The sequence below is a fragment of the Mirounga angustirostris genome, unplaced genomic scaffold (assembly GCF_029215605.1).
Source record: "Mirounga angustirostris isolate CCGP_5_RB_7025 unplaced genomic scaffold, mMirAng1.0.hap1 SCAF_13, whole genome shotgun sequence".
NCBI lineage: Eukaryota > Metazoa > Chordata > Mammalia > Carnivora > Phocidae > Mirounga > Mirounga angustirostris.
In genome coordinates, this window is record NW_026991721.1 from 221,187 (window position 1) to 473,835 (window position 252,649).

Consider the following 252,649-nt stretch of genomic DNA (forward strand, 5'->3'; position numbering starts at 1 on the left):
CCCCCACCCCTCCCCTCTCCTCCCTCTCTTCCTTCTCCTGCCCTCCCTCCCTCCCTTCCATCTCCTCTCCCCTCCTCTCCCCTTCCCTCCCCTCCCCTCCCTCTCCTGCCCTCCCTTCCCTCCATCTCCTCTCCCCTCCTCTCCCCTCCCCAGGCCTCAGATGGGCGGAGCCACAGAGACAGTGAGAAAGACTTAAACACAAACACTCAAACGACTGTTTTGGCAGTTGAAGCAAAGCCTCAGGCTGAGAGCCAGTAGCCAAGTCCCACTGCAGACTTGCAGCTGGAAGCCCACAGAACAAGGTTTCCAGTGTCTGGGCAGGTTCTCAGGGCAGGAACCCATCCCAGCAGCCCACAGAACTGGGAAATCACGTGGGCTGTTAATCAGAAACAGCAACAAAACAAAGCAATAGAATCCCTTGTTTTTAGTGACTAAGCTCTGTTTACTCTCCCCACCCCCAAAGTTGGGGTTGTTTTCATTCCTAGTACTTGAACCGTTTTGGATTTGAATCTAGGAATTTTAGTTCAATCTCTTTGAGGCTTAGCGTACTGAGGAAAAGTTTTAATTCCCAAATAACAATTTCTCTTGGATACTGGATATTGGAAATGGGTTTATATTCAATAAACTTTTTTTAAAAGATCTTATTTATTTGAGAGAGAGAGAGAGCACAAGCAGGGGGAGCGGCAGAGGGAGAAGCAGACTCCCCACCGAGCAGGGATCAGGACCTGAGCTGAAAGTAGCTGCTTAACCACCTGAGCCACCCAGGTGCCTCAAAAGGGTTTATATTCAAATTGGGGCATTTTGAATGCTGTTGTTACAGAATCAGAGCTTCTTTATGCTCTCCTTTGATCTAAAAGTAACTTATTTCAATGCTCTGGAAAATGAGAGAAAAAACTCTCTAAACGCCTGACACTCAAGGGAAGCCACTTCAGATTTCTAAGTCAGCATGACTGTACATAAACTTTGTTCAAACCAAAAGCCCGATTTAGGGCCCACCACACAAACATGCTTTGGGAATGAGTGGCCTACAGGAAAATCATCTTGACCTTAAGATATCTGTTAATGCTCCTGCGCCCTGCATTCCTCAACATTATAACCCGTGTTTCCTGCCTAGATGCTAATCTATAATCTTTCTGAGTTTTTACAAGATGTAAGAAAGCATATAACCCTGTAAAAACTGTTCATTCTTCCTTTCCTGTGAAGTCATGTTTCCCAGGCAGCTGTCCTAACTTGGGCTGGAATAACACTCTTTCTTTCTTGTAGAGATTCTTTTTTTTTTTTTTTAAGATTTTATTTATTTATTTCAGACAGAGAACGAGCGTGCACACCTGCGCATGAGCACAAGCGGGGGGAGGGGCAGAGACAGAGGGAGAAGCAGGCTCCCCACTGAGCAGGGACCCCTAATGGGGCTTGACCCCGGGATCATGACCCAAGCCGAAGGCAGATGCTTAACCAACTGAGCCACCCAGGCATCCCCTCTTTGTAGAGATTCTAAAGGGTTTGTTCCCTTTACATCAACAATAAGATGGTAAAGGATAACTTGGGGTAGAAAACAGGGTGGAAAGGGAACTGGGGCCCAGAATACAAGGTAATGCTAATCTAAGGAAGAGACTGTTCTTGCCCATGTCAGGGTGCTACGAAGCAAAGTCTCCCGCCACCAGCAGCCCTAGGAGGGTACCCATGGCTGGTTTGTGAGGAAAGTCTGGCCCCATCTCGAGCAGGGGCCAGGGAGTTGGCCTAAAGTCTAGCTGGTCTCACAAAGGCTAGCAAGGGGGTGTGGGGAGTGGCTTTTGGGATGATTGCAGCAAACCCTGGAGGAAGGGCTCCGAGTTTATCTCTTCGGAGAATTTGGAAATTTGGACAATTCTTCCATGAAGAACTAGAGGGGATGAGATTTCACCCACCTTTCAAGCTGGCAAATGAGCTGCCAGTTCCAGAAGACACAGACGCCTGGGTCCGAGACAAAAGTCGGTTCACTTCCCACGGCAAGAGCAGCCGCCAGATGTCACCGTCCATGGCGGGTGCGGAGAGAGCCAGACAACGCCTGCACAAACTGAGAGCTCCCAGAGAGGACGCCTGGATGCCGAGAACCTGGCCTTTCCATACTGGGTGCGACCTCTGCCCCAGAAGAGATACTAGCGTCGTTATACGGGACAATAGACAAACCTACCCTCTGCTCCGGAGAGTGACATCGTTTCCATCCTCCAAGACTGTTCAGGAAGAAAATGTCCTCAAAAGGATGGTCTGGAACCGGGGGGTGAGCCAGGAACAGTTTCTCCCCTCCAGCTGGTGCCTAGTTCAGAGACTCAGGGTCTCCCACTCAAGCCTCTCGATAGGAGGTCTAGGGGCTTCTGTCCCGTCAGGCAACTCACAAGTGTAAGGTGCAGAGCAAGTTTGAGGGAGCTGCCCTCCAACTGCGGACACTCAAGGGACAGTCTCTCTCCCCAAGGCTCAGATCTCAGGGGGGTATGGGGCCCCACCTACGGCCGCTATTCTAAGCTGGGCTCTCTGTACCAGCAGCGGTCATAGGCCTCCGCAGAGATGCGTCCCTGTACCTGCCTCCCCGCACGCACAAACCCAGACCCCTTGTGTCCCACGGCTTTCAGTTTCTCTCACACAAAACTCTTCGGACAGCAGGGCTCATCTGACCCCTGAGCCAGCGCCCCTCACACTTTGGCCACATCCTAGGCCTCCTGGGCTAACCATGCCCAGACCCATCCCGCGTGCCCCCACAGGAGTGCACCCGGCACTTCAGGGAAACGGAGAAGTGGCAGTGATGTGGGAAACAAAGGCAGAAGAAAAATTATTAAATTTCCTTACTACCTAGAGCCCATTGACAAGTCCTTGAAACAGGCAGAGTGACCTTCCTCTAGAACTCAGCTGCCTGGATGTTAATACTTTGCTAAGGGCAAAAGGCAATCCTACCCAGACCCCCAACCCCCCACCCCAGGACCCTGTAAGTCTACCTTAACATATAAAAATTCCTCTGGAAACTTCCTTTAGGGCGCCTGGGTGGCTCAGTTGGTTAGATGTCTGCCTTCGGCTCAGGTCGTGATCCCGGGGTCCTGGGATGGAGTCCTGCATAGGGCTCCCTGCTCAGTGGGGAGTCTGCTTCTCCCTCTGCCCACACACACTCTCTCTCTGTCAAATAAATAAATAAAATCTTAAAAAAGAAAAAAAACTTCCTTTATCTTTACTCCCCAAGATACATGTTAGCAATCGTGCCCCAAGTAGATGACCCCCCGATATACATCTGCAGGGTCTCATGACTGAGTTTCTACTAAACAGTAATAAATGACCTTTCCTAACAATAGCTAGCCTCCTCAGGATCCTGGAAACCTTGTTTCCAAAATACCTGGGAGACTTTTCCTATCCCTAACCCCCTCCCAACTTGAAAGTATATAATGCGTCACTCCTCATGACCCCAGGGCAGCTCTTCTGCCCACTGGTCCTGTCCCAGGGCTTTAATAAAACCACCTTTTTGCACCAAAGACACCTCAAGAACCCTTTCTTGGCGGCGGGCTTCTAACCCTATCTTTCTTAAATCAGAGAGGATCGATGTGGCAACCTCACCACCACCCCAGTCCCCAGGGCCATCCTGGCAGGCTCCGGAGCCCACCCTAGCCCCTGAACACCCCTGCCCAGTGCCCTGCCCCCACCCCCCAGGAGTCCCCAGTCGGAGCCCCTTTTGGTTCTCTGCCCCTTCCTGCGGCCTGGAGGGGTCTGGGATGACAGCCCACTTGGGTCTCCCTAGGAGCCCTCTGGACAACCTCACCCCAGCCAGGACCCCGGGGGTACAGGGTCTATGGCGAGCACTGCGTGCCCCGCCCACCCCCGGTGCGCCAAGAAAGGAGCTGCCCCTTCCCAACACACCACCGGAGCCCCTCACTCTGATGGTTCAGGCCCCCTCGACTGCCCTGAGGGTGCAGACCCTCACCCTCCGCTGGGCACCCACCCCTACCCAATCTCACCCCTCTGGAAAGAGGAGCTGGGGGACCCTGACTCCTCCAGCTACGCATGAACCTGCGACGCCACCTGGTGGCCGCCTGGGCAAAATGCAACCGCAGGAAGGGGGGCGAGAGGGGCAAGGAGCGAGCTGAGAGAGAGAGGAGGATCCTCCCCAGAGGACCTGTTCCGGGATTGCTGCCTCGGTCCCTCAATCCCAAAGGCAGCCAAGGATCCCGGGGATCCCGGCACTGACCTAACCCTAATTCTGATCCTGATTGGTTCCCATCGCATTTCTTTTTTTTTTTTTAAGATTTTATTTATTTATCTGAGAGAGAGAAAGAGGGCGCACAAGCAGGGGGAGAGGGAGAAACAGACTCCCCGCTGAGCAGGGAGCCCCACGCGGGGCTCAACCCCAGGACCCTGAGACCATGACCTGAGCCAAAGGCAGACGCTTAACGGATTGAGCCACCCAGGTGTCCCCCCCCCCCCCCCCCGCCACCATCGCATTTCTGACGTGCTTTATGGGGCGGCTCTGGACCTAAACATGAGGGTTCCCATTTTAACCTGCGGCAGTGGGCTGTCGAGTTGGCCCAGAGCAGATGGAGACAGGTGTGCGGTATGGCGGGAGGAACATGTGACTGAGCATGAATTTTTTTTTTAAAGATTTTATTTATTGGGGGGGGAGCACAAGCACGGGGAGCGGCAGAGGGAGAGTGAGAAGCAGGCCCCCACTGAGCAGGGAGCCTGATGTGGGGGCTCGACCCCAGGACCCTGAGACCATGACCTGAGCCGAAGGCAGACAACGGACTGAGCCACTCAGGCGCCCCTGGGCATGAATTTTTTTTAAAAAAAGTCCCAAGAGAGGGGCGCCTGGGTGGCTCAGTCGTTAAGCGTCTGCCTTCGGCTCAGGTCATGGTCCCAGGGTCTTGGGATCGAGCCCCGCATCAGGCTCCCTGCTCCGCGGGAAGCCTGCCTCTCCCTCTCCCACTCCCCCTGCTTGTGTTTCCTCTCTCATTGTCTCTCTCTGTCAAATAAATAAATAAAAATCTTTAAAAAAAAAAAAAAAGTCCCAAGAGAAATTTTAAAAATAACTTGAACTAAATTAAAATGAAAACACAACTTACCAAAATTTGCGGGGTGCAGCAAAAGCAGTGCTTAGAGGGAAATCTATAGAATTAAATGTATACTCAAAAAGAAGAAAGACCTAAAATCAATAATCTCAATCTCAATCTTAGGAAACTAGAGAAAGAAGAGGCAATATAAGCCTAAAAACAGAAGAAAAGAAATAATAAAAACTAGAGCAAAAATCAGTGAAATTGAAAACAGCACTCATTAGGGGGAAAAAAATCAACAAGACCAAAAGCTGGTTTTTGGGAGACAAAGTCAATAAAATTGATAAACTGCTAGCCAGGATAACAAAACTAAAAAGAGGAAACAGAGATTACTACAATGAGAAATGGAAAAGGGGCCATCACTACAGATCCCATGGACATTAAAGGGATAATAAAGGAATACTATGAACAACTCTGTGCTCACAAATTTGATAACTTAGATGAAATGGACCAATTCCTTGAAGACACAGACTATCAAAACTCACATAAAGAGAAATAGGTCAACTAAATAGGCCTATATTTATTAATGAAATTGAATCAATGATTAATAATATGCCAAATAAGAAAGCATCAGGCACAGGTGGCTTAACGGTGAATTGTACCAAATATTTAAGGGGGAAAAATGATACCAGTTCTCTGCAATCTTTTCTGGAAAATAGAAACAAAAAATGCTTCTTAACTCATTCTGAGGCAGCATTACCCCAATAAAACCACAACCAGATAGACATAAAAAGAAAATTGCAGATCAATATCTCTCATGAGCATAAAAGCAAAAATCCTTAACAAAATATTAGCAAGTCCAATCCAACAATGAATTATACACCACAAAATAAGTATATTCTAGTAACCAAGTGGGATTTATTCTAGGTGTGCAAGAATTTTAAAATCAGTTAGTGTAGTCTATCACATATATATGCTAAGGTAGAAAAATAATATGATTTTATTTTCTTTATTTATTTATTAAAGATTTCATTTATTTGACAGAGAGAGACACAGTGAGAAAAGGAACACAAACAGGGGGAGTGGGAGAGGGAGAAGCGGGCTTCCCGCTGAGCAGGGAGCCCAATGCAGGGCTCCATCCCAGGACCCTGGGACCATGACCTGAGCCAAAGGCAGACGCTTAATGACTGAGCCACCCAGGTGTCCATATGATCTTTCTTAAAAGATTTTATTTATTTATTTATTTGACAGAGAGAGAGAGAGCACAAGCAGGGGGAGCAGCAGAGGGAGAGGGAGAAGCAGGCTCCTGGCTCAGCAGGGAGCCTGACATGGGGCTTGATTCCAGGACCTTGGGATCATGACCTGAGCCAAAGGCAGACACTCAACGACTGAGCCACCCAGGCACCGCAAAATAATATGATCTTATCCACTGATGTTGAAAAAGCATTTGACAAAATCCAATACTCATTTATGATTAAGCTCTCAGCTAACTAGGAAGAGATCTCTTCAACTTGATTAAGGATCATCTACCAAAAAATGTATAGTTAACGCATTTCTTAATTGTAAGGAACCAGATATTTTCCCCTTAAGATCAGGAACAAGGCAGGGCACCTGGGTGGTTGCATCGGTTGCACATCCAACTCTTGATTTGGGGTCAGGTGGTGATCTTCGGGTCGTGAGATTCAGCCCTATGTCTGGCTCCACGCTCAGCAAGGAGTCTGCTTCTCCCCCTTTCCCTCTCCCTCTGGTGCTCCTCCTGCTTGAATACTCGCTCCCTCTCTCTCTCTAAAATAAAATAAATATTTTTTAAAAAGCTCAGGAACAAGGCAAGGGTGTCCCCTCTCACCACTACCACTGAACATTGTACTGGGAATCTAGGATGTGAAATAAATAAAATATGTACAGATTGGGAAGAAAAAATAAAACTATCTTTGTTCACAGATGACATAACTGTTTATGTAGAAAACCCAAAGAATTAACAACAACAACAAAATTCCTGAATTAATAAGCGGTTATTATGAAGTTGCAGGAAACAAGGTTAATATTAAAAAGTTAATTTCTTCCCTGTACACCAGCAATGAACCATGGAAATTTGACATTTAAAACACAATACCAGGTGCCTGGTCTGGGAGACTTAGTCAGTTAAGCATCTGCCTTCAGCTCAGGTCATGATCTCCGAGTCTTGGGATTGAGTCCCGCATTGGGCTCTCCCTCAGCGGAGAGTCTGCTTCTCCTTCTCCCTCTGCCGCTCCCCCTGCTTGTACTCTCTCTCTGTCAAATAGATAAATAAATCTAAAAAATAATAATAATTAAAAATATAAAACACAATACCATTTACATTAGCATCATAAAAATGAAATATTTAGGGATAAATCTAACAAAATATGTTCAGTACCTACATGAGGAAAACTACAAAATATTGATGAAAGAAATTGAAGTTCTAAATAAATGTAGGGGCTCCTGGGTGGCTCAGTCAGTTAAGCAGCTGCCTTCAGCTTGGGTCATGATCCCAGGGCTCTGGGATCAAGCCCCACATAGGGCTCCCGGCTCAGCACGGAGTCTGCTTCTCCCTTTCCCTCTGCTCCTCCCCACTGCTTGTGCACTTTCTCACTCTCTCTCTAATAAATAAATAAATAACCAAATAAATAAATAGAGAGCTATGCCATGCTCATTGAAAGGAACTCAATATTTTTAAGATGTCAATTCTTCACATCTTGATCTCTAGATTCAGGGTAATTCCAATTTAAACCCTAGCAAGTTATTTTGTAGATGTTGACAAACTGATGCTAAAGCTTATATGAAAAGGCAAAGAGGGGTGCCTGGGTGGTTCAGCTGGTTGAGCATCCGACTCTTGGTTTTGGCTCAGGTCATGATCTTGGGGTCATGGGATTGAGCCCCGTGTCAGTCTCCACACTCTGCTGGGAGTCTGCTCAAGATTCTCTCTCTCTCCCTTTCCCTCTGTCCCTCCACCCACTCGGGCACTCTCTCTCTCTAGAATAAATATACAAATCTTAAAGAAGATTAAAAAAAAGAAGAGAAAAGCAAAGGCAAACACCTGGAATTGACACCACCATACTCAAAAGAATAATGAGATTGGAGAACTGATACTATATGATTTCCTAGAAAGCTACAGTAATCAAGGCGGCCTGATACTGACAAAAGACTAGAAAAATAGATCAGTGGAACATAACAGAGAGCCCAGAAATAGATCCATACAATATAGATCTTTGACAAAGGTGCAAAGTCAACACAATGAAGAAGATAGTCTTTCACAAATGGTGGTGGAACAACTGAACACCCATAAGCAAAAAATGAGTCTATACCAGACTAGAATTAACTAAAAAATTGGTCATAGACCTAAATATAAATTGCAAAGTTTAAGACTTCTAGTAGATAACATAGGAGAAAATCTAAATGAACCAAGATTTGGCAATGACTTTTCAGATAAGCAAATCCATGAATGAAAAAATTGTTAGGTTGGACTTCATGAAAACTTTAAAATTCTGTTCTGCTAAATATACTGGTAAGACAGTGAAAAAGACAAGTCACAGATTAAAAGAAAATATTTCTAAAACATATATCTAATATAGGGCTGTATCTAAAATATACAAGGAACTCTCTCAACAACCAACAATACAAAAACAATTTTAAAATGGGCAAAAGATCTGGACACCTCACCAAAGAAGATGTACAGGTGGCAAATAAGAATTTGAAAAGAGGGGCGCCTGGGTGTCTCAGTCTTGGTTAAGTATCTGCCTTCGGCTCAGGTTATGATCCCAGGGTCCTGGGATCAAGCCCCGCATCGGGCTCCCTGCTCAGCGGGGAGCCTGCTTCTCCCTCTCCCTCTGCTGTTACCCCTGCTTGTGCTCTCTGGCTCTATCTCTCTGTCAAATAAATAAAATCTTTTTTAAGAACAATTTGAGGGGCACCTGGGTGGCTCAGTCGGTTTAGCGGCTGACTTCGGCTCAGGTCAGGATCCCAGGGTCCTGGGATCGAGCCCTGAGGAGAGCTCCCTGCTCATCGGGAGCCTACTTCTCCCTCTCCCTCTGCTGCTCCCCCTGCTTGTGCTCTCTCTCTGTTAAATAAATAAAATCTTTAAAAAAAAAAAAAAAGAATTTGAAAAGATGCTCAACATCATATATCATTAGGGAGTTATAAATAAATAATATTTAATAAGAAATAAGATAAATAAAGTAATAAGATATCAATACAATGACTAAAATCCAAAAACCTGACAATACCAAATGCTGGCGAGGATGTGGAGCAATAGGAGCTCTCATTCATTGCTGGAGGGAATGCAAATGAATGTAGCCATGTTAGAAGACATTTGGCAGTTTCTTCCAAAGCTAAACATAGTCTTACTATATGATCCAGTAATTGCACTCTCAGGTATTTATCCAATTGAATTGAAAACTTATGTCCACAGAAAAACCTGCACACAAATATTTGTAGCAGCTTTATTCATGATTGCCAAACCTGGGAGCAACCAAGATGTCTTTCAAAGGTGACTGGATAAACTGTGGTAAATTCACACAATGGAATATTATTCAGTGACTAACAAGAAAATTGTTGGGACACCCGGGTGGTACAGTCGGTTAAGTGTCTCACTCTTAGTTTCGGCTCAGGTCGTGATTTCAGGGTTGTAAGCTCAAATCGGGAGTCAGGCCCTGCACTCAGCATGGAGTCTGCTTGAGATTCTCTCTCTCCCTCTGCCCCTTTCCCCGCTCATGCTCTCTTTCTCTAAAAGGAATAAATAAATCTTTAAAAATTTTTAAAAATAAAAATAGTTATCAATCCACAAAAAGACATGGATGAACCATAAATGCATATTGCCAAGTGAAAGAATCCAGTTGGAGGGGCGCCTGGGTGGCTCAGTTGGTTAAGCGACTGCCTTCAGCTCAGGTCATGATCCTGGAGTCCCGGGATCGAGTCCCGCGTCGGGCTCCCTGCTCGGCAGGGAGTCTGCTTCTCCCTCTGACCCTCCCCCTTCTCATGCTCTCTCATTCTCTCTCTCAAATAAATAAATAAAAAATCTTAAAAAAAAAAAAAAAAAGAATCCAGTTGGAAAAGGCTACATAGTGTATGATTCCAACTATTTGACATTCTGGAAAAGGGAAAAGTAAGGAGACAGTAAACAGATCAGTGTTTCCAGGGGCACAGAGGGAGGTGGATGGGATGAATGGGTGGAGCATGGGGTGTAGATGGTGTTGACACTGCTCTGTATGGTACTGTAATGGTAGATTGGTCAGTATCCATAGAACTCAACAACACAGGGAGCAAACCTAATGTAGGCAAATCAGAGAAAAGGAAATCAGTCAGGACGTTGGGGATCCCAGGAGCAGTGCAAACAGCGCAAGACCCTCACTGCATTACACGTGTGTGACGCCACCTCAGGGACGGGGCTGGAGTCCGCCAGGCTCAAGGCAGAGCACGTGCACACGCGCCCTGGGCTCTCGTGGACGCAGGGGCTTCCCGCGGGGGCCCAGCCTCACAGGTAGGAGGCTGCTGCGCACCCACACTGGAATGGAGGGACCAACTCGGTGGCCGGCGGAGGCTGAGAGCCTGGGGTGTCACTGTGGAGTGGGGGGTGACAGGGAATCAGGAGAATGGTCCGTGGGATGACGGATGGGAGCTGGAGGCACAAGCTTAATGTCGACACAGATTATTTACAGAAATATTTCCAGGCTTGTATACATACAGTTGGTATACACATATATTTCTTTGGCTTGTTTGCTGAGCAGGCACAAAGAAACAACTCTCCAGTAGCCATGAACACACCTATTTCCCAGATCTTGATTCCTAAATCCATTTTCTAATAAAAGGAAGGTGCCAGAGTCCTTGGGAAAATGACTGATTTTAGGACTGATACAGGAAATATACAGAATGACCCTGGAGCATTTTGTGGTGCCAGAAATTAAGGAGGTCTTCAACACACATACACACACAGACACACGTGAGTAGATCAAAGGAGCACAGACAACTGAAAGTGCTCCCAGTGGCCAAAGTTGAAACAATTTGAGCAACAAAATTAAAGTGGCATCACATTATAAACCAAAGTATAAAATAAACATCCACAAGTCCGGGCGCCTGGGTGGCTCAGTTGGTTAAGCGACTGCCTTCGGCTCAGGTCATGATCCTGGAGTCCAGGATCGAGTCCCGCATTGGGCTCCCTGCTCGGCAGGGAGTCTGCTTCTCCCTCTGACCCTCCCCTCACTCATGCTCTCTCTTTCTCATTCTCTCTCTCAAATAAATAAATAAAATCTTTAAAAAAAAAAATCCACAAGTCCGTTCTGATGTAAATAAATGACTGAATAAATTAATAAGTGGGAGAGAAGAGACAAATCTCCCATGCAAAAGAATTCTGAATGAAGTGTGTAGATCCTCCACCATAAAGGGGATAGGCACCGCCTACCAGCCCTTTAGTGCGGCATCTCCTTCCAAAGAGCACAGGACGAAGGGGGGCCCTCCTTCCAAGGAGCACAGGACGAAGGGGCGCCCTCCTTCCAAGGAGCACAGGACGAAGGGGCGCCCTCCTTCCAAGGAGCACAGGACGAAGGGGGGACCTCCTTCCAAGGAGCACAGGACGAAGGGGCGCCCTCCTTCCAAGGAGCACAGGACGAAGGGGGGACCTCCTTCCAAGGAGCACAGGACGAAGGGGGGACAGCGAGCAACAGCACCGTAGAGACACCTGACAAGCACACCACAGCCAGGCAATCCAGGTCAGCGTCACGGTGGCACGTCAGGTCAATCGTGTGTACCTGACATGAAGTGAAGACAATGGCACTTCGCCTCTGTGCTTATCCTCCCAAACGCCAGAACCCCAGCCTAATCATGAGAAAAACAGCAAATTCCAATACTGCGTCATCCTACTCATCCAACCCAATATACCTGACTGGTCCTCCTCCAAGCTGTCAAGGTCATCAAAAACAGAAAGTCTGAGAAGCTGTCACAGCCCAGAGGGGCCTCGGGAGACATGACGACTGAATGTCATGTGGGGTCCTGGGTGAGGTCCTGGAGTAGGAAAAGGACATGAGGGGGAAACTCAGGAAATCTGAATAAAGTGTGGACTTCAGTTAACAATGATGGATCAATACTGGCTCATTAATTGTGACAAATGTACCATACTAAGGCACAATGTTAATAATAGGGAAACTGGGATTGGCAGCCCTATTGGAACTCTGTGCTCCATGCTCAGTATTTCTATAAATCTAAAACTGTTTTTTTTTTAAGATTTTATTTATTTATTCAACAGAGAGAGACACAGCGAGAGAGGGAACACAAGCAGGGGGAGTGGGAGAGGGAGAAGCAGGCTCCCTGCCAAGCAGGGAGCCCGATGCGGGGCTTGATCCCAGGACCCTGGATCATGACCCGAGCCGAAGGCAGACACTTAACGACTGAGCCACCCAGGTGCCCCTTAACCAGGATATTTTGACCCTCAGAAATCATGGTACCCCTGGGACTAAAATCATGAGGAGCCTGCCAGAGTCCCACTTGATTTGTTAAGCAGAATAGCTCTAGGCAGGGTGAATACAAGTGAATGGAATACCATGGACTGGGGTGGGGGTGGGGCTTAAACAACAGAAATTTGCTTGCGGTTCTGGACACTGGAAGCCTCAGACCAGGAGGCCCGTTGGTGGGGCTCCGGTGTGAGCTCTCCACTGGGCTGCAAGTGCCCACCATGTCTGCACACGTGACCTCTCCTTGGTGTGTGTGCATGACAAACAGCAAGCTCCCTGGTGTCTCTTCTAAGCACACTAATCCCATGAGACCAGGGCCCCACCCTCAGGACCTCATCTAATCCTGACTACCTCTCCCAAACCCCACCTCCAAATGCATCACACTGGGGATTAGGGCTTCAACACAGGAATTTGGGGGGATGCCAACACTCAGTCCACGACAAAAAGTTTTACTTGAATCACTGTGATAGAAAGTCATGGACCCCTAACCAATTTCCAGGTTTAAGCCAGTCCATACCCAAAGGCCCCTTGGATGAGGGCAAGGCCAGTGCCCTTGAGGCCCCTAAAGGGCCACTTACCACATGGCTGTAATAGGAAATAAGAAATCCCAGGCTTTTCAGGGACATTGGCTCTGAACTGACACTGATTCCTGGAGACCCAAAATACCACTGTGACCACCAGTCAGGGTAGGGGCTTATGGAGGGTAGGTGATCAATGGTGTTTTGGTCATGCCCATCTTACTCTGGGCCCAGAGGGTCCCTGAACCTACCAGTGGTTAGTACCTTGTTGCAGAATGCATGATTGGCAGTTAGCAGAATCCCATCTTGGTTTCCTGGTCCCTGGAATGGGGGCTGTTACGGTGGGAAAGGCCAGGTGGAACCCCAGAACCGCTCCTACCTGGGAAAATAGTAAAGCAAGAGCAGTAAGGCATCTCTGGAGGGAGTGCAGAGACCAGCACCACCAACAAGGACCTGAAAGGTGCAGGGGTGGTAATCCCCATCACACCCCTGTTTGCCCTTCCGATCCAGCTGATGCTGAAGGTGGGGGTCTCGGACAATGACAACAGACTGAGCATGACCAGGTGGTGACTCCAACTGCAGCTGCTGTTGCTGACTTGGTTTTATTACCGAAGCAAGTCCATGGGGACTGGGTCACTGTTCCTCTCCACTGGACCTCACACCATTACATTGGTGACATCATGTTGACTGAATTGATGAGCAGAAAGTGGCAATTATCCTCGGTAGGCCCAGTGAAAAATAAATTCCACAGAAAGTCCAAGGCTTTCCACATCTGAAATGTCTAGGGGCCCAGTAGACACCCCTTCCTAAGTGCCAAGCAAGTGGCTGTGTCCAGTCCCTTCTACAAAGAAACAGACAGTGACTGGCATGTCTTGCCCTTTGGGAGACAGTTGTACCTCATCTGGGTCACTACTCCAATCCCTTACCTGAGTAACCCAGAGCAAAAGGAGGAGCTGCAGGAGGCCCAGGCTGCCACGTAAGCTCTCGGCCATCTGGGCCACATGACTCAGTGGGTCCGATAGTCTTGGGTGTCTGGAGCCTTTGGCCAGCCCCACAGTGAGTCGCAGCGCAGACCATTAGCAGTGCTCTGCTGTATTCCGAAGATAACTGACCTGACTCGCTAGCAGGCATACCGACATGTGGTTTAGAGAAAATAAAAGAAACATAAGCACACCACTGTTAATATGTTTAAAACACAATTTGGTATGTTTTAATAAGTGTGCAGATTACGTAAATGTGGAAGGTGGATTGGAGGGGGGAAGGGCCGGGACGGGAGGTGGTGGGTGAGGAGGTTTAAAGACCCTAACGGTGGGATGTGGCCTGCTTGATTCTGGGCCCCGCGGTTAAAATGAAAGGACAGAGGATAGTGTGGCAGGTCACAGCAAGACTGCAACTTCCTGCACAATGTGTCCAGGATGTGGTGGGGGTCCCTGTCCCCTCCTCTCAAACCTGGGTGGCCTGTGACTGCATGTGGCAGAACTGATGTGTGGTAACCCAACAGGCGCTTTGCCCCCTTTGCTGGAGCCCCGAGCCCACCTCCTGGAAGCGGCCCCATCCAGGTGTTCTGCTTAACCATGCTGGCTGGGCACCAACACGAGGGTGCAGCCAAGTCTGGCCCGGCCATCAGGGTCGCCCCCAGCCATTCACTCTTCGCACCTGAGGCCTGTCCTGTCGTAAAGCAGAGAAAAGCTGTCCTGTTGGGCTCTGTCTAAATTCCTGACCCACAGAATCCACGAACCCCAGGAGCTGGTTCACACCGCTCCTGTTGGGGTGGTGTGTTGCACAGTAACACAGAACTGGAATAGGTGGAGGAAGAGAGAAAGGGAGAAGGGTCAGGCTGGCCGCTGGGCAGGGGGGGGGGGCCTGCAGTGGCCCAGGCAAGAATGGGAACCAAGCGGGGCAAATTTCATCACCCACCCATACTCCCCTCCTGCCACCAGCTCAGCGAGAGCTGCACCCCAGACCCCAGCGCTCCAGTCCAGAGTGGAAAAGCCGTGTGGTGCACCCCTCCTGCCCCTTCCGGTGTGTCCTGCCCATCTGCTTGTGCAACTGCTCTCCATCTTCACTCTGCCTTCAGTTGCCCCTCTGCTGCCCATCCACCTGGCAGCCAGGAAAGACCCTGGCTGCCAGGATGAAGTCGCCCGCTTTTGAGATCCTCCTCAGTCTCACCTCCATGGCAAGACCCCCCCACACACATACACTCCTGCCCCCCTCACCCATCATCATCACCTACCACTTGTGTCTCTCCCCCAAATTTCCTTCTCCTTTCCTCCACTTTGAGCCCCATTCCTCCTGGTTGCACTATTTTCTACAGGCTTGCTCCAACTCCAAGGCCAGGCTGTACCCCAACCTCCAGCTTTCCCTCCACGTTCCCTAAGCCCCTGGTGTCCCCTATTTCCTGGAGTCCTCTGCTCCCTGTGTCCCCACTGTCCCCCAACCCATAGCCTGTGCCTTCCATTGTCTCCATCCCTACACACCCTGATCGCCACCCCAGTGTCCCATGTCCACAGCCCCAAGTCCTCTGCATCTCCCCTGTCTTTATGCCCGTTCCCCCACCCACCCGCCAACCCCTCTGCCCCGCCCCCTCCCCCGTCCTCTGCACCTCCCCATCCCCGTGTCCCTGCATCCCGTGTCCTTCGCACCACACTGTCCCTTGGGCACCCCCTGACCCCTGTCCCCGCGTCCTTCGCACCCCCATACGCTCATTCCCCTGTCCCCACACCTCCCCACCCTCCGTGAACCCCTTGACCCCGGTTCCTAGTCCTCCGAACCTTCAGGTCCCCGCGCCCGCGAGCTGCGCGGGCCGGCGCGCCCAGGTGGATGCGCGCGCGTTGCGTGGAGACGAGCGGCGGGCACACCCTAACTCGTCGGCCCCGCCTCCCGCGCCGCGGATTGGCTCCCTGCGGGCTGGCCGGGCCCCGGTTGGCTCGCGCTGCCGGGCCCGTTTCACGGTGGGTAGCACCGCAGCGTGGATGCTGCTCGGTCCCGCCGCGGCCCCGAGGAGCGTGGAGCCGGAGCGGCCGGGCGGGGCCGGGCGGGGGCACCGCCGGGAGCCGCTCCGCCGCCCACCCCGGGCCCGCGGCCGAGGGCAGCCTGGGGTCGCGGCCGCACCCTGTGGCCGCGGGGGGCGGACAAAGGGCCATGCGGGGCCGGGAGATGCGGCGCGGGGCGCTCGGGAACCGGGGGCCGCAGCGGTGCCGCTGAGCACGGCCCGAGGCGGGGCGGGGCCGGCCGCGATGCCGTGGTTCCCGGTGAAGAAGATCCGCAAACAGATCAAGCTGCTGCTCTTGCTGGTGCTGCTTACCTGCGCCGCATGGCTCACGTACGTGCACCTGAGCCTGGTGCGCCAGGGCCGCGCGCTGCGCCAGCGGCTGGGCTACGGGCGAGGTACTGGAGGGGGCGCGCGCCCTGGGGGCGGGGGGCGGTGAGGGCCACTAGCAGCGCGGGGTCCGGGCCTTCTTACCGCTCCCGGGGCTCGGCGTGGGCCAGACGCGCCCGGAGACCCTGGCCACCTTACCCGGCTCGGCGATATTGGGGCAGGGGGCGCGGTTCCGCCCGGCCCGGAGCCCAATGACGTCAGCAGTGACGTGCGCGACCCTCCTGGGGAGCGTCCCCAAACCTGGGCGGACTCCGGGATCTGACCTGGAGCCAGTAGTGACGGGGTTTACGGTAGGCTCTTGAGACATCGCCCCCAGGCCCTGCATGCTGGGATTTTCAAGAAGGCCTTGCACCTCCACCACTTGCCTCCTTGGCAGAGCCTCAGTTTACCCATCTGCTGGGGACAGGGGAGAGACTGATCCAGCCTCCCGACGGGGGGTGGGGGAAGGGTTTGGAGGGAGCTGACTGGTGCTGTTGGAACGCTTCCTGGAGGGAGTGCCCTAGGTAAACCTGTAACAAGAGACTGAGATGCTTTTGTGTTGGGGGGTGATGGGGACCCCTGAACTGCCTGGAGTGAACTTTCCCAGGTCCCTCCAGCTCACACTCCAGTGAGGACAGTGAACCCACAAAGTAAATCAGGTCCTGCTGAGTGTTGTGAGAAAGAGCTAGGGAGGGGTTGTGCCCCTTTAGCTAAGGGGATCTGGACGCCCTCTTGAAGGTGGTGGCTGCTGAAACACATCTGGAGGAAGAGCACTCCTGGCAGGAGGAACAAAACTATGAGGACCTGGTGGGAAGAGGAGAAGCAGAAAGCCTGGAACCTGGGGAAGGGGTATGGGGATGGGAGAGAGGGCAACACTTCAGGGCAGAAGTAACCCCCCACCCCCCCACCCCCGCACATCCTAGCTAAGGCAGGAGCAGAAGCCCCTGCCCAGGGCTGGGAAGATCCCAGCCAGACTGCCCCTGACCCTTCTTAAGGAAGCAGGGTGCTGGAAGTCTTTAGGACGGGAGGTGTAGAGAGAGAATCTTGCTTCCTAAAGACTTGGAACAATGACTTTGGCTCACAACACCCAGGGCCACTCCACCGAAGGGTCCAAACCTCCCTGTTCAGTCCCAATCCTGTCTCTCAGTTGCCAAAGCCCTCTGCCTCCCCTCTGTGTGCCTGGACACCTGGCTCCACAGATCTCCCAGGCCAGGGGTCTGGAGCTTGTCCCAACCCCCCAGAGTCTACACACCTCACAGCCACCACACTCTTGAGAGGCCCCCAGCGCTGCTCAGTCCCTAAAAGAAGCCCTCCTCCCCAGCTATCAGCAAGCAAGGCAGGACCCAGTGCGTGACCCAGTGACACAGGACAAAACCGAACCCCCTTCCCCAGTCACCTCTGTGGCTTTCCAAGCAACCACAGTCCTCCCCAGCTCAACTTCCTGAGTAGCTGGGGAGTCTAGCTCAGCAACTGGGAGGGGGTGGAGGTGTGGGAACTCCATTTCTGAGTCCCTCTCTGCTCTCAGCTACACCAGCAGAGAAGCTGGGTGACTGGCCAGACTGCCCTCACTACTCGTGGGTGAGCAGGAGCTCTTCAGGGTCCTGGAAGGTCAAACTCTCCTGTGGCACCTTCCAGAACAGCTCCAGCCCGCAGGTCTTGGCTCTGGGCTGCAGCCCCACCTTCTGTCCAGCCACCTGGGCTCCACCCAGGGTAAGGCTTGTGAACAGCTGAGCAGCTAGACATGCCTCTGAGGCCTTTTAGAGTGTTGGATCAGTGCTATTTTCACTTACAGCTGGGGAGACAGCATTGGAGCGGGGCAGGGGGGCTACTTTCCTGGTACCCTGCAGGAAAGCTGTGTGGCAAGAGGCCTCTGCGGACCTCACTGTGCTGGGGCTCAGCCCCTGCAAGACAGTGGTGGAAGCCCGGGCTGCAACCCACCACAGGAGGCTCCTAGTACCCACGGACTTAGCTTGGTGGGCAGGGAGTATCAGGGCCAGGCTGTGGGGATTTGGCCAGGAACCTCTTAGGGGTTCATCTGCCAGCTGGACAGAGGGCAGTGAGGGAGGAACCCAGAAGGAGCAGGTGGGCAGGTGCCAGCAGGAGTCCCATAGGCAGGAGACCAAGGACAGCTCCCCTATCCTGGAGAAGGGGCTCAGGCCAATTATGCCCACACAGGAATCTAGCTCCTGGAGTCTGGACTGAAGGATGGGCATGGATGTCAAAACCCAGGCTTGCCCTGAAGCAGAGGCGGGGCTCCTGGATTGGGGATCCCTAGGTGGGAGCACCAGGAGGGGCAGAGGTGGGATACAATAAAGCCTCCCTTCCAGAGCCTCAGGTCCCGGGGTGTGGCACTCCCCACCCTGCCCCAGGGGACAGGGTGGGATGTTCAGGCCCACAGCTTGGGGAAGAAGTCTGGGAATCTGAGGGAGTTAGGGGCATGGCAATGCCCCAGGCTAGGGGATGTGTCCATGGGGGGTGGGGGTGCTGCGAAGCTCTAGAGATGTCCACAGACAGACCTAGGAAGGGTTCCTCAGGGGTACAGTCTCTCTCCAGAGCCATGTTTGCCGCAGGTCCTCCCGCAGCCAGACCAGCGTGTCTATCCCTCTTCCATCCAGGCTGGTGCCAGGGTTCCTTTGGTCCTGAGCCCCCGCCCCAAGGGCAGGAGGTGGCACTTGGCCATGAGCTGGGGCTGGCTTAGCCTTAAGACAAAAGCACCAGCTTTCCCAATAACAAGTTCCAGCACTAACCCTTAGCACAGTTTTGATAAGGGAAGGAGACACAAAACACTCAGTGTAAGGGAAAAGTGCTGAGGGCACTTCCTGGGGGCCTTCCTGACAGCGGAGCCACTGACCAGGATGGCCAGATAAATGTGTACATGTCGGACAGAACTCTGCTCCCTGGCACCGATCAGGGAGCTCGGAAAGCCAGGCAGAGGCCTTGAGAGGGGGCTGCCCACCCCCTAGGGGTGGGATGTGGGAGAAGGGCCCAGCAGAGAGCAACTGCACAGCTGTAGGTGGGGTGTCAGGTACGAGGGAGCAGACTGAAAGGAGAGGGTTCCGCGGGAGACCCCATAACCCCACTGACCCCCAGCAGCAGGGCCCCAGTCATGTCCCACATGCCACCCACAGACGGTGAGAAGCTGAGCGGTGTGACAGAGGGCAGGGGTGTCCGGACTGCACTGTCCACACAGAGGGCAGAGGACTCCAGCGAGAGCCATGAGGAAGAGCAGGTGGGAGCAGGGCTGTGGGAAAGGACACGTGCATGCGGCACACACACTTGCGTGCCAGTGGCCTCGGGAACCCGTGGGCTGTGTGGATGGAGGACTCGGGTGCAGCCTGTTGGTGCGCACGCCCCAGCACCGCCTGGCCTGGAGTTCCGTGTCTGGGGGGATTAGGTGGTGCACGTGTGGGGTGGCCCGTTGTCTGCCTGGGCAGGTGTGATGAGGGGCGTGTGGATGTGTGTGGTTGGGATACGATGGATTTGGGATTTTGTGGCTGGCTGTGTGCAGGGGAGTCCTTGTGAAGTTTGTGTCCCGCTGTGTGTGGTGGTGTGAACCCTCCCTGCCCTCCCATTTCTCAGCTTTGACCCCGGTGCCTTTTCGCTCCTGTAGCCTGACGGCCGGGACCCAAACATGCGTTTTCCTGTGGGGGCTGGAAAGCCACCCCCTCTGAACCTCACTCATCATGTGCCCCCGTGGTGGGAAGAGGTGAGCTCTGCTTGGCTTGCGGCTGTGATGGGCTTCAGGGGAGTGCTGGAGGTGGGGCTTTGCGGAAGGTAAGGCCCCCCTCCTGCCCCCCCAGTACAAGGGGCAGGTGAACCTGCACGTGTTCGAGGACTGGTGCGGAGGCGCCGTGGGCCATCTGAGGAGGAACCTGCACTTCCCACTATTCCCTCATGTGAGTGCTGGGGGGGGAGGGCAGGCCCTACAGGGTGGGGAGGGGTACGCAGTGGGTTTTGACATCACTGCCCCCCCAGACTCGCACCACCGTGAAGAAATTGGCTGTGTCCCCCAAGTGGAAGAACTATGGACTACGGATTTTCGGCTTCATCCACCCAGCAAGAGATGGTGCGAGGGTAGGGATGTGCCAGGGAGGGGAGATCAAAAGGGGCCCCACACCCCCCTGAGTCCCTGTCCTGTGGCCTAGGAGACGTCCAGTTCTCTGTGGCTTCAGATGACAACTCTGAGTTCTGGCTGAGCCCAAACGAGAGCCCGGCGAGTGCCCAGCTGGTGGCCTTTGTGGGCAAGGTACCCTCAACCCCACAGCCTTCCTGCCCCAGCCCCTCCACCCACACCCCCATCTGTCTTCACTGGGCCTCCTGCCGCCTCCGCCACCTGTCTCCTCCAGCTTCTAAGGGACGGGGACTGGATGAGGCTGGTGCCCCCAAGGAGAGGCTGAACCCCCTCCACCCCTTCTGTGTCGCTTCCCAGACTGGCTCAGAGTGGACAGCTCCTGGAGAATTCACCAAGTTCAGCTCCCAGGTGTCCAAGCCCAAGCGGTGAGTGGCTGGGAGTGTGTGTGCATGTGTGTGCACATTTGCATACACATGAAACCACTGCACTTGGCCGTCCTGGCCAAACCACCCTGGGCACCCCATCTTCTCTGCACTCTCTGGAGCTCCAGGGGGCATGGCAGGGGCATGTCCCCCTGATTCCTTATGTCCCCAGGCTCATGGCCTCCCGGAGGTACTACTTTGAGCTACTGCACAAGCAGGACGACCGAGGCTCAGACCACGTGGAAGTGGGCGTGAGTGTGGCCGGCCATCCGTGGGCTTCTAGAGAATCCACCTCCCCTCCCCTGCCCTCTCTGCTCCCAAAACTCCCTTCAGGGCAATGGTGTGGACCCTGCCCCCCACCCCGGGAGTTCCCGTCTAGTTGGCAAAGCAGACCCTCAGGGACAGGGCCCAAGGTCAACTCTGCCTGCTCAGAGAGGCTTCATGGAGGAAGTGTCACTTGAGTAGAGTCTTGAGAGATGAGACATTCATAGGGAGATCCAAAGAGGAGAGAATCTGGGATGGGGGTGCATCAGACGAATTCCAAATCTCAACAACAGCAGAGGAATAGGAACACCGAGCGTTATTCCAGAACTCCAAGGGGTCCAGTGGCCAGATGGGGCCTACAGTGCCAACCCTGGACAGCTCTGGCTTTGTCCTGAGAATGAAGCAGTTGGGTTTGCATCTCAGGAAAAACCCTTTGGCTACTGTTGCAGAGAGCCCAGGAGGAGGGAGCTTTTATGTGTGGTCCCTGAACCAGGGAGGTGGGAAAGGAAGAAGTGGCAGGTGCAGGGGGAAGCGGGTTTGCACAAGACAGAGGGCCTGAGCCTGGCTGTGTGTGTGGTGATGACTAGATTGGGATGGGGGTGCTCAGCCCCAGTTCTGTGGGATGTCGCATGTGCCTGGTGTATGTGACAGGCATCAACCCAGCTCAGCTGGCAGGGAGTCCAGGCTGGAGACTCAGGTTTAGGGTGGTCTTGTGGAAGACAAGGGGGTGCCGAGAGGACCCAGAATGAGGTAGGAAGGGAAGAGGGCCTAGAACAGCTCCTGGAAACCCCAGCTTGAGAGGAGGGAGGGAGGGACAGAGCCTGCAGAGGAGACTGAGAACGAGTAGCCACAGGAGTGGGGACACAGGGAGGGGGAGAGCTAGGGACATGAGGTGCACCAGCCCTTGGAAGGTCAGCTGTGACCTCCAGGAGAGCATTGGCTGTAGAATGGGGAAGCAGGCCACAGGAAAGCCATAACCTGCAGGCAAGAGAATGCTTAGGATGTCAGGAAGGGCCTGGAGGGAGCATAGGAGGGTCCTTACCTGCCACCAAGAACCCCTCTCCCATCCACCCTCAAGTTTCCTGCACCCTTGAAGGGGATGCCCCCACTAGTTCCCCATGCCCACATCAGAGAAGACCCATTCCTTTCAAGCTCTGTTCCCATTCTCACCCCCACCCTTTGGTCCTGACCGCTCTCTCCCTCCCCCAGTGGCGAGCCTTCTTGCCGGGCCTGAAGTTTGAGGTCATAGGCTCTGCTCACATCTCCCTGTACACAGGTGCGGAGCCCAGTACCTCTCTGGGGAGTGGTCTCTGGGATGGGCACTGGATATGGGTGGGGAGGGGTGAGGAGTGGTCTCTGGGTATTCCTGGGGACCCCACACATCCCTCTGCCCCCAGATGAATCATCCCTGAAGATGGACCATGTGGCCCACGTCCCCCAGTCTCCAGCTAGCCATGTGGGGGGGCACCTGCCGCAGGAGGAGCCCAGAGCTGACATGCTGCGCCCAGACCCCCGAGACACCTTCTTCCTCAGTGAGAGGGGACCCTGCAGGGGGGTGGGGCGGGGACACCCAGCCTGCCATTCTGTGACCACTCCTCCCACAGCTCCTCGGGTGGAGCCTTCAAATCTGGAGAATGTGCTGGAGCCCTGTGCCTACGCCCCCACCTATGTTGTCAAGGACTTTCCCATTGCGAGATACCAGGGACTGCAGTTTGTAAGTGCCCCTCACCAAGACCTTCCTGAGACCCGGACCTCCCTCCCAGGTCCCCTGAGCCCTCTGCCCCGCCCGCAGGTGTACCTGTCCTTCGTCTACCCCAATGATCATACGCGCCTCACTCACATGGAGACCGAAAATAAGTGCTTCTACCGGGAGTCACCACTATACTTGGAAAGGTGGGGGGGGGGGCACCAGCAAGGAATGAGGGTGGGGCCTCTTGGGGGGGCAGCAAGATATCCTCTCTGATGCCCCACCCCATCCCAGGTTTGGGTTCTATAAGTACATGAAGATGGACAGAGAGGAGGGAGAGGAAGATGAAGAGGAAGAGGTGCAGCGCCGAGCCTTCCTCTTTCTCAACCCGGATGGTGAGTGCCCCCCAGTCCCCCCAGCATGTGCCCACCTGGGCGTGGCAGGCTTAACCATGCTTCCCACAGACTTCCTGGACGATGAGGACGAGGGGGAGCTGCTAGACAGTCTGGAGCCTACGGAGGCGTCCCCCCGGCAGAGCGGCCGCCAATTCCCTTCCCCGGTGGCCCCCAACACACCACCGGGAACCATGCCTACCCCGCCAGCGCCTCCCAGCACCCGGGACCTGCCAACCCCCAGGCGCTCCCGGGCGCTGAGCTGGGCTGCCCGGGCTGCACGCCCCCTGCCCCTCTTCTTGGGCCGCGCCCTGCGCCCCCGAGCCGCAGCTGAGCAGCCACCCCCAAAGGTGTATGTGACACGGGTGCGGCCCGGACTACGGGCACCCCCGCGCGACCTGGCACCTCTCAGCCCACGCGGCCCGCCCTGGCCGCCCTTCCCTGGAGTCTTCCTCCGTCCCAGACCTCTTCCCCGGGTGCAGCTGCGGGCACCCCCACGCCCGCCCCGGTCTCGAGGCCGCAGGACCGGTGGCTCCCAGGCCACAGAGCTGAGGCCCTCTGCCCGGGCGCAGGCCACCCAGGGGAGCCAGGAAGGCCAGCCGCACATGCTGGGACTCACGGCACCCACCGCGGACTTGAACTTGTCAGAAACACAGCCTGTGACCTCCTTCCTGAGCTTGTCCCAGGTGTCCAGGCCACAGCTGCCTGGGCAGGACGAGGACGAGGAGGAGGAGGAAGCAGATGAGGATGGGGCCCAGGGCGAGGAGGACAGCGAGGAGGCGGCGGGGCCCCCCCGCGGCCGCTGGCGCGAGGACGCCATTGACTGGCAGCGCACATTCAGTGTGGGCGCAATGGACTTCGAGCTGTTGCGCTCCGACTGGAACGACCTGCGCTGCAACGTGTCCGGGAACCTGCAGCTGCCTGAGGCTGAGGCGGTGGACGTGGTGGCTCAGTACATGGAGCGGCTCAACGCCCGCCACGCCGGGTAGGGGGGAAAAGTGCACATGGAAGGGCAGGCCCTAGCGGGTATGGGGGGAGGAGCGCACATGGAAGGGGAGGCCCTAGCGGGTATGGGGGGAGGAGCGCACATGGAAGGGGAGGCCCTAGCGGGTATGGGGGGAGGAGCGCACATGGAAGGGGAGGCCCTAGCGGGTATGGGGGGAGGAGCGCACATGGAAGGGCAGGCCCTAGCGGGTATGGGGGGAGGAGCGCACATGGAAGGGGAGGCCCTAGCCTCTGTGGGACCTTCAGACCTTCCCCAGGGCCCAGGGTACTGACCTGGGAGTGTAAACACACCCCCTAGGGAAGAGTCTTCTCTGCCTGTCTCTTCTGTGCCTTCTGGGGCTTCTTATTGTCCAGGTTTCCTGTCCAATGTTAGAAGCCTCACCCCCCCCCCACACACACACACGGAGGGCTGGCTCCCTCCAGACCCCACCCTGTCACCTTGGGCCTGAACCCAAGAATAAATCTGAGCCAGCCAGGACTCTCCACCAAATAGAGACACATCCAAAAGTCAACCTGAGAGTCCCTGGACCCCTCCTCTTCTGGCACAATGCTACTGGGTCTTCCAAGAGGGTCTTCCTCTGACTCTAGAGGAGAGCACAGGGCTCCTGCCCCATGGCTGTCTCTGGTCTCCTGCAAGCCCCAGAAATCTAGGCCTGTCTCCATCCCCATGTAGGTAGTGGTGTGGTGAGTGGGAGGCCTCAACTTGGCCCCGCTGGTGGCACTGGTGGGTTCTGAGTTGTGTGAGCCTTGAAGGAGGAGCAGGATCTGCACAGACAGCAATGGTAGGCAAAGGCACTGGGACAAGAGGCCAGGGGCGTGGTGTGTAGAGAATAGAGAAGGGGTAATTGTGGGCCTTGAACAACCTGCTCAGCACTCATTTTTCTTACTTTCGATACAAGGTTTTGAGCAGGACAGGGGTTTGACCTGTTTGGGTTGAAGACAGACCTGTTGCTGCCTTGAAGAGGAATAGACAGGATGGGAAGCTCATAGGGGCCATGACTGACAGGCTAGGTCCAGGGCAGTGATGGGATGGCATGGGAGGGGCAGGGATTTGATTCTAGGTGGCTGAGTGTGAGCCTGCCCTTGGCTCTAAGCTTCCTGAGAGCAGGATATGAATGGCCCCAAGGACTGAGAGTGTAGGTAGACCCAGAGCATTTGGGGCAGAGCATAGTGGGGATGGCAGGGGTTGGTAGGAGTGTGTACCCCTTGGAGGTCACACAAGTAGGCTCCCATGGTGAGGGGTGCTGCCTGCAAAGGGAAGACATGCAGCAGAAGGAAGAAGCAATCTTAGCATGGGCAGGATCCTGTTTTCCCAGGATAAGAAGGCTCTGCTTGAAGGCAGAGTGGAGGACGAAAGATACTCAGCAGAGCCAGAACGGGGGAAGGGACAGAAGAGGCTCAGGGTAGGCCCAGTGGCATCTCCCTTCAGAGCCTTAGAAAGAGCAGGGGAGGATTGGGGCAAGCCTGCCAGATTGGATACCCCAGAACAAAAACCCTATAGGAAGAGGAAGTCAGCTTACTCAGCATGAGGGGACACTGAAGGCAAGTTAGAATCTGCTTATGGTCCTAGAATGCCACTTTAAGCCATCCAAACCCCATTCTGTGGACAGTGGGTGGCCCTGAAGTTTTCTGAGCATGTCCTAAAGATCACTGTGGATGTGAGTGGTGGCAGGAAGACCACAGAGGAGGAAAGGACTGGCCTGGGCTTGGGGACGCCTCCAAGTGTGCAATACCCTAGGGAGGGGGAGGCACACAATGTGGGCCTGTCTTCTCCAAATGCCCCAGCAGGGCATGAGGGGTGAGGGGACTGTGGCAGCCTGGGAGGGCAGAGGATTCACAGCAGCTACCCCAGCTGGTCAGCTGAGTGGCCACCTGGTTTGTGGGGGTGGGGGCGGAGAAGAGGGAGGAACGAAAGGTCGAAGCCCAAGGGTGCTGACCCTGCCGCGCTTCCCAGGCGCTACGCGCTTCTGCGCATTGTGAACGTGGAGAAGCGCCGAGATTCCGCGCGCGGAAGCCGCTTCCTCCTGGAGCTGGAGCTGCAGGAGCGTGGAGGCGGCCGCCTGCGCCTGTCAGAGTACGTCTTCCTGAGACTGCCAGGAGCCCACGCAGGAGACGGCGACAGGGACGGAGAGAGTCCTGAGCCTGCTCCCGCGACCTCCACGCGCCCAGACGGCCACCCGGAGCTGTGCAGGCCACTGCGTCTGGCCTGGCGCCAGGATGTGATGGTGCACTTCATCGTGCCAGGTGCGCAGGAGTGCCATGGGCCCTGGCACCTGGGATGGGGGGGGGTGCGTTCCAGGAGACCTCTCAGCGAGGTGAGGGAGCACCACTGGCTGTGGACGGGGTTAGGTCACCTTGGGATGGACTCAGTGGCACCATCCTCCACCAGTGAAGAACCAGGCGCGCTGGGTGGCCCAGTTCCTGGCGGACATGGCCGCGCTGCACGCCCGCACAGGGGACTCACGCTTCAGCGTCATCCTGGTGGACTTTGAGAGCGAGGATATGGATGTGGAACGGGCCTTGCGCACGGCTCGGCTGCCCCGGTAACAGTGCCCTCCACCCCCACTGGGGAGGACCGAGCGCATCTTGCCTCCTCGGGGAGGTGGGTTTTCCTACCCCTGCCCCCAGGGACCCGTGCCTGTGACTTCCCACCCCCTGCTCTCCCTCACCCCCCCAGGTACCAGTACCTGAGGCGAACTGGAAACTTTGAGCGCTCGGCGGGCCTGCAAGCTGGAGTGGAGGCAGTGGAGGTGCGTGGGAGGCATGGGCGGTAGGGAGAGGGAGATGGGGGGAGCCAAGGGAGGAGCTAAGCATGGGGAGGAATGGGTGGGGCTCAGACTTCCCCGTGACTTTGACCTCCAGGATGCCAGCAGCATCGTTTTCCTCTGCGATCTGCACATTCATTTCCCCCCCAACATCCTGGACGGCATCCGCAAACACTGTGTGGAGGGCAAGCTGGCCTTTGCGCCTGTGGTCATGCGCCTGGGCTGCGGGAGCTCGCCAGGGGACCCTCATGGTAATGCCCTGGATGCCCCCACCCCAGTAACGCTAGGAGTCCCACCAATGCCAGGGTAAAATCTAGGCCCCTGGGGGCCTCTCCCAACTCCTGAGGTAGGCCTGGGGACCCATCAATGCCCCTCATATTGCCCAGAACCCCAGGTCCTCCCCCAGAACCTCCAGGGTCATGCCTGACCCTTAGGGACCTCCTCCAGCACCCAGTCACGTGCAGGTCTCCAGATTATGACCCCCCACAGAAGAGTGACCCCTGAGAGCCCCTCTGATGATAGGACCCTGTACCAGACCCACTCCTGAGGTTGGGGAGGAAGGCTTGCCGGACCTGGTGTCTGAAGGGCACCTCCCTGCCCAGGTTACTGGGAGGTGAATGGCTTTGGCCTCTTCGGGATCTACAAGTCAGACTTTGACCGCGTCGGAGGCATGAACACTGAGGAATTCCGTGACCAGTGGGGGGGCGAGGACTGGGAGCTCCTGGACAGGTGAGCACCTCCCCACCCTTCAGGGAGACTAAGGACACTTCCACAGCTTCCTCTGAATGGGGAGGGGAAGCCCGAGGGGTCCTCATGTACTGCAAGGACTCTGTCCTTCTGCTTCATCTCCCAGGATCTATGGGCCTAGGAAGAAACCCTTTGACCCTAATCCCCACCCTAATCCCCAGAAACCCTTCTTACCTCCGGGGTCCTGCAGACTCAGGGACAGCCTTTGAATAGACTCTGTCCCCAGATCCTATAGGTCCAGTGGTGGCCCTGAGTCCCCATCTCCCACCAGAGCCCTATAGTAGTGGAATCCCTGACACACCTCCCCCCGCCCAGCCCCTGGGCCAGGGTCCTGCCCACTCCCATCCTGCCCACCCACATATTCCAGAAGACTCAGGGTAGCCACAATTATCCCCCTACCACCAGGTCCTGACCCCACCCCCACCCCCAGCCCTGCAGGCCTAGGGGCAGCTCTGCCACCCCTCCCCAGGGTCCTGACACCCCCTTTCTACCCAGGGTCCTGCAGGCAGGGCTGGAGGTAGAGCGGCTCCGACTGAGGAATTTCTACCATCACTACCACTCCAAGCGGGGGATGTGGGGCACGCGCAGCCGGAAAGGCTCCCGCACAGAGGGGCCCTGACGACAAGGCAAACCCTCCCAGCCCCTGGCTACAGTCCTGTGGTGGTAGCTGGAGGCCGGGCCCTGAGCCTGGTCCCTGGGGACCCGGCAGGGCTCCTCCCAGGGGCGCAGCCACCACCTGTGCCTGGCCCCCAGGGGCCACCTCCCCCTTCGTGCCCCTCCCCAGAGAGGCAGCCTCCACCGCTGCTTGGGGCCCGCGCTTGGTCTCCACACTCTGTGCGATGATTTCTGTGAAATTTTGCCGTAGCGATGACATTGTTTTCAGGATTTCCGAGAGTTCTGTCTGTTCCGTTTTTTATTCAGAATGAAATGAAATATTTTTTTTAGTTCTGACTTGTCCTCTGCCTGGTTCTCTCGGGAGGGCAGAGATGGTTCTCAGTGACTGCCAGAGAGCCCTGGGCACTGTCTCTCTCCTTTGGCCCTTCCTGACTCAAAGCTGCTGCAGCCACACTGACCCCCGCCCTTGTCCACACTCAGGACCACTCACCGCTTCCCCTTGAGCCTCAGAGCTGGGACCTCCAGGGGAAAGTGCTCCCGCCCTCTTCTTTGCCACTCTGTGCCTGTGGGGTCACGTGGCCAACCATAACAGACACGGGGCAGGGCCTTCGCACCTTTGAGAAAAGAACAGTCAGCCATTTCACTGCCCTCCCTTCTGAAAACAGAACTTGGATGTTAGTCCTACCCCAACTTCCCAGGAGGTGAAGGTGAACTCAGCACCCCAGGTGGGCAGTGTCCTGTAACCACATTGGGGGCAGGACTCCGCTGAGTTGCCAGAAGCAGAAAACCCAACTCAAGCTGGTTTATGCCATAATGGGAAGGAGGGATGCTTATCTGACTTCTGTTCATGTACGTGGAAGTTCAGGGTCGGGGGCATGCTGGGAGAGTACTGACCAGAGGCTGGGTGATGCTGTCGAAGCCCAGATCCTCCCTGGGGGTGTCAGCTGTCTGAAGATGGGTCCCAATCCTGGGAGGGAGGCTGGTGCTCTGCCTTATGGGATCTCTGTGGCCGCCATAACAGATTTCCAGAGACATAGTAGAATGTATCATCTTACAGTTCTGGGGGTCACAAGTCCTAAAACCAAGGGACCGGGCCCCTGGAGGCTTTAGGATTGAATCTGCTTCATCCTCTCCCCATTTCTAGAGGTTGCTTGGATTCCTTGGCTCAGGGCTCTTCCATCTTCAAAGCCAGCAGCTTACCATTTTCATATCCCTCTCTCCCTGTGTCTGTCATCTCTGCTTCCATTATCACATCTCTCCCTGACCCTCCTTGCCTCCCTCTTGTAAGGACACCTATGATTACACTGCCCCCCTCCATGAACCAGGATAATCTCCCCATCTCAATCAATATTTTTTTTTAGATTTTATTTATTTAAGAGAGAGAGCGCATGAGAGAGAGCACAAGCAATGGAGAGGAAGAAGCTGGCTGCCTATCGAGCAGGGAGCCCGATGCGGGGCTCAATCCCAGGACCCTGGGATCATGACCTGAGCTGAAGGCAGACACTTAACTGACTGAGCCACCCAGGCACCCCTCAATCAATATTCTTTATGTAATCACAACTACAAAGTCCTTTTTGCCATGTAAGGTGACAGTAACAGGTTTCAGGGCTTAGGGCCTGGATGTCTTTGGGGCCATGATTCTCTGTACTTCCTTACTTACATTCAGTGGTAGGCAGTACATCCACCCAGCAGCCCAAACAATCCTCGTGAGATTGGCCCAAGTTGTATCCTTAGGTCATGCCTCACCATGAACACAGGGCAGCAGAAAGGATCCCAAAGAAAGAAGGACCAGATGGACTCCACCATCTGGCCCTGAGAAGATTCTAGAAATGACCCTGCTGGAAGGGTCATTCAGCCCTGCCACTGCTGACCAGAGTAGCCAGCAGATGTTTGTAGACACTAAGTCACCTGTAACACGTGGGCTTCACAAGTCCCACTGGTCCACAGAGCACAGTGCCTACAGGGCAGAGGACACAGCTCACCTGCCACATACCTGCTCAGAAGCTACCAGATGCCCATAGCTCATACTGCCCTCTCCTCCCCAAGTATGTAGTTCACATGGGATTTTCTCTACTCACAGATGTTTCATAACAAAAAAAGAACTAGTGCTGGATTTAGGAATACAGTCTCCAAAAGAGAGGGGGAGAGAAAAGAAATGCAAACAATAGGGCGCCTGGGTGGCTCAGTCATTAAGCGTCTGCCTTCGGCTCAGGTCATGATCCCGGGGTCCTGGGATCGAGTCCCACATCGGGCTCCCTGCTCGGCGGGAAGCCTGCTTCTCCTTCTCCCACTCCCCCTGCTTGTGTTCCTGATCTCGCTATCTCTCTCTCTCTGTCAAATAAATAAATAAAATCTTAAAAAAAAAAATGCAAACAATAGGCAGGTGAAGCATACACATCAGAAAAATAATTACCTCAGGAAGCAGAAGAAAATTTCAAGCGAAATCCCATGTAATCTGGACTATACATATACCATAATTCATTAATCCATTTTAACAACTTTTTTGAGCACCCACTACATGTTAGGCACTGAGGGAAAAGTGGTGAACAAAAGAGACAAGAATCTACCCTCATAGAACTTAGGTTCTGGTGAAAGGTGAGGAGGAGCAGATAATAGACACAATAAAGAAAAAGTCTAGTATGTTAGCTGATGGCAACTGTTGTAGAAAAAGAATTAAGCGGGGCTCCTGGGTGGCTCAGTCGTTAAGCATCTGCCTTCAGCTCAGGTCGTGATCCCAGGGTCCTGGGATCGAGCTCCGCATCAGGCTCCCTGCTCGGCGGGAAGCCTGCTTCTCCCTCTCGCGCTCCCCCTGCTTGTGTTCCCTCTCTCGCTGTGTCTCTCTCTGTCAAATAAATAAAATCTTTAAAAAGAAAGAAAAAGAATTAAGCCAGGAAGGAGAATAGTAAGTTTGAGTGAGCCTGCATTTGTAAACGACGGTCAGAAAAAGCAGGGCGCCTGGGTGGCTCAGATGGTTAAGCGTCTGCCTTCGGCTCAGGGCATGATCTCAGAGTCCTGGGATCGAGTCCCGCATCGGGCTCCCTGCTCCTTGGGAACCTGCTTCTCCCTCTGCCTCTCTCTCTCTCTCTCATGAATAAATAAAATCTTAAAAAAAAAAAAAAAAAAGAAAGAAAGAAAAAGAAAAAGCAAGTCTGAGAAGGTGACATCCCAGAAAAGACCTGAAGGCTATAACGCTTACCAAGGGTGCCACTGGGTAAAAGAGGTCAGAGGTGACACTTGAGGAATTTTTTTTCTAATTAGCGATAAACGCCTTTCACCACTCCTTTTCAACATCATACTAGAAGCACAGTTGACCCTTGAACAATGCAGGGGTTGGGGGCAACAACCCCTGCACAGTTGAAAACCCACATATAATTTTTGACTCCCCCAAAACTGAACTACTAATAGCCTACTGGTGACGGGAAGCCTGACCAACAACACAAACAGTTGACACATATTTCATGTTATATGTATCATAATCTGTGTTCTTAAAGTAAGCTAGAAAAAAGAAAATGTTATTAAGAAAATCATAAGGAAGAGAAAATGGGGGGAGAGGTGCACATGGAAGGGGAGGCCCTAGCGGGTATACGGTACTGTACTGTATCCAAAAAAAGTTCACAAATAAGTGGACCTGCACAGTTCAAACACATGCTGTTCAAGGGTCAATTGTACTAGCTAATGCAATAAGACAAGAAAAGGAAATAAAAGGTATACATATGGGAAATTAAAGGGTTGCATGCATAAATGACTTTGTTTGCAGATGATCACCTATGTAAAAAACCCAAAAGAATCAGCAAAACAACAACAAACCTTCCTGGAACTAATAAGCAACTGTAGCAAGGTTGCAGAATATAAAGTTAATACACAAAAATCGCTTGTTTTCCTATATATCAGTAATGAAACAATTAAAATTTGAAATTTAAAACATAATACCCTTTACATTAACACCGAAAAAATTAAATACTTAGGTATAAATCTAACAAAATACACACAAGATCTATATGAGGAAAAGTGCAAAACTCTAATGAACAAACTCAAAGAAAAATTAAATAAATGGAGAAATGTCCTGTGTTCGTGAATAGGAAGACTCAGCATTACCATGATGCCTGTTCTTCCCAATTTGATGATAGAGTCAATGCAATCCCAATCAAAACTGCAGCAAGTTATTTTGTGGTTATCAACAAATTGATTCTAATGTTTATATGAAGAGGCAAAAGACCCAGAAAAGCCAACACAATATTGAAGGAGAAGAACAAACTTGGAGGATACTACCCAGCTTCAAAGCTGACTGAAGAGATACAGTGATCAAGACTATGATACAGATGAAAAGTTGACAAATAGATCAATGGACTCAGAAACAGACCCACAGGGGTGCCTGGGTGGCTCAGTTGGTTAAGCGTCTGCCTTCAGTTCGGGTCATGATCCCGGGATCCTGGGATCAAGCCCCACATCGGGCTTTCTGCTTGGTGGGGAGCCTGCTTCTCCCTCTCCCTCTGCCTTTCTCCCTGCTTGTGCTCTCTTTCTCTCTCTCTCTGACAAATAAATAAAATCTTTTTTTTAAAAAAAGAAACAGACCCACCTAAGTATGATCAAATGATCTTTGACAAAGGAGCAAAGGCAAAATGATGGAGCAAAAGTCATCTCTTCGATAAATGGCTGGAACAACTAGACGTCCATGTGCAAAAAAGTGAATCTAGAAACAGACCCTACACCTTCACAAAGGTTAACTCAAAATGGATCCCAGACCTAAATGTAAACCCTTAGAAGATAACAGAAAATCTGGATGACCTTGGGTATGATGATGACCTTTTAGACATAACACCAAAAGCACGATCCATGAAAGTAATAATTAATAAGGACTTCACAATATTAAAACTTCTGTGAAAGACCATATTAAGAGAATGAGAAGACAAGGCACAGACAGGGAGAAAATACTTTCAAAAGACACATCTAATAGAAGACTGTTACCCAAAATACAGAAAGAACTCTTAAGACTCAAAAATAATAAAACAAACAACAGAACAAAACTTTTTTTTTTTAAAGATTTCATTTATGGGACACCTGGGTGGCTCAGTCGGTTAAGCGATAAATAAAATATTTTTTTAAAAATATTTTATTTACTTATTTGAGAGAGAGAGCACAAGTGGGATGAAGGGCAGAGGGAGAAGCAGACTGTCTGCTGAGCAGGGAGCCTGATAAGGGATTCAGTGCAGGACGCTGGAATCTTGACCTGAGCCAAAGGCAGACACTTAACCTACTGAGCCACCCAAGCGCCCCAGAACAAAACATTTTTAAACAAACAGTAAAAAATGGCCCAGAGACCTTAACAGGCACCTCACCAGAAAAGATACACAGGTGACAAATAAGCACATGAAAAGCTATTCCCCATCCCATGTCATCAGGGAAATACAAATTAACACAATAATGAGATCCCTCTACACACCTACTAGAACGGCCAAAATCTGGAACACTGACATCAAATGCTGACGAGGATGAGGAGCATCAGGAACAGTCTCTCAGTGCTGGTGGGAATGCAGAATGGTGCAGCCACTTTGGAAAACACTTGCCAGTTTCTTACAAAACGAAACAACTTCTTACCATACAACCTAGCAATCACACTCCTAGATAGTTACCCAAATGAGTTGAAAACCTCTGTTCACACAAAACCTGCATACAGGTGTTTAGAGCAGCTTTATTCATAATTGCCCAAAACTGGAAGCAACCAGCATGCCCTTCAGTAGGTGAATGGATAAACTGTGGTTATATCCAGACAACCAAATATCATTCAGCACTCAAAACACACACACACAAAACACAAAAAAACTATCAAGCCATGAAAAGACGTGGAGGAATCTTCAATGTTTATTCCTAAGTGAAAGAAGCCCATCTGAAAAGGTTGCGTACTGTATGCTTCCAATTCCGTCACATTCTTGGAAAGGCAAAACTACAAGAGCAGTAAAAAGACCAGTGGTTACCAGGGGCTGTGGGGCAGGGGGAGGGGTGACTAGGCAGAAGTTTTGAGGGCAGTGAAGCTACTCTGTGTCATACTATAATGCTGCATACATGTCATGACGTGTTTGCCCAAGCCTCCGGAATGCATGCCACCGAGACTGAACCCTGATGCGGACTGTGGACTTAGGGTGATACCGGTGTGTCCATGTAGGCTCATCAATTGAAAGGAATGTGCTACTCCGGTGGAAGATGCTGGCAAGCAGGGAGTCTATGCCCGGGCGGGGGGGGGGGCGGGGGGGGGGAGGCGGGTGCAGGCAAGGAAATCTCTGTACCTTCCTCTTAATTTTGCTGTGAACCTAAAACTGCTCTAAAAATTAAGTCTTCTTTAAAAATCAATGACAAGACTGTTGGTGGGAATGCAAGCTGGTGCAGCTACTCTGGAAAACAGTATGGAGGTTCCTCAAAAAGTTGAAAATAGAGATACCCTATGACCCAGCAATTGCACTACTGGGTATTTACCCCAAAGATACAAATCTAGTGATCCGAAGGGGCACGTGCACCCCAATGTTTATAGCAGCAATGTCCACAATAGCCAAACTGTGGAAAGAGCCCAGATGTCCATCAACAGATGAATGGATAAAGAAGATGTGGTGTGTGTATATATGTATATATATATATATACATATATACACACAATGGAATATTATGCAGCCATCAGAAAGTGAAATCTCGGGATGCCTGGGTGGCTCAGATGGTTAAGCGTCTGCCTTCGGCTCAGGTCATGATCTAAGGGTCCTGGATCGAGCCCCACATCGGGCTCCCTGCTTGGCAGGGAGCCTGCTTCTCCCTCTCCCTCTGCCTGCCGCTCCCCCTGCTTGTGCACCCTCTCCATCTTTCTCTCAAATGAATAAATAAAATCTTTTTTTTAAAAAATGAAGGGGTGCCTGGGTGGCTCAGTTGTTAAGTGTCTGCCTTCGGCTCAGGTCATGATCCCAGGGTCCTGGGATCGAGACCCACATTGGGCTCCCTGCTCTGCGGGAAGCCTCCCACTCCCACTCTCCCTGCTTGTGTTCCCTCTCTCTCCATCTCTCTCTCTGTCTGTCAAATAAATAAACAAAATCTTTTAAAAAAATAAATAAATAAAAAATTTTAAAATTAAAAAAAATGAAATCTTGCCATTTGCAATTACGTGGACGGAACTAGAGGGTATTATGCTAAGCGAAATAAGTCAATCGGAGAAAGACAATTGTCATATGATCTCACTGATATAAGGAATTTGAGAAACAAGACAGAGGATTATAGGGGAAGAGAGGGGAAAATGAAACAAGACAAAACCAGAGAGGGAGACAAATCATAAGAGACTCTTAATCTCAGGAAACGAACTGAGAGTTGCTGGAGCGGAGGGGGGTGGGAGTGATGGGGTGCCAGGGTGATGGACATTGGGGAGGGTATGTGCTACGGTGAGCACTGTGAATTGTGTAAGACTGATGAATCACAGACCTGTACCCCTGAAACAAATAATACATTATATGTTAAATTTAAAAAATCAATGATAAGAACAAAGAAAATTAAAATCTGACAATACTTGGGAAGGGGGGGAAGTAAGAGAAAAAGAAAACCTTTACAGAAATAAAAGCCACCTTGGGAATTTCAAAACATACGAATAGCCATCATTGAAAACCCAGTCAAGAACACAGAAGACAAATTTGAGAAAAGTGCACCAAATGAAATGGAAAAGAACAGAGCTAAAAGTGATTCCTGAGAAGACAAGAGATAAGGACACAGGCAAGCCAGAAGACAAGAGGAGAAAAATATGTGATATAGCAGGAGAAAACTTTTTTGGAATAAATACGGGCCAGAATCTAAAGTCTGAAACACTGATGCCAGGAACTTAGCCAATGCACGTGCACACGAAGTCAGTGGGCGCCAGAGGTTAAGACCCCTGGGAGCGTCGGGCAGCGTGAGTTAAGGGCTCCCGCCGCTCAGGTCAGCGCACAGGACAGCTGCGTGCGTCTGGGTCACACCTGCCTTCTCCAGAACAGCGACTGTGCGCAGAAGAGTTCAGGACACGTCTGCCCAAACCGACAAGGGATGGATGAAGCGACGGCGGGGCGGGGAGCCCGTGGGTGGGTGTGGGGGGGGTGTGGATGAAAAGTGCCGCCCTGCTCCCTAGGCTGCCTGGGGCGCATATCCCTCAACTACCTTCCACACCAAAGGCTCAAGGCAAGAGGTGGGGGCACAGGGGATGCCAGGTCCCAAGCGTCCCACCCAGGATCCTCGGGGATTAGGCACAGGGGCCACGCTACCCACAGGGCCAGGGTGGGGGGGCGGTGGCGCCCACCGCGCTAGTCCGGGTAGGCTCGGTGGAGGATGCGGGCCCTGGGCCGGATTTGGCGGGAGTCCAGACCGCGGGAGGTTGGAAGGTTTGAGAGCGTGGGCGCAGGTTCGCTGACAGGAAGCGCCCCGGACGCGACGCGCTCGGGGCTGCAGCGGAGAGGAAGCAAGACCGGCGCCTCTGGGCCCTCCAGCCAGCGAGCTGCGCCCCACATCTGGCCCGCCAATTCGCGGGAGGGCTTGGCTGATCTACCCCCACCCTTGTAGGCTGTGTGGCCCAGGCCAACTGCTTAACCTCTCTGTGCCAGCGTGTGTTCCCCAATTTTGTTTTCAATATTATTTCGCTGTAATATCTTCAAGCTTTTCCCCATCTTCTGCTCCTTAATAACCCCTCCACCCGACTCCCCTCTGTGCCCCTCCCCCAGCTCCAAGTCACTGAAGCCAGCACTAGGGGGTCCTCCTTCCAACCCCCCCCACTCTGGCCCTTGGCCCTTGGAGGCCTCCCCATCCTCCGCCCCCTGGTCTCTGTCCCTAGCTCCTCCTTCAGAGACTTGCCTTTTTTTTTTTTTAAGATTTTATTTATTTATTTGACAGAGAGAGACACAGTGAGAGAGGGAACACAAGCAGGAGGAGTGGGAGAGGGAGAAGCAGGCTTCCTACAGACCCTGGGACCATGACCTGAGCTGAAGGCAGACACTTAACGACTGAGCCACCGGGCGCCCCCAGAGACTTTCCTAATAGCCCCCTAGGGGTCCCCACCTCCAGTTGCCCAGATAGAGGAGTATAATGCTAACTCAACCCCCTCAAGCCATCACAGCTTTCACTTCAGATGCCCCAGGGCAGAGTCCAGGCTCCCCCAGAAGCTGCCCACCTCCTGAGTAAAAGCCTCACTCACTCACCCCTGGAGTCCCCAAGTCCCAGGTTTTCAAACCTGATGGAGCACCAACACCCCTGGGGAGTTAAACACAGGTTCCCAAGCCCTGCCACACAGATGGCCCTTCTGTCTGTTTTCTAAGTTCCCTGGGTGTATCTTCCATTTGCCACAGACCTCCTCCAGGAAGCCCACCATCAAGCCTAAGTTTGAATCCTCCTTGTGCCCCCTCCCCAAGCACTGGCTACAGGGAAAAGGGAACTCTGGGGAGGACAGAACAGAAGGCTGGTTTCAGGGGTCAGACGTGGCTCCTAGCCTGGGGTTGAGAGTGGTGGTAACAGGTCCGGGCCATGACCAGTCCCCCTGGCCCTGCAGTGGTTAGAGAAAGTGCGCCCAAGATCCCAGACTTTCCAGGAATACTGAGCCACAGAGGTAAGAGGCCCATAGTGGGGGAGGGGTCCACATGTCCTCGGGAAGGCTCAGCACAGCTTTGGGGCACTGGAAGCTCTCCTGGCCATGCCACCGCACCAAAGCCCCCTCCATCCCTCTGCAGCTCCGGCCTACCCCTTGGGGCTCCACCCCACAAGCCCTTTGAACCCCCACCTGCAGCCTTGAGTCTGGCTTCCCCAGGCAGGCTGCCAGGCCAGGCCTCTGCAGGGCCCCAGGTGGGCCCAGGTAGACCCCAAATGGAGGGCGGGCCCTAGGCCCATGCCAGGCGTGTGCCTCCAGGTGCACTCAGCACCGCACAAACTTGTCTCCCAGGATTTCTCCACACAAAACACGTCTCCCAGGGAAGCAACCGGTCTGATGAGCTGGGCGTGCGGGCGTTCCCACCCCGCCCTCCTAGTGCCCCCATAGTCCCGTACTGCAGTGAGAGGCTGCCCCGGACGGACGCGCTGGGCCTGGGATGGAGCCCAGGACCCCTTGGCCTGCAGCAGTGGCCTCCGGGATAAGCCATGGGGCTGGCAGTATCCAGACCACCAGCACGGTAGGTCTCCCACCTGAGCACCCACCCTGGCCCAGCAGCTCCACCCCAGGCTTCACCTTGAGATTTTTGGGGACCCTCTGCTCCCCCTTGAACCTCCTCCCACCCCACCCCTACCCCTCTCCAGCACTGACCTCACTCCTAGGCCTGCCTTCTGACCCAGACCTCCCTCCTCACCCCCAGGCCCCCCAACCACCATCCCCACTTGGGACCACATCCCCTGAAAAGACTGATTACAGATTAAGGCAAATGTCTTCAGGGGACCAGGGTAAAGGCCTCCCATGGGAGATAAGAGGCTGTTAGAGTGGGCCCCACCGTGACTTCTCAAGGAGGGCGGGCAGGAGGTACCTGAGGCCACTCAGCCCCCACCCCTCCAGCCCTAGTCAGCTCACCCTTTGCCCCTACTCAGTCCACCAGGGGCCTATCCTGGATTCACTCCAGGCCTACTCAGGAGGCCTTGCAGCATGCTGGTCCAGCTGGATGGGAGCACCCCAGGGAAATGTTCTGGGGGCAAGCCCTACTAAGCCTGGGCCCTGCTCCCCACCCCTGCTGCCGACCCCTCCTCATCACTGTTCTGTCAGACTCCTGGGTTCTTCCTCCCCTGACACACACCCCAGCTCCTGCACCCCCAGCCTGGGCAGGAGGGCCCCTCTGAGTCAATGCCCTGCAGCAGTCCTGCCTACCTTGCCTTGTCAGAGCTCTGTTGAGCTGAGCCCTGACTCACGTGGAGGGAATGGCCTTCTACCCCATGGCCCGGGGGGCAGGAGGCCAGGAGGGGTGCCAGAGAGGGCCAAGCCAGCCCTTTGGAGGCCTCTACAGAAGTTGGGGGGATGGGGGCAACTTCTGGGGTCTACAGGACAGAGATCAGGAGGGTCATGAGCCTATGGGGTGGGCCAGTCTATCCATTTGCTTCTGGGATCTCTTGGGCACCAAGGATCAAGGTCCATAGGGCCCTCTTCTACCCTAAAACTCCACCAAGCCCTTTATCCCCAACCCTCACTCTTAGCGCTGACCCCTGCCTAGCTCAGGGTTGGCTGCCTGGTTCGAGGGGCTACCTGGAGCCCCCAGTCACCCAGGTAGAGAAAACTGCCCCCCTTCAGACTTACGGAGGTGGCTGCCCGTAGGCTACCCAGTGGCCTCTCCTGGCCCTTCCCTGACACGCAGGACAGTAGGGCCCACTGTGGCTTGGGAACAAAAGCTGGAAACTAAGACGGGCCCGGATCACTGCGGCTCTGTCCTGGGATGTGGAAGGAATAGGGAGGCCAGGCTAGGGCGTCAGCTTGTTCTTCCGCCCAAATTCCACCTTAAGCAGGTGGTGGCCCCTCCCTCTTACCTGGCCCAGGTGTCCCCGCCCCCAGCCAAGCTCAGGGCTGGGTCGGCGTCTGTCTCCTGGCCAGCTCTGGGCGAGGCCAGTGGGGAGGGGACTTCAGGGCCGGGACAGTGAAGACGTTCAGGCCAGAGGAGGCCCCAGCAGCCCAGGCCAGGAGCGGACCCAGCCGGGCGCATCTGCCGCCATGCAGGACGGTAACTTCCTGCTGTCGGCCCTGCAGCCTGAGGCCGGTGTGTGCTCCCTGGCGCTGCCCTCCGACCTGCAGCTGGACCGGCGGGGCGCAGAGGGGCCGGACGCCGAGCAGCTGAGGGCAGCCCGCGTCCAGGAACAGGTCCGCGCCCGCCTCCTGCAGCTAGGCCAGCAGGCTCGGCACAACGGGGCAGCTGAGCCTGAGGGGGCCACCGAGGCAGCCAGAGGTAAGCGGACGCCCGCAGGGTGGGTGCCGGGCAGTGGGAACGGTGGCCTCAGTGGGTGTGGTGGTACGAGGGCCAGAGGCTGTGGTAGGGCTGGTGCTGGGGTTCAGCGCCCTGACTCACCGAGGCCTTGCACTGAGTCACCCGCCCCGCCCACCAGGTTGGGAGAAGACGTGGGTGCGGCCTCCCACCACCCAGCAGGGACCCTGGGGTCCTCGCGGCCGAGCCCGGCTGGGCCCCACCTGTCCCCTCGGCCCGGAGCGCCGTCGGCACATGGCAGGATTGGCACATGGCAGGCCAGGCAGGGCCTATCTCTGTCCGCAAACCCGGAACCCATACACGCCCGGCCCCACATAACACAGGCTCACACACGTCAGTCCCACAGGGACACAAACACACTGGGACACAGACACCCAGACTCCAGCGTCCCTCCCCAGCACCCCCCAGGCCCCAAGGGAATGAGCAGACAGAAACGTGAGGGGGCGGGTCTGGGAAACCTGGACCAGAGCCAGCTGCCTGTCTGGACCAGGGTCTCCCTGTGGACTTGCGAGGGAGGGCCCCAGAGGCCTGACCCAGTTGTTCTTCATGAGAACAGCAAGTGCGGGAGTGGCTCCTCAGTGCCAGGCAGACCCCCGCGTGTGTGTGTGCACACGGGTGTGGATGTGCGTGTGTGTGTGCCTGTGTGTGCGTGTGCCTCTGGGTGTGGATGTGCATGTGCAGGCGTGGATGTGCGTGTGCCTGTGTGTGCATGCAAATGTGCGTGTGCCTGTGTGTGCGGGTGTGGATGTGCGTGTGCCTGGGTGTGCGTGCAAATGTGCGTGTGCCTGTGTGTGCAGGTGTGGATGTGCGTGTGCCTGTGTGTGTGAATGCATGTGCGGGTGTGGATGTGCGTGTGCCTGTGTGTGCGAATGCGTGTGCCTCTGGGTGTGGATGTGCGTGTGCATGCAAATGTGCGTGTGCCTGTGTGTGTGGGTGTGGATGTGTGTGTGTGTGTAAATGTGCGTGTGCCTCTGGGTGTGGATGTGCATGTGCCTGTGTGTGCGAATGCGTGTGCCTCTGGGTGTGGATGTGCATGTGCCTGTGTGGGCGTGCAAATGTGCGTGTGCCTCTGTGGGTGTGGATGTGCGTGTGCCTGTGTGTGTGAATGCATGTGCAGGCGTGGATGTGCGTGTGCAGGCATGGGTATGCGTGTGCCTGTGTGTGCGGGCGTGGATATGCATGTGCCTGTGTGTGAGGGTGTGGATGTGCGTGTGCCTGTGCGTGTGCCTGTGCGTGCGTGCATGTTAAAGGGTCTCACACACACTGAGTTCAGGGCAGTTGTTCTGGAAATGCCATTTCCTCCCTTGCCAGGCTGCAGCAACAGGGATAGAGGTTAGATAGTAAGAGGAACTTCCCAGGATGTCAGGAGTCCAGACACCAGTTCTCACAGTGATTCACAGGACCTTTAGAGGGCCCTTTCTGGGACAGGTCTCCAGATGCGGGCCACTTGGCAGGGGAAGAGGGTCAGCCAGAGCAGCCTGGGTTCCTGAGTCCTCCCCTGCCTGGGCCTCAGACTTGCTGGTGGCTAAGTAGTTGGGTACCCAGGGGTCATGGGGTGGAGGAGGGAGCAGGGAGGGGTTAATTACCACCCTGGCAAGCCTGCCAATTAGAGGAAGGAGTATAATTTGGGGGTGGGAGTAAGGTCCCCAGGCTGGAGGTGTGTCCCCCCAGGCTGAGCCTCACGAGCGTCAAAGGGTTAATAGCCCCTGCCCAGAAGCCTCATTAACCAGGGCGGGTCTGGGGAGTGTGCTGGGAGGGGAGCCCCCAGACCATCCAGCTCGCAGAGGCTGGGGGAGAGGCTGAGGCCCCCTCCTCCTCCCACAACATGAGTCCTTTCAGCCGGTCACTGCCCAGGCTCTCTGGGGACATATGACACTTCTCCCCCAAGACGTGACCCCAGCAGGGACCCTAGCAGAGGCTGATCCCGCCCCCCGCCCAGTCCAGAGATCATGGAGCCCACCTACCCGACCATTCCCACGCTCTGTCTCTGTCTGACTTTGACCCAACTGCTATCTAAACAGCCATTCATCTGTCCATCCTCCCATCCATCCGCCCATCCTTCCAACGGTCCCACCAGCCCTACCTCCTCCTCCCCCATCTCTCCACCCTCCACCCACCCACCTGTTTGTCCACTCACCAGAGTCAGTCTGGCGCCAGCACCCCCAGTTCCTATGTGGCTGGATGGGGCGGGTGTGGCTCTTCCAGGTGGGACAGGGGACTGTGTGTCCTTGGCATCAATCCTGTGTGACCACAGCACAGGACGGGCTCACAGGAGGTCAGCGTTGCTTCCTGGAGGAGGGGGCCGGGCATGTGCCCTGGGCAGGGATTGGAAAGCTGATGGAGTCCCTGGCACATTTCTCAGGTGACCAGGAGGTCAGGGGGGTGAGTGTGCCCGTCCCCCAGCACAGCTGGAGGGGCAGGGGGCTGTGGGAGAGGTCCGACCAGGGCTGATATTGGAGGAGACCCGTGAGCCATCTGACCCAGTCAGGCTACCACTGTTCCTGTTGGCAGGCACATCCCGCGGTCAGTACCACACCCTGCAGCCTGGCTTCAGTTCCCGCTCCCAGGGCCTCGGTGGGGACAACATCTCTGTGAGTGACACTCTCCCCATGCCTTGGAGAGTCTCGTGGGGGAGGCTGGGGGGAAGCTGGAAGCTCCAGGGTCAGGGAGAGGGACCAGTGAGCCCCCAACACCCCCTCACTGCTCTCCTCCCTGCCCTCCCTACAGACCTTCCGGCACATTGCCAAGCCCACCTACAGCCCTGCCTCCTGGTCTTCTTGCTCAGCTGTGGACCTGAGCTCCAGTCGGAGGCTGAGCTCTGCCCACAACGGGGGCAGCACCTTTGGGGCTGCAGGGTATGGGGGAGCCCAGCCCACTGTACCCATGCCTACCCGGCCCCTGTCCTTCCACGAACGCGCTGGGGTGGGGAGCCGGGTGGACTATGACACCTTGTCCCTGCGCTCGCTGAGGCTGGGGGCTGGAGGCCTGGATGACCGCTACAGCGTGGTGTCCGAGCAGCTGGAGCCCCCGGCCGCCTCTGCCTACAGGGCCTTCGCCTATGAGCGCCAGGCCAGCTCCAGTCGGGCAGGGGGCCTGGACTGGCCGGAGGCTACCGAGGGGCCGCCCAGCCGGACCATCCGTGCACCGGCCATGCGGACCCTCCAGCGATTCCAGGGCAGCCATCGCAGCCGCGTCGGGGCCGGGGCGGTGCCAGGGGGTGTCCTGGAGCCTGTGGCCCGAGCACCGTCTGTGCGCAGCCTCAGCCTGAGCCTGGCCGACGCCAGCCACCTGCCGGATGTGCGTGGACTAGACAGCTACGGAAGCCACCGCACTCTGCAGAGGCTCAGCAGCGGGTGAGCTGGGCCTGGCCTGGGGAGGGGACTTCTACCCTGGCCCTGGCCCGTCCCCAGGGTCGACTGACCCCGACCCCTGTCTTTACAGGTTTGACGACATTGACCTGCCCTCGGCAGTCAAGTACCTCATGGCCTCAGACCCCAACCTGCAGGTGCTGGGAGCAGCCTACATCCAGCACAAGTGCTACAGTGACGCTGGAGCCAAGAAGCAGGTGACCAGCCACCCCTGCTGACCACCCGATCGGCCCCCCACTCCTCCCTGATCTCTGGCCCCTGGCCACCTCTCACTGATGCCCCACACTGGCTGGGCAGACCCCGTGTGGCCCAGAGCCTCCCCGGCACAGAAGGGGGAGGAGCAAGTGATCTGCGCCCCTCCTACACCTGCACACCTGTGCACACGTCCGCACCAGCCACACACAGGCACAGCTCTCCGTGCAGCCGAATGCGTCGGGACACGCGGGCGCACCTGCCGGCGTCCCGTCGTCGGTATCCGCCTGCGTACACTCGCATGCACGGTGCGATGCGTGCGCGTTCTCACACCCACGTGCCCCGCGTGCAGGCCCGCAGCCTGCAGGCTGTGCCCAGGCTGGTGAAGCTCTTCAACCACGCCAACCAGGAGGTGCAGCGCCATGCCACGGGCGCGATGCGCAACCTCATCTACGACAACGCAGACAACAAGCTGGCCCTGGTGGAGGAGAGCGGCATCTTCGAGTTGCTGCGGACGCTGCGTGAGCAAGACGACGAGCTGCGCAAGAACGTCACAGGTGGCCGGCCTCACCCCCAGCCCCGCGCCAGCGCCTCTCCTTCCCTCCGCCTTTTTGTCCCTTTCTCTGTTCTCCGTCCACACCACCGCCCTGCGCCCCCACAGCTACTCCGGTGGCACATCTCCGCAGCTAGCCTCCAGACCCCTTGTCCCCAGCTAGCCTCCAGACCCCTTGTCCCCAGCTAGCCTCCAGACCCCTTGTCCCCGGGCGTTGTGCTCTCTGCTGTGTCACACCCCCGGGACCTGCGGCTCACACGCAGGCTCTCTAGGGGGCTCCCGGGGAAGGCTCCAAATGCCACCTGGAGGGGCTGGAGGGACCAGCAGGCTGTCACTGACCGCGGCCGCGGCCCCACCTGCCCCAGGGATCCTATGGAACCTGTCCTCCAGCGACCATCTGAAGGACCGCCTGGCCCGAGACACACTGGAGCAGCTCACGGACCTGGTTCTGAGCCCCCTCTCTGGGGCGGGGGGACCACCCCTCATCCAGCAGAATGCCTCCGAGGCTGAAATCTTCTATAATGCCACGGGGTTCCTCAGGTGCATGGGTAGGGGGCAGTCAGCTGGGAGAGGCCAAGAGGGTGGCCATGGGGAGAGAGCTGAGTGCCTGGAAGGGGGCAGGGGAGGCCCGGAGAAGGGGCCTTTGACCCTGAGGTCTGAGTGGCAAGGTGGAGCTGGCCAGGGAGGTGGGGGCTGGCCAAACGAGGCGCAGGTGCTGATGCAGAAGTGGGACAGGAAGCTGGGTGTGGCTGACATGTCAGATGTCATAGGTCCTGGGGGCACAGGCTCAGGTTTCATTAAATCGGGGACTTCATCTGACACTCATAACCCCCACTCTGGATACTCAGAGGGGTGAATGGGGGATGGGCATGCAAAGAGGCCAGGGCCAGCAGGTGCTAAGGGGTGCGGCCCAGCTCAGGGGAAGGAGAGGGCTGGGGCTTAGGGTCTCAGCCCTTGGGTTTGGTTCCCACTGGGGATCTCTGATCTGCCTCCACCCACAGGAACCTCAGCTCAGCTTCCCAGGCCACTCGCCAGAAGATGCGTGAGTGCCACGGGCTGGTGGATGCCCTGGTCACCTATATCAACCATGCCCTGGACGTGGGCAAGTGCGAGGACAAGGTGAGGGGCGGCCATTGCCTCAGGGCCCTGGGGGTTTCCAGCCCAGTCTGACCACGGTCTGCCCTCTGCAGAGCGTGGAGAATGCTGTGTGCGTGCTGAGGAACCTGTCCTACCGCCTGTATGACGAGATGCCGCCATCAGCCCTACAGCGGCTCGAGGGCAGGGGCCGCAGGGACATGGCCGGGGCGCCATCCAGCGAGGTGGTGGGCTGCTTCACGCCTCAGAGCCGGCGGCTTCGAGAGGTTGGCACGGACCTGGGCAGCTGGGAGCTGGGGGGCCCCCCGGCCTGAGCCCAGCTGACCCTCCCCACCTCCCACCCAGCTGCCCCTCACGGCCGACACACTCACCTTCGCCGAGGTGTCTAAGGACCCCAAGGGTCTCGAGTGGCTGTGGAGCCCCCAGATCGTGGGGCTGTACAATCGGCTGCTGCAGCGCTGTGAGCTCAACCCACACACAACTGAGGCGGCCGCTGGGGCGCTGCAGAACATCACCGCGGGCGACCGCAGGGTGAGGATCCATGCCTGGCCTTGCACGGGGGACACACGGGTGAACAGAGAGGGCACAGGAGGGCTCTAGGAGTTTATTCTGTTGGGGCGGGATGGCAGGACGAGTGCAAATACGTGGATGAGCCAAGACATCAGAGGGAGGGACAGGACATGCAGCTGGAGGAACACCTGAAGGGTAGCAAAGAGCATGAGGCCAGCATCCCAAACCGGACAGGCCCCGGAAGCCCCCGAGATTTAGGTTCTATGCTGGCTTTAAGGAGACGTTTGAGCTGAGGAGGGGCCAACCCAAGTCACACTTGGTGAGGCTCCTGGCTGGGGTGTGAAGGCAAAAGCAGGGAGACCTCTTAGGGGACGGTGCACTGAGCAGGTGAGAGACAGCGAGGGGCCAGTCCTGCCTCAGAATCCCCAAGATTGGCTGGGGAGATAGAGAGGGACAGAGGGACAGAGAGAAGAACCACCCTAGAGTACAGGCCACAGGGGCCAGGGCTTCGCCCGCTCTCACCAGCTCCTCTCCCACCCGCAGTGGGCGGGCGTGCTGAGCCGCCTGGCTCTGGGGCAGGAGCGTATCCTGAACCCGCTGCTGGACCGGGTTCGGACCGCTGACCACCACCAGCTGCGCTCACTGACTGGCCTCATCCGAAACCTGTCTCGGAATGCCAGGAACAAGGATGAGATGTGTGAGTCAGGCCGTCCTGAAGCCTGGGTTCTGCCCTCACCCTGCCTAGCTGGGCTCGCACCTGGATCTTCTTTTCTGCTGTCCATTTGGGCTGGCCCCTGGCAAGCTAGCGCTGGGTGAACAGACAGGAGGTGGGGGGGACCGGAAGTGCTAAGGTGGCTGGGAGTGGAGGTGGAGGCTGGCTTCCCGCCCCCCTGACCTCCTGGCTTCCCGGCAGCCACCAAGGTGGTGAGTCACCTGATTGAGAAGCTTCCCGGCAGCGTGGGTGAGAAGTCTCCCCCAGCCGATGTGCTGGTCAACATCATCGCCGTGCTCAACAACCTGGTGGTGACCAGTCCCATTGCCGCCCGAGACTTGCTCTACTTTGACGGGCTCCGAAAGCTGGTCTTCATCAAGAAGAAGCGGGACAGGTGAGCCCCTCCCCCACGCACCCTTCCCCATGGCCCAGCCTGTGTCTCTGCTGACCCCAGCTCCCCGCCAGTCCCGACAGTGAGAAGTCCTCCCGAGCAGCCTCCAGCCTCTTGGCCAATCTGTGGCGGTACAGCAAGCTTCACCGAGACTTCCGGGCGGTATGTTCTGGCGATCTGGGGCAGGCAGGGGTGCAGGACATCGGGGTGGTAGGGTGGGGTGGCAGGGGTGGGGGACAGTGGGGAGGGGGGTGGACCGAGGAGCTCCTGTGGAGCAGGAGACTCAGGGAGTGGGACACATGAGAGAGGGGTCCAGGCCCAGACCAGGAAGGGTGGGGCCTGGGGAGAGCAGGGCCCGGAAGGCAGGCCCCCTAACTCTGGGCCCCCTCTCCACTGCAGAAGGGCTATCGAAAGGAGGACTTCCTAGGCCCATAGGTGAGGCCTTCCTGGAGGAGGAGGATGCAGCGTGGCCCAGCCTCCAAGGGACAGGCTCAGCTCTGCGCTGCTCACTGGCCAGCCCGGCGGAGGCTGATGGCCTGGGGCCTCTCGATGGAGCCCCGTGTGCAACTCTGAAGGGCCTCCGGCACCAGGGAGGGGATGGGGGCTGGTTGCAGGGACTTGGCTTCTATAGGGCAGGGGGTAGGGCAGGGCTTGAGGCTGCTCTGGTGTGTGGGGTGGTGACCAGGTCTGGGAATATTCCCAGTGCTGGGAATAAAGGTGGCCGTGAACACAGCCCTGCAACTTTCTTCGGCTGGCCCAACCCGGGGTCCAATCCAGGGACTCAGCAGTGTCCCTGAGCACAACCATGCCTGCCCCTGAGGATACTCACACCCTGAGCACACCCAGAGGCTTCTCCAGGTCAGGAGACCAGGACAAGGAAGACAGTACCTCTCACGGAGAGCTGGTGAGAGTGGAGGGAACAGGGCAGACAGCAGAGTCAGCCCTGAGGCCGGCTGAGGCCCAGACACAGTAGAGCTGAGGGCCTTGTGCACAGAAGAGTGACCACTCCTGGGAGAGCCGGGAGCTCTCCTGGCTTCGGTTCTGCCCTGCTGGACCGTCCTCATGTGGCAAACACACCCAACACCTCTCTCTGCCCTGCCTCGCTGGGCCTGGGGTGTCCTGACCAGGGACTCATATTGTCCGACTGAGTCCTGGGATCCCATGTCACCAAACCAGGCCCACTCATATGTTTACAGCAAAAGACTTCTTCCTTAAAGCTCAGTACCTGAAGTGTAAGAGGACTGCCCCCTCCCCCAGGACCTGGCTGGATCAGAACAGGGCTGGGGACAGTCACGCCCCCAAGCAGATAGACCCAAAGAGGCTACTACAAGAGATGTTTCTGAGCTGGCTCAGGATGGAGGATGGTCAGGACAGCAGGAACAGCCAGATTTGTGACCGAGTGAACGTGGGGATAAGAAAGGGGAGGGGCTGAGGGCCACGGACAGCCTGAGACAGAAGTGAGGGGTGCCCCACCCAGGGGCTGCATACCCCCTTCCTGCCCCAGGAGAGGAGAGGCTGAGGCCCAGGCAGGATCTAAAAGGACTTTATTTCCTGGCAGTAGGAGGCACACTGGAGCAACTCCCCTTCCCTGAGGGTCTCAGGGCTGGTAGTCCTGCTAAGAGGAGAAAGACCGCACCCCACCCTGCACCCAGCTGTCCTTGGAGATCTTGCTGTTCTGGCGGGTGGGGGCTACACGTCATCCTCCGACACCAGGCAGTAGAAGTCCGTGCGGGCGCTGTAGTTGCGGGAGCCGAGGTCGGAGACATCTACCTCGCTGCCCCGGCCCTCTCCAAGCGAGATCCCACTTGCATGCAGTGGAGCTAACGGCTCCCCAAAGACTGGCCCTCGGACACCTGGGAAGAGGGTACCACCAGGCCTAAGGCTAGGCTGCCCACGGCCTGACTTCTGCCGGGACCCATGCATGGGGGTCACTCCTTGCTCACCCTCCTGCATGGTGGCATTTGAGGTCCTGGAGGTTCCCAGGCAGGCCTTGGGCCCAAGTGCCCCCAGGAAAGAAGCAGTGAGGGTGTGCTGGGGGGTCAAGCCCACCTATGGCCTGCAGGGAGGAGTCCCCTCCACCTGGACCCCTTTCTGGGCTCCTTGGCCCTGTGGACCCCCCACCTCCAGCCCAGGCCAAGCCTCTCAGGGTCAGGGGTGGGGCCAGCTGAGCATACCCAGGTCCCCCTCGGGGTCGGGGTCCAGCTGCAGGTTCAGAGTCCGACCCTCTGGGACGTGGCCTTGTACAATAAGCATGGGGTCTTTGTCATCCTGCAGCCGGGTCTGGGGGTCTCCCTCCATTGCTCTGTACCGCACCTTCCGTGGCAGCGCCAGCTGCAGCTCTTTCCAAAAATCTGAAGAAGGCGCCTGGGGGCCAGGATGGGGCGTTAGCCTATTCCCCTTGGCCGCAAAGAGCACACCTGGAAGGGTGTGTTCACCTGGCTCCAGGGATCTCAAAGGAAGCCCCTCTTCTGGGCAGCAGGCCACACAGCCTTCACCCACGGGCCCATTCACAAACCCCCATCCCATACAGATGCCCGTGGAAGAGCCCCTCTCTGGAGCCCGGTACCACCCAGCCCTATTTCGGGGCTCCTCCCCACACCCCTCTGCGCACCACGGAGCCGGGCCTCCAGAGCAGCAGGGTCACCAGGTGGCGGTGCTGGCGCAGCAGGTGGAGCGCGGGGTGCACGGGGTCGCGCCTCTGACCCTCGAAGGTGATGAAGATGGGTCTGCGCGTGAGCTCCAGCAGCCGGCACAGGCCCTCCCTGCGGGGGCGGGACCGTCAGGGGGACGCGGCTGGGGGCCCACCCAACCCAGCGCCGGACCCACCGGAAGCTGTGGCTGCACCAGGCCCGGCCCAGGAAGGCGTCCGACAGCACCACGATGAGGCGCCGGCAGCGGCTCAGGTTCACCAGCAGGTCCGCGGAGGGCTCTGCGGGAACCGGGCGTCGGCGGGGCCGAGGAGGGGCGGGGCCTGGGCGGGGCGGGGCCTGGGCGGGGCGGGGGCGGGCCCAGAACGGGGCGGGTCCATGGGAGGGAGGGGCCCGGTCTCGGGGCGGGGGCGGGGCCTGGAGAAGCCCAGGGGAGGGCGGGGCCCGGGCCCAGAACGGGGCGGGACCCGGAGCTAGATGGGGCGGGGCCAGGGGAGGGCGGGGCCCGGTCTCGGGACAGGGGCGGGGCCCGCGGTACCCGCGCGCGGCAGGAGGTCGCGGTCATCCAGGAAGAGCTTGTAGCCCCGACGCCGCTCTAGGTGCGGTTTCAGGATGAAGTTCACGAACTTCCGGTCCTCGGGGCTGTCGCTATAGGAGACGTAGGCGTCGTAGAGCTTCCCGTCTGCGGATGGCGGCGGGTCAGCGCTCCGCTTTCTAGGCCCGGGCCCACCACTCCCCGGCCGCCGCGGCTCACTACCCGCCCCCCCCAGTCCGGGTCCTCTAACCTCTCCCCACGCGCATGCGGGGACCAGTCCCGCCCGCCACATCTCCACCCCGCAGATCCCGCACACACGCCCGCAACCCCGCCCCCAGGCCGCGCCCAGACCCTCTCCAACGCGGGCTCTTTCCGGGACTGTGTGCTCGCTAGAGCCTTCCGAGGGCTGACGCCTCCCCGCTGCAGACCTCCACCACCACCCCCCTTGCCCAGGCAACCCGCCCACCCAGAGCTGAGCTTGGGGAGGCCCCATAGCTAAGTCATCCCCCTCGGCCACCCCGGCCCCACGCACCGTTCATCTCCACCTCCCCGCAGGCGTCTTGGTACCAGCGAAGCACATTGAGGCGACACTTCACATAGAGCAGGGCCGCCAGGAGCAGGGCCAGCAGCACCAGCAGTGAGGCCAGTACCGCGGCCACGTGGCCTGCTGGGCCTGGGGACAGAGCTACAGCCTGAACCACTGCCACCCCCACCCAGCGTTCTCCGAGCCTCAAGGCTCCCCAGGCTTCCCTTCCACCCTCCACCCAGCGTACCCCACTCACCAGCTCTCCAAAGAGTGAAGGAGGAGGAGCTGACATTCCGGATGGAGCAGGTAAAGGCCCCATAGTCCTCAACACGGGTCAGGTTGACCCCCAGAACACTGGACACAAGCACCTCTGATAAGTTGTCCTTGACCCTGGGGAGATCAGGCCCAACCCTCTCACCTGGGGCCTGAGAGCATCAGTGGATGCCCCTAGGCCCCACCTGTCGGACTGAACCACAGAGGCTGCAGATGTGGGCTTCCTGAGTGATCCTTGCCCGACTAGCTAAGAGAAGCAGCCAGAACCTGGTGGGGGTGTGGCTCTGTTTGGGGATAGTCACCCTGATCCTGGGTCTGGGTTTTGGGGGGCAATGCCTAATTCAGGCCATAGGATTGTGCTGGCACCCATGGCGCTGGGCAGTCTACAAGGCGCCTGTCCGCAGGGGCCACCTGTCCCTGCAGTCACTAACCCTTAGTCTGTGTCAAGAGTGGCACTCTGCCCATGTCCAGGTGGTTATAGACCAGGGTATAGGTGGCCATGGGTAGAACCAGGGTAGTCACCTCACCTTGGACACTTCCATCTCTTACCAGGAGTCTTCATGGAGGTCATAGTGGCTCCCATCGCCCAGCGGCAGCCTGTCTTTCAGCCACTGGACTGAGGGCAGGGGACAGTGGGGCCCAGAGACCACCCAGGCTGTGCAGTTCAGAGCCACTACACTGCCCAGGGTGGGCCCCAGGGCCTGGTTTCCAGTGGGGGAGAGGAAGTCAGGGGCCCTGTCGCAGAGGCCTACAGAGAGAGGACCCAGGCGTTAGCCATGCTTGGGATGCTGGGGTCCCACCAACCACAGATGGTCTGTGGGCCAGGAAAAAAACAAGATGGTTCGTGGCAGGTGTTGCTTGGTGGCCACACCATGTCCATGCACAAGTCCCACCAGGGACAGGGCTTGGCACTTGGCATGTCTTCCCCCAGTAGCAGCTGGGTCTTGGGTGTTCTGCCTGACCTCGATGTGCTCTGGAAGGCCGTGGCTAGAGTCATAGCTGAGCTGACCCACCCCAGACCAGTGGGGGCCCATCTGGCTGCTCATCCACCCAGGACATGAGCCCAGCTCCCACATTTTCTGTGCACACCCGTTGCCCACTGCTGCAATGCCCACCCCAGGTGAGCAGCTGGCACTGCAGCCCTCGCCCCACCACCTCTGCTGGGGAAGCTGCAGCAAGTGTGAACACTGGTGCTGAGCTTGCCAGCACCTTCCACCTGGGATGGGAGCATGGGATTCCAGGACCCTCTACTCCTGGTCATGGGCAAGCTTTCCCAGCTCCCTGAGACCTAAATTTTCTGATTTTCAAATCAGGGTGAAGAGTCCTAGTGGGACATGAGAGGAGACCACCATCATCTTGATGGGGTGGTCTCTCAGCAGCCCACATCTACTCATCCTGCCCCTGGGGGCCCCCCACCAGCTCCCACTCCCAGTGTCCCTGAGCTTTGTTGACCCCCCACAACCATGTTCTGGAGGCTTTGGGCAGGAGAGGGCTCTGGGCTTGTCCTAATCATGGGGTCAGGAACTTGGGCTATGTGGGAGGGGCAAGCATAAGCCTTTGTACCCCTGGCTGGAGGCCAAGCTGAGAGCCCAGGCAACATCACAGGTGGAGCCAGCCTGAGGGACAGGAGGTGGGAGTGGGGCCCATGCTTGTCCCTCTCTGACCCGTCTACCTGCCATGGTCTGGCCGGGGCCTCCTCGAGGCAGGCTGGGCAGTGGTGCCACCCCCCGGCTCCACGGGGCTCCTTGGCTGAGCAGACTGGTCCCCCAGGGGGTGGGCACTCTCTGTCTTTGTGGCCGGTCAGTCAGGGCACCAGGACGGGTCAAAGGCTGCTGCCATCCCAAAGGAGAAAGTTCAACAAGAACTGGATGAGTTAACATGTAACTTTGCACCAGCTGCCCCATGGATTCTGGGGACGCCAGCATAGCAGCATGTGGAGCACGTCACGTGTGGCTGAGTGGGCACAGCCCAGGCAGCTGGGAGGGGCCCTCAGAGTGGACTTCACCTGTCCCAGGGTCACCGTGATGGAGGGAGGGACCATGGATGCACACCCCTAGCACCCCTCATGAGGCTGGGAGGTGGCTGTGTTCCCACTACCCCCGGGACAGGGGTGCCACATACAAGGAGGGCTGCACGGCAGCCCCGAGCTCACCCAGGCCGTGGAGAGAGAGGGGCGTGTGAAACTTGCCCACCACCACACGGTAAGTGTGGGCTGCTGGACTCTGAGCCGCACTCCCCCTGCAGGGTTCTGTTCTGGACATGTCCCATGTGCCCGTGTGTGTATGGACACGGCAGGCAGCACCCAAGGCTGAGCCAGGCCGCAGTCATGGAGGCCTGGCTGGCCTGAGTCTGCTCCAGCAGGCCTCATGGGTCCCACCTCCTTCTGGGTCCCACACCTGCATCCCCCCCACCCATGTGTCATTTCCAAAACCAAAGACTCTTGTCCACATTGTCTAGTTCTCCAAGGGAAACCCCCACCCCACCCGTAGGTGGCTCTTCTCTCCTGTGTGGGGGCTGGGACCACTCCCAACCCGGACTGGCAGTGGCCACTCATGCCTCCTGACACAGAAAGCTCTACAGTGAGCTGGGCTGAAAGGAGGGGCCAAAACCCCCGGCGTCGGGGCCTTCACTGAGAGCCTCCTTGACAGCCAGAGCCTTGGGTCCACCTCCTCCCTGGCGCCAGTTTCACTCAAGTGATCCAGCAGGTACTCCACTCCTGCCTCAGGCCATCCTCCCCACCCTGCAGGCCCCTGAGGCTTTGCAGGCACAAGTCTCTTGGCCTCCCCACCATTCCTTCTGCATGGTGATGCCACCGTGGACCTGGCCCGGCCTCAGCACAGCCAGAAGCCCTGGGTTTGGCTGGGATGGGATTTCCTCGGGAATTGGTGGAGCATCAGGCAGGGAAGGGGTGAGGAGGTTCCTTCCAGAAGCGCTCCCGTGGAGGGCAGTCTTGCAGGTCCTTGAAGCAGGAGAACCAGTCCACTGGGAGGCTATGGAAGACTGGGCAGCTCGCATCCCCTACCCCAGTGTGCCCAGAGGACATGTCTCCAGCTCGGTGGATCCCAAGGAAACTCCTGCAGCGGCCCTCCCACGTCTTCAAGCTCAGAAGAGCTTTTACCCCTGGGAAGGCAGCCTTGAGCCTTCCTGGAAGCTAAGGCCAAACCACACATCCAGGGACAGGTGCCCTCCCCCTGCACACCGTCCCCTGCGTCGTCTGTTTTGCACACCCCATGCACATACAGCCCTCTCCCCACGCGCCCTGAACTACCGTCTCGGCGTGTGGGCCTCCATGCACACTCCCCACACCGCCAGCACTCTGGCCGCACCCCCACACAGCACGTACTTGTCTGCCGCAGCTCCCACAGGGTGCACAGCCATGAGCATCTGCGCAAGCCCCACACCACACACACAGCACCTCACACCTGCCCTTGCTGCCCATGGCGTGCGGACAGCCTCCTGTCACCCCCTGCTCTTATGGACACACACATACCATGCCCACACATGCTGCAGGCCTCCCCTCAGCCAGGCCTGACTCGGAGAACCAGCCTCAGGTTGGAATGGTGTCCAAGGATGAGGACACAGGCTCACGCGGAGCGGCAGGGCCGTTATGGGAGTACACGAAGTCACCTGGTTCTGGCTCTTTCCTCCTGGTGGGGAGTGTCGGTCATTGAGGTCATTGACGTGTGCTTGGGAGCAAACTCTCTGCTCAGCTGGGCCCCCAACCCGGTCTGCGGCCAGGACACATCACCAAGCACAGTGAGGACCTGTCTTTTGTTTGTGTGTGTTTTAATCAGAACTTTCCCTGTAGCTTCCTGGCTTTGCAGTCACATCCTCTCCTAGACCTAAACCCCACCCAGGCAGCCACCCCCATCCCAGGCAGGCGGGCAGTTGGTAGTTCTCACCCCGCCTGCCCCGCCTGCATTGCTTCTTCCTGTAACTCTGAGTCAAGCGGCTCCTTCCTCTGGGGCCCACCCCAGCCCACCCAGGCATCAGACTTCCCGAGGCCAAGCCTGGAGGGTGGAGGGGAGCTTGCAGAGGGGCTGGAGCCCAGGGTGATGTGAGGGGGGGGCTCCTAAGGAGACTCCCAGTCGAGGCCATGTTGCGCACACACGAGGAGAGCCAGCTTCCTGGACACTGCCTACGAAGCTACACTAAGGATGGTGGGGGCCTACAGGTTGCTCCCCCTGGCCCAAGTAAGCAGCCCCAGTGTGTATCTGACCTGTGGCCTGCTGGGGTAAGGAGGGTCCTGTGGAAATTCCTGCCAATAATAGGGCCTTGAGCAGAGCTTTTGGGCCCCCTCCCTATCTGATTCCCCCATGTAGTCCCCAAACAGTGAGCAGTTAAAAGGGGGCTGTGTTATCACATGGACCTTAGTTTCAGGCTGGGATGGGAGGACAGTCCCCACCCCCCACCCCATCCCCCAGCCTTTCCAGATAAGGGAGCAAAGAAAAGGCCTCAACAGAGGCTCCTGGGCTCTGACCCCAGGTGGGGGGCGGCCAGGATCTCCTTTTGTCACCACTGACCCCCCCCCCCAGACTGACTTGGGGCTCAAGGCCCAGCAATAGGTGGCTGGCATCACTACCCAGAGAATTGGGCAAGGGTCCCCTTCAGGCCCTGTCCCTGTTCTCACCCACCCAGGGTCAGAGGCCCGCCAGTGGGCCACCTTCAATATGGGCTTTTCTATGTCCTTAATCTGACCCTGTCCCAGCACTGCTCTTCAACCTCTGCCCCCCATGGCCCTCAAGACCCTTGGATGATGGTGCATCTTGGGCTCAGGGTCCCCACAGAACTGTAGGAAGATCTGACTGCACCCTTTCTCCACTGAGCCTCAGCTTCCTGGATGCACATTAGCACAGTACCAGCCCCTCCTTGAAGGTGCTTCAGTGGGCCTGGTGCCCAGGTTACCTCCTACAGTAGTCAGTGACCTGCATAGGAGCACCCAGGTGGGAAGCAAAGAGCCCCAACCACTTTTGCTGCCTCTCAAAGCTCCTGCCAGACTGCTTCTATGTGCCCCTCTGTGTCACCATCTCACAGCCATGACAGGACACCTCCCCTTCTGCTGCTAAAGTACACCCTCACCCCCAGGCCCACTCTCCAAGGTCAGCGCAAAGAAGCCCACATGGCCTTAGGCGCTGTCCAGAAGGGCCCTTCCGAATCCAAGGCCCCCTCCCTCTCCCCCCACCACCCACCACACTCTGCCCCACACCCGGTGGTTCCTAGAAAGATCCAGCCCCCGAGCTTATGTTCTGGCTTGAGCCTGACTCCCTCGGCTCAAGCGGTGGGAGGCGATCCCCCCCATTCCCCACCCCTCCGCCGTCTGGTTTGCAGCTGAGCACCCCATAGTCTCCAGCATCCCCTGCTCATCTGGGACGCGCTGCGCCCCCGACGTGTCTCCCGAAGGAAGAACTGCACGAAAGGCTGTGGCCCCGCAGGCGAGGGGCTCCGTCCTGCTCCCCAGGGGCCGCAACGCCCGGTTCTCCTCCACTACACACCCCACCTCCGGCGGTCTGCCGTTCCGAGGGGAGGGCCAGACTTAGTCCCCCACCCTCCAGGAGCAGTGGGAAGGCTGGTCGGGGGCGGGCGCAGAGGGCGGGGACTCGGGTGTCGTCGAAAAGGGAACGCGCACGGAGGCCGACGCGCTCACAGAGGGCGGATGGCGGATTGGAGCGCGCACGAGGGGGACGCGGATGACAGGTCGGGGTGCGCAGGGGCGCCGCGCGGGTGGCGGGCAGGCCAAGCACAACAGGTCGGGGACGCAGACGAAGGGCGGGAGCGCGCATGACGGTAGCTCCGCCCGGCGACCAGCGCCGTGCACCGCCCCAGCCAGTTCCTCCGTACACCCCCGGAGCCCGCGGAGGCCTCAGGCCCGGGATCCGAGCTCGGGGCAGAGGCGAGGGTCCCCGCGCGCCTCGGCGTTCCTCCTCCCTCTCCTGGGCAAAGGTCACGAGGAAGCCACTGCCCAAGTCGGGCGGAGCGGGAAAAGCAGCCCTTGCCGTCCCCCACCTCCCGCCCCGCCGCCAGACCCAAGGGGCAGGGACGCGGACGAACTCAGGCTTCCGGGCGACGGGGGCAGCCGGCCCGACTCCGAGCCACTTCCTGCGGGACCGCACCCGCCGCGGCCCAGAGGCTCTTCTGGGCAAGCCCCCCCCCCCCCCCCGGCCCCCAAGCTCCAAGCCTAGTCCCGGCTCCCGGGAGCCAGCGAGCTCCACTCACCCCCGTGGGTCTGAGCCACTCACCTGCTGCCAAGACCTGGGGCTCGCGCGACCGCGGGGGCGGGACGTCTCACCTGGGCCAGGTGCGCGGCAGCGACGAGCCCGGCGGCGGCGGCAGGTGCAGCCCCGCCCAGCAGCCAGGGCCGGAGGGCGGACCCAAGAGTCCCGCTTTGCGCCCAGGTCTGGTGCTTAAGACTGTCCTGCTCTCAGAGGCCAGGAAGCCTCGGAGCTGCAACCACCCAGCCTGGGGGCAGAGGGCGAACTGGCCCAACCAGCCCAGAGGGTCTAGGACCTGGGGGACTCCTCAGAGTTTCCACTGTCCCCAGGGGCATCTTTGGTGGTTCTGCCCCTCCTCCCCAGCTCTTCCTCCAGGAAGCCTGCCTTGACTCCTGTCCCTAAACCCCAAGTGCGGGGAGGGTAGGACCTCAATAAAGCCCCCCCTCACTTGGAAATCCAAGGAACGCGAGATGAGGACCAGGAGGCTACCACATTCCAGACCTTTCCCCATCTGGGCTTCCCATCAGAGAACAAACACAATCCACCAGAGGCCCAGAATTGATACAAAAAGGTTTCATTTTATTATATAAAGTTCTGCAGGCTGAGGGGAGCCAGAGAGGTGGGGTCAGGGCCCCCTGACCAGCCAGGATGGCAGTGGAGCAGGATCTGGGTCCCACAAGTCAGAGGGAGGCTCAGGAAACTAGGCTGGTTTTCCTGTGTTGTGACTGCCGAGAGGCACCCCCACCCCAGTTCTGTGGGTGGCAGGGGTAAGTCAGAGTTCAAGTCAGGTCTGTATCAAGTCTGAGCCCTAACAGACGGAACGGGCCTCACAGACCACAGCATGCCGCTCACAAGCACCTAAAACACACACGGGCCCTCCAAGACCCCCATATATACACAGACTTCCCCACATGTGCACCGGCCTCCCGGGACCCCGATATGCCGTGAGTGGGGGTTGGGGGGAGGTGGAGGGAGTGCTTCTGAGTCTCAGCTCCTGGGCGCCAGTTCCTCTTGACCAGCTCTGGGTCTCCTACACCTCTGTGCTCTTGGGGCTGGAGCTGGAGGCAGGAATGGCATTGTTGGGGATCAGGGCCATGGCCCTCCCTCAGGCCTGGGGCCTGGCCCTACCCCAGCCTGGCCTCTGCCTCCCATACCACATCTTCTCCCGGAGCGTCTGGTACTTCTCCTCCAGAACCTTGTTCTCTACCGACTGAGGAACGTCAGGCATGAACCAGGCAGCGATGAGCTTGATGCACAAAGCCACGTGCTGGGGGGCAGGGCACAAGGGCTGGCCGGAGAGGTCAAGGCAGACCCAGCAGGGACTTGAGGGGTTGGGGGCCAGGGAGGAGGGCTGAGAGAGCGGCCCCTGCCTTGGGGCCCCTCCCCCAGTTCTGGCCCACCTCAAAGAGGATCAGGAAGACCAGGCGGATGGCCAGGAGGACCCAGAACTGCTCAGATAAGTTGTAGTCCTGAGCGTTGCGGTAGTCCCGGTACCTGGGGTGGGGAAGTAACTGAGGTCAGGGGTCAGGAGGTCAGAGGATGCTCATGGGGGGTGGGGGCGCTCCAAACCTGCACTCAGTCACATTCTCTGAGCCTTCTATCTGGATGGGGTCCTGGAAGTCCTTGGTGTAGAACACAGACAGACTGTGGTTGATGTAGCCTGTGAGGCAGCTGGGGGAAGGCAGAGAAGGCCCCGGGCAGGTGAGGGCTGCAGGGTGTGGCCCCTTCAGGCTCCAGGGTGCTTTCTTGGGGCTCATCCCTGTGTGGTGGGGGCTGCAGGGTGGGCCATAGCACAGAAGGCCTCCTTCACTTCTCTGCACGGGAGAGGGGCGAGGGGGTGCGCCTGAAGAGACTCAGGGTGCCTGCCTTCCCTCCAGGAATTTAGGGGAGCCTTCCAGGGGGAGACCCCTGGAAACCCAGTCTGTAGGTACAGTGGTCCTTTGGAGGGCTGGAGGCGCTGGGTAAGGAAACCATTCTGCCCTCTCCTATGGAGCAGCCCCAAAGGTTTGACTTTGGGAGGGAGTCATTCCGGTGGGGCCCGCTCAGAAAACATCTGGTTCTGGGACCTTAACTCCCCGACTGCGGTCCCAGCACTCTTGCGGTCTGCAGGTTGGTATGGGGGGCGGGGCCACCCCCACGCCCAGACTCGTCAAGCCCTTCCCCCGGGCTCCCCTAGGGCTGAGCTGTGTGGCTGGGCCCGTTTTCCCAGGGGAACCCCCTTACTCGACTGCAGGCTGGGCCCCCTGTCGGCACGGGCCATAATGGTACTTGTACACCACTCGGGGGATGAACTCAGACGTGAAGGCGATGACCATTCCATTGGCAATGACGGCCAGCACGCCAATGGTCTCCAGCACCTGCAGCCAGGTCCCTGGGCCACAGCAGTGGGGTGAGGCATCTGGTTCATCAAGCCCTGATCCACTGGCACTGCCCAGCCCACCTCCAGCCACCATGCCCAAGGCTGGGACCTTGGATGGTCATGGGGCCTGGTCACCTCTGCCCATGCCACTGCTCATGGCAGCCGTCGGCAGCCTTCACTGATACAGACGTGGACCAGGAGGGGCTCAGGTCTCCCCTGACCCCCATCTTCTGCCTGAACCCCTCAGCTGCTCCCAAGCTTGCTCCACTCTGCGGTCAGAACCCCTTAACCTGGGCCCAAGACTGGGGCCTCCCTCCGACTCATACTTCTCTCTCCCTCTGCCCACATCCAGCACCCCATCCACTCTGTTCTTCCCTCACACCCGGCCATGTCAGCGAGGACAGTCTGGGTGACAGAGGCCATGTCATAGTCCTGCTCTTAGTCCCTGCCCCCAGCTGCTGGACCCCTCCTTCCTTCAGCTCTCTGCTCTCAGAGCCCAGCTCTTCTGCCTGGGCCCCCCAAGGCGGCCACAGTTCCTTCAGCTGGATCCTGTAAGATGCACACCAGCCCTGCCTCTTCCTGCCTGAGCACCACCCCCTCAAGGCCAACTCCCATCCTAGGCAGAGCCTGAGGAAGGGCTGGGGGCTGTCTATGAGGTGAGAGGGCTAGTCTTGGAGAGATTATTTCAAGGGAACTGGCATGATCTGGTCCCAGCATCCCTCGCCGCCCCACCCCTGGCTGGAGTGCCCCTGCTCCCCGCCACCCGGTCGGGCCCCTGACCGATGTCCTTGGCCTTGCGGGGCACCAGCCGCCGCTGCAGCCTGACCATCTTGATGGCGTCCAGGCGGATCTCCACAAGGTTGCTGAAGAGTGCGAGCAAGGGGGCGAGTGGGAAGGCGGCCACGAAGATGGTCGTGAAGCCATACTGCATCACTGGGAGGAGGTGTGGGGTTGTCATCTTGCACTGTGGGGCATGCCACACGCCAGAGTTCCCGCCCCCTCCACCCACCAGTCCCCCAGGACCTGCCCGGGAACTGGCTGCTTATCAGGCCTGTGCCCCCAACCACCCCACGTACTCATCTCCATGAACTCATCGAAAAGGCTGAAGGTGTTGACTGGGTTCAGGAGGTAGTTGCACTGCAAGCGCCTGAGCTCGGGGTCCCCAGACGCGCGGCTCAGCTTGAACCGCATCAGGCGACATTTGTGAGCCAGCCACCTAAGGGGTGATGAGAACAAGTGGGGAACAGGGAGGGGTGCTGGGGGCGGAGAGGCCCTTCAGAACTGCTGGCTCTGGGAGATGTGGAGACAGGAGGGGTTCCTGTGTGTTCGAGGGCTCCCTGGGGTGAGGGGGGCACCAGGAGAGCCCTGGGGAAGGAGGGTGGTCCTCACGGGCCCAGGTATTCCATGCAGTTGCTGAGTGTTTGTTTCAGACCCATGATGATGGCCATCTGCAGGAACAGGTCCATCATGCAGCCGCTGAGATGGCACTGCGGGGGTCAAAGGTGGGAGGTCAGGTGCAGGGAGGCAGGGCTGTGGGATTGGGAGGGAGGGAGGGAGTGGAGGGGCAGAACGGCAAGGTGTCCAGGACAGACTGACCTCCTCCAGCTTCCACAGCCCCGCCAGGCGCACAGACCTCCCAGGGTGACCGTTGATCCTAGGAAGGACAGTTAGGCTAGAGGAGGGGGGCAGGACCTTGCTTCGGACTGGGTGGGGGTGGAGCAGGACAGAGAGCGGGGCTTGCGGTCAATGGTCAGGGAGACAGAGGCTCACTTCTAGGGGGTTGAACCACCAAAGAGTCGGATTGTAGGGTTGGGCCAGTGGATTCTGAGACCCCGCACTGTCCCTTCCCCAGCTGAGCTCCGACCAACAGTGAACAAGTGTCCTTCTGCCTCCAGGCAGGGGTCTGACAGAGCAAGAGGTCCTCACGGGAGAGACGCGGCCCAGAGCAAAAACACTGGCACACACCTTTCTCAATTATGGACAGGTGACATCTAGGGAAAGCCTCTAACACCAAAATCAGAGACCAATTAAAGAAAGAGCATGAAAGAAACTTAGAAGGAAAAAAAGCAATACCAGAATAGAAGAGAAAAAAGAGACAAGATCCTCAGACAAGAAAAGCCATGGCGTCCCGGTGCCACAAAGACGAGGCTGTGAAGGAATTACGCAAAGGAGTGCCCTGAATTGAAGAACATGAGCAGAAGTAAAACATTCAACTGAAGGGTTGGAAAACAGAGTGGAGAAAAACTCCCAGAATCTGGAACGAAAAATGGGAGGGGAGGGGCGCCTGGGTAGCTCAGTTGGTAAAGCGTCTGCCTTTAGCTCAGGTCATGATCCCAGGGTCCTGGGATTGAGCCCCATGTCTGGCCCCTGCTCAGCGGGGGGCCTGCTTCTCTCTCTCCCTCTGTCCCTCCCCCCTCCCCCTGCTCATTCTCTCTCAAATAAATAAATAAAATCTAAAAAAAAAAAAAATGGGAGGGGAAAAAAAGCAAAGAAAACCAGAAGGCCCAGTTTCCAAACAAAAAGAATTCCGGAGAGGGGAGCAGAGGGAACCGAAGACACAAGATGCATGAAAATCACTCAGAGCTGAAGGCCCCAAGGCTCCAGGCCCAGCAAGTGCCTGGGAATTTCTTTCCATGTGACCAATATCAATTCCACATGCCAGGCCTGCTGCAGGTGCTGACTCGGCAACGTCAAGCCCCCGTGCTCCCCTCAGGGAGCTGCCACCCCTGCAGTAGAGACGGGGCAAACAAGTGCATTGTACCAGAGGGGAAGTGGGGAATCTGGGGGACCCGGGTTCTGGGCTGAGCAACAGGAAGGTGGAGCTGCCACGTGGAAGAGGGAGACTGTGGACAAGCTTGTGGGCACGGTAAGGTTGGGGTGCCCGTAGGGCATCTGAGGGGAGATGAGAGGCAGCTGGACCTGGGAGTCTGGACTCCAGGGAGAGGTCTGGGCTGGAGACAGGAGTGTGGGCCTCACTGGTGTGTCTGGATGGTGTTTGAGACGGCACCTGAAGTCATGGGAACAGCAGGACGTTGTGACATCGAGAGGTCGGGAGAAGAGGAGAAGCCAGCATCCGGGAAGGGGTAAGCAGGACCAGAGAGAGGAGAAGTAGGAGCAGAAGTAGGAGGGCCAGCCATTGGGTGTGGTGGGGAGAACATTCCTTGAAAGGAATGGGACAGGATACTTGTGTGGAGGTGGAGATAATCTAGGACCAAGACAGGTGTTGATGAGGCAGAGGAGGGAGAGGTGAATTGTTCAAGTCCAATGAAAAAGACCCACCAAGACACCCGCTGAGAGATTCAGAGGATAGGCTTGGTGAGATTAGAGTTGGAAGAAGTCTACCTCCAGCAAGCACTCCATCAGGCCCTCAATAAGGGCATCTGATTTCCTCTGTACCCTTCCTCGGGAAGCCCCTGGAAAACCTGGGGTCTCCTACACAGTAGAGAGTGAAGGGCTCCCGGGATGAACAGGTGCACACAGCCCCGAGGGGAGGGGTGGACACCTAGAGGTGTCCTAGAGGACAGTCGGGGTCTAGGGACTGCCTCATGTCTTTGAACATACTCGGAGGACTTGGGTTTTTTTTAAAGTTCCACTGGAGTTTGGAATTAATTGGCAATATGTATGTGTCTTATGCAATTTAAGCAAATATACAGAACAAAAGGAGCAATTATTTTCTTCAAAACAAAATTCAGTATATTGATTGAACCAAAAAAATGTTGATTTCACTAATAAGAAAGAAGAGGGGAAGTCCATTTGTGTTATATGAAACACTCATTTCAGCTTTACAAAGCTCAATGTTGGAAACTACCCAAATGTCCACCAACTGAGCTGATAAAATAAATTCCAGCACATCCTGCAAACTAAGGCTCATGGTGTGGTTTTTAAAATGAGGCCTCGCCATCCATGCATATGTGGGAGATGCCCACAGTACATTTCAGTATAATGAGAAGATAAAATGATTTACAGGACAAAACCATGTACATCAACTGGTGTATATGTGTGTGTACTTGAATGTGTGAAAAATTCTGGGAAGACCCACGCAATGGTTATGGGGTCACCTCTGGGCATGGGAAGTAGAGAGCTGGGGGTTCACTGTGGGCTTCTGCCACACATTTTTATATTGGGTGTCCAACTGTTCTGAGCATGAATTTTTTTTTAAAGATTTTATTTATTTATTTGAGAGTGACAGAGATAGCAACAGAGATAGTGAGAGAGAGCATGAGCGGGGAGGAAAGGGAGAGCAGACTCCCCGCTGAGCAGGGAGCCATATGCGGGGCTCAATCCCAGGACCCTGGGATCATGACCTGAGCTGAAGGCAGACGCTTAACCGACTGAGCCTCTCAGGTACCCCTGAGCAAAAACAAAGACGAGCAGGTATCTCCACTTTAAAGGGGGGGACTAAATGGTGGATGAGGCAGTGGGAGTGGGCCACTCTTACCTGCCCAGGATGAAAGCAACGTAGACGAGGGACGAGAAGTGAGCAAAGAATTGCAGAGTGAAGAACTTGATGGTGAACTTGCTCTCGCGCTCTGAGAAGGTCCTGGGCTTCTCTAGAATGAGATGTGGGGCTGTCCCTCGCCCATCCCTGACCTGTCCCTATCCTGACAACTCAGGGACACCCGCAACCCTCACCTGTCTGTCAGGTGGGAGAGGCAGTCGAGACAGCAGAAAGGGCTCCCTTCCCTGTCTGGGGATCCAAGACCCCAGCCCTGAGTCCTCCTGTCCCTTTCCTGCACCCCCCTCCCCACAGGTCCCCCTCTCACCAAAGTCACAAAGCTTCAGAGCCACATATTTGTTGACCTGCAGGAGGGGAAACCAGAGGGCTTACTTTGGGCCTCAGGGGAGACCCTCCTCCTGCCCCATCCTCCCTCTATCCCCGCCCAGCCACCTTGGTCATGATGAGGATGGCCACGTAGTGGACCAGGGCCCCGGTCACCACCACGGCTGTGGTCACCTGCTCTTCTTGGAAGAGCAAGGTGGAATTGAAGAGGGCGGCAGCCAGCACACGGTAGACCACCAGGAGGTGGGCCATGCCGATCATAAGGCAGATCTGTGGAAGGGCGGCCAGGACAGGGCTCCTCAGGACGGCCGTCCCCTGCCCAGGTCTCCAGCCCCACCACAGGTTCTGGACGAGTACCATGAACAGAGACAGGACGAGGATGACGGTGCTTCTCAGGTAGGAGTGCTGTTGTGGCCGGAGGTCGTAATCAGGGCAGTGAATGAGCTCAAGTGCCATCTCCTCCTGTGGAGCGCACCAGACATGCCTCAGACACGGGGACACCTGCCTGGGACGAGGCAGACGCAGGCCGGCACCGCCGCACAAGGTGCCCAGACAGCCCCTGGATCACCTGCCGCCTCACCTGGTCCTCGTCCCACATGTACAGATCCCAGTGCAGGACCACACGGGCCCGCTGCCGCTTCCAGATCTCCAGGAACACGGTGGCTGCAGACGGGAGCAAAGAGGCGAGCCACCCTGTGTTCCTGGGGTGGGGGCGGGGCTGGCGCCGTGGGCGCAGCGGCAGGACTGGCCCCCCCAAGTGCCCACGGCGACTCACCCCACAGAGCCATGAAGATAGCAAAGAGCACGGTGCCCTCGTTGTCGAAGAGGTGCGTGAGCTGGGGAGAGGGGCGCACGCGGCTGGGGGCGGCCCTTCGCTGCCCACCACGCCCCCAGAGGGGACGCGTGAGCCCAACTCTGCAGGGGCAGACCCTCAGCTTCCCCTCCTGCGGGAAGACAGGCTGGAGCGGAGCCCCCGGGGCGACAAACCTTGGCAAAGGTGCAGGTGTCCGAGAGCTGCTGGTACCGACGGCTGTGGTCGCCGCGAGGGCACAGGAGGATGTCGTGGGCCTCACAGATCTCCTTGCTGTGGGGGCAAGGACGGGGCAGGTGGCAGCTCTCCCCAGACGGCCCCATCTGGGCCCGCCCCCCGCTCCGGCCTCGCCCCTCCACCCGACCTGATCTGGCTGGCATTGAACAGGGAGAAGCCGCTCAGGAAGATGATGAGGCCCACCACTGCAGCGGGCACCAGCATGTAGGTGTACCAGCCGAGCCAGGCGAAGTACAGGGCCACCTTCTCGCCAAAGTAGTCCCTGCCGGCAGAGCTGCCCATCAGGGCCACCCCCACCCAGGTGCCCCGCTGGCCAGTGCCTGAGTGGGGCGTGCCCCGTGTGGGGGCAAGGGGCGTACAGCATCCGTGTGTCTGGCCGAGGAGCACAGACACATCTGTCTGCTGGGGGCACGGGTGATTTGTCTGGGGCCGTTTCACCTGATATCATCAATCGGCTGGGGGTGGAACATGTTTCTCCACCGGGCCCATTTCTTCTTTAGGTCTTCCTCCCCCTGAGCACAAGTGACAGACGGTGAGAGCTTCCTGCCTCTGGTCCCATCCTCAAGCCCTCTCCCAGCTGGCCCACCCCTCACCTTGTGCAGGGCGAATCTGGTCTCAAAGACCCCACTCTTCACCAAATCCTCTAATGTGTCTGGTGGTCACAGGGAGTCGGGTCAGAGGGGAGTAGGGGTGAGGGGGAGCCCTGCCCACTCTCCCCATGTCAACACCCCTTCTGGTGGGCTGCATAGGCCACCTGTCCATCCTGTCCTTACCACCAGCTGCCGTCTTGCTGTTTAGTACAAAGTTGACAATTCGGATTCTGGAACACAAGAACTGGTTCAGGATGACTCTACCTCACCTGGGTGGACCCCACCCTCTGTCTGGCCAGGTCCCAGGCCCCTCTGTGTCCTGGTGAAGCCTCCAGCCTGCCTGCCTTACTGCCTGAGCAGAGCCCAGAATCTAGGACTCATCCGGGAGCCCTCCCCCACCCCTCTGAGTCCCCCTGTGGCCTAGCTGCCCCATGGCTCCAGGATGGGGCTCCTTTGGGGGTAGGACCTCCCCGCCTAATGCTCAGTCCTACACCATCCCCTCCCAGGTACTGACCTAGACACCCCCCACACACCTCCTATCACACCTCCCACCTGGGCCCCCACACATCCAGAGCACACCCTATGCCTTTATATGCACAAATCCTTATAGCCGGTGAGCCATTTTCCCTACGGAGAGATGGAGGCTCAGAGAGGTTGAGTAACCTGCCCAAGGCCACAGAGCCAGGAAGTGGCACAGCCAGACATTTGACTGCAGAGCCACACTCTTCCAGAACATCTTCCTGTAAGACATGGTCCCTCTGACGTCCCAGGGCACTCTCCCAGCCTGCTCCTCCCAGGCCCTGTCAAGGTACCACCATCCCCTTGCACCTCCCGGAGACCAGCCAGTTCTCCTGCATTCACAGGAGGCCCCCTCTGTTGCTCATATCCAAATTCCAGGGGCATTCTTTGCCAGTCTCCAACTGACCAGGCCCCAGCTGAGCTCAGAGGGGCCTGGGCCAAGGCAAGACAGGTGATAGAGGAGGGATGTGGGGAGGGTGGGTGGAGCAGTGTAGAAGGCTGGAGGGTCAGCGGGGAAAAGGAGGTGCTTGGAGAGAAGAGGCTTGGGTGCCTGGGAGGCTGGGGACAGATGTCCATGGAGGGGCATTTGGTCTGGAGAGGGGAGGTCAGGACCCACATCCCAGGTCTTGGGGAGATGACCTCAAAACTAGGAGGGACCACTGGGAGGTCCTCCTGGCCTGTCCAAATCCTGCCCGCCCTTCAGGAAACATAGTCACACGTAAGCTTCAGAACACTCCAAGAAGCAAGAACTATCTTTATCCCGTATCACACAGACATGGACACTCAGGCTCAGATCTCTGCCCCGGGACCTCTGACCTAACACCATGCCTGCAAGCCTGACTGGACCAGAAGCATGGTGGGCAGCGGTCCTCCCGGCCCCAGGTCTTGGCCAGGCTCTCACCTGGTGGTGGCTGGGACGGAGGGTGGCCTGGCAGGCTGCACTCTGGTGGCAGGACCCTCAGGCTCCATGAGGAGTTTGCAATACAGGCCAAAGATCCTGCTGTCCACTCGGATCCCAAAGAACACCTTCTTGTGGTCCTCTATCATCTGGGGGTGGGAGGGCGCTTGGGGACCTCCACTCCACTTCGGAAGCTCCCCCCTTTGTCCACAGCCACTGGCCTGTCCCTTTGACTTCAGGCACAAGGCCACAGCCGTATCTCCAGACCCCGCCCCAGGACACACCTGGCCCCCGTGACCCCAGCGGCCCGGTCCCCCATGCTCCACACCAAGCCAGGCCCTCAGCCAGCCCACCTTGTAATGGAAGCCCTTTCTCTTGAGCTCTTCCAGGAACTGCTGCTGCTGCTGGGCCTGCCTGGTATTTCTCTGGGTGCGGTGGTCAGCCACAAGGACGTAATCCCACTGCTCAGAGGCCTCGGTCTGGAGGAAGGAGGTGTGGGGCTGAGGCTGGCACAGGGAACAGGCCAAGGGTGGGACCTAGTCTGGGAGGGGCCCAGGTAGAGACTCACCTCACCAGTGTTGATCTCCACCAGTGGGAAGCTGTCCCCTTCAGTCCCCACCAGGATCTGGCAGCTCTCCTCACCCTGGGGGCAGAGGGTAGACGGAAGGATGGGGCTCATTCCTGCAGCAGAACACCTCCCAGGCCAGGTACTCCAGCACCGAGGGGGCAAACACAAAGCTTGGGGGCAGGACCACAACTGAACAAGTAGGTAGCCCCAGGTGGGGCTCAGTGCTAGGATCACGATGAGCAGGGCGATGGGTGGGGAGGCACTAGGTGACTCCAGCAAAGGTCTGTTTAGAAATATCAGCAAAGAGCTCTGAGATCCTTCAGAAAAGACAAGCAGCAAATAGAAGAGCGGGAACTGGAGGTCCGGTGGCCAGAGGCATCACCTTCTGCCCTTTTGGTCACAGGCATTCTAATGGCCTGACAGCATCGAAGTCAACAGATTCCCTGTCATGCATGAATTGGGGAAACAATATTGAACATTCTAGGCCATCCAGCCTGGCCCATCCAGCCCTGAACACAAGGAAGAGGATGCTCACAGTAGCTTATTTCATATAAAATTTGTGCAAATAATCCAAATTCCCAGCAGCATGTGGATGGACGAAGACACCGTGCCGCCCCGCACAGTGGAAGACCACGCAGCAGGAAGGCGGGAGGGCTGCCGCCACACATGGGCCGCTGGGGACCAACGTCACATGGTTCTGAGTTTAGTAACAGTAAGTCCAGTAAGAATCCTGCAGGAGTAAGTGCTGTAGGCACATCTGGGACAGACAGATGGATGCTAAACTCAGGGGGCAGAACCTTAAGGAGGAACTGGCTGCGCACACAGCTTCCAACCTCTCCCGACTGTCAGTATCGTGGCAGCATTAACGGATGTCACGAGTTCTCTCTTCCTCCCCCCAGACCCTCCCTTGGGGACTTAATGACTAATGAAGAAAGTGTGGGAAGGGGAAAGAGAGAACCCCAGCAGATGGCCCCACCCCAGGTGATGAAGGTCTAGGGCCCAGTGATATAATTTAGCTGTTAGGGCCCCCCTGCCACCGTGCCAACAGGATGTGATGGGTAGTCTGTACCCCTCCCTAAAACACACAGTCCTGTCTCAGCCTGAGAAAACATCAGACTCAAGAGTCAGATGGCCAAGGACAAGGAGGGACAGAGGAACCGTCACAGACGGGAGGGGGCCAAGGAGACGCGAAGTTAAATGCCTCAAGCGGGATCCTGCACAGACCCGGGCACAGGGAAAGGACACAAGGGGAAGAGCTGGTGACGTCCGAGTCCATGCGGCCATGTGGGGCTCTTCGTTTTGACCAGAGCCCCAGGCGATAGGACCGTGGCACAGGGGAAGCGGGGCAGAGGGCATAGGGCTAAAACTGCACAAGTGGGGACGGGGGGGGAGCTCAGGCTTCACCCACTCCTGGCGGGCAGATAGCAGGCTGCGAGGCTGACCCAGAGTGCCCAGGGCCTCGTCGTGGGCCCCAGAGCTGGGGGGTGGGGGCGCAGGAGGTGGGGGACAGGGCAGTCAGGTCACAGTGGGGGAGCTCCAGGCTGAAGTGGAGGAGACACCGGCTTTGGAGCCCAGAGCCTGGGTTACCAACACTGTGTGCCCTCAGGCAAGACTGCCCACCTTTTTCTGCCTGGCTGCAGGAAGCACCCTGCTGCCCCAGAGCCGCGCTGGGCATGCTGTGTGCGCCAGGGAGAGCATCCCCAGCTCGCCTCCCAGCGGGCAGCTCTCTCAGGAGGCACAGGGCTCCCACAACGTCCCAGGGATCAGGGTGCGGGCGGCACACTGGGGGCGGGTCCTTCAGAGCACCCCACCTCATGCCTACTGGGCTGGCAAGTTCGGCACTGCCCACCCCACTGTGGGCACTGGGCTCTTGCCATGGCCTCCTGCCAGCCCACCACCCCTACCGCCCCAGGGTGACCCCAGCCCTTCTCCCGGCTTAGGAGCTCAGTGCAGCCCATGGCTGCAGCCTCACACCCTCCTCTCCAACCTGCCCACCACCAGGCCTCCGCCCCTGCTGGCACCCCCACCCACTCCCCCTTCCCTCTACAACCACATTCCGCCAAGCTCAAGGCCTGCCTCCCTCGCAAAGCCGCACTGGACCGCTCCGGCCAGTCTGCCCTGGAGGGCAGCCAGGTAGAATGCAGGCTGCCCCATCACATTTGAATTTGAGATAAACAGCAGATACCTTCTAGTATAAGCATGTCCCAATTACTGCATGGGACTCACTTATACTAAAAAAGAAATGTTTAATGTAAAATTCAATTTAACTGGGTATCTGCTTTTTATTTGCTTCAAAACCTGCAACCCCAGTCCAACTCCCCAACCACACCCATGGACACCAGAACTACTGGCCCCAGGATGGGACCTGGGTCTGCCCCACTCTCCTCTGTCCCAATCACAGAAGCCAGAAAATGGCATCACGTGCAACCACAGAACGGCAGGCTCTGAGGCATCAGGTGCCAGGTCTCCTGAAGACTGGGCTAATACAGACAGTGCCTCGGGTCCCAAAGCCCCTAGCACTCAGGTGTGGCTTGTGGTATTTAAAACTTGTGTCCCATCTCGGGCCAGAAGAGAAACCTGCAGTTCACAGGTTTGCAGGACAGGGAGAGCCCCTGGGCTGAGGTGCCTCTGTCTCAGGGAAGAGAGTGAAGTCTCAACTGCATGGGAACAGGGGCATTCAGGTCACCAGCATCTGGTTCTGTGACTTGCCCACCATAGGGCTCAGTAAGTGTTGTGCTGGAGGAATTGGTGAGTGCAACTGACCCCTGCGTTGGCAGGAAAGACCTCACGTGTTTGACTTCGGACCCTGGAGGAGACTCTCCCTGTCTACCCCTCCCCCAACCCCTAACTGAGTTCCTCTGGCAGAGACTGCAAGGAGAGACCCCAACATTGGCCTGAGGCTGAAGAACAGGCAGGACCACCAGGGGTGAGAGATGGGTCCCCAGGGTGTGGAGGAATGACATAGGGAAGGCAGACTGGACAGAACACTGGGATCCAGGCAGGAGGAGGGAGCCTGGGAAGAAGGGACTCTCCCAGAGGGACCCTCAAAGGTCCGGCAGTGGGGGTAGGCAGGCCCTTACCAGGTCACAGAAATGAGGCTGCTGGACCTGGTGAGGTCCTGATTCAGACGACCCCTTTCCCCACCAGAGACATTGCACAGCTTTGGGACAGTTACCCAGAGCCTCTCGGGAAGGGCCGATTTGACTTCCTCTACGGGCTGGCATGTGATCCTGATGCCACCTAAGGTATCTGATGGGCACTGACCGTGGATCCTGGCCACCAGACAGAGGGACCCCCAGGGCAAAGTTACATGTACACCTGGTCAGCACCTGGTCAGCCCTCGGCAATGGGCAGGCAGCCACAGGGGCAGCCAGGTCAGAGTCCCCCCCCTCCAGCTCTAGTCCAGCCGCCCCCCTCCCCACAGCCAGACCGGGACCGGGTTCTGAGAATCTGCTTCCCATGTACTCTGGACTCACCATCCCCAAGGTCACTTGCTGCATGCAAGTCCCTCTGTGGGCCATGGCCACAGCCACAGCCTCCAGGATCAGGCTGTCCACCAGTCCATCTGTCCTCCAGGGTGAGAGGCCTTCACAGATGGGGACTGGGCTCACATGAAGTCGTCCCCACCTCCAGCCAAGCAGACTGCTCGGTGTTGCCCAAAGCAGGGTGTCTGGGGCCCCTGTGCCTCCATCTCTCAGGCTCCATCTCCAGGACCTCCAGTGTCCATCAGCCTCCCAGGCCCCCAGGGCAGGTACAGGGACTGTCCTGACACACTTAGCCTTGGAGATCCCAGCTCTCCCTGTCCTGTGCAGATCCCAGGCAAGCTCCTGCACAGATGAGGGGTGCAGGCTGGGAGATCACTATTGTTCTCCCTTTAGTCCTTCCAGCGTCCACCCCCTGCAGGCCAAGCACCTAGTGGGCCAGAGCCCAGGCTTAACACAGGCCAGAGTCCCAGGGGGCTCATCCACTACTTCCAAAGGAGGGGACTTCTGGAGACACTGCAGGTCCCAGGAGACGCTCCCTGACCTACAGCACAGAACATGAAGTGTCAGAGCTGGGGGAGTCCTGCCCCTGTCCATTCCTTCCCAGTTTGGCCTCCAGGTCCCCAGTGGGGCTGAGGACACTGCTGTGCAGACGTGACTGTCACCCAGCTCCCAATCAGGTGGGCTACATGGACACACACGTAGCAAAAGGAACGTATTCAGGCCTCCCCTCACTATCCATGGCACATCTCACCCCGAGGTCACAACATACCCTCTGACTGGGTCCCATGAGCACGCTGTAGTTTCATCATCCAGCAAAGGGACCCTCCTGCCCCCACCAAAGTGTGCAAACACAGAAAAGCCCACCCTTGCTCACTCAGCCCAGACGCCCTGAGTCCACCCTCCCTGAGCAAATCTCCCCTGCACCTGGCTCTGCTTCTTGGACTTCTGAAGCCGGTCATCTGCCCCTCCCTCCTGTCTGCCCCTCCTTGCCTCCATCCCCCCTCCATCCCTCCACCTCTTCAGCTATCCATCTGTCTTCTGTCAGTTCATCGTTGCATGTGTCCATCCGTCCATCCATCCCCAGACCCTCACTGATGATGCAGCCTGCTCTGTGTGCAGCCCTCATAGGCAGCATGTGGTGTAAGTAGACACAGGGGCCTGGAGAGGCAGGTGGCTGCTTGGCAGGGGAGGTAGCCTGGAGCTTGAGGTTGGCAGGGGGCCATAAAGTGGGGGCAGCATTCCTGGGAGAGGAAAATATGTATGGACAGGCCCTGAGAGGCAGCATGCAATCAGTGTCCAGGGACTTGGTACTCAGGACCTCCCAGAGACTCAGGACCCAGCATCTCCAAGGATTTGGTAGTTAGTACTCCCAGGGACTCAGAACTCAGCATTTGAGCTTGGCAGAGGCATAAAGAGCTAGAAGGGAGCTGCCAGGAGGTGAGGCTGGGGGTTGGCAGAAGCCAGATCATGGAGGCTGCTCAGGCAGCTGGGGGCCATGGGGAGCCGTGGAAGGGACTGGAGCAGGGAAGAGCATGCTCAGATCCAGCTAGGGGCTGGGGCCACCAGGTGCCCCTGCATATGTCCCTTTCAAAGCATTGAGTCCTTTGCCTCAGCCAAACCAGGTGCTACCCCCCCAGGCAGCCCCAAGTCTCCCCTTTACCCCAGCTTGGGACTGGCATGGAAGGAAGGGGCTGACAGGGCTAAGGCTGAGGTGTGCCCATACGCTAGCCTGAGCAGCCAGGTGCCAGAGCTGGCTCTGGAAGGGCTGAGGAGGCCCTGGGCAAAGGTGGAGTGAGAGGCCACCTGCTTGGCCCACACTTGGGAGGGACTCAGGGAGGCTGAGTGGGAGGCTGGTTTCGCTCTCCACCTCGGCACGGGTCTCCTCCCTGGGCCACCCAGGCACTGGCCCCAGCCTGGATGACTTCTTCCCTGACAGAGGGGAGAAAGGAAGTCTTCCCAGGATGTTTTCCTGCCCACCTCACTGGGACTCCATAGCCTCCTGCTCTGCCCCCCCAGATCAGAATCCAACAGCCCCCAGTCAGCCCCCAACCTCTGCCTGGGGTAGGAGTCCCAGGGAGCAGAGGGCTCAGCCAGCCACCCTCGGCCTCCCCTGGCCTCCCCAACCTCAGGTCAGCCCATCCTGGAGGCCAGAGCCCCCTTTCCCTTTGCAGGGCAGAGCTGCAAGTTCTGCGGATGGACATGCTCTCCTCATCTAGGTCTCACACAGGCTCTAAGGGCCTGGCCTGGGGTCCCCAGTATCCCTGGCTGGGCAGGAGGAAAGCTGCCCTCTGTCTTGCTCCAACCCCCAGCCAGCCCAGGGACTCTGTCTGAGCTCTGGCCACCCTCACCTCAGCCTTGAGGGCTGCAAGGAACCCCCACAGGTACTTTCCAGGTGAAGCTGGCAGGGCTTCACAGGCGTGGAGCCTCCTGGGGGGGCGTGTCCTGGCCACAGGTGTGGACCCCTGCACAGCCGACTCACCTGCATGCTGGCCCCGGAGTCTGGCTGGGGGCTGGCGGGACTGGAGTGTGGCAGCGAGGCTCACGGGGCGAGTCCTACCTGACTTCCGCTTGGGACTCACCACTCCCTCCTTCCTCTCTCTCGCCTCCCTCCTCCTCCTCTTCCTCCACCTCCTGCTCCCCTGCGATCCTTCTGCAGCCACGCCCCAGGCTGGAAGGAACACCCATCCCCTGTTCCCAGGGCTCTCTGACACCTTCCTGGGGTGATGGAGCAGGGGGGACCCCTGCCCACACCTGGGGGCATCGCCCTCACCTGCAGGAGGGGTTCCCCTGTAAGATGGAGGTAGATTGGCATCTCCCTCCTAGGGGGAAGCAGAATGGGTGGGGCACATGAGCACTCCCCAACATCCCTGGCTCCCTGCTCACCTTCACTCTTCCACACCCCAGGACACGCTTTCCCCAGGGCCCCTCCAGAGCATCCAGCCCTTGACTCCCACCCCCGGAGTCCAGTGTTGATTCCCTTAGAGGAGAAACTGGGGCAGGGAGGATTGGGGATGAGACAGACCCCAAGAAGAAACTCCCACCCTGAGCCCCTGCTCTGTGGACCCCATCTGGGGGAGGAGAGAGCTGGCCCTGGGCTGCATGGATCCTGCGTTCTAGGCAACAGCTGGGGAAGGCTCTGGGCCACCAGAATGCAGAATGCCCCCAACAGAGATTTGGGGTACCCAGGCTCTGGAAGCTGCTCTGAAGCTGAGGACACAGGACAGAAGCTCAGCAGGACAAGGCACATGGAAACATGGAACAGTATGAGGGGGCACCCCTGATGTCATGGGGGGCAGGGAGCATCATGCAGCCCATGCAAGCCTGTGGTTCAGACCCAGCATTGACATATATTTGCTCTGGGATAATATGGCCCAACCCCACCCACATTTCTGCCTGGGGGACCCCATGGCAGGCTGTGACAACAGCAGGGACCAGGACTGAACTATGAGGTGGCAGACAAGAGAGGGACCAACAAAGACCTGTGGGACTCTGATGGAGCAAATCTGGACAAATACATGAAGACTGGTGTCATGGAAAACCCAGTGGTAGTGGCCTCAACAAGTCTCTCTCTCTCTCTCTCTCTCTCTCTCTCTCTCTATATATATATATATATATATATATAGCAACATATACGTTGCTTTTTCCCATAAATGAAATCCGGGGTGGGCCATAACTTGCCTTGTTGCTCCGTCACCTTAAACACTTGGTCCCACCACATGGTTCAAAACGGCTGCTCAACATTCCAACATTCCAGGCCGTCACAGCCACATCCAAGCCAGCAGAGAGAGGAAGGAGGAGGTGCACTCCACCTGGCACATGGTCACATGGCCACACCTTCTTGCATGGAAGCCTGGGAAGTATGATCGATCACTTTTCCTAAGGAAGAAGGTAGAAGGATGCTAGGGTCACCCAGCCGTCTGCACAGGCCAAAGGCCTCAGATGCCCTATTCGCGTTCAGGAAACAATCAGCAAGGGCTTTTGAGCATGAGCAATGCGAACTCAAGGTCTAGGTTGCCAGCCAGCTCCTGGCCTCTCTGTCTCCTCCCGGTCCCCAACCGCACCTGCTCTGGATGTCTGCATCTACATTTGCATTGTGTTAAAACTGCCCACTAATGGGTTTCCCCTGACACAGGCCCCGCTGCAGGTCTCGACAAAGCTGTGGGGTCTCCATGTCTCTACTTGGCATCCCGTTTGTATTGCCACAGAGACACAGCTTCTCATTCCCACCTTCCAAGGGCCTGAAGGAAGTCAAGTTACATCCAGATCCTTGCTGCTCCAGAGCCGGCACCGTGGCCCCTTGGGGCAAAGACCGCATCTCCAGCCTGGCTGGGGGAGCACTGGCCTGGCCCCACGGGAGAAGGTGCCCTACTCTTAATGCAGGGTGGAAAATAAGGACAGACCCTATGCAGCCCCATCTGGAGAGAAAACAGGGACAGCCCTTTGGGAAAGCAATTCAGCAAAAAGAATGAGAAGGCTTAAAACTGTTTATGATTTGGTCCTAACTATCCTAAGGAAAAAAATAATGAAAATGTGTATAAATATGTCCTTTGAGGCAAAAATTAAAAGCCACTTAGATGCTCAACAATAGGGAAATGTCTGAGCAAACATGGTATATCCATATGCTGGTTGAGCAGCCATACAATATTATGCTTTCCAAGAGTGATGAGAGTATAGGAAAATGCTTATGTTATACTGCTAAGTGAAGAAACACAGATTGCAAACATGTATACATTTTGTTGTCTCAACTAAGTTAAAATGTATTAAAATACTGAAGATTGGATTTAATATTTATGCTCATATCTGCTTAATGATGTGAGCTGTGGATGGTGAGATTATGCTTTTCTTCTCTCCGTTTGCTTTCTTCAAATTTTCTACAACACACACATCACTTTTATGAACCTAATTATTAAATTTATTTTATGATGATACTAAAATCTACTATTATGGACTCAATTTCCCCAGGCTCAGCCTTCCTCTTGGCCTTGGTCTTGAATGCATCGTCTGAAAAAGCTGCCATACAGCGGATCAGCCCTTTGCAGGCAGGGTGGCCACCCCAGCTGCTGGCAGAGCTGACCCTGCCCTGTCTTGGGGAGACAACGGGGCCTGCATGGGCCTCCTGCTCTTCCCCTGTGGATCCTGGACCCAGATCCCTTTTCCTTCCTCCTCCGAGCTCCAGAGCACCCTGCCCACCTGTCGTTCTCTCTCTGAGGGCAAAGTGGAGGCAGCCGCCCATCCCTGCTGTCTCCAAGGCTGCCTCAGACTCCTTCTAACTGGGGGGCTGGTGGCCACCCTGTGGAGGTCAGGGTGACAAAGCCATCAGGAGTGCCCCAGGTGAAAACCTGCAAGCAGGCGAAGCAGGAACAAGTATCCTTGTCTTCACCTTGGGAATCTGTCCTCCCTACCCCAATGGCCTGGGTGTGATGCAGTTTTGGAATGTTGTTGTTGGTGGGGTCTAGAGCCAACGGCCAAGACGTCTCACTAAAGCACAGGGACAGGCCTATGGACAGGAGGAGCTACTGCCCCTGCTGCCCTGGGATTATGCGGAGCAAGTGATTCTCTATCTTGGGGTGGAAGAAGTAAAGAGGAAGAAAGTTCCCAAAGGACTTTGGTTTGTTAAAGAAAACTCGAGACCTCGGAGGAATGTTATAAGCTGCCTGTCTCAGGTATATGTCAATGGACTACAGGTTACAAGGACACTTAATTTTATCTATATTTCCTTCTGTCTTTGTTTCCCGTATCAGGTGTGGCCCAAAGACACTCAAAGTCTCACTGAGGATACTTCTCAGAGGCTCACAGCCAGGTCAGCCTCCCATGTTCTCTCTGGGCTGGTCCCAGATACCCCCAGCCCCTTCTGGCCTCTCTGGCTGACAGCCCGTCTAGGGTGGCAGACCTCCTTGTGCTCAGGCCCCTGCAGGGCAGATTCTTTCCCAGGCTGGGCCTCTGCTCCTGGGGTTTGCCAGAGGCTGGTCCTTGCCTGTCATACCAGGGTTTCAGGGTGGGGACCCCAGCCCCTGATGTCCTCACCCCAGGGACAATTCTGTCTCCCAAATGCTGCCCCCCAACACCTCTGGGCCTTAAATGTTTTCTGTCTTAAGGAGCAGAGAGCCACTCCCACCTGAGCTGACAGCACAGCAGCCCCCAAACCCTCCACCAGCCCTGGGAAAAAAAACTGCAGGTGGCAGAGTTCTCCGGAATCCACTCACCTTGACAAACTCAGCAGCAGAAACAACTGTTGTTGTTCCTTTAGAAACCCACAGCTTTCTCTCCCTTCCCTGCAAGGACATTTTAAGAAAGCACGGCTGTTAGTATTTTCACTGTTTACCACCAGGAGTGTGAGTCCCGCAGGCTAGGGAAGCCTTGGGGTCTGAGGCTAAGACACACCCATGGAAGCTTCAACCCAGATCTTCGGCTCTCAGGTGTGCTTACTATTCCTGAGGAAGGCCAGAACGGGCCGCCTTTACAGCCCCTAGAGCCCTGGGGCCTCAGGCAATCACCTCTGTGGCTGAGGAAGGGGTCAGAGCCTCTGCACCCTTCCCCAGAAAGGGCAAGTCCCAGGCACCAGGTCAGGGACCATGTCCCCAAGTCCTGTGGCGTACCGAGCTATGCCACGCGTGTCTGAAGGGAGCGGTTGAGCAAGGCTGCAGCTGGAATGAAGGGTAGTGGTCGAGACAGGGGCCTGGTGGAGGTGAGACCATATCAGGCCCCAAGTGCAAAGCTGCAGGTGGAATGCTCCTTGCAGAGTATTGGGGGGGGGGGTCAGAGGAGAAGCTCTAGGTTCCATTGGGGAAGAAGGAGCCGGGGCGGGGTCGGGGCGGGGGGGGAATGTCACCAACCATTCTGTGCCTCACTGTCTTAGTCTCTCAGCCAGAGATTAAAAATAGAACCCAAGGGGGTGTGAAGGTCACAATAGTTAGCATTTGTAACTCTCACTGGCATGTGGCCAGAGCTTGGTGGCAATTGTTAACTAACATGTGGTCTGCGCACAGGGCAGAGGGCACCTGATGGGGATCCGGCCCAGCCCATGCCCAGTTCCACTCTGGCCCCACCCATAATGGGCCCTCTCCCAGCTCGACCCTCCTCCCCCGCCTCCTCCACACTCCCAGGACAGGCTCATGGGATCTGGCCTGCCCCTGGCCAGCCCTGTCCTGTCCAGCTTCTGTGCCCTGGTGAGGCGGTGGCCCTCTCCGTGCAGGAAGGGGTGGCCCTCAGCAGTTTAGGAGAAACACCCATACCCAGGAAGCAACAGTGGCAGGGCGGCACTGGGAATGTGAGTGCCACCAACGGGGGCGGAGAAGAGAGGTCCTGAAGGATGGCTCTGGGCCCCCAGGGCAAGATGAGGACCTGGCCTATGGGGTGCTTGCTGGAAAGAAGGGGTGGGCAGGAGCTGGCCCGGGCTAGGCACTGGGGTCCAGCATTACTTCCCTGGACAAAGCAAGTCCCAATGTGTCAGCCAGTGCAGTGGCGCCACGGTTTTAGCTCACCCACAATGCAGCCAGGTGGCCCTGACCTCATCATGCCTCCCTGTGGCCTTCAGGATGGAGACCAAGGTGCAGCCCTGGCCGTGCTCTCCGGCCTCATTTATCCTCACTTGCCCACCCACTTGACGGGTGGCCACAGTGAACTTGGCAGCCCAGGCCCACGTGGGTGGGGTCAGGGCCTCGGGTGTGGAGTGGCCCCAGGGCTGGGCAGCAGCCAGGCCCTGGAAGGCTGGTTAACCTTAAAAATAAAACTGTCAGCTATTTCACCAGCAAAATGAGTTTATTTGGGCCGAGCAGAGAATTATAATCTGGGACAAACAAGCTACAGCAAAACCATAGGCAAGTCCCCAGAACAAAGGAGAGCAAAACTCTTAGAGAGGAAGGTGGTGGTTAGGGGGCTGTTGTAGTCCACGGGAGCAAACTGGGAGCTACATGTGTGGTGGCTCCTCATTGGCTGGGCAACTGCCTGGCTCGAGGAAATCTTGTCTCCTCCTGCTGGGGCTGTGAAGTAGTATCCACCTGCAAGGTGTGTCTCTTTCTGTTGGCTCTGCAGTTGACAGCTAGGGCTGGGCATGAGCACTCTGCCTGCTGACCTCCTGACTCCATTCTACACCAGGTCTCCTTTTTTTTTTTTTTTAATTAACATATAATGTATTATTTGTTTCAGAGGTACAGGTCTGTGATCCATCAGTCTTACACAATTCACGGCGCTCACCGTAGCACATACCCTCCCCAATGTCCACCACCCAGGCACCCCATCCCTCCTACCCCCCTCCACTCAAGCGACCCTCAGTTTCCTGAGATTAAGAGTCTCTTATAGTTTGTCTCCCTCTCTGGTTTCTTCTTCTGTTTTTTTCCTCTCTTCCCCTAAGATCTTCTGCCTTGTTTCTCAAATTCCACATATGAGTGAGATCATATGATAATTGTCTTTCTCTGATTGACTTATTTCACTTAGCATAATACCCTCTAGTTCCGTCCACATCGTTGCAGATGGCAAGATTTCATTTTTTGATGGCTGAGTAATATTACATTGTATATCTATACCGCATCTTCTGTATCTATTCATTTGTCCGTGGACATCTAGGCTCTTTCCACAGTTTGGCTATTGTGGACATTGCTGCTATAAACACTGGGGTGCACGTGCCCCTTCGGATCACTACGTTTGTATCCTTGGGGTAAATACCCAGTAGTGCAATTGCTGGGTCGTAGGGTAGCTCTATTTTCAACTTTTTGAGGAACCTTACACGAGGTCTCCTTTATTCCGTTCCACAAGCCAGAGAGCACACCTCCTGGGGCCAGCATTTCCTGGCACATTTATTGGTGCCTGGCCTCTTGGGAGGTTCGACATAGTGATCAGGGACTGACCCATGCTTGGGTGGGTTGGCCTGGCAGGGAGAACCAGGTAAATATATTTCTATTTAAATATAAAGGAAACCTCACCAACACGCAGTGGAGGCCAGCAGGGGGAGCTCTCCCGCCCACCACTTCCTCCTCGCAGCCCTCTGCATTCCCAGCGGGAAGAACCCCAGGGTGCACTGCGCCCACGGAGGCAGGAGGGGGTCCTCCCATCCGGACAGCCCAGCCAATAAGAGCAGAGCCCAGCCAATGAGAGCTAGTCAGAGCTCAGCCAATAAGAGCTAGTCGCAGCCCAGCCACTAAGAGCACGGCCCAGCCAACGAGAGCAGAGCCCAGCCAATGAGACCACAGCTGAGAGCCAGTCACAGCTCAGCCAATGAGATCAGACCCCAGCCAATGAGAGCTAGTCATAGCTCAGCCAATGAGAGCTAGTCACAGCCCCGCCGTTGAGAGCACAGCCCAGCCAATGAGAGCCAGTCACAGCTCAGCCAATTAGAGCAGATCCCAGCCAATGAGAGCTAGTCAGAGCGCAGCCAATGAGAAGCCACACTTCCAGCTCCCAGTTCACTCCCGCGGACTCCTAGTTTACAACAGCCCCCCCAACTCCCTCCCTTGCTCTATAAAAGAGCGTTTCTCTCCTCCGTCCTAGGGAATTGTCTATGGTTTTGTCATAGCTTGCTCCTCCCAAATTGCGTTTTTCTACTATTTCTGAATAAGCCCATTTCGCTGGTAAAATAACTGGCAGTTTTATTTTATTTTTTTAAGATTTTATTTATTTATTTGACAGAGAGAGACACAGCGAGAGAGGGAACACAAGCAGGGGGAGTGGGAGAGGGAGAAGCAGGCTTCCCGCTGAGCCGGGAGCCCGATGCGGGGCTCGATCCCAGGACCCTGGGATCATGACCTGAGCTGAAGGCAGTCGCTTAACCAACTGAGCCACCCAGGCGCCCACTGGCAGTTTTATTTTTAAGGAAAACATCACTGGTGTCAGAAGGGGATGCAGGGGGCTACCTTCAGAGACTTTGAGGCTGGTGAGCAAACCAACAGGCGCCAGTAACCACAGACCCAGTCGGGCTTGCAGCTTTCTCTCTGACCCTGGGGTTTGAGGGTAAGTTTTCTCTGGGACTTGAGCTTCACTCTCTGTGCTTTCAGCTCTCCAGGCTTTATTCAAGACCTTTTTAAGGCTTTGTCCTTTCTCAGAGTACTCGTTTGGCCTTTGGTCTGACTCCTCTCTAGAGCCAGGCTGTTCCTACTGGAACTGTGCTGTTTAGAAATTTTTTTCTTCCCTCTAGAGAAAAGCCTCTGGGAAATGGGATCCTAGTGATCAAAATGCTTTGAGGACGCCCCTGCCCCTACCCTCCCACATTTCTGGGACCCCAGCCTGTTCTATGTGTCAAAACTGTGGTCCCTCCTCATGTGCACTCTTAACTAAATGGACTGACTCAACCGAAAGTAATTTACAACTTCAATGGCCATTATGGGGAACTTTCCGTCTCCCCAAATTTACTTTTCTCACAACTCAATCGGACAACCATGGCTCTAAAACTGTCAAAACTGAATTGGATGCTTATTTTAATTGGTACCTTGAGGCTTCCAAACATTTTTAGGATTCAAAGGTTGTTCGCCTCTTTGGTTCATTTGTTAATTTAGAAATAGTACTTTGCAAAGAGGCAAACAACTGAAAGAAGTCAACGCAGCTTCTGAGTCTTGCCCTCCCCATCTCCTTTGTCTCCAGACAGGTGGGGCGACCTTGCGCGCAGGCCCGCCTCTGGTGCCATTTCCCTCTTCCCTCAGCACTGTCCCCACTTCCCCTATACCCACCACTCATTCTAACCCTTTCGCTGAGCTTCCCTTTACCTCCAAACCTCTCCCCACCCACCTTCTCCTGAACCTATTAATAGCTACCCCTCTAAAGATAACTCTGCTGGGGGTCCAAATGAACGTCAAATTGCTTATGTTGCCTGGACTAAAGGCTGAATTTCGAGCCATAGTGAAAGAGTTTCCTAAAGTGACTGAGGACCCCATAAATTTGCTGAAGAATGTAACACAGTTATTCAAACTTACTCATCTGATTTCTGAGATTTATATCAATTGGTCCCCATGCTTGTTGGTGAGGGTCAGGCCAAACACTGGATAAAACCAGCCCAATGGGAGCATCCTGAAAGGGGTTTAGAGAAACAGATGCCTGAGTTTTGGCAAGGTGCTAGAACACTCTCTGGAAATCTCCACCAAACGATTACAGTACCCTTTCCTAAGCCTGCTGATTGGAACAAAATTCAGGCTTGCGTAGAGAAGCCTGATGAACCTGTTCATGAGTATCACAATCGACTCCACATTGTCTTCAAAGGCAATTCTGGTCTTCCTGTAGATGCTGAATCCAACCTGGTAGCATTTATGTCCATCTTAATATTAACAGGCTGAACTGGGATTGTTCTCTCTCAGTTAAAAGGAGCAAGATAGAACGGGAAACTATGTCCACTCTGGATTTAGTTAATTTGGCAAACCAGCTCGTTGGCATCCTAGACGAGTCACCTAAAAGGAAGACCATACCACTCTCAGTTTTCAACTCCAGCAAATATAGGCCCCTAAACAACCAGCCTCCCATCCCCCTTGTTTCTGCTGCTATTACAAAGAGCCAGGGTGCTGGGAAAGGATCAGAGCACTCCAGCCAGCCTTTCCCAGTGTCCTCCTAATTCCTATTGATGGGGCTCCAATCCTTCCCCTTAATCAGCTGAGAAACCATTCTCCAGATTGGGAGTGAATCTCTCTCTGTCCTTATTGACCCAGGAGCTACACTCTCGGTGCCCAACCCCACTGCTATAAAACAGCTTCTGCCTTGAAGTGCTGAGATAGTTCAAACCTCAACAGGTTCCTGTCTCTGAGCCTACTCCCTTTGGTCTAGGCCCTGTGAGGGATACTCTAGTTTTTCGCCTTAGTTCCTCTGCCTCTATTCCTTTATTGGACTGAGATTTCTTAGAAAACTATCATGCCAGAGTCTTTTTTTTCTCCCAAAAGAGGAAATAATTCTAGAATTTGACAATTGTAATCAAAATAGACAACCAGGGGAATTCAGTGATTTTTTTTTGGTATCTTTTTTATGCTCCGTCTCTGATGGTATTATAGCTGATTCTGGGGACACTGACCATTTGTCCCTATTAGATCAGCTACCTTCTTCTTTATGGGCAAAATCTTCAGCTGATATTGGCAGAATCCACAGTGCACCCCCTGAAAAGATTGAAACAGAGCCCTCAAAACCTCTTCTCAGAATTAATGAATATCCTATAAATAAGGAAGCCCTTCAAGGCATCAAGCCCATTACAGAGGATTGAGAGGCTCAGGGCCTCATTATCTCCTGCACTAGTCCCTGTAACATCCTTACTCTACCTGTGAGAAAACCCCACAACCAAGGATGGAGGTTTGTCCTGGACCTCCGAGCAGTAAATAGCCTTGTTATCCCTCCACCCTGTTGTTCCCAACCCTCACATTCTCCTGACATTAATTTGCACTGAAAGAAAGTTTTTCACTGTAACTGACCTATGAGGTGCATCTTTTAGTATTCTGGTACATAAGAATAGCCAGCATCCTTTTGCTTTCACTTGGGAAGAATGGCAATGCATCTGGACAGTCATGCCCCAGGGTTTCTGAGTCCTTCTTACTTTTCACAAACCTGAAAAGCTGATTTGGATGATAGAAAGTTTTCTGCAGGCTCTACTTTGTTACGGTACATAGATGATTTCATTCTCTGCTCCCCTTCTCAAATCTCTTCACAGGAAACAGCATCCACCTGTTAAAACTTTCGGCCTTGGGGCGCCTGGGTGGCTCAGTCGTTAAGCGTCTGCCTTCGGCTCAGGTCATGATCCTGGGGTCCTGGGATCGAGCCCCGCATCGGGCTCCCTGCTGCGCGGGAAGCCTGCTTCTCCCTCTCCCTCTCCCACTCCGCCTGCTTGTGTTCCCTCTCTTGCTGTGTCTTTCTCTGTCAAAATAAATAAATAAAATCTTTAAAAAAAAAACAAAACAAAACTTTCGGCCTTAAAGGGATATGGTCTCCAGAGAAAAATCCTCAGGTTAGATAGTCATGACATTCCATCTCAAAACAAGGACCGCATTTGGATCCAGATGAAAGCCCCCACAGATCACATGTTGACCCTTGTGGCAATTTACAGGAAATTCCTCTAATGCAGGTTTTTCATGGTTTACTGGTGGTTCTCATTTAACAGATGACATTGGTAAATATCATGTTGGGTGTGCTAGTACAACTCTTATGTGAAGTCAGGACTCACCTTTCTTTTGGCTACTTCAGCCCAACAGACTATGTTAGATGCCCTTATTCCAGCTGGTACTGCAAACACTGCAAACATTTAAGCCCATGGCTGTTGTGTTTTGGGGGTAATTCATGATTCTGGAATATTATGGAAACAATGAATGTCCTTACCTCCAATGAGGCTAAAGTTTAAAATGGCTCCTATGTGCAAAATTTATTAAATGCCATACTTTTGCTAGTGGCTCTGGTTATTTTTAAGGTTCCTGGGCATTCCAGATTCAACTCCCTGGAGGCTGAAGAAAACCACCCCAGTGATATTTCTACCAAAACGAAACAAAACAAAACAAAAAAACGCTCCTCCCAAGGAGACCAATAGCCAAACCTCTGGTCCAAAGGATGTTCTCCCACATGATAATGTGGAAAAATTGACCAGAAATGCCCACCCATTGATCCCAGAGGGGGGAAAATAAGATTGTAAATCTAATATTTGTTGCTTTGTTAGAGAGAACTTGGGGTGCCTGGGTGGCTCAGTCATTAAGCGTCTGCCTTCGGCTCAGGTCATGGTCCCAGGGTCTGCAGGAAGCCTGCTTCTCCCTCTCCCACTCCCCCTGCTTGTTTTCCCTCTCTCGCTGTGTCTCTCTCTGTCAAATTAAAAAAAAAAGAGAGAGAGAGAACTCCAGTTTGGACCAAATAAAAATCCAACCCTACCAGAAATTCTAAAATTCCCACTACTTACCATTGTACAAGCATTTAACCTACTGGCAAAATGATAGCATTCGTGAACAACACTGGTGGAGAAATATTAATAAGGCCACAAAAAGTGCCTACCTTGCTTGTCCTGCCTGTCTGACATACAATGCACAGAATTTGCATTCACACAAATGGAGCTCAGAGTTTCCCCATCCCATGGAGATAAATATGTTTTAGTCACGGTTTGCATGTTTTCTCTTGTGGACAGACCACTGCTTCTTTTGTGGCTAGAACTCTGTTAGAAAAGATTATCCCTACCTGGGAACCCTTCTCAAACTCACAGTGGCCAGGGAACCCGTTTTACTCGTCAGGTGCTTTGACAGGTCTGTGCTGTTCAGATGGTTTTCCAGCATTTCCATGGTGCGTACCATCCTGAATCCTCAGAGCTTCTCGAATGCACAAACAGCACTATTAAACTCAACTGGCACAATTTGTAGAGACCCTCCAAATGCCTTGGTCGAAAGAACTTCAGGTCCACTCCCTTGGGAACTCATACCCTCTTCCCCTTCGAAGTAGTCACAGGACGTCCCAGTGCACTTGGCCCCTCCTCCTCTCACCCACAGTTGATAAGGGGAGATAGAGGTCAATGCTGTAAAGGCCTAATTGCTTCTATTAAAAATAACCATGCTCTGGTAGAGCAATCTTTTCACCATGTGCTCCCAGGAGGCAATGAGGGGACAATGACCTTAAGTAATCATATCTTGCAAACCGGAGATTTCGTTTATGGGAAAAGACACCTCCAGAAAGACTCTCTTCAACCTCACTGGAAAGGCCCTTATCAGGAACTTTGAACCAACCTTGTGCCACCAAACTCCAGGGATGAGACTCTTGGATTCATGTACTCGTCTGAAGAAAGCACCAAACACTGGCCCTGCGTGCCATCTGGTGACCTGAAACTCAAGATTTCCTGGGGGGCACCTGGGGGGCTCAGTCGGTGAAGCGTCTGCCTTTGGCTCAGGTCATGATCGCAGGGTCCTGGGATCGGGGTCCTGGGATCAGGGTTCTGGGATCAAGCCCCATGTTGGGCTCCCTGCTCAGTGGGGAGTCTGCTTGTCCCTCTCCCTCTGCTCCCTGCCCCCCCACTGGTGTGCTTTCTTTCAAATAAATGAAATCTTAAAACAAAAATAAAAAGATTTCCTGGAATGGCAGTGGACGACCTCTGACCAGACACTTTCCCAAGGGTGTCCAGACAGGCCTGTGTACCCTTTCTCACTGCTGCTGCTTCTCTCTCATGGAAAGACAATGTCCTTGTCTGCATTTCCCAAACCCCTGAGAAAGAGAAAACCTTTTTTGATTATGGCCTTTGGGAAACAGCCTCACGATCCTGTAACAAACTAATTTTTTCAGTTGTTTTTTCTGAATGGTTAGAAGTTTCAGAATTCACAAGTCTTCTTTCATCTGAACTAGCATCTGGCTCTGGATTCCTATCCCAATTCATGGCCTCTGAATTTGCACCTTACAGGCTGTCTTATTGGATAACATTTGTTTCCAAACAGTTCTTTTGAGATAACAACACTGTTTTAATACATCTTTGAAATTTTGCTATTTTCCCAAAAAGTTCACCAGCTATTGCTTCATGTTCATACCTGCACTGTATCTCCCCAAATGCACCTGAGTAATTCTTTCCACGTTCTCTTGCTGTATTCACTATTTGCTTTCATTGCTGCTACAAGTGGGGACTTCCAGGAGGCGTGTGTGACTCCTGGTTTGCCTTTGTGGGAGAACCCTTCTCCCGTAAGTCAGAATAAGTGCCGACCTAGAGTCCTAGTTTAGCACCATCACACAGTTTGGAATTGTAGTGTTACTTCTGTTTTGTGTGATTATTTTAAGTTTTGAATTTTGTTGCCTGTCAAACTTTTGTAAAAAATGATGTACTCAATACATGATCTCCAATGCTTATGATCCTGGTAAATATGGACTAGAGATAGGAAGTGCCCTGGAGGTCTCCCTCCTGACCTTCCCTGTTACTCAAATGTGTCCTTAAGTGCTTTCCAACTGCTGTGCACTTTCCCTCCAACGTGGAACATGACAACCAGGAAAGATCCTTCCTGGCACCGAGGGACAAAAGCACTAAATACTGAAAACCTGACTCTTGACCAGGATGCTTTCAAAGAATGATCCTGATCAAAAGAGGGAAATGTGAAAATTAATATAAGGAAACCTCGTGTGGAACGGAGTCAGGAGGCCAGCGCCTAGCACTCGAGGTCAACCGCAAAGCCAACAGGTGGATTTACCACGCCAGCAGGCAACAGCCCAGCCAATGAGAAGCTACTATACTTCCAATTCTCGGTCTACTCCAATGGGCTTTTCGTTTATAACGGCCTCCCCCCGCCCCCAAATCTTCCCCTCCCTGTATAAAAAAAACTGTCCTCCCCTCTGTTCCCAGGACTTCCCTTTGGTTTTCTTGCGGCTGGTTTGTCCTAGGTTGTTATTCCAGTTATTCCATTTTGCTTGCAAAATAACTGACAGTTTTATTTTTAGATTGACAATGTATACACATACATACATATTAGTGACAGCTTTTTTTGAGGTGTAATTCGCATACCATACAATTCACCCATTTAGAGTGTACAGTTCAGATTTTAGTATATTCACAGATGTACACAACCATCACCACAGTCGATTTTAGAATATTTTCACGATCTGGAAAAGAAACCCAGTACCCTTTAGCAATCACCCCCCTTCCGTGCCCCCTTCGGTTTCCCAACCTGTGGTGACCATTAATCTTTCTGTCTCTATGGATTTGCCTCTTCTGGGCATTTCGTGTAAACCGATCATATATATATTTTTTGTGACTGGCTTCTTCCACTGAGCATCATGTTTTCAAAGTTCACCCATGTTATAGCAGGTGTCGGAACTTCATTCTTCTTTTAGGGCCAAATAACTTTCCACTGTATGGATAGACCACATTTTTGCATCCATTCACCAGCAGGGGGACGTTAGGTTGCCTCCCTCTTTGGCTGTTACGAGGAGTGTTGCGATGAAAACTAGGTCCTGCCCTTTGAGGGCTCGTTCTGTTTTCCGTGGGGTGTACATCTAGGAGTGGAAGTGCTGGGTCACATGGTAACTCCACGCTTAACCCTTTGAGGAGCTGCCACTGTTTTTCAAAGTGGCTCAGGGATAAATTGGGGGGGGTCTGATTATATTAACAATCTGAGTTAACCCAAATCCGGGAGTCCACACCGTTGTGCCGGTGAAGACCCCGCGAGAGACCAGCCTGCCCGCCGGCGGACCCTGCAGCCTGAGTCCCGAGCTGCGGGCGGCTGCGGGCGGCTCGCACGTGGGGTAGGGGGTGGGGAGGCGCCCCAGAGGGACACGGGCGCGACAGCGCGGAGGGGCTCGGGTTCGGCCGCCTGAACAGGAAAGCCCGGAGCAGCCCCCGCCCGCGGCCCCGGGGAGAGGCCCCTCCTCCACGCCCTCCGGTTCCGGCTTCCTAGCAACCAGGAGGCATCCTTCCCAGCAAGCACTGCTTCTGGCCCGCGGCATCGGAGACTACGAGGCCCAGCGTGCCCCGCGGCCCAGGAGCGCGGACTACAGGTCCCACAATGCACAGCCCACCCCTTCCCAACCGCCCCCGCCCCTGCTCTCCCTAGACCCCGCCGAGGCCGTGCCGCGACCCCTTCCCGGCGCTCCCCGCGCCGTGCGCCGCGCGCCTCGCGGTGACCCGCAGTGCGTGGGGTCAGGCGCGGGGCGGAGCGGCTGGGCGGGCGCCATGCGGAGGGGCGAGCGCAGAGGCGCCGGGGGGCCGCGGCCGGGGTCCCCTGTGCCCGCGGGCAAGGCTTCGCTGGAGGAGCCGCCGGACGGCGCGGCCCCGGGCCGAGCGGGCGGGCCGGGCGCGGGCCGTCGCAGCACGGAGTCCGAGGTCTACGACGACGGCACCAACACCTTCTTCTGGTGAGGGGCGGGGGGCCCCCGGGGCCGTGAGGGGCGTGGACGCGTGGTGCTGGGTTGGAGGGGCGCCCGCGAGACCCCGGGCCGGCCCCTGCCCAGCGCGGCCGCGGCCGGCCTCCCGCGGTGGTCCGGCCCCGCCTCTCTGGCCCCTGGCCCTGGCTCGGGAGGGCTAGGCTCTGGAAGTCCTGATTCCCTGTCCAACGCTCACCTGTGCCCGCTGTCCTGTTGCCTTTCTCTAGCGCCTGCTGCTTGTGCTTATGAAATGGTTTTCCGCGCCGCCGAGCATCTAGCAGGGACGTTCCGCGGCGCGAGCACCTTCCCCGGCGCCGGGAGCTGGGCGGGTGTTTGTCAAGTACCGCTCCCGTCTCTTTTCGGGTGCTGCTTGCGGAACCAGCCCCTCGAGCCCTGCGCAACGGAGTCCACGCCGAGTCTCGGGTCAGGCTGCCCCCCAGGCTGCCTGAATGGGTGTCGGGGAGGGCGAGGCCCCCAGGAGCAGCTCCTGCCCCCCCAGGGCCTGTGTGGGAAGACTTCGTGCACCTGCTTTATGCTGAGTTTGGCCCTTCTGTGTTTGAGGCCCCAGGCGTGGCTCCGACGCCAGAAAGCTCTGCGACCTTGGGGTAGCCCTTCGCCTTTCCGAGCCTGTCTTCCCTCCTTGGTAAGAGAGAGAAGCCCCATGTACTAGAAAGCATGCTTCCTGAGGGTTGGGGTTTGGTTTTTCTTCACTGGATGCTCAGTTCCTGCCCAGTTGAACAGTGCAGTGCCAGCATTTGAGACCTGTGGTCGGCCCTGGAGGGACAGGGCGAAGCGGCTGCGAGGGCAATGCCACCTGGAAGCACCTTTTCAGAGAACCCGACGGTGGGATTGTCATGGAAGATCTGATCAGGGAAGGAGGAGAACCTGACAGGGAGTAATTGCCTGTTTCAGGGGAAGGTGCTGCTCCGTGGTAGAAACCGTGGAGGAGGTGCACATGGGGCTGAATGGGTGTCCTGGTTTTTATCAGACTCCGGAGATGTGCAGGGAGGGGGCTCTTCATAGGGGTGCAGCTCTGTATGTGCACGGAATTGGCGTCTTCCCTCTGGGTGCCCGCAGCTGCTGACAGGGATAGCTACCAGCCCTGCCTTGGGGACATAATGCATTCAGGTGGCCGTGGAGCCAGTGGGGGGGAGAGAGTGACAGCATGCCTTGTCAAGGGACTTGTGGCGCCTGAGTGCCTGGAGCACTCTTGGACCCTGCGAGACCTGCCACATGCAGATCAGGCCTCCCCACCAGCATGCCCCTTCAGACTGCAGGAGGGAGGATACCGTCCTGAAATGTGGTTGCTGTGCTTGTTTCCTGTTTCCTATTCATTCACATATTTTGGGCGCCCCACCTGGGTGCCAGGTACTGTTCTGCGGATTTCCGCAGAGAACTGAACAAGAAGCCTGGATTCTGGCATAAGCCTGGAGCTTCAGAAGGCATGAAATGTCCTGGCTGAAGCGATGCTGAGGGTTGCGGCACCAGCAGAAGCCGGGGAGTATACATCTCACCAGTGCAGTGAAAGGCGTGTGCTGATGGCTTTGGAAGCACAGACTAGCACCCACCCCTCTCGGGTCCTGCCCACAGGGGTGCTTGGTCGGTTGGGAGCTGGACACACAGACGGCGGCTGTGGCTGAGCTTACCTATGAGGAGGACTGGTGGGGACCGGGAAGGCTGTCCAGGAGGGAGTGTGACGGGGCCGGCAGGTTTCAGGTACCTGCCTGGTGGGTCTCCTGGTGGCTGGCTCGTGCCTCCCCACCACAGGTGTGAGTGCGCTGTGCCCTGACGCTGGTTGGTGATACGGTCTGTGGTCTCTGCAGGTTCCTGCTGCATCCCAGGTCTCCCCCTCACTTGTGTAGGGGCAGGAGCTTCACATTTCCTCAAGGCAGGTAACCAGATGCCTGCTTAGTGAGAACGGCTTACCTGCAGAGCTTAGCCACTTGCCTCCTTCTGAATCTCTTCTCACTGACTGGCTGTGTTAGGGTTTAAAAAACTTTTATTTTGTGTTTAGAGAATTTTAATAATGAATGTTATTTAAAAACTCCTATAAAGACTAAAAGTATATATTTGTGGAAATTATTTTGTGTTCCAGAATTACTCAAAGGAACTTTTGTACGATTCAAAACCTTATTTTTAGGGTTTTCACAAAAGGTGCCCAATGCTGGTGGTTATACTGGGCCATGTAGGACTCTGAGTGTCTTTGTTATCACTTGTCAGCCACAGGGTATGTAATTAGGGTTCAGGGTTTGCCTGTGCCTTGGAGCTTGAAGCTGGGCTCCCAGAAACCAGACCCAAGGGAGGGGGTGTGAGGCCTACTGGGGTCTGCAGTGGCAAGAACACCACCTCTTCTACCAGTTGTGGTCTCCAGTGTGGGACATCCGGGTGCAGTGTAGAACCATAGACTCAGAGGAATGGCACAAAGATGTGTTAACTCTCGTTTTCTAAAGATGGTTTAGGAGACACTTGGAGATGTGATGCCCTAAAGAGGTGCTACCGAATGTTGCCACCTGGAGATGGAAGTTGGGTGAATTGCCATTGGATTAGCACCCTCCCTAACCAGCTCCTAAGGCAGGAGGGGAGGGATGGTTGTGATGTTCTGGGAGTGCATGCATCTTATGCCACCGAGCCTTGGGTGAGCACTCTTAGTGATCCCCAGGACTCTGCTATGGTAGCCACAAGGGCATGTGGAGGTGATGTAAGTGCCCCAGGTTCTGGAAAATGCCTTTCTCAGTCATGGTGGGGCAGGAGTTTACCAGTTATGCCCACATCTGGGAAGCTTGACTCAGCAGCTGATGCCTTTTTGGTCATGTTGGTCAGCAGGCTGGGGGAGGGGGCCACTGTCATGGCCCAGCACTTCTTGCATGCCTAGGGCAGGCCCTCTGGCCTTCGCCTTTCCTGGCTGAGGCTTCCTTGTGCTCTCAGTGTGCCAGCTACACCTTCTTGTTTTCTCTAATTGGTTTAGTGGGCCTGCCTTTCTGCCTACTTGGCATAATGAGTGTGGTCATCTCTAGAGAGGGACTGACATCTGGGTATTTTCCACTCATAGTGGCAGGGAGCCAGCTGTCCTCACGCCCTTGCCATTGCTGAGTGACTGGACAGTCACAGGATTTACGGCCACTCTTGTCCTGTGCCTGGATCACAGGACCCAAACCACCCCGGAGTTATCTATTAGCCCCTAAACCAAAGGAGGCACTTGTCTTCCCAGGCACCAGGGAGGTTGAGCAACAAGGCGTCTGGAAGGAATAGGGAGGTCTGCCTGTGGAGTGTTGGGTGCTGTCCTGAGTGGCCCTCTCTATTTCCACACATGTGGAAATGGTGCTGTGTGCAGGACAAGGGAGTCATTTTTGGTTTTGGTTTTGGTTTTACCAAACTTACAAGGTAATATTTTTATTTTCTACACCAAACTTGCAAGTTAGTATTTCTGTTCTCATTTTGAAGATGGGGAAATTAAACCTGAAAGATGAAGAAAGTTACTCAAGACCACAGGTGTACTGAGTTGCAAACCTGATAATAAAATCCATACTTTCGTGGGGGGGGGGAGCTTTTCCTATTATGTCCCATTGCCTCTCCAAGGAAACATGTCAAAGTGGGAAACGTAAACTTTACAGTGAAAAATCGAAGGAAAGCACAGGCCATGGATTGAGCAATGGTCTGAAAATTAGAATTAACAGAGTCATGTGTCCTGAATGCTGCCCTGGGACTTGTGTTGCCACAAACTGCCTGTTAATAGTGCTCTGTCAGGGATCGAGCCCTGACCATGCAAACACTACTTCATTTTAATGATAGCGGGTAGTCGGCACCTACAGTTCTGCCCTTAAAGAACTGGGCTGGCGCGCCTGGGTGGCTCAGTCGGTTAAGCCTTCGGCTCGGGTCACGATCCCAGGGTCCTGGGATCAAGCCCCACGTTGGGCTCCTTGTTCAGCGCGGAGCCTGCTTCTCCCTCTCTCTCTGTGTGCAATTCCCCCTGCTTGTGTGTGCATGCTCTCTCTCTCTCTGTCAAATAAATAAAATCTTTAAAATATATATATTAAAAAAAAAAGAACTGGGCTGATAATGTTCTTCACCGAGGTGCTATAATAATGAATATGTTAAAAAGTGCTCAGAGAACTACAGTGAGGTACCTATTAAACATCACTGTTGGTCAATACAGTAAATTTATAAAGTGGTTTAACAAAATTTTTTTTTATCAAGAAGGCAACTTTATTATTTTCCCACCTGTAACCATCAGCCTGTTCTTTATGAGTTTGGTTTTTCTGTTTTGTTTTGAGAGAGAGAGCGCATGTGCAAGCTGGTGGCGGGGGGTGGGGGCAGAGGGAGAGAGAGAATCTTAAGCAGGTTCCATGCCCAGCGTGGAGCCCAGCTCGAGGCTCAATCTCACCACCCCAAGGTTGTGACCTGAGCTGAAATCAAGAGTTGGATGCCCAACCAACTGAGCTACCCAGGCACCTCTGTGAGTTTGGTTTGTGTGTTTAGATTCCACATGTAAGAGATCACGCAGTGTTTGTCTTTCTTACCTCACTTAACACAATGCCCTCAGGTTCCATCCATGTTGCAAATGTCAAGATTTCTTCCTATTTGTGGCTGAGTAATATTCCATTGTATAAATTGCATTTGCTTTATCCGTTCATCTGTGGATGGACACTTGGGCTGCCTCCGTAAACTGGCTACTGTAAATAATGCTGCAGACATCCTTTGAACTTGGTGTTTTTGTTTCCTTCTAATACCCAGTAGTGGAATTACTGGATCTTATGGTAATTTTATTTTAACTTTTTGAGGAACCTCCATACTGTCTTCCAGAGTGGCCGCACCAGCTTGCATTCCCACCAGCAGTGTAGGAGGGTTCCCCTTTCTCCGCATCCCCGCCAACATCTGTCGTTTCCCACCTTGTTCATTTTAGCCATTCTGACTGGTGTGAGGTGGTATCTCATTGTAGTTTTGATTTGTATTTCCCTGATGCCGAGTGCTGCTGAGCATCTTTTCATGTACCTGTTGGCCATCTGGATGTCTTCTTTGGAAAAGTGTCTATTCAGGTCCTCTGCCCATTTTTTTTTTTTTAAGATTTTATTTATTTATTACAGAGAGAGAGCACAAGTAGGCAGAGTGGCAGGCAAAGGGAGAGGGAGAAGCAGGCTCTCCGCTGAGCAGGGAGCCGGACGTGGGGCTCGATCCCGGGACGCCAGGATCATGACCTGAGCCAAAGGCAGCCACTTAACTGACTGAGCCACCCAGGCGCCCCCTCTGCCCATTTTTTAATTGGATTGGTTTTTTGCTGTTGAGTTGTGTGAGTTCTTCACATATTTTGGATATTAGCTCCTTATCAGATAATATGATTTGCAAATATTTTCTCCCTTTCAGTAGGTTGCCTTTCCGTTTTGTTGATGATTTCCTTTGCTATACAGAAGGGGGGAGCTTTTTAAAGATGGATTTCATAATTTAATAATAAAGATTTTACTTTATAGTAGCACTTGATTTTAGCAGTTCTAAAGTCCGTTCTGCCGTGAGACTGGTGCCCGGTCCTCTTCCCCCCGGGTCCTTGACTGTCTGCCTCCTTCCTGCCTCGGATGGGACAGAGGAAGTCCTACTGATTCCTAATTCTGCTTCTGCAGGGCGAGGGGTGACCGCCTGAATGACAGTGTGAACATTGATCCCAAGGGACAGATAGTTGTTTTTATTTTTCAGATAATCCTTGTGTTTTTAGGAGGATGGAAAGATACATGACCAGAGCTGCCCCAGGCTCTTCAGGGAATGTGTTTTAGCCCAAAGAAACTACAGGAAGATTACAGTGTTTGTGGAAAGTAATATGAAAGAAACCAGAGGGTTGAAGTCATTTTTTAAGATCCAGGACAGGTGCGCCTGGGTGGCTCAATGACTTAAGTGTCTAACTCTTGATTTCAGCTCAAGTCTTAATCTCAGGGAAGTTCAGGCCCTCCTCCACGTGGAGCCTACTTTTAAAAAAAGACCCCGGGGGCGCCTGGGTGGCTCAGTCGGTTAAGCGACTGCCTTCGGCTCAGGTCATGATCCTAGAGTCCCAGGATTGAGCCCTGCATCGGGCTCCCTGCTCAGCGGGGAGTCTGCTTCTCCCTCTGACCCTCTTCCCTCTCATGCTCTGTGTCTCTCATTCTCTCTCTCTCAAATATAATAAATAAAATCTTTAAAAAAAAAAAAGACCCGGGACAAAAGGCTTTCACATTTTAATTTTAGCCTCTGTGCTCCAGACATGCGGTCCTGGCAGGATACCTGCAGGGGGCCTCTTGTGCTGTGTGTGTCTTAGATCCTTTGCAGGACCCAGTGGAGGGGTGGCAGGGTGCCCGAGGGACTGTGGGGGATTGGCCCATGCACAGCATCTTGGCGTGCTAGTGTCCCTGAAGCAACGTGGACGGGTCCTGGGCCATATAGCGGCAATGAGGAACTTTGCCTTGTGGTCTCTTCCAGAACATGTGGTCACCTCTCCTCAATTGACTAGCTTCTTTTTTCTTCTGTGAGTCTGATGCCCGTTTGTGGGCTGTTACCTATTCTACTCTCCTTCCTCCCTTAGGCTGGGGCTTCTTCCCATCTGTTTTCTCATAGACACTTGCCCTGCTGAGAACTCTGTGGGCCAGGTGGCTGTGCAGTCCCACAGCTGGGCCCCTGGGACAGTGGTCCCATCTCTTTCCTGGGAGGATGCACCCTGCCTACTGTTGGTGAGCCTGCCGTGGGCACTTGGCCCTGTCTGGTGGCCTCGAGCCCCCGGACCTGTCCCTCCCTTAGAGTCCTCGGCTGGGGAAGCCCTGCAGAGGAGGCTGGTCACAGCTCTCAGCACTTACCTTTGTCGAGGGTCACTTCAGAAACGTGTGCACTTTGGAGAAAACCGTTGTTTCTCGGAACTGCTGGGGATGGGAATTGGGCCCCAGAGGGTTCTTGCTCTGAGCTGGTCTCTGGGTCATGCCTTCTCGGAGGTGCGTGGGACTGGCGTTCTGCTCAGGGGCTCTCCCAGCACACTTCCCTGGATCCTGACCTTGTACCAGAAATGGTCGATACATAACAATTTAGAGATTTTTATTTAGTTTCTTTTGTAAGTTACCTACAGTAAATCTGATTTTGTAGGGTGCACAGTTCCATAGCTTCTGTGCACGCAGGTTTCTCTAACCACCGGCACAGGCAGGGCATGGAACACGACCTCACCCGGCCTCTGGCCTGGTCTCTGTCATCGCAGTTTGGCCTCTGGAGAGTGCCATGTAAACGGGGTCACGTGGCGCATGAGTTCTGTAGACCAGCTCTCACCCACGTGCCTGAGACCCCTCACAGCCTCATGGTGCTGCGTGCGTAACAGCCTCCGTTGTTTAGTTCTTGTTTTAGGTAATTTACGTCCAGTTATTGATGCGTTTAGGTCTGCCATGTTACTCCTTGTCTCTCTTTCTGTTCCCCTGCCCCTCTCCCGCCCCAGGTTGGCTGTGCTCCACTTCAGCGGTTGTGCTGGTTTTGATTACGTCTCCGGTGTTGCCCTGGGGGTACAGTGAGTCCTCCTGGGCTTTTGCAGTCCCAGCCCCCTGGCTCTGCCACATCAGGTCCGTGCGGACCCATTCAGCCTCTCTCCCTCGGCTGTGGGGGCCCCCACCACAGTGTTACCATGGCTGTTTTCAGTAGTTAGGCATGTTTTGAAGAATGGGTGAGGAGAACGGTCTGTTTCACGAGACATTTACCATTTCTGTTGCTCTTTATTTCTTCCTGGTGGCCTGGTTTCTTTCTGTCTGAGGACTTTGGTTAGTGGTCCTCTTAGAGCAGGCCTCCTTCTCTCCTTACTTTCTCCTTATTCCTGCTCTGAGAGTGTTCACATTCATTCCTGAGGGGTGTTTTTGCTGGAAATGGAATCATCCAAGGTTGGAAGCATCCTCATTTAGAGATGAGGACCCTGAGGCCTGGATGGGTTGCATGCTCTCCAGGGACATTCTCTGCTCATCTGGATTTGGGGTCTGGGTCTTCGACTCCCGTCGTAAGCAGCTGTTAGAATGCAGAGGGCCAGGGTCGTATCTGACATGGGGCAGCCTGCGGGCTTGTCTTGGCGTCCGCTGCTTGCCCTGCAGTCTGCATGCCTGACCGGTTGTGGGCCCTGTTTCAGGGGAGGTGCATCCACTGGCTGTCAGAGAGCCCTGCCTCCTCGTCCAGAGTGGAGGCGGTCGGAAGGGGCCGAGCCCATGTCTCTGCCAGGTCTTCTGAGTAAATGGTACTGCTGGGGACACTCGCCTCCTCACCTTGGGTCCTGGTGTCCCTTTCTCTCACCTCTTTGTTTCTTGGGCTGTGCTTTCGAATCTCTCAGATGTGGTCTCTTCGTGAATCCTGAGGCTGTGCATATCCTGCTCCGTGAAAACTGCCGTGTCTGCCTGCTACCCAGCCTCTGAACGATAGCCTCCAGCCGCAGACACTGGCGGGAGACGTACCCTCCGGTCCTTGAGCAGCAGCCTTGAGCCTCCCAGCCCTTGGGGCTCTTCCCACTTGACTGATGGGCTGACACAGCAAACAGAGACCCAGCTAGGAGCCACCCGCGGTGACTCTCAGTGTTTCTGAGCGTGAGGTTGAAGGCTGAGCTCTGTCCGGTGGCAGCACGTCACGGGTGTAGTCATGCTTTGTGTGCTGACACATTCTGTGTTTGTGTTTGGATTTCAGGCGAGCCCACACCCTAACTGTGCTCTTCATCCTCACCTGTGTGCTTGGCTACGTGACTCTGCTGGAGGAGACACCTCGGGACACAGCCTATAACACCAAGAGGTAACCAGGCCCCCAGCCTGGGTGGTGCAGGCACCCGGCATAGTTGGGTGTGGGTCCTTGCTCTGTCGGGCTGGCCCGTGGCTCGGGGGGCCAGTCTCTACTCCAAGGCTGACGGGGCTCCCATCCTCCCCGTGGCATATGCCTGAAGTATCTCTCCCAGGCTGCCCCTTGGAGCTGTGTGGCTTTTTTAGCCTCACATCCACCTGTCCCAGGACCCTTGAGGGTACCATCTCTCATGGGACCTGCAGCTTGTGTGGGATTTGCACGAGTAACAGACCAGAATGTGCTGGACCAGCACCAGGGTTGGAGCCCAGAAAGGTCGCCGGTTCTGATGAGAGGGATGGTTTCCCTACACACCCCACAAGCAATGCTCTGGACACCACCTGAGTGTCTACAGTTCAGCTCAGTCCTGAGACCATCTGCCCAGAGACCACATCAGGTTGCACAGGTTGAGTGCTCAGTCCTGCAAGACTGTCCTCCTTCCCCCACTGCAGGTGCCAGTCACGACTCGGAGTTGTCACCAGGGCCTCTGACCGAGTGCCTGTAAATCCAAGATTCCCATGACTTCTCAGTTCTATTCATTCACCAGAGCGGCTCACAGAACTCAGAGAAACATTTTACTTAACTAGATCCCCAGCTGATTACCAAAGGATCCAAGTCAGGAACAGCCAGATGGGAGAGGTGCCCAGGGTGAGGTCTGGGGAAATGTCCATGGCCGTTCCAGGCACACCACTGTCCCCGGATCTCCACGTGTTCCGCAACCCAGAAGTTCTCAAAACCTTGTCCTTTGGGTTTTATGGAGGCTTCATTACTTAGCCATGACTGACTCATTGGCCTTTGGCGATTGATCTCAACCTTCAGCCCCGCTGCCATCCCCGGAGGTCAGAGGGTGGGATAGAACTGACCCTCTAATCCCTTGGTTGGCTGTCCTGGCAGCCAGCCCCCATCCTTAGGTGAGGGTCCAGAAGTCACCTCATTAACATAACAAAAGACACCTTTATCACTTCAGAAATGCCAAGGGCTTTAGGGGTTCTGTGCCAGAAACAGGGATGGAGAAATATATATTTCTTACTATAAATCACAATTTCACAGAGCCTGTGAGTTTGGGCATCTGGGGGTATACAGATATTTGTGATGGCCAGGGACGATTCTCTCCCATCAGCCAGCACCGTTCTTGAGCTTTGTTGATACTAATGCTTTTTGAACATTTTAAACGGGCATTCTTGTGGATGATGTCATCCTGAGGTCAGGAGAGGGGTAGACTGCCTTTTCAATATTATCTCCAGACACAGACTAACTGCTAGGTCGTGTTCTTTGCCGGAATCCCGTGGGTTCTGAGGCCACTGTCAGAAGTGTGTGAGGGAGATAAGCTGGTTTTAGAACTGATTGCTGTGGGATTTCTGTGCTGGGCGGACTCCTCAGGCCCGTGAAACCCCCTTGCTCCTCTGACCCACTTGCGCTGTGGCATGGGGCACCGGGGCAGGGACAAAGGCAGAGGGCGGTGCTGGATTTGGGTTGGTGGGACCGGGGCTTGTGAAGTGGGGGGGCTAGCGTCTGCCTGGGAGTGTGGCCTGAGCGCCGCTGTGTGCTCCACGGGGTCTAGCCTGTTAGGACGCTGGGACGTCAGGCACTCCCTGCCAGCAATACGCCTGGCCGCCTGCATGTACACGCACTTCAGAGCCCCCATCTGGTCTCCTAGGCTGCAGCCAGGGGGTGGGGGCTCTGCTCCCGTAGGGGGGCATGCCATGCCTTGTCCTCAGCGGGAAGACACCCTGGCCCCTGGTTGCACGCTGTGCAGGATATCCTCCCACCTCTCCCACACCGTCTTCCTCTTTTTCCCAAGCCCTGGGTGTCGGCCTCCAAGTCTAACACGTCCGCACGGGCACTGCCCGTTGCTTGGTGCCCTGCTGGTGCAGGGGGAGCCAGTCGGTGCCGCGTGCGTGGGTAATGGAGTCCAGAAGTCGAAGGGGGAGCTCGGCCCCTCTGGGTGGCCCGAGGCTGCCCTCACTGCAGTGGGTCCCTGCACCAGGGACACTGAGCCTGTGGACTCAGGAGACAGTGAGGCTGAGTTTGCTTAGTGGGTGTTTCCAAGTAGAATGTGGCCTTCTCTGTGAATTTGTCTGTCAGCACTGGTATCTGCTGGGCACACATGGGCAGGGAGCACCAGAAAGCAGGACTTGGTCATGTTCAAGAGGTGTCCCCCTGCGGCTGTGAAGTTAGGCCAGCGATGAGCAGCTCCAGGCAAGAGTTGTCACAGGTTAGAGCACAACGGCAGCAACAGTGGGCCCTCATGGGGCACTGGTTCTTACTCCCCAGACGCCTGCTGGCGAGCCCCTCCAACCCAGAGCCTGAGGTTAAGGGGCCTTGTTGGCTGTTTCTGGGCAGAAGCTGTGGACCCATGTGGGCATGTTCCACCTCTTCACCTTGCACTGGCCCCTGTCCTGAGCTGCCCCTGCACGTGAGGGGCTGGGGCAGTGAGCAGCAAAGACGCCTGGGCCCTCACCCCAGCAGCCCATGCAGGTTCACTGAAGGGGAGGCCTTGAGGCGGTTGGGAATTTGAGGGCTCCTAGACCCGTCTCTGCTCTGAAGTTCTGTGCACTGGGGACACTGGGAATCTTGATAGCTCACAGTCCCTGTCCCTCTTGGCCTGCTTCAGGGACAGAGAAGAACTACCCTCCTGGCCCCATAGTGCTGCACGTGGCGCCTGGAACCTACTCCTGGCTCATCCCTGGGAGCCTCCATTGCCCCAGTGATGCTTCCGTCCTCACACATCTGTGGTTCTGCTGCTGCTTCCAAGGAGATTCTCGTGGGTGTATGGATGCATCCTCGCCCCATAGACCCCGGGCTGGCCCACAGCCCTCCCCCACTTCAGCACACCTGCCTCCCTGAGGCAGGCACTTTCGGGGCAGCCTCCAGCCCAGCCCCTTCGCATCATGTCAGAGCTTTTGATGCCCTCAGGCTTAGATTTCATGTAAAGAAAGTGCTTCTAGAGATTATGTTTATTGTTAAAAAAAAGAAAAAACAATGTCTGCATTATTTAAAACCTAGAAAATTGGGTTGTTTTCCCTAAGTTCTCAATTTCAGCTTGTATATCATTGTTCTTTTTATGGATCTAACAAATTGTTATTTTGGGGGAGTAGGTTTTTTCTTCCGAAGTCAGCTTTATCGGCCAGTAATTTAATACAATGCATATCTAGAGCGTACAGCTCAGTGAGTCTCCCCAGATGGACGTGTCTGTGGAGACACAGTCCCCCCCACCAGCCATCTGTACCCGTAGGTTCCCCTTGTCTGCAGTCCAGTTTCATATACACCGACTCACCCAGCCTGCATGCCGTGTTTGGTTTCTTCCGTGTGGCATGGTGGCCTTGTGACATCCGTGCTTGGTGCCTGTCAGTGGTTGGTCAGGTTCATTGCTGGGGAGTGTTCCGCTGTGTGGATGGGCCACAGTGTATTGATCCATTTATCCACTGGTGACACTTGGGATGTTGACATACATGTATGAGCGTGTATGTACAGATACATAAAGAAGTTATTACATGTAAAACGTGAATGTATTTTGCATATCTGTAGTTCACAGGAAATACAAAGAGCAGAGCTGGAGGGATGACCCCGCCTGGCCTCCCTGACCGGCGGCAGTGACGTGGCCAGCATGGTGTTGGCAGTCAGTGGAACAGACCACACAAATACCATCCCCTCGCTGCAGGCAGAGGAGTGCAGGCAGTTCGGGGGAGGAAATCTTTCCAGCCAACGGAGCTGGAACAGCTAGATGTTTATACCAAAGGAAGCTACATACAGACTTTTCACCATCATTGAAAATGGATTATAGACCTAAGTGTAAAATAAGAAACCATAAAACTTCCTGAAAAAAACAGTAGAAAATCTGGTGACCTTGGGTTTGGTGGTGACTTTTTAGATACGACACCAGAAGTTTGACAGTTTCTTGTAGAATTAAACTTATTCTTACCCTGGGATCTAGTAAAAAATCCTAGGTATTTATCCAAATGAAATGAAAACTCATGTCCACACAAAAGCCAGCAAACAGATGTTAGAGCCCCTTTATTCGTAATTGCCCAAACTTGGAAGCAGCCAGCATGTCCTTGAGTAGATGAGCGGATAAACAAAAACAGGTACATCCAGACCATGAAATATTATTAAGCAGCAAAAAGAAATGAGCTACAGGGGCGCCTGGGGGGCTCAGTCGTTAAGCGTCTGCCTTCGGCTCAGGTCATGGTCCCAGGGTCCTGGGATCCGGCCCCGCATCGGGCTCCCTGCTCAGTGGGAAGCCTGCTTCTCCCTCTCCCTCTGCCCCTCCCGACCCACCCCCCTCCTCCGCTCCTGCTCTCTCTCTCTCTCAAATAAATAAAATCTTAAAAAAAAAAAAGAAAGAAAGAAAAAAGAAATGAGCTACAAAGCCATTGTTAAATAACAAAATTCATCCGAGTAAATTTAAAGATACAGTTGGCTTTATTCAGTGATTCATGGCTGGACGGCCTCCCATCCAGCAATAGAAGGAGCTCCGCCAAGCTGCAGAAAAGGAAAGGTTTGTAAAGACAGGAGAGTGGCGGTAAGGGAAATTAGGAGCAGGGAAGGGAGCGGAAGGGGTCTGTGGGGCGGATTACCTGCCTAGGACTGGCCAGCTAATTCCATGCTGACTGGTTAAAGGTCGAATTCCTGGGGTCGAGAATGTACTTCGGGTGGGTGTTAAGTCCGTGGTTTGCTGACTGGGGCTCAGCCCAAGGGACTTTGTTTTGGGCCTCCTGTCTCCTTTTTAACACTACAAAGACGGATGGTGAAACTCAGATGCATCTTAAAAGAAGCCGTGTGGGAAGGCCGCCATGCACTGTGTGATGTTCCCATGTCACATTCTGGCAAAGGTGCTGCCATGTGGTGGTGAGATCAGTGATGTCTGGGGCGATGGGGGAGTCCGCGCATGGAGCTTGGGATTGGAGGGGTTTTTAAAGTGCTCTGTACGGTACTGTAATGGTGGATACGGGACCCTTTGCATTAGTCAACACAGGGAGCAAACCTAATGTAGGCAAATCAGAGAAAAGGAAATCAGTCAGGACGTTGGGGATCCCAGGAGCAGTGCAAACGGCGCAAGACCCTCACTGCATTACACGTGTGTGACGCCACCTCAGGGACGGGGCTGGAGTCCGCCAGGCTCAAGGCAGAGCACGTGCACACGCGCCCTGGGCTCTCGTGGACGCAGGGGCTTCCCGCGGGGGCCCAGCCTCACAGGTAGGAGGCTGCCGCACACCCACACTGGAATGGAGGGACCAACTCGGTGGCCGGCGGAGGCTGAGAACCTGGGGTGTCACTGTGGAGTGGGGGGTGACAGGGAATCGGGAGAATGGTCCGTGGGATGACGGATGGGAGCTGGAGGCACGAGCTTAATGTCGTTGAAATTCATGTAGATGCACAGTCAGTACACACGGCTCCGTCCGTCCGCTCAGGGGCCCAGAAGCTACAACGCCCCAGTGGCGAGGAGCACGCCGGCCCCCAGAACTCGGTTCCCCAGACCGTCCTCCAGTGAAGGAACGAACCAGGGCTCCTGGAGAAAAGGCTGATTCCAGGGCTGGGGCAGGAGACGCCCAGCTAGGTCTGGGGGGCGTCTAGCGCCAGAAAGGAACAGCTCGGAAAAAAAAAAAAATCCCGCAAGGATGGGTTTATGTCAAAGCTGGGATGAAGTAGACAACTGAAAGTGCTCCCAGGGGCCAAAGCGGGACGATTTGAGCAACAGAACATAAAGTAGTATCACATTGTAACCCAAAGTATAAAATACATACCCCCAAGTCCATGCTGATATAAATGGTCAAGTAAGTGAGGGAGAGGAGACAAGTTGCCCCTGCAGATGAGTTCCAAATAAATGTAAGAGCTCCCCGTCAAGGAGTGGGGGCTCAGCCCCCCAGCCCTTGAGTGCTGGTTGTACAGAGGGACCCTCCCAAGAGCAGAGTAGGGAGGGCACCTAAGAGGTGCACCCCAGCCAGGGGACATCAGAGATCATGTTGGTGTGATATGATCTTACTCCCAAAACCTGCAACCCTAATGGAATCACAGAAAGCAGCAGACGGTATTGACTAGGGGACATCCTACAGGACACCTGACCGGTCCTCTTCAATACTGTCCAGGTCTTCCAAAACAAGGGAAGTCTGAGGCGCTGTCACCACCCAGAGGGCCGAGCAGACATGATGGTAGAATGTCATGGGCGTCCTGGGTGGGATCCTGGGGCAGAAAAGGGGCTTTATTTATTTATTTTTGTAAGTTTGTTTATTTGTCAGAGAGAGAGACAGAGAGCATGAACGGGGGAGCAGCAGAGGGAGAGGGAGAAGCGGGCTCCCCGCTGAGCAGGGAGCCCGACACAGGATTTGATCCCAGGACCCCGGGGTCATGACCTGAGCCGAAGGCAGAGGCTTCACTGACAGAGCCACCCAGGCGCTTCAGAAAAGGGGCTTTAGATAAACAGTGAGGAAATCTGAAAATACAGCAGACTGTAGTTAACGTACCAGCATGGATTCGTGACACATGACCCATACTGGTGTAAGGTGCTAACGGGGGGCCTAGGTGTGGGGAATGTGGGAATTCTGTATGTTCTGCGCCTGACTGACACGTCTTGCTAAGTAACCCTAAATGTTGCCTTAAGACGTGATGCCAAGGTTGGAATCATGAAGCGGACCTGGTGAGGGAGGGGGTCGCCCAGCACCACTGGGCACAGGCGCCCTGAGGTTTTGCCTCCCTCGTTCTGTTCTCGCGGTCACCCCTCTGCTGGTCAAGCCATCTCTGGATCACAGCAGAAGGGGCCTCTCCTGGGGGTAGAGGCTGTCACTCTGGGAGGGTGGCTGAGCGGGGGTCTGTGTGCTCCTTCAGGCAGCCCGTGTGGACTTCCCACCTCCTCCCACCCCCAAACGGACCAGTGTGCGTCTTCGGGCAGGTGGGTACCTCACGGGCCCTCTGTATGGGCTCCTGTGATGGGGACGTGGGTCCTGCCCTGCTGAGCACAGTGGCCAGTGTCCCTCTGTGCCTCCTGCAGTCTGGAGGCCGGCAGCTGCAGGAGCAGGGAGCCAGGACTGACATGGAGACTGGTCCAGAGACTCAAGTGTCCCCTGGGGGCCACACCCACAGCAGCATACCACCCAAGCTGATCAGACTTACCCTGGCCATATGAGGGGCGGGCAGAGTCCCCGGCCCACTCCTGGCCCTGGTGTGGGGACAGGTAGGAGAGCAGAGGGCTGCCAGGGGCTGTCCTGTGAGGCCCAGCTTTGACTACCGAGTGCACTTAGCGGGCAGAGGGGGTAAGGTGTTTTCAGGCTGACACCTTTGGCCTCCTGTGTGGTCTCGTGTCTGTGTGTGTTTGATAGAGCATCCCAGCCGGAAACAGCAAGCGCGTGCGTCTTTGCCGCGTGATTGCTGGCGGGGGAAGAACGGGCGCCCTGCCGCCCTCAGACCCCCTGCTGGGCGGGGCGGTGGTCGGAGTGGCTGTGTGTGTGTCCTTGCTCCTCCCACCGTGCAGGCGCACTTCTCCGTGTCTGTGTGATCACAGGGAGTCGGGGCACTTCATGCTGTTGCAGACCACAGCAGCAGTCTGCTGGGCCCTTGCCTCATGGGAGCAGAAGGCCGTTCATTCCGTCCTCGCATCCTCGCATCTTTCCTAGGAGGCCCTCGTGCAGCCTGGCTGGTCTCGCATGGGGTTTTAGGTGTTCTTTAAGTGGGAAGCACGTGCAGGAGCGGGGTACCACTTTGCAGCCTAAGGCACAGCTCCCAACCGAGGGCCTTCTCCCAAGGGGGTGCTGTCTCCGGGCGGCACATGGGCTGTGGAGGCCGCGGTGTCGGCCCTCCCTGCCGCCCGGGCACCCACCTGTACCCCGAGGCCTCCTCCCGCTTTGCCCCACTGGGGTCCCTCCCACCCCGGCCCTCCCACCTGGGAGACATGCACTGAGGGGCTGTCTGTTCTTTATTTGCAGAGGTATTGTGGCCAGTATTTTGGTTTTCTTATGTTTTGGAGTCACACAAGCTAAAGACGGGCCGTTTTCCAGACCTCATCCAGGTAACTTGTCCTTTCTTTGTCCGCGTGTGCCCACATGACAGTTCTGTCCTGAGCAGTCACTCCACATCCATTCTGCCGGGTGCGAATGTCCTGTCCTCCCTCTTCCCAGCCCCTCCCAGCCGGCCAGGGCACGCTGTCATCAGCTGAGGAGGGTGAGGGTGGGTTCCTCTTGTCTCAGCCCTTCTCCCGTCTCTCTGCTCCTCACCCCGTCCTGCTCCTGTCCTTGTTCTTCTCTTCCCTTTCCACCCACTCTGTCTGAGGGGGCTTCTTCTGCAGAGCGAGGTGCCCCAGGACTGTCCACGGGGTCGGCGTGGGCCTGCCATTGAGGTGCTCGCCGCGTGCCATCTGCGATGAGTCCTCCTGTCTCTGACCCCCAACCCCCAAATTAAAGGAGGAGTTCTAACAACCCTTAAGCCTCGGAGCTGCAGAGCATTGCTCGGGCTGCCCCTGGTCCTGCCCTGAGTCCTGCCCCCCATCCTATCCCCCATCCTGCCCCTTATCCTGTCCCTGATCCTGCCCCCCTGTCCTGGTCCTGCCCTCCTGTCCTGTCCCTGGTCCTCCCTTCTGGTCCTGCCCCCAGCCCCAGTGTGTTTAGGGCTCCAGCCTCGTTGAGGGGCCGCCTCCAAGGGCACAGTGAGTTTTCCTGAGGTCTTACAGCTTAGTAACGTGTTTCTTTTCTGTATTAATAGGGGTGTGTATTCATTGTAGAATATTTGGAAAATACAAAAACTATTTTTAAATAGAAACAGAAGCCAATCACAGAAAATAACCACTGTTAAGTTTTAATGTGTTTTTATGAATACACACACAGACACAGAGCTTAAAAAATGTGATTCTCCCCTGTGTGGTTTTATATCATTGATTTCTCACTTCAGGTTAACATAAACCTCTCCTTCGTGATTTTGTATTTGAGAACTAGACATTTCACGGCTGCTTGTCTGGCCATCATTTGATACACGACAGTTTATTTACCAGTCCTGTATCATCATATGCTCCAGCTTTCATAAAGCAGGCTGTAGTGAATTTCTGCACATGCATCTGTGCGTATGTATCCAATCATTCATTTAACACCAAGCCCTGGGAGTGGAAGCTGCAGGCTGAACAGCGCGCGCATTGTAGGCCTGTGGTAGACATGACCGAACAGCCCTCTGGAGGCGGTCAGTGAGCACCGTGGCTGTGAGCCGGGCCCCTGCCGGTCTTTCCAGCTGTTCTGCCCCCTCAGTGCCCGCTGGGGACGCTGATGCTGGGTGACCCCTGTGCGGCAGTGGGGAGGGGGCCCAGCCCCCCAGCTTTCCATCTGCTCAGTCATGGGCCTCCAGAGGGTCTGAACGCCCAGCCAGCAGAGAAGTGAGAGAACAGTTTAAAAGCCACCAAAAATCACAGCAAAAATCCAGGTGCGGTGAGTGCCTATTGGATTGGGAAGAGTCAGCAGTTCCAGGCGTGGCAAGTCCCTTGGGGGCGCTGGGCCCTGCCCCGGGGTCGGATGGCCGGTGGGTGGCTGCTTGGCCTCTGGACTCCTGGGAGACCCTGTGCTCTGTCCAGTTGGGGGTGCCGGACACCCTCGTCTGAAAGACTCCCCTGTGGTTTCTGTGAGCTTCATGAGCATTAACCCAGCCCTCCGCCCCCAGAAGGCAGGCTCGTAGCTGTGTTCTGAGTTCTCCTCCACCTTCCTTCCTTCCTTTCGGTTTGGTTGCTTGGTGTAAACTCTCTGTCCCTGCCAGTCTGTAGTTGGACGAATGTGGGGATCCTGTTCTGGAGCACTTCTTCCCTAGCAGTCGGCAGAAGGCCTCGACTTCTCAGATCAGCACGCACTGGACATGAGTCCTGTCAGTCCTGTGCAGCATGCTGTGGGGAACAGTGGGAAGGGTCTTCTGGCCCCAGGAAGGAGGTGTCGCGGGGCTGCAGGACCCACTGTCTGGGAGGGGACTGGAATTGGCTGCAGTTCCCAAAAAAACTGGCCGGTTGAAAAGGCACCCTTCTCGTAAGAATTTTTATTCTCATCCGTGGCTCCCTCCAAACGCTGGAATAAGCAGAATATTGCCGGGGCTGCTGAGGCGGCTGGACTCAGTGCTTTTAGGGAGAAAGTAAGCATGCCAGTGGGGCGGCTACTGAGAGAAACCAGCCTCAGGAGTCTCCCGGCGGCTCAAGGGAGACCCTGCGTGGGAATGTAGGAGGAGCACCTGCTGTGTATTTGGGGGTGGGTGGGCAGGTGGGAGTGACGGGAGGTGGGAGATGGCTGGGTCCCTGACCAGGAGCCGTGGTCGGGGAGGAGACAGATGGCGTGTCAGAAGGTCCACAGGGAAGGTGCCGTCGCACGGTTGTGGGCTGAGCGCTCCGGGGGAAGGCGCCTGGAGTTGCTTTAAGCCAGGCCCTTTTAGCTCCCGCTGCAGCCCTTGACCAGGGGACCTTTGCAGGCATTTCCCAAAGTCAGGGGCAGTGACGCTGGTGTGTCACGTCCACTCTCTGTCCCGTGCCCCAGAAGTACTTGAGCAAACCGTCCTGAGAACTGACCTTCACGCTTCCCACCTACACCAGCCTGGGCTTTCGGGAGTCCTGGTGGCTGTTTCCCCCACAGGCAGATGACGTGCAAGCCCCCGGGGGTGCTGGGTGGGCCCTGGAGCCCCGCGTGAGTGCCCCCGCCCCCACAGCCCGAGATGTCCGAGGCCGAGCGGGGTCTCTTCCATGTTTGCAAGCACCACCTTTTTTATGCAAGGGGAATGGGTTTTTAAAAGCAGGCTGGTGGTTTTTCTGTGAAGAGTCGTAAGCAAAGGGAAAGTAGATATTTTAGGTCTTTATTAGACAGGATTATCAAGATTTTCGGAAGGTGAAAGTTATCATTTGTGTCCCAGAATTGTTGCACGCACTCCCTCTCCTGTTACCTCCTCCCCGGGTGAGCAACTGAGCTTTCCGTGCCAAGCTGCGGAAACCAGGTGGTGGAGAGAGGGCGTCCTGGCTAATCAAAGGGATCTTGAGGGAAAAGTTTTTTTTTCCTCAGCTCTGTTGAGATTTGATTGACCCCTAACGTGTGGGTTTGGGGTGTACGAGGTGATTGGACACACGTGGGTATTGTCCACTGGCGGCCACAGCAAGGTCAACGCCTTGGTCGCCTCACAGACTTAGTCTTTCTGCGGGGAGAACGTGTGAGACCTGCCCGTCAGCAGCTTGGAAGTACTCGCCCCCAGCATGAGTGGTCCTGCTGAAATGGAGAGGTTTCCTGAAACAGGGTGCCACAACCAGGTTCGGTTTATCCCAGGGATCCAGAGGTGGCCTAACGTCCAAAAACGTGTGTGTGTAATCCCTCACATGAGCGCTAGAGAGGAAGGATGACGTTTCCTCCCCATTCACGGGAAAAACAGTGTCCTGGACTTAGTAGGCTTTCTTAACCTGATCAAAGGTATCCGAAGGTTCCTGCAGAATCGCTTAACCACGACGGTCAGAAGCGTGCTAGTCAGCGGACAGGGGCGTGCCTGCGGGACCAGGCGGGAAAACCAGGCAGGAAGGAGGCACACCGCACAGGGCCGAGCTCACTTGTGAGTGCGACCGTGCGTGCTGCGCTCTCCCGCGGGGGTCCACCTGACGCCGGTGCTCTGTGTCTTTGTAGCTTACTGGAGGTTCTGGCTGTGCGTGAGTGTGGTCTACGAGCTGTTCCTCATCTTCATACTCTTCCAGGTAAGGGGCTTTTCTCGGCTGCAGGGTCTGGGAATGCAGGTAATGGTGTGGCCCCGGGTAAGTGAAAGGGTTTGAGAAGACTGCCGTCGGCCCCTCTGGAGCTTTGGCAGGAAGCAAGGCTGGACCCCAGCAGAAGTGGGCAGGGGCTGTGAGGGGGGACCCTCCGGAAAGTTCCAGGTGTGGAAGGGCTGTACCCGCCACAGCTCAGCAGGGTTTCCGCCCTGAGCGTGGAGCACTTTGAGGGCCCTGCCCAGACGGCCTCGGTTGGGGAGCAAGGACAAGGCCCAGTGGAACCGCCTGGCTCAGGTGCACATGCCTGCTGGGCAGTCTGTCCTCTGAGGAGCTGCCGGTGTTCCGGGCCTGAGGGGGGCCCAGCTCACCTGCTTCCACACAGCACTCAGTACTGAAGGTGGCCCCGGCTGTTCAGTCCCTCCGCGCACACAGGGTGGTCAGGAGGGAGGTTGGAAACTGCTCACCTTAGTAAACCTTGGGTCAGGACTTCTGTTAACGTTCCTTGTTTTGCTTAATTTGGTGTATGTTTTTGTTGTTGTTGTTGTTGTTGTTGTTGTTTTTCGGTGTACGTTTTGATGGTGAGCTTCAGTTTACAGAGTACTTTATTCACAACCTCAAAGCTATCAGTGGTGGTGCTCATAGCTGATGCTCGTGCTGTAGTCAAATTTACTCCTTTAGGGTACGGTGCGAACGGTACACCTGTGTGTGTTTGTAACCCCACGTGGAGGACCCTGCGGTAGCTTGAGTCACCCATCCCTGTCTCCCCCAGAGCCACTGACCTGCTCTCCCTCCACCACCTGGGCCCCTGAAGGGCGTCCGGGCCCTGGGCCTCTTTCCCGCTGAGTGGGGTGGCCAGCCACATCGGCACTGTCCTTGAGCGGGGCTGTTGGCGACAGGCTTTCGTGTGCACCTGAGCAGGATTGTGGGCCTGCCGTGTCCCACGCATGTCACTTGTCAGGAGCGGCCAGACCGCTCCCACCCCACCTGCACTCGTCAGGATCTTTACCGTGGCCGCTCTTGGTGGTGTGTCCTGGCGTCTCCTGCTTCTGTTTGCGTTTCTGGAATGCCCTCTCTGCTGAAGTGCTCACGCTTTGGGGCGCCCCCACGGGGTGCTCGGCCTTCAGAGGCTCCTCACCGTGTGCACAGGTTTCACCTGTCGTGGGGCCTGAGTGCCTATGAGTCCGGCTCCTGCTGACCTGCTCTCCTGACGCAGGGACACAGCAGTGTCCAGCCTCAGATCCAGTGGTTACCGAAACCACATGGGGTGATTTCAGTTGTTAGTGATGTTACTGTCTGAGGGTCACTTCCAAAGACCCCAGGCGGGGGACAGGGTTGCGTTGCAGGACAAGGCAGCATGGGTGGCCTTGGTCATGTGACACGCAGGTCTGCGTGTCTTCTGCCCATCGGCCACAGATGTCTGTCTCCCCCATTACCCTCTTCCCTGCTTCGTCCCTTGGCTGGTACTTGGGGCAGGAGTGAGGGGACAGGGTCCTGACTGCAGGCGTCCTGGGGCCCCTCCCTGTGGACTGGAGGCCCCAGCTGCTGGCTGGAGAGGGCCCGAGGGAGGGGGAAGCCTGGGCCTGCTGCAGGGCAGCCTCTGTCCATGCAACCCTGGAAGTCCCCTCAGCGCTAAGGCCAGAAGGAGCGATTTGCTAGGGTACGTGTCCGTGTCTGGGAAGGCTGTCCTGATGTCGTGCTCCTTCCGTGAGGGGACGTGGAGAGGTGAGGCGGCAAGACCACTGAGCTGAGCCTTCGGCCTGTGGCCCACCTGTGTCCCCACATGGGGGGCGTGGGGCATCACCTTGCACTTGGGACCCCCCCAGTCTGCTCAGCCCTGTGTTGGGGGGACGGCAGCAGAGACAGGGTGTTTGCCCCCACTCGGTGGGGGTGCCTTTCACAGCCCCCAGGCCGTACACGTGGCTCGAGGTTTCGGGAGTTTAGCCGCGTTCTCCCATCACCACCAGCAGCGTCTGGCCCCACTAACCAGGGTGCTGGCCTTGCAGACTGTCCAGGACGGCCGCCAGTTTCTGAAGTACGTGGACCCCAGGCTGGGAGTCCCACTGCCCGAGAGGGACTACGGGGGAAACTGTCTCATCTATGATGCGCACAATGAGAGCGACCCCTTCCACAACGTCTGGGTATGGGCGGGCCCGAGGGGCCCAGTGCTCAGGGTGGGGCCCAGAGTCCAGTGCTTAACAAGCTCCCAGGTGCTGACCTGTCCCAGATGTTTCTGGAACCCCAGTTATTCTGCAGATCGGACGGGGTGGGGGTGGCGTGGGCCCTGGCAGGCGCTGGCCTCCCTTCTGCTTGACCAGGGGCTCCCTTCAGCTCAGCCCACTTGGAGCAGGGGAGGGGGACCCAGGGGCCATGCAGCCCACATGTGGGGGCCCTGTCCCAGCTCACCGGGGTGCGGGTCCCTGCCTTCCAGCCTGGAGACTTGGTCTCGGCCCAACCCGTGTGCTTCACTGAGGGGCCCACTGCTCTCCTCGGTCGTCAGGGTGCTGTCTGCTTGTGCACAAGACCCTAGCTTTGTCCCCCGGTCCAGCCGGCGCTGCTCAGAAAGGCTGAGACCATCCCAGCAGTCCTGGTTTGGGTGGGAGCCGGGCCCGGGGTGCATGCGGGCTGCACACGAGGCTGGTATCCTACCCCCCAGGACAAGCTGGACGGCTTTGTGCCTGCGCACTTCCTTGGCTGGTACCTGAAGGTAAGACGACCTCGTCAGAAGGACACCCTGGGTCTGTCCTGTGTTCCAAGTCCATTGCCTAGCCACGTGCTGACGTTGAGAGTACTGGAGTGTTGTGGGCGAGGGCCTGGGGGCCGTGGCCCCGACCTGTGCTAGTCCTTGGTGTCATGGTCTCCAGCCAGCGCCTCACCCTGCTCGGGAGGGCGCTGGGGGTGTCTCCCCTGGAGGGTCTGATGCTCTGCCACGGCCCTCAGACCCTGATGATCCGTGACTGGTGGATGTGCACGATTGTGAGCGTCATGTTCGAGTTCCTCGAGTACAGCCTGGAGCACCAACTGCCCAACTTCAGCGAGTGCTGGTGGGATCACGTAGGTGCCTTGGGGGGTCACCGGGTGCAGAGGCCCTCAGGTGGGGCAGGACAGGGCGCTCACCTCCTCCCTGGTTCCTGCCCCCAGTGGATCATGGACGTGCTTGTCTGCAACGGGCTGGGCATATACTGCGGCATGAAGACCCTCGAGTGGCTGTCTCTGAAGACATACAAGTGGCAGGGCCTCTGGAACATTCCAACCTACAAGTGCGTCTCTCTCGAGCTGCCGCCCTGCTCCACGGGGGCCAGGGCGTCCCCGTGGGGCCTGGAGGTGCCGCTCGTGCGCCTTTCTGGGGGGTGCAGGCAATGGGCCAGGATTTTGCCCGCTTCCTGTGTGCGCGGGGGCGTGCGCACACGCGCGCACACACACCCCCGCCAGGGCCCTCGTGGTGGCCAGGAAGTGGGCCTGAGCACCACCCTGTCCAAGCAGCTCCTCTTCATCCTCTCCCGGCCCTTCTCGGAGGTCTCCGGGGCACCCCTCTGGGGCTGTCCTCCTCACATCGTACGGGCACTCGGTCACGTTTACTTCGAGATCTGAAGCAGTCCCGGAAAGGGCACTGGGGAGTGGGGTCTCGCTGCCCATGCATTGTGGGTGCCTGGGGCGGAGGGGGTGGCGGCAGCACAGGGAGGGAGCGGCCCCTGGGCCCAGAGCACCTGGCATGGCTGCCTGGTGGGGCAGGGGCACCCCAGGGTGACCGGCACGTGTGCTCCCAGGGGCAAGATGAAGAGGATCGCCTTCCAGTTCACGCCCTACAGCTGGGTCCGCTTCGAGTGGAAGCCCGCCTCCAGCCTGCGCCGCTGGCTGGCCGTGTGTGGCATCATCCTGGTGGTAAGGCTGGCCAGTCTCGTGTGCGTGCCTGCTGGGCGGCCCGGCTCGCCACCCACCCTCCCATGTCCCCCAGTTTCTGTTGGCAGAATTGAACACGTTCTACCTGAAGTTCGTGCTGTGGCTGCCCCCAGAGCACTACCTGGTCCTCCTGCGGCTGGTGTTCTTTGTGAATGTGGGCGGAGTGGCCATGCGGGAGATCTACGACTTCATGGATGACCCGTGAGGGCCCAGGGTGGGTGGGGCAGGCCTGGGCACACTTGGCATTGCCACCCCTGGGGCACAGCCGCGGCGCCCTCAGCCGAGTGCCCTCCCCCCACAGGAAGCTCCACAAGAAGCTGGGCCAGCAGGCCTGGCTGGTGGCAGCCATCACGGCCACGGAGCTGCTCATCGTCGTGAAGTACGACCCACATACGCTCACGCTGTCCCTGCCTTTCTACATCTCCCAGTGCTGGACGCTTGGCTCTGTGCTCGTGCTCACCTGGACCATCTGGCGCTTCTTCCTGCGGTGAGTGGTGTGGGCCTCAGCAGGCCATCGGCCGTCTCCTGGGCTGGGTCAACGGGTGTCTGGGTCTTGCGGTCCCTCCCTGTGACTGTGAGCGCATCCCTGCGAGGGGCAGCTTTGCGGGACCTCCGTGGGCCGCCTGGTGGTGACATGGCTTCTGCCGTCCCCAGGGACATCACCCTGAGGTACAAGGAGACTCGGCGGCAGAAGCAGCAGAGCAGGGGCGACCAGGACAGAGCCGTGGGCAACACGGACGGACACTTGCCTGAGCCAGAAGACCCCCCAGGGCCTGTGGAGGCAGAGAGGGAGGGGGCGCCGGCCCCAAACTGACGCACCCCATGATTGCCTGGAGCCAAGGCTCGCTGGAGCCTTCCAACAGGCCCCGGCCCTTGTGGTTTTATCACACTTTCTCCCGTGCGCACGGTGGGGCCCTGCGGGGTGGGGGCCGAAGGTGGCCCTCGTCCGGGTCATGCGTGGTGTGTGCACGTGTGAACACAGTATATATGGGTGTGGACACGTGTGCTCCACGTCCCTGAGGCCTCTCTGGGGCTGACAGGTGTGGCTGGGCTTGCCCTGGGCAGCCGGTCTCCTCCCCTTTCTGCACCTTCAGCCCAAGGGCCCCTGGGCTGCACCAGGCCCTCGGCACCAGACGGCCCTGCCCCGCACAGGCGTCACGGTGCCTTTCTCTGCTCCCTGGGCCCCTGGCCACTTTGAGGCCATGGGTGTCCGTGCCCTGGCAGCACATGTGAAGGACACCCCGTGACGGCTAAGAAGGGGCAGGTCTGAGCAGGCAGCCCTGAGCCATTTCCCACAAACGTAAGAGTGGGAAGGGGGCCAGAGGTCACCGGACTGGTCCCTCGAGGACCCTGTGCCTGAGGTGGGGAGGAAGGGTTGAGGGTCGTCTTCATGAGCAACCAGAACAAGTAAAGCAGCGATGAAGGTCTGCAGCAGTGTGTCCTCCTCACTGGCTCCCAGCCTCTGCTCCATCCTGCGCCCAACGCAGGGGCTGCCCAGAGGGGCGGGGGGAGGGGGTGGGTCAGGGCCAGTGCTGGCATCTGTCCCCCCGGGTGGCTGGCAGTGTGCAGACGGACAGCCCCGGGTGCTGCATCTGGCAGGGGGTGAGGGAGGCGGCTGTCCTGGACGTGGGTGCATGCACATAGCTGGAGAGCCCTCCTGAAAACACACCTGGGATGCCGGGCCTGGTGGGGACCCCACGAAAGGACAAGCACTCCTCTTGCCAAAACAAGTGCTTTAATAAAGTATCTAAAACTTTATTGCAGAAGTGAGTTATTAGAGCATTTCTCTTCGTTCAAAGCTAGGACACCCGCGGGAGAGCCCCGGGGAGGGGCCGGGTTTCAGGAGATGATCCTCAGGCTGGGCTTACGCCCCTCCAGAGCCTGCAGGCTGTTCTCCGTCTCTTCACTCCAGTATATGTCGTAGAGACTGTGCAGGCGGCCGGGGAGGGGGCGGGATGCGAGGTCAGGGCCGCCACCGCCCCCGCACGCAGCACTCTCACCAGCTGGTCCCCCCCCCCGCCCCGCCCGCACGCACGCACCATTCACACCAGCTGCTTACCCGCCCCCCCCCCCCCCCCGCCCGCAGCACTCACACCAGCTGCTCCAGCGTGCAGCCCGGCTGCTCCACGCTCGCCATCAGCTGCAGGATGCCCTGGTCGTCCATGCAGTTGTTGCTGAGGTCCAGCTCCCGCAGGCTGCGATTGGCCAGCAGGAGTGAGGCCAGGCTGGCGCAGCCACCGTTGGCCACATCGCAGTCCCCCAGGCTGGGCGGAGAGCAGGGCACAGGTCAGGACAAAAGGGTCCGCACCAGGCCCATGCCACAGAATGCGGGGTGACAGGGATGTCCGCGCAACACGAGGTCCACAGTGTGCAGAGCCCCAGGGTCATGGCTGTTCCCAGACCTCAAGCTCGGGAGCTCATGGGGTTCCCACTGTGGCCCCAGCAGACGTCAACACCAAACACAACAGGTGCGCACAGCTCCCCTCCACAGGCACAGTAGTTGGACTGGGCTAAGGCTGGCACACCTGGACTTAGGGCCACAACCTCCCTGGGCTGGGGGGGGCACCAGAGAGCCTCATCCAAGCCCTCGCTTCCTAACCACTGTGTGCTGGGAGCTGGCTGGGTGGGTGGGAGCTGCCAAGGAGGCAACCAGAGGCCAAAGGCGCAGGGACACAGGTATGGGGTGCACAGAGGGTGTGGGGTGCACAGAGGGTCGGGGCCTCCAGAGTGAGGACAACGGAGAAGGGCAGGCTCAGTGCCGCTGCCTGTGCCCTGATCCTCCACCTGCACCCACGCCCCATCCAGCATGGCCAGGCATCCCCAGAAACAGCAGTGAGAAGCAGAGACAAAAAGACGCAGAAAACAAAAACAAAACGTGACATTAGAAACGAACGGCTGAGGCGGCGGGCTGCAGGCCGTAAGAACAGAAACTCAGGAGGAAAGAGAATGGTGCGTCAGGCCGCCGGGCCCTGAGACCCAGCAGTGGGTTCCTGAGTGCTCCACAAGTAAAAACGAGATTAGAAAATCCCTCAAAGGCACACCACTTTAGTGCAACCAAGCGTCCAGCCCAGTAAAGGAACCAGGACCCACACGAGGCGAAGAACACGGGCCTGCCGGACCCAGCAGAGCAGCGTGCAGCAGAGACCAGCGGGCGAGTTCTGGGAAGTACTAGAGATGGCAGGAGGGGGGGGGGGTCCTGGGAGGTGCCCCCGCACGGACCCGTCAGACTGAGCGCCTGGCCAGCATGGTGCCGCCCCGCACACACGTGCCGTCCCTCGGGCACGCTCACCAGAGCACCTGCAGCGTGGTGCCAGGCTGACTCAGGCCCTGGCAGAGCTCCTGGAGGCCAGAGTCCCCCAGCTTGTTGTTACTCAGCCGAAGCTCCACGAGGTGCTTGTTTTGGGTCAGCATCGTGCTGAAGTGCTGGCAGCTCGCAGCCGTGAAGCTGCAGGACTTCACCCTGGGCGAGACAGACAGGACCGGGGCCTGACTGGGGCCCACACCTCTGGGTGCTCTCGGAGGCCCCTGTGGACCTGAGCATGAACCCCCCAACCCCTGCCCCCCAAAGACACCCAGCACCTCCCCCACCCCTTTGCAGAGGCACCTGCATCTCGAAGGCCCCGCACCCCCGACTTGCCCTGAGGCACCGAAGCTGCCCTGGCCCCGGGCCTTGGGGCCCCAGCAGCACCCGCGTCCACGGGCTGCCCTCGGGCCCCGGCTCGGCACAGGCCCAGCCTCCCGCTGGCCACCGCCTGGACCACACTCACCACAGGGACTGCAGCCGGCAGCCAGGCTCCCGCAGGCTGTCACAGAGCAGCCGGGCACCCTCATCCCCCAGCGCATTGCCCGCCAGGCTCATCTCCTTCAGGCTCTCCTTGGCCCCGAGGACGCGGCACAGGTCTCTGCAGCCCGCGGTGGTGATGTCACAGTCCCAGAGCCTGCAGGGCCGGGGACCCGTCACCACAGGGCCCCCCGAGGCGACACGGCCGACCTTCTCAGACACCCCCCAGCTGCCCGCTGAGGCCGGGGCCCTCTGCAGGAGCAGGGCGGGTGCTGACTCACCACAGGACCCTGATCTGGCAGCTGGGGTGCAGCAGGCTGGGGCACAGTGTGGCGATGCCCTGGTCGCCCAGCTTGTTGTCACCCAGGTCCAGCTCCTGCAACGAGGGCTTGGAGGCCACGACACCACACAGGTCCTCACAGCTGGCCGACGTGAGGCCGCAGTTCTCCAGCCTGGAGGCACAGGAGGGCCGGCTGGGCTGGGGAGCCCCTGCGCGCCCCCCACCCCGACCACGGACCCTCCCCAGGCAGGCCCAGCGCTTACTTGAGCGCCTCCAGCTGGCAGGCAGAGTCCACCAGGCCCCGACACAGCACCCGCACACCAGCCTCACCGACCTCGTTGTTGCTCAGCACGAGCTCCCTGAAGTGCCGCTTGGCCCTGAGCGCCGAGGCCAGGGCCTCACAGCTGGCGGCCGTCAGGTTGCAGTACTCTAGCCTGGGGGTGGGCAGGTGTCAGGACCTCCGTCCGGTCTCCTCTCCTGCCCCGGGCTGCAGGGCCTGTGAGACTGGAGGGCTGCTGGGCAGGGACAGCACAGCAGTAGCGAAGGGCCATCTCCTGGGAGCGTGGGTGCTCCAAGCCTCCTGGAAGCCAGCCACTGACCCCGAGCCCCACCCCACACCTGGGATGCACCAGACCTGGGAGAAAGAGGCCAGACTCCCCTCCTGCATCGCTGAGCCCATCGGCTCTTGATGAGGGGTTACAGGCCAGCTCTCAGCTCGGGGCCACAGCCCCAGCATCACACAGGACGAGGATCTGCAGGTCTGTGAGAGCCCCTTCCTGAAAGCTCCCCGCAGCTAACGTGCTGGGGCAGGGGCTCCCCCAAAACCAGAGGGATGGGGGTGCAGGGCTAGGGGTGGCCTGGGTGGCAGATCACACACTCACTGAAGCTTCTCAAGGTTGCACAGGGGGTCCAGGAGTCCTCTGCACAGCAGCTGCAGGCCCGCATCCTCCAGCGGGTTGTCACTGAGCTGCAACTCCCGCAGGGTGGGCAGGGAGCGCAGCACATCAGGTAGGACCCCACAGCCAGCCTTGGTTAGGCAGCAGTTCTGGAGGCTGGAGCACACCCACGCTGGCCATCAGCAGGGTCCCTGTCAGCTGTGGCCCCCATGCAAACTGCCCTCTGTCCTCAGGAGCCCCCACTACCCCTGAATCCCTGGGGAGCCCACCAAGCTCGGCCTTGTAAAAGAGGGCTTGCTCCTCCTCCTCCGGACAGGGCTCTGGGGTCTCCAGGCCAAGGACAGAGAGCAGGAGGGGCTACTCAGATGCACCACAAGGCCCAGAGGAAGCTGGGCCATGAGCCCAGGAATGACAGGCAGGGCTGGCAGGAGCACACCCCCCACAGGGGAACAGGGGCCTAGGACGAGGCAGGAAGGGACCCCACGCTCCAGGACCTTTGGCTGAAGCCCAGACACCTGCTGCTGCCTCCGGCCCACCCACAGCTGCCTGCAAGCCCCAGTTCCCCGCACTGTCCAAGTAGGTTCAGACCTGAGCCTAGGGCCGGGCAAGCACCTGGGACCACGTGGATCACCCAGGCTCACCTGAGCTTCTGGATCTTGCAGGTGGGGCTCTGCAGGCCCTGGAGCACCAGGTGCACACCGGCATCACCCAGCTCGTTGGTGCGAAGGCTCAGCTCGGTCAGGGAGGGGTTGGCTTGGAGGGCAGAGCTGATATCCTTGCACCGCACCTCCGTGAGGCCACAGTCATCCAGCCTGTGGAGGGGACACGTGGTCATTTCACACAGCAGGTCCTGGCCCATTAGTGGAACTCAACGTGGGGGGGGAGGTCACAACCAAGACATTTAAAAAATGAAACAGGGGGGCTCCTGGCTGGCTCAGTCAGAGGAGCATGCAACTCTTGATCTCAGGGTGGTGAGTTCAAGCCCCACACTGGACATAGAGATTACTTAAAAAAATAAATAAAAAAAGAAACAGAGAAGTGTATGGATCATCTCACGATGCTTTTGTTGCAGGCCCTGGCACATCTACAGATGCACGTCTGGGGCCCCGTGCTCTCTGCGCCTTCCTGTGGGGCACACAGTCAGCACATGAAAGCTCCTGTCTATCTCTAGAGAAAAACCAAACCAAGGAAGTGCTGGGAAAAGGACACAGCACCTCAGAGGGACACAACCGGAGGGGCTCACCAAGATGGGCATGCACAATGCTGATTGTAACCCAGGATCAAGGCTGCCACAATTAGGGAAACAACCAACAAATACAGGTGGGAGAAAAGCCACCTCTTGCTCACAAGAGAATGATAATAGATAAATGTGGAAGGAATGAAGAAATTAAAAATCCCAGTTAGGCAAAGGCCCAATAACAACTGTTCTGGCAAGATCCACCGATGAATGACAAAATCAGTAGGCAAAGGTTTGAGCAGTCTTAAGGCACCTCACCCAAAATATTTATCAATTACCAAGAGAAAACAGTGACTTTAGAGTGGAGAACAGGTGGTCATGGTGACCGTTAGGGGTGACCCCATGGTGCCATAGCAATCGACAGGATACAATATGCCAGGCAGACACCACAGCATTTGTGTATTCCCACGAAAAACCTGTGTCTCAGCCATGACATCTCCAGAGCCTGAGAGGACTCAAGAGTCAGATGACCAAGGACAAGGAGGGACAGAGGGACCATCACAGGGAAGGGGCCAAGGAGATGTGAAGTTAAATGCCTCAAGCGGGATCCTGCACAGAGCCAGGCACAGGGAAAGGACACAAGGGGAAGAACTGGTGATGTCCGAGTCCAGGCAGCCATGGGGGGGGGGAGGGGCTCTTCGTTTTCCTGTCTAACTCTTTATAAACCTACAACTATTTCAGGTAAGTAAAAAAGAGAAAAAGTAAGCAGGCACTCATCTCCTGCTTATACACCCTGGGGAACCTGTGGGTTTGAGAAGCTCAACAACAAAACCCAGTCTTGACTCCCAGCAGGGGCAGTGGATGGGCAGCGAGCGCCTCCCACTCCCACAGGAAAGAGACAGGCTGCTCTGCCCACCTGCCCTCAGAGCCTCCAGGCCACCTCCTGCCCCTGCAGCCTGAGCCAAGAAAGGTTTACATTTTCAAATAGTGGGAAGAAAGTACAGTAACATCTCATGCCATGTGAAAATCATATAAAATTTACACTGTGAGTCCAGAATCCCAGTGCTCTGGGAGCACACCCAGCCCACTCGTGGGTGGTGGCCGAAGGCTGCAGAGCCACGGCAGTGAGGTGGAGAGCCTGCCTGCTAACCCCCGCACACACACACACCAACAGGGCTGTTTTCTACCTGACCACCTCGTACTGCTGGATCAGAGGCAGGAGCTCCGTCCACCGGGCATCACTCAGCTGCTGACACTGGATGTCGAGATTCATGGTTCGAGGCGAAGTGTTTTCTAGGTAGAAGGCAGAGCGGGGAGAACATCTTAGCCAAACTCTCTCAACCTTTGATAGGCCAGAGAGCCAGAAGACGGAAAAAAGTCCTAATAGGACCCCCAAGGGTGGGGGTTGGGGGGTTGATGTTTCAGAAGCCACAGCCTCTCCCTGGCCAGTGCCCTTCTCCACCTCAGCCTCCAGGAGCAAAAATGGGGGCAAGCAAGGGGAGGCTGCACCCACTGGGCTCCCCTGACAAAGGGCACCACAGACCACAGAGCTTGGGGACACAGCTGTGGGAATGGAGGCAGCCCCACCTCTTGGTCTCCTGCACTTAGCCTTTATGGGCCCCTCCTACCCAGGAGAGCCAGGACCAGTGCTGGCCATCTGAAGCCCCTTCCTCTCACTTGCCTGGGTGACACCACAGTGTAGAGACCCAAGCAAGTGGAGCACAAGGACCAGCAACCTGAGGAGTGCCACAGCCCCACCTGGCCAGAGAGCCCCCCACCTGGCATCTGAGGAGCATGGACCTGAGCGGCTTGTGAGAACCCGAGGCCTCACCACCCTGAGGCAGCTGGCGGGGAGGACAGGGGCCTGTGGTGAGCTAACAGTTCTTCAAGGGGCACCAGCAACAGGTGCCCTGGAAAGGGCTGAGGAGGTAAAGTGGGGACCCCAGGCCCACTGCCTGCACTCTGGGGGTGCACTCATGGGTGGCCACTCAGGGTGCCTATGTCCACAATCCCTTTCTGGGGGCTGGGAACTCCAAACAGGCCAGGACACATCCTCTGCCCCACCGTGGGTCAGCCCAGGCCCACACAGAAATCAGGCAGGACTTTGGCAAATGAGTCTTGCATGGGAAGTCACAGGCCCTGAAACACCTCACCAGGAACAGCACAGAGCTTGAAGAAATGATTAACTGTCTACTGATACCAGAGTTTTGGGTGGGCGCTGACTGCACTGGGATATTCCTGAGGCCCTGAAGGTGGGGGCCAGCAGAAGAGAGCATCCTGCTGGGATGGAGACAGGGAAGGGAGCGGGTTTCATTCAAGCGCAATCAGAAAGCCCAAGAAGGATTCACACCTGGAAGTAATGCCATTCAGCTGCCCTTTAGAAAGGTCAGGACAAACAGGATGACTCAACCCCATGTGAGGCTCCTGGTTCTGTGAAACCCCAGTTTCCTAGAAATACTGCCTCGTTTGTGTTCCTGTTCCTGGCCGTGCCTAGCAGGGCCTGGCCTTGCTGAAGAAGTGAGGACTCCCCGCCTGGACCCAGGCCAGTTCAGAGCCTACAGCCAGTCCGGGACTGCCAGTAAAGGCTCTGAGTGCCAGCCAGCAGGCAAGATTCACGTGTGCACATCCTAACTGATGAGCCAGCCGAAAACACTGAGGGGAGGAGGTCTCGGTAACTGGCCCTGTCACACAACCAACAAAAGGAGGAACCCAGAGTCCGCCCAGCCCACTGCCCCGGCCACGTGAGCAAAAACCAGACCCGCCCCAGCAGCGCCAAGGGTGTGGTCAGTAAATCCCCTCCTCAAGAATCCTTAGTCATCAAAAAAAAAAAAAGAATCCTTAGTCATCATCACTGGAGAAGGGGACTGGGAGGGGCGAGGTCAGAGGGACCCTCTCTCCCAATCCAGTCTGACATCTGGGGGCTGGGCTCTCCCGAGGTGATCTGAGGTTGAGAACGAGAACGAGAACGAGAACGAGAACGAGAACGGGAGGGCGCCTGGGTGGCTCAGTTGGTTAAGCGACTGCCTTCTGCTCAGGTCATGATCCCAGGGTCCTAGGATCGAGTCCCGCATCGGGCTCCCGGCTCAGCGGGGAGCCTGCTTCTCCCTCTGACCCTATCCCCTCTCATGCTGTTTCTCTCTCTCTCTCTCTCTCAAATAATAAATAATAAAATAAAATTAAAAAAAAAAAACGAGAACGGGAAACCCGAACGGAGCAACTGAGCGCACCCCTCCCCCACCCCACGGCTTGACCAGACCCTGGGGGAACCTCTTGGTTGGTCCTTGGGACTTGGGGGACACTTCTTAACCTCTATGGGTCACGGATCCCTTCGAGAACCCCATGAAAACTGATAACGCCCCCCAAAGACGCCGTGTCTCACTGCTTCTCCCCGAGTCAGGACCCCCACCAGTTGGGCTGCTCCCTAGGGTCCCAACAGGACACTTAATGCTTTCACGTGTGAGAACAGGCCAGTCGCAGGGCCGCGCCCAGGGGACAGGAGCAGGGGGGCGGCGCCCTCGGCCTGGGCCCACCGGGCCGAACTGGAAGACAGGGGCGCGTCCCGGGCCCACTGAGCCCCAAGCCAGGCAGCCGCGGACGCCGCGGTTACCTGCGCGAGGCGCGGGGGCCGGCCGGGGGTGCCCCGGGGTCCGCGCGAGACCGCCCGGGGCCGTCACCGCCCTCCGTGCGCACCGGAGGTTGCGCCTGCGTCCCAGGCCCGCGCGGAGTGCCTCGCGCGCAGGGACCCCCACCCCCGCTCGCCGTGCCGCTTCCCCGCACCCTGGCGCTGCGCAACTCACCTGCCGCCGAGCCTCCGCTCCCGTCGGGCCAGGGGTGCGGTCCGCCCCACGTCCCGGGGCGGGGCCACGCGCTGGGGCTGGCCGCAGGCGGGGCGATGGGCCTGGCGGCGGCCCGCCACCAACGCAGAGGACCGGGGTGGCCCGCCCGCGCCCCGCGCCCCTAGTCCTCCCCCAGGGCACATTAGCCGCACCCCTGGGCAGTGTCTTTGAAGGAAGCAGGTGCTCCGCAAGCAAATCTTAACTCAAGCACTCGCATTGCAAGAGAGGGAAAGCCCGACTGTCAGGGCTTACCCGGCAACACCGGCTAGCACAACCCGCTAGCACAACCATCACTGGCGGGGAGAGACCTTCGAGGGCCCCTTGTTAAGTGTTGTAAACATGCGGGACAAGACGCCCTGACGGGGGCCTGGGAGCTTTCGGCATCGCTCTGCCGACTAGGTCACCTGTCCCGTGTGCACGGGCTGACGTTGTCTACTGACTTGTACGCTCGTTGTTAGAGCAGCGATGCTGGATGCGTTCTCATCACACACGCATTCGCTACTTCAACCAAGGCCTACCCAACACCTACAGACTGCCAAACACTATGCCCGGCGCTTGGGCTACATTGGCGAGCAAAGCAGAGCGAAGGTCTCAGGCCCCACAGAGCTCACAGTCCAACGTGGGGAATGCATGAAATCAAAAAGTAAATTAATAGCATTTAGACTGTGGAGAGTGCAAGGCGGAGGATAACGCAGGATAAAAATGAGTCAGGGCGGAGTCAGGGAGTCTCCTCCCCAGTGCCAGCAGGCCTCCGGTGGATGTGGCAGGCTGGGAGGAAGGTGCCTTGGAGTTCAGTTTCACAAACACGGGTGCTCGCGGCAGACCTGGCGTAACCTTTGTGACCACCAGAGGGCAGCACAGTAGGGGTGGGGGACGAGGGGGCTGGGGGGTAGTAGGTTCTTTGGGGAAATTGAGAGTTATTCAATTTGGGGAGAATATTTGGCTGGGCCAGTCCTTGCTTGGGTGGCTTGCTGGGCACCAATGGACAAGAGGGTCTGGGCCACCAGCACGGGGCCAAGGGTCCCAAAGAACCCAGTGGATTGAGAGACACGGGCCAAGGCAGAGGCAACCACCCCTCCGTAAGCTCCCTCAGAGCAGGTCTAGTGGTCAGGTTGACAAGTCATCAAGTGAAGGCAGTGAGCAGCTCTCTTCCACCTTGATGCAGGAAAATGAGGGTGGCGCTGGGTTTCTGGCAGAAGCTACTGAAGCCTGAGGGTGGTTGAGAATGAAGCAGAGGGGTGAGGGTGGAGAGCTCCAACCAACTCTCACATGATTTGTCTTCTTCAGGTAAACACCCAGAAACAGAATTGCTGGATTGTAGCTCCATAGTTTTCCACCGTGGCTGCACCAATTTTCATCCCCACCAACAGTGCATAAGGGTTCCCTCTGCTCCACATCCACACCAACACGTGTTGTCGTGTTGACTTTAGCCATCCTGACAGGTGTGAAGTGATGACTCATTGTGGTTTTGATTTGTATTTCCCTGATTATGAGTGATGATTAGCATCTTTTCATGTGTCTGTTGGACATCTGTATGCCTTTGGAGAAATGTCTGTTCAGGTCCTTTGCCCATTTTTTTTCAACTTTTAAAAGACTTATTGGGGTGCCTGGGTGGCTCAGTAGTTAAGCGTCTGCCTTCGGCTAAGGTCGTGATCCCAGGGTCCTGGGATCGAGCCCCGCACTAGGCTCCTTGCTCAGCGGGAAGCATGCTTCTCCCTCTCCCACTCCCCCTGCTTGTGTTCCCTCTCTGTCTCTCTGCCAAATAAATCTTTTTTAAAAAAAAGGTTTATTTATTTAGAAAGTGAACACGAGGACGGGGGTGAGGGTGGGGCAGAGAATCTCAAGCAGACTCCACGAATGCAGAGCCTGATGTGGGGCTCGATCCCACAACTTAACCGACTCACCACCCAGGCACCCCTCCTCTACGCATTTTTAATGATTACTTGTTTTGGGTTTTTTGGTTTTTTTTGGTGTTGTGTTGTATGAGTTCCTTATATATTTCAGATATTAACCCCTTATTAGGTGTGTCATTTGCAAGTATCTTCTCCCATTCCATAGGTTGCCCTCTCATTTTGTTGATGGCTTCCTTTGCTGTAAAACATGATTTTTACCACATGAGCAGTATGTGCTCTTTATAGAAAAACCAGACGAGGGGCACCTAGGTGACTCAGTCTTTAAGCGTCTGCCTTCGGCTCAGGCCATGATCCTGGGGTCCTGGGATCCAGGCCCGCACTGGGCTCCCTGCTCAGCGGGAAGCCTGCTTCTCCCTCTCCCACTCCCCCTGCTGTGTTCCCTCTCGCTCTCTGTCAAATAAATAAACAAACAAACAAAAAAAAAGATAGAAATAAAATGGAAAGCCCTAGCGTGCCCACCTTCCAGACACAAAGCTCTGACATCTGTATATGTGCTCCTACTCCTCTGTACGCACAATACACATTTTTTTAAAAAATAAGAAATATTAGGAATGGTAGGCAGAATAATGATCAAAGATGATTATGTCTGAATCCCTACCTTACATGGCAAAGGGGTCTTTGCAGATGTGACTAAGTTAAAGGTTTTGAGATGGGGAGATGGTCTTGAATTACTTGGGTAGGCCCAAAGTAGTCATGAGAGTCCTTACAGAAGGGAGGCAAAAGGGTCAAAATCAGAGATGGGACAATGGAAGCAGAGGTTGGAGTGTCTGGGCTTTGAAGATGGAGGAAGGAAGTCTCCACAAGCTGGAAAAGGCTAAGAAGCAGATTCTCCCCTGGAAACTCTGGAAGGAACCAGGCCTATGGATACTTTAACTCCCTAATGCCCATTTCCCACTTCTGATCTCAAGAGAACTGTAAAATAAGAAATCTGTGACAGCGTGTTACAACAGCAGCAGGAAACTAATGCATTATGAGCTGCTGTATGTTTCACCTCAGAATAGTTATGTATACAATGTATAATGAATATACAAGTACACTAATCAATATGTAACAGTCTAACTTTGTAAAACATTTATGTGTTTTTAAAGATTTTATTTATTTGGGCGCCTGGGTGGCTCAGTCGGTTAAGCGACTGCCTTCGGCTCAGGTCATGATCCTGGAGTCCCGGGATCGAGTCCCGCATCGGGCTACCTGCTCGGCAGGGAGTCTGCTTCTCCCTCTCCCGCTCCCCCCTCTTGTGCTCTCTCTCTCTCTCACTCTCTCTCAAATAAATAAATAAAATCCTTAAAAAAAAAGATAAAAAAGATTTTATTTATTTGACAGAGAGCGAGCACACAAGCAGGCGGAGCAGCAGGCAGAGGGAGAGGGACAAGCAGACTCCCCGCTGAGCAGGGAGCCCGATGCAGTACTCCATCCCAGGACCCTGAGCTGAAACCAAGAGTCAGACGCTTAACCCACTGAGCCACCCAGGCGCCCCACACAGTCTAATTTTTAATGGCCACATCATGAAACTGTCTGAACATAGCCAGTTTACGCAACCAATTTCTATAGATTGACATTTAGACTGCTTTCAGATTTTTCTGGCTTTACAGCATATTCTCCCACGTGGTTATCTTCCTGGTACACCACCCAAGAGGGGGGCTTGCCTGGTTCTGAGGTCCTTCCAAGACACTGCCCACCTGCCGACCGGAAACGCTGCAAAGTCCACCAGCTTTGTCCACACTCCCGTGTCCCCATACCTGCGAGCCAGTTATGCCAGCCCAATAATGCAAAGTGCCTGGGCTCCCCTTTTAAATTTCAGCCAATTCCCCCCGAGGTGCTGTCCCATTTACGTTTTTGTCGTCCCCACGTGATTTGTCCATCCAGCTCTCCCCAGGGTTCTCGGGTGCCCAGACTCGGGCAGAGCTGCCGGGAGCGGAGACGGCTATGCCCAAGGCCCAGCATCCTGTGCGGTGACCCGGGAAAGTCCTCTCTGCCAGGGCTGTCCTCCCGGGGTGGGGGGGGCTGTTCTTTGGGGAACAGCGGTCGAGGGTTACTCAACTTGGGGTAAAATGTCGGCTTAGCCAGCCCTTACTCGTGTACTTGCTGGGCGCCAAAAGACCAAGGGATCAGACCGAACCTCCAGGACGTATGGGGAGAACCACCAAGACGCAGACCACGCAGGCGCGCACCCAGTACCCCCAGCGCAGGGACTCCCAGCATGCCCCGGGAAGCAGGCCGGCGGCAGGTGCGCACGCGCGAGGGCGCAGTTGGACGCCCTGACGTCACCGGCACGCGCCGACTTCCAGCCCCGACGCGCTTCCCCCCCCACTCCTCCTCCCGCCGTACCCCGCTACCCCTGCGCCTGCATCCCGCTCTCCAGTGTCGCTTCAAGAGCGCGCGTTTATCCCGGGCAGCATGGCCGCAGGAGCGCCCGGCGCGCGTCCACAGGCGGGCGCCGGTAAGAGCGGACCCCAGGCACGGACCGCAGGAGTCACTGACCTCCAGACCACGGACTGGGAGAGGGAGGGTCCACGCCCGACAGTGGCGGGGCCTGGCGGGGTGCGGTCTTGCTGCCGCGTCGGGACGGGCGGTGGGGCGGGGCCTGGGCGTCGGGGGCGGGGCCTCTCGTGGGCGGACGCAGGCTCTGCGGGGCGGGGCCTGAGTGTTGTGGGCGGGGCCTTGCGTCGGGGCGGAGCCTCGCTTCGGGAGCGGGGCCTCGCATGGGGCGGAGCGGTGGTCCCGGTGCGGCCCTCCCGGTGTCCCGCCTGGCAGGTGTGCCTGGGACGTCCGGCCCAGGCGGTAGCATTAACGTGACGGGGCTGGGGGCTCGGTTCGGCGACTTGGGGCAAAGTCTGGGGCTGGACATGCTGCACAGCGGGACTCTGCGGAGCACCGACTACTTGGTAGAGCTGGCAGGAGGCATAGGTAGATAGACACAAAGATGAAAGCGCTATTCATTAAGGCAACGTTCGTAATCAATGGACAATGGTTCCTTTATCTATCATTGTCAGAAACTTAATAATTCTGTCTCAATGCATTCACTCAATAAATATTTCTTGTGTAACGCCTCTGTGCCCGCTGTGTTGTAGGTGCTGAGGATTCCACACTGAGCCGAGCAGGCAGAAATCCTGGTGGGGGGAAGCCTGGGAGGGGGAGGCCGGGCCTGGGAGGAGGGACCAGGAGCTGAGGGGCGTGGCCCGTGTCCCCCGAGGGAACGAGTGGTGCTCAGCGAGGATGGGAAATGGAAAGCTGGGTCCTGAGGAGGGGAAGAAGGGTCCGGGAGGAGCAGTAAGGAGCAAGGTACCTGTCCTCCAGGAGCGCCAGTTCCTGCTGCAGCAAAAGGGGTGGGGGGGTGCTTCAGAAAGAAATGGCTTTTCCGGGCGCCTGGGTGGCTCAGTCGGTAGGGCGACTGCCTTCGGCTTAGGTCATGATCCCGGAGTCCCTGGATCGAGTCCCGCATCGGGCTCCCTGCTCGGCGGGGGGTCTGCTTCTCCCTCTGACCCTCCCCCCTCTCGTGCGCCCTCTGTCTCAAATAAATAAATAAAATCTTAAAAAAAGAAAAGAAAAGAAATGGCTTTTCCTGAGAACTTACTTCTTCAAGTGCTGAAGTTTTATTTTAACAACTTTAATAGAAACTGTTTAATTATACTGTTCACTTGCCGTGAATCATTGACTGTGATTAACTTTTCTAAAATTAATTTGCACACACTTTGGGAGACCTTCTGTGGGCCAGCACCACTGCAGGTGCCTGGGAGGAAGAAGGGGCAAGCCAGGCCGAGCTTGCAGCCTGGAGCCACAGGTGGGGCAACGCAGAGGTCACGGGTACCCTCCGGGTATCACACAGCTGGTTGTTCAGAGGAGGGAGAAGAAACCACCATCAACTGTTTCTGCTGAAATACAGTGATGCTTTTGTGGCATCTTAAAGTGTGCCTGCTGCCTGATGCGCCCAGTCTTGCTGTCCCTGTTTTAGTTCATTTCTTTGTGTTTATTTTTTTTTTAAGATTTTATTTATTTATTTGACAGAGAGAGAGAGAACACAAGTAACCAGAGAAGCAGGCTCTCCACTGAGCAGGGAGCCCGACGCAGGGCTCGATCCCAGGACTCTGGGATCATGACCTGAGCTGAAGGCAGCCGCCTAACCGACTGAGCCACCCAGGCACCCCTCATTTCTTTGTGTTTAATGGGAAATACTATCAAAGGCTGTTGGAATTGTGCCTAAAGTGAGTAAATGTCTGAGCACCGATTGGAAATGTTCTTACACAAATAAACATTATGAACTTTGGTACATAAACATTATGACTTATATTTTGGGTGCTTATCAACAAGTAAGTTGTGGGCTTTGCAAGTAAGGGAACTACATGCCAGAGCTGATCGTTAGATTGTATTAAACTGCTCTTCTGGTGGTCTTTAAAGGAGATGGTTGAGCACAGGGCCTGGAACCAGCTGACCTGGGGTGACCTTTCCCTGTGATGACCAGCTTGGTCATTTTCATCTGGACACTAGCACCACCCAATCCCTCCCCCTGGGCACTGAGGATTCTCTGACACAATGCAGGTAAATGCTCACCTGAGCTCCAAATATTGTTTATGCAAGTGTATGCTGCAAAAACAAGGCACTTTGAGTTGGAATCTGAGTGTGAGGTTTAGAATTCATCACAGGACACCAGAAGGGCTCCACTGGGCTGACTCTGGGACTGGCTTCCTTGCCTACCAAAAGAGTTACATTTTTTGGAAAGCTGCTAAAGTGGTCTACTTTCATTTTATTCTTTTCTGTGCCATAACCTATTAGATTTGTTTCCCGAAATTCTTGATAAAGAGAACTATTTAAAACAAACGCTTCGCCCTGAGGCTGTTTGGTCCCCTTTGTGACATCCCATAGGGATGTGAGGACTTGTCTGCTGTGAGAATCCGTGAGGAACATGAGGGAAGGTGCTTGTCGACTTTGAGACACCCTATGAAGCCGAGCATGAAGGTTACCACCATACATGTGGCTGAACCCTCTCCCAGACAGTACGTGGGCCACAAGGCAGGCTGCGTGGGATTCACAGGAACTTATGTCTTTATTTTGGAGCTCGCCTGATTCTCCCAGTTATGTCATTTTTTTTTTAAGATTTTATTTAATTATTTGTCAGAGAGAGAAGGAGACAGAGAGCATAAGCAGGGGGAGCTGCAGACAGAGGGAGAAGCAGGCTCCCCGCTGAGCAGGGAGCCGGATGTGGGGCTTGATCCCAGGACCCTGGGATCATGACCTGAGCCGAAGGCAGACGCTTAACGACTGAGCCACCCAGGCGCCCCATCTTTATCTTTATTTTTAAACTTAGTTCAGCTGATGTGGGATTTGGGATTTTTGGTATATAGAAGTACTCCCCCCACCCAGTTTCACATTGTCCCCTCCCAGAGGGGACCACTCTTGCTCATTTCCAGTGTTCATTCTGTCTTCTCGATCCAGCCCCTTCCCACCTGCCCCATAGGCTTCAGTCCCCACCAAACTACATGTTTTCTGAAATAGCCTTTGGATTCGTTTTGCCTTTTCCTCAATGCCTGTTGCAGCATCCCAACATAGAGGGTCTCAGGAAACAGGAACGGGGGGGCCAAGGAGAGAAACCCCAGTATATGTTTGTGAGATGCTGCCCAGGTGTATCTTTGGGTGGAGTCCCTGTTCCTATTCTGCTTCTGTAAATATATTCCTTTAAAAAATAATCTTGTTTATTGAAATGTAAGGCGCATACAGAAAATGCTCATAGTGAATATAGAGAGCACATTGGATTTTCCCCAACAACCCCTCAGGTGAAATAGAACCCATTTAGGATGGAGTAGCAAGTGTTTGAGGATTAGCTTGATCGGTGGCTGCTCTGAGTTTGTGTGAGTGGTTATGTAAGTGATAGTTTGTAACTTACACCAGAGATGACCAGATGGGTTTTGTCCTAAGGTTTGGAATGTAGAGTGCCCTCTAATTTATGGGCTAAGTTCTGTCATTTGGCAGGAGGAAGTTCACACGGGGGCAGGTATAGGGGAACTTTTGCATACCCTTTTCAGGCTCAGGGTCCTTGGCACAAGTGAGAAGGGTTTGGCTTTAAGTTGCTGGTTTCAGTCATACAGTGAGGAAGCAGCCAGTCAAGGGAACAGCGTGTGCTTTGGGAGTCCTGTGACCTGTGCTGGCACGGTGGTCTCAGCGCAGGGATGACATTCTTTCCCCTCCTGCATGTGAACATTGCAAAGATTAGACATTCCTATAGGACCCCTGGTCAGACACACCAGCCTGCCCACAGGAGCTGGTGAGGACAGCTGCGCACAGCCTTGCAGTAGTGGGCACCAGAGGCCTTGGTCAGCTACCTTGGTGAGGCCAGGGGAGCCACTTTGTGCAGGAGATACTTGAGCTCACATGGTATGGAGGAAAGCACGTGCAAAGGCAGAGGGGTTTAAAAAACCCTCTTCTTGGGCGCCTGGGTGGCTCAGTTGGTTACGCGACTGCCTTCGGCTCAGGTCATGATCCTGGAGTCCCGGGATCGAGTCCCGCATCGGGCTCCCCGCTCGGCGGGGAGTCTGCTTCTCCCTCTGACCCTCCTCCCTCTCATGCTCTCTCTGTCTCATTCTTTCTCTCTCAAATAAATAAATAAAAATCTTTAAAAAAAAACAAAAAAAAACCAACCCTCTTCTTATCTCTACTTCCACAGGCCACCCAGGCGCCCTCTGAAGAAGTTTTGACGTCATGGATTCTATTTCCGTAGTAGTTCTAGAACCATTCAGATTTTTCTATTTCTTTCCATGATGGTTTTTGTAATACAAATGTCAGTCATGTCAGGTTTGTGAATCTTTGGTTAAAATCTACATCTTTGGGGCACCTGGGTGGCTCAGCTGGTTAATCGTCTTCTTTCGGCTCAGGTTATGATCCCAGGGTCCCGGGATTGAGTCCTGCATCCGGCTCCCTGCTTAGCGGGGAGCCTGCTTCTCCCTCTCCCTCTGCCTCTCTCTCTTCAAATAAATAAAAATATAAAATCTACATCTTTGGTGGATTCTTTTGTCTTGTCAACTATTTTAAGAGAGGAATATTGACTCTCTAGCCACAGTTGTGTTTCTCCTTTCAGTTATGTTAGGTTTGTGCTTTTCTATTTCTAGACTATGTCATGAGCCTCATCTTACCATCTCAGCAAATGGACTCTTTATCTTTTGAGATGCTCCTCTTTATGTCAGCAAGCACTTAACTCATACTCTAACTAACTGAAACCCATTTTTCTGATTTCTTATTGCACTTGCTTGAAGCATTGATGAGCTGTTCTACAGTGACTGGAACATTCCACCTGCCAGGCCAGAAAAGCCCTAAGAGCAACAGAATGCCTAGAAGACCACCCGCCATATGTCCCCTCCCCAAGCCAGGACCACACGCTGAACACGTACCAATCCCCCCAAACCAGGATCACGTGCTCTCTGCCTGCTCTCTTGCACGTACCCCCTGAACTTCTTCCTGTAAAACTCTCAGGGTCCATCTTGACGCCAGAGAGGTTGGCTGTTCAGGCCTGAGCCTGCCACCTCCCCTGGCTGCCGGCATCCAAAATAAATCTCTCCCTCCCTCCCAAGCCCTTGTGTCTTGAGTTTTTGGCTTCTCTTGCAATGCGTTTACCAAGTTTGTTCAACAATATTGGCAAACCTGGCCAGGAGCTATGCCTTTGATTTGTCCAGCCCTGCAGGATTCCCCTGGACAGAGCAGTAGGCCACGGCAGCACGCCCGAGTTTGCCCATTCCCTCCCTGAGTTAGCAGCTGTGATGGATGGCTGACGTGCATCTCTCGGGACGCTGGTTGGGAAGTCTGTTTTTGATAACCCAGCCATGCCAGCTTCCTTTGGGGTAGTGCTTACATGGTACGCTTTTTTCCATTCCCTTACTCTTAACATTCCTAGATTCTTTTATTTAAGGTGTTCTCTTATAAGTAGAATGTAGTTGACATTGGTTTTTTTCCCTAGTCTGACAATCTCTCTTTTCATTGGAAAATTTAGACTGTTTACATTTAATTTAATCATTGATATATTTTGGGCTCTTTATTTTTTCTGCCTATTCTGTTTCTGTTTTTCTCTTTTTTTTTTCCTTTTGCCATCTTCTGGATTTTTATTTTATTATTTTCTCTGGTTTGGTAGTTTTGCATTCTTTTAGTATTATTTTAGTAGTTACTCTAGAGATTATACATGTGTCTTTGACGTATTAAAGCTTAATATAAGTTTATACTTTAGCCACACCTGGACAGTACAAGGACCTTTGTGAATAATAATCATTAATTAATAATAAATGATAATAAGTAAATATTTATAAATTATTATTAATTTATGTAGTCAGTATTCATTTAGAATTTTGTTGCTCTTCAATCCTGATATCTTCCTACTTCCATCTGGGGTTACTTTTTTTTTTTTTCTGCCTGAGGAACCCCTCTACTGTTTCATTTGGCATGAGTTTACTGGTGATAAATACTGCCAGTTTTTGCTTTTCTGAAAATTTCTTTGTGTTCCTCTATTTTTGAAGGATATTCTTTAGTGGGTATAGAATTATAGGTTGGGGGGCACCTGGATGGCTCAGTCACTGGGCATCTCCCACTCCCCCTGCTTGTGTTCCTGCTCTTGCTATCTCTCTCTCTGTCAAATAAATAAATAAAATCTTTTAAAAGAGCCACCTGGGTGGCTCAGTCGTTAAGCATCTGCCTTTGGCTCAGGTCATGATCCCAGGGTCCTGGGATCGAGCCCCACATTGGGCTCCCTGCTCGGCGGGAGGCCTGCTTCTCCCTCTCCCACTCCCCCTGCTTGTGTTCCCTCTCTCACCTTCTCTCTGTCAAACAAATAAAATAAAATCTTTTAAAAAAATAAAAGAAAAATAAAAAAGAATTATAGGTTGACAGTTATTTCTGTCAGTAGTCTGAAAATGAAGACAACTCCATTGTCTTCTGGCTTTTATACTTTCTGTCAGTCTTATTGTCATGCTCTGAAGACAGCATGTCTTCCTGGGTGCTTGAAAGAATTCCTCTTTATTTTCCGTTAGCACTTTTACTATATGTGCCTCAATGTGTTTTTCCTTGTATTTATCCTTCTTGATGCTCATAGTGCTTCTAGAATATGTAGCTTGATATCTTTCATCAGTTTGAGGATATTCTCAGCTCTCTTATTTCTTCAGATATTTTGGATGCCCCTTTCTCTTTCTTTTTTTTTTTTTTTTAAGATTTTATTTATTTATTTGAGAGAGAGTGAGCAAGCAAGAGAGTGTGAACAGGGGGAGGGGAAGAAGAAGAGGGAGAAGCAGACTCCCTGCTGAGCAGAAAGCCCGATGCGGGGCTCGATCCCAGGACCCTGGGATTATGACCTGAGCAGAAGGCAGGAGCTTAACTGACTGAGCCACCCAGACACCCCGCCCCCTTCTCTTTCTGATCTTCATTTAGGAATCCAATTAAATATATGCTCAACCTTTCCACTCTATCCCACATGTCTCTTATACTCTTTACTAGACTTTATATCTTTTTGACTTTCTGTTTCAGTCTAGGTAATTTCTTTTGACTAGCCTTCTAGTTCACCAATTCTCTCTTTATCTGTATCGAATCTGTTGTCAACCACATCCACTGAATCCTTAAGTTTAGTTATTCTATTTTTCACTTTTGGAATTTCCATTTGTTTGTTTTTGATTCCACGTCTCCCCCTAACCGAATTAGTTAATCTTGTCTTTTGACAGTGTACTTAATTAAGAACATTAACTACAGTTATTTTAAAATCCTTATCTGATAATGGCATTATCTGCATCTCTGTTGAGACATTTTTTATTTAAATGCAATTAATTAACATATAATGTATGTGATTCATCAGTCTTACACAACACACAGCGCTCACCACAACACATACCCTCCCCAATGTCCATCACCCAGCCACCCCATGCCACCCCATGCCTCCCACCCCCCTCCACTCCAGCAACCCTCAGTTTGTTTCCTGAGATTAAGAATCTCTTTTGGTTTGTCTCCCTCTCTGATTTCATCTTGTTTTATTTTTTCCCTCTCTTCCCCTATGATCCTCTGTTTTGTTTCTTAGATTCCTCACATCAGTGAGATCATATGATAATTGTCTTTCTCTGATTGACTTATTTCGTTTAGCATAATACCCTCTCATTCCATCCACGTCATTGCAAATGGCAAGATTTCATTTTTTCGATGGCTGCATAATGTTCTATTGTATATATATACCGCATCTTCTTTATCCCTTCATCTGTTAATGGACATCTAGGCTCTTTCCATAGTTTGGCTATTGTGGATATTGCTGCTATAAACATTGGGGTGCAGGTGCCCCTTCAGATCACTAGATTTGTATCTTTGGGGTAAATACCCAGTAGTGTAATTCCTGGGTCATGTGGTAGCTCTATTTTTAACCTTTTGAGGAACCTCCATACTGTTTTCCAGAGTGGCTGCACCAGCTTGCATTCCCACCAACAGTGTAGGAGGTTCCCCTTTCTCCGCATCCTCACCAACATCTGTTGTTTCCTGAGTGGTTAATTAGCCATTCTGACCAGTGTGAGGTGGTATCTCATTGTGGTTTTCATTTGTATTTCCCTGATGCCGAGTGATGTTGAGCATTTTTCCTGTGTCTGTTGGCCATTTGGATGTCTTCTTTGGAGAAATGTCTGTTCATGTCTTCTGCTCATTTCTTGACTGGAGTATTTGTTGTTTGGGTGTTAAGTTTGATTTTTTTTTTTTTAAGATTTTATTTATTTGACAGAGAGAGACACAGCGAGAGGGAACGCAAGCAGGGGGAGTGGGAGAGGGAGAAGGCAGGGAGCCCGATGCAGGGCTCGATCTCAGGACCCCGGGATCATGACCCGAGCCGAAGGCAGACGCTTAACGACTGAGCCACCCAGGCACCCCGAGTTTGATACGATTTTTATAGATGTTTGATACTAGCCCTTTATCTGATAAGGCATTTGCTAATATCTTCTCCCATTGTGTTGGTTGTCTTTTGGTTTTGTCAACTGTTTCCTTTGCTGTGGATGTCTTTTCTTTTTCTTGTCTGATTACTGCAGCTCGGACTTCCAGGACTGAGAGGGGACTTCCTTGTTTTGTTCGTGGTCTTAGGGGAAACGGTTTCAGGCCTTCATCACTGAGTATGAGATCAACTGTGGGCTTTCATACATGGGCTTTATTCTGTTGATGTACATTTCCTCAAAACCCACTATGCTTTTTATGTTGTATTTTGTCAAATGCTTTTTCTGTAACTATTGAGATGATCATATGGTTTTTGTCCTTTGTTAATGTGATGGATCACATTGGTTGATTTGCCAGAGAGGAAGTGGGTGGGAGATGGGCAAAATAGATGAAGAATATTAAGAACTATAAACTTCCAGTTATAAAATAAAGTCACAGAAATTTAAAAAGTACATGGGCACCTGAGTGCTCAGTCGGTTAAGCGTCCACCTTCGGCTCAGGTCATGGTCCCAGGGTCCTGGGATCGAGCCCCACATCGGGCTCCCTGCTCGGCAGGAAGCCTGCTTCTCCCTCTCCCACTCCCCCTGCTTGTGTTCCCTCTCTCACTATGTCTCTCTCTCTCAAATAAATAAAATCTTTAAAAAAAGAGAAACTTAAAAAGTACAGCATAGTGAATGGAGTCAATACTATTGTAATAACTTTTAATGGGGACAGATGGTGAGTACACTTCTCGTGAGGAGCACTGAGTAATGTACAAATTGCTGAACCACTAAGTTGTAGTCCTGAAACTAATGCAACATTGTGTGTCGACTACAATAAATATTAAATAGAGGTTTCTGACAGAAATCACGGTGGATCCGTGAAAGGCATTTATACAGCCATTACAAATATGAAGGCACCTCTGCTGAGATGATAGATTTGTCAAATGTTCTTAAATGTTAATTTCTTAAAAGATTGATTTATTTATGAGAGAGAGTGTGCACACTCGCAGGTGTGAGCAGGGGGGAGGGGCAGAGGGAGAATCTGAAGCAGACTCCTCACCAAGCCCAAGCCCGTCACAGGGCTTGTTCCCACGAACCCGAGATCTGACCTGAGCTGAAATCAAGACTCGGACATTGAACTGACTCAGCCACCCAGGAGCCCCTCAAATGTTCTGACGTGGACAACGCATGCTGTGAACCCTTGGGGTGGGAGGACATCTGTGACGCACAGTCTGCCTAGAAGGGCGGGGTGCCGGGAGGACCTGAGCATGGGAGCTAAGGAGGGTGGGAGGGAGCCAAGCCTCCCCTTCCCACTGTGCGGGGTGCCAGGACCCTCCCCAGGAGCGTGACCTTCAAGGGGAAGGGCTCGGTGCTGACGGACCCCGCCGACGTGCACTGACGACATGGGACCCCACTGGACGGAACGGTGGCACCCCGGGGTTCCGCCACTGCCTGGCACGCCCTCGGCTCTGTGTCCACAGGCAGTTGGATGTGCTCGCGCTCTCTGGCTCTGGCTCATACTCACTCACACGGACCCGCTCGCCCCACGACCCCCGTGTAGGCAGGAGGTACGGCTCCCACAGCGACAGGTCACAGGTGAGTGTGCGCTGCTCCCCGCTCCCTTCGGGCCTCTGTGGGGGCTCGGGCTCCGGAGGGGCGGCATGGCCTCCCGGGCAGTGGCTGAGGACACCGGACCCCCGGGCGCTGACCGTGAGCCGGCACGTGCAGCCCTTCCACAGCTCCGTGGGGGGAGGGCTGCCCCCCCTGCTGCCCGGGTCCTGGCCTCCTGGGCCAGGAGCCCCAGGCCCCTCCCCAACAGGGACTACGAAGCCCCTCCTGCTCTCCCCTACACCCCTCCTCAGCCATTCGCCATCCTGCCATCCAGGGAGGGAGTTTGTTCTCACTCTTGCTGGCAAAGTTGTTCATGAGGATAATGTCCAGCTCACTGCTTTTTGCCTATTGTCACCTGTGTTTGGGGGATCTCACAGACACCTCTGAGCCCCGCAAGCCCGCAGGAACACTCACTGGCTGGCCGTTCCAGCCAGCCGCGCGCTGCCGGCCCCGGGCTGGGGGACCCCACACCAAGCATCAGGTCAGCAGTTTCCCGGAGCTTCCGGACCCCCCGTGTGCTCCTGGTAGCGGGGTGCAGAGACCCTGTCATCTCGGCGTGAAGTGTGTCCGGGGACAGTGGCTGGGAAGGGAGTCTGGGGGTGGGAGTGCCACAGAGTGGGAGCCCACGTGGGATCCGCCAGCTCAACAAGTGTCCCCGCTCAGAGCTAGAGGGTTTCCTCCACTCTTGGCTCAGACAGACTGGTGATCGGCCCCCAGGGAGCAGACCCCTTTATTCTCTGGAGATTTTCATGCAGGGTCCTATTTGGATGTTTTTGGTTTGCAGCACCATGAAAGAGGACCTAGAGACCCTGCTGGCCTTGGAACGGGCCAACATCATAGCCAATTACACTCAGGTGAGGCCCAGCGAGGGACCATCGACACTAGGAGCACCCACCGCAGGCACAAGGGAGGCCCAGGTGGGGCCCAGAGCCAAGGATGGGCCCATCCAGCCCAGACAAGGCCCAGAGTCGTCAGGAACAAGTGAGACCTGGGGGAGGGAGGCATCAGTAGCAGGCGAGGGTCCATCGGGGATCCCAGTCATCAGTAGCCGATGAGGCCCAGGCGGGAATCCTAGTCATCAGTAGCCAATGAGACCCAGGTGGGGCTCATCGGCAGCAGGTGCACCGGAGGCCCAGGCGGGGCTCATCGGCAGGCAGGAGCGGCTCTGGCCCAAAGGGAATCCTCAGCAGCAAGAGCAGTTATGTCCCAGGCGGGGATCAGAGCCAGAGTCCAGCAGAGGAGACCCAGGTGGGTATTGTTGCCCATAGGAGCAGGGCAAGCCGGTGGGGGTGGCGGGGATCATCGCTGGGAGAAGCAGGTGGGGCTGTCAGGCTGCTCCCGTGGGGCAGACAGGTCCTGCCTCTCCTGCTGGGCCATTTTCAGCGGATTCTGGGCTCCCTGAGGTTGCAGGGGACAGAGGAGCCGTTCTGCTCCCTCCTTTCCCCCATGCCCCTGGCTCTCAGAGGACCCCCACCATGGGCCCCCTCTGTTTCAGGCACGCCCAGCAGGGTCTCCATGGGACCCATGGGAAGATGCTGAGCTCTCGCTGTGCAGGCTCACGGACCATCATGGCTTTCTGCAGTGAGTCACCGGGACCCTCTTTCCTCCATCTCAAGGGGGGATTGCATTTGCAGGAACGCCTCTCTGGAGGCAGGACCCATCTCCCCAGCTCAGGGCCTTGACCCCTGGAGCCCTCTGAGGGCCAGAGTCTGGCCTGGGCTGGAGCTGAGAGACCCAGGAGGCAAACCCAGGAAGCGGGCAGGAATGGAGCTGGGCCTTGGAGGAGTGGCCTCCACGCCTGCTTCGGGGAGGCCCGGTGTCTGCCTCCTGCATTCAGACGGCGGGTCCAGTCAGTTCAGCAGGGGCTCCAGAGAATGAGGGGCTCTGGGACACTGGTGTCCTTTCTGCAGGAGGGCAGTCTGGTCTGGGGCGAGGGTGGAGGGGTGCTCCTGGGTGACACCACCAGGCCAGGGCCGCCACAGCTCCTGAAGGCTTCTGCAGGACGGCAGGAAGATGCCCGGGACAAGGCCAGGTCAGGGAGGGAGGGTGGGAGGCAGAGGGAGGGGCCGATCAGCCTGGGCAGGAGGAGGGAAGAGGAGGAAGATGCTGCCCAGGGGTGGGAACGAGGGAGGGGGGACAGCACAGTGGCCTTGGGACCAGGGAAGGAGGCCGCTGGGCCGATGGTTGCCACGAGACCTCGCCATGGCTGGGGAATCCATGCGTGGCCACCGGGTTGCTCCCGGGGCCTCACTCCCTCCCCGCCCAGGAGGGGTCCCTCCCTGGCCATCTGGAGGGGTCAGGGGTGGGCCATGCTCAGGGCTCTGACGAGACAAGGGGTAGACATGGGCCAGAAGGACAGAAGTGACCGACAAGAGGGGTGGCGTCAGGGGACAGCAGGGGTGATGGCCAAGGTGAGGGAGAGGCAGGCTGGACGCTGAGCAGTCAGGCCCTGTGAAGGCATGGGGTCCTCAGTCAGACGGGCCCAGGGGGCACCTGGCTGCCCTGACAGGTCTTGGGCTGGCCCATCCCAGGATGGGGGCAGTCACCTCATGGGGGCTGCTCAGATGCCCCCGCCCGGCCCACCTGCCGGCAACAACCCTTCTCACAGCCCCAGGCAGGACGCTGCCCCGCTGTGAGAGGGCAGCCCCTGCCCTCCCTGGGGTCAGCCCACCCCTCCTGGGGCTTCTGGCCTGAGCCTTGGGGCTGTGGGGCCGGGGGCCCAGTCCTCAGGCTCTGCTTCTCTTGCCTTCCAGGGAGGAGATGCCCGGCCCCAGCCCCCACGAGGCAAAGGTACAAGCCTGTCCTGGGGCTCGGGCAGGACGTGCTGGGTGGGCATGGGGCCAGGGGACAGCAGACCCGGTCCCCAAAGCAGTCCCAAGGGCTGTTTCACCAAATCCCCCATCCCAGCACCCGATGCGCTGCCGGGGCCAAGCCTGAGCCCCGGAGCCGCGGTTAGCGGGAGCGGCCCTGTACCCCTCGGGCTCTCTGAGTCTGTTCACATAAAGGCCCCTGGACGCTGCCCGGGCGCCAGTCTACACAGCGGGCGGCTCATCTGCTGCCCTCTTGTCTTGTTCCAGCAACTTCACCAGGAGACCCGGAGAGCCGACAAGTGGGTGAAGATGCTGAGGAACTGGGAGCACCACTGGTCAGCGAGAAGGTGCGGCGCTGCGTGCCCGCAGACGGCACTGTGTCCCAACGGGGGGGGGGGGGTGCGTACAGCCCTCAGCCTCCCCCCAACCCCAGACCCCACGAGAGTCCCCCTGCCTGGGGAGAGTCTGCTGCCCGAGCCCAAGCCTCCCCAGGCCCAAGGAGGGCACCAGAGGGGCCGGCAGGTCAGGGCCACTGTCCCCTCCTCCTTGTGGGAGACCCAGCCTCTCTGGAGACGCCATGGAACTAAGACCAGAAACTTCTCGAGGCCTCGTGCTCCTGGGGATCACAGAGCCGTCCCGGGCCTGGCTCAGCAGCGTTGCCTTCTGTCCTGTAGATGCATCGTCGGGTGTATAAAAGGGTCCCTCCGCAGGTGCGAGGTCAGGTGTGGATCCTCCTGCTTGATATTGAGAAGGTGAAGTCCACCAACCAAGGGGTCTACGAGGTAAGCCCTTCCAAACCCGGCAGAGCCATGGCCCTTGGGTGAGGCCTTGGCGGGAGCTTAGGGGAACGCATGGGGAGAGGCGAGCTCAGGCCCCAGGCTGGTCTCAGTCCTGGAGGACGGGCCCCTGTGCGGGGGGAGGGGAGGAGCGTCAGGCTGACCATTGAGAGTCCCCTCCCCTCCCAGGGCTGCTGAGCTCCAGGCCTGACGCGGGCATCACGGGCATGATGGGCCCGTGTGCGGGGCCCCAGCCTCAGAGACAAAGGAGGAAGGTGGTTTCTGCAGGACACACTCATGGGGCGGCTAGCGGCGCTCCCTCTTCGGAGGGCAGCTGGGGACAGTTAGGCTCCCATGTCCTGAAGCTGGCTCCTCCTTCCCAGTTCTGCCCACAGAAAATGAAGGAGCAGGCCCAGCTCTTCTCCAAGGACATCAGGCAAATTGACCTGGACGTGAACCGGACCTTCCGGAACCATGTCATGGTCCGGGACCACTATGGGGTCAGGTGAGGCTGCGGGACAAGCAGGGTCTGGGGGCCCCAGGGGACACTCTGGGGGTCAGGGGTGGCCCAGGGGGCTTCTGGGTGGGCAGGGCGGGCTCTCTGAGGAGAGGGGGACGTTGGCAGCAAACACAACCCGGCCGCATGGGAAACGTGCTTGGGATGACCCAGTGGCCCCCTCCCCGGGTCTGTGTCGATGGGGAGGGCGCCACGACGGGGCCTCGCCGCGTCCCTGTGTGAGCGGAACCCCCAAGGTTGGCGTGGAGCTGCTAGTGAGGAGCTGGCAACAGAGGGTGGAGGCCATGGGTGGGGGCGCTGCGGGGCTGGGGGCCGGGCAGCACAGCCTCGGCTGGACGAGGACACACATGGACCGATGAGGGTCACACGGGTCAAAGGGACAGCCACTCGGTGTTTTCCTGCATGTATTTGCATTTGATGGTAGACAGCTGACACTGTACAGATCAGTGGTATGATGAACCCCCAAATGCCGCCCCCGGTGCAGCCCAGGTCCTGTGCTCACCAGCCGCGACCCCAGCAGCAAGTGTGTCCCAGCAAAGCCCAGACCTCGGGCCGACACTGTCTATAGTCATCTCCGTATGCGCCTTAGAAACGGAGGTTCCCGGTGGAGGCTGCCCCCCCCCACCGGCTCCAGCCTGCAAGGAATTAGTGCAGCGCCTCAGTGTGCGGACGGTGTTGGCGCCTCCCCGGCCCCCGTCGGGGTCTCTGGACGGTCTGTCCTCCTCAGGAGCCCAGGTTTGGTGTTGAGTCGCCAGGTGCGGGGGAGACCCCGACGATGCGGGGGCCCAGCGGGAGGTGGGGAAGGCAGTGTGCGCCCAGACAGGTGGGGTGCAGCCGGATCGCCGCGGGAGAAGGCGCTCTGTCTGCGCGGCCGGCGGCTGGCGGTTGTGCTTCACAGCCCGGGGCCCTGGGGAGGCTGACCTGGAGGCCGGGAAGGGAAGGCTGGCAGCTGCCAGGCAGGCGTGGACTGAGCCTTCCAGGGGGCCATCCCCAACCCGTCTCATGAGGAGACGCCGACGTTCCCCCACCGAGGGGGGTGCCTTGTACGCCGGAACCTGGGTGGCCGCTGCGTCGGCCTTGGCCCTCAGAGTGTGGCCAGGTCACGGCTGACCTGTGACGCCTGGTCCGGGGCGAGCCAGCCTCCGCAGCCTGATGCCCCCAGGCACCACCCCAAACCCCCATCCCCCTATGACTACTGCGCCGCGACCTCACACAGAAGGGCCCTGATGTGAGGGCGGGCCCTGCCCGGCGGCACACCTGGGCACAGGATCGTGAGGTTTCTATAAGGGCCTCTCGGTGAATAGTCTCCACTTCGGCCGAAAGCAGCCTGTTCCTTCTGTGCACTCGGGCGCAGCTACATTCCCATGTGGGATTCCAGGTTCAACCCTTACCCGCGTTACAGGGTGGTGGTAACGCATTCTGGGCATTGGAAAACCAGAACGCCAGAGAAGGGACAGGCCGTGGACACGGAGGAAGAGGCTGGTCAGCTGGGAGGAATAGGCAGGAGAGGAATCGTGGACAAGCTGGGGTTTATCTCAATCACAAACTTGCCCTCTGCAAAGACACCATTCAGAGAGCAGGGAGGAAAGCTACAGAGCGGGAGAGATACTTGGAATGGCACATCTAATGCGGGGCCCTTGCCGACCGAGGACAAGCCGCTCTGTGATGGAACACATGACCCGACGCACAGTGGACACAAGACCTGAACATACACTTGAGCCAAGAAGACGCACACGCACACGCACACACACAATGTGCATTCATCCAGGAGGGTGTGTCTGGGGACAGAGCTGAGCCTTCGTACCACCGCGAGACATCAGCGCCCGCCACACACCCCGGTCAGGAAGGCTGGGGGCACCCAGCGCTGGCGCCCAAGGGGGCAGCGGGAGCTGGGGTGCAGGGTCATGCAGCCACGCTGGACGGCAGGCTGGCGGCTTCTTAGAGAGCTGAGCAGAGCCTCACCATATGCCCCAAAGTGCTCACCGTTACTGACCCAACTGGTTCGAAATCTTTTATCCAAGTAAAACCTGCGTGAAGGTTCTGTGCACAATGACTCAATCTGGAAGCACCCAAGCTGCTCTTAGGTGAACAGACACTGGGATTCCAAAACAGGGAATACGCTTCAGGGACACACAGGACCGCGCTATGGACGCGCTGGATGCTATGGGAGCACCTGGGCTTCGTTTGGCTCGGGGAAGAAAGCCAGATCCTATGGTTGCATTCACAGCACCAGGAACAAGCCAGACCACGGGGAGGAGAAGCCTCAGGGGCTGGGGGAGCAGTGCAGGGGGAGCGCCTGGCCACCAAGGGGCTGTTCAGGGTGGGGCAGTGGCCCCAGGGCTGGAGCGGGGAGCTGGGGGCTCAGTGAAAACCCAGGAGCTGCCCATCCCACAGCGGGCACTTTCATGGAGGCAAACGGCAAACAGCAGAATGAAAATAAACTCCATCCCATGGTATGTCTGAGCTAGCTGCCGGTCATTGTGTGGAGACCTGACCCCATAGACACGTCAGCCCCCGAGCTGCCCTGAAGACCCAGGTCCGTGGGGCTGCGTTCCGCACCTGGCCGGCCTCGCTCGGACAGGAGCAACCCACCCTGCTCTCCCTTTCCTAGGCAGCAAGCCCTGTTCCATGTGCTCTTGGCGTATTCTGTCAACAACCCCGTGAGTCTACAACCCCATGAGTCTCCCCGCTGCCAGGCCTGCTGCCCCGCGGGTGCCCTTTGTCCTGCGGATTGCTGACCAACCAGGACACGTAGCCAGGACTCCAGCTCCCATTGTCCCAGGGGCACGAGGGAGGGGCTCTCGACTCTAGGACTGAGGCCGGGGCTGGGGTGCAGACCTGACTGCAGGGGGAGGGACGGCCCCTGAGTCCGAGCGCTGGGGCTGCCAGGTACTCTAGCGTGCATCGCTGTTGCCCTAAAACTCGGGTCTCGATCCTGAAGGGACCGAACTGGGAATCAGAACCTGAGCAGGGAGGGAAGTTCCCCTACCCTGACCTCCACCACGTTGAGGTGGCCACGTTCCATCAGGGTTGGCTCTTGCAGGAGGTGGGCTACTGCCAGGGCATGAGCCAGATCGTGGGGGTCCTGCTGATGTTGCTGTGCGAGGAGGTTGCATTCTGGGCGCTGGCTCAGCTGATGACCACGGAGAGGCACGTCATGCACGGTAGGGGCTGGCAGGGCGCCTGGATGGGACCTGGAGCTCGGGACAGGCCCCCCACAGGGCAGCTCTAGCAGCGGGGCAGGCCAGGACCCCCACTCAGCCCGCCTCCCCGCCGGCAGAGGGCACCGCCTCCCCGGGGGGCCTTCGGGGTCCTGTAGCCTGGCCACTGGCCCCACCATTTGCAGACCATTCTCGCATTCCCGCGGGTCCTGCAGCCTCCTGCCTGGCTGCCGGCCTGCCCCCCAGGCCCCCTTCCAGCCCACGGCCAGACGAAGCCCAGGTGGCAACATCTACTGCTCCCATGGCCCCAGCCTGGATCCCAACCCAGGAGATGGCCCTGCACGCCCCCGTCACCCTCCCCGTGGGCGGCACTCCCTGCCCCTCGGGGCTGGGGCCCCCTTGCCCCTGTGCCACCGCCACAGCAAAGGGTTGCCGGGTCAGCCGGGCCTGGTCCTCAGCCCGGGGCCCCCACCCAGCGGGGTCTCTGTGAGGAGGAGGGTCCTCTGCCCCTGCCCCCCAGGCCTGGCCGGCAGTCCTGCTGCCTGGGAAGAGCAGGGCCAGCCAGGGCTCGGGAGGGCTGTGGGCACACTCTGCAGTCAGGGCATGGGAGAGGAGACCCCTGCCAGGACTCACCCCCCCACACCTGGTGCAGGAGAAAGCCCTGATGGTTAGGGGGCCTGGGGCCTTCTCAGGCTTCTTCATTCCAGGGCTCCCCAAACTGCTAAGGTTCCAGGCCCATCACAGCCTTATTAAAGCACAAGAGCTGCCGAAGCTAAAGAAGCACTTGGCAAGTAGAAGCTCCCCAGAGGCCCTGTCCCCATGGCCTGGGGCTGGGGTGGGGGGCGAGCAGAACCCTGCCAAAGTGGCCCCGTCCTGTTCCTTCTCCTGCTGGGCCCAGGGGCGTCCTCAGGGCTGAGCGGGGCCTTGGCGAGTGTGTCCACCTGGCTCCATGGGGCCCTGGCCCAGGGGTTTGGGGCCGCTGGGTGGGTCCTGAGCACCTTCCACACTTCCGTCAGGACGAGGAACAGATGTGCACTGGCATTTACACCGCCAAGTGGTTCCTCCAGTGTTTCATCGACCAGGTAAGGCCACCCAAGCTGACCTGCTCCCTGTTCTGCTCCCTGCCCCTGGCCCCCGGGGAGGCCCCAGCTGAGCCTCACTGTCCAGGGCAGCCAGACCCAACCCGGAAGCCCGAAGGCTGAGGCTTGAAGCCCAGACCCATCCTGGAGAACCCGAGACCCCCTTGAGGTGGTTCTGGGGGACGGGCTAGGCCCACCTCAGCTCCCCCTGGGAAAGTCAGGTCAGCCTGGGGAGTGGACAGGCCCTTGCCCCATTCCGCAGCCAGCCTGGAGTCCTCTAAGGGCCTGTGGCCCCCGAGGGTGGGGCAGAATCTGTGGCCCCCAGGTTTGCGGGTCGTGCTTGCCAGGCCCTTACCCCCCGGGGTCGTTTGGAGACCCGACAGGAGGGGCTGGGGGGCCTCATCCGATGCAGCCAGTGGGCCCCACCGAGACTGCCCCTCCCACACCTGCTGTCCCCACAGACCCCCTTCTTGCTCATTCTGAAGCTCTGGGATGCCTACATCCTGGACAGGGAGCCATGGCGTATACCATCCTCAAGATGCACAGCAGTGAGCGAGCCCGAGGGAGCCCAGGTGTGCCCGAGGAGGGGGGGCTGGCCCACCACCCGAGAGAGGTGCAGGCCTCAGTGGAGGACGGAGGCCGGCAGGGGGCTGGGCGGGGCACCCCGGAGAGGAGCAGCCTGCATGGGACCTCCCCCTGCCACGGGCAGCCCGTGGCGCTCCTGGGACAGCTGGACCCCAACAGCTGTCCATGGGAGGCACCCTGGGGTGGCAGGGCAGGGTCCCTCTGGGTCTGACTCACACCCATTGCCCAGAACGCCTCCTGAAGCTGCCCCTGGAAGGTCTTCAGGAGTTTCTGCAGGACACCCTGGCCCAGCCCTGGGCCCTGGAGGATGAGGTGTTGCTCAGACACCTTTGATCTTCCATGGCCAGCTCTGAAGGATAAGTGCGACCTGCCCCCTCCAGGTGGGCTCAGGGCCCCATCCCCTCCCGATTCACCCTCCTGGGGCAGGACACAGGGGACAGAGCCCCCGGGGCTTTCCTCCTCATCTCTGTCCCTCTCCTCTTCTGCTCCAACCTTGGGGAACCCAGGCCAGGGCCGGGCGTCCGGGCGCTCACTGCAGCGGCTGGGCACCAGCACCTGGAGGGCTGTTGTCAGGAGCAGGCCAGGGTGGACATGCAGGGAGCCACGAGCACACGCTGGGCCCCAGCCAGCTGGGGACAAACAGCCTGCTGGGGACGCTGACGCAGCCTGCCTCTTGGCAGCCGGTCCTGAGGAGTTCCCCACGAAGCCCCTGGGCCTGGAGGAAGTGTCCCCGGCACCCAAGCCCCGCCTCCCTTCTTGTGTTGAGACGCTCCCCAGAGTGGACGGGCCAGCCTCCCCGGGCCCAGCCACCCAGCATGAGCAGCCGGGACCCCTTCCTGGCCAGGCCATCCTCAAGGCCGAGGAGCTGCTGCAGGAGGGAATGTCCATGGAGCCCTCAGCTGCACCCCTGCAGCCGGGAGGGCCAAGGGCCCAGGTTCTGGCCCGGCTGCCCCCAGCCCAAGACCCCTTGCTGGCCCAGCTGTCCCCTCAGCAATGGAATTCCCTCCCCAACCTCCCGGTGCACCAGGAGGGTGCAGGCAAGTGGCCCCCCCGACGTGGGCTCGAAGCCACAGCACTGGGTCCCTTTCCGTTCAGCCCCTGCCTGGGCCACCCCAGTGGGCACACCACAGACCAGGCCTCGGAATGCCCCTGGGACTCTCGGGACGGGGTCCCCCCAGCCCAGGAAAGAGGAAGCTGTAGGGCCCAGGACACCCTTCCTGCTCTGTGGCCACTGCAGCTCATGCCCTTCTCGGGGGTGACCAGCACAGCCGAGACAGAGCCAGGGCCGCGCTGAGCCACAGCCCCGAGGCCCCGCACCTGCCTGGGACCGTCCGACCTCTGCATCCACAGGGCTGCTAGATGCTCCCTGGCCTCTGGAGCAGAGCGTGATGCTGAGCGTGGGGGCCCTGGGGCTCTGGGCAGCCAGCACCATGCCCTGCCTCAACACACTGGCCTGCCTGGACAGCGGCAACCCCTCCAGGAGCACAAGTCCCTGAGCTGGGGGGACCTCAACTGGCCTGGCCCCAGGCCCTGGGGGGGGCAGAGACGACACAAGCCCCCCCCACGAACAAAATGAAGACGGATGGGACGGAGCCCCCCGTGGCCCTGGCCAGTGCTGGGTTCTGGCCCAAGCCTGGGCGAGCCCTCTCAGAGCTGTGTGTGTGTGGCCCCCTGGGACCTGGGCATGCCCCACAGATCCACGTCTCCGACCTAGGGCAGCGCTGGGAACCACCGGCCACCCCAGCTAAGGCTCAGCAGGAGCAGGCCGGTGGGGCCCCCCCTCCCCCTCCCCCACAGCAGGAGGCAGGTGCCGCCAGAGGCTGGCTCTCCGAGTCACCCGGCAGCAATGGGCAGAGGCCGAGGCCATGCAGACGTGCTGGGACCCTGCCCGGGAGCCCCAGAGGTCCAGCTCAGGTCGGCCATCCTCAGCACCCGCCTCTTGGTGGCCCCAAACTCAGAAATGTGCCACCCCCCGGAGTCAGCACAGGCTCCAAGGTGGGGGACACGAGCGCCCACGCCCCCCTGTGATTTCAGCCTTCCCCTAAAGAAGCAGGTCTCCCTCCCCTAAAGAAGCAGGTCTCCCTCCCCAGAGGAAGGCTTGCACCCTTGGTTCTGAGCCCGTTTGCTGCTGAAAGTTCAATAAAGTGTTGTGTTAAAACGCAAAGCCAGCCTGGTCCTGCGGCCCCAGAGCTGCGTGCAAGAGGCGCTAGACAGCCAGCCAGACAGCACAGGGTGGCTGGGCCCAGGCCGCCTCACCAGCCCCTACAGGGGTCCCTGCAGAGGGGCCTCCGGGCAGACAAAGCTGAGGGTCCCAGGTGCCTTCCAATCTCGGCCAGACGCCAGGGTCAAGACCATCCAATAATTTACTGCGACTCAGCCTGTGGCCAAAGGGCCAGGACGGGGCTGGGAGGAGAGTGACAGCCAGGGTGCCGGTGGCCTCAGTTCACCACAGTCTGTGCAAAGCGTCCTGGGAGGTCTGCAGTCACTCTGTCCAGGGAGCCTGGGCTGGCCGGGCTCCGGTGGCACTTCCTTCCTTCCTTCCCCTCCTCCTTCCTCCGTCGGCACCTCCTCCCGGCATCTGGCACCTCCACGCCCCCTGCCTGCGCTGCTGGGGCACAGAGGGCCTGCGGGGATGTCAGGGGGGGCCTGGAAGGGACGTCAGGAGAGCAGGCACTTGCAGCTCATGCAGCCTGGGCCACCCTCATCGGGCGGGCTCAGCTTTCGCACCTTGTGCTGCCGGATCTCTCGCACCAGCGTGTAGAAGGCGTCCTCCACGCCCTAGGAAGAAGGGGCCGGCTCAGAGTGGGACTCAGCCTGGGGGCCTGACAGGGGAAGGGGACCAAGGGACCCCGGCCTCCAGCTCATGCAGAATCCCAGCCCTTCCCCTCCCTCTCCCCATCCGACTCCCACACGTGGGCAGCCGGGCCCTGCTCATCCCACAGCCCCAGGGCTACCCCCATCAGGCAGCTCGCTCCTCAGGAGCTCCCCCACAGGGCGGGCCTTGGTCTGGCTCCCAGCTTGAACACCCCGTGTCCCACTCCTGTCTGACCTAGCAACCTTGTCCCCACCAGCCCGTGAAGGGGGCAGGGCCAACAAGGGCCCACGGGGCTCTCTGGGGGCCGAGGGGCCAGGGCCCCAGGGTCACCGCTCCGGCCTGGCTCAGGGCAGCTCTCTCCAGGGACCTCCGCCTCTCCCTGGAGCTGTGTCAGCCCAGACCCTGGGCCCTGGCCTCCCTCGCTGCCCTGCCGTCCGGGGACACTTACAGCGCTAGGGGCCGCTGGGTCACGGGGGTCCCGGAGGGTCCCAGAGGGTCCCGGAGCTGGAGCCAGAGCCAGAGCGGCTGCCCTGTGTGGGGGGAGAGGGGGCAATGAGCACTGCTCCCTGGCAGGGGTGGGGCGGGGCGGGTCCCTGGCTAGCTGTGGGGTGGGGAGCCGGCTCACCTGGCGAGTCTTGGCCGACGTCTCGATATAGGGGATGCCATAGCTGCGGGCAAGGTCCTGCGCCTGCCGGGACTCCACGGTGCGGGCAGCCAGGTCACACTTGTTCCCCACCAGCACCATGGGCACGTCATCGGAGTCCTTCACTCGCTTGATCTGCTCCCTGCAAGGAAGAAGGGGGCAGCCAGTCGCTGAGCTGCAGGCACAGCTGCATCCAGGCCCCGGACAGAGAGACACAAGGAGAAACAGGGACAGGGAGGCCCCTGAGGGCCGGCCAGCAGCTCACCTGTACTGGTGGATGTCCTCGAAAGACTTGGTGTTGTTGATGGCAAACACACACAGGAAGCCCTCTCCAGTGCGCATGTACTGGTCCCGCATGGCACTATATTCCTCCTGACCCGCCGTGTCCAAAATGTCCAGCAGGCACGTCTCACCATCGATAACCACTTGCTTCCGATAGGAGTCCTGCAGGAGGACAGTGCTTCAGGGCCCCCCCCACCTCTCCTAGGATGGGGCGATCCAACCACCAGCCCCTCCTGGGCACCTTTCCTGCCCCGCCCCCAGGTCCCACAAGGAGAGGATGCCCTCCTATGGAGCACACAGAAGACAAGCCCACATCAGGATTCAGGGCTGGGGACAGGAACAGCAACACTCACCTCGATGGTGGGGTCATACTCATCCACGAAGTGGTTCTGGATGAGCTGGATGGTCAGGGCACTCTTCCCCACACCTCCAGCGCCCACCACCACAAGCTTATATTCTGTCATCGCTCCTCAAGGGATGCAGCCCAGGGCACTGTGGTGGTCTCCTGTCCCACCTGCTGAGGGAGCTGCACTCAGCCATGGCCCAGCCACGCAGAGCAGGCCTGTGGAGCACGCCCCACCCTTTGGCCCCAGACAACCAGGGAATGGGGGAAGCCGCCAGAATGGTGGCCCAGCCGCCCACCTGTGGCACCTCCAGCCCAGGGGTGGGAGATGGCCCCCACCTTCAGCTGCACTTATGGTTGTGAGAGAGCACGGAGCTGGCCCCCCAAAGGCAGAGCTGACAGCTGAGAGCATCTCCCAACCACGCACCCAAATTAGAAGTTGCTGGGTAGGCAGAAAGCCTGAACTGGAGGCCCTGCAGGCTGAGGTTACCAGACCCCTCCCTGCAAGAACAGGTCTTGCCACAGTGGAGCGCACAGAAGCATGCCCAGGCAGGCCAGTGCCATCCTACAACCGGCTCCGGCCCCACCGAGCATGTTGCTGCTTTGGACAAGCATTTACTGAGCGCCTACTGCATGCCAGCCGCTGTTCCAGGCTCAGCGTGACAGGCAGAGAAAGAAGCCCCTGCACCCTTCTCCAAGGAAAAGACCGGCACACGTTAAAATAAGGGGAACCCCGCGGTACCCTGTTACCATATGAGCTTTGGAGAAAAGGAGGCAGATAAGGCAGCCGGGTGCGGGGTGGGGCGGGGTGGGGCGGGGTGGGGGGGGTCCTGGTAAGCAGACTGAGAGGAACAGACCCAACGGAGGTGCGGAGCGGGGGCACAGGTGAGAAAGAATCAAAGCCTGGGCCAAGGCCTCCAGCTGGGGTGTCCCAATTTGTGAGGGTTAACGAGGGGGTGCCCTTGCTCTTGTCCCCAGTGGACAGTGATTTCCTAACCCCCGACTCGTCTGCTGTGTATCGTGATGGCCGCCTGGGGCCCGAGCCCTTGGGAGCGCGCCTTGCGACTAAAGGGGGGCCGCAGCGGACCTCGGTTCGGGGGGCCCCCCGCACGCTGCCCAAGAGCACTGCTGGGGCCCCACGGAGGGCAGGGCCAGGGACGCGGAGACACGGCGCCCCCGCCGCCGCCCGCAGTCCCGGCCGCAGCGCCCTGCCCGCCCGCCCGCGGCTCACCTGCGCCCCCGCGTGCCCCGCCGCCGTCGCCGCGCCTCCAACGCCCCGAGCCGCAGCCCCGGTTGGGGCCGCCGCCCGCCCCCCACCCGCCCCCGCCGCACTCACCGCTCACTGGCGCGACTGCCCTCGAGGCCGGGGCCGGGGCGGGGGCGGGGAAAGGGGCCGGGGCCGGGGCGCGTGGCTCGCCCAGCGCATGGGCTCGGTCCGCGGAGGGTGCGGTTCCGGCTGCGGGCGGCGGGGCGCGGGCGGCGGACACTCAGGGGAGGGGGGTCGGGAGACGGGCGCACGCCCCGCCCCGCGCCCGTCCGTCAGCCTGGCGCGGCTTGCCATTGGCCGCGGGCGCCGGGCCCCGCCCCGGAGCCGTCCCGCCCCGTCCCGCCCTGCTCCGGTTGGCCGACCCGCCCGCCCGTCAAGGGCCGCGGCCGGGCGGGGCTTCCGGGAAACGGCGCGGAGGGCGGTGCCGGCCCTGGAGGCCCTCGTGGGCCGCGGCCTAGGGGGGCTGGGCTCTGCCGGGCGGGAGGACAGCGAGGGCGCGGGGGTCGCGGGTTCGGGGGCGACGGCTTCTCCGGAAAGGTTCCGAACTCTTCCGGAGGAATAGAGGCCCCTTAGGAAAGCGGGACCGCGGGCTGTTGTAGACTGGGGCGGGGTCGCTGCGGTCCGGCTCAAGCCCCTGCCCTGCCCGGGAGGGCTTCCCCGCGTCGCGACGGGCAGCCCACCGAGGGCCCACCCCGGAGCGGAAGGGCCAGTCCAGGGACGAGCCTCAGGGAGGGTGGAGGGTCAGCACCGCGGACGCCCCCCGGGCTGGGCGGGGGGGAGCCTGGAGCAAAATGGAGAGGCCCCCCAGGACGAGGGTCAGGCGCCCAGAGCAGGCCCGGGCCGCGCCGGAAGCCTCTGGGACCCCCAGTGGCCGGAGGTTTGACTGCCCTGCACCGTTCTTCCCGTCAGGTGGCTCCGGAACGGGAGAACCCAGTGGTGCCAACCCTGCAGAAGCTTACCGTGTGGCCCAATTTAACAAATGGTACCCAGCAAATCCCACCCAAAAGTTGCGCAAGGGGGTGTACTGAAATCTCCCCCCATCCCCAGCACAAACGCACCTTCAAAAAGACATGGTTTTAACATTTTTTAAAATTTCGAAGTAGTGCGTAAACACGCCCTTATTTACAAAGACAGAATGGTGCATTACACAGAAAGCCCAACCTTGCTTTGCTCCCGTCCCCTATCCCCTCCCGTGCCGGCTCGGTGCTGCTCTCTTGGAGCTCACCCCCTGCAGGCCGCGACCTCGGCGGACCCCTCCGGGGGCCGCCCCCGCCCCCACCACATCACCGACCCCACGTGCCGTGGCTGTGTCGGGTTGGCCGTCCCGCGCACGGCGCGGTGGCTAGAACAGAGCCGGGCTTGCGCCCGAAGCGCATAGACGCGAAGTAAAGGCGCATAAATGAAAGCGGGTGGTGGCATCCCTCGCGAGTGTGGACACTCCAAACTCCCCTCCGGGTGTCCAGGTCTGCGTTTCCCTCGTCTTCAGGGGGTCCTTTGCCACAGCGCTTCCTTTTGTTTTGGCGTCGGCCACACTTGGAGGCGGGGGTACATCCCTCAAGGCCAGGGCCTCAGGGACAACCCTCCCAGCTGGGAAAGGTGGGCGCTGGTCTCCACCAGACACCGCCTTTTCAGGGGCGGACACCTGGCCGGACTGTCCGGCGCCCCCACCCCCGCGGCTTGATGGCGTCTCACCTCCGCCCCTGGTTCCCTCCCAGCCCACAGGGCGCCCAGCGCGTGGGGCCCTACCCTCCAGATCCCAAACCGGGTTGGCAGCTGCCCCGCCCCCGCCGGCCTGCCCTAGCAACCGTTGCTAAGGGGCGTGGCTCGACCGCGGAGGCACGGAGATTCCCGCGACCTCATGAATATTTGAGTATTCAAATGATGCCCCGGCCCCGTTGCCATGGTGCCCAGGCCCCGCAACCCCGCCACCGGAAGAACGACCCCGAGGCGGAGTGAGCGCCCGGCAGCGGAGGGCGCCCAGGGCCGTGGCACCGAGACCGACCCCTCAGGTGAGAGCCAAGCACGCCTTTGGGCCTGGGGCCGCAGGCCTCGCTCTATCTCCCCCGTTCCTGGCGGGAAACTGAGGCCGAGGACGGGTCCTAGCACTGTCCCCTCGCGTTCATGCCCGGACTGGGACTGTCTGTTCATGGCTCAGCCCCACCCTGCCCTGCCACTCTGGGAGCCCCACAAACCTCCCAAGTTGGAAACCTGTGGGCCTCTCTGTCCCCACAGCCCAGGCTAATGCCAGCCCCTGGCCTGGCTCATCAGCTCTCTGGGCCCCCTCCTCAGTCCCCACTATGGAAACTGCCAGATCCGAGTCTGGGTCCCTGCCTCCCTCTCCCCCGCAGGGGCAGGGCCTGGGGTCCCTCCTATCCCGTGACTGGGAACCCCTTGGAGCATGGCTAGGGGTTGTGGGCAGCGCCCCTGGAGGACCAGATTGGACATCTAGGGGTACCACTGAGTCTCCCACTGGCTTTGCTGCTTCATCCTAGGACCCTGAGACCTAGGCTCAGCCCACGTTGGAGGGAAGTGCCCAGAACATTCCAGGCAGACTTCTGGCTCTAACCCTAGAGATGATTCCAGGGTCAGGGGACAGGCCAGGCATCTGCAGCTTTAAGGGGCGCCTGGGTGGCTCAGTCGTTAAGCGTCTGCCTTCGACTCAAGTCCTGATCCCAGGGTCCTGGGATCGAGCCCCGCATCGGGCTCCTGGCTCAGCGGGAAGCCTGTTTCTCCCTCTCCCTCTGCCTCACCCCCTGCTCATGCTCTCTCTCTCTCTCTCTGTGTGTCTCTGTGTCTCAAATGAATAAATAAAATCTTAAAAAAAAAAAAAAAAAAGGAGCAATGCCAAGTGAGCCTCGTGCAGGTGTCCAGGGACACCCTGGACAACCTCCCTTGGAGCCTGAGGGTGAGGGGGCTCAGGAGGGACAGGGTGCCAAGGAGGCCAGCCCATGAGAGATAGTCCAGAGTGGCAGACCCAGGACCCCTTTTGGAAAGAGGATGGAGTCAGTCACCATCTGACTGTCTTATCAGCCAGTTCAGGTCCCCTATCTGACCTAAGGGCCAGTGCCCATACTGACAGCCCCGACCATCTCCACAGCTGCTCACTTATGGGCCCTATAACCTCAGCCTGGCCTGTCCCAAGTCCCCTGGCACAGGGACCTGGCCAGGATGCCACCCCAACTCTCTCCTGCAGGTGCCACCTGAAGACCCATGCTGCCCCCTTATCTGGATGTTTGACCCATGGTGGGAAAAGGCAGCAGCTGCCTCCAGGTGAGGGGGCTCAGTGGGCATAGGAGTGGGTGGGGGGGATGCTTGAGAGCCTGGTCCTGGGCCCCCAGGCTTGGAGATCATTGGTGGGGAGGCACAGCACTGGGCCTGAGCCAATGGCTTGCTGCTGGTCACAGCTGACGGAGCAAAGATGACCAGGGGCCAACTGGCCCCCCTCAGGCACAGAGCCTAGGCAGGACCTCAGATAGAGAAGCTTGGAACCAGCACCCTTGTTGTGGACCTTGGGGGATGAGCAGAAACACAAGGAGGTGACCCACCCAGACCCCAGTGGGGTGTGAGCTAAGGCTGAGTGGGTGATGGCGAGGCCATCATGAGCCCCCAGGCAGGCTGAGACTAAGTGAGTGAGAGACCCATCAGAGCCAGGCAGGATGAGCCCCAAAGGCTTGCTGTGCAGGGTCCCAGCCAGGCTGCAGATCAGAGGAAGTGCAAAGGCTTAGTAGCTTTGCCCTCTGCCTATCCCAGCAGGTTGGATGTGAATGGACCAGGCCTGGGACAGAGCCCACGGGCCTTGGCCGAGCACAGCCACTGTCCAAGTGCGGGAGCTGAGCTGGCAAGGCCTGCACAATCCCCGCCCACAGAGCAAGGACCCAGGCAGCCATAGGGACAGCCGTGGCGAGCAGCTGGTAGAGGAGTACCGGTCACCTGCCCGACTGGTGAGTGCTGGGGGGCTGGGGGCTCAGGTCTCAGGGGTCCGCATGGGGCACCACTGCAGGGTCGCTGTCCAGCCTGCACTCAGTCCTCAGCCCTCCTAGCCTTGCCTGGCCAATGGACGCTCTCAGCCCTGCTGTGTCCCCAGCACCTGCTCCACCCTCACGGCCAACCGCAGATGCTTCGTGATGCAGATATCCCCCAGGCACTCAGGAATGAGCCAGGCAGGAGTTCCACAAGTATTTACCTAGTACGCATTGTGTGCTGGGCTCCATGAACGGCTCCATGAACCAGAGAAGCCCCTGGTTCGAGCAGCCATTGTTCTGGTGGGAGGCAGGGCCGCAGACCATGCGCGTGCATGGCACACAGAGATGCAAACCGCCAGGAATAAACGAAGCCACAGGCAAAACGAGGGAGCCCTGCCATCCGGGGCGGGCTGGTTAAGTGGGGGCCATTCCAGGATCCCACTGACCGTTATCTGGGGCAGCTGGTGAAGGCTTTCTCCCAAACCTGCCGCCCCCCCCACTCCCACCCAGCGGCCCACCCAGATATGCAGAGCCCTCTTGACTCCCGGTTCTCACCCAGCACCCACTCTGGGCAGCTCCACACCCCACCCACTGTTGGCCATGCTAAGGGGGCAGGCCCCACCGGGTACAGGCAGCCCTTAGGCCCACAGCACCCTTGCACAGGGTAAGAGGGTGAGGTGCCTGGAGAGGGGTCCCTTGGAGACCCGAGGATGACATGCTCACCAACATGCAGAAGGGAGCCTGGCTACCCGAGGTCTCTGCCCGTCTTCCTAACCAACTAACTCACAGAAGCATCCGCACTGCCTGATCAGTGAAGGGGGAAGGGACACTCGGTCCAGGCCCCCCTCCCCAGACTCCAAGCTGGCTCCTCTGTGTGTGCGGCCCTCCAGCCATGCCTGCAGGCCCCTATCGTCCCAAGGTCTTGGTCCAGCATGGAGCCCATCAGGACGGCCCTCCCACCAGCTCCTCAACAGCCCCCCACACTGCCCCAGGGGACAGAGACAGGCCCACAGCTGCAGGCCACCTCTGTACCGGCCAGCTCTGGGGTCCTGTCCCTCCGCACATATGAGTCTGGGTTCAGACACAGCAGGCGGGCTTGTTGGAGGGGCCGGCGTGCACAGAGCTTGGGGCGGCCCTCCTGGGGCCACAGGGAGGCCAGGCTGCACTGACAACAGCCTGACCCTGAGAAGAGACTCTGGGCACTGGCCGACCTGTGCACGGAGCTGGAGTCTCCTCTACTGGACAGAGCTGCTGGCTGGGGACAGAGCTCCCCGCCCTGGACAGCAGGACAGGGAGGGTCCAGCCTGGCCATGGCAGGGAGTGCCAGGAGCAAGGTGCAGGTAGAGCAGGGACCCCCACCACACCCTGGCTGGACCTGGAGGTGGGCCTAGCCTTGTCACCCCCCCAGTACCGCACACCAGGAGCCAGGCCGGGAGCTGCAGACATTCCTGGTGTTCACCGGAATCTCTGTTTCATTTCCTTTTCGTTTTGTGTTCATCTGTGGGAGACGGTGCCCAACAGGGAGAGTTTTTGCAGGAGTATGTATGGTCACTGTGTCTTCCTCAGATGGATAGTGGGACACCCTCCCCCCCAGGAGATGTCCCTGCCACACAGAAGGCTTTGTACAGCCTGGGATCCCTACAAAATCAGGCCAGCTGGGGTGCAAACAGTATTGTGAATCTGTCTCCTCAGGTCCGCATGGATGCCCCTTGTCATCCTCAGGGCAGTGCCCACTCAGACTACTCCTGGGTGAATGCACCCTGTGGCAGTCCTTGGCAGGCTTCCTTCCCCAACACCTTGGCCTGGTGCGTTTCTGTGTCCCATATGTCATCTATGGCCACATAACGCTGACCACAGACCACCCAGGCTCTGGCTCCAACGACAGGTTTCCGTCCTCAGGCTTGGGGTCTGCACTGGGTTCCCACTGGGATCCAGGCTAAAGGGGCCACATGGGGCTGCCCTGCTCGTGGTCAGCACCTGGGGGTAAGCAGCAGGTGCACCACACATGCACACTCGAGGGCCCCCTTGGCCAAGCCCAGCATGGACAAGGCCACCTGCTCTGGGGTCTGTGTTGTCACTGGCCGGGGAACGGACACACAGTTCTAATTCAGGGGAAGAGTGACAATTATGAGCAATGGCCCACCTGCCTCCACATTCAGAGCCTTCACAGCCCCCGAGTCCCCACTAACCACACATCAGGTGAGTCTGCGTCCTGGGAGAAAGTGTTTGCGTTGGGTGCATCCGAAGAAGGACCCAGGGAAGCATGAAGAGCAGTGTGGCCCCCACAGCCAGCCAGCAGGGTGGGAACAGCAGGGTAACTCACCGGCCTCCCCCCCCCTTAAGAAGGAAGTCCGGTGGCACTGACACCCACTGGACAAATGTTTGGGCGCCCTGTGCTGGGAACACACTTTGATTAGAGATTGCTCTGTCCCTGTGGGGCTTCTGTCCATCCTGGGACCTCCTTCCTTCTCCGCCTGGCTCCTGGCTGGAGAACATGGCCCCAAACACTGTCGTTTCGGATGATCTCCATGAACCCCAGTCCAGGCCATGGCATGCTGGTGATCAGAGGTCCACAATCACACGTGCTGTTCAACACGGTGGAGTCCAGTCGATGCCGGGTGCCGAGAGCCTGCGATGGTGTCTGGACACAGTTCTCTCTGCAGACTCAGTCACTGTAAACAGGGCCACCAGCTCCCGGAGGCCTCCCCTGAGAGCCCCAGAGCCTCTGCAGGTGCATGGAGCAACCTGGCTTGCTCCCCGAGACAGATTAACTGGGTCATCCTACCTGCAGACCTTCGCAGCTTTTTGTTTGGCTGATTGGAATTGAGAGACCACTTTATTTTCCAGACCCACAGGTTCCAAATCTCCTGGGCTCCCTCCCTACCCTCTGAACCCTGTATCTCACAGCACCTTATCAAGTGCAGCCAAGCTTACTCCGCCCACATTGTGCTGGCACCTCTCCGCTCAATATGACAAGTTCCTCATGCATGCTTTCTGCCATCCAGGCCGCCCCAGGAGACAATCTCAGGAGACATTTCATTGCCACAGGACATGGGCATCTGTCCTTCCCGCCCCAGCAGCACTCACATCAGCCCTCAACCCAGTCCTAAATCCACTGTCACGTTGGGGCCTGTTCCGTGGGTCTTGTTAGACACTGGCACCCCTCAGGCCCTATTCTGCAGATAGGCCCACCAGCCAAGCACAGTTACTAGCTCTGTTCCCATTCTGTGCCCTCATACCCCACCAGGCAAGCCATCCACGGCTGAGGTCAGCATAGAGGGGGCAGGGAAATGTCTGCCACCGGTCACAGCCTCATAGCCAAAGGCAGGGACGTCACTGGGAGGGAGTGACCACTGTGCAGTCCCCAGGGCTGACTCTTCATCAATTTCCGCAGCGGGCCCTGGCCCAGGTAGATGACCTTCGACTGGTGAACATGCTGGAGATGTGTGTCAACACCCGTGAGAACAGCCTGGGGAACTTTGGTGAGAGCCCCTCCCTGTCCACACCCCGCCACTGGCAAGCTCCAACTTCTTTCTGAGGGCCCATCCGCTCCAGTGCTGCCAGCCAGGCTCTGGTCTGTGCGCCACTGCACCCCACGGGCCTGCCCTGCGCCCCACAGGCCCACCCCGTACTCCACAGGCCCATGCTGCACCCCTTTTTAAGGGATCAGGACTGTCCTGCAGGGTCAGTGCCCTTCTTCAAAAGAGTCTGACTCAGATCACTTTGCCGGGGCTTTGGGGTGCACAGGGACACCGGATAGGGGGTTCCTGTGCTCTGGTACCCAGTGCTGCGAGCTGATGGAGGTTCTGGTCTGGGGTTCCCGTGGCTGGGCTTGGGACATGGCTCAGCGGCAGGACCCAAGCGGTGGTGGCCCCACCCATGCCAATGAGGCTCCCCTCCTCCAAGCAGACTCCTGAGTCCCGTGGCCTCTTGGCCTTCCGGGTGGCTTGGTCCGCTCAGGTGCACCTGCTCGTGCCTGCTTCTTTGGAGGCAGGCCGCAGGCGTGAGCACAGGGCCCTGAGGTTGCACTAGGACTCAGAGCAGCCACGGGGCACTGACGAGGGTGCAGAGAGGTGAGTGAGGGAGTAAGGCTTTGTCCCCCGCCTCTCCCTCCTGTGGCCCGCAGGGGTGCACCTGCCCAACCTCAGCCAGCTGAAGCTCAACGGCAGCTGCCTGGGCTCTGTGAGGTGAGTGCCCCTCTTGGGCAAGGGGTTCCCCACTGAGAGGCTCCTGGGTGTCCTGCTGTCTCCCTGTCCCGGCCCTAATGCCCACCCTTCCAGCCTGACTGCTACATGTAGCTCATGTCACCCACCCCAGCTGGGTGGAGGCCCCGGCTGAGGGCGACCCATGCCACCCGGAGCCTGTGCTCAGTGTCAGGCCAGTCACACCAGGTCGTGTGGCTGGCTGTGGGGTGCCTGGAAGGTGCCCCGACCTTCAGTGAAGGCTCCCCAGCCAGCAAGCAGTCTCCAGTGGGTGCCCCAACAGCACCCAAGCCTTCAGGGTTTGGGGTGTCCCGGTACCGCTGGGGCTGGGAGCCTGGGGGTCATGCTGGTGCCCATCAGCCCTCATGCCCAGCAAGAAGAGCAGATGAGCACGGCCTCACATAAAACACAACAGCACTTTAATAATCAACTTAAAAGACAAAATTCAAAACTAAGCACAGATCGATGTCCTTTGTTTACCTCATCGGCTGGAAAGAACAAAGCCCAAGTAATATCAGACCATTTTAGGTGTTCTAGCAAAATGGGTGGCATGAAAACACTGCTGGTTTGGGGCCCCTGGGCAGCTCAGTCGGTCAAGCGTCTGACTCTTGGTTTCAGCTCAGGTCATGACCCCAGGGCCCTGGGATCAAATCGTGCGTCAGGCTCCCTGCTCAGCGGGGAGCCTGCTTCTCCCTCTGCCTCTGCCCCTCCCCCTGCTCGTGCTCTCGCTCTCTCGCGCTCTCTCTCGCTCTCTGACAAATAAATAAATAAAATTAAAAAGAAACATCAAAAAGAATTTAATAGAACACTTGACGATCTGGAAATGGAAGCAAAGAAAGTTGGAAGACCACGTGGCCCTCAGTGCGTGGGCCAAGATGCAGAGCAGAGAAGCAGTGAGCCAGGCGTCGTGGCACCTGCTGCACCTGCACACGAGGGTCTGGAAACGGTGTTCGGAGACACGCCTCGCATGCGTGGTGAAGCAGTGTTCTGACTGAGAGCTTAACAAAGACGAAAAGCCGTGTTTATTCCTTCCTTGTTAAGGCGTACTAACGAGCTCAATGAAGAATAAGGTACATGAAGAGCATGTAAAATAAAGGATGAAGGTTATAAAGAGAAGTGGAAGGTATTATAAAACTAAGAAATCTGACACACCATTTGTGACAACACAAAATATTCAATTCCAAGAAAAATGATTAGATCATAAACTGCAAGAAAACATGTTCTGTCCCTTGGCGACAATAGTGAGAAACATAATGAGTCTTGCGGTTCTTTCTATTATCAGATCCTGAGACTTGGCCACGGGATGTTTGCTAATGTCCATGGGCTGAAGGTGGACAAAAGTTCATAAAAGGGAACTACTGAAACATGACAGTCCAGTAAGCTCCTATTACGACTTAGCTGATAACAGCCATTTTCAGGACATTAAAATCTCAGGCAGGAGGGGCGCCGGGCTGGCCCAGTCAGAAGAGGGCGCAACTCTGGATCTCAGGGTCCAGAGTTCGAACCCCATGTTGGGCGCAGTGATTACTTGAAAATAAAATAAAATAAAATCTCAGGCAGTATCTTAAGGACTGGAAAGTAATTTTAACGTAGCGTCTGTCCGTCCATCGGAAGCTGAGCGAGAATTCGGCCCCGGCTGGCATGAAGAACAGTCCCCTCAGTGGGGCTGCTTCCAGAGAGCCGCGGACGCGGGAGGAGGGCGCTGCCGGCCTCGGAGGCTTCTGCCCCCAGTCAGCGGCACACAAGAGCGGCCGATCGTCAGTACTCGTGGTGCGAAGAAGCACACTCACTAGCCGTTCACTACAGCTTAACCGCGAGCATTTCTCTGCTGATGCTGTTGAGTCTTGCTTCTTCGTATGCCTTGTACCAATTCTTCAGGTGGGTTCTTTTTCTTGCTTTCTGGTTCTTGCGTAGGCTGAGTGTGGTTTAGATTTGCAAGGTGCTCCCGCTCACCCCGGCTGTGGCGGCCTTCACTTGAACAGAAACCCTTCGTTTTGAGTTGTCCCATCAATTCTGGTTGGTGATTGGGGTCTTATTTAGGAAGTTCGTTCACACCCCCAAAGTCAGGGGGCTATATTCTACTTTTTCTCTTATTCACTTTTATGGTCTCACCTTTTACTTTCATCCAACTTACCTGTGAGGTCACCTTCAACCGTGGCATGAGGTTGGGACCCAGCTTTATTTCCTGCCATGTAGGGAGTCTGTTTCCCCAACATCATCTACCCAGCAATCCCATTTCCCTGCCGATGGTGGTACCACTCTGCCACTTAGGGGGCCCACATGTGGATGAGACAATGGGAGCTCTCCGTCTCATCTGTCGGTCTGGTCCTGCACCTCGTATTGGTACGGCTTTGTGTTCATTGCTTCGTGTCGGATACCCTCGTCTTAGTCTTCCTTTTCCCAAAATGACCTAGCTATTCCTGAACCTTCTTGCATTTGAAGTTTATGAACTGTTGGTTGGGTTTCACACACAGGAATCTTTCTGGAGTTCTTTTTTTGGAATTAAAAAAGATTCATGTGCTAATTTGGATTATTTGCTAAGTCATCTACATTCACGAATATGAGATCGCTCTCCATTCATGTGTTCTTTTATATTTTTAATAGAGTCTTTAAACTTGCCTACAAAGTTTGTTATCAGAATGCTATCAGTTAGATTTCAGCTGCAAGGCATAGAAACCTGTATCCAACAATGCGTATCTGGGCCAAACCCGGTTCTAAACACTGAGGATGCATCAGTGAACAGAACAGACAAGAACCTCAGTCTCCCATGGAACCGACAAGAAGCCCAGCGTTGGCTCCTGGGGTCAGGTTCATTCAGCCAGTCTCCCTACAGCATGTGGCCCTCCATCTTCATGCGTGTCCCCTCCCAGTACCCGTCGGCTTCTGTAGGCACAGGCATCCTCGCAGGCGGACTGAGGGAGTGTGTTAGATTTCTGATGAGCAGAGCACCACGAGCAGGGTGGCCTGAGTGGCAGAAATGTATTCTTTCCCAGTTGTGGAGGCCAGAAGTCAGGATCAAGGTGGACAGCGCTGGCTCCTTCCGAGGCTGTGAGCGAAAACCCACTTCATTCCCTTCTCCTCCTGCGGGACTTTGCCGGCAATCTTCAGCGTTCCCTGGCTTATAGACTCATCAGCCCAGTCTGCCTTCACGTTCACGCGGCATTCTCCCTGTGTCCATTCCGTGTCCATAGGTCCCCTTTGCGTAAGGACACCAGATGGCATAGTGCCCTCCCCACTCCAGTGGGAGCTCATCTTAACTAATTACAGCTGCAACAACTGTAGCTCTATTTAGGGTCACATTCTGGGGTGCTGGGGGTTAGGACTTTAACACATGCATTCGGTTCATCCTGTAACAGGGGACATGCCCTCCTGTGTCTACTATTGAGAACAAGCAGGTTCTTGGCGTTCTTCCTACGGTTCTCGGGGCAGAGCTCTAGTGTATACACTCACCTACACCGCCCGCTGGGAAGAGGACGGAGTTGGGGTTGGCACGAGCTAACCAGGCACACCTCCTAAGCTACCCCACTGCCACTTGGAACGGGGCAGGACACCGGTCCCCTGTGAAACCAGAGTCCCCTGAAACCAGAACAAAAGTAATTCCCACACATTTGTAGTATTTTTATGATCATGAAGGAAGTCCTGTTCCTATTCTATTTTCTGGTTGATTATTACAAGTGTAGAGAAACATTATGTTGATTTAGAACACATTTTTAATTTAATTTAATTTTATTTTTAAAGATTTTGTTTATTTATTTGACAGAGACACAGCGAGAGAGGGAACACAAGCAGGGGGAGTGGGAGAGGGAGAAGCAGGGAGCCCGACGTGGGGCTCGATCCCAGGACCCCGGGACCATGACCCGAGCCGAAGGCAGACGCCTAACGACTGAGCCTCCCAGGCGCCCCTAGAACACATTTTTTAAATCAGTGAAACACGGTTGAGTTTTATACATGGGTCTTGTATCTGGCAATATTGTGTCTTTATTTTCGCCTTAGCAATACTGCCAAACTCAAATTAATTCAAATAGTTTAATTCCGTTGGGGTTTCCGTTTTGATGATGAGGGTTGTCTTTCACTTCCAGCCCTCATGCTTCTTTTTCTTACCTTCTGGAGCTGGTTTTCGGAATTACCAAGACGGCAGTGGGCACTCTTGGTCTGTCTTTTATCTGAGTGGGTGTGTGTCTGGGTCTCTCTGCCCTGTCAGCATGGTCAGAAAGTGATAATTCACCTCTGGGCGATCAGTGCACGGGACTCTACTCGATTGCGCTGAGTTACAAGCACCGTAACACTGAAATCCTATCTGCTGGGCATTTTCATGCCCGTGTTCACGAGGGACCCCCCTCAACCCCCTGGCGTTATGCTCCTCCGGTTCTGGGGTCAAGGCCTGACTCCCAGGCTGCCTCTCCCTCCTCTTGTTCTGTTCAGCTGCTCTAATTTCGAAACTTCCTGTATGAGAAATTGTGGAAGATCGAGAGTGTCTATTCCATGATGGCTAATTAGAACTTACTTCTAAAACCAGTACAGATCTGAGGACTTACAGGGTTGGCGGGGGGTGGGGTGGGGGGTGTCAGCATCCAGTTTTCTATTTCTTTAGGTGCCGGCTTTATCTACAGTTCCAAAAATGTTGGCATGTACTTTGTTTATAGTGGTCTTCTATTTTTTTTTTTTTAAGATTTTATTTATTTATTTGAGAGAGAGAGACTGAGAGAGAGAGCACATGAGAGGGGGGAGGGTCAGAGGAGAAGTCTATTTTTTTTAATTGTTGTTCTGGCTATAACTATTCCTCTTTTAAGATGGTGTATATTTATTTGCATTGTCTCCTTCTTAGCCTTCATCAGTCTTGCTGGAGGTTGTCCATTAATTTTTTGAAGAATCGGCTCTGGGCTCTGCTGGTCTTCTCTACAATCTGTCTGGTTGTTACTGCTTTCATCCTAATCTTTATTATGTCTTCTCTTCTTGTTCTTTTTGCAATTTGCTATTGTTCTTTTACTGGCTCCTTAAGCTAAATACTCAGCTTAATTGTTGTAATCCTTCCAGTTTTTTTTTTTTTTTTTTGGATAAATGTATTTAAGGATGTAAATTTCTCTTTTTTTAAAGATTTTATTCATTTGACAGAGAGAGACACAGCAAGAGAGGGAACACAAGCAGGGGGAGTGGGAGAGGGAGAAGCAGGCTTCCCGCTGAGCAGGGAGCCTGATGTGGGGCTCGATCCCAGGACCCTGGGATCATGACCTGAGCCGAAGGCAGACACTTAACGACTGAGCCACCCAGGCGCCCCTAAATTTCTCTTTATGTACACCTTTAGGCAGGGTTCACAAATTTTATATGCTTTGTTGTCATTAGTTCTAAACAGTTGGTAATTTTCCTATTTAATCTGAGATGAAGCAAAAAAAAAAAAAAAAAACCTGCTAGTTATTCCCCAATAAAAATAGAACTCCCCATTTTCAGCTGGGCACATAGCACCCAGTCTCCCCTGCACAGACTCTGAACACAGATGGAATGAAACAATAATACCAGCTCAGAAATGAAGACAAACTTGAAAGAAATACTGCAGGAAACCCCGTCGAGAGATTGCACGGGAAGACAGGAATGGTACCATGAGCACAGTTCATTGTGCATGAATGCAGTCTAGAAGCCTGTGAGGCAGGGGGCAGATGGACAGTCTGACACATGCATAACCGATCACGGCAGAAGCAAACCGAAACTATAGAACAGAACAAATGCTTAAAGATTAAAGAAAACTCTTCAGACGTAAAAGAAGACGTTCAACTACAGCCTGAAAGAAAACATCAAACGTGACCCGCCAACAGCAAGGCAGGCATACCCTGACAGAGTTACCGACACAGAGATGAGACTTGGAGGCGGCCAAGGGAAGAGACCGCAACTTCCTTTAAGAAGACAAGGAGTGAAGTTTTCCTCAGACTTCCCCACACAGACACTCAAAGCCAGAAGACGGAACCGTGGAAAGAAGGCATGAACCACGACTTTCATGCCCAGCCAGCGTTTCTGAATGAGTTAGAGCCCAAGGAAAATAGTTTGACTAACCCCTCTTGAAGAAGTCACTAGACACACATTTCAGCCCAATTACAAGATGATGGGAAAATCCACTCCGGGCCACAGGCTGGGGACACGGGGCGTCTCTGTAACTGAAAGGTTAGGGGGCTCTGGCCAGGTGAAAGGGCGGTCAGACATCCGGCAGGGAGCGTGAGCACTGGAAGAGGGGCCTGAGGGTGTCATCCTTATGTCATGTGGCTGACAGGAGGAGACAAGCGTAGGCGCATCTGAGCAGGGGGAGGGGCAGGGGCCAAGTCCTCGGCACAAAAATGCAGGGTGCACTCGGAGAACACAGGGAGACCCAGCAGCCCACCCCACAGGCAGCCGCAGGTGCAAGCGTGGGAGTCACGCACGGGTCTGCCCCACCCCCAGCCACTGGCCCCCACCATCACCTCGTGCGGGGCAGGGAAGCTATTAGTAGTATAATTAGAAATACTAGGTCCCTGCAGCACAGAGGAAAAGGTCAAAACAAAGGGTCCCGGGAGAGACCAGACAATGCCGGGAGGGGAGTAAAACTTCCAAACTTCTTCAACTAATGTCGTGAGAGACCAGATGTGGCTTCTCCGTATCTTCGAGACAAGAACAACATGCCATGAAAAAGGATCAGCAATGAAGAGCACTTCAGAATTAGACATAGGACAGCCGACATAAAAATGTCAGGGGCAAGGTCGGAATGAGGAAATCTCCCGGAATGCAGAATGAAAGGCAACAACAGGTAAAGGGGACAGAGACGACCAGAGACAGGGGTCATTCTCGGAGGACCAACACGCCGGCGGCAGAGCTCTATACGTGAGAACAGGGAACACAGGGAAAATGCAAAAGAAATACCATCCAGACCATCCCAGAAGCCAACTGAAAGGGTCTGAACACTGGGCCCATGCCCCGTCAGGGGACGCCGAGGACAAGAGGACCCCAAAGGCAGGGGCGGGGCCCAGAGAGCCCTGGCCTGCCCATCTGCAGGGGAGAGGTAGGCAGAGAGAGGGTGAGAGGGGCACGTCCAGGGCTTGGGCAGGGGTGGAGGAGGTCTTGCAGGCAGAGCTGGCTGGGGGAGGGGCTGTAATGTGGGGAAGCCATCCCCAAGAAAGGCCAAAGAGAGAGAGGAAGGGAGAAGGCCCTGGGGCTGAACCCACTGGGGAGGGGGCCACCTTGTCCGCCCCCATTGCAGCGGGCAGTAGGTGGGGCCCAGCCAAGCTGTCCAGCATGGGCCCCACCACCCTACTCCTGCCTACCCCCCCAGCCCCACCCACCCCCCGCCAGCCTCGGGCCCTCCAGGGGAAGGAAAAGGTGGATTCTGCCCGTGCTGGAGACCAGGAGGCTGCAGCAAGGAGGGAATGCAGGGAGGCAGGGGGCTCCCGGCCTGGAGGCTGCCACACACGGGCCACAGTTCACAGGCACCCCTGTGCCTGGAGAGAGCCGGATGTGGGTGGTGGAAGGGCAGGAGGGCTGGCACAGGGCCTTCATGGATACAGACAAGGCCTCCAGCCCGGAACAGTGCTGACCAGCCAACCCTGCCCTCTACAGAGACCTGGGCACTTCCCTGGGCCACTTGCAGGTGCTGTGGCTGGCTCGCTGCGGCCTGACTGACCTGGATGGCATTGGCTCCTTCCCGGCCCTGAAGGTGGGTCTGTGGTGCCCTGGGCTGGGGAGAGGGTGCCGGGCCAAGCCCTGGCTGAGCCCCCTGCCGCCCCAGGAACTCTACGTCTCCTTCAACAACGTCTCAGACCTGAGCCCGCTGTGCCTGCTGCAGCAGCTGGAGGTGCTAGACCTGGAGGGCAACAGCGTGGAGGACCTGGGGCAGGTGCGCTTCCTGCAGCTGTGCCCGAGGCTGGCCACGCTCACCCTGGAGGGCAACCTGGTGTGCCTGCGGCCAGCGCCCAGCCCTTCCAACAAGGTGCGTGTGGTGGGCACCCACCGTGCACAGGAGGGCGAGGCACTCTGTGCCCCCCCACGGTCCCAGGGGCCTCTCTGCCCACCTGAGCACGGGAGCATCCCCAGGTCACGTCTCCAGAGCACGGCCCACCTGCACCCTGTGACTTGTTCACCATGAGCTCACTCTCTTGTATTGCTGGAGACCTTCTGGGCCTGGACCAGACCCCACAGGGCTCCACAGGGCCATGTGCACACACGCTGCCCCCCGACCCATAATTCGCCCACGTGAAGTCGGTTCAGTCTGCACATGGAATCTCACGCTCTCTCTCTCACACACACACACACACACACACGTGCGTGCAGGCCCAGCCCGAAGCCCCCTCCGTCCCCCGCAGGCCTGGCCGTGCCCTAGGTGGGAATGCACTCAGACATCGTGGGCCCGTGCACACCTGGGGCTCATGCCTCCTGCCCTGCTAGGCTCTGTGCTGTGGGATCGGTGTACAGGGCTGCCCAGCTGGGCCGCAGCTCTGAGCTCAGGGCAGCCCCACAGGCCAGAGGACACCACTGGGCCCTGGCTGTGAGCCCAGAGAGTGAGATCACACACAGGTGAGAGCCCAGGGTCCCCAAAGTCCCTGCTGGCCCAGAGTGACCCAGGCCCGCCCTGGCAGGGTGGGCCGGCATCACCAACCCTCAGCTCCCCTGCCTTGCCCCACAGAGGGTCTGGAGAAAGCAGCCACAGGATAGAGCTGGCCTGAAGGGCCCACTGGACCCAGGCCTGCCACACCCTCCCCCCTGCAGGTGCCGCGGGGCTACAACTATCGGGCAGAGGTGAGGAAGCTCATCCCCCAGCTGCAGGTCCTGGATGAGGTACCAGCCACACACACAGGCCCCCCGGCCTCCCGGAAGCTGGACCAGGACTGGCTCATGGTGAAGGAGGCCATCAGGGAGGGCAGTGTCTTGGATGGCCTGCTCCCTGGGCTGGGTATGGCAGCCACTCACCGGCCCTCTTAGCAAGGGCTGCCCCACCCAGCCTGGAGACCTTACTGACTGAGCCCCAGAAGAGGCTGCCACCCCTACCATCCCCAGGAAGAGAGCTCTGTACCCCGAGCACACCCCTAGGCCTCGCAGAGATGGACAGCCACATCTCCTAACCCTTCTCGGCCTGAATCTTTTGTTCCCAGAGCCCTGCACACCTGCCCCCAGGCCAGGATAACCTCCCTGTGAGCAGCACCTGCTGGGGCATGGGCCTCCAGACACCCAAATGTTGGGTGGCAGGGGTCCCTGGTCTGTGGACAGTTCTGGGGGAGGGGGGGCTCTTGGGCTGGCCGGCTGGTGTGGGTTTCCGTGACCTCTGATCTTGACCCTCGGGCAGATCATCCCCATGGAGCCCCCATTCAGAAACTCAGCTCCGAGCTCTCCTTGCCCGAGACCCAGCCATGGGCCCCCAGGCCATGGCCACTCTCCCTACTGGTCACTGGGGGTCCTCTGCCTGAAAGCCTGCTTCCCAAGGACCCAGCTCCAGAGGATGACACCAGCAACCTCACCCATGGTAACTAACCCATCTCAGCAGAAAGCTGACCCTGCAGCCCCTCAACCCGAAACCAGGCCCAGCCATATCCTCCTCTTTAGGGGCTAGCCGAGTCCTCTGCGGGAACCCCACCAGAGGCCTGCGGGAGCGTCGACACCAATGCCAGGTAGGCCCTGCCACCCCCAGCTGGGTCAGGACTCCAGGACTACGACAGGGGACCAGCGTCCTGGCCTGACAGTACCCTGCCCCACAGCCATCGCTGGCCAGAGGCCCCAGCTCTCACCCCTCTCCTTCTATCTTCAGGACACTCCCCACCCAGTCCCCTTGAAGGCTGTGCCCCCAAACCAGCCCTCTCTCTCCCTAGGCCTGGGCAGGTCCGGAGCAGCTGCCCCCACACAGGCTGAAGGAGCTGGCTGCCTCTATTCCAGGGCCTGATTCTACAGACAGCAGTGACCCCCTGGCCTTGGCGAGGCTTCCGGCCTGCAGGGAGTTGTGCCTGTGGTGGGTGCCCCTCACCCCAACCAAGACCTACCACTGCATGTCCTGTCTGGCGGGAGGGCATGACTGGGGACTGCCTGGGTACCCAGGTTGGCGGGAGGGCTGGCCATGGGAGCCTGAGGCTGGGGGATCATCCCAGGAGCACACTCATCTGGAATTGGCTCTAAGGGCAGGGCTGCAGCCCCCTCCCCCCACTCTAGCCCCCTCCCTGGTAGGTCCCTGGAGTCCCAGCAAGAAGGTGCCACAGCCCCCTGGGGCCCATGGAGGGGCCCTGAAGAGCAAGAGGACAAGTCTAGGCCCAAGACTCCCTCCAGCCCCCTATGCCTGGTCCCAGGTATTGAGAGTGACCCCACACACTGCCCCAGACTAGCATTCATCAGCTTGGGCCCCCTTCCTCAGCTGGACTCTGAGAGGGGCTGCAACAGGGAGGTCCTCTCCTGAGGGGGGGGCACTTACACTTAAGGGGTTCCAATCTCAAGTCCTCCTCCCTGAGCCCATGGGATCATCAGGCCACAGGAGCTGGACAGAGGGTGTTGTGAGCAGGGAGTCTGGACTGAAAGAGAGGGCAGGGTGGCAATGAGTGGCCAGGACAGGCCCACTGGGCACAGAGCAGAGCACAGGCGAATGGAGAGAGAGGCCACCAGATGGGCCAGACTATGGCAGGGAGGGTGCTGCCCTTACCCTGCACACAGGGCCTGTGCTGGGCTCAGGACACTGGCTTCAGAGTGACCACGGCCAAGTGGAACAAACACAGGAGGGACTGCAAGGCAGAGAGACCCCACAGCCAGCAGGGTCCAGGGAGGCTTCCTAGAAGGGTCTGAATTGACTGGTAGAACTGAGTGGGCAAGTCTGGGACGGGGCCTTGTAAGCAGGGGGCAGCAGGTACACAGGCTTAAAGGTTGGCCGAGTAACCTTCCTGTGGGTTGGGGAGTCAAAAGGGCCAGGATGGAACAGGGACACGACAGACAAACCCTCTGCCTTCCATGTGCTGGCAGGTGCCGGGGGGGGGGGGGGGGGGAGGAGGGGCTAGAAAGGGTGGGCCCTGAGACTAGCTAGTCAAGAGCTGTCAACTATTGGGGGGCGATGATGAGGGAGAACAGGCAGGGCAGCCAGGTGGAGGAGTGATGACAGGCAGTGGGGACTCAGGGAAAAAAGGGTACTGGAGCCTCCCATTCCAGGCCAGGTCCAGGTCAGCATGGGGTGACCATAGCCATACCGCCCAGTCTGCCCTGAGCAGGGTTGGGGGAGTGCCATTGGCTCACTCTATAGCAGAGGTTTAGGACCTGGCCTGGGCCACCTTGGGGATGCCAACCAGTGACCCAAAGCCAGAGCCCAGGTTTTGTGGCCTCTGCATCCCCAGCAACTACCAGAAGTCACAGGGCTGCAGGGACACAGCTTCCCAGGGGAGCACGGGAAATGGAAGAGAGGGATGCTGCCTTGGGGGGGGGGGGTGAAGGGCTGGGGGAGGAGCCACAGTGGACACTGCCAACCTCGCCTGTGGTGACCCCCCCCCCACACACACACCTAGTGATCTCTATGGAGGCCCTTGTCTGACAAGCTGTCTTTTCCTTGTTCTCCAGAGCCTTCCAGGACTTTGGGCTATAACCTGACCCCCTCTCCCCCCAAGACACCCATGCCTTCTGATTCTAGCAACAGTTACTGGGGGTCCACAGGCCTGCAGTTCCGGAGGCGGAGGCTCAGAGCCCTGTGTAGCTTAGGGCCTGGCTTAGGGCAGGGACCTGGCCTAGGGCAGGGATTGGCTACAGTGACGGATCTGAGAGCCCTGGAGGTGACCTCAGGCCCAAGCCCTAGAGCCCAAGGATGTCCAGGCCCAAAGCCAGCACCGGATCCAGCAGCCAGACCCCCCCGCCTCAGGTGCATGCCACACCTGAACCCTATCACCCCAGCCCAATCCCACCCCTAGTGTAACCCCCCACCCACTGCCAAAGCTGGCCTGGATTGCAGGCCAAGGAGCCCCAGTGTGGTCATGGGAGCCCCATGTGAACTCTGGCTTCATGGAACCCAGAGCATCTCGGGGGGTTTATTGGGGGGTGGGTAATGGGCTTGACATAGGAGAGACTCTTCTTGGTGGAGGAGATTCAGAGGCTGGGATCGCCAGCGGTAGGCACAAGAAAGATCCCAGGCTAAGAGAGCCCAGGACCCCAGCACTGGCCCAGCTGCCCACTCCTTCTACCGGGCCCAGGCCGAGGTGGCTGGAGCAGAGCCCCATCAGCTCTCTGGCAGGCCCTCCAGATGCCAGGGTGCAGCCAGGCCTCCCATCCCGGCGGATATGTGCAGGTCCTCGCCCACGCAGGAATGGAGAAGCCAGTTTCCTTCCCCTGGGGCAGGGTATCCCCAGACCAAGCGAATCCTTTTCGACTCTCACGTGTACATAAATGCCGTTTACTTCGTAGGCGATGTTGGTTCAATAAATTATGCAGTCGGCACTGCCTGCCTCCCACGACTCTCCTCCAGCGCGGCCCCACGGTCCCTGGTGCCCACCCCCACGCTGCCCTCCACCCCCTACAACCGCGCTTTCCAGTCGGTGGTGACCGGCGGGCAGGGGAGGAAGCGGAAGCCGTATCTGCTCTCAGCCGCACTCTGCACCGACAGCACCACCATCGGGCAGCTCCGGTCCACCCTCTTCCGGCATACCTGGGGGCGCGGAGCCTGAGAGGCACGCGGGACTGGGGGGGGGCGGGGGAGGGCTGCACAGAGGGGCAGGGCCGGGAAGGGGAAGGGGCGCGGAGCCTGAGAGGCGCGCGGGGCTGGGGGGGGGCGGGGGAGGGCTGCACGGAGGGGGCAGGGCCGGGAAGGGGAAGGGGCGCGGAGCCTGAGAGGCGCGCGGGGCTGGGGGCGGGCCGGGAAGGGGAAGGGGCGTGGAGCCTGAGAGGCGCGCTGGGCTGGGAGGGGGCGGGGGAGGGCTGCACGGAGGGGGCAGGGCCGGGAAGGGGAAGGGGCGTGGAGCCTGAGAGGCGCGCGGGACTGGGGGGGGGCGGGGGAGGGCTGCACGGAGGGGGCAGGGCCGGGAAGGGGAAGGGGCGCGGAGCCTGAGAGGCGCGCGGGGCTGGGGGCGGGCCGGGAAGGGGAAGGGGCGCGGAGCCTGAGAGGCACGCGGGACTGGGGGGGGGCGGGGGAGGGCTGCACAGAGGGGCAGGGCCGGGAAGGGGAAGGGGCGCGGAGCCTGAGAGGCGCGCGGGGCTGGGAGGGGGCGGGGGAGGGCTGCACGGAGGGGGCAGGGCCGGGAAGGGGAAGGGGCGTGGAGCCTGAGAGGCGCGCGGGACTGGGGGGGGGCGGGGGAGGGCTGCACGGAGGGGGCAGGGCCGGGAAGGGGAAGGGGCGCGGAGCCTGAGAGGCGCGCGGGGCTGGGGGCGGGCCGGGAAGGGGAAGGGGCGTGGAGCCTGAGAGGCGCGCTGGGCTGGGAGGGGGCGGGGGAGGGCTGCACGGAGGGGGCAGGGCCGGGAAGGGGAAGGGGCGCGGAGCCTTAGAGGCGCGCGAGGCTGGGGGGGGCGGGGGAGGGCTGCACGGAGGGGGCAGGGCCGCGAAGGGGCGCGGGACAAACCGCGCGCGCACACTCACCCGGACCCTGTGCTCCTTCCTAGCTAGGCAGTCCTCGAGGCACAGCCCAGCCTCTGCGGGGAACAATGACGCGATCGGTCAGGCGGGCCTCCCACCTCCCTGGCGAGTTGCCCGCCCTCCTTCCCTCCGCATCACTGCGTGCTCACCGGGGATGGAGGGCAGGAGCTCCGGCGCGAGGGTCTCTGCGGCCTCGGACTGCGCTGGTACCTCCCGTGGGCGGAAGATCTTGCTGGTGCTCAGCCGGGGAAAGAGGACCCGTGTCCTGGTGGGGCGAGGGGGTCGTGAGATCCGGAGCCCGCCCGCGGGAAGGGCAGTCCTGGAGAGGAAGGGGCCTGGGGAGGCGGGGGGCCTGGGAGTGGTCTTGAATTTCTAGGGGGCGAGCCTGGAGAGGACAGGACCTGGGGAGGTGGGTGGTGGCCCTGGTCAGGAACCGGCTTGGGGAGCGGCCCCAGAGGGGGCTGGACCTGAGGTAGGGGAATGGTCCTTAACAGGGAGTCTGGGGAGACGGTTTTTGCAAGGGTGGGGCCTGGGACCAAGGGACCCGCGGTGCCCACCCGGGCCTCCGACGTCTGGCCCGGGCTTCCCGCACCCTGCCGGCGTGGGAGTGTTGAGGCCCAGGCTTCTGCTCGCAGGTGTCAGCCCCACGCCCGGCCTCTGAGAGGGGGAAGCGGTCTATGGACAAATCGGTGTTGTCAGCGAAGATCCTCGAGATGGGGGACACGCAGTGGGGGGCCTTATGCTCGCTCAGGACCTGCAGGGCCGGCCAGGAGGGGCACAGCGGTCACCCCCGTCCCGTGGGGCTCAACCCCCACCCCACCTCCGGCTGGGGTGCACACTGACCTTGCCCTTGGGGTTCAGGAGGAGAGTCACACATCCCCGGCTGGAGCGAAAGTGCACGGGCTCCTGGCCCAAGGAAGAGGGCAGCTGCTTCTTGGTGCTGCGGGGCCCCTCGCCCCAAACCTGGTGGGCATCATGGGGTGGTGAGGAGTGGTGGGGGCCTGAGCCGGGGCCACGGGGGCTCGCGGGGAGCGGGGCGCACCGTGACATGGTGCCCTGGCGCCAGCAGCGTGCCCGGCGGGAAGCGGTACATGCACACGGGGAAGTCATGCAGGTGCTGCTGCAGCCTCAGGCCACCCAGGTCCGCAGTCTCCTCCAGCGACTGGTTGAGGATGCGCACAAACCTCTCCCGGCCGTTAACAGCCACGATCTTCAGGCAGGAACCCGTTGGGCTGGGGTGAGGAGCAGGGAGAGTAGGGGCACTGTGCAGAGAGGCGTGGGCACCCCTCCAATGCGCCCTGGCCGAGACCCACTCCTGCTGTGACCCACCGGGTCACCCCCTCACCTCCAATGGCATGCAGAATGTGGGTGCTCTGGATCTGCACAGGACTCCCTCATCAGGACAGTCTTGCCAGGCTGGTCCCGGTGGGCTTTCTGGAGATCCAGGGAAAGGGGACCTGTTGGAAGGGGTACCTCCATATGGAGCATCCACTGTGGACATCTCATGGGAGGCCAGACCAACCTGCAGCACCCTGAGGGTGCACTTGGGAGAGGAACAGCTCCCGGGGTCAGATCCAGAGCAGGAGGGCTGGACCCTGGAGGCTGAGGGAAGCAGAGATGTAACTCCAAGTATGGGCCTGGGGGGGCAGGGGGGTCTTGGAGCCAGAGTGCCGAGACAGCAGCACTTATCATCCAAGACCACCCTAATCCCTAGGGGTGGCCTTGCTCTGGGCAGTTGTGAAGACCAAGCTGTTGGGGGACACGGTGTTTAGGGCTTTGGGCAGAGATCATAACCCTGTTGGGGGGGGGTTGTAACTGGGGAGGCTCGCTCCACCCCACCTTCAGGCTGTGTCTGCATTTCCCTGAGGCTCCTCGAGCGTGCCTCTGTCAGCTCAGAAGAATGGCAGCCTGACGTGCCGGGTGGGTGTCCTGTCACCTTCTGCATGCGATAATGTTCAGCCGGCTGGCCACTGCTGGAGTCGGAGTCCGCGCCCCCCGAGCTGCTAGTGCCCACGAAGGGCAGGGAACTCCACTCGACACTCTTGAGACGCTGTTCCATGCGCTGTCTGCGCAGCTCCGAGCCCCACTCGTCCAACGGTGGGGACTGCGGGGGTGGCAGGGGTCGTGGATGCCTGTGGGCCACAGTGCTGATCTGCTCGTGGCTGCTGGCTTTGGCTTCTAGACTCCAGCCTTGTGCCCATCTAGCCTCCCCAAGATGGATGGGGCACCCCGGGACCCGACCTAGGGAAAAGGCTCCTGGAAGGACCATGAGGGCTCCGGAGCCCTTTTCCTTCACTGTGAACCTCATCCTACATATGAGAGAACTGACCTTCGAAGGTGTGAGTTACTTGTCCAGACACACTAAAGGTAGAACTTGGACTCTGGCCCACATATGCCAAGGCACGCTCTCCCCCCTGCCCTGCACCCCTGGAGGATTGCCTGACCAGCAAAGTTACTTTTGGTCTGAGCTGGACTCGATGTTGATGAAGAGGTTGGGATACCGCTGGGCAATGCTGTTCCAGTCCACGTCCTCCAGCCGGAAACCCTGGTCAGGAAGCAACAGGCATGTGGCCCTCCCATCCCGCAGGGCTGCCGGCTGTGAAAGCACATGGGGGCCTTGCTTACCTCCCCGGTGGAGGGGCCCTGTTCACTCTCAGAGAGGTCACTGAAGTCCATCAGGGTTTCTGCAGTTACCACCTGCACAGGGGGAGTGGAGGCCAGTGGGCAGGGGCTGGGGAAAGAGCCTCTCTCCTTTGACCTCACCAACACCTGAGAGACACACTTGCTGTGCGTCCACTTGGCGGAACCAGGGGGTTCCTCCCTGCCCCGTGGTCCTGAGGGGAGACAGGCTTCCCAGGCAGGCCAGCCCCCCTCCCCCCAGCAAAAGCACCCGAAGGAGAGACACTGGCTACCCAGGGGATGTCCAAGGAGGGTTGGGGAGGGGACACGGGAGGCAGGAGGGTGGGCCGAATGGGGCTTACCTCCACACTGCCGGTGGAAGATCGTAGTATGCGACCCACCCAGGAGGAGCGGGCCAGCTGCAGGAGGCAGGACTTCTGGAAGGCCTGCAGCTCAGCCTCCAGCTGCTGCATCGTGGTCATGGTCTGCAGCAGACGTTCCTCCAGCTGGGACTTCTCCTGCTCCAGGAGGGTGCATAGGTGGGCAGGGTCTTCTCCAGGTGCCGACCCCCAAGGCCAACCCCTACCTGGCCCCTGATCCTCACCCCAGCTTGGGTCCCCTGCCCAACTCCCTGATCCCACCTGCCCCTCACCAGCTGGGCCTGTTTCTTCTGTTCTTTCAACTCCAGAGTCAGCTTTTGGACCTGGTTCTGCAGGAACTTTTCCTGATTGCGTGCGCTCCTGGGGGGAAGGGGCAATCTCAGCAGCCCCCAACTCGAGGTCAGTAGCCAAGAAAGGGAGAAGGAGGGGCCCCTCTTCACTGACACTGGGGGCCCAAGGGCACAGAGTTCCAGGGGGCTAGGCCAGGTCTGGCTCTGAGAAGTCTGGGTTGTAGGTGGGGTCTAGGTTCAGTGACTAAAAATGTGTTCAGTTAGGATCTGGGCACGTTCACAATATATTCACTTTTTCAGGGTTAGGGTAGAGGGTCAGGATCCAGGTAAGGCTTAGGGCTAGAGGCAAAGGTCAGAGTAAGAATCAAGTTGGAGTGTCGGTCAGGACCAGTGGTTGGGGATGGGGTCAGACAAAAACCAGGAGTTTGGGCCAGAACAGAGGCTGGGTTGGGCTGGGGGACTAGTGCTTGGCTGCTCACCTCTCAGATGGAAGTCCAGCCACCTCGTGCAGGACGTGGCAATGCCGGGCATCCTGGTGGTTCTGGATGGCCCACCGCAGGGCCTGGATCTCTAGTTCCCGTTGACCCCACAGCAGCCGCAGGGTTTGAGGGTCCAGGGACTCAGGGGCCAACCTGCAATGCCAGCGATCAGGCCCTGCCCTCTGGCTGACCAGGCCCAAGTGGCTGACCACCCCTCCCTCCCTTCCTTCCTGCAGGTTGACAGAGAAGACCACCCGTGGAGAGCTGGGCTTGGTGTCCTGTGGGCATGTGGGAGCCACCGGTTCTTGGGGTGTGCCAGCTGGAGGCTCCAGGTGGCCATTGACTGGCTCTTGGTCCACCAGGGATAAGGAAGCCTCTTTCTCAGCTTCTTCAGCCTCTTGGCAAGACTCAGGGGCCATTCTTGATGTTCCTGGGGGAGCTGAGAGGGACAGTGTGACTGTCATTCTTGTGTCCTACGTATGGATGCCCCTGTGGCCATGAGCGTCTGCCTGTGCCTGACAGCCCTAGACAGTACCACTCCAAAGAGGTCTGTGTGTGCGCACACACCCCACAGGACACTAGACTGCTGGTCACATGTGTGCTCACATCGGTATGTTTCTGACCAGGACAAGGCAGCAGGTCACCCCCCACAAGCAACATGTCACCTGAGTGTTTGCACATTTCCTGTTGTCGTCCCCCTGTCACCCTTGCCTTCTAGGACCTGAGGTCCTGTCCCTCAACCTAAAGCAAGGGTCCTCAGAGGGACTGGTCCTTTGCCTGTGATGCCCCCAGACCCAGGGCCTTACCCCCAACACTCCCCTGAGGCCTGAAATCCAAGCACACCTAGGGAAACAAAGGCGCTAGAGTGTTGCCATGGATACCAGCACTCAGAAGGGGAGGGGCTGTTTGTTACCAGGAGCTTCCAGGGAAACCCCAGACCAGGGCCCTGAGTGAGCCTTGGGCCCACCCCCTGACCCAGCCTGAAGGAGAAACTCTGAAAGGCTGGGTTGTTGCCCAGCTGGCCTTAGCAGGCCCAGGGGACCATAGAGTGACCAGCAGGGCCTGCCATGGTCACACACGCAGTCTGCCGCCCCCAACCAACCTTGAGGAGGCTCCCACGGTCCCTCCCCAGCTTAACTATGGCAGCCGGCAGGTATTGGAGGCATTGCTGCCCTGCATATGGGGGCTTACTGGACTCTATCCAGCAGTGAGCCCCTCCTGAGTGCTTCCCACAGCATCTTGGCACTCAGAGGCTGATGCCCACCTACCTAACCCACAAGTTAGAAGCCTCTCTTTCTCCAGTTCATCTCCACCACCTTGGGGAGCCCTGGGGACCCTCTCATAACTATGATAACAGTTCCCTCTGCCCCAGAACAAAAATGAGGCACCAGACCTGACACACAGACCAATGCCCTCCAGCCTTCGTCCCCCCACCTCACTTTCATTCATTTAAGACTCTCAACTCTGCCTTTCTGTAGGACTTCCTGTGCTGGGGAGGATACAGGCAGGCAGGAGGACCCCCCCATGGCTTGTTGTGAGGAGGCAGAGCAGGCTCTGAAAGCCTGGTCCACAGACAGCAGAGGCTGTGAGGGACCCTGGCTGCTGAGCTGGCTCTGGTTCTGCCAGGCACAGGGTGCCCGCGTGTGTCCACAACTCGAGGAGGCACTGGGCCCCACTGGGGGCAGGGAGGGGTGGGGGAAAAGAGCCCAGGGTCATTGTCTTGCTTTGTCCCCAGCAACTTCAGGGCAGCCTTCTCCCCCACCAGGACTGTCAGCCTGGCTGCAGCCAGAGAGCGCCATCGCTCTCCCGCGGGGACTCCCAGCTCCCGACCCCTGTGCGTCCTGACGACCGGCCCTGAGGGAGCCGGGTCGGTGGGACCCTGGCCTTGGGGCGCCGCGTCTGCCCCTCTGGATGCAGAGGCTACCGGGTCCTAGGCCGGTGCCCTCACCCTAGGCAAGAGACTTATCGGACTGGGAGGCTTCTGAGGAAGTCCGCCCGGGAGCGGAGCCAGACACCTGTCCACGCGCCGCCAGCCGGCCGGGGACGCGCTTCCGCGTAGTTCGCGGTCTTCAGGCGTGCGTGGACGAGGCTCGGCCCGCCCCTCCGCGCCGCCGAGCTCCGCCCACACCTGGGCGCCGCCGAGGGCGGGGCGGGCGGGGAGCCAATGGGAGGGGCGGGGCACAGGAGGGGCAGCCAATGGGCATTGGTTCAAGGCGGGGAGGGCGGGCAGGGCGACCCTGGGAGCCAGTAGGGAGGCGCGGGGCGGGGCGCTCGGGCTGCGGGCCAATGGAGTGGCGAGCCGGGGCTCGCCCGCTGCGCTGGAGGCGGCAGGTTGCGGCGGCGCCCGGCGCCGGGAAGCAGCCGGTTCGAGTCTGCGTCCCGGAGGCCAGCGAGCGCCCAGGTGAGCCGCGCAGGGCCCCAGGTCCTCCTGCGTGCGGGGCGCTGCCTCGGGCAGAAACTCCGATGGAGGGGCGCGGGCTGGGCCGCCGTGGGGCCGCGTCGCACCTGCAGCGGCTCCGCAGCAGCGACGGCGGCCTGGGGGGCGAGCGCAGCGGCTGGCGGGAGAGAGAAGAGGGCTGCCCGCGCCGGCGAGGGTCGCCCAGGCGCGGTTCCGTGGCTCCGGAGGGCCGAGGTCTGAGTCGCGGGGAGGGGGCGTTCCCATGGCAGCGGGAAGCCGTGTTTTCATGAGGGCGCCTTTGGGTGCCTGAGGCCGGCGTCCCGTGGGAGGGGCAGTGCCTTTCGAGCCAGGTGACTGGGGAGGCAGGAAGTTCTGGATCTGGTTAATGATTCGCCTTGTTCCGGGAGTGGGGCGGGGCAAGAGGCTGGGAAGTCGGGGAGCTTCAAAGTGCTTCTGGAGGGCACAATGATTACCCATTGGGGGGGCTGGTCTTGACTACCTCCACCCCGACAACGTATGGCCTACGTGTGGGGCTAGGCATAGGAGAGCAGGACTGGCATGGGGAGGGGGCAGTAGCCCTGAACCACTTCTGGAGGTGAGAGGAGCCAGGCGGTGGTGGGGCCAGGCAGGGCCTGACCCTGTGGCCTTTGTCCTCCCTGCAGGACAGGGATGCTCTCCGGGCTAGCAGCGATGGAGCTGAAGGTGTGGGTGGATGGCATACAGCGCGTGGTCTGTGGGGTCTCGGAGCAAACCACCTGTCAGGAAGTGGTCATAGCACTAGCCCAAGCAATAGGTGAGTCCTTTCAGGCAAGATGGCCCAACAGGTGCACCTGAGGTGGGGCCTGGCCCTCGGGCCCCTTCCCCCATCAAGGGTGGGGCTGGCTCATGATCCCTCTTGCCCTTCCCTAACTTCTCAAGCCAGGTGGATGGAGGGTGTTGGGAGGGGTGCATAGGCTGACCTGTCTCCTCCTACCCCAGGCCAGACGGGCCGCTTTGTGCTCGTGCAGCGTCTCAGGGAAAAGGAACGGCAGCTGCTGCCCCAGGAGTGTCCAGTGGGTGCCCAGGCTACCTGTGGACAGTTTGCCAGTGATGTCCAGTTTGTCCTGAGGCGGACAGGGCCCAGCCTTGCTGGGAGGCCTTCCTCAGACAGTTGCCCACCTCCTGAGCGCTGCCCAGTCCGAGCCAGCCTCCCCCCAAAGCCACGGCCAGCCCTGGGCCACGAGCAGCGCCAAGCACTGACCTTCAGCCTGGGATGCCCTGGGCTGGCCCCCAGCCCTGCGCTGCCTGAGCCTGTGGCCCCGGTAGCACCAATCCCAGGCTCCTGTGCAGACCTGCAGAGCCTGGAGCGAAGGGTGCGGAGGAACGCAGTGGAGCTGGGTCAAGAGGCCTTCTGGGAACAGGAGCTGCGGCGGGAGCAGGCACGGGAGCGTGAGGGGCAGGTGCGCCTGCAGGCCCTGAGCGCAGCCACTGCCGAGCATGCTGCCCGGCTGCAGGCCCTGGATGCCCAGGCCCGTGCCCTGGAGGCTGAACTACATCTGGCCTCTGAGGCCCCTGGGCCCCCCTCACCCACAGCATCTGCAACTGAACGCCTGCGCCAGGACCTGGCTGCCCAGGAACGGCAGAGCGCACAGGTACAAGGCAGCCTGGCCCTGGTGAGCAGGGCCCTGGAGGCCGCCGAGCACGCCCTGCAGGTAAGCCCACAGGCCCCCGAGCCCCTGCTGATGTCCCCAATGTGAGCAGATTTGGGGGTTGGTCTCAGGGTCAGACTAGGGAGAGCATGAGGCCATGGAGCCCTATGGCTGTGTCCCCTGAGGGCTCCCTGTGCCCCAGGCCCAAGCCCAGGAACTTGAGGAGCTGAACCGGGAGCTCCGTCAGTGTAACCTGCAGCAGTTCATCCAGCAGACGGGTGCTGCACTGCCACCACCCCCCCGGCCAGACAGGGGCCCCCTCAGCACACAGGTCAGAGTGGTTCTGGAGGGAGGCCAGGTGGGTGGGAGGCCTGGCCCAGCTCCAAGCTGACCTAATCTCCCCATAGGATCTTCTGCCTCCAGCCAGAGAAGAGCCCCTCACAAGGACCCCTCAGAATCCTGCTCTAGTGTCCGGCCTGAGTCCAGAGAGTATGTCGTGTCTTCCCCACTTTCGGTGGGACAGGGTCTTCCTGGGGCCTCCTCAGTCCCCTCAGCCTGTGCCCTCCCCACAGTTGCCCCAATGAGGCAGAACTCCTGGAGGTAGCAGCTCTTGCCCCAGAATGGACATCCACTGCCAGCCCAGCCCTGGGCTCCAATGACATGAGCGAGGGCAGCCAAGGCCAGCCCGACCCGGACAACAGGAGATTGGCGGTCGCAGAGGATTCATTCCCCCATACAGTGGGAAGCCCTGGTGCCCTGGGTCTGAGACAGAACACCTCAGAGCCCCGGGGTTTCCACTGTGGGGGGCAGGGGGAGGCTGAGGACACTTGCCCTAGTCCCTGCCAAGTCTGCCAAGCCCCCTGGAAAAGCAGGGGGCGGGACCAGCTCAGAATTCGCTGCGCCCCAAAGGCCATGGCTCCTTATTGGGGTTGGGAGATGTGTGGACACTGCTCGGCCTGTGGGTGTGTGCTTGCATGTGGGAAGTATCCTTCCTTGAGCCTGCATGCACACACGGCGTGCCGCCTCCCCTACCCCAACCCTAAAACCTCAATAAACTGCCCAGAATGGCTTGTGTGTGTCCTGAGGCTGTACTGGACAGGGTCTGTGGGACCTAAAACTTGAGACCAGCCAGAGTCACTGGGGAGTACCCCAAGCTACCCGGGGCTGGCCACAACCAGGGCTCTTGAGGAGGGGGGGTGTCTCCCGGGGACCAGTGGTCAGTTGGGCCCAAAGCTGGGGCTTGTAGGGCCTCACATTTCCAGCTGCTGCACCCAGGGGCTCTCCTTGGCAGCCCAAGCCTGGGTTGAGAGTTGGACAGTATGGGGCCTTAACAGCAGCCTCAGCCCTGGTCTGGGTGCCCTCCTCTGGCCTACTCCTCACCAGTAGCACGAACTGCCACCCCATTGGGATGGCTCCTGGACATGCCAGACCTGCCTATCAGGTTTACTGAGAGCTTGTGGGGGCAGGTCCCCAGACTCCTGGTCGGCCAGGACCAAGGAGCTTCGCCCAGAAGAGCTGTGTAGGCCCCATGAGGGTGTGGCTGCCCAGCCCCCCAACAGGCCCCCTCTGCTTCCCAGGTGGGTGTGAAGGCTCTGCTGTGTGCCTGCAGCCTCAAAATTAGGGCAGAGTGATGTCCAAATCACGGTCCTGGTCCTGGGTGGGCTGCAGGTCCCACCTGTGAGCACTGTGGCTGGGGTTGGAGCTCTTTGTGATGGTCAGAACCCAGGGGCTCGGTGCAACCATGGATATTAGGGAACAGGAAATGGAGGCATCCTAGATGATAGGGGTCTTTGTGCTGAGTTTGGGGGTCAGCAACTTTGGGATGGACTCAGCCTTCTGGAGTGGCCCCTGAGCTGGGCCTGGTGTTCCCCACTTCTTTTGAGGCCAACCATAGGGGACATGAAGTCCTGAGTACAAGGAGCAAGGAAGCCACCAAGAGGCAACACCATCAAGAGCATCTTGTGGGGGAGGGGGGGGCAACCAGGACTGGATACTTCCTGCCCAAGATGGAACAGGACTGGGAGCGACGACTGGACAGGCCAGGCGGCAGCAGGGCACTTCTGGCCCAGGCTCCTGACTCCAAAGCCCCCAGCCCTACCCGGCTCCTACCTACACTCCCACCCGAGCCCACCGTCTACCTCACAGCAGCCCATTCCAGACAGGGCCAAGTGCAGGGTCACATGGGTATAGCCTGGAATGCAAATGCTGATCGTGTTGTGCCCTGGATGGGAGGGCTGGAGCTATAGGCAGTCACCACCAGGTCCAAGGGGCCTGCTCTCCCCACCCACAGCCCTCACCTGTGCTCAGGTGGGTTGGATGTACCTCTGGGCACCTGCCCCGAGCCCCAGCACGGGTCATCTCCCAGGCTGAGCACATTGGCCAGCACAGGGCAAAGCCAGGTGCTAGCTGGGGACTAGCCCACGGCCTCCCGGTGTCATGTGCTTTCCCACCCCCAAAGGGAATCAGTTCCGATGCTAGCACAGCTCACACACCCCTGGTCTCCTGTGTTTGTTTCCAGGGAACACCTGTTCCTTCTGAGACCTCGCCAGGGACCTGTTCCTGGTCTGCTACTGGCTGAGAAAGCTGATGAGCCCTCTTTTCCACCTGGGAAGGGTCCTCAGGTAGCCGCTGTGCTCTAGGGTGGGGAAGGGGGCAGAACCTTCCTCCTCTGTGGCTGTTCCAGGTGGACAAAATCCCACATCCCCCAAAAGTGGCCACAGGTGCTTCAAATCAGTAAGGAAGCGTTGGAATTGCTGAAAAGTTTACTTTGGAGCTTTAAGCTGCACTTTGAAAACAATGATGTGGGCTATGCTGACCTAAGGAGAGACCCAGCTCCCCCCACCAACATACACACACATCCACGCCATGGCAGAGCAGGACCAAGCCAGGTCAGGCCAGTTGCCCATGCAGGGTGAGACAGGACCCTGCTTGATGTAACTGCAAAGGCAGCCTTCATCACTGTCTGTAGGGCCAGGCTGCATTGGGGGATAGCACTGGAGCTCCTCCTGACCTCAGAGTTCTGCTCACCCCCCAGTGCAAAGGTACTCTTGTGGGTTGGCTGAGAACACGGGGGGTCACCCACAGCAAGTCATCGCCCTGTGGCAGCCAGTCAGCTCCACTGGTTCTCAACCCTAAGGCCACCCACAACCTCGCTGTCTCCTGCAGAACCTGCCCGGCCAAGCCTACTGGGTGTGACCCTCAGTACACCAGTGACCTTTAGGACAGGCTCCCTCCAAACGTGAGTCCAAGTGCATGCAAGGCCTCAGCTAAGGTTGCCTCTCCCTCACGCTGTGCTGACAACTGCAGACCCAGCTCCAGCCATCAACCCCCACGGTCTGGGAGAGGGCCTGTTGCAGGCATCCTGGCCCCTGCATGCCTAGAGGCTGCTAGGGGTGTGCTCCCCGACCAGCAGATTTTCAGAGTGGATTGAAAACCCCCAGCAGAGAAACAGGCCCTGCAGACAGGCTGGGGGCTCTACCAGGTGCCCCCACCTCTGGGAGGGCATGTCGCTGGGCACCACAAGTGGGTCCTTGGCATTCTGACTCCTTTAGTGGCCTTGCTGAAGTGGCAGAAATGTACAGAAAAGCCAAATCCGTCACCATCTTCCTTAAGAAAGTTTCCAGAGGTGGCCCTCAAGAGGCAGGTAGTAGGGGCTCCGGTCCTGAGGGCCAAGGGTCTGACCACGACACCCGTGCCTGCCCAGGGCTGCCCTCGGCTTGGAAACATTCAGAAGACCATCCCAGCAACTCTGCACATCCTGGCACCTGAGACACACAAGGAAAAGAAAAGTTCCCTCCAAGGGCGCATTTGGCCCAACCTGAGCCCCCTCTTGTGGAGGGCTGTGAAGCCCCACGATGTTTCCCCTTCCTCCCCACCCCCCCAGCTGAGCGCCGACAGGCAGACCCGGTCCACAGGGGCTTCCTCGCCTCTCCCCGCCTTGGTGCTCGCCCTCCCACCTGGTCTGGCTGTCCCCTGCCCAACACAGCAGGGTCACAGAGGGGCCGGGGCGGTCGCGCTGCCCAGGGACAGATCAGCCGCTGTCACACGCACAGTGGGTCCGGAGCAGCGCAGTGTGCGGTGGGCAGTGGCTGCCCTGCGCCTGGAGGCCACCGGGTGGACGGAGGGGCCGTCCCCCACCCCCGACCCCTCCTTCCCCTCCAACTTGTGCGTCCGAGCCCCACCGCACCAGCCCGGCCCGAGCCCCCGCCCGCCGGTCTGGGACCCCTCGCGCGTCACCTGCAACCGCGGCGCCGGGCCGTCGCCGGCTCTCAGCCCAAATTCGGCGGCGGCCGCTGGCCCCTGGCGCCCCCGACCGGCCCCCGACCGCCCCGCGCCCCGCGCCCGGCCCGTATGCAAATATGCGGGTCTCGTAGCCAATGGCCAGCTGGGCCGGGCCCGCCCTGCTGCGCCCCAGCCAGTGGGCGCGAGGTGGGGGCGGGTCGCCACGCCCACCGCCGCGCGGCCCCTCGCGGGCGCGGCAGGCGCGTTCCTTTCCGCACGTCGGCCTCGGGGCGGGGCCGCCACCTGCCGGGCGGGGCCTGCGGGCGCCGCGCTGCTGCCGTGCAGGGCGTCTCCCCCTCCGGCCGGGGCGGTGGTACGGCCCGAGGCGCTCCCCCCGCCCTCGCGGCGGGTCGGCAGCTCCCGGGAACGCGCGGGGCTGGGGTGCACGTAGCCTGGCCGCACCCTCGGGACGCCCGTGGGGCCCGCGTTGCTCGCGGCCCCCGCGGAGTGCTGTGGCTGGCGGGCGGGGGATCCGCGGTCCCCCGGTGGGATCCGTCGCCTTGGAAGGCTTGGAGTCCGAGTCCGGAGGGGACACGGCGCGGGGCGCAGGGCCATCGCTGGTTTGCCCCGTCCTGTCTGGGCTTTGAAAAAGTATAAAACATGAGAATAGACTGTTTCGGACCTGGAGTTATTGACTCCTGGGTGGTGCCCCAAGGTGGCAGCCAAGGGAGATTTGGCCCTGGCCCCCTTCCCTTCACACTCCCCTCCCCGCCTCCATGGCCAAAGGGGACCCCGAGGCAGAATCAGGGGCCATGCGGACCCCTAATGAGGTAGAGAGATGCTTGCTCCCCTTTTGTTCCTGACACAGGAGTTCTCATAAGCCCTCTGTGCCCCTCCAAAGTAAGCCAGAGCTCCCCACTTTCCCTCACCTCACTCAGTCTCACGCATCTGCCTCAGACCCTGGCCCTCCCTAGGGGACCCTACTCACCTGGTTCCAAGGAGCTTCGAAGGAGCCCTCCACTCTTCACTGCCCAGGGGCCATAGCCCTCAGCCTCAGCCACCCTGGTCCCTGGTGGTTCTCCTGTGGCCCTCCTGGCCTCTACACCACCTGTTCCTGGTTCTCCCTCCAGTGACTTCCCTGCATCCCACGTGTGCGGAGGCTGGAGCCCAGCAGGTGCCGCAACCCCAGCACAGACCCTGCTGCACCCTTCCCATCATCACGGTCACTTCATTTCTTCCTTCAAAACCATTGCCTGAGTGGCTAAGTGCTGAGGCTCCAGGGAAGCATAGGCATTGCCTGGGACATCAGGAGCCTGAATCCTGGGGATAGAAATTCAAGGCAGGATGTTGTGGGTGTGGCCACCTATGGGTGGGGAAAGAGCACAGAGGAGCAAGGAGCTGGCTCAGTTCTACTGGTAGTCAGAGGTGGAGGGGTCAGCAAAGCCTGGATAATGTGGTCTGGAAGGAATCCCTAGGAATCTGCAGGATCCCTGAGGAGGCCCACACCTTCAGGACAGGATAGAGGTTTGGAGGAAAGAAATCTGGGGTTTGGGGACAGAGAGAAGCCAAAAGTCAGGGTGACTCTGAGTTCCTGTCTTGCCATGCCTGGTATGACTTCCAGCTGTGCCCCCCAGTCCTGCTGGTTCCAAATGCACCCCTTATCACCCTCTATAGTGGGTTGAATAGTGTCCCCTCAAAAAGATGTCTGTATCCTAGCGCCTAGACCCTGTGAATGTTACCTTACTTGCAAAAAGGGTCTCTGCACCTGAAATTAAGGGTCTTGAGATAAAATCATCCTGGTGGGCCCTAAATCCAATGACAAGTGTATTTATAAGAGACAGATGAGAGATACAGACACATGCGAAGGCCATGTAAAGACAGAGGCAAAGTTTGGGGTGATGTGGCCACAAGCCAAGGAAGCCTGGAGCACCAGAAACCAGAAGAGGCAAGAAAGGATTTCCTACGGATTTCCCAGGGAGCACAGCTGCCTTGGATTTCGGATTTGTAATTTCTGGGACTGTGAGAGAGTCATCTGTTGTTTTAAGCTACCCAGTCTGTGGTCATTGGTTAAGGCAGGCCCAGGACACTAATAGGCCTGCATTCCTAAGTCAGCTGTACCTGTCTCCTCCCCCCGCTCTGGCCCTGTGTTTGTGTGCAGGCCTGATGGCAGGGGAAAGGGCTGGCCTGTGCGGGACAGAACCAAGGTAGCTCCCAGTCATGCTCCACCCTCCCGCACAGAACTGTGCATTTCACGTATGTTCCTGCCTGTGCTCTGGGTGGGGGTGGAGCAGAACGGGGTGCATGCACTAGCACACACCCCAAACCCAGCAGAGGCAGAGTGCAGGTCTATGAGGGGCATGGGGCAGGGCACACATGTTGTGTCGCCGCTTGGAACCAGCATGTGAGAGGTGGCAGGTGGGTGGCTAGTCAGTGTGCACTGCAGGTGACAGTACTGATGGGGGTGACCACATGCACGGGGGAGGGCATCAGTAGGAGGGAGGTTTATTATGTGCCTGTGCTCTCGAGGTACCACCTGTGTTCAATCTGGGCCCAGACCAATGGCTCTGGGCAGTTCCCTGGGAGCACAGCTCACATCTAAGCACAGGTTGACATGGCTGGTTAGGTTGTGCACTGCCCAAGGATGCCTGCTGAGTAAGTATTTTCCTATGTCTCGTGGGTGCATGTGTTTATTATGTCAATTTTCCAGGAGCCCCAGGAACAGCGGCAGATGAAGTTAGGAAGGGCTGCCCCCTCTCCAAGGAGACTCCAAGTTGGCTATAAGCTGATTGTCCAACTCCTTCATAGGAGCATCAGCAGGGTACCCCTATACCCCATGTGGGAACCTCTGCTGGGTAGTGTCCTTCTATCCAATGGTCTTCAGCAGGTAGACACGTGTGTCTAGAAGGGCCAGCACATGCCAAGCTCCATGCTGAGAAGGAGAGGGAGGGGGAGGTACTTGGTGCAGGGTAGTCACCATGCTGGACCCCACCCAAAGTGCAATCCCAATACTCACCCACCCAGCCCTCAATCTCTGTTTTATGGGCAAGGGCACTGACACACAGAGAGGTCAAGAAGCTGTCCCATGGTTACATGATTGATACACTGGGAGCCCAAGTGCCCAGGTTTAAGTACTTGGCCTGGAGGACACCCAAGAGGCACCGTGCTGCACCAGCCAACCCTCTCCAGACCCCACCCCTCTGGCCCATGGAGAGGAATTGCTCCAGAGTCTTCCTTATCTCTGGCGCCATCCATTCTCCCTCTCTGCAAAGTCCTTTTCAGAGTGTGTAAACTAGCTGTTATTTCTCCAGCAGTAAGCAGAAAAGACAACCCTCCCTTGGCTGGCTCCACTCTTCCTTCCTTTTGCAGCAGGGCCACTTGCAAGAGATGTTGGTGCGCTGGTTACTCTCCCACCCTCTTTAAACTCCCCCACGGCCCTCCCGCCTCCAACGCTGCTATTCTCAGGGTCACAGTGACTCCCACCTCACTCGACCCAGGGCGCTGCTTGATGGTCCTTCCTTCCCTGGTTTCCAGAACCCCTCTCCTGGTTCCCCTCCTGTTTACTTCACACATCCCTCAGCAAATCCCCTGTCTTCAGAATCTACCAGGAGTTTCTTGCTTCCCAAACCTGAGCTGCACCCATGGTGGTTCCTGAACTGGGGATCCCCCCGTGTCTGCCCTCACTGCTCTAGTCTTTTCCCCACCTTGCCCCCCCGCCCCCCCTCCCCCGCGGAGCCTGCAAGCCTGCACGTGTCATCCTGCTCGAGATCCTCCCGTGCCCCTAGCGCCTCTGGCCACTTCCCGCACTGGGCCCAGCCACCCCTGCTCGGCCTCCTTTCTGAGGTCCAGCGGCGGCTTCTCGGTGCTCTGCCCACGGCGGCCCCTCTGGGCCCCCACGTCATTGCCAGGTCCGTCCTCACCGCCTAACACTGGCCAGTCCTCCCAGGCTCCTGAGCCCCGGACCCTACGCTGCTTTATCTTTCATCATAGCGCGAGTCAGGTTTTCACACACCACGCGGTGTGGTGACCGACAGCGCTGGTGGTTTCCGGTGTCTGAACCAGACGGGACGCGGGGCTAGGGTCTCCTCCCGCTGTGCCCAGCACCTGGGGGAGCGTGCCCACGTAGGACTCCATCAGTGTTTGGTCCAGGAGCGACTGTGGGGCGCGAAGCTGCCCGTCCCCGGAGCGCCACGAGGCGAGCGACGAACGCGCCGGGGGCTCGGGGCGTGACCAACACCGAGGAGGGCCGGGCCACCGCGTGGGGCGGGGCAGCAGGGTTGGGGCGTGCCCACGGGCGTGGGCGGGGCCAGGTCTGGGGGCGGGGCTCCGGTGTGCCGGACGGCCGCTTCCATTCGCCCTGGTCGGAGGGCGGGGCTCGGACTGTACCAACTCGCGGCGGGGGAGGGCTGACACGGAACAGCCTACTGGCGGGGGCCTAGACACCACGAGGTCTTCCAGACACTAGTCTTCCTGGGCGGTGGGCCAGCGTTAAGCAGTGTCTGCGAAGCCCCGAGGCCCCCGGCCACGGCGAGCGGCGCCTTCCGCCACTTCAGGCTCTTCCTCCCCGCCCTGGTCCCAGTGGTTCCCGCCAACGGGCGGGGCGAGGGCGAGGGCCCCGGAAGCCGGCTCCGTGCACTTCCGGGTCGGGGAGCGCGCGGCGGCGGCGGCGGCGGCGGCGGCGGCCTAGTCGAGGCTGGCGCTCGGGCGGCGCGGCGAGCGCGCGGGAGCGGCGGGAGGGACGCGAGGCTCCCGGGTACGTGCGGGGCCCGCGGCGGCCCCGGGGTCCCGACCGCGCCCCGGCGCGAGGGCCGTCCGCGAGCGCCGCGCGCTTTGTCTGCGGCCTGCGCCTCGGGGCGAGGCCTGCGCCGCGCTGGCCCCGGGCGGGCGGCGGGGAGCGCGGGCGGGCCGGGAGGCCCTTCGGGCCGCAGGCGGGTTTCGGGGGGGCCCACCCGCCTCGTCCTGTGGAGTCCCCCCCCCCCCCCCCAGCCCGCGCTGCTTCCCTCCCGGCGCGAGCCAAGCGTGACCCTGAGCCAACTCGTTTCCAGCTCCTGGCCGTCGCTGCAGCCGGCGGCTTCGTCTGCGTTTCGGCGCCCGAGCGGCTCACGGGACGGTCTCCTCTAGCTCACGTAGCCCTCGCCTCGAGCCCCCGCGGTAGGTATTGCCCTTCCTGTTGTGCACGTGAGCGCCTCGAGGAGGGAGCAGCGGCTGCGCGGCCGGGCAGCCTCAGGCTCCTGCCCCGCGTTCTTCTCGGCAGCGCTCGTGTTGCGCCTTGTCGGTTTGGGACTTCCGTGCTGCTGCTGTCTCTGCGGGAGCATGGGGTAATCTGCCCGCGAGCCTCGTTCGCGCCAGGGGTCCTGTGCTTAGAACCTGAGGCTAAGGGGAGGGTTCTTACGAGAATGTTGAGTCAGGGGAACAGTGGCTGGCAGCGCCCAGTGCGTCTCTGCGCCAGGCCGGTGGCAGGGCCCCGTGGGGCGAGCCTGCTTTGGGCCTCTCTGCAGCCCCCGGTATAGACTCTTGGTGTCCGCGTCAGCCCCGCAGAGACCTTGTTGGCCCTACTTTTTCACTTGCATTGCAGTTTACAGTTTTCAGGCCTCCTGTCCTTCATGGCAGACGTGGAGTAAAAAATGACAGTCCTGGCTGGGTGCGCAGTGCTGGGCCTGGCATGCTTGCTCAGGGCCTGGCACAGGCGCCAGTTACCACCAGAAGTTCTTTGGCTTTCTTAGTAACGGTTGGAATCATAGGTGCTTTGGTGCATCTGAAAAAAAAATTATTTCCTCTCCGCTCCCTAGATCTAGAGGTAGAGCAGGAGAGCCACAGACCACCACCGGCATTGCCTGTGGTCTGGAACATACCAGCAGAAGTAGGGATGGTGAGTGTGGACAGGCGTGTCGAGGTGCGCTGGTAGGGCCCCCATTAACACAGAGTTCTGACTGCAGTGTTCTGACAGGGAAAGGGTTGCGAAGGGTCTCTCGTGGTGGCCTCTTCCTCAGTATCTGCACAGGTCTTTGCGCTGAAAAGTACTTTCAGAGGCTCCTTGGGTTCTTGGCCAGCAGTTAGCTGTCGTGTGATGATGTCGGAACAGACGACGTTTAGCCTCATAGTTGACGCTCTCCTGCTGCCCTCCCCGGCTGTGGTGGGACTTAACGCCACAGGCGCAGGGAGTCGTGGAGTTCAACCCCATTCCTGGGCGGGTATTTCTGGCAAGCCCCTGTGTGCCAAACCCAGTCGTGGCCTTGCTGACCTCTTCCGACAGCCCTTGGAGGTAGGCCCTGCCCGGTGGACCTGGGGCTTACTGCGCCAGGGGAGAAGCCAGGGGCCGTCTGTTCTGACTTTGGAGCAGTTACAGGTGGACCTGGGGCTTACTGCGCCAGGGGAGAAGCCAGGGGCCGTCTGTTCTGACTTTTGACCCTGTGCTTGTGTAACATCATCAAGGTAAGAATTTGCACCCTAGAAACTGCCCTCAGCTGTGCTCTGTGGTCTTAGGTGGCCTCAGGGGGTTACGTTTTCTGGTGTCTGAAGTGTTTCCTGGTAGGTTTATGTGTATGAGTACAGTCAGCCCTTGAACAACATGGGGATTGGAGGCGCTGATCCCCGTGCAGTGGATATGATAATCCATGTATAACTTTTGACTCCCCAAAGACTTTATTGCTGGGAGTGTACTGTTGAGTGGAAGCCTTACCGATAAATAGTTGATGAACGCGTGTTTCTTCTAATAAAGTAAGCTGAAGGGAAAAATAAAACCACAAGGAAGGAAAACACATTTGTAGTACTGTATTTATCCAAAAAATTTGCACGTGCAAGTGGACCTGTGCAGTTCAAACCCATGTTTTTTAGGGGCCAACTTGAAAAAATGTATTTACCTTCCTATAGGGCAGGAAATGTGCTGCACACTTTAGGGGCAGGGTAGGTATTGGAGCAGGTGTCCCAGGATGACTTTGTGAAGTCCAGTTGTGGGAATGGTGATGACAATGGCCAGAGAGTTCTAGGTCCTCTTCCCTGACCCCACAGGAGAGGTGTCATTCTCCTGGAAGGGCTGTGGCCCTGTCATGTCCTGAGGTCTGTATGCCTCCAGCAGGAGTCAGGCCAGGAACTGCGGGACGGCTGGGTCCCTGCTGTGTTGCTGAGTCACCAAGCAGTGAGGGTGCAGACCCTTAGTTGAGTGGAACCATGGCTCATTTTCTTAACCTTAGAACACTAAATAGAAGAAAGGTGGTAGCTTTAGGGGGTGAATAATTCTACAGAACCACTTCTTGGTATACTATTTCCGGGTAGAAACAATATGAGGCAATTGATAGTTTCATCAAATTAATATACCTTCACTATTTAGGAGACATCCTAGCATCTGGGGCTTTGTAAGGGAAGTTAGGCACTCCAAAATCTGAATCTGGCCTTAGCCCCACCAGGAGATTATTCTCTGGGAGCATCTGTACAAAGGTGGTGGTGGCCCCTCTGATTGCCATGTGAAGCCCTTGGTGGTGGCACACGGCCCGTGGGGGAAGAAGCCTGCGTGTAGGATCCACGAAGAGAGCCTTACCGGGTCAAGCCCTCCTTCCCCGGTTCTTGCTTTGCCCCTCTGCCTTCTGGTCTTTTGTGTGACCCCTTTCCTCTGACCATGGAGAGTGGACTTGGCCCGAAGCACATGTACCCCAGCAAGCGTGTTCTTTACTTACGCTGTCTTGGTGAGTTATGGAAGGACTGTCTGTGGGAAGTGTTTTCTCTGAGAGTCACCTGGGAAATGAAGTGAGTAGCATTGTTGAGAAACGAACCCTTATTTGGGGTCCGGAGTTGGAGGTCTGGCAAAGGAGGTAGATTGTGTTTTGCTCCATTTGTGAGGTCACCTGTCTAGGTCTGTGTTGTGCTTGCGGTGGCAGGACAGAATAGGCAGGACGGGTGTCCCCACCTGGACATCAGGAGACCAAGAGCAGGTTGTGGTTGAGAGGTGAGCCTGACCTCTGCTCCCTGTGGGTGCACTTGGGGTGAGGGCAGGGCAGCCTCAGCTAACACGTGGCCTCCCAGTGGTGATCTGGTGGGTGGAGGGCAGGCTGGCCAACGTTGGCTGAGTGACATGGCAAGAGAGTGCAGGGAGAGGGTCCTGTTAGTCACCTAGGCTCCTCTGATACTGCCTACCCCTCTACGTTGAAATCCTTGCTTTGCCCCAGCTTGTGATAAGCCATTTCATGCGTGCTTGGTGTCAGGATTTCTCGGGAGTGTCAAGGTGTTGTAGGTGCCTGATTGAACAAAACGTTGCCAGACTGAAGCTAAATTAGGTTAATTATAAATTGAGATTTGACTTTGAATGTCGCTCTGTAGATGGGAATCAGTCTTTTCTCCTACGTATGCACAGCTTTGCGGTTTGAGTTGCTTTGTTTGTGTTCTGTCTTGTGGCTTGGCCTCCCTGTCCGACGGATGGACACGTCACCAGGTCGTGCTGTGTGGCGAGCGACTCTTGTGCTTTCAGGAGGGGAGCATTGCATCCTGGGACGGTTGAGAACTTTTTGACTCTGGTTTATTTCAGAGCTGGTTACCAATGTCCAGTGATGGATGACGACAGCCTGGACGAGCTTGTGGACCGAAGCCCAGGGCTGGATGGACACCCACGACTCAGCCCTGCTGCCCTGGCCAGCAATGCTGGTGAGCCAGCCTCCCACCCCTTCCACCCAGAGGGGGGGGGCAGGTGTTTGCGGCTTGCACCTCGCAGAGGCAGCAGGGCCACCTCATGTGCTGAGTCCCCTTTTGAGGGTTATCTACATATGTCGATATTCAACTTTCAATCTTTTTTAAGAAGTTATTCTTTGCTTTTAATTGTATGAGCGGTACTTGTGTTTATCTTACTGTTTAGCTGAGTAGTACAGATGTACACAGAGCGAAAGGATATGCTTCCCCTGCTCCTGTCCCCCCCAGCCCAACTTCTCCATCCCCCCATCTGGGCAGCCGCTCGTAGTCCCTTTGGCAGGTGCTTCCGAGCACGTCTGTACCTCTGTGAGGCAGCCCTCGCTCTTGGCTGCCTCGGTTGTGACGCTTGCTCGGGGCCTGTGTCTCCACCACTTTTGCTTTAGAAGAAAGCAGTGACAGTACCAGTGGGGGCTCTGAAGATGACATGGGCAGCGAGCGCAGCTACGGCACCGACGGAGAGGACGAGGACGGGGACCTCGAGGACCAGTCCGGTGAGAATGCAGCTACTTGAGTGGCCTCCTGCTATTTGCTCTCGCTGTGACAGGGACCGCTGTTTATGAAACGTTGTTGGTGGAGTTGATGCCTCGACACACTGGCCAGCTGAGGGCTGTGAGGACTTGGGGAGAGGCTCCCCTGTCACCAGGCTGCACCTTCCGTTGGGGCAGTGGCGTGCCTTTGTTTCAGAGTCCAGTTTGATGACACAACTTCATTGAAGAGTAAAATGTCTAAATGTGGAGCAGCATGAAGTGGGGTCTTTCCAGGGTGAGCACGGCAGAGTGGATTTTCTGGCATAGTGAGCAGAGGGCTCTTGGTGACTCGTGCTTCTCACGCGCACGTGCGCGCGCACACACACACACACACACCATCCCCCCCCCCCAAGTACAGGGCAGGTTTAGCAAGAGCCAAGGTTTGCTGTGGCCCGAGGTCACCTGGCCGGGACTCTGAACAGGCCAGGTCGGTGGAGCCCTTCATGGCTTCCTCTCATTATTCTGACCAGAGCCCCAGAGAGAACCGGCAAGTGCAGGAAGTGACTTTATTAAGGAATTCCCAGCATGTTCACGCTGGTTGACATCTGTGCCCTTGAACTTCTGCGCAGGGAATGTTGCTGTAAGGGACTCTGGTTGGGCTCACGGCACCTCCTTCCCTGTCCCTTCTAGCCGCCCTGGCTGCTGCATGGCCTCCAAGGTCCCCAGGCTGGGCCATCCTGTCCGATTCCAGCTGTAGTCACCTTCCACAGAGAGAGGGCACACTTGGGCCTCTGCTGATAGGCTGTTGGACTTTGGAAGTTTGGCTCACAGCTGCTTTCCTTCTGGCACAGTCCTCAAGTCAGGAGAGGCATGGTCCTAAAGCACATACCATGATCTGTGTATCACAGTCTTTCAGGCTCTTGTGGTTACCAGTGTTAGAATGTTACAGAAAGGTAACAGTGCTCATGAAGGAACAGGACTACAATAGCATGAGCAGACTTGAGTTTGCAACTCTGTGTGTATTGGTGACATACTCGTCCACAGATTTTGAATCCTGTACACAGGGAAATGAAATTCTGTCCTGAGTTTGCAGGTCATGGATATAGTTCTGCTTGTCCCCCACTGTTGAGATGGGGCGTTGGGCTTACCTGCAGAAGACGTTGGTTCGTCCCTCGAGCAAAGGTTTGAGGGCCTGCTGGATGCCAGAGAATCTGGGTGGAGCCTGGAGGGAGTGCAGAAGCCAGCAGAGCTGGGTTTCCTGCTGTTCCTGAGCTCACCACTTAGCAGCAGACAGTGGCATAAAGAAGCAGTTACGACAAGGGTAATACATGGCGAGAGTGGGTGTGTAGGGGCATCTCCAGAAGAGGGTTTCTGTGGACCTGGAGTGGTGAGGAGAAGCTTCCAGAGAGGCCCGTCTAAGCTGTGATGTGAAGGACAGGAGGAGGTGGCCAGGTGGTAGTGCACAGAGTGCTGCTAAAAGGGACATGTGGCACAGAGTGTCCAGGAGGGAGGGTGATGCAGGTGCAGGGCCTGCAGGTGGGGAGTGCTACAGGAGGGGGGGTGCTGAGGCCCTGGTTGGCTAGCCTGTCAGCTTGACTGAATGCCCTTTGTTTCCTCAACACCAACCAGCCTTTGAAACATAAAAGGTGGCTGACTCTCCTTAGCAGGTGGGAAGTGTAGTCAGAACTAGAGAAGGGAGTCTCCTGAAAGGGCATTTCCTGTAACCTTGCGGACCTGGCCCTTCCCAGAGCAGCTTTCTACTTGTTGCTTTTCTTGGCCTAGTATTTATCCTTGAAAATTGATTGTGGTTTGTTGAGTTTCCAACTTCAAGTATTATCTCCTTAAGGGGCACCTGGGTGGCTCAAGTCAGTTGAGTGTCCCACTCTTGATTTTGGCTCAGGTCATGATCTCGGGGTCCTGAGATTGAGCCCCATGTCAGGCTCCACGCTTAGCGGGGAGTCTGCTTGAGATTTTCTCTCTCTCTCTCTCTCTCTTTTCCTCTCCCTCTCTCTGTCCCTCCTTCTACTTGTACACACGTGCATGAGGTCTCTCTCTGTCTCTCAAATAAATAAATCTTTAAAAATACATATTATTGGGACACCTGGGTGGCTCGGTTAAGCGTCTCCTTTGGCTCAGGTCATGATCTCAGGGTCCTGGGATCGAGCCCCACATCGGCCTCCCTGCTCAGCAGGGAGCCTGCTTCTCCCTCTCCCACTCCCCCTGCTTGTGCTCTTTTTCTGACAATAAGTAAAATCTTTAAAAAATATATCTTTTAAAAAATACATTGTCTGCTTAAGTCTTACCACAAAAACCGAGAACTTAGGGCTCTGCTCTGTGGCCTCACGCCCAGCTCTCCAGGCCAAGCACACACTGCTCTGCAGGGAGTCACAGTGGCCTGCTCAGTGCAGCCCCAAGGCACCCCCATCTTGGCTGCAGCATGAGCCGTGCTCCTCTTGGGGACCCTGCACTCTTCTGTACTGGGGTTTTCAGGCCCGCTGCCAGGCCAGGCTGGCGCGCTCGTCTGCACCTTCTTCACTGTGATCCCTTACTGAGTCGGGACCATGGCCAGCAGCCCCTGAGAAGGGGTGAGCAGAGGTAGATGGCTCAGGACTTCGTGCATCTGTGCAAGTCTTTACAGCTCCCATCATTGCTGGTCACTGTCCCTCAGACTTCAGAGGCATCGCTCTGTGTGCCCAGGTGCTGCACAAGGGTCTCGTGGCCCTCAGGTGGCCAATTCTTTTGCCTTTCGGAATTCCGTAGGAAGAATCTGATCACCTAGCCTCAACCTACTTCTGCTCACTTGGGCCTTAGCAAAGCGGGAAAGCTGAGAAAAGCCCATTCTCATGCAGCTTCTCACCTGTCCTTTTCCAAAATTTTTGCGTACCAATTTCATTTAGGTTTTTCTTCTTGCTGTGTAACGAACTGTCACAGACCCAGCAGCTCAGAACAGTGTGCTTATAATCTCAGTGTTTCCAGGGTCAGCAGTCCAGATGTGGGTTGCTGGTCCTTTGCTCAGATCTCACTCACTGACATCAGGGGTTGTGGGGCCACGGTGCACATCTGAGGGTCTCCGAGGGCACTGCTTGTTGGCGGAATTCAGAGCCTTGAGGGAGTAGGGCTGAAGTCCTGACTTCTGGCTGGCTGTCGGCCGGGGACTGTCCTCAGCTCCTAGAGGCTGCCCCCTTGATCAGCAGTTCACATCAGCTGCTCACTTGTTTCCACGCCTGGAGGCGCACATTGCTCTGACTTCTTTCTCTGCAACCAGCTGGGGAAAGCAACTTTTAAAGGATGCACCTGATTAGGCTGAGCCAACAGGGAGTACTTCCCTTGGCCATGCAGCAGCAGCAGCAGCAGGTTTGTAGCTGAGGCACTGGTTTTGTCCACCCTGGAAGGGATTGGATGGGGTGGTGTCCTGGGGCTGTGTGAGGACCCTGCCTGCCACATACATCTCTGGTGCAAGTGAACTTGCTCCTTTAGTGGCGTTTGGGAGGGAGAGAAAACTGAATGTATACGTCGACTGCTATGTTGAACTGAAAGCGTCTCCTTTTCTGCTGCTCAGGCTGCAGCCCCAGAACCTCTCAGAAATTGATCAGAACTGTTACAACGAAGTTACCTAGTTTGGAATCTATGGTCCCTACATCCCCAAAGAAAGAAAAACAGACCTGTAAGAAAAGTCTCACTTGGAGGCAGATGGTTGGTTAACACCATGTTTTGAGGAGGGTTTTGGGGGGTGTGCCACCCCCTGGAGGCCACTGTGCTGAGCAGGGGCAGTTGTCAGATGGGGGAGCTGCCCTGATGGGGAAGGTTCTGATTCTGCACCAAGGTAGGGGCTTGCGGAGCTGGGATAGCCGCTCAGCCGGTTTCCCATGCTCTTAGCTTGAAAGCTGCGTCAGGTGAGGTGCCCGGGGATGGGCACAACAGCAGGGAAGGTGTCTGTCTCCTAAGTGTGGGATTTGGAATGCCTTCCTGAGCGCAGCTGTAGCCTGCTTGCTTCCGGTGCTCCAACTCACAAAGTTACATTTCTTCTTTTCCAAGGTTCCGAAGATTCTGAAGGAGGAGGAGGAGGAAGAGAAGAGGGCACAGAGGCGTTAGTGGCCGTGGTGGATGCTCAGGGGAAGTTGGAAGCCAGTGGCGCATTTAATTCTGATGATGATTCCGAGAGCTGCCCGATTTGTCTCAATACTTTCAGAGACCAGGCTGTGGGGACACCAGAGAACTGTGCCCATTATTTCTGCCTGGATTGTATCGTCGAATGGTCCAAGGTGAGGGAGGCAGCTTTTCTTGGGTTCTTCTTTCCTTTGGGATGACCTCTCTCCGTTTACAAGTGACCCTGTCGGTTGCCAGCCTCTTACTGGGTGGTGCTGTCTGTTCTACAGTAGAAATTGGGTCCTGGCTTGATCTTTGCTTTGGTTGGTGTGCTCTTGGCTCTTGGGGTGGCCAGTAAAGCTCACTGTGGGGTGATGTGCTCATGCACCATGGAATAAGGAGGGTTATTTCTGGGTCAGTGTCCCTTGGGGACCTGTCTGCAGAAATCTTGAATGACCTAGGGGCAGTCTGTGGCTGGCAGAGGCAGCCCAGTATGCTGTGGTCCATCTCAGATGCAGAGCATGAGATTCAGCTCGGCACTGAGTCGCGATGACCAGCAGTAAAGGGAGCCAGCCTTAAAGCAGATGAAGAGAATTCATCAGAAATACACAGTATAGGGGTGCCTGGGTGGCTCAGTCGTGCCTTCCGCTCAGGTCATGATCGCAGGGTCCTGGGATCGAGCCCCGCGATGGGCTCTCTGCTCAGCGGGAAGCCTGCTTCTCCCTCTCCCACTCCCCCTGCTTGTGTTCCCTCTCTTTCTCTGTCAAATAAATAAATAAAATTTAAAACAAAAAAAAAGAAATACACAGTATATTTCATGATGAACTTTAATTTTTTTAAAGACTTTATTTATTTGAGAGAGAGATAGAGCACGAGTGGGGAGAAGAGGGAGAAGCAGGCGCCCCGTGAGCAGGGAGCCCTACGTGGGGCTCGATCCCAGGACCCCGGGATCATGACCTGAGCCGAAGGCAGACGCCTCACTGACTGAGACACCCAGGCATCTCTCATGGTGAACTTGAGAAGCAGTGGGGCGCCTGGGTGGCTCAGTCGGTTAAGCGACTGCCTTCGGCTCAGGTCATGGTCCTGGAGTCCCGGGATCGAGTCCCGCATCGGGCTCCCTGCTCGGCGGGGAGCCTGCTTCTCCCTCTGACCCTCCTCCCTCTCATGCTCTCTGTCTCTCATTCTCTCTCTCTCAAATAAATAAATAAAATCTTTAAAAAAAAAAAAAAAAAAAAAAAGAACTTGAGAAGCAGTAACCCCCTTCCTACTTTTTAAACTTCTTACCATGAAAAATTTCAAAGACGTAGAAGAGGACCGGAGGAATGATGTGTGCCACCGCCCCGTCCCCACCCCCCCGCCCCCCGCCGTCACCGTCTTCAGGCACCTTAAGTCTGCTGTCCTCTGCCCAGCCTGGAGCTTGACCAGCATGGACACCGTGTGGAGGTAGCAGACCTCCATGCCACCACCTCCCCCGGCGAGGTTAACAGTAGCTCCGTAGCCCCATAGCCCCAGCCCTGCTCCCCGTTTTCCCAGAGAGCTCGGGAGTTTGTTTGGACCTCGGCCGCGTTCATGCCGCCCTCGCGGCTGCACGTCTGCCTCGCTGTGCTGTCCTTTGAGGGCTTCCCTGCCCGCCACTACTTGCCCCTGCTCCGTGGCACAGGTTAGATTAAGGTGTAGATTTGGGGGCAAGCAAAGCCTTGTAAGTTGAGGAATGTGACAGGGTGCTGGTTGCTTGTCTTCTAGCCAGTATCATACTGGATTAGTGGAAGGAGAAAATAAAGGTAGAAGTGTCACGTAGGGAAAGGTATTCTTTGCAAATGATAAGTTTGTCAACATAGATGTCTTACAAATGAAGTACCGGAATGCGAAGCTCAGCAAGATTGCCGGGCACAGGATTAACAAAGATGAAAAGTTACACTCAGAAGTAAGTCATAAAAAGACATGTGAGATCTTCAAAGAGCTTTTCTAAAACAGTTGAGACTGAATGAAGAAAGAGCACTTTCTGGAGGGGAGGTGCTCAGAGAGATGGCTGTGGTGATACCAGTTCCTCCCCGTCCTGACTGGAGCATCCAGAGCCCTAGAGGTGTTGGGAAATTCATAGAGGAGGAAAAGAAAATACCAAGAATTGCCGGTCCTTTTGAGAAAGGGGGAAGTCCCCTATTGGATATTAAGAGGTGTAAAACTATTGTGACTACACCAGAATTGCTCCAGGAACGGAGACCAGGCCCCAGGAGCGTGGTGGGGACCTAAAGGGCAGGCCTTGCGCGAGGGAGGGTGGCGCTCTTTGTAAAGAAATGTGAGTGTGAGAGACGGAGAGAAAGAGGGTCCAGCTCGCAATGCACACACGGTGCCACCTGGACTGAAGATGGGAAGCTAGCAAGCAGCTCTCTGGAGTCTTCTGAAGAAAACGCAGGGCGCCTGTCAGGACAGAGAAGGACTCTTAACTCCACGCGGGAGCAGTTGGGAGTGTGGTTCCACCATGAGACAGCACTGCAGGTGCCGGAAGGCCAGACCAAAGACCGGGGGGATGGGAGCCCCTGTACCTCTCAGATTGGAGGGTGTGTTCAGTAAAGAGTCGATGATAGCATTCGATGAATTTTTTACTTCTGCAGGAATTCTTTATTTTGAGTATGGTATTAATGGTGAAAACGATCCTATGGGATCCTGATACAATTTCTGTTTCTTACAGAATGCCAATTCCTGTCCAGTTGATCGAACTATATTTAAATGTATTTGTATCCGAGCCCGGTTTGGTGGTAAAATCCTGAAGAAGGTAAGTCTAGATGCTGTGGTTGAGAACCCCTCTTCCCCGCCAATGCCTTATTACGTTGGTCCCTGTCTAATGGGAGAATGAGCTTTGAGGAATTGATTTGTTTTCCTGAAGTGAGCAAATATTGGTTAAGTGCTTTTTAGAAATCCACTAAAATGTCATCTGCAGCATGAAGGGGTGAAGCCGGTCGATGGAGGTGCTGCCTGGTCCACGAGTTCTGGGTGGGAGGGCAGGTGGGAGAGGAGAGTGGGGCGGATGGTGGCAGTTTCTCAGACTTCCTCCTCCCCACTCCCACGTGCCTTTTCTACATCTCACAGCTTCTCTCCTCCGCCACAACAGCCAAGGGGGAGACCACACCCCCGATGGTGCTGGGCAGGGGTCACGCACAAGGAGGGCTAAGAAGTTCTCCTCTGCTCTTAGGTGCTTGCTTTTGCTTGTCTGCTTTGTAGAGGCTCGAAGGGCCTGTACGAGTCTTCTGTTGTTGAGGAGGAGCATCCCAGAGACTCGCAGACACACCTTAGACATGGGTCTTGTAGCTGTAGACCTGCTAGTTTCTTTACAAAGGTCACAACGCCGTAGGTGCACAGGGACTTAGGCCCCCTGTAGGCTCAGGTTTGTGCTGCGGGCAGCAGCTGTGGTTTTGCCAGTTCAGGCCCCTCTCCCCTGTCCCAGAAGCTCTGCTCTCCGTCCCTGGAAGTGGTCCCCATGTCACGTAGGCAGCCTTCGTTTACCTGGAGTATCTCCGCCAGGGCAGTGTGTGGACGTGTGTAGAGAGGTCCAAGGGGCACACAGGCGAGCTCAGCCGGAGAAGATCGGGGAGAGAGCCACGGTGCAGGAGGCTGGGGAGGGGAGGACCCTGGGTCTCCCACCTGGCTCTGGAGAAAAGGCTGAGCAGGTGCTGACACAGACGGAGGAGAGGAGCAAGGCTGTGCCCCACGGTGTGGGGAGACGGGCGGGGGACGGAGGTGGCAACCGTTTGAGGGGAGTGTGTCCACAGAGCTTGCGCACCAGGCTGGGGTAATGGCAGCGTAGAGGAGCACGCCCCTGTGCCTGCGTGGAGGGCCCGCCCCCTGCGCAGCTGTGACAGTCCCGGTGCCCGTGGCCTCCGGGGCTCCCTGTCTTTGCTGAGTGGAACGACAGTGCTCCAGAAAGGCCTGCTGCTTTTGTCCTCCCCTCCTCACGTTCCCAGCGCCGGGGTCCGGGCTTGTCCCGCCGGCTCCCTCTGTTCTCGGGCCTTCCCGCGGCGGGAGCCGCTCGGTGTGCTCCGCGCTGACACGGTTGTTGGCTCTGCGGTTCGGGCTCCTGCCGTGTGACCAGTAGGGCTTTCCTGCTTTCAGATTCCAGTGGAGAACGCCAGAGCCGGAGAGCATGAGGAGGAAGACCCAACCTTTTGTGAGGTGTGCGGCAGGAGTGACCGGGAGGACCGTCTGCTCCTCTGTGATGGCTGTGATGCTGGGTGAGCCTGGGGCCCTTCTCGAGGCAGCTCTGGAAGCAGATGAGCTGCTTCTGCTGCCCTGAGTCCCTGACGAGTGGGAAGTCCCTCGGAACTGCTGAGCCCAGCCTCTGAGACTGGGGTTTTAAATGAACCTGTTAGAGGGAAGTCCGCAGGGTTGCTGTTCTGTGCTTCCCACCCACAGCTGTTCGCTGCTGTGGTCACTGAGGCCAAGCACCCTGTGTTCAGAACACCTGAACCCCAGGCCACTGGTTGGTAGCCAGCAGGCCTCCCATGCTTTTATTCCCCGCCTTTTATACTCTCTACCTGTTCCCCCCCAAATATTCTGAGACCACTTACAGAGATGCACATAATGCATTGAGATGGAGAAAAGCCAAGGGAAACACAAGAAGTGGGGGCTGTGGGGCCAGCCAGCAGGTCCAGGGGCCCAGATAAAGGACATGTGTGGGACCCCGCCTTCTAGGAGGTGAGGTGATCCCTGTGTCCAGCAAGTCCTGGCTCCTGGGAGCCTTTCCCCGGCCTCCTTCCGTCCTGGCTCCTCTTCTCAGGGACCCCCGAGGGGGCTGCCGCTGGGTGTCTCACAGAATTTTTCTGCTGTAAGCTTGTGGTGAGAGGGTTGTGGCAGCCTCTCAGGGCACGGGTGGTAATGAGAGAATCCCATGAGGCTGGCAGGTCTGGAACTTTCTCTTGGGCAACAAGTAGCCCTTTTGAGGGTTGGGCTGACAGCAGGAGGCAAGAAGTCTCGAGCCCTGGTGGCCCAGAGCTGGCCCTGGAAGCATTCGAGTTTGTTCCTGTTGCAGACTGGCCCAGGCTTTGACCCCTGCCCAGGGCCTCCCTACCCAGGGCCTCCTGCGTGGAACTTGGTTGGTCACATGCTTGCTCCCCGGACAAATGCCACATTCTGTGCATTTATCTTCCTAGGGCACCTCCCAGGGCCCTCCCTCTCTGGCGCCACCTTCTCGACTCACACACAGTGTAGTTTCCCTTCTCGCGAGTGGCTGCCTGCCTGTGTGCCGTCTGAATGCTCCACTAACAGGCTGCTCCAGCTGGGGGCCCCGGGAGTTTCCATGTCTGACTGCCCCCTGCTTGTTGGTTGCTGTGAGTCTGGAGGACAGGAGAGGGGTGCCTTGGGTGTCCTGCTCTTGCCATCCCTGTGCATAGTTTACTGACTTGACTGAGTGCAAGCAGGAAGCTGAAGAAATATGGTCTCGTGGGGCCCTGGGGCCGAGTGGGCGGCTCAGCACTCAGAGCTCAGCTCACATACAAAACCAGTCCTTCCTCCGTGTTATGGCCACTTTGGGCCTGGAACAGCTGGATGCTGCAGGAGAGGCCATTGGAGGTGGGGAGGACTGCCTTATGGGAGGACTGTGGTCCTTGTCACTGGCCTCACCTCTGCAGCCCAGGGCTTCCCAGCCGGATGCCAGGTTTGGGTGCCTTCTGGTGGTCCCCAAGGTGGCTGGTGAGCCCAGGAGAGGCTGTTGGAATGTTCGCTTACAAGGCCTCGTTGTTTTCCTGCAGCTTTTGAATTGGGCCCATGGTGCTCAATTCTTTACGCCAGAGTCTGTTCTTAATCCTTGTAACTAAACAGTGACTTTTAGGGATTTTATGTGCTTGAATTGTTTAGCATATAACAAAGCAACTAAGGGATGTAAAAATCCTGATGAGTCTAAAACATTAAGACCGATAAATATAGTGGTTTTATTTATTTATTTATTTATTATTTTTTTAAGATTCTGTTTATTTATCTGAGAGAATGAGATAGAGAGAGCATGAGAGGGGGGAGGGTCAGAGGGAGAAGCAGACTCCCTGTGAGTGGGGAGCCTGATGCGGGACTCGATCCCGGGACTCCAGGATCATGACCTGAGCCGAAGGAAGTCGCGTAACCAACTGAGCCACCCAGGCGCCCAGTATAGTGGTTTTAAACCACCATGCACCCTTACAATGTTAATATCTGGCGTCTGCTGAATCTTCCTATCGCTGTCTTTCATCTTAACGATCAAGTCTGAAATTACTCCATTACTCTTTTGGAAATGGAATCACAAGGCTGTAGATACACGAATGTGTGTAACAGATCCTTTGGCTGTTACAGGAAGTAAGGTACAGATTATCTGATTTCCTGAAACTTGCTATTTAATGTGAAGGTAGTATTGAGTCACTGGGGAAGCCATGGATGACGTCACTGCGTCCTGTCGCTGCCGCTTCCATGTGGGCAGGAGGTCAGTTCTGCGTGGCTGTGGCTGCCGGGCAGAGCGTTGTCCTCAGCTCAGGAGCTGTGCCCCCATCCTGGCGGCCACTGCATGACCCTCCCTCCGTGTGAGTCCACAACCAGGCTTCCCCATGGAGTGACTGCGCTGGACCAGGCTGGCCAGGCCCCACACCTGTCACACACACCAGCGGCCTCTGTTCAAGGCCCTGGAACTTGGCCTGAGGACAACATCAAGTGAACCGTGTTGGATCCTTGAAATCCTTTGTGAGAAGCTACAAAATCATTGCTTCTATTCCTGAGACCATGCAGGGAAGGATCTTTTGAGGCTGGGATCTACTTGGGGTGTTGGGGTACTCCCCAGGACTTGATGCTGGCCTGGGCTTGCTGGGTTGCATTCCAGTGAGGGGTTCATGGGGCGAGGGTTTCCACCTGTCCTGGCTCACCAGATGCTCAAATTTCAGCGCTGTGAGCAGTACATGGTCGTTAAGCTGCACTGAATCTGGGCTCAGGTCTTCAGGGATTTAGCAGGGTGTCCACATGGGTTTTTGTCTGGCTTGGGGCTATCTGGGGTCTTGGCATGAAGCTTGGTGAAGGCTGGCTCGGGCAGCCCATGCCAGCAGTGAGGTGACTCTTCCCAGACTGCTTTCCTTGAAGACTGCGTCGAAGCAACTGGAAGGCCATGTTTAGACCACATTTACGTCTACTCTCAGCAAACAAAACCTTTCTCTATTAGCTCCTCAGACTGGATTGTGAAGTGTGAGGTGCCAACATTTGAAACTCTTGGGGCTGCCAAGTGACAGTGGGGTGGGGAAGGACAATCTGAGGTTTCGTAACCAACCAGAGATGAGCCTCTAGGTGCCGGCAGATGCAAGACACATGCCACAGTCAGCCGCATGTCCCTCATAGGATGGAGCCAACCTGGGTCACGTGGCCACCTGAGTCAGTCCCTCCACACAGTATGCCTCCCGTGGAGGGTTCAGGGACCGTTGGGCCCCCTTTGGAGGACAGAGCTACCCAGCATGCCAGGGGGGAGGACTGCAGGAACATGAGGAGCCTAGTGTCTCCCGTCTGATGCACGTGGACCTCTTGAGCAGGCCGGCGTGCGCCATGTGTGCAGGGTCAGGTCTGGTGAGACGTTCAAGGCTGAGGCTGTCAGCAGTGCCTTCCTGTGTGCTCGTGGCCTTTTTTCTGCTGGGGAGAGGGAGCCCTGGGTCCCTCCCTCTCCTAAGGACCCCTGTCCGTGGGTCCGGGCCCCACCCTCATGATGTCGGTTAACCTCACCCCCCCCCGCCCCAGAGACTCCATCTCCAAATGCAGTCACTTTGGGTATTAGGGCTTCAACATAGGGACTGGGGGGACACAGTTGTCTAGAGCAGGGTGCGCTGCAGTCTTGGGACATGTTCAGACGACAGTCGGTGGCTCACTCAGTTGCTGGAGCCCTTGTCTGCCTCCCTCTTGCTCCTGCAGATACCACATGGAATGTCTGGATCCTCCTCTCGGGGAGGTGCCGGTGGATGAGTGGTTCTGTCCAGAATGTGCGGTGCCTGGAGCTGCTCCTGCCGCTGGTAAGGCACCACCTCCTTCCCAGGCCAGGAGCGCGCAGGGGGGCTTCTTGTCTTCTGGGAGAACTTGTAGGGCTTTCTGTCAGCGCAGCTGTATGGCGGTCCATGGATTCAGGGCAGCCCAGGCCCCAGGAGATGCCCCCTGCGAGGCTGAGGGCGTGGTGGGTACACATCAGTCCAGGGTTTTCTTTCTTCCCAGATGCAGGGCTTGTGAGCGAGGAGGAGGTCTCCCTGCTCTTGGCTGATGTGGTGCCCACCACCAGCCGGCTTCGGCCCCACTCAGGGAGGACCCGCGCCATTGCCAGGACACGGCAGAGCGAGAGAGTCCGAGCAACTGTGAACCGGAATCGGATCTCCACCGCCAGGAGGATCCAGGTGGGTGCGCGCGCCATTGTGGCTGCCAGTCCTGCTGCAGAGCTGCTCCCACTTGAGCCCGTCTGGCTGCTGCCCACCCTGTGGCAACACCAGCCGCGGGCAGCCCTGGGAGGGCAGTGGTGGCTCTCCTTTGCAGTCTGGCAGCTCACCCAGGGAAAGCGGCAAGCTGACGGGCAGGGGGTCAGAGGTCCTTGTGGGGGCTGGCCCCATCACAGATGCCTGCAGTCCTTCCTCACTTCCTCCTGTGTCCACCTCGTGCCCCGTGTCCTTTCTCCCTGGTCCCCAGCCTGTGCCGCCCCCCCCCCCCTTTGCTGGGTGACCCTGCTGTGCACGAGCACAGTTCACTGCATCAGCCCTGGCTGTGCCGTTCACGCCTCACTGCCTGCCTCGCCCTCATCCTTCATTCTCACCCTGAACTTGCTTCTTGGGAGGCCCTCCCAGGCCCTGTAGTGCCTGCAGGAAGCTCTCAGCCATTTGTCTGTCAGAAGCAAGAAGGGGACACCGGCTAGGCCTGGTACTGGCAGGCCGAGGGCATCCAGCTTCTGTGGTTCCCTTGGTGGGGGCTGGCATGGGGCTCCTCCAGGGCTCCCAGGTGGTGCCACCCCCACTGGGGTCCTGCCCAGAGTCCTCTGTAGGGCACAGGGAGATGCGTGAGAGGCCCGAGGGCGGTTGCCCCGCTGACGGCACCCTCCTTGCCATGTAGCATGTCCCACGGTACCTCATGTCTTCTCTGCTGGACGAGACCATTGAGGCCGTTGCTGCTGGCCTGAGCCCTGCTGTGTACCAGCGCCCCGTGGCGCCCCGAGCCCCCGCCAAGCGCAGGAGGAGAGCAGGTAAGCCCAGGTGTGGTGGCTCGGTTGGTGGCCACATGCGTGTGTCCCTGAGAAGCAGTAGGCCACGTGCTCGCCCCCCCCCCCCCCCGGAGCTTCACCCCCAGAGCCACGTCAGGTTCTGCAAGCTGGCTTTTTCAGGTCACAGACGTCCCGCACAGAAGCCCCTCCAGGCCAGGCGGGTTTGGTCCGCTCTGTCCTTCTGAACACCCACCGCAGACCTGCACGCACATCTGGGCAACGCGGCCGCCCTGACCTTGGTTAGGAAGCACTGTGCAGGACTGGGTGGCAGAACTGCCTTTTTGCCCCTAAATGCAGCAGTACGCCAGGAAGACCTGGTTTGGGCTTTTCTCTGTGGGAGCTGTTGAAGTGATGGCTTCATTCTTGTCCCTTGCCGCGTTGGTTCTGGTGATTTGGTCCTAGTAAGTCAGGTCCTTGCCTGGGGCCAGTAGGTCCCCCCCGGGGAGAAGCCTTGGGGCAACACGTGTCCGGTTCCTCCCTCGCGTCATCCTCCGGCGCTGAGCGTGGGGATGGCTTCCAGCATCAGGCTCGAGCTCCGTTCTTCAGTGGGCGTGGGCTCCAGTGGAGAGCTCCCCCCGGTCATCTGTTTAAAGCACTGTGGCTTATTCAGTGGGTCACGATCTGAGGTCTGGTAGCGTCAACTTTATTGATCCCGGTTTGATAGCGAGGACTCCTGCCCTTCCCAGCTGATGCCCCCAGCCCCCACGAGGCAGCCCTGGCCTCTTCGCACTCGATGTCAGTTTCGCCTGTTCTCAGACTTCACGTAACAAGACATTCACGAGATCCTGCATGTGTGCTGGTGTGTCACTCAGCGTGGTCATTTCGGAGTCTGGGTGGTTGTGGGTGTCAGGGGTTGATTGATTTCCGTTCATTGTTGAGGAAGACGGATGTTACGCAGACAGAGCGCAGCTTGTTGACGCGGTTTCCCGCGGGGGTCGCTTGGCTTGTGCTGGTTCAGGGCTGTTGCGGACAGAGGTGCTGCGAACGTTCCAAATGTCCTTGTAGCCTTGTACCCGTGTGTCGTAGGCACGCGTTTGGTTTCTCTGAGGAAGGAGAAGACCAGACCGTGGGCTCCCTGGGTCAAGATGCAGTTAAGGTTACGTGGCTCTCTGTAGCCGCATCAGCAGCACGAGAGCCGAGTGCTGCGCGTCCTTCCCAGCCCTGGGGTTGGCCGGTGTTTGTCCTCACCGTGACCGTGGGGTCTGTGCGACATCCCTGCCGTGCCCTGCGTTCCCCACCGTTGGGCTGAGACCCGGGTGCTGTCTAGCTCTGTTGCTGTGGGGGTGTGGGAGTGGGGATCCTGCATTCATGTGCCTCCCCAGCGTGGGCCCATGCTCTGTGCATGTTCTCTGCTGAGGGTGGGCCATCCCTGGCTAGTGGACAGAGCTGGGCAATCCATCCGAAAGTCACGCCGATTCTTGACTCAACTTATGAAGGTTATAAGGTTTTACTTGTCTCCCATCCACGTCTCTCGTTTCTCGTGTCAGGAATCCCACATTTCAGTGCTAGCTCGTGTCAGTGCTCACCCCGTTTCCATCCCACAGAGAACAGCCTCAGAATAACCGTTCCAGGTCTTGCCAGCGCTGTAGTTCAAGGCGGGACTGGAAGGTTTTCCTTTTGTCCCCAGCGCGTACCCCACTAACGGCAGGCCGCACCCCCATTACCTGTGCTCGGGCTGAGAATAGTTCTTCTGTCTTTGGTTATGCCTTGTTTGCTTCATTTTGCATCGTAGTTCTTTTTTGCATTGGGTTCTTTTTTGGTTTTTTGTTTTGTTTTGTTTTGTTTCGGCTTTGTTAGTGGATTTTTTCTTTTTATAGGCTTCTCTCAACCCTTTGGAGGCATAGGGAGAAACGAATAGTGAACCCCCACTCAGCCATCCTGTCGCCCAGCCTCAGCTTCACTTCCTCCCCTTTACCTGCTCCCTCCCATATTAGTTTGAAGTACATCCTTCATGTCATCATCATTTTACTTGGAGGTATTTTGTAATGTGTTTCAGAAAGATACAGTCTTTTTTTCTTTCAGCTGAAGGGCAGTGTCTGTGTGACACCCGAGAGGGGGAATAGTAATTCCTTAACACCGTGAAGTAGTCTGTCAGTGTTGAAGGTTCTAATTGTGTCATAAATGGGATAGAATTTTAAAACCCAGTTTATTTGAATCCGGAGCCAAACAAGATCCATGTGGCACTGGCGGCTGTCTGGTGAGCGTCTCCTTGTGCTCTGGACGGTGGAGGGAGCCAGGTCGCCGTCCACACCCCTCCCAGTCTGGCGGCCCGCACGCCGTCCTCGGAGCTGCAAAGTCACTCGCCTTCACCTGGGACTTTTGTCTGTTTGGATTTGTGTTTGCAAGTTGCCTGGTGTTGGGAGCAGGCAGCACCTGCTGGTCTCCCTGCTCATGCTCCTCGCTCAGCCCCGTGATCTCACTGAGGGAGGCAAGGAGAGGCTTTCCTCCTGCGCCGGCTGCCTCCGAGTCCTGCGGGGGTTTGGCCAACGAAGATTCAGGCCTTGGTTTGTTTCTTGGAAGCACCGAGTTGCTGGTAGTGTCCTTGCAAAGAGCTCGGTTAGGGTTGTCAGCAGCATTAGGGACTCACGGATTTAGACATGTGTGATGTGTTAATGGCATTCCACGATCGCTGCATCTCCATGGAATCCGCTCCGTCCAGGCTGAAGCCCCTGTCGGTTTCCCGGGGGTACCGGAGCGTCATGGAGTGAGAGTCGCCCTTGAGCCCATGGTAGTGTCCCTGAGGTGACTGACCATGGCCGAACCCCGGTGTTGTGCGGTTTAATCTTTAGGACGTGTTCCTAGAGATGCGCGGTAGGTCCTCTGTCTTCCAGTCTGTGGGGAGAGTTCTCTGTGGTTCGACCAGGTGGGCACACACCTGGGGCCATTTGTTTCCTTTTACTCTGGATCGCCAGGGTTGGTTGGTTGTTTATTTCATTTTGTTATATAATGATGTGAAATGTTTATTGGTTATAAAAGTCAGATTTGCAAATTGCTCTGCACTGCCTTGCTTTCCCTCTCTCGCTCCTCCATGGGGAAACGCTGTTTTTTAAATTATGGCTTATTTCTCCATTAAAAAAACCCAATACAGTGCACATGCTGTCTATATGCCAGGTCCTGGCTGTGTACGGCACGTCCTTGAGGTGGGGACGCCCAGGGGCTGGGTGGGGGGCCTCGGGGCCCACAGGAAAGCATAGACTCTCAATGTGCTTTTTGTAGGAAGACGGAAGAAAGTGTCGGGAAGGAAAACACAGTCCAGGTCGTGTGCGAAGAGCAGGAGCTCCGGAACGAGGTCTAAGAAACGCCAGGGTCGTGTGAAGAAGAGAAAAGGGAAAACGTCAAAGGTAGCCTTGGAGGGTAGTGTTCCCACTGCGCCGGTCAGTTCCCTTGTGCAGCTAGGTGGTGGGATGCACAGAAAAGCCTCCTTTTTCTGTATTTACTTAGAGGTCCACTGATAAAAATGAACATTTCCACAGGACACATTGAAGATGGGGCTGGGACAAGAGATTTTCCAGGACCCTTCAGAGCCGGGCGTCCTGAGGGGTTGTGTATGACTCTTGGCACCCCAGGGGTGGGCAGGCCAGAGGGTGTGGAGGCAGCAGGGCCGTGGCCACCAGCTTGTCCGGGAGGCAAGCAGATTGTTAGCTGGGTGGGGGAATGAAGAGAGGGATTCTGGCTGGGGCGTGCGGCTGGGCTTTCAGCCGGAGTGGTCTCGGCCTCCAGCTCTCTCGCCACCAGGCTTTCAGAGCGGGCCCCTCGTGTGTGTGCAGCCCGTGTCTCATGTCCCTGCTCTGAAGTACCGTCCTCACGGCAGCTCCTGGCTGGACATTGAAAGCACGTTAATACATGAAACACAAGGAGCTCGGTTGTGGCCGTCGTTCAGGTGTTTGCCGCATCTTTGTGTGAATTTATACTCAAGGTCGTTGCCGTTGCCTGACCAGTGTAAATTCATGTGGAAACCGACACCTCCGTTTTACATGGAGTACGGGAGCCGCCGCTCCGCTGGTTCATTGAGGTGGAATTCCTGGAGGGATGACCACCCGGGGGCACCTGCGGCACGCCTGCCCGTGTGGGGCTGCCAGTCCCCTCCGCGCTCCTCCTCAGTGTCAGGTCACTCATCACCTGGGTGGCCCGCTCTGCTGCTCGTGGTTTTGTGTTCAGAATCAAACACCACCTGCAGTGGCAGGTGTGCCAAGGTGGGGACGTTGGGACGTGTTCGTTGATTCTGTTGAAGCAAAACCTCTAGAGTGTTACCGTTAATACACGGGAGGCCCTTTGGCTCTGGTGTAGCATTTCCTCAGCCTACGGTGTGGTGTTTCTGGAGCCTTTAGCTCCCGGCTTGCTCGTCATTCCTTTCCTTTTGTGACTTTGGTTCAGAATGAAGCCACAGCCCGCTCCCGCATCGCACGGACCCTGGGCCTCCGGGGTCCGGCCCGCGGAGCCTGCATCCCATCTGTGCACAAGCCAGCAGACCCCTCTCTGGGGCTGATGCGTGCGGACATCGGAGTGGCCTCTCTCTCGCTCTTCGGAGACCCCTATGAGCTGGACCCCTTTGACAGGTAACTGCAGGGGGATCTCCCTCCCTCCTTTCTTTGTGGGCAGTGGCCTCGGATTTTGCATTTGCACAATGAGGGTGAGGATTCCTGACTCCTTTTCAGATTCACATAGGTGGTGTGTGTAGAAGGAACTCTACAACCTCACCTGCTCACGTGGAGGCAGGTCTAGTTTGCACATCTGCCCCACCTGCCCTGTGCCCACTCCGAGGCTTGGGCAGTTGCCAACATGAAGCCAGTCTGTGGGGCCCGTGTTCAGTTTGGGGGCACAAGGGCTGCCATGTGTGCAGTTGAGGGGCTGGGGGTCTCCCTGGGCCTCCAGTGTGGGGTCACCATTCCTTTGGCCTATGTGCTCTCTCCAGCAGTGAAGAGCAGTCTGCAAACCCTGCTTCCCCTTTGAGTGCCAAGAGGAGGGTTCTGTCGCAGTCAGCGCTGCGTTCTCACCGGCCTGTGGCCAGGCCCGTGGCCATGGGGCTCTCCAGGTGTGTGCTGGCAGGGACCGTGGTCCGGGGGTGGTGGGGTGGCCACAGATTGGCCTTGCGCTCTGCCTGCCCCGGGAGGAAGTGCTGCAGTCAAGGGCACGAGCTTGGAGTGGCAGGCCACAGTCTGCCTGGGTGCGAGCTGGGGCCGAGTAGCCACGGGTGCTTGGGGCCACCTCTGCCACAGAGCTGCTGCCCCTTGGCTGGATTGTTTGCTTCTGTTTCACCCCTCAGTGAAACCAGTAAACAGGCTGCCTGTTGGTGGCAGTTGGGGTCGGAAGCATCAGATGATTTCACCTCAAACAGCCTGCTTTTCTTTTGTCAGAGCTGCTGGATGTATCTGATTCCCTCCGCATGCAGGGCCCCGGCAGGTGGCCTCTTCTGCATATGGCAGTCAGGACCTGGCGGGGGGTGCCGGGGCTGGGGGGCACCTGCCTGGCTCGAGGGACTTGGGCATGGGGAGGCAGCCGTGGGTCTGTACCTGCAGGAGGAGCGTTCCTGCTACAGCGCCTGAGCCAGAAGTGGACGAGGCCCCCGTCCCAGACCTGGTGGGGAGCATCCTGTCAGGCCAGAGCCTCCTGATGATGAATGGCGCAGACATCATCATCCACCGGGATGGCTCCCTCAGCGCCAAGAGGGCAGGTGAGGCGGCCGCTGAACGAAGCCCAGCGGTGTCCACGGGGACGCCCTCTCTGCCTTGACACTCTGGGAAGTTGAGGGGGTCATGTGACCCACTGGTTCTCCTTGTTTCTGAGCGAGCGGTAGATGAGACATTTGAGGAACTAAAATGCATTCTCTGCTGAAAATAGACGTGAAGGGGCACAATTTTCTCAGTTCGTCTCTGTTCATTCTACATGACTTTCTGAGCAGAGTTGACAGGCTGGTAGTTTATGTGATGATGGGGTTTCTGGGCCAGTCCACAGACCCTCAGAGGCCGTAATGTGGCTGGTGTGTGTGCTCACAGAGCCATGGAACCAGCCCCTGTGGAGCCCTCCCCCATGTATCCAGGCCCTGGCAGGTTTTTGGGGTGGGGGGTGCCCAGCCGTGGAGGATGGAGCAGACTCTGCCTCTCCCGGCCCCCCCTTTGTGACAAGCATCTGTAACTGGCAGGGGCACTTTCTACGGCTACAGAGCACAACTGTGAAACACAAGAGAAAGTCCCCACTGTGGCAGGTGAGCCCCGAGCACTGCCCCCAGGCTCCCAGGTGCACAGAGGTCTAGCTCAGGGAGCAAGTGGGAGGAGGCATTTATTTATTTATTTATTTACTTACTTACTTACTTACTTACTTATTTATTATTACTTTTTTTTTTTTTTTTTTAAGATTTTATTTTTTTTTGAGAGAGCAGGCACACAAACCAGGGGGTAAGGGGCAGAGGGAGAGGGAGAAGCAGGCTCCCCAGCCTGACACAGGGCTCAATCCCAGGACCCTGAGATTGTGACCTGAGCCGAAGGCAGATGCTTCACCAACTGAGCCCCCAGGCGTCCCGGGAATAGGCATTTACAAGCACAGCTTTTAGGAGAAAGCCATTGTGATCTGGGCCAGACAACGGACTGCGCTCCATAAAGGAGGTGGCGGGGACTGATGGCCGCTCACCCTCTTGCCTTTCAGCACCTGTTTCCTTCCCACGGAGTACCGGCTGGAGCACAGGTGGCTCGTCCCAAGGAGGGAAGCACCCTGGGCCCATAGCACCTCAGTCAGGAAGCGGGTTGCAGAGTGCGGGGCTGAGCTGTCCTGGCACGCCGGCGCCCTCCTGTGTCCCTGCACTCAGGACAGGGGCGACTGTGAGACTGGACTCGTCGGTGACCCCTCCGTCCGGTCAGACTCAGAACCCGTCAGGTGTGTGTGGGCCTGGCTTAAAGCAAAGGGACAACCCCCGATGCGATGGCGACACCCGGCACATTCTGCCCCCCAACTCTGTGTCCTTGAAGACCTCCGCTAGCTGCTCTCACTTGCCACCTGCTGGCGCACTGCTGGACCAGGCCCTGAAGCCGGTTCCCAGGAGGCCCGACATCTCTGAGCTACCGAGGATACCAAAGGTCAGAAGGGAGGACAGCGGCGGCAGACAGGCGGATGTGGCTCCCCCCAGTGAGCAGCCTGTTGAGATCCCCAGTTCCTGCATCAGCCGGCTCACGGGCAGGGAGGGCCCCGGGCAGCCTGGCCATGGTGCCCGAGCAGAGGGCGAGCCCAGCAGCAGGGGCCCACAAGAGCCTGGCCCGCACTCAGGGGGCGGCTCCCAGTCCCCCGCCTCGCTGGGACCCTCGAAGGGGAAGGGTGTCAGCTCGACCTTTGAGAGCTTCAGGATCAATATTCCCGGGAACACAGCACATTCCGGCAGACTCTCCAACCCTGGCTTTTGTAACACGTTCCGGCCTGTTGACAATAAGGTGCAAAGGAAAGAGAACCCCTCGCCCCTGTTCTCCATCAGGAAGACCAAACAGCTCAAAAGTGAGATCTACGACCCCTTTGACCCCACAGGCTCTGACTCCAGTTCTGCCGGCAGCAGCCCCGAGCACCTGGGCTCTGGCCTCCTGCCCTCTGAGATCACACGCACCATCTCCATCAACAGCCCGAAGGCCCCAGCGTTGCAGACTGTGCGCTGTGTCACCTCCTACACAGTGGAGACTGTCTTTGGGACGGAGCCCGAGCCTCCTCGGGGGCCTTCCTCCAGCGGGCTCGAGCTCCGGGGTGAGGGGGCTGCTGAGAGGGCCTCCGACCTGGAGTGCGAGGGGCTGGGCAAGGGGGCTGCCGAGGGCCAGGGCTCAGCCTCCCGGGCACAGAGGCCATCCCCACTGGAGCCGTGGGAAGACAAGGACCAGCTGCCCTGCAGTACCTTCTTTGGCTCCGAGGAGCGGACGGTGACCTGCGTGACTGTAGCCGAGCCAGAGTCCCCGCCCAGCCTGGACGCACTGCAGACGACCACCCACAGGATCGTGGAGCTGAGGTCCCCTTCCTGCTCCCGCTCCACATCCAGCTCCCGTGGCAGGAAGAAAGCCAAGAGGAAGCGGGCCACTGCCAGGGAGCACAGGAGGACCCGCTCGGGCTCCCGCTCAGGTTCCCGCTCCGGGGACAGGAGCTCACCGTCGGTGTCACCACCACTGGGTGAGGACCACCCCAAGAGGCAGCAGACCAAGTCCCGGGGCCGGAGGTCTTCCAGCGACCACTCCAGCAGCCACGAGCGAGCCAAGCGGAAGAAAGCGAAGGACGAGGGCAGGAGGAGGAAGAGGGAGTCCTGGGGCCATGGCCGGCGGAGGTCCAGGTCCCGCTCAGGCAGCCCCAGCAGCTCCTCCCACGAACGCAGGGAGAGCAGGAGGAGGAAGCGGAGGCGGTCAGGGTCCAGGTCTCGGGGGAGGGAGTGCTCACCCCCCAGCAGCCTGGAGAGAGCCCGGAGGCACCGGCACCTGCGGGAGAGGAGCCCACGGGAGAGGAGCCGGGAGCGGCCGCGCACCAGCTGGGGCTCCCATGAGAGGAGGAAGCGTAGGTCCAGGTCACCAAGGTCGCCAAGCACGGAGCATAGGTCCCGGGAGTACCAGCGCCCTCGTTCCCATGAGAAGCGGCCGAGGCCTCGCTCCCCAGAGAGGAAGTTGGCAGCCGCTCCCGCGGAAGGGCAGAAGCCCGACAGGGAGCAACCAGCCAGGCCACCGGCCTCAGTGGGAGCAGACGCCTGCCCGGCAGGGGCCGAAGCCCACAAGGCCGTTCCAGAGGTACCGGCTGAGTGTCCGCCCGAGGATCTGGATTACGGTGACTCTGTCGAGGCAGGGCACATCTTTGAGGATTTTTCGAGCGAAGCCTTCTTCATGCAGCTGGATGACATGAGTTCCCCACCCTCCCCAGAGAGCACAGACTCCTCCCCGGAGTGGCACTTCCCACCCACTCCTTCCGTGCCGCCAGCCAGCCAGCAGCCGGACACCCGCCTGGCAGTGGCTGTCATCAGACGGGAGGTGTCGCTGATCCATGGCGAAGACGCTGCACAGCCCCCGCCCCGGGCACAGAGCCCCGAAGAGAAGCCCCTGCTCCAGCAGGACGCCGCTGGGGCTGCTGTGGTGCCTAGCACCCTGGGAAGCCAGGCTGTGGGCGGGGTGCCCATGGGGAAGGAGGAAGGCCCCTCTCAGACCCCCTTGCTGCGGGCTAAGGCCCTGGTGAAGAGAGTCACCTGGAACCTCCAGGAGGCCGAGAGCGGTGCCCCTGCCGAGGAGCGAGGCCTGCGTGAGTAGGGTCCCGCAAGCACTTGTGGGGGTGGACTGGGGCAGCGTGGGAGGAAGGCCACTGGTTTGTGTGTGTGTGTTTGGGGGTGGGGGTGGCACGCGGACCTTTTCGGTCACTGGGGCAGCGTAGGCCGTGGGGCAGGGAGGTGGCTGCATCCTGGCCTGTGGTCCTTGCTGCTGGGATGCTTTTCTGGAATTTTCCAGCCAGGAAGCAGCTTCTGGCCCAGGGTGGCCACAGAGCACCCACCTCCCCTGTGTTGGCCCTCAGGGACGCCGCTCCACAGGCCCCAGAAGCCCCGGGAAGGGGTCCTGGAAACAGAAGACATGGGCCCCTCGGTGGGGTTCCAGCAGGCATCCTTCTCTGAGCCCCCTCCCCCCGGATACACACTTCCAGAGTCCAGCTTCCCCGACGCTGAGCCCTCTCAGGTGAGTGCCTGGGCTGGAGGGACGTGAGCTGGCGCAAGGCCACACAGGCTGGGGCTGAGGACTTCCCTCTCTGGCCGGGGCTCTTCCTGCTGTGGGGGTGGGGAGCGCTGCCCTGAGCCGTCCGTATTTCTGTCCAGGTTTATACACCCAACCTGCCCCCTGCCCCAGCTCTGCCCGTGAGTCTCCCGCCGTACGCACCAGCCAGCCAGCCCACGGTCCAGTTTATCCTGCAAGGGAGCCTTCCCGTGGCGAGCTGCGGGGTCGCACAGAGTCCAGCCCCAGTGCCCACGGCCCTGACCACAGCCCCCGAGTCAGCCGGCTATGCCCCCAGCACCGGCAACTCCGAGGAGAGGTCGGCCGCTCCCAGGCCTGCTGCAGAGAAGGTCAAGAATGAGGAGGTGAGTCCGGGCCCCCCCTCCGGCAGGGGCGGGCCGTGTGGCCCCCAGGCAGGGCGGTCACACGTGTGCTTGCTCTCAGTACATGAAGAAGCTGCACATGCAGGAGCGGGCGGTGGAGGAGGTGAAGCTGGCCATCAAGCCCTTCTATCAGAAGAGGGAGGTGACCAAGGAGGAGTACAAGGATATCCTTCGCAAGGCCGTGCAAAAGGTGGGTGCGGGTGGGTGGGTCTGTGCCGCCGCCTGCTGACCCAGACTGCGGGGTACCGGCCTAGGGCTGCACAGCGAGGGCTGGGGCAGCGTGGTCACACTGCCAGAGGCCACTTCTGTTCTCCTGTCACCGTGGCTCGGAGGTGCTCAGGCTAAGTAAGCATTGGTGTTTGTGAGGGGACAGGACTGCGTCCCTGTCACCTGTTCAGCAGGCGAATAACAGAAGGTACATAACACACCACACTTGCAGGTGGGAAAGCGAGAGCCCAGGGCGTCAGGGCCAAATGTGTGGCACGCCGGCGACATGTCTCTGGCTGGGAGATGGACCCTCAGCAGCTGTGCGAGGCGGACCCAGCCGGGGGGGGGGGGTGCCCCGCTGTGTGCCTTGTGATGGGGACCCCACGGGCTCAGTCCCTGTGATCCCCAGGGAGGCTTCTGGGTCATTTGTGCCTCTCCCCCACGCCCCCAGATATGCCACAGCAAGAGCGGGGAGATCAACCCCGTGAAGGTGGGCAACCTGGTCAAGGCCTACGTGGACAAGTACAGACACATGCGCCGGCACCGGAGGGCCGAGGCCGGTGAGGAGGCGCCCGCGCAGGGCGCCGAGAGCTGAGGCTGGGCGCGGAGCTGGGGCTGCTGGCCCCTGCCCCTGAGTGATTCTGTTGGGAGTGGCAGAAGCAGAAACCTCTGAAGACGCCCAGCCAGCACTCCTGAATTCAGGGTTACCGTGATCACATGTGGTCTGTGCACCTGTCCTGCTCACAGTTTAAAACTGGACTTTTTTATATGTATATTATAGATACACAGTTTCCATTGTGTTCTAATTTATCAAAAATGGATTATCTTTAGAAACTTCTCGATTGACTCAGTACTTGAAAGGCGAAGCCTTTGGTGATCAGGAGGGGCCTGGGGGGTGGAAGGAGCTCCTTGTCCCTTCTCACAGATGGCCCGATTTTATTTTCTATAGTAATAAGGGAAGGCCATGGCCCAGTTCTCTGTTGTTCCGCTCTGTAAGTGACGCTCGTGTTTGCTGCCTCCCACAAACCAGAGCGCAGTGTTGGTGGGTCTGGAAGGCAGGGGCCCTGCGCACAGCACAGAGTCAGCCGTTTGTGGTGCCCCCCCCCCCGCCAGCACAGCTGCCAGGAGCAAACGTCTGCTGTTCCCAGAGCGTTTTGTATGCTTTGAGTAGAGTTTGTTGGCTCTAAAGTGTGTGGCCTGTTTCTTCATTGTGAAGACAGAGGAGAGTGGGTGGGGGCAGGGGTGGTCACCTCCCTTCCTGGCCCTGTAGGTCTTGTGGGCTCCCGGGAAGTCTGTGGTGCCCCTTCTGAGCTCCAGCCCCAACCCTGAGCCCACCCCTGGTCAGGACACCAGTGGGATTCTTGAGTCTTTTTTTTTTTTTTTTTTTTTGAGTCCTTTTTATTGGGCTGGAGAGGGGTCTGGTCCTCAAGCCGGCTGCTCCACCTCCATGAGGAAGTGCTCAAGGTCCTCGTAGAGGCTGTTGGAGCTGGACAGGCAGAGGCCGAGGCTGCTGCTGTCCAGGGAGGACACCCCTTCTCGCTGCACGCACTCCAGGTGTGCCCGGCACAGCCGTGGCTCCAGCTGTGGGGAGGGGAGGGTGTCGTCAGGCCACAAAGGGGCTGCATGCGGCCTTGCCCCCAGGACCCCAGGCCTCACCTTCACCAGGACCAGGCTCTTCTCCTTGGGCCTCCCAGCTGACAGGTCCTGCCCAAAGCCCAGGTAGATGGTGTAGTGTGGGGAGCCCCGACGCCGGCGCGCCCGGAACTCCATCATCTCTGCAGGATAGGACTCTGGTGAACAGGGCCCCAGCAGGACAGGAGGGGGCAGGGACGGCACGGCCCCAGGTCAGGTGCGTCACTGACCTCGGAAGAAGGTGCTGAAGTCGAAGATGGGGGTGTCCTGGTTCCTCTGCAGCAGGCGGGGGGTTGTGGAGGGACTGGCAGAGCCCAGGGGCCCGCCCACCTCCCAGTAGACCTTGCACTTGCCCAGGCGCCGGGCCCACAGCCCGTGCCCCCGCAACTCCAGCTGCAGGCCAGGGGCCACGTGCTGCAACAGCTTCTCTGTGTAGTGCAGCTGCTTCTGGTCAGGGAGCTCGGCCGGGCTCGGGAAGGCCACGTGCTGGGGCTCCGTGGCCGTGGCAGCCGGGCTCGGGGGCCCGTACAGGAACACGAAGCTTGGATGCCACACCACGTCCTGCAGCACTGTGCGGCCCTTGTACATGATGGTCACATCCAGGGCCCTCAGGCTGGGCTCTGCCTGTGGTCCGGGCTGTGAGCAGCTGGGCCTGAGCAGCACCTGCTCACCGGCCCCTGGGGGGCAAGGCTCCACCTCTTGGGGGGGCTGCCAGGGCTCCAGGGCCGGGGCTGAGCCTGCATCTGGGGAGGAAAGCTTGAGCTGGCACCCGGTCCCCCAGCCCCTCCCTCCTTCACACACCCCTGGCTCCTCTCACCTGTCACCTGGGCCTGGTGCCAGGGGGCTGTCTCGACTGCCCCTGGCAGGGACGGCTCCATGTCTGGGAGCTCCGGGCCTGAGGGGGAGAATGACGGCTGGGAACAGCTATACTGGCCCAGCTGTGGCTGGCTCCTTCCTCACTCCCACCCCCACCCCCACCCTCTCCCTCTCCACAGGGACTCTGCCATCCTACCTGCTCCTGACCTGTAGCATGGAACCCTGCAAGGCTGAGCACCCCCACCCAACACAGCCTCTCACCAGGAGCCTCTGGGGGTACTGGGTCCACCCCCCATGCAGCTTCCAGCAGATGGTCCTCCAGGCAGCTCTGCTCTAGAGCCTGGAGCAAGAGGTCCTCAGCATTGCCAGCTGGGCCAGAAAGGTGGCTTGGGGCACAGGGCTCAGGGCTCAGCCCGAGCCTAGGGAGCCCGCCCTGCAGGGGAAGAGAGGGCCAGTGTAAGCAGCGCCCCAGCCCCATGAGAAGTGGCAGCCCCGACCTGGGAGCAAGGAGGGCAGAACGATCTTACCAGCAAGGGTAGGGCATCTTCAAGGGTCTTCTCCTCCCCCTGGTGAATGCCCGCACCTTCCGAGAGAGAATTGGGATCAGGGGAGAGTGGGATGAGACGCTGGAGTGGGACGCTTGGGTATGTGTCCCTGGGTAGGCCCTCAGAGCTGGGTGTCCCCTGCCATTAATCCCAGCAGGCCAAATCAGCTTTCCCTGCCCTCCCCAACAACCTGGCACCAGCCTCTTGGAGGCCAGTTTCTGAAAGCACGAATCTGCCCCAGAGGCTGTCCATCCAGTGTCTCGCAGCACCGTGTCTCTGCCCTGAACGTCCTGCCCCCTAGACGGCTGCCCTCCCCTGGGGCTCCTCACCTCTCCACCCCAGCTTGGAGCTGAGCCCGTACACTTTATGTGGGTCAGTGGGGTCCCCCGAGTTGTCTTGGAGCATCACAAAGCGCTGCGTGCTGCGCAGCGCACAGCGGAAGTTCGTTTTCCAGCTGGCGCGGAGTGCGCCCTCCAGGGCCAACTGGTCACCTCCGCCGCCGCCACTGCTGGGCGGCCACCTGCCGCGGGCGACAGCCCAGGCCTGGGGAGGGGGGTAGAAGGCGGAGCCTGGGGGCGCGGGCCAGGGCCTGGGCCGGCCCTCCCACCTGGTTGGGTTGGGGTCCCACCTTGAAGATGCGCGAGTCGGCCTCTCCCAGGTCCTTCCGCGCGAAGTGCTTCCAGGGCACGCGGAAGCGTGTGCGGGCCGCGTCCAGCCACCGCAGGCCTTCGTAGCGGCCGCTGCTGACCTCCCCCAGAAGCCAGTCTCCGAACAGCAGGCGCGGGGGCCCCCTGCGGGCGGGGCGACCGGCCGGGTCAGGGTGCGGGGCAGGCGGTGTGGCCGCGCACCGCGGGGTGGGACGGGCGCTCACCTGTCAGGAGCCACGGCCATCGCTCCCTGCAAAGGACTGGCGTGGAGAGGCAGGTGGGCCCTCCGCGGGGAGGGGTGGTCACGGCCGGCAGGCAGGTGTTGGCACAGGTGGGAAGCGGTAGGTGCTGTGGTCCAGCTGTTACAGGCGTTGGGACCACAGATGTGGTTGGGGGCTGATGGCCACGACGTTGCCGAGGTGTGGGGTTCTGGGCAGCGGTGGCGCTGATGTGACCACAAATGTGGGGGCGCACACACGTGAAGTCACAGGTGTTGAGCCAGCACCCAGACCCGGGTGGGAGGGCGCTGGGGGGCCCTGCGGAGACACCACCAGAACGGCCGCGGGGTGGGGCGTGCCCGGCGCGCCGGGAAAGCGAAACCGCGCGCGCCGGGAAAGCGAAACCTAAGCCCTAAGCCGGGAAGTGAGGGCTGCGCTGCTCGCGACCTGCGGCCTGCGGCCGCTCAGCGTGCAACCCCCACCTCCCAATCCCGCCCCGACTCCGGGACCGGACCCTCCCCGCCACCGCCCTGCTCTGCACTGCCCTCGCGCTCCACGCGGGCCAGGGGTCCGAGTACCTGCGTGCCGGGCCGCCGCGGCGGGAAGGTTCGTCTCCCCGAGAGGCTGGGAACAAGCGCTTTTATGGGGACGGGCCGGGGGCGGGGCTGCAGCTGCAGCCGAGGAAGTCACGTGCTCTGGCGGCGGGTTCCCTTGTGTGAGGGAGTTCCCCAGGACCCCCCGCGCAGGTTCCTGGGTGCGGGTGGGGGTCGTGCAGGAGCGGCAGGAGTGGCCGGTCCTGCGGGGTCCAGTCACTCCTCTCCCTCAAGGCGCACCCCCGGCACATGCAGGGTCGGGGCAGGGGGCCTCTGGCAACTAACGGGGGTGGGGAGGCAGCGGGGTAAGCTGAAGACCCCACACAAAACCAGGCTCTTCTTTTTTCCAGGAAAGTGGGTCATGGAGGAGGGCGTTGGGCAAGTGGCAGCCCTACCGTTTGGATTCTTTTTTTTTTTTCTTTTTAAGTAGGCTCCACGCCCAGAGTGGAGCCCAACCGTTGAATCTTTGCCGTGAAGACCCGAGCTGAGATCAAGAGTGGGCTGCTCAACCGACTAAGCCACCTAGGCCCCCCCTTGGGATTTTTTTTTTTTTTTAAGATTTTCATTTTATTTAGAGAGCTTGTGGGCATGCGAGGGGAAGGGAGGGGCAGAGGGTTAGGGTCTCCGAGCGGACTCCCCACTGAGGGCAGAGCCCTACCCCAGCTGGATGCCGGGACCCAGAGATCATGACCTGAGCAGAAATCCAGAGTGCACCAGGTAACCGACTGAGCCAACCAGGTGCCCCCACCCCGCTGCCTTTGGAATCTTGAGAATTGTTCAGACAAGAATACTCAGACACCCTTGAGAATAAGACATTTGGAAAGGAATTCGTGGTGCCTTTTCATTAGGAAAAACACCGATGACCCCGAAGGGACAGTGTGGTGGTGAAGTCCTGCCTGCGGTCCTGTCCCGACGAAGCCAGCAGAGGGGGCTCTGGTTGCCCTCACAGCCGGGCCCACCTGCCCCCCTGGCCCATGGCCTGCAGCCACTGCTCCCAGCTCCCCTCACCCGGGGAGCCCCTGCACAGAGCCACAGGTCACAGTCCAGGCGCCAGGGCCCGGTGCCTCTTCGCACCGAGCGCCGGGCGTTTCCTGCCCCGACGGGACCTCACAGGCGCACTGGCTGGCACCCGGAACTTGCTTTCCAAAATGAGTGTTCCTGAGGTGGCTCCTCAGTTACCCGCAGGCCAAGAATCTTCCTGTCGGGTGGGGAGGTGGGGGATCCGCAGTGCGGGGTGCCCCCCTCCTGCGACCGTGGTTAGGCCAGGAGAGGAACTTGGGCCGCCAGCTGGCGCTGGCCTGGGAAGCCCCGCGGACGGCGGGCGCAGCAGGTGGTTTACGGGAAGCGGCGCTGCGCTCCAGGCAGGGGCAGGGGGAGGGCCCAGCGCACACCCGGCGCGGCCGCGGAGGACCCGGGGCCGGAGGGGGGCGGGGGTGTGTGGCGCGGGCGGGCCACGCCGTCCCCTCCCACGGCCGGCAGCTCCGGGGGGACTCGCGCGCAGCCGAGCTTGGAAGTTGTCGCTTTATTGTGCGCCGTGGCGTGGGGGCGAGCGGCCCCGGCCGACCTCAGGGCGGCCCGCGGGGGAGGCGGGGAGCCGAACTAGACGTAGGTGGAGCCGGCGTCCGGCGCGTCGTCGTCAGCACCCGCGTCCGCGTCCTCGTCGCTGCTGACCTCGCTGCCAGAGTCGGCGGCGCGGGCCGCGTCTGAGGCGGGCGTGTTGAGGACCACCACGTCGGCCTCAGCCCCAATGTCCTCCCCGAACCACACGGCCTTGTAGCCGCCCTCGGGCCGCCGTTCTTTGGTCAGGATGGACCTCACAGCCGCTGGGCCGCCTCCATCGCGGGCCACCTCGGGGGACTCTGGGGCGGGGCGCGCGGCAGCGGCGCTGGGGGGCTCTGGGGGCGCAGGCTCCGGGGGCTCCGGGGGCTCCGGGGGCTCTGGGGGCTCCGGGGCCGCAGCCCGGGTGGGGCCAGGTGAGGAGCGGGGAGCTGGCGCCCAGTTGTCCTCCTGGGGGGCAACAAAGGCCTGGTTGTCAAAGCGGAGGGGCTGGCGATCCTGGGGAGGGGACAGGGACAGCCAGGGCATCAACCAGGACCCCAAGCCTGCGCTGGGACCCCCACCCCTGGTGCCTTCCCCAGAGACAAGGATCCAGGCTAGTCCTTCCTTTCTCTCCGCCTCTTTCGGCCTCCTCCCCATTTTGTGGACTGTGATGTCTACACCCCATCTTTCCTCACCTCTGCCCCCTCCCCCCCGCCTCTCCCTCTCCATCTGTCCCCCTCCGGTCCTGGCACCCCAACCCCTAGGGCCTCACCAGAGCTTTTCCGGAGCAACACTTGAGCGGCTGGCCGTAGTGCTTGTGGATGAGGATAAGGAGGGCAATCAGAGCCAGAAGAAGCAGCGCGCCCAGCACCCCGCCCAGGGCCGCCATGTCCACGACAGAGAAGCGCCGGTCCTCAGCTTGGCTGATCCCTGGCTCGCCGTTCCCCGGAGTGCTGCCTCCTCCAGTCTGGGGTGGCCCTGCCAGCAACACACCACCCACTTACCGTTAGCACCCAAGCTCTTCCCCTGCTGACCTGCTCCAGGCTCTGGATGCCCTGGCAACAAGCCAGGCCTGGTATCCTCCCAGAGCTGAGGTTCTGGGGAATGGCACCACTCACCCCCCAGCTGAGGAGCTGTGTGTTCCCAGGGGCCCTTGGGGAGGCTGCTGAAGGAAGGGAGGGGAGATGGGGGTCAGTGCCCACCAGCTCCCAGTGGAAGGTGGGGGTCCAGCACCATAGGAAGGGCCATGAAGGCAATGCTGGGGCCCGTGGAGAGAACAGCCTGGAATTGTAGGGCCCCCTGGACCCCAAATCTGGCTTCTGCCCCATCCTCCATACACCTTCCCCAGGTTACCTTGTCGGGGCCCCCAGAACCTGTCTCTGTCCAGGCCAGAGCAGAACCCCCCTAGGATTTCATGGTCAGTGTGGTCAGGCTGGGCCACCCTGGGGTGGGCCCTGCCCTACTGTGAGTCCCAGGACCACTCGGAGTATGAGTCAGGGAATGTAAGGGTGACTCTGGGGCAAATGGGAGGTGCTACCTGAGGTCTGTGGGGTCCTGCTGGGCCCAGGGGGCATCGGCTGAGAGGTTCCTGGCTTTAGCGTCTGTGTTGAGCCCCCGCTGGGTGAGGCTGATGGGAGGAAGGTGCTGGTTCCCACACTGGGGGGCCCCCCGGGCGTAGATGAGGCAAGTGGCCTCAGAGTTGTGCTTGAGGGGAGATGTGGGCCAGTGCCCCCCCCAGAGCTGGTCGTAGAGGGTCCCTGAGAGGGCCCTGGAGGTCTGGGGGCTTCCAAAGTGGTGCTGCTTGAGGGCCTGGTTGTTCCTCCAGCCTCTGGGGATGTGGGGGTCTCTGGGGGACCGGAGGGACCTGGGGGGCCAGGGACAGGATTCGGGCTTGCCTCTGCCCCCAGCATGCCAGCCCCAGGGAAGCCACCACCTGGGCTGAGCCGTCGCCTGGGGTGGGTCCCGCTGACTCACCTGTGGGCGGGGGCTCCTCCCACTCCAGCACCTGTATTTCCACCACAGTGGTTGCTGTGCCTGCAGTCACTGTGTTACTGGCCTCGACCTGGAGCAGAAAGGGGGCTTGTCCCTTGCAGGCCCCGCCTTAACCCCTGCCCCTTGGAGATGCCCCCCTGCCCTTACCTCTGCATAGAAGACCCCCTCATCGGCCAGCAGGGCAGCGGTCAGCACAGTCTCGCCATCCATCCGGAAGTTGGTGTTATTGGTGATGCGATATGTGATGGCAGAGTTGAGGTCCTGGACACTGCCCAGTGAGTCCTGGGTCCAGGCTGCCCCCGTGACCCCCCCAACCCACCTGCAGTGGCGCTGGTGCCTACCGGAAAGTCAGGGTCCTGGGCCCAGATCCTCAGAGGCAGGGAGGGGGCGGTTGTGTCTTTGACCTCCACGCCTGCTCCAGAGCCGCGCGCCACCCAGCCCTGGTACCGGCTCTTGGGGAAGTAGGGTAGGCTCCCAGTGGCATTTCGGGCCTCGATCCTGACCCAGGTCACCGAGTAGCGGGCACGGTCTGCCTGTTCACCCTAGGGGTAAGGGATGCCTCAGCGACCAGCGGGTCCTTGAAGGACAAGTCCTGCAGCCTGAGGCTCAGGAATGCCATGGAGGCTCAGGGCACCCACCTTGACCAGCAGAGTGAAGGTCTTTGGGCTGGGGACGCTTCTGGTCATGGTAAGGTTGCCCGAGTCAGCATCGATGGCAAACGTGCCATCTTGTCCTGCGAGGTTGGTGGGAAGGCTTGGCCTCTTGCCCCCTCCAGTGGCCTGAGGGCTAAGGTCCCAGCTGGCTCTGCCCATATGGCAAGTCCCCTGGGATGTCCTCAGCCCAAGGTGGGGATGGGGCACAGGATGGGGAGAGAAGCAGGTGTCTGGCCCTCACTCACCCTGCATGATGCTGTAGAGGATGCGCTGGTTGATGCCCTGATCCCCGTCCACAGCGTGGATGGGCCCAGGATGTAGGACGAGGGGGGCTGGCTGCAGGGACAAGGACAGGAGGAGACGCCGTGGGGCTGCTGTGACAGCCCCAGCTCACCCTCCGGCTCCTTCAAGGGGAAACTCGTCTTTTGCACGATTGCCCACCACACGCCTCACGATCCGTTGCTACTGAGTTAATTTGCTCAAAGACATCTGATTGATCTGAATGACAGGAGTTTCAAGAGCTAACACACACGGGACAGGGAGAGGTCACGGGGAGTCAGACTCGGGCCTCTCCGTAGGGTGGGAGGCCCTGGAGCCCGTGTCCAGGCCCCGCTGTTATCCGGTGCCTCCCTGGGCCTCTCAGGCCGGAGCAGGGACGTCAGCTGGTCAGAGACGCAGCTGCCCCCTGGAGCAGCGCCGTGGCCCCTCCACACCACCACCCTCCCAGCCCACTTCACTGGGTTCCCAAGGCGCTGCCTGGCTCTGCCCCAGGACCGCCGCACCTACGTTCACAGGGTTTGCTCACCACTCACCACCGCGTGGTTGGGTGGGATTGGCTTTCAGAGGAACGTTCGTATGAAAATCGCAACCAAATTTGGCCCCATGGCCCCCAGGCCCCACCCCGATGCCCATCCTGCCCCTTCCTGCCCCCAGTACCAGTTTGTGCCCCAGGGGGACAGCCCCGTGGTACTCAGCGTTGATGCAGATGTAAGGGTCTGAATAGCCACAGGGCAGGAACCAGGGAGGGCGAAGGTCAGCAGGCTGCACCTTCAGTTCCAAGGTGGCTGTGGCCGTGTGGCTGGGCTCTGCATTCTCCTCCTGTGTGTCCTGCAACAGCGGAGCCTGGCTGGATCAGGCCTGGGGGTCCAGGGCCGGGGGCAGCTTGGGTGGGGACCTGAGCATCCGGGCCTGCTCACCCGCACCAGCAGCCGGAAGGTAATGTTCTGCCATGAGTAGAAGTCCAGTGGCTGGTCCAGCCGCAGGGCAGGGAGGTTGGTACCCACCAAGGAGAAGAAGTTACTGGCGCCCTGGGGAGGCAGAGGACGGGACTCAGCCTGGGACCCTGGGAGGACACAGAGAGGGGGGATCCTTGAAGGGGGGGTTGGAGTTGGTGTAGGGGTGGGGGGGATGACACTGACCGGGGTCACCTCCTGGAGGGTATAGAACAAGATGTCATCCTTGTCGAGATCCCGGGCCTCCAGTTCCGTCTCAGGGATGACAGTGGTATTCACTTTAGTGTCCTGGGGGATGCAGGGGGAGCGGTTTGGCTACACCCTTGACCCCCACGGACGGATCCCTGAGGCCAAGCCGCTGACCCCTCACCCCAGGCTCCTCTCACTCACCTCAGGTATTTTCTTCACCTTGATTTTAAAGGGGAACTCGGGCGCGTTGTCATTGATGTCCAGCACGAACACCAGCACTCTCAGCTGGGTCACCTGTGGGGACAGGGTGGAGTCAGCAGCAGTGTGCTCTGATGGACACGACAAGCCGTCTGCCCTGGGCCGCTGCTCTGCAGGGACTACACACAGACCACAGACAGCAATTCTGTAGCACCCACGGTGGCCAATGCCCTGGAGGAAAAGAGCACAGGGGCTGGGTGGGGTGCGGGCGCCGGCAAAGTCCCAGATGAGAACAGTGGTAAAACACTTGAATTGCTTCAAAAATAATTCTCAAAGAAAAGGAAGAAAGGAGAACCCATAGATTGAAAGAGGCTTAAGAGGGGAGCCCGGCTGGCTCAGTGGGAGGAGGAAGTGACTCCTGATTTCGGGTTGTGAGTTCAAGCCCCGTGTTGGGGGTAGAGATGACTTAAACAACCAAACTAGAAAGAAAAGAAGGAAGGAAAGAAGAAGGGAGGAAGGGAGGAAGAGAGGGAGGGGGGAGGGAGGGAGGGAGGAAAGAAGGAGGGCGCTTTAGAGAAGTAGCGGCCAGTCTCAACAGGTGGGCTTTGCTGGGGTCTCTGTTACTGTGGGAAAGGGCGGACATCAGGTGTCATGTGACGCTGAGGAGTTCCTTTTTCCAGGTGGCAACAATATTATGTTTATGTTTAAGAAGTGTTCTTATCTTTTAGAGACTCATCCCGAGATATCTGTGGGTGGTGTGCTGCAGTGTTCGGGTGGGGGCACCCAGGGGCTCCGAGCACAGGAGACCATGGTCAGTGGCTCCTGCCGAGATGGCAGGAGCGTGGGGGCCGGGCTTGCAGCTTAGAACAGAGCGGTCAGTGCTTCTCTGAGAAGGTGATCTTGGAGTGAAGACGCAAGACCATGAGAGAGGGAGGCAGGTGCACAACTGGGGAGAGGGCTCAAGGCCAGCCCGAGTGGGGTCGGGGTCCATGCACCCAGCCTTGCCCACCGCACAATCCATTTGGCCTCGACTCTGAGTGAGAAAGCAGCCAAAGGCGTCCATTTGCTTGATCAGAGCGTTCTGCCACACTGAGAGCGGACTGGCCAAGGCCAAGAGAGGAGCAAGCAGACCAGTTGCCAGTTGGAAGTTTCCAGAAAGGAGATGCTGGTGGCCAAGGCTCTTGGTTTGGAGTCCAGCTTGAGGCAGAGCCCACAGACTTGCTTGTCGACAGAAAGATGTGGGGGAGAAAATGGCGGGAGGGAACTGGCAGGGTGAGGTGCCTTCCGTGTTGGGGAGTCTCTGCTGGGGGTCTGCATCTCGGGCAGAGGCTGGGCTGGAGGAAGTGTGGACACCAACATACCACAGAGAGTGGCCCTGGACCAGGCTGAGCAGAGTGCAGAGGTCCGAGCCTGGAGTGTGTTGATGTCACAGGTTGAGGGAGGCCACAAGGGGGCCGGGGGATTCGGGGGTACTCACCACGGTGTCGCCACTTCTGCACTCCAGGTGCGCCTGCAGCATCGTGTTCTCCTGAGGGGGCAGAGAGGTGTCGGGGATCACCTGCCCAGCTGACCACAGCACGCTGGCCCCACGTCACAAGTGAGGAGACAGGCAGAGAGGGTCCCCAGCATCCGTGCTAAGTCCAGAGGGCATCGGGGCCCAGGCAGCTCCATCCCCCAATGGCCCTACCCGCCTTGGGGCCCAAGAGGGGTCAGTCGTTGCCTGGGGAGGGGGGGTGGGCACAGAAGCCTCAGACCCCTGGAATGCCCTTGTCCGGGGAGGGGTGTGGTGGACGCACAGGTCCTATGGAGGGTGAGCCACCCAGCGGCCCCCATTGGGGTGTCCGCCCAGGTCTGCCGTCTGCACCTCATAGTCAGGAGTCACGTTGAGAAACAGCTGATTCCCCTGGATCCAGAACGCGTAGGGGGTGGACGACGGCCCGAGGGTCACCTGCTGGCCCTTGGGGACGTAGATGTCAGCCAGGGGCCCGCTCTGATTCGTGTTCTCCTGGACTTCGAAGAAGTTGTTCACAGAGCAGACTGGAAAGTTGGAGAGGAAAGGTCAGTGCCCTCCTGGCGCCTGCCTGCCTGCCTGCCTGCCGGCCACCCAGTCCACCTACCCCTGCCCCACAGGTACCCTGGGCCTGAGCCGTGGCCATGAGCAGTGGCAGCAGCAGGGCCCAAGCGCCCATCTTGGCGGCCGTCAGCCGGCCGGACCCTCTGAGCAGCTGGTGGTGGCGTCTCAGCCTGGGCGACCTTCGCCCCTGCCAGGCACCGCCCCACATTATGATCCTTTACAAGCCACCGGCCTCCACCAAGGGGGTTCCCGCTGGCCGCCTGGCCAGGCCTGGCCTGTTGCCGGGAGGGGGAGATCCAGTGGTTCCCCACCAGAGCTGGGCCACACGCAGGGGCCAACGGGGCTCAGCTCTCAGACATCGAGGCATGACGCTGAAGGCGCTCAGGACACCTGAGTGGGCCTGGGGAGGCAGCTGGGGGGCGTGGCTGGGTGGGCAGAAGCTGGGGCAGGGGGTTAGGGGCTGGGGGTGTAGGGACTGGGGCAGGGGCTCAGGCCTGGCTTCTGTGTTGGCTGTACCCACCCCTCCCTCCCAACCCCGGCTGCCCCTCTGCTGGCCCCTTCTGCCAGAATCATCTTGGAGCAAGGTTCAGGCCCCAGGTGTGCCCTCCAGGTGTGCCCTCCAGGGCACCTCCTCTCCCCACACCAACCGTCTAGGTCTGGAAGGAAAAGGCTGTTTGTGTCCTAGGGTCACCCCTGCCTATCCTGGAAACAAGCCCGTTTCCTCCGAGGAGGTGGGGTGGGCAGGGCCACAGAGATGGGGATGGGTGCTGGGAGTTCCTGGGGGGAGCCCGGGTCCCCATGGGTTCTGATGTTTGACAAAGGGGTTTCTGGCAAGGCTCCTTGGCCCAGGCCCCCAGCTGCCCTACCCCCAAGCCCCCCCCACAGCTGGATGGGGACAGGAGGGAGGGGCTGCTGTGATGGTGGGGGCTGTGGCCCTTCTGCTCTCTAGGCCTTTGCCTGGTGGCTGCACACCCCCCAGGCTCCTGGCCTCGCCCCCCGTGTGGGTGGTGCCTCCATGGCTTCCAGAGGCCCCAGCTCCTCCTGGGGTGCCATCGCGGTCCCCACTGCGCAGGCTCAGATGGGTCAAGCCATGTGAGACCACAGAGCCTGGAGAGGAGCCCCAACTCGCTTGGAGAGGACGCCTGGGCCCCCGGGTGACAGCGAGCCCATCACCGCTTCCTGCCCGAGCCTCCTTGCCCCCCAACTCCCTCCCCACCTGCTCCACACGCTGACACATGGCCTCTAGGGCAGATGTCCTGTGCCCCCCACCCGCCCACCCAGAGCTCCTGAGTGCTGAGCGGATGACAGGGATGCAGATGGGTCTCTGGGGAGCCCAGTCAGCAGGACAGGAGAGAGAAGGGAGGTGAGGCGCCCCACTGGCTTCCCAGGTTTAAAGGGCAGCTGGGTGTGGCCATTGTGCTAGAAGCTGCGGTCAGGCACCCCCCCCCCCCCCCCCGCTGCATTCTGACAGCCCTGCCCTGGGAAATGGCGCAGAGTGAGCTCACAGGGCCGGTGTCTGAATTCCTCCTTTATTGGTGACAAGTGCAACCCCTCCTCCTCCTCCCCACCCCCTCCCCTGCCCAGGCTCCACTCCGCTCCCCTTGGGGTGGTGGGGAGGTCCCTTCTTCCTCAGGACGTCTTCTGTGTCACCTCCGCTGCAGGGACAGCTGGCCCTGAAAACGTGGCCCCAGACCGGGATCCAGGAGGCAGCTGGGGAGACCAGGCCTGATCCAGGGGCTCCCTCAGGGGCATCCTGTGGAGACAGCCAGGTTAGGGGCTGGAGACTGCTGCCCACCTGGGGAAACGGCCTCCTCTGGTCACCAGCGCTGTGTCACCTTCCCACACCCTGCCCGCTGCCGCGACCGGTTCCTGCCACAGACCCAGGGCGCCCCGCGGGGACCGGAGCCGGGGGGCGTGGACGGCGGTGGTGCTCACCAGGCCTGCAGGGTGGACGTGCCCGGCCAGTGCAGGCAGAGGCGGCCCTCCGCCGGCGTGGTCCGGCTCGTGCTGTTCTCTGTGTCCTGCTCGCTGCCCCCCGCCCCAAGTCAGAATTAGTCCTGGCGGGGGGGGCGCCCACCCGCCGCCGCTCCCCGCTCCCAGGGCTAGCGCCCGCAGCCCTCACCTGCGCTTCCCCACCAGGCCCTGGAGCAGCCGCTGCAGCCGCGCGCTGTCCCGCAGGCGGCTGAGCTCGCTGGTGAACGTCCCATCCGAGTGCCGCGGGGCCCTGCGGGGGGCGGGGGGGCGGCGGGCCGTTTCAGGGCGGGGCGCGGGCGCGGGGGGCGGGGCGCGCGCCGCGGGGGGCCGGGGGCGGGGGCGGGGGGCGTCCGAGGAGCGGGCGTGGGTCCCGGGGGGCCGCGGGCTCACCTGGGCGGCGGGGGGGCGGCGGGCCGTTTCAGGGCCGGGCGCGGGCGCGGGGGGCGGGGCGCGCGCCGCGGGGGCCGGGGGCGGGGGCGGGGGGCGTCCGAGGAGCGGGCGTGGGTCCCGGGGGGCCGCGGGCTCACCTGGGCGGCGCGGGGGGCGCGGCCGACCCCCGGAGCAGCAGCGGCAGCAGCAGCAGCAGGGGCGGGATGGCCATGGTGGGCGCGCCGGGGGAGCCGAGCGCCGCTGCCGCCGCCTGAGCCCCGCGCGGCCCCTTTATAGCGCCCGGGAGCGGGACATCGATCGAACCGGAAGGTCAGAGCCGCCCACCCAGCTGTCGCCCCGGCCGGCCGCCCGCCCCCACCGCCGCGTCGGCGCCCCTTGGCTGGGGGGGGGGGGGCTGCGCCCGGGGCACCGACGCGTGGGCCGGCGGGGGTGGGGGGCCCCCGGGGGTGGGGGGCCCCCGGGCGAGCTTGCGGCCGGAACGGCATGTGCAAAGCCTCCGAGCCTTGCCCGCAGGCTCTTCGGAGGCGCTGCGGGGGCCGCGCTGGGCGAAACCATCCGCAGGGCCCTTTCCGCGCTAGGCGCAGAGGCGGGCTCGGGAGGGGAGAGGCGCGAGGGCGGAGGCCGGGCGAGGGGGGGGCGGCCCGGAGCCTCGGAGACGCTGGGCGAGCGGTGGGAATGAGGGAGGCTGGGTCTGTATGCCTCTTGCCTGGCTTTGCCGCTCCGTTTTCCTGTAAACCTAAAACTGCTCTTTAAGAAAATCTACTAATTACTTTTAAATGAATGTAAAGTTTGGGGCACCTGGCTGGCTCAGCCGGTAGGGCATTCGATTCTTGATCTTGGGGTCGTGAGTTCGAACCCCACATTGGGTGTAAAGATTACTTAAACGAATAAAGTAAACTTAAAAAATATAAAATCTTTTTTAAATGAATGTAAAGGGGCGCCTGGGTGGCTCAGTCGTTAAGCGTCTGCCTTCGGCTCGGGTCATGATCCCAGGGTCCTGGGATCGAGCCCCGCATCGGGCTCCCTGCTCGGCGGGAAGCCTGCTTCTCCCTCTCCCACTCCCCCTGCTTGTGTCCCCTCTCTCGCTGTGTCTCTCTGTCAAATAAATAAAATATTAAAAAAATAAAATAAAATAAACTGAATGTAAAGTTTAACACAAGAACTACTATTTTATAACTTCATTTACTAGATTCATAATTTCCGTTTAAGGATTTCATTAGTACCGGTTTCTGACTTAATCCTATATTGACTAAGCAGGAGTAACGCGGCTGCCCGCCTTTTTCCCTCCGGTCGGTCTGCATCTCCACCTCCTGTCCATCCCAAGCCCGCATGCAGGCTCAGACCTCTCCAAGCCTCGGGAGGTTCAAATGAAGGGCGCCCGGAGGCTGAGATCCAGCTCTGCCTGCAGCCCGCCTCCACCAAGGAGTCTGAGGCTTGGGGTGGCCTCCACATCGTCCTGGCCTCCACCCTCGCGCCTCTCCCCTCCCGAGCCTGCCTCTGAGGCGCTGGGGCCCCTCTATGCTTAACGGACTGAGCCACCCAGGCCCCCTGAATAATAGACGCTTATCAGATACGTGATTTGTAAATATCTTCTCCCATTCTGTGAGTTTTCTTTTCACTCTCTTGGTAGTGTCCTTTGATGCACAAAAGATTTTAATTTTATGAAATCCAATTATCACTTGTTTTGTTTGTGCTTTTGGTGTTATGTTTAAGAAACATTGCCAAATTCAAGGTCATGAAGATTTGCTCCTATATTTTCTCCTAAGATTTCTACAGTTTTAGATCATATATTTAGGTTTTTGATCCATTTTGAGTTATTTTTTGTATGTAGTGTGAGGTAAGATTCGACTTCATTGTTTTGCATGTGGATACTGAGTTGTCCCAACACTGTGTGGAAGAAACTCTTCTCTCGTTGAATACTCTTGACACCTTTGTTGAAAATCAATTGATTTGGGGGCGCCTGGGTGGCTCAGTCGTTAAGCGTCTGCCTTCGGCTCAGGTCATGATCTCAGGGTCCTGGAATTGAGCCCTGCATCGGGCTCCCTGCTCAGCGGGGAGTCTGCTTCTCCCTCTGCCCCTCCCCCTGCTTGTGCACTCACATTCTTTCTCTCTGTGTCAAATAAATAAATAAAAATCTTTTAAAAAATCTATTGATTTTAAATGTACGGGTTGATATCTGAATTTTAAACTCTATTCCATTGATCTATTATGTCTAACCTTATGCCGGTACCATACTGTTTTGATTCCTGTAGCTTTGTAGTAAGTTTTGAAATCAGGAGCTGTGAGTCCTACAACTTTGTTTTTCTTTTTCAAGATCATTTTAGTTAATTGTGGCTCCTTACATACACTTCCATATGAATTTAGGATTCACTTTTCCATTTCTTTTTTTTTTTTAAGATTTGATCTATTTATTTGACAGAGAGAGACACAGCGAGAGAGGGAACACAAGCAGGGGGAGTGGGAGAGGGAGAAGCAGGCTCCCGGCCGAGCAGCGAGCCCGATGCGGGGCTCAATCCCAGGACCCGGGGATCACGACCCGAGCCGAAGGCAGACGCTTAACGACTGAGCCACCCAGGCGCCTAGTGGCTTTTCCATTTCTTTAAAAAAGAAGCCAATGGGGTTTTGATAGGGAGCATATCAAATCTATAGATCAGTTTGGTGAGAAAGGCCATCTTAACAATATGAAGTCTTCCAAGCCATGAATATTGTCTTCTTTAATCTCCCCCGGCAATTTTTTTTTAAGATTTTATTTATTTATTTGACAGAGACACAGTGAGAGAGGGAACACAAGCAGGGGGAGTGGGAGAGGGAGAAGCAGGCTTCCCGCTGAGCAGGGAGCCCGACATGGGGCTCGATCCCAGGACCCCAGGATCATGACCTAAGCCGAAGGCAGACGCTTGACAACTGAGCCACCCAGGCGCCCTCCCCCAGCAATGTTTTATAGCTTTCAGTGTACACATCTTTTACCTTCTTGGTTAAATTTTTCTTTCTTTCTTTTTTTTTTTTTAAGATTTATTCATTTGAGAGAGAGAGAGCACAAGTGGGAGGGCAGAGGGAAAGGGAGAAAGAATCCCAAGCAGACTCAGAGCTGAGTGTGGAGCCCAACAAGGGGCTCACAACCCTGAGATCATGACCTGACTTGAAAGCCAGAGTCGGACTCTCAGCCAACTGTGCCACCCAGATGCCCTGCTGAAATTTATTTCTAAGTGTTTTATTCCTTTTTTTTTTTTTTGGTGGGCAGCAAAAAAGTTTATTGAATGATAGTGAAATGTATTGAGTGATAGTACAAGGTTCTGGAAGAGGGAGGGGACCCTAGAGGGTTGCCCTCTAAGTATTTTGTTCTTTTTGGTGCTATTACAAATAAATTGTTTTCTTAATTTCATCTTTGAATTGTTCGTTACTAGTGTATAGAAATAGAACTGATTTTTATATGATGATCTCATATCCCATAACTTTGCTGAATTTATTTATTAGCTGTAATAGGGTTTTGTTTTGTTGGATTTTCTATGCATTAGATCATGTCATCTGCAAATAGAAATAGTTTACTTTTTCCTTTCCAATTTTGGATACGTTTTATTTCTTTTTCTTGCCTAGTTGTTCTAGCTAGAACTTCCAGCACACGATGAAGAGAAGCAGCAGAAGTGGGTATCCTTGTCTTTTTCTTGATCTTAGGAGAAAAGCCTTCAGTCTCTCACTATTGCATGTAATGTTTGCTGTGGGTTTTTGATAGATGTCCTTTATCATGTTGAGGAAGTTTCTATCTTTTTTTTTTAAGTTTCTTTCAATTCACAGTTTATTGAGACTTTTTATCATAGAAAGGTATTGGATTTCATCAAATGCTTTTCCTGCATCTGTTGAGATGATTAAATGGGTTTTCCCCCTCTGTTCAAGTAATGTGATGTATTATATTGATTGAGTTTTGTCTGTTGAATTACCCTTGCATTCCTGGAATAAATCTGCACTTAGTCATAGTGCATAATCCTTTGAAAAATGCTGCTGGATTAAGTTTGCTCATATTTTGTTGAAGAGTTTTGTATATATATTTATAAGGGATATTTATCTGGAGTTTTCTTTCTTGTGATGTCATTGTTGAGCTCTGAGAGTTCTTTATATATGTTGTGTACAAGTCATTTGCTGAAAATGTAATTTGCTGATATTTTCTTCCATTCTATGAGTGGAAATTTTTTTAACTTTTAAAAAAAGATTTTATTTATTTATTTGAGAGAGAGAGAAAGCACAAGCAGGGGGAGGGGCAGAGGGAAAGGGAGAAACAGACTCCTCGCTGAGCAGGGAGCCCCATGCTTGGCTCCATCCCAGGACACTAAGATCATGACCTGAGCCAAAGGCAGACCCTTAACCACTGAGCCACCCAGGAGCCCCAATCCTGTACCTGTTTTGTCAGATTTCTACGTATTTCATTTATTATTATAGCTGTTGTAAATGGTGTTGTGTTTTTACTTTTTAATTTTGGCTTCCAGTTACTTGGTGCTGGTGTATAGAAATACAATTGATCTTTATGTGTCAACTTTATATCCTGCTACCTGGCTAAGCTGACTTATTAGTTCTAGGAGCTTTTGTAGATTCCTTGGGGTTTTACTTAGACAGTCATGTTGTCTGTGAATAGGGGCAGTTTTACTTCTCCCTTTCCAATCTGGATGTATTTTATTTGTGTATTTTTTTATTGCTTGATTGCCCTGGCTAGAATGGTAGCACAGTGTTGAATAAGAGTGGTGAGAATGGACATCCTTTTTCCTGAGTTTAGGTGGAAGGCACTCAATCTTGCATCATGAAGTGTCATGCTGACTGCAGGGTTTGAAGACGCCTTTTGTTGGGTTGAGGGAGTTCCTTCTAGTTCTAGATTGTTAAGCACTTTTATCATGAGTGCATGTTGAATTTTGTCAAATGTTTTCCTCCATCAGTCAATATGATCATGTGGTATTTCTTCTTTGGACTGTTAATTGGTATTTTACATTAATTCGAGGCCATCCTTCTTTTTAAATTAAGTAGTTAATGCTATGAATTTTCCTCTGAGCATAGCTTTAGCTCCACCTCATAAATTTTGATATGATGTATTTTTATTTTCTTTTAGTTCAAAATATTTTCTAATTTCTCATTCGACCCATAGATTACTTAGAATTGTGTTAATTCCAAAACTTTTGGAGATTTTCCTGTTATCTTTCTGTTGGTTTCTAATTTTATTCCTTTATGGTCAAAGAACATACTTTGTAAGATTTCCATTCTTTTAAAAAATTTGTTAAGCTTTCTTTTTTGATGCAGAATATGGTCTATCTTGGTGAACACTCCATATCTATTTGAAGAGAATATGTACTTCTCTGTCGTTGGATGGACTGTTCCATAAATGTCAAATATATCTACTTGGTTGATGGTTATTCAGATTCTTCTATAGCTTTGCTGATATTCTGTCTACTTGTCTATTGAGTAAGGAGAGATTCTTAAACTATTAAACAATTCTTGCAAGCCAAATAAGCATTATCTCAAATGTTTCAAGCATCCCATAAAATTCTGCAGTAAATGGTTACAAAACTGGCTCCAGCATCAGCGCAAGTGTCACCACTAGGGTGACAGCTCCAGCTTCTGTCTGATTCTAGAGGGTTATAGACATACTCATCAGTCCCAGGAGGATGGAGTGGCCTTCGAGGCTGCACATCCCAGCTTTCACCAGCCAGAGGCTGTGGACAGAATTAGGACATCCTTCTGTCAGGCTGAGCTGCCCAGCTTTGCATCTTTTTTTTTTTTCTTTTTTAAGATTTTTATTTATTATTTATTTATTTATTTGAGGGAGAGAGAGAGAGAGCAAGAGGGAGCAGGGGGAGCAGCAGAGGGAGAGAGAGAAGCAGATGCCCCACTGAGCAGGAAGCCCAACATGGGGCTCGATCCCAGGACCCTGGGATCATGACCTGAGCCGAAGTCAGATGCTTAACCGACTGAGCCACCCAGATGTCACAGCTCTGCACCCTTTATTGAGCATCACTGAAGCCTTGGTCTGAAGACCTGGGATCACAGACATTTTGTGAAGCTTAATTTACTATTTATGGCTACTCTTTTTGATGTATGGTTCTATGAATTTTAAAAAATAGTATTCAGGGTGCCTGGCTAGCTCAGTCAAAGGAGCATGTGATTCTTGATCTCAGGGTCATGGGTTTGAGCCCCACATTAGGTGTAGAGCTTACTAAAAGAATAAACTTTTGGGATGCCTGGGTGGTTCAGTTGGTTAAGTGTCTGCCTTCAGCTCAGGTCATGATCCCGGGGTCCTGTCGGACTCCCTGATCAGCGGGGAGTCTGCTTCTCCCTCTGCCCCTGCTGCTCCCCCTGCTTGTGCTTTCTCTCTCTCTCTGACAAATAAATGAATGAAGTCTTAAAAAATAAACTTTTAAAAATAAATAATATATTCAACTTTGTAAGCACCACCAGTTCGATCACTCCAAATTCCCTCATTTTATTGTGAGCCCTGACTCTGAGCCCCTCGTGGCCACTCTTCTAAATGTGTATGTACCTCACAAGAAATCTTCAAAGTACATCTGGCTAGAACTGAGCAGAGAAATAGAGAAACCCACAACTATACGTGGAGGATTCAGCACTCCTCTCTCAGTAATTAATAGAACAGATAGAAAGTTAGCAAGGACATAGAAGGTCTGCCGAGCTGCATTCTGATCTGACTGACATTTACACACCTCTCCACCTAATAGCAGCAGAACACACATGCTTTCCAAGTACACACGGAACATTTGTCAAGACAGATTGATTATATTCCAGGTCATAAAATAAACCTTAACAAGTTTAAAAGAATTGAGGTCCGACGCAGCATTTTTTCCTCACTATAATGGAACAGACTAGAAGTAAATAACAGAAAGGTAATAAGAAAATCTCCAGGGCGCCTGGGTGGCTCAGACGGTTAAGCGTCTGCCTTCGGCTCAGGCCATGATCCCAGGGTCCTGGGCCCACGTCCAGCTCCTGGCTCAGCGGGGAGCCTGCTTCTCCTTCTCCCTCTGCCTCTTCCCCTGCTCATGCTCTCTCTCTGTATCTCTGTGTCTTGAATGAATAAATAAAAATCTTAAAAAAAAAAAAAAGTAAAGAAAATCCAAAAGAAAATTTGGAAACGAAACAACATAGTTCCAAGTAACCATGGGTCACAGAAGTCTCAGGGAAAGAAGAAAACATTTTTAACTGAACGTGATTGATCGAACACGCAGAAATGTGTGGGATGCACCTCAGAAGGACATTTATAGCATTAAATGCTTATGTTAGGAAAACAATGGCCGCACAAACTAGAAAAAGAACAAATTAAGCAGAAAGGAAACAGGATGAAAGAAAGAATAGAGATAAAAGCAGAAATTAATGAAATTGAAAACAAAACAAACTATAGAAAAAAATCAATGAAACCAAAAGTTGGTTCTTTGAAAAGATCAGTAAAATTAATAAACCTCTAGCAAGACTGACCAAGAAAAAACACACACTTTAAGAATAAGGGATGAGGGATGAAAGGGGCGCCTGGGTGGCTCAGTCATTGAGCGTCTGCCTTCGGCTCGGGTCATGATCCCAGGGTCCTGGGATCGAGCCCCGCATCGGGCTCCCTGCTCCGCGGGAAGCCTGCTTCTCCCTCTCCCACTCCCCCTGCTTGTGTTCCCTCTCTCGCTGTGTCTCTCTCTGTCAAATAAATAAATAAAATCTTAAAAAAAAAAAAAAAAGAATAAGGGATGAAAGAGGCATTGGCAACAGAAACCTCAGAGATATAAAAAGGTTAATAAAGGAACATATAAACAACTCTAGGCCCTTACATTTGAAAACTATCATGAAACATATCAACTCCTTGGAAGACACACTACCGCATGCCCTCAAGAAGAGACAGACAGCCTGAACAGCTCCATGTGCATTAAAGAAACTGATCTTCATAGTTGGAACTCATCCAACAAAGAAAACTCCAGGCCCAGATGTCTTCGCTGGCAACTTATTCCAACTGAAGGAAGAAGAGTTAACATCAATTCTACACAATCTGGTACAGAAAAGAGAACTGAAGGGAGCACTTCCCAGCTCAATTTAGGAAACCAGCACTACTCTGCTGACCCAACCCCAAACCAGATAGAAACAACGGAAGAAAAGAGAACCACGGCCACAAAACTCCTTGACCGACATTACCGAATTGAATCCAGCACTATATGGAAAGGTGGGTAATCATGACCAAATGGGCTTCATGCCAGGAGGGAAAGCCTGGCTCAGCATTCCAAAACCCATCCCCGTGCTTCACCACATCAGCAGCCTAAAGAAGAGAAGCCATTTGACCATCTCAGTAGATGCAGTAAAAGTATTCGAGAGATTTCGACATCTGTTTGTGTTGAGGCCTCTCAGAAAACTAAGAATAGAATTTCCTTAACTTAAAGAGGAACCAACCCCCACAGCTGCCAGGACACTTAATGGTGAAAGATGAAAGCTTTCCCCATTAGACTGAGAACAAGGCAAAGATGTTTGCTTTCACCATTTCTGAACAACATTATGTTCAAGTTCCCGTTAGTAAAATAAGGAGGAAGAAAGGAAGGAAGGAAGGGCGTCCAGATAAGAAAGGGAGAAATAAAATGGTCTCTACTCATGAAAAAGATAATTGTCTATTTAGAAATTCTGATGAAAAAAATCCTTGCATTAATAGGTTTTAGCAACAACAAAGGACACAAAACTATTTCTACATGTTAGCAATGAACAATTGGAAATGATATTTCTAAAAAGAACCATTTACCAATCATATCAGAAGCCATGACATATTTAGTTATGAATCTTACAAAATATGCGCAGGATCTGTATGCTGAAAACAAAATACTGATGAAAGAAATCAAAAGGAGAGATATACTGTGTTCATAGACTGGAAGACTCAACATCGTTGAGATGTCAGTTTGCCCTAAATTAGTTGCATAGATTCAACACAATCCCAATCAAATTCCCAGCAGGACTATATTTGTAGATAGAGACAAGCTGATTTTAAAATTCATATATATACACGGGCGCCTGGGTGGCTCAGTTGGTGAAGCGTCTGCCTTCGGCTCGGGTCATGATCTCAGGGTCCTGGGATCGAGCCCCGCGGTGGGCTTCCTGCTCAGCGGGGAGCCTGCTTCTCCCTCTCCCCCTGCTTGTGCTCTCTCTATCTCAAATAAATAAAGTCTTCTAAAAAATCCATACATACAGACAAAAGAACTAAAATAGCCAAAACAATTTTGTGAAGGAATAAAGTTCAAGGACTGCTAGAGCCTGATTTCCCAAATTACTATAAAGCTAGAGTAGTCAAGGCTGTGTGTCCTTGCTGAAAGGACAGATGTATAGACCTGTAGATAATGGGATAGAAGAGAGAGTAAAAAAATAGCCCAACACAAATACAATCAAGGGATTTTTTTGACAGAAGTTCAAAAGCAATCCAATGGAGAAAAGATAGTCTTTTCAAGAAATTATGCTCAGCTGACTGGACAGCCATAGGCAAGGAAAAAAAGAAAGAGCCTCAACTCATACCTTACACGTAAAAAAAATAACTCCGATATGAGGATGAAGTGACAAGCTACGATCTGGGAGAAAATATTTTCACATCACGTATCTGACTCTTCTTTTTTTCCCCCCATTTATTTATTTATTTTTAATTTATTTGAGAGAGAATGAGAGCGAGAGAGATCACAGAGGGAGAGAAAGAGGGAAAAGCAAACTCCCCGCTGAGCAGAGAGCTCAATGTGGGGCTGGATCCCAGGACCCCAGGATCATGACCTGAGCTGAAGTCAGACTCTTAACCGACTGAGCCACCCAGGCGCCCCACTTTTTTTTTCCATTTTAGTATGTGATGGCATGTCATTGTGATTTTTGTTGTCATTTCCCTGATGACTAATGATATTGAGCACTTTCTCATGTTTATTGACCATTAGAGTTCTCTCTTTTGTAATGTGCCTCTTTGATCTTTTGCCCTTGTTGAAAATTGGACTGTATTTTCTTACTGATTTGATGCAGTTCTTTGTATATTCTGGATCCACATCCTTTATCAGAGATCTGTATTACATATGTCCTTTCCCAGTCCAGACTGCCTTTTCATTCTTAATGGTGGCTGACATCTGGGGACCAGGAGGAAACTCCAAGTGGATCAGAGGCTAGGCTAGATTCACTACTTGGCATCCAACCCAAGGTCGCAGAGCCTTCCCTGCCTTGGACTTCTGTCCTGTGAGAAAGTGAAGTCCTCCTGGTCCAGTCACTAGTATTGTGAGCTCTCTTGTTCAAGGCTTCAGAAGGGAAGAAAGCCTGCCTGTCCCTCCCCCGTGGGCCCCCTGATGGGGCTTCCCTCCGGTCACCCGACACAACCTCTCATGCCCCAGGGCGTCCCCCACCCAGCAATGATTGCAGGCCCCAGTCTGCGGCCCTGCACCCCATCCCCTGAAGCAGCCTCTCCTCCATGACGGGGACCCTGCCCAGTTACTCTCCAACAATGGCCACTGCCTGGTGCTGACTTCATAGCCTGAAACGAGATAACAGGAGGAAGGAGCATGACAAGCGCTTACGGAACTTTGCAATCGTCATGGTTGTGCCTGCTCTTTAGACTCACATTACCTGAGTCACTGCCTTCTTCACCCTCTCAGCCTGCACCTGCCAAACCCACAAACTCACTGGATCTTGGGGCCATCTCAGGTCCATTACCCCCACCTGCCAACAACATGGATCTGTGTGAAAGGGATGGAGGTGTTAAATGCAACTCAGACCTAGATACCTGTCTACACACATACCCTGCACACACCTTACTTATATTAATTTTTTAAGATTTTATTTATTTCTTTGACAGAGAGAGACACAGCGAGAGAGGGAACACTAGCAGGGGGAGTGGGAGAGGGAGAAGCAGGCTTCCCGCCGAGCAGAGAGCCCAATGTGGGCCTCGATCCCAGGACCCCGGGATCGTGACCTGAGCCGAAGGCAGACGCTTAATGACTGGCCACCCAGGCGCCCCACCTTTCCTATATTAGATCCATGTGATTTCACTCCTTATGACTCTCATTATGGCTTTTTTTTTTTTTTCAGAGTCCTTGTTTTCTCTTTAAGGTTTTATTTATTTATTTGAGAGAGAGCGAGAGCGAGAGCAAACATCCAAGGGGTGGGGCGAAGGGGGAGGGAGAGGGAGTCTCAAGCAGAATCCGTGATGAGCGCAGAGTCCGACATGGGGCTGATCTCAGGAGCCTGAGTCAAGAGTCTGGTGCGCTCACCTGACTGAGCCACCCAGGTGCCCCTTGTTTTCTCTTTAATACGCACATGCTCAGCTCACCAAGCGGGCCACTGTGTCCCCTGCTGTCTCAGAGTTCCTGGCAACAGCTCTGTGCTCCAGGCCCATCCGGAGTCTCCCAGCCTCCCAGGGTGGAGGCAGCCAGAAACGGAAACTGAGGAGGGTGGAGGCGCATTAGGCAGTCCCACAGAGTGATGCAGGTGGACGGCCCACTTCATGGGCCCTTTAGGGACGGGCTCCAGGCTCTGTGTCCCTCTGACTTAGTAAGTCCATAATATGTTCTCACTGTAATGCACTTTCCGTGTATGTTCTTTCTGTGAACTTCTGTATCAGCGGGAGCACAGCCGGGGCTGACTCCATCATGCACAGCGGTCTCTGGCTAACTCTGTGTCCCGTGCATCTGGTCTACAACAGTCCTACCTACAGACCTGGGACCCTACCCCCAGAGGGCCCCCCCACCCCGTGCTCCCACAGTCATGTGTTGGCAGGTGGGGGTAATGGACCTGAGATGGCCCCAAGATCCAGTGAGTTTGTGGGTTTGGCAGGTGCAGGCTGAGAGGGTGAAGAAGGCGGTGACTCAGGTAATGTGAGTCTAAAGAGCAGGCACAACCATGACGATTGCAAAGTTCCGTGAGCGCTTGTCATGCTCCTTCCTCCTGCTTATCTCGTTTCAGGCTATGAAGTCAGCACCAGGCAGTGGCCATTGTTGGAGAGTAACTGGGCAGGGTCCCCGTCATGGAGGAGAGGCTGCTTCAGGGGATGGGGTGCAGGGCCGCAGACTGGGGCCTGCAATCATTGCGGGGTGGGGGACGCCCTGGGGCATGAGAGGTTGTGTCGGGTGACCGGAGGGAAGCCCCATCAGGGGGCCCACGGGGGAGGCGGGCAAGGAGTTCAGGTCTCTCGCTGTCTGGCGGGACCGGCCTGAGAAGGGTGCTCTCAGGGTGTCCTGGGAACAGGGTGGAGTGAGAAGCGGCCCCGCCTCCGCCTGGAGGCGCCTCCTGGGGCGTCCCTGGGAAGCAGGCACCCCTCCGGCGCAGGCCCGACCCGGGGGTCTCTGGGGCCCGGCGGGAGGGCGCTGGCGTGCCGCACACCTCGAGGGAGGGTCCGGCCGACCTCCTATCCCGCTCGGTTTCCCAGAGCGCAGACCCGCGCGTACCTCCAAGCCTGCGCGGCGCGGGGCGATGCTGGGCCCGCCCGTGCCAATCACCTCGCTTAACTCTTAAGGGTCGTTGCATTTGTCCACCGGCCCGTCTCCCGGAGCGCAGAAGCCCAAGACGGGCAAAGACAGGGTGCGCCTTAGAGCGCCCGGGGCCCACCCAGCCGGGCGGATCAGGGCGGGGCTCCGGCCGGGCTCGGGGCGCGCCTGGGGGCGGGGCTCCCGGGCTCGCGACCCGGGCACTGTCCGCGGTGCTGAGCGCCCGCCCGGGCACATGGGGGCAGGTGCACCATGGGGAACCGCAGCGCGGCGGACGCGGACGGGCTGCTGGAGGGGCGCGGGCCGGGAACCGGCGGCGGCGCGGGAACTCCCGCGGCGGCGGCGGCGCTGGCGGGGGGCGTGCTGCTCATCGGCGCGGTGCTCGCGGGGAACGCGCTCGTGTGCGTCAGCGTGGCGGCCGAGCGAGCCCTGCAGACGCCCACCAACTACTTCATCGTGAGCCTGGCAGCCGCCGACCTACTACTCGCCCTGCTCGTGCTGCCTCTCTTCGTCTACTCCGAGGTGAGCCCGCGTTCACGACCGCACGCGCACTGCTCACCTGCTCCTTCGTCCCCTGTCCCCATCCACCGTGAGGACCCAGAGCCACCCGGCCACTGGGCTTCTCAGGAACCTCGAGCCGGGGCGGCTGCAGGGACGCTGGGCCTGGTCCCAGGACAACTGGAGCCTCGGTCCCCTCTGATCCCCGCCCCCCATCTTGCTGTCAGTTTACCTGTTTGGCTGGCTGGCTGTCCGCCCTCCCTCTGTGCCTCTCTTCTCCTGTCCCTGTTTTGGCATCTCCTACCCAAGAGATGCCTTTGCCCTTCAAGCCAGCCAACCTCAGAAACAGGCGAGGTTGGCAGTCCAGCCACCCACTATCCCTCAGCTGAGGTTCCATTCCTCAGGGGAGGCAGATGGACAGGCAGATTCAGGTTTACCCCCCTCCCCCCGCTCTCCCTGGGGCACAGAGACACACACACATCACTGCACAAACCACAGTCAGGCGTGACCAGGAACATGCACACACCAGAGCACCCCAGGGAAGGAGACCCTCACTCACGCACATACTCTGCCCACAGCAGGAGGGGCATTCAGCTGCGAGGAGCTGATGGCAAGTGAGCAGGGTTGGAGGAAGGGGAGGCCCTGCCCTGATGCTGGAACCGAAAGCAGGGGTTGGCGTGGGGTCCAGAGCCCCCGCCAAGAACCAGGGCCCAGAAGCCTCCATCCCCAGACCAGGTCTGGCCCTCGGGTGGGTCCCCCTTGGTGCCAGCCCTTGTCTGCTTTGCGGTTTGGGCAGAGAAAAGCTGCTTAGGCCTGCGCTGGGAACTCGGTGACCCGGGCAGTGGGGGAGGGGAGGGGAGACTCAGTTTTTCTGAGGTGGACGTGGAGAGACTGGGCAGGACAAGGACACACATGATCTGCCCCTCCCCCAGAGCCACAGACAGACATCACAGTGACAGCTCTTAAGCTCCTAATCGTCCCAAATCAGCGGGAGGGGATTTAGAAGGGGGGCGGCTGTCTGCTCCTTTGCCCTTGGTGAGGTCACTGATCAGGGTGCTGAGGCCTTTACATCTTTTAACTCATTTATCCTCAGAGCACTTATGTGGATACTCTCATCACCCTCATTTTACAGATGAGGGGACAAAAGTGAGGTGACTTGTGGAGTCCCAGAGCAGTGACAGAGTTTAACCAGACAGGCTGACTCTTAGCCAGGGAGGGAACGGGGCCAGTGGGCTTCATGCTCCAGGGGGCTGGCCTGCGGGGGGGAGCGCCCCCCTGCCCCGAGCCCCACAGCATCAAGATCAGAGTCCTCCACCATCTAGACCCCATCTCCAGGGCTTCCCCAGGCCTTTCTCGGCTTTAACAGAAAGGGTTCCTCCTTTCTGGGAGGGAATCTCGCCCAGCTCAGAGGGAAGGCTGCCCAGGAGTGCGGGCCTCTGGCACATCCCCGCTCGCCCCAGAAAGGTGGGGGTCAGAAAGAGCACAGCCCAGGCGGCTGTGAGGGCTCCTGGTGCGGGGGAGACCGGCAGCGGGCCCTGCGTCTGTTGTTGCGCCCCCGCCCCGCGCCCCTTCCCGCGCGCAGGTCCAGGGCGGCGTGTGGCTGTTCAGCCCCGGCCTCTGCGACGCGCTCATGGCCATGGACGTCATGCTGTGCACCGCCTCCATCTTCAACCTGTGCGCTATCAGCGTGGACAGGTGAGCCGGCCGCCGCCCCGCCTCGCGCCCCCGCCCCGCCCGCCCCGCGCCCCTCCGCTGTCCGGGTCGCCCTCACCGCGCCCCCCGCAGGTTCGTGGCCGTGGCCGTGCCGTTGAGTTACAACCGCCAGAGCGGCGGCGGGCGCCAGCCGCTGTTCATCGGCGCCACGTGGCTGCTGTCGGCCGCGGTGGCGGCCCCAGTGTTGTGCGGGCTCAACGACGCGCGCGGCCGCGACCCCGCCGTGTGCCGCCTGGAGGACCGCGACTACGTGGTCTACTCGTCCGTGTGCTCCTTCTTCCTGCCCTGCCCGCTCATGCTGCTGCTCTACTGGGCCACGTTCCGGGGCCTGCGGCGCTGGGAGGCCGCCCGTCGCGCCAAGCTGCACGGCCGGGCGCCTCGCCGGCCCAGCGGCCCCGGCCCGCCGCCCCCCGAGGCCGCCGCGCCCCCCGAGGCCATCCCGCCCCCCGAGGCCGTCGCGCCCCCCGAGGCCGTCCCGCCCCCCGAGGCCGCCGCGCCCCCCGAGGCCGTCCCGCCCCCCGAGGCCGCCGCGCCCCCCGAGGCCGTCCCGCCCCCCGAGGCCGTCGCGCCCCCCGAGGCCGTCCCGCCCCCCGAGGCCGCCGCGCCCCCCGAGGCCGTCCCGCCCCCCGAGGCCGCCGCGCCCCCCGAGGCCGTCCCGCCCCCCGAGGCCGCCGCGCCCCCCGAGGCCGTCCCGCCCCCCGAGGCCGCCGCGCCCCCCGAGGCCGTCCCGCCCCCCGAGGCCGCCGCGCCCCCCGAGGCCGTCCCGCCCCCCGAGGCCGTCGCGCCCCCCGAGGCCGTCCCGCCCCCCGAGGCCGTCGCGCCCCCCGAGCCCATTCCGCCCCCCGAGGCCGTCGCGCCCCCCGAGGCCATCCCGCCCCCCGAGGCCGTCGCGCCCCCCGAGCCCATTCCGCCCCCCGAGGCCATCCCGCCCCCCGAGGCCGTCGCGCCCCCCGAGCCCATTCCGCCCCCCGAGGCCGTCGCGCCCCCCGAGGCCATCCCGCCTCCCGCCGCCATCCCGGCGGAGCCCCCGCTGCAGGGAAGCAAAAGGAGGCGCGCCAAGATCACCGGCCGGGAGCGCAAGGCCATGAGAGTCCTGCCTGTGGTGGTCGGTGGGCACCTGCCCCGGGGTCGGTGGGCGGAGTGGAAGGTGTCAGCGCCCGCGGCCCGAGACGGTGCCCAGGACGCCGGCGGGGGGGGGTGCCGCAGGGACCCTGGTTCACCGCGCCCTCCCCCTCCCCCCGCCCCCAGGGGCCTTCCTGGTGTGCTGGACCCCCTTCTTTGTGGTGCACATCACCCGGGCGCTGTGTCCCGCCTGCGCCGTGCCTCCGCAGCTGGTCAGCGCGGTCACCTGGCTGGGCTACGTCAACAGCGCCCTCAACCCCCTCATCTACACCGTCTTCAACGCCGAGTTCCGCACGGTCTTCCGCAAGGCCCTTCGCCTCTGCTGCTGAGCCGCCCCTCACCCGCACCCCCAGAGTCCTCTGCGAGGACCTGGCCATGCCTCAGGGGGCAGGACCCCAGCAAGGGAGGGGGCGGTTTTGTACGACTGATTAAACTAATACCTTCCTAAACACCTGCTGGGAAGGCTGGGGCTGGGGAGGACGGAGAGGGGAGGGTGTGGGAGGAGCAAGGAGGAGGAGCTTCTGCCCCACGTGGACCCCAGACCCCTACTAAACCGGCCCCAGCCAGTTAAGCCCCTCCTTCCTTCTGAGGAAGCCCAGAGAATAGACCCCACAAAGCTGGCTCCAGGCTCAGGGTGAGGTGAGAGGCAAGCCAGCTCTTGCTTGCGCTCCAGGGAGGCCCATTCAGCCTCGCCGGAGGAGAAACTTCCAGAACCAGGGCAGCCCTTGCCTGGGAAGGCCAGGACTCTGCTCGTGGGGCTGCCTACAGGCTCACTCATGGTGACTCACACCCTCCTCCAAAAGGTTCCCTCCCTGACACACCCTGACACCAGCTGCACCCTCCCTCCAGCTGTTGCGGGCGGCAGCCTCACCCCCCACCCCACAGCCCTTGCCCCTCTCTCAGTGGGAGAGTGTGGACAGTTGTCCTGCAGAGAGGAGACTTGCCCTGGGGCTGAGCAGCAGTTTCCTGAGACCACCCTTTCCCCAGTGGGAAGACCACCACAGTGGGCCCATCAGCAGCCAGGCCCCGCCCAGACCGGCCCCCTGCTTCTGCAAGGAGCAGCCAAGGTGGCCCCACATCCCCCTCAGCTAGCTGAGCTTTGGCCGCTGCCTCCAGGTCAGAGCACAGCTCCCTGCCTGTGATAATGTCCAAAGCCCTGAGGAGATGGGGCCAGGGTGCTGGGTAGGGCCACCGAGGCAGGCTCCCACAAGCAGGAGGAGGTGCCTGGCCCCAGGCAGGGCAGAGCCACCAAGCTGCCCCTCCGTGCTCACAGTACAGACCCAATCCTGGGGAAGAGGGGCAGCTCTCAGGCCCTCCAACCTGGACTTCATCTCACTCTCCCGGTCCTGGGGAGGACCTCTGCTTTCCAGGGCTACTATGCCCATGTCAGGGACGCCGTCTATGCTTCTAGGCACTAGGTTTTCTTCTGAACGTGAGAAATTATGGGCTGTGAGGGCCTGACCTCACAATGGCACGGGGCTGCCCCTTCCCGCCTGTGGGTGCTCACCCTCCCCTGCTCAGGGTCTCAGTGGGAGTGGGGCGAGGGGCACCTGGCAGACCTGGCTCTGGTGGCTCCTTGAGTTTCCGCACCTTCTTGCCCATGAAGCGTGAGGACAATTGCAGCAGACACCCTGGGTCTCCCCGCAGGGAGCAGCCCTGATACTCAGACAGGAGCACAAGCCCTGAGCCCCTGCCCCCACTGGCTAGCCCCACAGACACCTGCCCCAAGCTGGGCCAATGGTCCCTCCTGGGGGTCTCAGACTTGAAGAGCAGGGAGGGTCACTGGGGCCCTCAGGCTGAAGGCAAGGTCAGAGCAAGGGGCCCCCCATGCCCTCTGATGCTCCCTCCACATGGACCTGTGGAGCCACCTCAGGTAGTCCGAGAGCCCTGCCATCAACCAGCACCTCCCCCTGCCAGGCAGCTGTGGGCACCTCCCAACCTTGGCTGTGTCCCACGCCGTGTCCTCCTCCTCATCCCCTGTATGTGGGGGCAGGACTGACCAACCCCACGAGCTGGGAGCTGCTGGGGACCTGTACGGTCCCCACTGGCCCTGTAGGCAGGACCTGCAGCTCCCACAGAGGAGGACAAGGTGCACAGGGTGGGGGGAGGGATACATGCAGAGCCACAGAGGGCCTGGCTGACCGGGAAGCCCCTGGAGGGGCCTTGACGACCCAGCTCACTCAGCCGTCCCACTGATGCCAATCACCCCAGCCTGCAGCTCCCTGGAGCCCTGGCTCTGAAGACCCACGGTGCCCCGAAGGGCCTGGCCTGTGCTGACAGAAGCCGGCCCCTTGCCTGTCCCCCGAGGCTGCGTCCAGCAGGAGATGCCCTGACACAGAACTCTTTGAGGACTGGCAACAAAGCCTGATCCCCCCCGCCCCAGGAATTTCCAGAAGCCACCAAAGAACACTTCACAGGTCTAGAAAGGATGCAATTTGAAAAACTGCCCCCAAAATGTGCGGTCCTGAGGGTTCTATCTACTTTTTATTATTTTACGTAGGCTCCATGCTCAGTGTGGAGCCCAATATGGGGCCTGAACTCATGACCCTGAGATCAAGAGTCGGATGCTTAACGACTGAGCCAGCCAGGTGCCCCATGAGGGTTCCGTCTCAAAGAGGAGGGGAAGCGTAAGCTGCCCCCACCCCAGGATGGAGCCGGTCCAACGGTGGGTGGGGGTGGGGAGTGGAACTCTCCTTGCAGGGGGACTGGCACTTGCTTTTTGAGCGTTTTCAGGTTTGGGTGCAGATCCCTTCTGCTGAGGCTGATGTGCTCCTGCCACCCCAGAGAAGCAGGGAAGCAGGGACACAGCCAAGAGCCGAGAAGTGCCCCCTTCCCGCCACGTTCTGCTGCAGCAGCAGAAAAACCCACTCAAGGTGCGCTATGAGGGTGCCCAGTGGGGGACGGTGCATCATGGGGCCAGGGTCACAGCCCACCATGCTCACCATGTCCTCTGCCCTGGGCATGCGCCCAGACTTCTTGGAATTTGTCCCCCTGAGAGGTGGTGGCAGAGGCAGGAAGATGAAATGCAGGGACTCAGGTACTTGTTAGATTCAGTAAAAGAAAACCCAAATAAAGCAGCTTAGTCCGCAGAGCTCAAGGAGCACAGAGGCAGAGCAGGTTTCTGGGGAGCAGGGCCCCTGCTGGGCTCCCTGAGAGCTGCCGGCTGGGGGTCTGTCCCTGAACCTAGGGCCCGGCCCTCCCTGACCCGGGGACACAGCCCAAGGGGGAAGCAGCTGCCTCTAGGAGCCAGAGCAGCACCCCTGTGACCCCCATGCTCACGCCCCCTTCCTATCACAACTCTGGCAGCCCCCTCAGCTCGTTCTAGAGCCAGCGTCCCAAAAGCCAAGTCTCCAGGGTGCTACAGACTTGGAAGCACTTTCTGGAAGTAGGAATCAGGGAGGGTGCAGGGCTGGGGGTCTTCTTCCACACCCACGGAGGTGTGAACATGCACAGCTCACAGAAACGGCACTTTGAGGCGAGCATCAGGATCAAGTGACGTCTGT

At 57.6% G+C, this 252,649-nt stretch overlaps 16 protein-coding genes and 2 long non-coding RNA genes across 43 annotated transcripts; 9 read left to right on the plus strand and 9 right to left on the minus strand.

Annotated features, from left to right (window-relative positions):
* Window positions 1–9,991: 9,991 nt before the first annotated feature.
* LOC135362242 (uncharacterized) lies at window positions 9,992–14,855 on the minus strand. Its single transcript, XR_010406716.1, has 4 exons — window positions 13,902–14,855; window positions 13,240–13,354; window positions 11,889–12,011; window positions 9,992–11,758 (listed from the first exon to the last, which is right to left on the minus strand). It is a non-coding gene; the product is annotated as an uncharacterized LOC135362242 (long non-coding RNA).
* Window positions 14,856–15,931: 1,076 nt separating this feature from the next.
* On the plus strand, window positions 15,932–28,632 carry B4GALNT4 (beta-1,4-N-acetyl-galactosaminyltransferase 4). 2 transcript variants are annotated; one of them, XM_045892522.2, is made up of 20 exons: window positions 15,932–16,362; window positions 19,462–19,562; window positions 19,944–20,039; window positions 20,134–20,229; window positions 20,309–20,399; window positions 20,479–20,579; window positions 20,763–20,830; window positions 21,000–21,078; window positions 22,301–22,367; window positions 22,489–22,623; window positions 22,696–22,805; window positions 22,884–22,984; window positions 23,073–23,173; window positions 23,243–24,155; window positions 26,130–26,419; window positions 26,565–26,718; window positions 26,853–26,925; window positions 27,038–27,191; window positions 27,543–27,669; window positions 28,183–28,632. In XM_045892522.2, the coding sequence occupies exons 1-20, from the start codon at window positions 15,948–15,950 to the stop codon at window positions 28,304–28,306; spliced, it is 3,396 nt and encodes a 1,131-aa protein (XP_045748478.2). In that variant the 5' UTR covers window positions 15,932–15,947; the 3' UTR covers window positions 28,307–28,632. The 2 variants fall into 2 exon arrangements, with proteins under 2 accessions (XP_045748478.2, XP_064431980.1); XM_064575910.1 differs by having other exon boundaries at window positions 23,073–24,155.
* A 9,731-nt stretch (window positions 28,633–38,363) lies between these two features.
* On the plus strand, window positions 38,364–47,977 carry PKP3 (plakophilin 3). Its single transcript, XM_045892523.2, has 14 exons — window positions 38,364–38,444; window positions 39,992–40,187; window positions 42,735–42,814; window positions 42,951–43,576; window positions 43,665–43,788; window positions 44,136–44,340; window positions 44,702–44,876; window positions 45,338–45,455; window positions 45,527–45,697; window positions 45,777–45,962; window positions 46,485–46,638; window positions 46,855–47,047; window positions 47,119–47,206; window positions 47,444–47,977. Exons 1-14 carry the CDS (start codon window positions 38,364–38,366, stop codon window positions 47,477–47,479), a joined length of 2,433 nt encoding a protein of 810 aa, XP_045748479.1. The 3' UTR covers window positions 47,480–47,977.
* A 594-nt stretch (window positions 47,978–48,571) lies between these two features.
* SIGIRR (single Ig and TIR domain containing) lies at window positions 48,572–54,874 on the minus strand. 9 transcript variants are annotated; one of them, XM_045892935.3, is made up of 10 exons: window positions 54,654–54,859; window positions 52,699–52,855; window positions 51,576–51,774; window positions 51,010–51,143; window positions 50,760–50,900; window positions 50,231–50,374; window positions 49,871–49,973; window positions 49,656–49,806; window positions 49,219–49,408; window positions 48,572–48,897 (listed from the first exon to the last, which is right to left on the minus strand). In XM_045892935.3, the coding sequence occupies exons 2-10, from the start codon at window positions 52,703–52,705 to the stop codon at window positions 48,734–48,736; spliced, it is 1,233 nt and encodes a 410-aa protein (XP_045748891.1). In that variant the 5' UTR covers window positions 52,706–52,855; window positions 54,654–54,859; the 3' UTR covers window positions 48,572–48,733. The 9 variants fall into 9 exon arrangements, with proteins under 9 accessions (XP_045748891.1, XP_045748890.1, XP_045748888.1 ...); XM_045892934.3 differs by having other exon boundaries at window positions 52,699–52,858; XM_045892932.3 differs by having other exon boundaries at window positions 54,517–54,859.
* Window positions 54,875–58,340: 3,466 nt separating this feature from the next.
* On the minus strand, window positions 58,341–73,967 carry ANO9 (anoctamin 9). Its single transcript, XM_064576415.1, has 23 exons — window positions 73,962–73,967; window positions 67,998–68,072; window positions 67,783–67,908; window positions 67,433–67,578; window positions 66,196–66,242; window positions 66,016–66,074; window positions 65,861–65,934; window positions 65,550–65,684; window positions 65,362–65,458; window positions 65,150–65,210; window positions 64,955–65,037; window positions 64,732–64,836; window positions 64,483–64,644; window positions 64,358–64,394; window positions 64,033–64,144; window positions 61,191–61,248; window positions 60,984–61,081; window positions 60,671–60,810; window positions 60,375–60,527; window positions 59,459–59,606; window positions 58,805–58,906; window positions 58,636–58,729; window positions 58,341–58,502 (listed from the first exon to the last, which is right to left on the minus strand). The coding sequence occupies exons 1-23, from the start codon at window positions 73,965–73,967 to the stop codon at window positions 58,341–58,343; spliced, it is 2,280 nt and encodes a 759-aa protein (XP_064432485.1).
* Window positions 73,968–88,869: 14,902 nt separating this feature from the next.
* Window positions 88,870–115,352, plus strand: PTDSS2 (phosphatidylserine synthase 2). 3 transcript variants are annotated; one of them, XM_064575915.1, is made up of 13 exons: window positions 89,466–89,653; window positions 89,799–89,873; window positions 97,874–97,975; window positions 105,934–106,016; window positions 109,618–109,685; window positions 111,701–111,835; window positions 112,351–112,401; window positions 112,635–112,748; window positions 112,836–112,954; window positions 113,462–113,576; window positions 113,650–113,795; window positions 113,896–114,081; window positions 114,249–115,352. In XM_064575915.1, the coding sequence occupies exons 1-13, from the start codon at window positions 89,481–89,483 to the stop codon at window positions 114,406–114,408; spliced, it is 1,527 nt and encodes a 508-aa protein (XP_064431985.1). In that variant the 5' UTR covers window positions 89,466–89,480; the 3' UTR covers window positions 114,409–115,352. The 3 variants fall into 3 exon arrangements, with proteins under 3 accessions (XP_045748893.1, XP_064431986.1, XP_064431985.1); XM_045892937.3 differs by lacking the exons at window positions 89,466–89,653; window positions 89,799–89,873 and adding an exon at window positions 88,870–89,221; XM_064575916.1 differs by lacking the exons at window positions 89,466–89,653; window positions 89,799–89,873; window positions 105,934–106,016 and adding an exon at window positions 89,204–89,221.
* Window positions 89,881–93,915, plus strand: LOC135362269 (uncharacterized). Its single transcript, XR_010406736.1, has 2 exons — window positions 89,881–90,946; window positions 91,054–93,915. It is a non-coding gene; the product is annotated as an uncharacterized LOC135362269 (long non-coding RNA).
* Window positions 115,313–128,078, minus strand: RNH1 (ribonuclease/angiogenin inhibitor 1). Of its 3 annotated transcripts, none has more exons than XM_064575917.1 (10): window positions 127,959–128,078; window positions 120,916–121,021; window positions 119,193–119,363; window positions 118,537–118,707; window positions 117,919–118,089; window positions 117,657–117,827; window positions 117,362–117,532; window positions 116,884–117,054; window positions 115,688–115,858; window positions 115,313–115,521 (listed from the first exon to the last, which is right to left on the minus strand). In XM_064575917.1, exons 2-10 carry the CDS (start codon window positions 120,999–121,001, stop codon window positions 115,434–115,436), a joined length of 1,371 nt encoding a protein of 456 aa, XP_064431987.1. In that variant the 5' UTR covers window positions 121,002–121,021; window positions 127,959–128,078; the 3' UTR covers window positions 115,313–115,433. The 3 variants fall into 3 exon arrangements, with proteins under 3 accessions (XP_064431987.1, XP_064431989.1, XP_064431988.1); XM_064575919.1 differs by lacking the exon at window positions 127,959–128,078 and adding an exon at window positions 123,526–123,668; XM_064575918.1 differs by lacking the exons at window positions 116,884–117,054; window positions 127,959–128,078.
* LOC123857911 (uncharacterized) lies at window positions 127,557–149,066 on the plus strand. Its single transcript, XM_064575914.1, has 15 exons — window positions 127,557–127,917; window positions 137,854–137,968; window positions 138,361–138,464; window positions 138,768–138,964; window positions 139,103–139,231; window positions 139,479–139,564; window positions 141,061–141,140; window positions 141,468–141,575; window positions 141,953–142,074; window positions 144,698–144,746; window positions 145,130–145,250; window positions 145,940–146,034; window positions 146,264–146,329; window positions 146,788–146,898; window positions 147,141–149,066. The coding sequence occupies exons 1-15, from the start codon at window positions 127,678–127,680 to the stop codon at window positions 147,150–147,152; spliced, it is 1,635 nt and encodes a 544-aa protein (XP_064431984.1). The 5' UTR covers window positions 127,557–127,677; the 3' UTR covers window positions 147,153–149,066.
* Window positions 149,067–149,256: 190 nt separating this feature from the next.
* HRAS (HRas proto-oncogene, GTPase) lies at window positions 149,257–152,488 on the minus strand. 5 transcript variants are annotated; one of them, XM_045892944.3, is made up of 6 exons: window positions 152,331–152,488; window positions 151,005–151,165; window positions 150,635–150,813; window positions 150,352–150,511; window positions 150,175–150,256; window positions 149,257–149,689 (listed from the first exon to the last, which is right to left on the minus strand). In XM_045892944.3, exons 2-5 carry the CDS (start codon window positions 151,113–151,115, stop codon window positions 150,194–150,196), a joined length of 513 nt encoding a protein of 170 aa, XP_045748900.1. In that variant the 5' UTR covers window positions 151,116–151,165; window positions 152,331–152,488; the 3' UTR covers window positions 149,257–149,689; window positions 150,175–150,193. The 5 variants fall into 5 exon arrangements, with proteins under 5 accessions (XP_045748900.1, XP_045748897.1, XP_045748898.1 ...); XM_045892941.3 differs by lacking the exon at window positions 150,175–150,256; XM_045892942.3 differs by lacking the exon at window positions 150,175–150,256 and having other exon boundaries at window positions 151,005–151,168; window positions 152,331–152,482.
* A 3,529-nt stretch (window positions 152,489–156,017) lies between these two features.
* On the plus strand, window positions 156,018–172,297 carry LRRC56 (leucine rich repeat containing 56). Its single transcript, XM_064575926.1, has 10 exons — window positions 156,018–156,202; window positions 159,618–159,705; window positions 160,350–160,410; window positions 167,998–168,367; window positions 169,144–169,327; window positions 169,718–169,894; window positions 169,975–170,039; window positions 170,238–170,374; window positions 170,572–170,705; window positions 171,952–172,297. The coding sequence occupies exons 1-10, from the start codon at window positions 156,026–156,028 to the stop codon at window positions 172,293–172,295; spliced, it is 1,737 nt and encodes a 578-aa protein (XP_064431996.1). The 5' UTR covers window positions 156,018–156,025; the 3' UTR covers window positions 172,296–172,297.
* A 14-nt stretch (window positions 172,298–172,311) lies between these two features.
* On the minus strand, window positions 172,312–178,179 carry LMNTD2 (lamin tail domain containing 2). The gene is made up of 14 exons (XM_064575921.1): window positions 177,716–178,179; window positions 177,219–177,306; window positions 176,929–177,084; window positions 176,573–176,644; window positions 176,404–176,492; window positions 175,787–176,079; window positions 175,470–175,549; window positions 175,293–175,381; window positions 174,990–175,179; window positions 174,791–174,910; window positions 174,505–174,701; window positions 174,097–174,212; window positions 173,951–174,003; window positions 172,312–173,026 (listed from the first exon to the last, which is right to left on the minus strand). Exons 1-14 carry the CDS (start codon window positions 178,177–178,179, stop codon window positions 172,895–172,897), a joined length of 2,139 nt encoding a protein of 712 aa, XP_064431991.1. The 3' UTR covers window positions 172,312–172,894.
* Window positions 178,180–178,193: 14 nt separating this feature from the next.
* Window positions 178,194–182,811, plus strand: RASSF7 (Ras association domain family member 7). 4 transcript variants are annotated; one of them, XM_064575923.1, is made up of 6 exons: window positions 178,194–178,325; window positions 180,776–180,906; window positions 181,092–181,804; window positions 181,944–182,072; window positions 182,149–182,230; window positions 182,314–182,811. In XM_064575923.1, exons 1-6 carry the CDS (start codon window positions 178,195–178,197, stop codon window positions 182,343–182,345), a joined length of 1,218 nt encoding a protein of 405 aa, XP_064431993.1. In that variant the 5' UTR covers window position 178,194; the 3' UTR covers window positions 182,346–182,811. The 4 variants fall into 4 exon arrangements, with proteins under 4 accessions (XP_064431993.1, XP_064431992.1, XP_064431995.1 ...); XM_064575922.1 differs by having other exon boundaries at window positions 182,149–182,811; XM_064575925.1 differs by lacking the exon at window positions 181,944–182,072.
* A 7,742-nt stretch (window positions 182,812–190,553) lies between these two features.
* On the plus strand, window positions 190,554–221,449 carry PHRF1 (PHD and ring finger domains 1). Of its 5 annotated transcripts, none has more exons than XM_064575927.1 (20): window positions 190,554–190,712; window positions 191,005–191,110; window positions 194,475–194,590; window positions 195,016–195,123; window positions 199,135–199,361; window positions 201,875–201,958; window positions 203,293–203,411; window positions 207,082–207,179; window positions 207,376–207,551; window positions 208,255–208,384; window positions 211,619–211,743; window positions 212,777–212,958; window positions 213,315–213,434; window positions 213,919–214,073; window positions 214,542–214,604; window positions 215,042–217,636; window positions 217,904–218,061; window positions 218,199–218,459; window positions 218,539–218,667; window positions 221,312–221,449. In XM_064575927.1, exons 3-20 carry the CDS (start codon window positions 194,497–194,499, stop codon window positions 221,336–221,338), a joined length of 4,851 nt encoding a protein of 1,616 aa, XP_064431997.1. In that variant the 5' UTR covers window positions 190,554–190,712; window positions 191,005–191,110; window positions 194,475–194,496; the 3' UTR covers window positions 221,339–221,449. The 5 variants fall into 5 exon arrangements, with proteins under 5 accessions (XP_064431997.1, XP_054367717.1, XP_054367718.1 ...); XM_054511742.2 differs by lacking the exon at window positions 221,312–221,449 and adding an exon at window positions 219,136–219,872 and having other exon boundaries at window positions 190,555–190,712; XM_054511743.2 differs by lacking the exon at window positions 221,312–221,449 and adding an exon at window positions 219,136–219,872 and having other exon boundaries at window positions 190,555–190,712; window positions 213,318–213,434.
* On the minus strand, window positions 220,053–223,237 carry IRF7 (interferon regulatory factor 7). 2 transcript variants are annotated; one of them, XM_045892951.3, is made up of 10 exons: window positions 223,121–223,237; window positions 222,549–222,860; window positions 222,306–222,468; window positions 222,007–222,220; window positions 221,660–221,715; window positions 221,394–221,565; window positions 221,134–221,211; window positions 220,547–221,059; window positions 220,341–220,459; window positions 220,053–220,265 (listed from the first exon to the last, which is right to left on the minus strand). In XM_045892951.3, the coding sequence occupies exons 2-10, from the start codon at window positions 222,566–222,568 to the stop codon at window positions 220,110–220,112; spliced, it is 1,491 nt and encodes a 496-aa protein (XP_045748907.1). In that variant the 5' UTR covers window positions 222,569–222,860; window positions 223,121–223,237; the 3' UTR covers window positions 220,053–220,109. The 2 variants fall into 2 exon arrangements, with proteins under 2 accessions (XP_045748907.1, XP_064432000.1); XM_064575930.1 differs by lacking the exon at window positions 221,134–221,211.
* Window positions 223,238–224,734: 1,497 nt separating this feature from the next.
* CDHR5 (cadherin related family member 5) lies at window positions 224,735–231,127 on the minus strand. The gene is made up of 14 exons (XM_064576416.1): window positions 231,073–231,127; window positions 230,758–230,975; window positions 230,416–230,466; window positions 228,942–229,034; window positions 228,738–228,839; window positions 228,516–228,626; window positions 228,256–228,426; window positions 227,565–227,655; window positions 227,305–227,399; window positions 227,114–227,208; window positions 226,814–227,003; window positions 226,649–226,736; window positions 225,447–225,652; window positions 224,735–225,190 (listed from the first exon to the last, which is right to left on the minus strand). The coding sequence occupies exons 1-14, from the start codon at window positions 231,125–231,127 to the stop codon at window positions 224,735–224,737; spliced, it is 2,022 nt and encodes a 673-aa protein (XP_064432486.1).
* Window positions 231,128–232,522: 1,395 nt separating this feature from the next.
* On the minus strand, window positions 232,523–233,926 carry SCT (secretin). Its single transcript, XM_045895204.3, has 4 exons — window positions 233,514–233,926; window positions 233,135–233,236; window positions 232,948–233,040; window positions 232,523–232,765 (listed from the first exon to the last, which is right to left on the minus strand). The coding sequence occupies exons 1-4, from the start codon at window positions 233,585–233,587 to the stop codon at window positions 232,642–232,644; spliced, it is 393 nt and encodes a 130-aa protein (XP_045751160.1). The 5' UTR covers window positions 233,588–233,926; the 3' UTR covers window positions 232,523–232,641.
* Window positions 233,927–245,088: 11,162 nt separating this feature from the next.
* Window positions 245,089–249,823, plus strand: DRD4 (dopamine receptor D4). Its single transcript, XM_064575934.1, has 5 exons — window positions 245,089–246,335; window positions 247,894–248,006; window positions 248,097–248,457; window positions 248,998–249,133; window positions 249,273–249,823. Exons 1-5 carry the CDS (start codon window positions 246,066–246,068, stop codon window positions 249,473–249,475), a joined length of 1,083 nt encoding a protein of 360 aa, XP_064432004.1. The 5' UTR covers window positions 245,089–246,065; the 3' UTR covers window positions 249,476–249,823.
* Window positions 249,824–252,649: the final 2,826 nt, after the last annotated feature.

Excerpts from the sequence above, each read along its gene's own strand:
- SIGIRR (XM_045892931.3), bottom strand. Across the intron at positions 50,901-51,009 it reads CTTCACTCTTTGGAGAGCTG|GCCCAGCAGGCCACGTGGCC; the intron begins GTGAGTGGGGTA and ends CTCTGTCCCCAG. Across the intron at positions 49,409-49,655 it reads TCTGGAGGCCCGGCTCCGTG|GCGCCTTCTTCAGATTTTTG; the intron begins GTGCGCAGAGGG and ends CCTGGCCCCCAG.
- PHRF1 (XM_054511742.2), top strand. The coding sequence starts at position 194,497 with ATGGATGACGACAGCCTGGACGAGCTTGTGGACCGAAGCCCAGGGCTG. Across the intron at positions 203,412-207,081 it reads TGTGATGGCTGTGATGCTGG|ATACCACATGGAATGTCTGG; the intron begins GTGAGCCTGGGG and ends TTGCTCCTGCAG. Across the intron at positions 207,552-208,254 it reads CCACCGCCAGGAGGATCCAG|CATGTCCCACGGTACCTCAT; the intron begins GTGGGTGCGCGC and ends CTTGCCATGTAG.
- PTDSS2 (XM_064575915.1), top strand. The coding sequence starts at position 89,481 with ATGGTTTTCCGCGCCGCCGAGCATCTAGCAGGGACGTTCCGCGGCGCG. Across the intron at positions 89,654-89,798 it reads GAGTCCACGCCGAGTCTCGG|GCGTGGCTCCGACGCCAGAA; the intron begins GTCAGGCTGCCC and ends TTGAGGCCCCAG. Across the intron at positions 89,874-97,873 it reads GAGCCTGTCTTCCCTCCTTG|GCGAGCCCACACCCTAACTG; the intron begins GTAAGAGAGAGA and ends TTTGGATTTCAG.
- LRRC56 (XM_064575926.1), top strand. The coding sequence starts at position 156,026 with ATGGACCAGGCCTGGGACAGAGCCCACGGGCCTTGGCCGAGCACAGCC. Across the intron at positions 156,203-159,617 it reads ACCGGTCACCTGCCCGACTG|CGGGCCCTGGCCCAGGTAGA; the intron begins GTGAGTGCTGGG and ends CAATTTCCGCAG. Across the intron at positions 169,328-169,717 it reads TGGCCTGCTCCCTGGGCTGG|ATCATCCCCATGGAGCCCCC; the intron begins GTATGGCAGCCA and ends ACCCTCGGGCAG.
- LMNTD2 (XM_064575921.1), bottom strand. The coding sequence starts at position 178,179 with ATGACAGTCACACTGTCCCTCTCAGCTCCCCCAGGAACATCAAGAATG. Across the intron at positions 176,645-176,928 it reads CTTCCACCGGCAGTGTGGAG|GTGGTAACTGCAGAAACCCT; the intron begins GTAAGCCCCATT and ends CCCCCTGTGCAG. Across the intron at positions 174,213-174,504 it reads GCCAGACGTCGGAGGCCCGG|GACACGGGTCCTCTTTCCCC; the intron begins GTGGGCACCGCG and ends TCGCCCCACCAG.
- CDHR5 (XM_064576416.1), bottom strand. The coding sequence starts at position 231,127 with ATGGGCGCTTGGGCCCTGCTGCTGCCACTGCTCATGGCCACGGCTCAG. Across the intron at positions 228,840-228,941 it reads AGGTGAAGAAAATACCTGAG|GACACTAAAGTGAATACCAC; the intron begins GTGAGTGAGAGG and ends TGCATCCCCCAG. Across the intron at positions 225,653-226,648 it reads GGAGGAGCCCCCGCCCACAG|GGCCACCCCAGACTGGAGGA; the intron begins GTGAGTCAGCGG and ends TGTTGCTGGCAG.
- LOC123857911 (XM_064575914.1), top strand. The coding sequence starts at position 127,678 with ATGCCCCGGGAAGCAGGCCGGCGGCAGGTGCGCACGCGCGAGGGCGCA. Across the intron at positions 138,465-138,767 it reads GACCCCACACCAAGCATCAG|CACCATGAAAGAGGACCTAG; the intron begins GTCAGCAGTTTC and ends TTTGGTTTGCAG. Across the intron at positions 141,141-141,467 it reads CACCACTGGTCAGCGAGAAG|ATGCATCGTCGGGTGTATAA; the intron begins GTGCGGCGCTGC and ends TCTGTCCTGTAG.
- SCT (XM_045895204.3), bottom strand. The coding sequence starts at position 233,587 with ATGGCCATCCCGCCCCTGCTGCTGCTGCTGCCGCTGCTGCTCCGGGGG. Across the intron at positions 233,237-233,513 it reads GCGCCCCCCGCGCCGCCCAG|GGCCCCGCGGCACTCGGATG; the intron begins GTGAGCCCGCGG and ends CGCCCCCCGCAG. Across the intron at positions 233,041-233,134 it reads GGCCTGGTGGGGAAGCGCAG|CGAGCAGGACACAGAGAACA; the intron begins GTGAGGGCTGCG and ends GGCGGGGGGCAG.
- HRAS (XM_045892941.3), bottom strand. The coding sequence starts at position 151,115 with ATGACAGAATATAAGCTTGTGGTGGTGGGCGCTGGAGGTGTGGGGAAG. Across the intron at positions 150,814-151,004 it reads AGTATGACCCCACCATCGAG|GACTCCTATCGGAAGCAAGT; the intron begins GTGAGTGTTGCT and ends GTCCTCCTGCAG. Across the intron at positions 150,512-150,634 it reads GAGGACATCCACCAGTACAG|GGAGCAGATCAAGCGAGTGA; the intron begins GTGAGCTGCTGG and ends TCTTCCTTGCAG.
- B4GALNT4 (XM_064575910.1), top strand. The coding sequence starts at position 15,948 with ATGCTGCTCGGTCCCGCCGCGGCCCCGAGGAGCGTGGAGCCGGAGCGG. Across the intron at positions 20,400-20,478 it reads CATCCACCCAGCAAGAGATG|GAGACGTCCAGTTCTCTGTG; the intron begins GTGCGAGGGTAG and ends CCTGTGGCCTAG. Across the intron at positions 22,806-22,883 it reads GATACCAGGGACTGCAGTTT|GTGTACCTGTCCTTCGTCTA; the intron begins GTAAGTGCCCCT and ends CCCCGCCCGCAG.
- RASSF7 (XM_064575922.1), top strand. The coding sequence starts at position 178,195 with ATGGATGCCCCTGTGGCCATGAGCGTCTGCCTGTGCCTGACAGCCCTA. Across the intron at positions 178,326-180,775 it reads TCACATGTGTGCTCACATCG|GACAGGGATGCTCTCCGGGC; the intron begins GTATGTTTCTGA and ends TCCTCCCTGCAG. Across the intron at positions 181,805-181,943 it reads CCGCCGAGCACGCCCTGCAG|GCCCAAGCCCAGGAACTTGA; the intron begins GTAAGCCCACAG and ends CCTGTGCCCCAG.
- PKP3 (XM_045892523.2), top strand. The coding sequence starts at position 38,364 with ATGGAGCCCAGGACCCCTTGGCCTGCAGCAGTGGCCTCCGGGATAAGC. Across the intron at positions 43,789-44,135 it reads ACGCTGGAGCCAAGAAGCAG|GCCCGCAGCCTGCAGGCTGT; the intron begins GTGACCAGCCAC and ends CCCCGCGTGCAG. Across the intron at positions 45,698-45,776 it reads AGAGCCGGCGGCTTCGAGAG|CTGCCCCTCACGGCCGACAC; the intron begins GTTGGCACGGAC and ends CCTCCCACCCAG.
- ANO9 (XM_064576415.1), bottom strand. Across the intron at positions 65,211-65,361 it reads ACACCTGCACCTTTGCCAAG|CTCACGCACCTCTTCGACAA; the intron begins GTTTGTCGCCCC and ends CCCTCTCCCCAG. Across the intron at positions 58,730-58,804 it reads GAGAATGTGACTGAGTGCAG|GTACCGGGACTACCGCAACG; the intron begins GTTTGGAGCGCC and ends TCCCCACCCCAG.
- DRD4 (XM_064575934.1), top strand. The coding sequence starts at position 246,066 with ATGGGGAACCGCAGCGCGGCGGACGCGGACGGGCTGCTGGAGGGGCGC. Across the intron at positions 248,007-248,096 it reads TGCGCTATCAGCGTGGACAG|GTTCGTGGCCGTGGCCGTGC; the intron begins GTGAGCCGGCCG and ends CGCCCCCCGCAG. Across the intron at positions 249,134-249,272 it reads AGTCCTGCCTGTGGTGGTCG|GGGCCTTCCTGGTGTGCTGG; the intron begins GTGGGCACCTGC and ends CCCCGCCCCCAG.
- IRF7 (XM_045892951.3), bottom strand. The coding sequence starts at position 222,568 with ATGGCCGTGGCTCCTGACAG. Across the intron at positions 222,221-222,305 it reads CCGACTCGCGCATCTTCAAG|GCCTGGGCTGTCGCCCGCGG; the intron begins GTGGGACCCCAA and ends CCCCCTCCCCAG. Across the intron at positions 221,060-221,133 it reads GCACCAGGCCCAGGTGACAG|ATGCAGGCTCAGCCCCGGCC; the intron begins GTGAGAGGAGCC and ends TTTCCTCCCCAG.
- RNH1 (XM_064575917.1), bottom strand. The coding sequence starts at position 121,001 with ATGAATCTCGACATCCAGTGTCAGCAGCTGAGTGATGCCCGGTGGACG. Across the intron at positions 118,708-119,192 it reads TGCAAGATCCAGAAGCTCAG|CCTCCAGAACTGCTGCCTAA; the intron begins GTGAGCCTGGGT and ends GGTGTGCTCCAG. Across the intron at positions 117,055-117,361 it reads TGCCGGCTGCAGTCCCTGTG|GGTGAAGTCCTGCAGCTTCA; the intron begins GTGAGTGTGGTC and ends TGTCTCGCCCAG.